Here is a 243,793-nt window from a genome sequence, read left to right as displayed (position 1 = left end):
TCTTTCTCTTCAGAAGTCTCAGCATGTTGCCTAGCTTGCTCTTACAAATGCCCTTTACTTTTGTCAAAGAATCAGTGTGGAATCTCTTCCCAAAACATGTATTTTTAAAAATCAATACAATTCACTATAGTAATATAAAAGATAAATAAGAAAGTCATTTAAATCATGTTTTTCAACATAGTTGTTGTTCAGTTGTGAAGTCGTTTCCAATTCTTTGCGACCCCATGGATTATAGCCCACCAGGCTCCTCTGTCCATGGGATTCTCCAGGGCAGAATACTGGAGTGGGTAGCCTTTCCCTTCTCCCAGGGATCTTCCCAACCCAGGGATCGAACCCAGGTATCCCACATTGCAGGCAGATTCTTTACCAGCTGAGCCACAAGGGAAGCTCAAGAATACTGGAGTGGGTAACATCCCTTCTCCAGAGGATCTTCCCAACCCAGGGATTGAACCGGGGTCTCCTGCATTGCAGGCGGATTCTTTACCAACTGAGCTATCGGGGAAGCCCTGCTGCTGCTAAGTCGCTTCAGTCGTGTCCAACTCTGTGCGACCCCATAGACGGCAGCCCACCAGGCTCCCCCGTCCCTGGGATTCTCCAGGCAAGAACACTGGAGTGGGTTGCCATTTCCTTCTCCAATGCATGAAAGTGAAAAGTGAAAGTGAAGTCGCTCAGTCATGTCTGACTCTTAGCGACCCCATGGACTGCAACCCACCAGGCTCCTCCATCCATGGGATTTTCCAGGCCAAGAGTACTGGAGTGGGGTGCCATTGAAGCCCAGGTCCCACTAAACCTCATGTCAAATTCTAGTGCCCAAGGTGGATGGTGTTAGGAGGTGGGGCCTTTGGGAGGTGATTAGCTCAAGATGGTGGAGGCTGCAGGGTTGGAATTAGGGTCCTTATATACGAGGCCCCAGAGAGATCCCTTGCCCCTTTTCCAGGTGAGGACTCGAAAAGATGATGGGCTCTCCCCAGAACTTGACTTTGCTGGCATCTTGAGCTCAGACTTGCAACCTGCAAAAGGTGAGAAGTAAATGTCTGTTACTTACAAGCCCCTAGTCTGTGAAATTCTGTCACAGCAGCCCATCTGGACTCAGACAAGTAGTTAGGCCCTAGGCTCAGATGATGGTAGCAGATTTTTTCTAACCTTTGTGAATGTTTCAGGAGGACTTTGGGAAGTTGTGCAGTGATGGTTGAGGGAGGGGGGCAGTTCTCTGGGAATATTGCAAAACACACAGCATCCTGACTCCCCTCAGAAATTCAACTTGTGCTCCTGATCCAATTTTTGCAACAACAAAAAATACCACAAAACTTCCCAGATACTCCACCAGGGAACTCCCTCCTCATGAAGAACTACTGCTCAGGAGCAAAGAGCCTCCTTCCCCCTGCATGTAGCTCCTTGCTCTGGATTCTCAGATCAGAGGGATGCCTACCACCTCAAGACTGGGTCTAGGACAGGCCTGGACACTGCACATTATCTACAGTTGGGGCTTAAGTGGCTAAGCCTTCATCGTGGTCTTTGCATCTCTTACCAGCCAGAATCTCCCACCAGCTTCAGAAGGACTTTCACCTGGAACCAGGAGGAAGTGCAATTGACAAGCGTATGACGCTTGGAGCTGTGTTAGAAACTAACTCGGGGCTTCTCAGGTGTGGTCAGAGGGTCATCTGCATCAAAAGAATTTGTTAAAAGTTTGGATCCCAGGCTCCATGCCACACCTTCCCAATCAGAGCTCCAGGGCCTGTGGCCACAGAGCCTGAATTTATAACACACTCCCCAGGAGACTCTGATGTCCTCAGGGTTTATGGGCCTCAGAAGTCATCAGGAGCTACCACGCCACACACACGGGCCAGTCTGGACATGTGAAGGCGTCTGGGGGCCCCTGTAGGGCTGGCCCGCATCTAGCCCCATGTGGCATTTGGCTGTAACCCTGCAGAGGCAGCTGGGATGCACCAGGACCCCCACGTGGGCCCCCTGACTTCCCATTGTCCCTTTTCAACCTCACCATTCCTGAAACGCCAAAAAAACAGCCCTCTCTGTTAAGTCTCTTCTTTTCACTCTTTTTAAAGAGGCGACTTCTGACTTAGATCAGATGAATTCATATTCTGAATGTGCTTTTGTATTAAAATAAGAGGGAAAAACTGGAAAAGAGGTAAGTGCTGTGGTCAAGGTTTTGAGGCTACAGATGTTCTTCAGGTGACTGTTGGCTACGTATGTTTTCCCCTCTATGAGTCAAAAAAAATTTATTCCACTTTATATAACTCTGCAAACAGACTAGAATTCTCTCACTCCAAATTTGCTTTGTTTGCATTTTAAGGTATTGGAGATTATTCCACTGGTATTGGTGGCTCAGATGGTAAATCTCCCAGCCAATGCAGGAGATGCAGGTTCCTTCCCTGGGTCAGAAAGAGCCTCTGGAGGAGGAAATGGCACCCCACTCCAGTGTTCTTGCTTGGAGAATCCCAGAGGCAGAGGAGCCTGGTGGGCTACAGTCTGTGAGGTCTCAGAGTCAGACACGACTGAGTGACTGAGCATTCATTCCAGAACAAAGTGATTTAAAGGCTCCTTTAAATAGCAAACCCCTAATGCCTTTAGACTAACTTGATTAACAAGAAGAAAACATTATTTCAAAATCACCTGTGACTTTAAAACTATTCATGATGCAAGCAGGTGTCCGTGTGCACCTGTAACGCACTGCCTGCTGGGAACAGAGACAGCGTTCCTCCTCACCAGTGTCCAGTGGAAACAGTCGCCAGGCTCATCGTTCAGAGGACCAAGTTTGTTTGACTTATTACCTGAGGGAAAGGAAGCAGGCGACAAAGCTGGCTGATATTTTTGGAAAACTAGCAACATTTTGAGCTGGCCCTTAGCAAGATTAGATGTGGTGTGAGGAGCTGGCAAGCTTGCGCTGAGTCCTGGATATAATTCCCGAGAAAAAGGAGGGTGTTGGAGACATCTGGGTGTTTGCAAGAAGGTGGAGGAGAAGGTCCCGGAGTTCAAGGCGGCTGAGCTCCAAGAGGACTGACAGCGGCCACTTTGTGATGATCAAACCACCTGCAGCCGGGAGCGTTAGAGCGCCCTCTGGGGACCGCTGGCGGGACCGGCGTGGGGGCAGGGCGCCGTCAGCCTTTCTCAGTGTTACCGCCTGTGTCCTTTTTCTGCAAATACCCCATGGTAGATGACTGTGGTCTTCATAGCTATTGCATCAATGATGACTTTATCCTGCATTTTTTGAAGGAGGTGGCTAAGTAAGGTGATTTAAGGTTAAGATCACAGACTTTGGAGCCTAGTTTTCTTTTTTTTTTTGCATTTTGTTTTTAATATTATTGGAGTGTAGTTGATTTACAGTGTCATGTTAGTTTCGGGTGTACATCACAGAGATTCAGTTATACAGATAGATTCATTTTCAGATTCTTTTCCCTTACAGGTTATTTTTCCTTTCTCTTCACAGGTCTGTCCCCTTTTTTCTCTATTCCTACTACCACTGCCCTCATCTGTACTTTGGGCCCCAGCCACTAACTACTCCCTGTCACCTGCCTCCCTCTCCTGGCTGCTGGGATCCTTCTAAGCAGAGATTCCCCCAGTGGCTCAGATGGTAAAGAAGCTGCCTACAATGCAGGAGACCTAGGTTTGGTCCTTGGGTTAGGAAGATCCCCTGGAGAAGGGAATGGCTGCCCACTCCAGTATTCTTGCCTGGAGAATTCCATGGACAGGGGAGACTGGAAGGCTAGGTCCATGGTGTCACAAAGATTCAGACACGACTGAGCGATCAACACTTTCACTTTCTTTCACTTTCAGCATCTTCCAACAGCTCCCTGCCTTGAGAATAACGTCCAAATTCCCCTTGGGACAGTTGGTCCCATCCACCCTAAGGGTCGTCTTACCTACAACCTCTGCCCTGCACACGTCCTGGGCATTCACTTACACATCCTGGGCACTCACCTGGACTCAGGGTCCCTGCCTACCCCAGCAACTTGTAAGCACTGCCTGCCTTTGCCTCCAGCTAGACTGGCAGACTGACCCTTATTCCCTGGATATTTACCCATCATTCCTGTTACTGAGTCCCAGCTCTCTCCACTCACCACCTAACAGGCCAGTAAGTACAGAGATGAGCTGTTGGCACAAGGAATAGTGAAAAGCTAGCAGCCCCAGAAGTCAATGGCCTACTGTCCCAAAGAGCCATCTCCCCCAAGTCAGGATTCAGACTTCTTTTGTACTAAAAAGGGGAGGGAATAGAGATGAGTTTCTGGCCCAACTCTGGAGGAGGAGGGGTGTTATTTCTTCCTTCCAGCAGCCATTCACAGGTGGGGCCTGGCCAGGGAATCTTCTGAGAGCTTAACAAAGGTGTTGGAGCCTGAAGCTCATTCCCTGGCAGGTGGGGCTCCCAGAGATGGACAAGCCATTATAACTTAAGTTCATAGCAACATGCCATTAGTGATTAACTTGTAATAGAACAGGAAGGTTTTTCTCTACAATCCAACACCTGGGACAAAACCTGCACTCACTGATATTGAAAAGCACTTTACAGTTGGCACAGTGCTTTCTCATCCTTGATCAGACCCCACACTCAGGTGGGTTAGGGTTTCTAATTGGACAGGGGCGGGAACAGAGGTTTGAAAAGGTCAGTGGCCCACGTTAAGACTCTCCAGTGGTCTACCGGCCTCATTCTCCGGGGGGTGGGCGTGTGGGACTGAGGATTGCACAAGCCCGGGTGTGAGTCCGGGCCAGCGGGCCAGCGTGCACGGGCCGCTGCACTGACTTCACCTCCCGCGCCCACGCCTTGTCCTTCAAGAAGACAGGAGTTCAGAGTCAGGCTTGTTCCGAGGGTGAAATGAAACAATGCCTGTGGGGCGTCTACTAGGGCCTGGCTCGCAGCCGACACTACATGTGAGTTCCCTTACTGACCCGGAGCTCGGCGAGCTGCGTCGGACAGCGGCTCTTCCCTGGGGCTCCAGAGGCCACTGGGTGCCAACTGTGGAGCCCCATGCGCCTTCGGACGCGACAGGGCGGGGCGGGGCGGGGGTGGGGGGGGGGGGAGGGGGCGGTGGTCACACCAGTCCTCAAAGTAGTGTGGACTCCGGCCCAGCTGGAAAGTGGACTTCGGCCCAGCTCCGGCGGGGCGTAACTCGGAGGCCCTGGGAGGCCGGGCTGGATGCGGGGGCCTGTGGAGGGGGCATTGTTCCACGCCGGCACCCCGAGGCGCACCCCTCAGAGGGCACTCCGGCTGCCTCCCCCGCCTCCAGCCTCCTCCCACCACCACCTCGCCTCTGCCCCTTCCTCCCTCCCCCAGCTCCCGCACTGTCCCCTGAGCCCCCACAAGCACGAGGGTCCCAGGCGAAGAGGGTTCGGGGGCCGCAGATCGTGCGCCGCCAGGGAGCGCAACCCCGCCCCCACCGCCGCGCCGGCTGGCGGGAGGCGGGACATGCGCACCGGGCGGCGGAGGGCGGGGGGGCGCAGGCCTGGGCGGGCGCGGAGCGGGGCGGGCCGTGGGCGGGGAGCAGGGGCTGGAGCGGGGAGCGCGCAGCCAGCGCCGCCGCCGGACTCGGGCGGGTGTGCGAGCCTGGCGCGCAGCTTGCCGGGGATGCGAGAGGCTGGGAGCCGCCGCGCCGGGAGAACGCGAGCACTGGTGACCTCGGCCCGGGGAGAGCCGGGGACGGCGGCGAACCCCGCAGGGATCCTCGGGGCCGGGGTGCGGGGCCGGCGGCGGCGCGGGAGCGCGGGGCGCAGACCGGGCGGGGCTGGCAGACAGTGATGAGCGGGCACGCGGGGAGGCTGCACGCCGTCGCCGCCGCCGCCCGGAGCATCCGCCGCCCGAGCTGCTGCTCCCGGCCCAGGCCCCGGCCATGGAGACGCTGAACGGCCCCGCGGGCGGCGGCGCCCAGGACCCGAAGCCGCAGCCGCCCGGCCAGCACCACCGCCAGCACCACCACCTCCACCCGCTGGCGGAACGGAGACGGCTGCACCGCGCGCCCTCGCCAGCCAGACCGTTTCTCAAGGACCTGCACGGCCGGCCTGCGGCCCCCGGCCAGGCCGCCCCCTCCTCGGGCCGAGCCCCGGCGCCCGCCGCCCCGCGCTCTCCCAGCCTCGCGGGCAAGGCGCCGCCCTCGCCGGGGCCCCCGGCCGCGCCCGGCCGCCTTTCCCGGCGGAGCGGCGGCGCTCCCGGCGCGAAGGACAAGCCGCCGCCGGGCGCCGGGGCCAGGGCAGCGGGCGGCGCTAAGGCCGCTCCGGGCCCCAGGAGGGTGGCACGCGCGGCGCCCGCCGAGCCGCTGCCCCGGGTAGGGAAGCCACCGCCCGGGGCCGAGCCGCCGCCCGCCGCTGCCAAGGGCCGCAGAGCCAAACGCGCCTCCGGAGCTGTCCCCGCCCGCGCCGCCGGGCCCCGGGTCCCCGCCGTCGCGGTCCCGGCCGTGATCCTCGCCGTGACTTCCGCGGCCGGCTCCCCGGCCCCCGGCTCGCGCATCAGCCACACAGACAGCAGCTCCGATCTCTCCGACTGCCCCTCCGACCCTCTTTCCGACGAGCAGCGCCTGCTCCCCGCCGCCAGTAGTGACGCCGAGTCCGGCACGGGCTCCAGCGATCGGGAACCTCTGCGAGGAGCCCCCACGACCAGCCCCCCAGCTCGGGGGGCGCCGCCAGACAGCCCCGAGCCCCCGGGACTCCTCGCCGCGACCCCCGCCGCCTGCCTTGGGGGTCGGAACAGCCCCAGCGGGGTCCCCGCGGCGTCCCCGGGGCCGGGCGTGGTGGAGGATGTCGCGGGGCGCGCACCGCCGGAGCGAACGGGTCCCGCGACCCCCAGGGAGCACGGGCCGAGCGAGCAGCACCGGTTGGTCCCGGCGGCGGAGGAGGAGGAGCTGCTGCGGGAGATGGAGGAGCTGCGCTCGGAGAACGACTATCTCAAGGTGCGCAGCCTGCCCCGCCGCAGGTGTCCTGGCGGCAGCCCCAGGTCTGGGTGCGGGCTGGGACCCGCGAGCCCCGGCGTCCCAGCCCCGAAAGCGCTTCCTCCAAGTGCCAGTCATTTTCCTGCGCCCGACACGCTGGGCGCTGGGAACTTGAGCCAAAGTTGTGGAAGGAGCAGCGAGACCTGTGGGTCCAGCCGCTTCTCCACCCACTTAGCTTGTTTCTAGAAAGTCTCGCGTCTTCCCTCGGATGCCTCTGCCCCAGTTGAAGCTGCGTTAACTAGAGAGGCGGCTGTGACCGCCTTTTGGAGACGCAGTCGACCCCCTGCCCCCTCACCTGTGGGCGCGGATTGTCCCCAGCCGAGAATCTCTGAGCGGGACCCCGTGCGCCGAGTGCGGGTCTCGGAGGGTGCCGCAGTTAAGAAGGCCGGTTGCTCTCCGAGTCTCCCCCGGGCGCAGACAGCCGGGTCACACCGCTTTCAGTGATAAACTACAGCTCAGGAGTTCCTTGAGCGCGGCCTGGGTGGAGAGACCACGCTGTCTTGCTGGCCGGTCCTTTGTACGTGTCCACCAGCCGGTTTTTCCGTGTCGGGAGAGGCCACTCGCGCCCGCTCTTTCGAGGGACTCACAGCCTCTGCGTCCATTGAGCGCTTTGCGGCGCGGCCTGCTCTGAGTGGCTTCTGGGTCTTGGTAGCTTTGGGGCACAAGTCTGACTCCATGTTTTCCAGGAGGAGGAGAAGAGCAGGCGCTGCAGAAAAGAGGATTTAGACCGTGTGGGGTGGGGAGGTCAGGGCACGCCGGGTGACTCCAAAGCAAGGAGGGTGGTACTGAATGCATCTGTCTTAATTTATTGTGATGCTCAGGTTAGTCAACAGCTCCACCGTGTAAATCTCCTCCTTCTGTTAAGATGGTTAAATATATATCTCCTCCCAAATGCAGCGGCCCTCCTCATCAGTACGTTTTGTGATTCTCCCCATCTTCTCAGCAAAGGCTGACTCTCCCTGATGGAGGTCCCCGGGTGGCTGGTGGGACACGGATGTGGGCTTTTAAGGTGCATGGAGGTGATCTGTGTAGTTAAGCTGGGGTCAGAGCAGTGGACTGAGGAGTGTTCCTATACCCAAGCTGCAGGGGCTGCTCTAACCCACTGAGCCCCCATGGTGGTTTTATCCTGTTCAAAGAGGCAGAGGAGGATCGCGGTGGGAAAAGAGAGCAGATGGGGACTCGGAATAAAATGTTTCCAGTAGTACATTTGCTCTGGTCACCGACTCTTATGTAATAGACAACAGAGTGAAATGTGAGAGTATGGAAGAGAAAGGGCCACGGTATTAGCGTTACTCTGTTGTGAAACCAGGGCTTTTGTAAATCTGCCCTGGAGGTAAGCTCCTTGAGGGTGAGAAAGACCATCTTTGAGTTTTGTAGCCTCAGAGCAAATAGATGTTTCTCATGACATCTGATCTCAAGGCAGGCAGTTCAGCATCATTTCAGGGCTTACTCAGGCCACTGGTTATTTGCTTTATTATTATTTTTTTCACATCTTTGGATTCTCAGTGAAGGAAGTAGGTGTCTGACCCTAGAGTCTGCTCTGGTGTGTTTGATATTTCAGCGAATCTCACAACACAGGGTATCTTTGTTGTGTTTATCACAACCCTAATTTCACTGACAAGGTTGCTGAGATCCGAGAAGACGTACCTACGTGTCCAAGGTCACCCAGCTAGTAAGTGATGCAGCTGATATTTCCCCGGCCTCCAGACCTCTGTTCTCTCCCGGCTCCAGGCTGCATCCTTGTTTCCATCAAGGCTGAGAAGAGCCACGCCTGCCTTAGAGTTGTCTTATTAGCTTGGACCATACCCAGCATTTAGCTTTTCTGAGGAACCTCTCTTTTTAGGCCAAAGGGCCACAGTGAGCACCTCTCCACTGGACTGTTTGGGGTCCCACAGACCCCCCCCTGGCAGTGTTTAATCTGTGGGAAATGTCAGTTGCCATTTCCTGTGGTGGTCATGGCCGAACGTTTCTGACCCGAGTCCATCTCCCAGCGGTTCCTCTGACAGCAGGAGAGAGGCGGCAGAGACAGTCTGGGAAGGCTGGGACATCAGGCTGATCACAAACACATGTGTGAGTTACATGGTTGGCTTTTCAGTAGCTTAAGTGACAGCCATTCAATTTGGGGATGAAAGACAACGGTCCTGCTAGACTTTTCTAAAGGTCGGTGAGCCTGCCCACCTGTGTGGGATCGGGCTGGGAGCATCCCTGACCTCACAAAGCAATGGCCTTTGCTGTAAGCCTGCCTTTGCACGCGGGTTTTAGAGCCTGTGCCAGTGCTGGTGGGTTTTTTTTTTTAGATGGCAGATAAATTAGTCCCTGAGCTACTCCTTCCTTAGGGAATGTTGCATAGGACTCTGGAGATTAGGAGACTCCACCCAGAAATTTTACTTTGATATGTTCTGGAGGATGGTGACCCCAGTATTACAGGCTTTCCTGAGTCCCTTCTCTCACCACTATTGTATGAAACTCAAGTGAGAAGAATGAACCGAGAGTAATCAAGCAGAAAACTAAGGATGATGTGTTATGGATTGGGAAATTCGAGTGGAATTTTGTTTTTTAGCCAGACTGCTGTGTTTTTCCAAAAATCAGCTGTCAACAGAGAAGCACCCGCCTCTGTTGTGTGGCGCTGAATGGGGCCATCCTCGAGTCATTCTGCCATCACCAGGCACCACGGTGACTACATGATGTTGTTTAGTCGCTAAGTCGTCTCTGACTCTTGCAACCCCATGGACTATAGCCCGCCAGGCTCCTCTGTCCATGGAGTTTTCCAGGCAAGAATACTGGAGTGGGTTGCCATTTCCTTCTCCAAGGTATCTTCCCAACCCAGGGATCGAACCATCATCTCCTGCATTGGCAGGCAGATTTTTTACCACTGAGGCACCAGGGAAGCAGGGTGACTAGATGATGAGTAAGTACTCAGTCCGGGTAGTTGGCTTTTTGCATGAAAGCAATCAGAAAAGCCCTGTTGGCCCTTGACTGCAGATGAACTTGTATGTAATTTGGAAGGCTTCTGGAGTGAAGATAGGAGATTGAAGTCAGTTGTCCAAAGGGCTTTGCTGCTTTCTCAGACCAGACGCAGGTCCATCTTAGTGACCAGGGTGTCTGAGAAACGCCGGCCATCGTGATCTCTGCCTGCCCACCATCACTGTGTTTTGCTCCAGCGCTCAAAGACAATCAGACAAGCCCTGGAGCTCATTGTGAACATATTAATTATGTTCTGTTTCCACAGGCTTTTCAGGAGGGTTTAATTGCTTTGCATTTATTGGCCTATTTCGAAAAGGCTTCTCACGTTGGTGGGGGATGCTAGCATGACACCCTTCCCCCCACCCCCAAGTAGTGTACTTCCAAAGGGCCCCAGTCCTGGGGGGCTCCAAGGTCGGCCTGGGGAGGGCTGCTGAGTTTGCTCTGCCCTTTCGGTTACCTCCTAAGAATTATTTTTGGTGAAAACAAGCAAAGTGCCTGCTAGCTCAGAGCAGACACCATGGGAATGTGGAAGAGCAGTGAGTTCTCAAGGGGGCTGCTGGGGAGGCCATTCGGGTGGAGCCGTTGCACTGCCTCAGCACTGGCCCGGCCTCGGCATCCTGCCTCTCTCTTGGGGTCTTGGGAGTTTCAGGATCTGCAATGATTTGGTTAAATCCAGCCGTGAAGATTCCAGGCGCTCTGAATGGCCAGGAAGGGGTGGGGGTGGGGTGGACACCGAGGCAAGAATAAACAGTTCTGAGCATAAAGTGCTTCAGCTCCTCCCTGCCTACCCCCCTCCCTTCTGGAAGGTTGAAGCAGACAGTGTCCCTATTCTTTCCTGACCTTCTGCTTTCCACACGCATTCTTTATTCAGCCTGCAAACAAGCGGCTGTAATCATCTTAGGTGGCGAGATAATGCGGACCAGGGCACAGGGGGGCCGTGGCTGCTGGATGAACTGGCACTTGTAAACAATGGCTGAGCCCCCCTGTGCCTTCTGAGCCTCAGCTGGGACTCTGCGGAGCACATTTCCATTGATGGGAGGGAAAGGAGGTGGATTATTTGTATATTACAGTAGACAATAGTTAAGGCTCTGCAACTCCCAGAGGAGGGAATTATTGCAACAGTAGCCAGCTGACTGCTCACTGTCTAAATTGAGTGTGTTTAAAGAGGGAGTGATTAAAGTAGGACTAGTTATTGATTTTAAGTTGTTTAAAGGGAATTAAGGTCTGATAAGATCATCAGTATGATCAAGGGTTTTCATCACTTTTACTGTGAAACCAAGGATTTGGTTTTTATATTTGTGGATAAACTATCCTCAAAGAGATTTTCTTTGACATTTTAATCTTGGTTTATTCTAGTGCACACATGGTACCTCATTTTTTCTTAAATCTAATGTATGTATATGTATGTGTATGTGTGTGTGTGTGTATACACACACACACACACACACACACGGAGCTTCCCAGACGGCACTAGTAGTAAAAGAATCTGCCTGCCAGTGCAGGGAGATACAAGAGATGGTTTAATCTCTGGGTCGGGAAACTCCCCTAGAGAAGGAAATGGTACCCAGTATTTTTGCCTGGAAAATTCCACGGGTAGAGGAGCCTGGTGGGCTCCAGTCCATGGGGCTACAGAGAGTTGGATACTCCTGAGCACACATATACACACTCACGAGTATAAAATAAAGCTTGATTTGTTATCTGCAGGTGAAGGGGAATAGTTGGGGAGCTCTCTAGTACTTCAAGGTTTCATGCTATACAAAATTCGAAAAGTATATTTAGTTAAAGCTAAATTAGCTTTTTAATGAGATAATGATCTAACATTTGAGTATCTGACAGACCTGTTGTTAATTCAATATAAAACTTGATTAAGGGAAATTTTCTCATTATCTGTATTAAAAACCAACAGTTTTCTGCTCTTACTGTGTGTAAATTTAGTCTAGCAGAAACATTATATGTTCTGCTTGATTGGGTTTGTTAAGCATGTAAATGGCAGACATCTTTAAGGTTCTTTGATACGATGTTTTCTAGATTAGAGCATGCTGTCAGAAAATTAATGTAATGTTCATTTGAAAAATCGCTCTCCCATCATGACCCTAATCTGAATAATCACAGTTTTTGCTTTTCAAATGTCTGCTTCCTGCCTACATGGTTTGTAATTTGCTTTTCTTATAACTTCTTTTCACTGAACCTGAAAATTGTTTTTTTCAAGGCTTTTTGAAAAGAGTTGAAACCCTGGCCTCATCCTGTCTCTGCAACAGACAAGTGTTTGGAAGCCATTTAAACGTTTAGGGTTTCAGTATGCTCATTTTAAAAATGGAGGGTATTAATACCTTTTCTGCACATTGCGGTGCTTTGGTGAGGACCAGTTGTGAAAACAAATATACCCACACATTGACAATGTCAAGTTCTAAACGTTAGCTTGCTGTTATTTTGCGCCAACAGGCTTTTTGCAAGTGTGATTTAAAGCTTCTTGTTTCACGTGTCCTGGTGGTTGCTGATAATTTCTCCCATTTACTGGAAAGAGTATGTGTGTGGAGCCAGAAAGCCTGGGTTTGTAGCTGGGCTTCCAGTTATCAGCCAAGAGGCTTTGGGTGTGTTCACCAGTGTGGGTTTGGCCTCTTTGTCCATCTTGTGGGGGCCGTGTGTTCCTGCAGGCTTATTGTAGGCTTAGTAACGAAGGCGAAATGCTTAAGAAAGGGTGTCTGCTGGCCCACAAATTTAGATAAAATATGAGTTATAAAAGCAGTGATTCAAATACATGCAATTACAATCTCTTCCTAATTTTCTTTTCAAAGCGACTAATGTTAGTGGTTACTTATGCCAAGAGCTATTAGCTGTTTACATCTGGCCTGCTGAGTGATCTGGAGGTGTGGGTACATCGAGCCCTGGAACAGGCTTTTTCAGTCCACAGCACGGGTGCAGGCGTCTGTAGAGCATAACTACCATTTAATGGTAGGGTTGATGAGGGGCCCCGCATTACAAAGTCTGAAAAACCAGAGAACATTTATTAATCTGGAAGTCCTACCATATGTTTTTTTATGACGTCACATTTTAAAATTCATGTTTGAGTAATAGGTAATTTTCAGCATTAATAACTTGACAAGCTTTCTAGAAAGGGCTGCCCTGGTGGCTCAAATGGTAAAGAATCTGCCTGTAATGCAGGAGAGCCAGGTTCGATCCTTGGGCCGGGAAGATCCCTTGGAGAAGGGAATGGCTACCCACTCCAGTATTCTTGCCCAGAGAATACCATGGACAGAGAAACCTGGTGGGCTACCATCCATGGGGTCGCACAGAGTCAGACACAACTAAGAGACTTAACATTTTCAGTAGAAGGAAAAGCCTTCGCACAGTGCCTTCATAAACGAGTGCCAACACCACTGGATATTTGTGGGTACCCCTGGATATATACAGGGATTACTGCTTATGTTGAACTATTTTTATTAGTTACCCAGTGTAATAATGGAGAAGGCAATGGCAACCCACTCCAGTACTCTTGCCTGGAAAATCCCATGGATGGAGGAGCCTAGGGGGGCTGCAGTCCATGGGGTCGCTAAGAGTCGGACACGACTGAGCGACTTCACTTCCACTTTCCACTTTCATGCATTGGAGAGGGGGATGGCAACCCACTCCAGTGTTCTTGCCTGGAGAATCCCAGGGATGGTGGAGCCTGGTGGGCTGCCGTCTATGTGGTCACACCGAGTTGGACACGACTGAAGCGACTTAGCAGCAGCAGTGTAATAATTAACTAACTGTATTCAGACACCTAGATTAAGCTTTTTTTCAAAGTCAAATCAGATTTGCAGAAGGGACCTGAGAAGCTTGACCTTGATTTTGAAGATTCAGGACTAACTCTGTTTATGGGAGGATGGCATACACAGGCCTGTTTGAAAGCTTGTAGGCTGTGGTGGCTGGTCTCCTCTGGCAGGGGTTGGGTCAAGGGCAAGGCTCTCATGGCTCAGTGCTGGGATTCGGCATCAGAAACAGTCTCTTTGCTGCAGGTTGAAAGGCCCTTCTTGAAGTCAGTGTGTTCTCCATGCCCTTGAAGAGCCCATTCTGTCCACTGTCTGGCCTCTTTTCCACCCAGTAAACCCCAATTCCAGCACACTTTCCTATTGGAACAAGATTTATAGGAAGGGTCCTCCATGAAGAAGAAGAAAAAAAAGAATCAATGAAACTTGCTTATATGTCATAACACTTTCAACATTAAGATTTACCTTTTTCTAAAAGATTTTTCAATGTGGATTATCTTTAAAGTCTCTATTGAATTTGTTATAATATTGTATCTGCTTTATGTTTTGATTATTTGGCCTCGAAGCACATGGGATCTTAGCTCTCCCCGACCAGGGGTCAAACCCGCACCACCTGCATTGGAAGGCAAAGTCTTAACTACTGGAGGCAATTTCCTAAGAGTTACCTTTCTTAAAACACATGCTGCTGCTACTGCTGCTAAGTCACTTCAGTCATGTCCAACTCTGTGCGACCCCATAGATGGCAGCCCACCAGGCTCCCCCGTCCCTGGGATTCTCCAGGCAAGAATTCTGGAGTGGGTTGCCATTTCCTCCTCCAATGCATGAAAGTGAAAAGTGAAAGTGAAGTCACTCAGTCGTGTCCGACTCTTCGTGACCCCATGGACTGCAGCCCACCAGGCTCCTCTGTCCATGGGACTTTCCAGGCAAGAGTACTGGAGTGGGGTGTCATTGCCTTCTCCACTTAAGACACATAAGAACACCTTATTTTTTTTATATATATAATTTTTTTTTTTTGGCCCCACTGCATGGTATGTGGGATCTTAGTTTTCTAACCAGGAATCAAACCCGTGCCCTCTGCATTGGAAGCACAGAGTCTTAACCACTGGACCATCAGGGAATTTCCAGACATCTTTTATTTTTAATGAGATTATCGCCACTGGTACAGAAATTCTATAAGAATCTTTAGCAGACAAAAACATTGTATTCATTTGGCTACTAGGAAGTTGTTAAAGCTTTCATTTTTAACATCCACTTACCTTCATGGGCCATTGAAATGGGCCCCACTTGGAGCCATGGTCAGCTGAGTGGGTCATGTTCTTGGTCAGGTGGTGTGGACAGAGTGGAAGAACCTGTAGGCGGCCTTTGGGAGAATCAGATGCTTCACATGCGCCCTTTCCCCTACAGGTGATGGCTGCACACAGGTAGGGTTGGCTGGACAGTGGTTTCCACGCTGTTCGTGCCAATTTGTTATTTTTCCACAAGGGTTCCCAGTTCGTTTGGTACACATCTCCTATGTGATCTTATCCAGGATAAAATAATCTGCAGGAGGTTTACTACTAGTCAATTTCTTGTCTACCTGAGGCTCTGATGTTGGGAAACTCTTTTCTTTATTGTAAGTAAATCCCTGGTTTTTGAGAATAAATGCAGGATTAGTGAGGGTGGCCAGACTCCAGGAACAAACTGAATAGAATGAGAGCTGATAAGTTAGGGTGTCTGCGTTTGGGAGCATTTTTTCCCTTTGAGCCTCAGTGTTAACTGAACAAAATAAATGAGAATGAGGACTTCCCTGGTGGTCCAGTGGTTAAAACTCCACTTTCACTGCCGAGGGCCTGGGTTCTATCCCTGGTTGGGGACTAAGATCAAACAAGCCACATGGCACAGCCAAAAAAAAAAAAGACCATGAGTATCCTAGTCTGGAGGCATTTACGCCATCAAGTATGAAACTAATCAAGACAATTCCTAGAATGCTTTTCTTAATCTCCAACCTTCTAAGTTGCTCCTTGCTGAAGCCTTTATTATAGAAAATATACCCTGCATGCTACTCCCTTTTCTGTGGCTTTTGGAAGAGTTGTCCATGATCAGGCTACAAGACTGGAACAAAACAATGTGAGGTGATGTCCAGTCTGCATTGTGTTTAGGAGCTGGTCTTTCTAGGTGTTGACCGAGGTTCAAGTGTATTCATTCCACAAATATGTATTGAGGGCCTGCTATGTGGCTCGCGCTGCTCTGGACACTGGGAGACTCCAGGTGTCTGCTTTCCTAGTGCTTACCTTCCCGTGTGGGTGACGGATGAAGAGTAGGAAGAAACAGATAATATTTGATGGTGGTAGGAGGTCGGAGGGGCTTTAAAGTGGTGCTCGTGGTAAAGAACTTACCTGCCATGCACGAGATAGAGAGGTGGGTTCGATCCCTGGGTCGGGAAGATCCCCTGGAGAAGGAAAAGGGAACCCACCCCAGTATTCTTGCCTGGGAGAAATCCCATGGACAGAGGAGCCTGGCAGGCTACACTCCATAGGGTTGCAGAGTCGGACATTACTGAAGCGACTTAGTACAGCGCAGATTGGAGGGGTAGGGCCTGGGGCTAGAGACAGTGGGGTAGGGGGCATTGTGTGGCTTCTGACCAATCTACCTACTGTGAGCTTGGCCATGAGCTGGGGAGGAGCTCTTTAAGGAGAAACCATCACAGGTGACCAGCCTCCTGCGCCTGGACCCTGGGAGAGGGCAGGCTGGCACTGAGGGAGGGGCAGCTGTGGCGCCCTAGAGAGGGATGGAGGCGGGATGAGTGTGGTGTGTGGAGCCCTGGGGAGACAGCCCCAAAGGCTGGACGTTGAACTGACAGCACTGCGTTGGCTGGGCAGGGAAGGAGGGAGCCAGGAATAACCCCTGGGTTTCTTCTGTATCCCAGAGTCTTCATGTTGATCCCAGAGTGGGGTGGAGATGGGAGATGAAGGGCAGGGGAATGGAAAAAACCAAACCGATGTATATTTGAAATAGCGCACAGGTTTTATCTTTAGAATCATGAGTCACGTAGTTCCAAGATTGGTGTGGCGGGACAGCATTTTAAGGACATTTGCGGGTGTGTTATAATTCCTGGGCAATTCATAGGGATGAGCCCCCTGAAGTTTGTTCTTTGCAGGCAATGTCTGACTCATCTTACTGCCTAGCTTGTGTCTTAGGGACACAAGTTCAGGTCAGCGTTTGGTTTGTATCTAGGGTTTGATTACCTGCAGAGATGGCGTCATTTATGATGAGGATTCTGTAAGGAAAGACTGGGAGCGGGGTAAATGCTGAGAGGCTGCGATGACTAAGCCATGCTCGTTTTTGGTTTCCGGATCCACGAGACCTGAACAGACATCTGGTGATGCTGTCTCGTGTGAGAATTTCCGGAGTCCCTGGGCTGTATTGCACACGTGTTTCCGGAAGTCTACAGGTGACTGCAGAAAGTTCACAGTACTGCAGGGCAGGGGTGGACGGGCGACTCCGCCCTGTCGCATAGACCTGGCTTCTCAGTGCCCTCTGTCTGGCTTGTGTAGGATGAGTTGGATGAACTCCGAGCGGAAATGGAAGAGATGAGAGACAGTTACTTGGAGGAGGAGGTTTACCAGCTGCAGGAGCTGAGGCGGGAGCTGGACCGCGCCAACAAGAACTGCCGAATCCTGCAGTACCGCCTCCGGAAGGCCGAGCAGAAGAGGCTGAAGGTGGCGGAGACCGGGCAGGTGGACGGGGAGCTTATCCGGAGTCTGGAGCAGGACCTGAAGGTGAGCACAAGGTGGACAGTGGGCGGGACTTGCCTTCCCCAGAGAAGCCGGGGGGAGTTTCCATACAGTTTCACAAGTTTGCCTCGAAGGTGTCTTAGAGATCCAGTTTAGGTCAGCGTTTGGTTTGAATCTAAAGTTTGAATGCCTGCAGAGATGGCATCATTTATGATGATGATTCTGTAAGGAAAGATTGGGAGCAGGGTAAATGCTGAGAAGGCTGTAAGACCTGAAGTGCAGCCCTCAGGACCCACTTACACGTGGTCTTTTTTTTTTTTTTTTTTTTAATTAATTTATTTGGCTGTGATGAGCCTTAGTTGTGGCACATGAGATCTTCATACTCTCACGTGAGATAATCTTCATAATCTCTTGGGCTTCTCTCGTGGCTCAGCTGGTAAAGAATCCGCCTGCGGTGCAGGAGACCTGGGTTCGATCCCTGAGTGAGGAAGATCCCCTAGAAAAGGGAAAGGCTACCCACTCCAGTATTCTGGCCTGGAGAATTCCACTGACTCTATAGTCCATGGGGTGGCAAAGAGTCAGACGCGACTGAGTGACTTTCACTCATTCACTCACATAAAATTTTTAGTTACTGCCCCAGGGCATGTGGGATCTTAGTTTACAGACCAGGCACCCCTGCCAAAAGAATAAATAAATAAATCATAGATCTTTAATTTAAAAAAAAGAATTAATACCTGCCCCCACTGGTCTGATCATTCTTTAGAAATTGTGCAAAAACTCCTAAAGATCTGGAATGTTTTAAAAAATTGATTCATTATCAGTTCAGTTTTAGTCAAAGATCACTTTTAAAAGTTGACCCCAGTCACTTAACATTTTTTGTTATTTTAAGTTTCTAGGGTACAAAAATGCTGGACTTACCGTAACCCAAGTAAGACTTGTAGTAGTGACTTACCTGAGAGATAAATAGGGTCGAAATTACAATTGTTTAAAGTGTCTTTGAGAATCATCAGTGGAAGTGGGAATAAGGTGAAAATACCCCAGACTTTCTTCCATTTGTCCTTTCCACTGAGGCCTTTCTCCTGCCCCAGTTATCAAATCATTTATCTAAAGATGAATTATGTATAATGTCCTTCTTATTATCGGAGTCCCTATGAAATCTCATTTAGCCTTTCATTACGATAACAGGAAAAGAATCTTTGTAACTCAGATTTATAAACCAATAACAAGATGTCATTCAGTGTGATGTAAAGGTGATTTATATTTCTGTTACAAAATCTCCTTAGTTCCTTTTAGAAAGTGAAAATGTTGAACTGCCTTTATAGCATTTGAATGTTTTATCAGAGTAGACAATTTAAAACCTGACTATATTAAGTATGTACTGAATACAGAATTATTTTTTTAAGCAAGTAGGGTTCTTTAAAAATTATTTTGAGAAACAGAAATGTTTATTTGATGATCTTTTACAAAATTATTTGTTATTCATTTTATTTATTTATTTTTGGCTGCGCTGGGACTTCTCTGCTGCACGTGGGTTTCTCTCGTTGTGGAGAGCAGAGGCTACTCTTCGATCCAACACGCAGTGTGGGCTTCTCTGGTTGCAGAGTACAGTTTCTAGGTGCACAGGCTTCAGTAATTGTAGCACGTGGGCTTGGAAGTTGCAGCTTGCAGGCTCTAGAGCACAGGCTCAGTAGCTGTGGTGCAGGGACTTAGTTGCCCCGAGGCATATGGAATCTTCCCGGACCAGGGATTGAACCTATGTCCCCTGCCTTGGCAGGCAAATTCTTAACCAGTGGACCACCAGGTAAGTCCAATGATCATTTTTAACTGATCATTTAAAGCATGTGCTCCTGGGAAGACTTGGCATTCTAAGCAATATTCCAGAAGGAACAGGGCTGTGGCAAAGTGGCCTTTTAATCCAGATGAAAGTCATACTTCCCCTGAATGTGGCTTTCATGTTCTAAACTAATACCCCTTCCTTTAAATGTAGGCTTGTTAATATTGCCAGGATCTTTGCTCTTTGGTGTAACACAATATTCCTTAGTGATTCTGCCTCTGAAGTGGTTTGGAGGTGCCCTGAGCACACAGAAGGCTTCCCATCAGATGACTGTGTCTGTGGGTTGATGCAGGTGGCCAAAGACGTATCGGTCCGATTGCACCATGAACTTGAAACCGTGGAGGAAAAGAGAGCTAAAGCGGAAGACGAGAATGAAACTCTCCGACAGCAGATGATCGAAGTGGAGATATCAAAGCAGGCCCTGCAGAACGAGCTGGAGAGACTGAAGGAGGTGAGTCAGGTGGATGGGGGCTTGCCCCTTTCGAACATGGGACTCCCAAGTGTCCTATTTTTTTTTTAATTTAATTAATGTGTTTTTATTATGGTTGCACTGGGTCTTCATTGCTGCGCGTGGGCTTTCTTGAGTTGTGGCAAGCAGGAACTCTCCTCTAGTTGAAGTTCGCGGGCTTGTCACTGCAGTGGCTTCTCTCATTGCCAAGCACAGGCTCCAGGCCAGCGAATTTCAGTAGTTTCAGCATGCAGGCTCGAGAGCTCCAGCTCAGTAGTTGTGGCACGTGAACTCAGTTGCTCTGTGGCTTCCAAGTGTCCTGGTCTTGCTGTGGTTTAAGGCAGGGGACGGCCAGCTACGGTTTGTATGGCCTGGAAACTAAGAATGGTTTTTACATTTTTTATAGAGTTGGGAAAAAAGTATGAAACAAACCTGAAAAAGCAATGACGATGTGACAGAGGCTGTGTTGCTTGAAAAGCCTGAAATATCTGCTCCCTGACCCTTTACGGAGAAGGCTTGTTGAACCCTGGTCTCAAGCTATTTTTTTATAATTTCCATTCCAATGAGCTGGCTGTTAGTTCCCTTTATGGGTCCATGTGGGGTGTATTATTACTAGAATACAAAATTAGGCAGTCTCTTTTTTCTCGAGAGCCTTCTCTTCCAATGAGCTGGAAAATATGTTATGCTTGTCCATTATCTGTGTCAACAGATGTGGGTGTGTGCTGCCTGTGTCTGTTATGCAGCCAATATGATTTAAATATAGATTTATTTTACATTTCAGAGAGTGACTGTGTTCTAGCAAAGCGGTCTAGACAATGCATATGTATTTTTTTTTTCATTTGCAACGGTAATGCAAATCCCGTTTTGTTGTTGACATCCAGTATAAGATTAAAGCTGAATGTCCTCTTGGAAAATATCCTGCATATTGATGAAGGTACAAATTGTGGTGAGGGTTTGAGATGATGGCTAAAAAGCCAGCATGTTATGTGCCAACACTTAGCACTTCATGGTTCCTTTGGATTCACTTCATGATTCAGCTGCTAATCCATCTACTGCTCCACCCACACTTCACTCAGACCCTGGACTGGGCCCTGGGGAGGCAGATGCCCTGCCTTCAAGGTGTTTACTGAGCCAACATGTTATGGATTTGTGTAAATTCTGTGTATGTTGCCACTTCCATGAAAACACCGCATGTTCTATTTATTTGTCTTGTCACTGTCCCCCTTTGCAAATGGCCCCGTGGGACTTGGGCTCTATGGACCAGGTTCTGTCTGTCTGGGTCACTGTTGGGGGTTCCCACAAGGGCCTGAATCCCAAGGGTTGTCGGGGACTTTCTGGGTGAGTGGGGGATGCAAGTGAGAGCTTCACAGAGGAGGAGATGGGGAGCCTGGAAGGTTCTGTCCTGCTTAATGACCCTCCTCTGGCTGTGACCACTCCCCTCTACACTTATGCATCCTAATAACTTTTCTTCCCTCTTTTCCTTTTGGTCCGAATTTGCTAGGAGGCAGGCTGTAATGATTTCTTTTCCCGAGATTTCCAGTTTGAGCCTGACCTTGAGGGTACAAAAGACAACTTTGAAGTATATTTTTAAGTTTTATACACATGTATGTTTTATGTATGGACTTCCCTAGTAGCTCAGTGATAAAGAATCTTGCCTGCCAATATAGGAGATGCAGGTTCAACCCATGGGTCGGGAAAATCCACTGGAGGAAGAAATGGCAACCCACTCCAGTATTCTTGCCTGGAGAATCCCGTGGACAGAGGAGCCTGATGGGCTACAGTCCAGGGGTTGCAAAAGAATCAGACATGACTTAGTGACTAAACAACAACAACGTTTGTGTATAAATATATAAATTATTTATATAAGTAAATATGTGTATTTAAAGCAGGCAGGGATTCTTTTTCCCCAGCTGAAATGGATTTGTGAAGGACCTGACATCAAGTCACAAATAGCTCTCTGGGGAGAGAAATGACCACTGATGGTGGAGGCTCAGGCTGGTTGTGAGGAGGGAGTGGGGGGTCAGCCCCTCCCTTTCTTTACGGCTTAAGATTACTCAGAGGGGTCGCTCATCTGGAACACAATCACTGTGCTCTTACCTCCAGAGTGGCAGTCAGACTGGTGGGGCCGCATTCTGACACCAAAATGCTCAAGGAGTCCCCAGACTGAGAGTCTGAGGAGGGTCAGGGGCTGGTGGGCCGTTCTGGGTGCAGCAGGGTGCACCAGTTCAGAGGTCGTGAAGGAGATGTTCATCGGAACACTCGAGCCGGGGTCTCCGTGAATGGCTCCTTTGTACCAAAGCCAGCATAGACTTAGCCGTAGGTTTCTCTCTAGAGAGAGGATAGTGTTTTCTCCGTCTTGAGCCGTGCTGGTGATCGTTCACCCCTGAGGGCTGGTAAACGGACGACGAGCCACATTCTGAGACGGTCCAGGGCGGTTTGTGCATCTCCACCACAGGCCTGGGTGTGGATGTGCTGCGCCCCGGCCTCGGAGGACGGTGAGACGGTGGATCTCGGTGGTTGCGGCTTCTCTCTGCAGACCGTGCTTTCAGCGCCTGGGGGACTGCTCCAGGGTGTGTGTCTCCTCGCTCTGTAAACTCACTCTGTGCAGGAACAGACTTGTCCCCTTCGCCCCCTCCTGCACCACTCTTGTCTTTCCAGCTGTGTTAACGGTGCCACTGTCCTTTAAGTCACCCAGGCTTAATGGCTGGCAAGTATCCTTACCCTTCCTGCTCCCCTTGCTGCTCTGAGTTCACGGTCTTAGAAATTCTTTTTCATTGGTACGTGCTATGGGGTTGAACCTTAAAATTATACCAAGTGAAAGAAGCCAGGTGTTGTACGAATACATTTATCAGAAATGTTCAGATAGGTAAATCCATAGACAGCAGATTAGGGGCTGGGGAGGAGGGAGACCGACTGGGGTTTCCTCTTGGGTGATGACAATGTTTTGGAACTGGGTGGAGGTGGTTTGCACGACATTGTGAGTGTGCCAAAGGCCACTGGACTGTACACTTTAAGACAGTTCATTTTAACCTCAATTAAACTTGGTGACTTTCTTCTACCCGTCCTTTCACCCATCTCTCCAGTGAATATTTTGAGGGCTGACACTCCAGTCACCACATTCAGGGATGCAGCACTTCTAACTGCCCCTCTTCTGTTTTACCTTCTGTATCCCCCCAATCCGACAGTTTGCACAGGACTTAAACAGACAAACTTGCCTTGGCCCGCTGTCTAGCCCTTTAGCATGACACAGGTCCTTTCCTGCCTGGTCCATCTCGATTTCCCACCCCAAGGCACTAACCCCTGCAATGAACTGAAAGCCAGTTGAGAAGGATGAGAAGAGACATGCCCTCTGGGCCTCGAACTCCTAGAGGTGTGTCACTTTCTCCATGGATAGAAGAGATGCTTAAAGAAGCCTGGCAGGATTAACCCTCTGGAATTGTCCCTTCTGGTCAGCCAGCTCACTGACTTCCTGTGTTGTTCACATCATGTCCATGCACCCAGATTCCCATATACCCCTTCACTTGTGCAAAACTCGAATTTTTTGACCCCCCTTTTGGGTACATTTCTTCTAGTAGTTTCTCTACGGTGGAATATCTCAAAAAGGTTGAAACGGTTAACCTTAGTTGACTTTCAGCTTCGTAAAGATCGCCCAGGTGCTTTCACTGTATTTCTTTCTACCAGAAAGTTTCTTAAATGCACGCTAGACACAAAAAATAACTGGCCAGTTAATCTGCACTTTCAAGAGAGGCAAGTTTTGGATCATAACAGGGAACTAGGGTTGGTGAATGGAGCCACAGGGAACCAACTAGCTGTCAGATAGCTCTTGTGGGACATCCTTCATCACTATTCAGGACATGATATTGATTCTCTGGGTTTGGCTGAGACTCCTTTGTGCCAAATAAATGGTCAGGTTTTATAACTGTTTCTGTTTTTAAATTAATCTATTTTAGTTGCACTGGGTCTTCGTTGCTATGCATGGGCTTTCTCTAGTTGCAGTGAGTGGAGGCTACTCTTTGCTGCACGGACTTCTCATTGCAGTGGCCTCTCTTATTGTGGAGTGGCGGCTCTAGGGCTGGTGGGCTCAGTAGCTGTGGCACACGGGCTTAGTTGCTCTGCAGCATGTTGAATCTTCCCGGATCAGGGATTGAACCCATGTTCCCTGCCTTGGTAGGCAGACTCCTATCCACTGTACCACCAGGGAAGTCCTTGCGACTGTTTTATGAGTGCTTGAAAGGAATATGTATGCTCCAGTTTTGGGATGAAGACTTTGAATCCATTAGATTGAAGCCTTTCCAACTTGAACTATACTTACAGCAGAAAGAATATTTTATATCATCGCTTAATATACAGATCAAAAGTTTTTACAAAGTAATGCTTATTTTTTGCCATATGGGATATATTCTGGTATTTTCAGTTCTGTTCTATTTTTTTTTTAATGGTATTTGTAAATTCAAATCCATTACTAGATTGCCACAATTAGGGAAAAAATGTGTATCAGATCACTTGTTAATTGTGTTGTTCAAATTTTCTATATCCTTTACAGTTTTGTCTGTTAAATATCTCTTTAGGATAAAGATGTATGAAAATCACCCATTATAATTTTACATTTAAATTTTCTTATTATATTCTTTCAAACTTTGATTTATAGATTTTTGAATATGAATTCATAAAGATTTAGAACGTTTAGTTGGTAATGAATTGTTCCCTTTATCATTTCATAATGACCTGTTTATTCTAACGTCTTGCTTTTTCCTGTTAAGCCTGTTTGTCTGCTTTTATCATCCATGCCAAATTTATTTTAGTTAGTATTTACCACCTACAGGCTTTTTGGTGATTCTCGTCTACTGTTTCTGCACCACTATGTTTTAGGTGTATTTTTTGTGAATGGACTATAGCTACCTTTTAAAAACTGGAATATGGGAATCTCTTTTTTCAAAACTTGTGAATTTAATCCAGTTACATTTTTTGTGGCTATTAATGTATTTGAACTTATTTCTGTCATTGTATTTTCTGCTCTCTATCTTCCATGCCTTTTCTTTTTTTTATTTTTTTTCTCTTTTTAAAAACATTTTTATTAAAAAGCATTACAGCCAGCTGCAACAAGAGCAGAAAGGAAGGGGAGGGGTCGGTAAGACCCAAGGGATCCCATCCCAGCTGCTCCCAGGGGTTGGAGGGCAGGGACAGACTAGGGAGGGGCCTGAGTGGTGGCGATGCAGGGAAAGGCTGCCTACCATCTTTTTTTCTATTTTTAATATTGATTTCTCTTTAATTAAATTTGCAATTCTCATGTTCTCTCTCTTGGTTAGGAAACCATACATTACCCTTTTGCTGATACTTATATTTTTAACATGCATGTTTGTCTTAATATCCCAAACTAATCACTATCCATATTCCTTTCTTGAATAATACAAGCATCTTAGAAAGCTTCAACTCCAGTCAACTCCTATCTTTCATACTATTGTTATCTAGTACCATTCTGGTTTCATCTTTTTAAAATCAGCTGCCCCCCCCCCGAGTTGACTAATAACTCATGCTGTTATTTAGATTCATTTGCACATTTTCCAACCTGCTATCATTGCTTCTTGAGTGTTGCTCCTTCTAAACTCAGTTTCCTTCTCACTGATCTCTTAATATATCTTTTAGTCATTCCTTTTTCAGTAAACAATATTGTCTAATATGCTTTTATTTATACTCAGTCTTGAAAGCTATTTAATTGGGTATAGAATTCTAACATTTTGAAGATAATATTTTTATTATCTTTTGACTCTAGTTTGCTATCAAGAGATCTGCTGTCAGATACTCTCATCTTGGTAGATAACCTGTCTTTGCTTCCTGGTTGCTTTTATACTATTCTCTTTGTGTTTGGTATTCTGCAGTTTGAATCAGATGTATCTCGATATATTTTTATTTGGCTCAACATTCTTTGTCAGTCTGAGTGTGTGGCTTTCATAAAATCTGAAAAATTCTCACTCTTTGAATAGTGTTCTATAATGAAACTGTCTCTTTGAATCATGTTTCTTTCCCATTCTCTGTGTTTCTTCTAGAATTCCTTCCTATTAGTCTTTGTGGGACTTTCTTATGATGGCCATTCTTACTCCATCCTCCATCTTACCCACCTATTTTTTTTTAAGGCATTTTTATCTCTGTATGGTACATTCTGAATAATTTCTTCACTTCTTATCCACATTATTAATTCTCTTCTTTACATAATAATTAGTTTTATTCATCCACTAACTTTTCATTTCAGTGAGTTTACATTCCAGAAGTTTAAAAAAGCTTGATCTTTTTCATATATTATCTTTTTCTCATCATCTCATAGTTCTTGGACTTTCCGGGTGGGTCAGTGGAAAAGAATTTGCCTGCAATGCAGGAGATGTGGGAGACGAGAGTTCAGTCCCTGGGTTGGGAAAAATCCCCTGGAGAAGGAAATAGCAACCCACTTCAGTATTCTTGCTTGGGAAATTTCACGGACAGAGGAGCCTACCAGGCTACAGTCCATGGGATCGCAAAGAGTCAGACACGACCGAGCACACACATACACATGGTTCTTGCTTTAAATCTTCAAACATTTTAAAGTCATAGTCTTTTTCAGTTTGTTCTGTTTATCTTGAGTTCTTGGTGTTACTAAGTGTTCAGTTTAGATCTGGTGACTCTTACGTGGATTATGAGCCCTTCTGAGTGGGAATTCCATGAAGTTTGTTGCAATGTCCTCCTAGTGAGTTTTAACGTTGATCTTTTTTGGAGGCCTTGGTGGTATCATTGGTCCAAATACAACTCTTAATTTTGGCCTCATGGATCTGTGTACCAAATGGGTGTGTCAGTTGAACACTGACCTTGCATGTGGCATAGACCTTCCCCCCACCATCCAGTGTCTTGAGCAGAAGCTTACTGTCCCCATCCCCGGGTGATTTTTAGTTTCCTTTCAGGAAGGGTGCGTCTCTGCAGTGGGTTGCTTGCGCGCGTTGATCAAAGCCTCTTCTCATGCCCCTGGCCTATTTCTGGTAACTCTCGGCCTCCCCTCCTCCCCCTTAATACACACCCTTGTGCTCATGCTCTGGTTATCCCTTGGGCGTTGTGGACACTGGGGAATCTTCTTTGTGTGTGTGAGTTCAGCTGTGCAAAAATGTTTGCTCGTTACATTTTCTCCAGCATTCTGAGCTGTTTACTGGGGGGCAGGACTCACGATCGCTCCCTGTGCCATGTTGCCAAAACAGGATGTGACCCTTCAGGGTTCAGCAGAAGCGCCTGGGTTGCAGCCCTGGGGCCCCAGAATGACCCCATGTGTCCTCTGTCTCCTGACCCATCACTTGTATCCCTGCCTCTTTCTGTGGCTCCCCCGCTGACCTCAGAACCTTTCCTTAGCAGTAGCTTCTCCACGTCTTGCCTTCGCCTCACTGTCTTCTCTTGGGTGTCTGCTGTAGGCTGAATGTCTGTGGCACCCCCAGACTCAGGGTAAATCCTAATCCCCAATCAGACGCTATGAGGAGGTGGAGCCTTCAGGAGGTGACTGGGTCATGAGAGCAGAGCCCCACCCACTTTCCGAGGATCAGAGTCCTCGTCAGAGGGACTTCGTCCAGGGGCCCTCTCCTGTCCATCATGTGAGGACACAGGGTGACCCGGCTGTCTTATGAGTCAGAAAGTGGGTCCGCATCAGAACCGAATCTGGCAGCACCTGGATCTTAGATTTCTCAGCCTCCAGGACTGTAAGAAATAACATCTGTTCTCCAAGTTCCCCCCGTTTTTGGTGTTTGTCAGAGCGGCCCGAACGGACTATGACGGTCTTTCTTGTTTCGCTCACCCAGTGGGTGAGGACTTTTCTCTGCGTGTCATAATAAACCCAGGCAGCCATAAAGTCTGGAAACAAAGGTGTACGAACATAATAAATGGTTTTATTGGTCTCATGCTATGCTTTAATGAAATAGCATTGTCTGTAGTTTCAGAGTTCATGGTCCCCCTTGTAAGGGAAAGATGTGCGTGGGTGAGGCTGTGTGAAGCATCTCTGGGCAGAGTCCTTGTGCCAGGGTGCCACCCAGACCCTGGCCGGGTTGTCATCGGCCTCCGTGGCTTCGCTCAGGCCTCAGCCCTGGCCGGTCAGCAGTGGGCGGGAGGAGGAGCAGGCTGTGTGGACATCTCAGGGAACACGCAGCACCTGCTGTCCTTTGCTGAGTTCAGGGAGAGGATAACAAGCTGAAGAGCAGGACAGGGAGAGCAGTCTGGTGTCCTGAGTGACCCTGGTTATGTGTCTGCTACCTTAATAACGCAGTGACATGGGATGAGAGAGAGGAGCAGGGTGAATCAGGTTGTCTGGTTAAGTCTGCTTCCCAAATGTGAGACCTGAGAAGAGCCTGGGGTGCGTGTGTGTGTTAGGGTTAGGGCATATGTGTGTGTGTGCATACAGTGTCTGCACAGGGATCTGGGAAACGGTCTTCCTGTGTCCTGCCCACACCCGAGAGCAGGGGTGGGACTGGACTAGAGCCCCATCAACAAGGGCACGGGCCCCAAGCGGGGGACGCAGAGTTCAGGGGTTGGAGGATGAGCAGCAGCGGGCACAAGGAGCTATGGCAGGAGCCGCTTTGAGGGCTTCAGCTGTAAATGGCGCCGTTGGTGTCTGGGAAGAAAGGGGGTGTGTGTGCAGTTAAACAACCATAAATAGTGCTAATGGCTGATTCACTGTTGCTGGAAGGGCTGGGTGAGGGCCTGTTGGGGGCTGTGCTGGTCCCTGGGCCTAGCCGTGGAGCAATTTTTTGTGGAAACCAGGGTGGGAATTAAATTACCTATTTTCTATGAGGCAAGTGAAGGTCAGTGACCCCCTCACCGCAGTCCTGGCCAGGCTGGACTGACCCAGGCCCCTGACCCAGCAGCTCTCCTCTGTCCTCTGGACCTTAGCTGGAACCTGGCCGCCTCCTGCGCTGTGTATGTGCAAGGAAGAGGCTGGTGGCCAGGTATGTATTGGAAGGAAGCTCTGTGCAGCTCCCAGGCCGGGGCACCATTGGGGCAGCCGCTGGAGGAGCAGGGAGTCCATGAGGAACGGCATCCATGTCTTTTTCTGATTCATAATGCTTCTCTATTAAGTGAATTTCTGCTTCTGGAAGTATCCATTGTGCTGCTTCTCTGCTGAGAAAATTATAGGAAGAAGGAGGGCAGAGTTCACCTTTGACGAGAGAGGGCACGCCCCCTCCCCCTTCACCCCTCCAGGCTGTACCTAAGTCTCGCCTTTACTGGTGACACGGGGCCCCGCCTTGAAGATCCTCCCAGAAGTGCCACCTCCTCCTTGAAGCCTTCCTGGCACCCTTTCTCTGAACTCTTTCCTGAGGCCCTTGAAGATTCTCCTGCAGTTTGTAAGAAATCATTCAGCAAGGTCCCAGGTATCCTTTATCCAGTTCAGACTCTGGTATGATCTTGAAACTAGGGTGTCAGGTTGATTCAGTCAACCTACCGAACGGTTTCAGGTTTCCTGACCATTGGGGTTCCTCATTTGGACCTTTTATGGCCACACCCACTTTCCTCTATGACCACGCCCACTTCTCTCCATGACCACGCCCACTTCCCCTCCTGTCCCTGTCGTCGTCACGCACCCCCGGCACCCACGGTTGGGTCCCCGTTTCCATAGTTTTGTCATTTCAAGACTGTGACATGAATGGAGACACACAGCATGTAACCTCTGAGGATTAGCTTTTTCACTCAGCATCAGTCTCTTGAGGTCACCCAGATTGTGTACATATCCATGGTCTGTGCCTTTGTATAGCTGCGGGTGGTCCATGGTGACCATGCATCACAGGGGCTTTATCCAGTCGCTAGTTGAAGGACATCTGGGTTGTTTCTAGTTCGGGGCTGTATGAATACAGTTGCTTGGTTCCTGGGCCATATAGGAGTTGAATATTTCGTTGTTTTTTTTTAAGAACATGCCCAGCTGTTTTTCTATTTTCCAAAGTGGTTGCACCACTTCGAGTTCTCACCAGGGGTGCAGGAGTGCTGCATCCTCAGCAGCATTTGGCATTGCCACTGTTTTATTTCGTCCATTCTCATAGGTAATACATCATTGTGGTTTTAATGTGCATTTCCCTAGTGGCTAATGACATTGGTAACTTTTCATGTCATATTTACCATCTTCATGTCCTTTTTGGTGTCTTCATGGTTTTTGCCCATTTTCTAATTTGATTTGCTTGGTTATTTTACTGTGTGTGTGATTTTTTTTTTTTTTTTTTTTTAACTGTTGAGTTTTGAGAGTTCTAGATACTAGCCCTTGGTTGGCTATATGGTTAACAAATAATTTTCTCCCACTCTGCCCTTTGTCTTTCTTCCTTTCAGCAGGGTCTTTCCCAGGGCAAGTGTTTTTAATTTTGATGAAGTTCAATTTATAAATATTTCCTTTTATGGTATCAATTCCAGAGCTCTTTGCCTAGCCCTAGATTCTGAATATTTTCTCCTTGTGTGTGTGTGTGTGTTTTTCTGAAAGTGTTACATATTAATCCATGGTGTCCGTTTTGAGTTCATTTTTGTATAAGGTGTGAGACTCAGGTCAAGATTTTTTTCTTGTCTATGAGCTTCCATTTTCTCTGGCACCATTTCTTGGAAAGGCTGTCTTTGCTCTGTTGAATTACTTTGTACCTTTGTCAGAAATCAGGGGACGTATGTGTGCAGGTCTCTTTCTGGATGTGGTGCTATTCCCTTGATCTCTGCCCACACAGCCTTGACCACTGAGAGTATAGATCTTGAAAGTGCTTTCTTGGTGGGTGTCCACTCCTCTAACCAGCAGTTTGAGAGTCTTGCAGGATCCCTCCATGGCATTTCTGATTTATTGAATATATACATGTGTCTGCATGTCCTTGCCTTTGTCAAGCACTCACTAAATATTTGTTGAATGAGTGAAGGTTTTATCACCTTTATCTCTTCCTTGAGAAAAAGCTGTAACAGTCTTAAAATCCCTTGGCAAGGAATTTCTGACTGTAAATGAGTACCTCAGGGCAGGGTGTATAGACCTGTGGTTCCACTCGAGGTCAAGTACTTGGATGATGACCGTGGGCCATCTGATCACCTGTTGGGTCAGTGAGGGACCTTCAGCCAGGCTCGGGGGTCCACCCCTCCCCGTGGTTGTGCCACACCGGTAGTCCCTGTGAGCAGGAGCCTCCTCTCAGCCTGTTTCCTGTGTCCCTGTGGGCATTCAGGTGGCCTTTCAGACTGCGGTGTGTGAGAAGCAGTGATGCTGTGTGAGCGGCCATCAGCATCAGGCCACACTCACTCCCCCAGAGAGGTGAGACCCCCGCCCCTCCTCTGCCTTCAGCACAGATTTCCTGGCACGTGGGAGTCTTTCAGAACTTGGAGGGCGGCTGTCTGCTTGTCACTTGCTGTTAATGAAGGGAGTTTGTGAATTTCAGTGAAATGGACAACGTTCACATTTTTCTTAAATAATGAAAATGTAGTGAGAGCACATACTTCTGGATAATTTTAATGCCCCTGGGCAGTTAAGTGCATCCAGTTTGTGCTACGGGAATGAAAAAGTGTAAAAGTTCTCATTGCTCAGTTGTGTCTGACTCTCTGTGGCCCCATGGACTGTAGCCTGCCAGGTTCCTGTGTCCGTGAGATTTCCCAGGCAAGAATACTGGAGTAGGTTGCCATTTCCTTCTCCAGGGGATCTTCCCAGCCCAGGTCTCCTGCATTGCAGGCAGATTCTTCACCATCTGAGCCACAAGGTGCTACAGGAGTAGATAACAAATACTTCTCTTTTTAAAATTTACTTTTGATGTGGGGGTCCGTCAAATTTACATGCCGTGTGTGTTGTTAGTGACATTGTATGACTTCAGTAACTTTTATCCTCAAATAAGGAATCAAGAGTCAGAGAAACAGAAATGCTTAGAGGATGCTGACTGGTTGGTGTGGCTGTTTCTCAAGTATCCTTTCTTGGCATTTCTCTAACTCAAGTGAGAACCATCAAGTGTTGAATGGTACGATTATGAGCCAAAGAAGCCACTTTCATTTTTTTCCCTTTGGTTGTCAGAAATCAGTCAGCATTGACAAGGCACCAAGTTATCTGTGTATTTACGCATCTGTGCAGTGTCTTCCTGCTGAGCAGTTGATCGCCAGTGTTTGAATCTCTGACTTAGTACGAGTCTCTGAGAAAGGAGTGGGAGGCCTGAGCCCCCAGGGCGCTTCCCCTTGGGTTGGCCAGTTTTTGTGCAGAGAAAAGGCTCGTGTGGGAGGCTTGGCTCTGAGTTTTCCCCCGGCATCACAGATACTCTCTTCTGTGACCCACAGCAGAATGGCCGGGATGAGGGAATGTCCAAAACATGGGAGCACTCATCAGATGGCTGGCACGTGAGCACAGATGCTGTCTGTCTGTGGATGCAGACGGGAGCCGGGCGCCTAGGCAAGGCCGTGTTTGCTCATCAGGCCTGCACTTGTGTGATTGATCTCACCCTGAGGACCTCAAGGAGCCCCAGTCGGTGGTCCTCCCATCACACACGGCCTCTTCTCTTGGGCTGGAGGTCTCTTGGAATTTGAGCAGGGCTGGGAACTGGAGGGGAAAATTACGGGACATTGGGGCACCAGGCAGCCCCACAGGACTGATGCACGAGGCATTGGGAGGGGGGCTGCGAGGAGGCTTGTGAATGTTCCATCCTCTATGCTTATTCGCAGGGATTAGCAACAGTTCTCTTCCATGAGTGAAACAAAGTCACTTCCAAAAAAATCCTCCATTTATTACTTCCTGTGAATCCTAGTAAACAAGATAGCTTAAAGATATGATTTTATGCAAGACGTGTCTTGCATAAGGCCTGTCTGTTTTGTTCTAATGCATGTGTTTCAAACACTTTAATGATGGAGGGCTTTACACGGTTCTCCTGGAACCCTTCTGAAACTGAGACGCCTTCCTTCTGGCCAGCTGAGTCCACGGTCGGGCCGCTCGCTTCCTTGTCAACTTCAAAGTGTCGCTGGGAGAGTCTTTTGTTTCCAGGGGTTCTCGGGTGTAGGGTTTTGGGATTTGTTTGGATTTATTTTAAACCAGGTTACTCACAGCGTCACTGAGTGAGGGGCCCAGGTGCCGCATAAACCCCCGTCGCCTATTACAGTGCAGTCTGCTCAGGGAGGGTCATCATCCGCAACTCTGCAGTGTTTGGGGGGGCGTCCTGTGCCCTGTCGGACGTGTAACAGCATCTCTGGCCTCTGCCTACTGGATGCAGTCACAGCCCCCCATTTGTGCCTGTGTCTGTGGGCAAAGCCAAGTGTCCTTGGGGTGGCGGGTAGGTCACCCGTAGTTGAGCTCCACTGGCTTGAAGAGACACCAGATGCACAGGCTGTCTGGACATCTCCCTGTCCTTCCACCACCCCGGACCCTGGAGCTTCGGAAGGAAGCATACAAGCTGACCGGAGGGTGTGTCATGCTGTTCACAAGACCCTGACCTGGACGACAGAGTCCGGTTCTTCCTCTCAAGGGAGTGTGTGTGTGTGATGTGACCATGAGGGGCTGTACAGGTGATTCTGATACGTTCGGAAAGCTTCTTGTCTCCTATCTCACATCTCATTCCTCTGTCTCCCCAGCAGTGTCTGAGCTTGGCTCATCATTAGATTTCCCCTGGGATGGGCTGGCGACAAGGCGGGCAGACAGCAGGCGCTGCACATTCGCCTCTGCTCTCAGCCTCTTGCAGAACATCTCCAAGGTGCCCTGTGAAATAGGGAGTAGATGTTTGCGTCTTTCTTTGCAGGAGGATTAGAGACCAGCAGTGCCCAGAGCAGGGGATAAGGTTTGCCCTGCTCCCCGGCTTTTATCAGATGATGAAAGGGATCATATAAATGCATGCGGAGGACTGAGCTCTCGAGCCCAGTCCCAGTCCCATGCTGTTCCCAGCTGCCTGGTAGAACCTCCAGGGGGTGCTTATGGATCCCGATGCCCGGGGCACCCCCTACCCTGTTACATTGGAACCTCTTCAGGTGGGACCCAGGCGTCTGAGGGTTTTGTTTTGCTCCGTTTCTCTGGCATCTGTGTTTTGTAAAACTTCCTGGTGCTTTCAGATCAGCCACGGTCACTGACCGTGAGAGGATGGTGTCTGGAGAAGCTCCATAAACGTGGCTAGGTAGTTCCCACCCAGGACTGATGCTGAGGGTGGCTCAGGTTAACGAGGGGTGAAGTCAGAGTTTGCAGGACAGGCGTCTGGGGAAGACAAGGCCTTGGCCTGACCTCTTCCCATCAAAGCGGAGGCCCCAGACGAGTGAACAGCCAGGTAACTGCCCTCGGGGGCGAGTTGGTGCCCTGCCTCAGGTGTGGATTTATGACCACAGCAGCCATCAAGGGCCGTGACTGTGTGGCTTCCTGGCCACTAACGATAGTTTTCCTAAAACACATCAGAGGCCGGATTCTAGCCTTCCCGTGACAGGGGCCTTCATCTGTCTCAGGTTCACTGGATCCTTCCACTCATCAAATTCACTCCGCCCCTCTCTGCGCCTTTAATTTCCTTTGCCCTTGCCTGTTCTTTCCCCCTTTGCTTATCTGCAGCGTGCACACCTCTAGCTGTTGTGGATTGTGTTGTGTGTACATGACTCTGCTATCCCAGGTGACCAGTGGGGCAGGAACCCGCATTAGAGGGCAGGTGGCCATGTGGTCAGTCTCTCATATCCTCCTGGGGGCCTCTGAGCCTCTCTTTGTTTTAATCAACTGAACATACTGTCATTAAAAGACACTCTTAAGACTTTCCTGATGGTCCAGTACAGGGGGCATGAGTTCAATCCCTGGTCAGGGAATTAGGATCCCACATGCTGTGTGGCACAGCCAAAAAAAAGTGGGGGGAGGGTAAAAGGGCACTCTTGAATGTATATAGAACTATGATTTTTACATTAAACAAATGGGAATCAATCAGGTGAAACCATAAAATAGCTGATTTTTCCCACAGTTGGCTAATTCTAATTTATCCTGTGGGTCTAGTCCTTCCCTGTTTTTTGAATGAAGTCTAGATCCATGATTTTTTTTTTTGTCACTCTTGAATAGCCCATGACCTTCCTGTTCACTTTTATTTATCAGTATATATTTTTAAAAATTCATTTTTGGCTGCACTAGAACAGGGGAGCCTGGTGGGCTGCCGTCTATGGGGTCACACAGAGTCGGACACGACTGAAGTGACTTAGCAGCAGCAGCAGCAGCAGCAGGTCTCTGTTGCTGCATGCTGCAAGCGGGCTTTCTCTGGATGCATTGGGCAGGGGCTACTCTCCAGTTGTAGTGCGCGGGCCCCTCACTGCAGTGGCTTCTCTTGTTTCGGGGCACGGACTCTTGTTTTAGGTGCATGGACTTCACTAGTTGTGGTGCACGGGCTTAGTTGCCCCATGGCATGTGGAATCTTCCTGGACCAGGGACTGAACCCATGTCCCCTGCATTGGCAGGTGGATTCTTAACCACCAGACCACCTTCTGTTCACTTTTAACTCCCCTAGATCATCTCATTTCTGTAATGAAAATAATGATTTTTTTAAAAAATAATGGTTAAACTCACTCAAGGCCATGGTATGTCCCACCTGTGGACTGGTCTGACCACTGGGCTGACTTTTCTTGTCTCTGGCTTTTGGGGACCATTTCAGCAGAATGAAGTGAATTTGGTTTGGGAAAGAGTTTGCTACTTTAGTATTGGGTGCATAAAAATTCATGGTCATCATAGGTTGGCTATGTGGGCTCCTCCATGTGGCCCATGGACCCTAGAGCACGAAGGCTCAGTTGTCCCAGGGCACATGGGATCTTAGTTCCCCGACCAGGGATTGAACTACATCCCCTGCATTGGAAGGTGGATTCTTAACCCCTGGACCACCAGGGGAGTCCTGGTTGTTCTATTACTAAATGCATTATCCCTGTTAGTGCTTTTGCCTTGTATTACAATATAGTCTGAGGCTGCTGTCAGGGTCATATTGTACTGATTTTGCTACATCAGCTTTTTTGAAGCATTTTTTGCTGGTTTAATTTTTCTGCTTTTTTGTTTTCAACTTCTCTGTGTCATGTTTTAAGCAGCTTAAGGATGAGTGTGTGTGAGAGGCAATCTATGTTTATCTTAGTGAGTTTGTTCCTCTCAGAGTTATTGTGATTGCCCTCAGAGCTGGACCTGTTCTGTTATTTTTCCTGCTACCATATTTTTTTTCTTCTTCTTTTTTTTAACCTACCTGCATTCCACCAGAAATACTCGACTTGTTTTTAATTCTCTCCATGGGTTTAAAGTTTATATCTCTGTTCTTTCATGGATTGCCTTTGCAAATTTTAACAAATTTGGATCACAAATTTTAACACACTTAGGATCATATTTACCATTCTCCTAAAGGACACAAGCTTCTTCTGACACCCTGACTTGCTGACAGTCATTTAGTGTCAAATCACCAGTACCCCGTTTGAAGCGTCCATTTTCTTTTCTTTTAATTGTAAGTACTTAACGCTGATTTGCCATTTAAATTTAGGTTCACCAACTTTGGTACCACTTTCCTTCTGGGCTTCTGCTGCTGCTTGATGGGATACATTTCATGGTATTTCAGTAGGTATAAGGCGGAAGTAATCCCTACACAGAAGCCTTTGTATATTTAAAAAATGACTTACTCTCAAATGGTAATTTAATTGGTAGAGAACTTTGAGAAACAGCGGTCTTCCTCCACACTTCCAAAGATAACAATGTCATTACCTTTTGGTATCTGTTGTCACTCCATCTGCCTAATTGTCTATCCTTGCTGATAATCTCACTTTCCCCATGGCTCCCTTTAAGGTTTTCTTGTTACCATTGCAGTTTCACTGTGATTTGTCTTGATGTGGATTTTTTTTTTTTGGTAACTTTTTTTTCAGTTTTAATGAGATGTCATTGACATGCAGCACTGTATAAGTTTAACATGTGCAGAATAATGATTTGACCTCCATCATTAAATGATTAGCACGGTAAGTTCCGTAAACACTCATCACCTCATACAGTGGCAAAATTAAAGAAATTTTAAAAGAATATTTTCTCTTGTAATGAGAACTCTTAGAATTTACTCATAACAACTTCCGTGTATAAGATGTGGCTTTCTTCTTCTTTATCCCCCTTGGGACTTGCAGTGTGTTTTCCTCACTTCTGATTGACTGGGGTGGCCCCAGCCTGTTTAGCTCAGGGATGTTTGCTGATGTCTGGGGCCCACTGCCTGGCAGTGTCTGGCAGGCAGAGCTGGTGATGCAGAGACTGGTAGAAGATTTCAGTCAGAGCTTCTACAAGTTGAGATCTGTGTCCACAAAGTACAGGCTTTCCAAGGCGGCCACCACATAAATCTTACTGCAATGCACTGGTCTAAAAGAATAAATGTATTTTTCACTTTTTTAATTTCATCATTAATACTCTTTAAGAAACAGTCAGTGATTTAAGAAACAGCCAGTTCAGGCAATGATTTCATGGTCAACGGCATTTCCCTCCAGAAACATTTGGCCTGGTCTCCCGTTTTTGTGCTGGATGACTTTCCTTTCTCTCTCTAACTGCTCAGTGATGCTGCAGCGATCTGACTGAAAAGGTTGGGAACCCTCGCTCTGAGCTTACTAGCGCAGTTTTTAAAAGAGAATTTTATGCATTAACCATTTGCTACAGGGCAATATTGTTATTCTTGTTAAGTTACCTGGTACACCAATAATAAGTCTTTACCTTTGTGGGTTTTACAGATGTATTTTTTCCTTTCTTTTTCTTCTTTTTTTTTCAAAAAAAACAACAACTTTGTTTTGTATTGGGGAATAGTGAATTAACAATGTGATAGTTTCAAGTGAACAGCAAAAGGACTCAGCCATACACATACATGTATCCAGTCCTCCCCCGAACTCTCCTCCCATCTAGACTGCCATATAACATTGAGCAGAGTTCCACGTGCTATATAGTAGGACCTTATTGGTTATCCATTTTAAATACAGCAGTGTGTGCATGTCCATCCCAAGTTCCCTAACCGTCCCTTTCCCCCGTCCTCCCCCCAGCCTGGCTACCATAAGTTCATTCTCTAAGTCTTTGAGTTTCTTTCTGTTTTGTAAGTAAGTTCATTTGTATAATTTCTTTTTTGATTCCACATGTAAGGGATGTCATAAATATTTGTCCTTTGCTGTCTGACTTAACTTCACTCTAGGTCCATCCCTGATGCTGCAAATGGCATTATTTCATTCTTTTAGTGGCTGAGTAATATTCCCTTGGATATATGTACCGCATCTTTACACATGTAAACTTTGTCCCCAGTTTAAAGTAGGAAACGCAAAGAATGAGTGAATAGGCGATTTTGTTTTTCTCTTGCAAAATTATTTTTTATAGGTGGTTGGTTTTTTAACTGAAGTATAGTTGATTTGCAATGTGTTAATTTCAGGTGTACAGAACAGTGATTCAGTTTATATATATATGTTTCAGATTCTTTTCGCTTGTAATATGTAATGTAATGTAATATGTAATATGTAATAAAATTCAATACAAAATATTGAATGTAGTTTCCTGTGCTATACAGTAGGTCCTTGTTGGTTATCTAGTTTATATACAGTAGTATGCTATCTGCTAATCCCAACCTCCTAATTTATCCCTCCCTGTCCCCCTTTTCCCTTTGGTAACAACAAGTTTGTTCTCTATGTCTGTGTGGTCTTCCCTGGTGGCTCAGATGGTAAGGAATCCATCTGCAATGTGGGAGACTTGGGTTTGATCCTTGGAGAAGGGAACAGCTGTTCTGGCCTGGAGAATTCCATGGACTGTATAGTCCATGGGGTCACAAAGAGTTGGACATGACTGAGTGACTTCCACTTTCTATGTCAGTGTATCTGTTTCTATTTTGTGTATAAGTTCATTTGTACCATTTTTTAAAGATTCCACATATAAGTGATGTCATATGATATTTGTCTAACACTTCACTCAGTATGATAATCTCTGAGGTCATCCATGTTGCTACAGATGGCATTATTTCATTCTTTTTTATGACTGAGTTATATTCCATTATATTGTATGTATATGCCACATCTTTTTTTTTTAACCTGCAGATTTTTTTATTTATTTTTTAATTGGAGGCTAATTGCTTTACAGAAGTAGTGTGGTGGTTTTTGCCATACATTCACGTGAATCAGCCATGGTATACCACATCTTTTTAACCCATTCATCAGTCAGTGGACATTCAGATTGCTTCCACGTCTTGACTATTGTAAATAGTGCTGCAGTGAACATAGGGGCGTGTGTGTCTTTTTAAAGTATGGTTTTCTCCAGATATATGCCCAGGAGTGGGATTGCTGGATCATATGGTAGCTCTACTTTTACTTTTTTTACGAACCTCCATGCTGTTCTCCATAATGGCTGAACCAGTTTACATTCCCACCACTGTGTAGGAGGGTTCTCTTCTCTCCACACTCTCCAGCATTTTTATGTATATGGCCATTCTGCCCAGTGTGAGGTGGTACCTCATTGTTTGGACTTGCATTTCTCTAATAATTAGCAGTGTTGAGCATCTTTTTCTGTGCCTGCTGACTGTCTGTATGTCTTCTTTGGAGAAATGTCTATTTAGGTTTTCTCCATTTTTTTTATTGGATTCTTTGTTTTTTGATATAGATATGTATAAACTGTATATTTTGGGGATTAATCCCTTGTTGATTGCATCATTTATCTCTTATTCTGAGGGTTATCTTTTCATTATCTTCATGGTTTCCTTTGCTATGCAAAAGCTTTTAAGTTTAGGTCCCATTTGTTTATTTTTGCTTTTATTTCCTTTCCTCTGGGAGGCAGATCCAAAAAGCTATTGCTGAGATTTACGTCAGTGTGTTCTGCCTATGTTTTCCTCTAGAAGTTTTATAGTGTCCAGTCTTACATTTAGGTCTTTAATCTATCCTGAGTTTATTTTTGTATGTGGTGTTTAGGGAGTGTTCTAATTTCTTTCTTTTATGTGTAACTGTCCAGTTTTCCCAGCACTACAGATACTTGTAATGTGAAGCCCTCTGGGTTAGTAGCATGATTTTTGAGGTCGCTAGTCTTTTAATATTTTGAGACTTGTTGGCCAATAAGCGCAAATAACTAGAAAACTACCTTGGAGGAGATTCTGGAAGTCTCGCTGACCTTTGGCAGAGAATGAAGGCACGGGTGCGTTTGAACTGTGGTGTTGGAGAAGACTCTTGAGAGTCCCTTGGACTGCAAGGAGATCTAACCAGTCCATCCTAAAGGAAATCAGTCCTGAATATTCACTGGAAGGACTGATGTTGAAACTGAAACTCCAATACTTTGGCCACCTGATGCAAAGAGCTGACTCATTTGAAAAGACCCTGATGCTGGGAAAGATTGAGGGCATGCAGAGAAGGGGATGACAGAGGATGAGATGGTTGGATGGCATCACTGACTCAATGGACATAAGTTTGGGTGGGCTCCGGAAGTTGGTGATGGGCAGGGAGGCCTGGCATGCTGCAGTCCATGGGGTCGCAAAGAGTAGGACAGGACTGAGCAACTAAACTGAAACTGAAGGGCACGGGATGCTGTTTGTTTTCAAAATGGGAACTAGATGTGTCTCTTGTGAGCCTGCCCGCCCTCCCCTCCCCTCCCCCCGCCCCAACACACAGGACACAATTCTGCCTTTTCAAGTCAGGTTGGACTGACCCAGCCCATGCACATGTAGAATGTGACACTTTGAGAGCCAGGAGCCAGGCTCACCAAGCCCTTCTTGGCCAATTTCCACCCTGCATGGCTCGGTCATGGCTACAGCACATCCACAAAGCAGGCTCAATTGAGTGAGAAATCAGATGAAGATCTCAGCAGCAGGTGGTATGTTGGAGGGAGCGTCCAGCTAACTCGTGGAAGACAGCACAGAAGCTTGGAACTGGTGGGTTCCAGCGCATATCATGCTCATCCCCCCAAATCCCTGAAATGTGGGAGCTAAGCAATGGAGCAACAGAAAAGGAGCAGGCTGGGGGCTGCTCCCCAGGAAGCAGGTCCTCTGGCAGGACTGGAGGGTGTGCACAGTGGGGGAGAGGCAGTATCCAAGAGCTGTCTGCCAGGAACATGAACGTGCCTTCCTGTAGAAATTCTTGTGTGTACCTGTGGTGTTTGTAAGAGATCCCACGATACCCGAGATGTTTTTCCCCTTGTTATAAAGGATGAGCATTCCAGAGATGCACGCTAGCATCTGTCAGGGCATGCACACTTAGTCACTTTAGTCATATCTGACTCTTGGAGACCCATGGACTGTAGCCCACCAGGCTCCCCTGTCCATGGGATTCTCCAGGCCAGAATACTAGAGTGGGTTGCCATGCCCTCCTTCAGAGGATCTTCCTGATCCAGGAATTGAACCTGCATCTCTTACATCTCCTGCCTTGGGAGGCAGGTTCTTTACTACTAGTGCCACTTGGAAAGCTCAGCATTTGTCAGTGAAGTGAAGTCACTTCAGTCATGTCCGACTCTTTATGACCCTATGGACTATAGCCTGCCAGGATCCTCCGTCCATGGGATTTTCCAGGCAAGAATACTGGAGTGGGTGGCCATTTCCTTCTCCAGGGGATCTTCCTGACACAGGGATTGAACCTGGGTCTCCCAAATTGCAGGCAGCCTCTTGACCATCTGAGCCACCAGGGAATCCCAGCATTTGTCAGAGGTTAGAGTAATTCACAAGGTCAGGCAGAGTATCAGCTTCACGAGGTCTGATCACAGGTCTCTGATCGGAGAGGGCTGTGCGTGTGTGGATGTGCTGGACAGATCCCCCTGACGTCTGTGATTGTAAAGAAGAGAAGGTAACACTGCTTGTCTCTGGGTTATAAAAGCAGCTCTCTCCTTGGAAAACATCTCAGTATCTCCCACAGCCTGGTCTGCTGAGCAGGTTTGGAGACCAATATGTCATAGTAATTGGTTAGTAAAGAAATGGTTGTATGTTGCTTTCACGTACCTTCATCTGGCTTGTTCTTCTGTTAACCAAGTCCGATCTTCGGAGCTTTTACTGCATTCAGGGAAGCAGAAACCTACCCAAGTATGAGAAATCCTTGAGAAACACAGTCATGGCCATTTTGAGGTATGCTTCATGCTTTGGGTTAATTTGCACCTTTTAGTCCGTGTGAGGTGAACTGTCTCATCACTCGCATGGGCCAGGTGCCCCCAAGCCCAAGGAGATGAAGGCTTGTAACCTTATTCAGTGAACATTTCAAAGTAGGGTGAGTGGAAGTTTGCAGGGTTGTGGCGTTTTTGCTGTGAAACTTTGGTCAGGGCTGCAAAAATCAGATGGGTAGTGACAGGACACCGCACAACTGAGACAAGACTGTGATGGGAAACGTCAGGGGAGTAACAGCTAAAGAGAGAGCTGAGGGACAGCCCGGTGCACACAGGATCCAGGAGGGGCGCGGGGGGAGTAAGCAAACATGATTTACTCCCAGCCCCGCAGTGGGGACCATGCATCAGTTAATGGATGCGGTAAAATTGCCCGGCACTTGCTGCTGGGAGTTCATTTCTCTGTGCTCACCCCATCAGGTTAATGGGGAGTTAAATGGCTCTTGAAACAAGCTGACTGGAGTTGCTGGGAGCCGGGCTTGTGTCCTGGGCTGGGTCGAGCTCTGTGGGGAAGCTCAGGGCCGGGGGAGCTGATAAGGCCTCCTTGTTCCTGCTTCAAGCTGTTTGCATCGCCCTGTCCGGCTTCCCCCTGGGGTGGAAGCAGGCTCTGCAGCTTCTGTTTACTCCAGGACAGAAGACCCTGCTGCTGGACCAAGCCCAGAGCCTCCAGGAGTAGAAAACTGCCTCCCGGGAGGACTTGCAAGCCCAGTTTGGTGGCAGTATGCTGGCGGGTGGGGAGCACACCCAATGACAGCATTTTTTAAATTATGGAAAGTTTTGAGCATTTGTGGGGATGAGATAGTGAACCTTCACATCCTTGGCCTTTATCCACATTTTGCCACTCTCTTTAATCTTCCCCTCTGTGGTATTCCTGCTCTTCCTTCTTCTACGTTGAGTATTTTAAGGCAAATGGAAAATGTAGAGCATGTAATCACAAACTGAAGGTGTCCATAATTCACACAATTTCCCTTAACAAAGCCCATGGACCTGGACTTTACAGGGAACAGGTATGCCACCGTGATGCCACAGGTTTTCCAGATGTGGATACTACTCACTCACCTGTATGCCTCAGACTTGGCCTTGGGGCTGGTGAGAAAAGTTGTTTGTATTATTTTTCTGTTTATCATAATTAAAGCTACATTGCCTTCTTGATTTAAAACCATTTGAGGGGTTTGCATGAGTTACTTTTTTTTTATTAATTTTTTTTGGCCACACAGCTCTTGGGATTTTAATTCCCCAACCAGGGATCAAACCCTTGTCGTCTGCAGTGAAAGCTTAGTTTTAACTACTGGTATTCCTTGCATGAGTCACTTTAAGTATTTGGGAAAAACTTCCTTTGGAGCCAGAGGTGGACAGGCCCAGGGTGTGGACAGGCCAGGGAATCTGTTTCAACCTTGACCATAAATCTTTTACTGTTCTTTAGTATAGAATGTTCTCGCAGGTTAGTAAAGCTCGTTTTTCTTGTTCTTTAGTTGCTTAGTCATGTTTGACTCTTTGTGGCCAGGCTCCTTTGTCCATGGGATTCTCCAGGAAAGAATACTGGAGCAGGTTGCCATTTCCTTCTCCAGGGGCTCTTCCCAACCCAAGGATCGAACCCACATCTCCTACATTGAGCCATCAGGGAAGCTGTGTGCAAATAGACAGCTTTTGTAAATGAAGTGGTAATCACAGGTTACATTACTGGTTTGTTAGTGTTTTAGAATAATTTCTCTCTCTCTCTTTTTCCTGGCTCTCCCTCCCCAGTGCAGTTTGGGTTCAGTTCCAAGTATAGCAGGTCTTAGCACCACACAGATTTGTATTCGGTTCCTGTACTGCTGTAACAAATAATCAGACTTAGTGGGTTAAAACAAGGCAAATTTATTATCTCATAGCACAGTGAGTGGTTCAGAAGGCTGAGCTGGGCCTCACTGGCTATGATGAAGGTTTTACAGGACTCTGTTCCTTTTGGGGAGCTCTGAGGGAAGAATCCACTTCCTTGCACTTTCCAGCCCCCCCAAACACATCCTCATTTCTGGGTTCAAGTCCTCTCCCTCCATCTTCAAATCCATCAGTGGCAGGATTCTCTCTCCTGCCTCCCACTTCCATCCCCAAGGTCCCCAATTACATGGAGACCACCAGGAAAACTCAGGAGCGTCCCCCTATTTCAAGGTCAGCTGATTAGCAACTGTAACTACCCTTTGGTATGTGGCATTATGCTGCTTTTATTTATCTTTTTTCACTACTACACTCAAAGGGAAAAACAATATTTTTTTAATCAGTCATTCAATAAAAGCATGGGTCTCCATGGGTGTGTAAGGCATTCTCCCTAGATTTAAAAACTCAGTCTGCCCTGAAGGGGGCTTCCCAGGTGGCTCAGTGGTAAAGTATCTGCCTACCAATGGAAGAGACACAGGAGATATAGGTTCAGTCCTTGGGTCAGGAAGATCCCGTGGAGGAGGACATGGCAACCCACTCCAGTATTCTTGCCTGGAGAATCCCATGGACAGAGGAGCCTGGTGGGCTACAGTCCATGGGGTCGCAAAGAGTCGGACACAACGGCAGCTGAGCGCACACGCATATGACATCATGCACTCGTGGTTTCCATGGCTCAAGGTAGTGGGTGTTTGGGGGAGCAGGGAATTGTTCTGCCTTCCACAGCAGGGAAGCAATTTTAGAGCTAGTGAGACCAGAGCTCATTTCCTCCTTCTTGCAAATGCATGGTTGGGAAGTCGAGACTCGGGCCATAGCGTTTATTAGGAGCCTGTCCTGTGTCAGGCACCCGTAAGTGACAGAGCTGGCCTTTCACCCCACAGCTGTCGAGGGCCCCTCCCCGCCCTCCCTCCCGCCTGCTGGGTGGGTGTGGCTTCCTGCAGACCTCCCGCTTCCTGTCCCTCCTTCCTTCTGCCCGCTCACATCTTCCTCCAGTGACGGGAGCAGTAATGCATTTTCCAGAAGTTTCTTTTTGAAGGAAGGTTGCAGCGTCATTGGTAGTTTCGAGCCTTTTAAACTTTTATAACTCCTTGTCTTCTCCAAGGGGCACCATGTTTTTCTCATCCCTTCGGAGCATGATTTTTTTTTTTTAAAAGCACTCAGTCCAAACACATCAGAAGATTTATGTGGAAATTCTAAGACAGAAACTTCAGCTTGTGCCCATTCCTCTCCCTGCCCCCTGCTGCTTAGGACTGAATCTCCTGTCACTTTCTTTTTGTCTTTGGCACATTCCTTCTGTCTGTTCTGGTTTTCCCTTTAACAAGCTTGTGTGTGTTAGTCACTCAGTCGTGTCCTAGTCTTTGCAACCCCGTGGACTGTGTCCCGCCAGGCGCCTCTGTCCATGGGATTCTCCAGGCAAGAATACTGGAGTGGGTTGCCATGCCCTTCTCCAGGGGATCTTCCCAACCCAGGCTTGGATACTTGTTAAAAAAAAAAAGTCTGTGAACTCCGATGTGTGTATGTCCCAGTTGAACCATAGTGAGATATCTGTCGGGTTCTGGCAAAGGTTGCAGCAGCCCTTTGTCAAGACTTGGGCCCTCACATCTTGTTTTCTGTTCTTTTTGTCCTTCATAAAGCTTCGGGCTACTCGGGCCTTTTCTCCAGCTGTGGTGTGGGGGGCTCACTGCAGCGGCTTCTCTAGCTGTGGAACACGGGCTCTAGGGCACAGGCTCAACAGTCACGGCACACGGGCTTAGTTGCTTCTCGGCATGTGGGATCTTTGATCAGGGATCAAACCCATATCTCCTGAATTGGCTGACAGACGCTTTACCACTGAGCCACCAGGGAAACCCAAAAGCTATTTTAAAAAAAGATACAAACTATATTATATACAAAAATAATGTTTTTAAAATATGTATACGTGTGTGTGTGTATATATATATGTATAACTTAAAGAAGAAAAGTAAAAAAATACCCATCTTAGGCAGTAGAATGTTAGCAGTTAGTTTGAAAATTCATGTATGACAGTCTCTCACCCTCAAGTCAGCATTATTGTAATTTCATTTTTTTCTTGCCTGCCTTTATAGTTTTCTAATTGTGTGTGTGTCCCAAAGAAGTATACTGTTTAGTTTTGCTTACTTTTGAATAAGCAGTGAGATGGAGTCATACTCTAGATGTTCTTCTGTGACATATCATATTGCTCAAGGGTACATTTTTGATATTCGTCTGTGCTGATGCTGGTCGCTGTAGTTTATTCATGGTCAAATTCAGGGTCATCAAAACCCTGATGCTGGGAAAGATTGAAGGCAGGAGGAGAAGGGGACCACAGAGGATGAGATGGTTGGAAGGCATCACTGACTTGATGGACATGAGTTTGAGCAAGCTCCAGGAGTTGGTGATGGACAGGGAAGCCTGGTGTGCTGCAGTCCATGGGGTTGCAAAGAGTCGGACACAACGAGCAACTGAAGTGAACTGTGCTGATGCAGGTCGCCATGGTTTATTCGTGGTCACTGTTCTTCATTATGGGCACTGTCTGGATCTCCTCTTTTGTTTTCTAGGTTGTTTGGTTGCTTCTTCTTCTTATAAAACCATGTTTCTGGTTATTATGTGACCATGTTATAAAAGGATACCTGGTTCCCGTGTGCCATAACATCTTCAGCACATATTCCTAAAAGGTGTGCGGGGCTATAGGGTGTGCATATGTTTAATTTGTTTAAATTTTTAAATTGTGGTAAAATATACATAACATAAAATTTCCCACTTTGACCATTGTTTGGTGTCCGGTTTAGTGGCGTCAAGTTCATTCACACTGTTCATCACCACCATCCATCTCCAGAGCATGTTTTCATCTTACAAAACTGAAACTCAGTACCCATTAAACCATAATCTCCTCTTCTTCCTCCTTCCAGCCCCTGGAAGCCACCATTCTGCTTTCTGTGTTTATGAATTTGGCTACTGTGGGCACCTCATATAATCATACAGTATCTGCCCTTTCCTGGCTGGCTCATTTCTCTTACTTAGCATTATGTCCTCGAGGTTCATGCATGTTATAGCATGTGTTGAAATTTCTGTTTTAAAGCTGCATGATATTCAGTGTGTGTATTAACCACATTTGGTTCACCCATTAATCCGTCAGACCCTTGGTTTGCTTTTACTTCTTAGCTCTTGTGGATAACCGCTGTGAACACAGGTGGACAAATATCTCTTCAGGTCCCACTTTCAGTTCTTTTAGGGTGTATACCCAGAGGTGGAACTGCTGGATCAGATGGCAACTCTGTTTTTTAATGTTTGGAGGAACCTCCGTTCTTTTGCACAGTGGCTGCACTCTTTCACATCCCATCAACTATGCACAAGGGCTTTGTTTATCCACATCCTCACCAACACATTATTTTCTAGGTTTTTCATGGCATTCATTCAAATGGGTGCAAAAAGGTTTCTTGTGGTTTGTTTTTAAAATTTTCAATTGGAGGATAATTGCTTTAGAATATTGTGCTGGTTTCTACCATATATCAACATGAATCAGCCATAGGTATACATATGTCCCCCTCCTTCTTGAGCTTCCCTCCTACCTCCCTCAGGGTGGTTTTGACCTGCATTTCCTTAATGACTAGTGATGTTGAGCATATTTTCATATGTCTAATGGTCATCTTCGGAGAAGGCAATGGCACCCCACTCCAGTACTCTGCCTGGAAAATCTCATGGACGGAGGAGCCTGGTAGGCTGCAGTCCATGCTAAGGGTCAGACACGACTGAGCGGCTTCACTTTGACTTTTCACTTTCATGCATTGGAGCAGGAAATGGCAACCCACTCCAGTGTTCTTGCCTGGAGAATCCCAGGGACGGGGGAGCCTTGTGGGCTGCCGTCTATGGGGTCGCACAGAGTTAGACACGACTGAAGTGACTTAGCAGCAATGGTCATCTTTGTATCTCCTTTGGACAAGTGTCTATTTAAGTCATTTGCATATGTTCCATTTTACTAAGAAATGCCAAATGGTTTATCAAAGTAGTTGTAACAGCTTATAGGTAACCAGCAATTTTTGAAAATTTCATTGATGCCATGTTTGTGCCAACTGTTGAATGGTCAGACTTTGAATTTTTGCCAGTCTGCCAAACAAAATGACGGGTCCTTATGGTTTTAACATGCAGATGCTGTCAAGTGTCATCTTCTGGTTTGTGATGTATCTTTCTCATTTTGGGGGTAATATCTTTTGATGACCAAAAGTTTAAATTTTAACATGGTTAAATTTATCAATCTTTTATTTTATGGCCCCCAGGTCATGAACACATTTTCCTATAATTTTTTGTAGGTTTACCAACTTTCAGGGTTAGGTTCTTGATCCAGATAGGGTTATCTGTGAGGTAGGCTGTGAGTGGAGCTTTGCTCGTTTCCCCACAGGGATGACCTGAGGAGTCAATTCTTAGAGCAGGCGCTGGATGCGTCAGTGATGATCAGGGAGCTTCTGCAAATGGTACCCTCCTTCCTCCATTCTGACAAGTGACTCCTGAATTTGTGTGTGTGTGTGAAGAAACACCCAGTGAACTCTGACCCCTGCTGCTACCAGGAGACTGTCTCCTCTGTTGATGGGCTGCTGGGGCACAGTAGCACAGCCTTCTGTTAGTCACGTGTCTTCAGCTCTGCTCACAGCTGCCTGGCCACCCTCTCAGGGTGGGACCTAGAACCTGATCTTGTGTGATACACTCTTACATGTCCATGTTCTGAAGAAGTGAAGAGGGTTGACGGACAGGTTCATCACAGATGACATGAGGTGGATGTAAGGGGGCAGCACACTGCACGGGGACAGAGGGTGGATGGTGCTGCTCTTCCCACCCGGCAGGGTCTTCTCGACCTGCTCCCCCCATGTCCTTCCTAGAGAGATTCTTCCTGGGAGCCAGCATTTTCTTTTTAACAAGGGTCGTGCCTACCCCTCTGCCTGGGCAGGTGATTGTGAGGACTTGGGAGGCATGTCTGGTTGCCTAGGATATAGCCAGTGCCATCACTGCTGTGATCAGTGTTGTTATCCTGGGTGGGAGTGGGGTGAGGAAGGTGACTGTAGGGGGGCGGGGAGCGTCCCATGCAGTTCTAACCCATGAAACCCTGGAGATGCTAAAGTGGGTGCCCCCCTATATGGTTCCTTGTGCTCTTTGGAGTAAAATAAGGTTGGGGGTAAGTCGGTGGTTTTCCTTCTTATGAGGAGGCCTCTCTCCTGAGGTCTGTTAGGGACTACAGACCCTGCTGTCCACCCCTCTGCCGCTACCATTGCTAACCCCCCAGAGAGCTGAGTCCTCACTGTGGCGGAGCCCCGAGCCCCAGAAGTGATGGGTGTGGGTTGTTGATGCCGAATGATTAAACAGGTAATTCTTTCATTATGTCTGGCCATAATGAATAAATACCTGAGGATCAGGTGTGCCTACAATGGGGTTTTTTCTTTTAACTGGACTGACTGCTCTGGGTTTCCCATGGGAAAACACTGTACTTAAGAGACTTAAAATGCCAGGTTCCATTGACTGTAAATGCAAGAAAGGGGGTTTTTTGTTCTCAGAGGAAGCCACAGCAGCTGAATGGACTGGGAGCCAGTTGAAGGTTTAGCTTGGGAATCTGGACCTGCAGGTTCTCTTCTGTCAACTGGGCCTTGTTGCCTGGGGCCCGGTGATAGTCACAGGGGTCCTTCTTCCCAAGTGTCCTGTGAGGGGCTGGCTCCTCCCAGCAGAAATCAGAGAAGGTGGTCAGCTCTCTGGAGTGACCAGGTCCATAACCCGAGGCCTTCCCTGGCGGGTCCCCAGGTTCTACCGTCACAAAGTGGCACAAACTAAGTGCTGGCTTAAAAGCCAGAAGTTGATTCTCTTGCAGTTCTGGAGTCTAGGATCAAGGTGTTTCAGGGCCGAGCCATCTCTTCAGGCCCTGCAGGGGCGGTCTGTCCAGGCCTCTGTGCCCTTCTGCTGTTCCTGGGCCCCCAGCTGCAGCTGCGGTCTCTGCCTCCATCTTCACAGACATCTTCCCTTGTGTGCACACGTCCCTCACATACTGTCTCCCACCTGCCATGGATTACGGCCCACCCTCCTCCGGGTGACCACATCTTACCTTGATGACATCTACGAAGACCTCATTTCCAAGTAAGGCAGTGCACAGGTCCTGGGGGCTAGGACTGAACAGATCTTCGCCAGGACACTGTTCACCCTGCAGCACTGGGCGCCTGCAGAGATAGGAGGAAAGCCCTGCGAAACCCTTGTAGGAATGTGACATCCACACACAGGGTCAGCGGGCGTGTGTGTCTGTTTCTTTTCTTGGTAGTTCATTTTATGGTACTTTTCTTAAACTGGAGGGGTAGGGTCAGCAGCGCTGCCTGGGCCCCAGGTCTGTCCTCAACGCCTCTCCTGGGTCCCCTATGCTGGGGTCCCCCAAGAAAGGCCTCCCATGGGGGTCAGGAGAGCAAACTGGACATAACCCAGCTCCCCTTCCTCACTTCTGTCGTGGTGGGTCCACTGATCTTCAGTTCCCAAAGCCAAACCCTCGGAACCACCCCTATATTCCTCCACCGCAGAGTCCTTGGGTCCTACCATTTCAGCTCTAGCCTCCAAGCCTCTCCCAAGCACATCTGTTGCAGGGGCCCGCCCCACCCCTGTCTTGGCCCCGCCCCACTCCACTGTGGCCCCGCCCTCCAAGTAGCTCTGCACGTCCTCTTAGGCCCAGTAGTCACTGGGGACTGACTTTCCCATGGATGAAGGAAACCCCGTAGCCCAGCATCAGGCACCCCTCAGTCCAAGCCCCTTCCACCTGAGGCTCGGGAGCCCTGGGAACAGGCTACATGCCACACACCCTCCTGCTCCTGCGCTGGAGCTCCCTGGTCCGTTCCCCTGCAGAGCCCTGTCCCCCCCTCCAGGCCCTAGAGCAGAGGCTCCCAGATCCCGGAAGGGCCGGCTGGGAGTGAGTGCCCCACCCTGGAGCTCCAGCACGCATCACTCACTCGCTGCCCCCTCTCTGTTTCATTTGGGTGCAGGTCTCAACATCTCTGCTGGACCCTAAGCTCCTTGAAGGCAGGCACTGTCTTACGTATTTTTATCTCCATCACAGTGGAATTTATTTAATATATAGTAGAACTCAAATGACTGAATAAATGAACAAATATCTGTGAGAACTAAAACCGAGACCACTCACATTGAAAGTGAGGGCCCCTGGCACCCACATCCCCAGGCAGGCAGCTCAGGGCTCCTCTCCCTCCCCAGTGAGAATGCTGGACCTTCCTACATCACCACTAGACTAGCTGTTGGCTCCCACATACGAAGTTGATAAAAATAATTTTTTTAAAACTATAAACATTTCTACTCAAGGCCCTTAAAACTCCCCATGTTTCTGCTTTTTATTGACAGTGAGTGAAATGTTTTGACTTTGGTACAATACATGAGCAAGGTAAACTCCCATTTGGAGAAAATACTAGGCAAAAATTTCGACAACCTTAACGAAACCAGATATCCATAACCAAGAGGAAGAAAACTAAAAGAAGTTTTCTTATTTTACTAAACTAAAATAAGGTCTAAGTTGATGGCAGCTTATAACTGAGAATGAATGAAAATGCAGAGATACAGAAAAATAGCACTGATTCATATTTTCAGATGCAAGGGTATGAGATATATACCATACATATAAGATACATATGTATATCTATAATATGTATAACATGAATTTCTGTTAGAACTGTGGAAATTGATACATTCAGATTCTTCAGAAATTCCTTTTACATTAGATCAGGGTCAGCCACTTCTCTCTTCTGGGTGGAATCACTGGGCTATTGGTTGGTGAGGGAGCCGTGTCGCCTGTAATTTGGAGACACCATTCCTTTCGTCTTACAGCCTGAGGCCATAGGTGGTCAGGCTGCTTTTCAGGGGCCATCAAGGACGTAAGAGGTTCCGTCCTTGCAAAGCTCTTTCTTCTCACAAGGACAAAGGCACTGTCCTCTGTTGGCACCACCAGCGTGTGACGCCGCCCTCACCGTATCAGGCCTCATCTCTACTTTTAGTCCTGTTATAAATGGAGGCCCTGGGCTCGCCTCGGGTGACCTCAGGAGACAGTTGGCCGCTTACCTTCTTTGGCAGCAGTAAAAGGTGGGGTTTTTGACTACCCTGCAGCATTTTTGATTTCTGAGGCTTCCTTCCCTGTGCAGTGTCCCCAAACTCATGTCATAAAGGCATCGAACAGCAATTAGAGAACCACAGCAGCTCAGGGCCGCAGCTGCCTGGCTTCAGGCCTGGGCAGTAATGGAATTGTTTCAGAGCAGGACGCACTGAGTGAACGAAGGGGTCAGACTGCCTGGTGGGACCTCAGGCCACACGGTATGACCACCCCAAGCACAGGGCGTGGTGTGGTTGGATCGAGCTGGCCAAGGGCAGACCACATGAATCATGTGTCTGGGTTCAGCATGTTGGATGTTGTTCGGAAGGCAGTGGCACACCCCAGGAGGGATTTAAAAGGGGAATGACATGATCAGAATTACATCTTTGGGAGATGACTGGCAGGTGAGTGAAGCCAGAAGAGACAGGTCAGTTTGGAGGCTGCTGCAACAATCTAAACCGGAAACAACAGCCTGGACCAAGGCAGGTGTCGTGGTGACGGGTCTGAGCTCGAAAAGGATGTGTCACCTGCTAAAACCCGCGGGAACAGTACCTCCCGCTGGTGGTGGCACCGGACCTTGGCCCTCAGTGCCAGGGAGCTGGAGTCAGCCATCCTTCCCTTGTCACCTCCTAACCCTGCATCTTGGGCAGGTTTCTTAACTGTTAGGACTTAAGCAGGTACAGTTGTAAAATAAACTTGTACCTAAGTTTGTCCTGACAGTTAAATGAGCTAAAGCTTTGCTCCAAGGGAAGGTCTGGGCTAACATAAAATTATATTTTGAATTCGATGCTATTAATCTGCAGGAATATTAAAGTTGTCAGCTGGTTGGCTGTGTGTGACTGCCAAGGCCAGTCCAGCCTGGAAGGAGCCCAGCCCCAGGGGCGGGGCCCCACCTGCTGCTCTCAGAGGACTGGGCACCCAGAGCTTGGTGTGTGTGTGCTGCCGCCAGGCTGGCTGTGCCAGGAAGGAAGTTTCTATCTTCCTGTCAATCGAGTGGAGAGCAGGGAGGGACTGCAGAATGGACCAGCTCTTCCTTGGGGTTGCAAACCTGGACCTGGAATGCATGCGTCCAGAGGGTGCTTCTCTGCTATAGGCCTGAGAAAACTTTTTCTCAGCGTGGGAGGAGCTGTAGCCAGATTATTGACGTGCTTTTTGAATGCATTGCAATTATAATCAGATTATCCATCTGGCTGGAGGCAGTTCTTGGTTTATTAGAGTGATTTTTCTTCATTACACTGAGCTACTTGCCAGTAGAACTTAATTTATTTCAGGAAGTCACAAGATGAGCACGTTTGGCTTTGCTGGGGTCGAGGCCTGCGGAGCTGCCTTCTGTTTGTATGTTGATGTGTTTATTGGACGGGCATCTGGAGAGAGTTACTAGGGAGGGCAAGGGCGCCGCGGCACAGCGCTCACTGCGCATGCGCACCGCCAGGGTGCCTCCACGTGGGGGATGATGCGCAGGCTTCTGCGCACTGGATCCAAAGCAGAGCAAGTGTATGTGGACACGTGACTGTGCCTGTTCATGTTCCACGCACACCCCTTCAGCACTGGAATTGTGTGTGTCTGGATTCTGTTGAGAAGATAATATTTGTGCAAAAGAGATTTGTAAGGCTCACGCTGCCGCTGACTTTGTGCTTTGACTTGAATGTTTATAAGGAATTTTGAACGTGTTTGGACATAGCTTGTGTGTGTTCTGTCAGAAGCACGCTCCAGGAGCCTATTCGACCAGGCGCTGGATTCACAAATGTTTTAAGTTTTGTGTGTGGAGACATTAAACACATCTCCATCAGTGACCACCCAGGAGTGTAACATGATATTTTATCTGTGCGTTACTACTGTTCTGGGTTGTGCTCAAAAGTTGGCCAGACCTTCAAGAATAGGTTAGTGGTGTTTCGGAACAAGATCATTTAAATTCTGTGCTGGGATTTCTCACCGGGAAGCTGTTTTAGACACTCATTTCCCATATGTCAACACTAACAACAAGTGCTTTTGTTCTCAGTGGATTTTGTTGCTGCCCTTCAACAGTCAGAGACAGGTGGCAGACTTCCTCATTGTCTGAATTCCACAGATCCAGTGCAGGAAGTATGAGTCTAGGGATGAGGTTCACAGGAGGTGCAGCAGGTGCTGCACGAAAAGGGGCCACTGCTTTCTGAGAGGGGACATCACAATAAAGAATAACCCTTTTTTTGGTTGTCATGTTGAAGACTAGGTGAAATTGGAGTCACTTGATGTTGGGACAGGTGAAGTCGATGATATCATCTCTGGAAGGTTGTCTCATTAACCTGGGTGTAAGGTGTTGAAGATGGACTTCCCTGGTGGCTCAGAGGTTAGGAACCCGCCTGCCAAGCAGTAGACTCGGGAGATACAGGTTCAATCCCTGGATGGGGAAGATACCCTGGAGAAGGGAATGGTAACCCACTCCAGTATTCTTGCCTGGGAAATCCCATGCACGAGGAGCCTTGGTGGGCTACAGTCCATGGGGTTGCAGAGAGTCAAACATGACTGAGCAACAAGCGGTTGAAGGTTTCTTGTAGGGTAGTGATGCTGGGAATGAGGGGTGATATGTATGAGGGTGTCTTGAAAGGAGTTCTGATGATGAATGGATAAAACCAAAAGGAAGGGGAGAGGCTGTAAGGACTCCAGCGCTTTTGAGTCTGGGACATCTTGGTGACAGAAACAGAGAGGGCTGATTTCGTGAGAAGAGATTCAGAGTTGCTTGTAAATGAGAAAATCTAACATCGTGTATTGCTTTAAGTGAGAACAGCTAAATAATGTTGTTTTAAGGAAGAGGTAAATTTCATAACTCTGTATAATCATCATTTATATGTTGGAAGTTGGAGAAGGGATAGGCTACCCACTCCAGTATTCTGAGGCTTCCCTGGTAGCTCAGATGGTAAAGAAACTGCCAAAAGAAGTACTGAATAATAGTTTCACAGACTTTATTAAACTTTTTAAGAATATTTAAGCTTCCACATACTAGCTGCATAATAACGGAAAGAGCTGACAGTTGATAAACTCAGTAGAAAAAACCTTCAAAAAGTTTTTATAGTTGTCTCCAGCAACTGTGACTTGTTCTTCCAGGTTTATTTGGAGGCAAGTTTAAAAAAGGCGTGGGCCTGGCTCTTTGTCTTAGGAGAACCACACAGAAGAGCAGATTAAACAAAGAGTGAAAATACAGCCAGTTTTAGGTGCAGTGTAGTTTTTATGCCAGATGCAGGCAGTGCTTCTAAGTTTCTGGTCGTAACTGTTTAAAAATCTTACTGGCTGCTTTCCCATTTTTAAACCCAACAGAATGTTACTGAAAAGAATTGTCACAGATGAGTTCTAGAAATGATAATTTTTTGAAAGTCTTTTTTAATATCATTTTATTTATTTGGGGCTGTACTGGGTCTTCACTACTGCACATGGGCTTTCCCTAGCTGCAGTGAGCAGGGACTCCTCTCGTTGCGGTGCTCAGGCTTCTCATTACAGTGGCTTCTCTCGCTGCAGCTTGCGGTCTGTAGATCGAGGCCTCCTACAGGCCCAGTAGTTGCGATATCCAGACTTAGTTGCGTGGAATCTTCCCAGAGCGGGGATCGAACCCATGCCCGCTTGACAAGTGGATTCTTAACCACTAGACCACCAGGGAAGTCTTCAAAATGATCATTGGTTGAGGCACTCCTGAAGTATGGTGGGGCTGCTTCGGGGTGCAGGCGCCGCCTCGCTGTGGGTAAAGGCTATTCCAGGCCCCCACTCTCGGCCCCTGCCCTGCAAGAGGGGTGAGACGGGAGGCTTTGCACAAGACACGGTACGCCATGGGGGAGGCGGAAGCACCAGACCGTGAGAAGCCTCAGGGATCGTAGCGGGTGAACGTGGGCACCACTGCCACACCTGCCGTGCCTGTCCTGACCTATTTCTGCAGGGAGCGGGGTGGAACGGAGCCAAGGCAGAGCTGGCCGCACTTGAACTTTTACTACTGGTCCCTAGGCCAAAAAACGCTGCTGTGGCAGAGCCAGGGAGCCCTCGGACGGGGATGACAGTAGAGGCAGTGAGGCCAAACCCCGGGGTCCCTTGGCCGGGGCCGCTGGCATCACAGACGGGAGACCCTGGGGGGCAGCACTCGGAGCTGCACGTGGAGGAGCCCAGGGTGGCCAGGCAGTTTTCAGCAACAGTTCGAATCCCTCTGTAAAGTATCAGATGATGGAAATTCCCTGGTGGCCCAGTGTCTAGCCATTTGGTCCTCAGTGCTCTCCCTCATCAAGTTCAAGTTCAGTCAGAGGGTTGGGGCAGCGGGGACACGCACAGTACTCAAGGCTGTCATTCTTTACCAGGGTATGAAGACTCCGCAGGGCTTCTCTTCTGGCGGGGACACTCCAAGGGCATTGCACAGCCGTCTCCTTGGCTTTCCTGGGCCCAGCTCTGTCCCAGAAAATCCTCCCAAAGCCAGTGTGGCCTCCTAGAATTTCAGGACACTTCTCTGGGGCCCCCAGGATGACCTGCCCTATTTTGTGAGTGGTCAGGACTATTTTTAGTGTCCAAGCCCCGTCTGAAGGGCACGCTGTCCCCTCTGACAAAACATGGTCCTGTGAAGTCACAGCAAGCAGCATGGGGAGCAGACCGGATGGGGCTCAGGCAGCAGGATGTCACTCATCACACAAGCGTGATCACCATCCTCTGTTGTCACTGGGCTGCATTCAGAGTCAGACCCAGCAGGCGGGGAGGGAGAGTCTGTCCTGGGGGCGGGTGCCTGGGTTTCAGCTCACAAGGGCCGTGGTCCCTTCTATAAGGACCTGAGCCTTCCCAGAGGGCATGAGGTGACTTGCTGAGTCGGGCCTTTGTCATGTTTCTATTCCACACAGTGTGGGGTTTCAGCCCTCGCCAGCCAAGAAGAACTGAGAACAGCAAAGGCAAGGGATTCAGAGTTTTAGACTGTTGCTCCGAGTTTCAGGACTATTGAGGAGAGATGCAAAGTTTTTGGATAAAAGAAAAATGTAGAGACTTTACCAGGCAGGAAGGAGGAGGTCAAGGGTGAAAGAGGAGAGGGCATCTTTGTCTGGAATTCAAGTGTCAAATCTGGGTGCACCTGGAACATGGTCAGAAACCCCATCGTGCTTTAAAAAATGCTCTGAAGCCCCAAAGTTGCGAATGCCACAGGATGCATCAGTGAGCGAGTGCATCTTCCAGAGCCCTTCTCCCTGATGCTGGCCCCCAGCCTCTAATCAGCTGACACCAGCCTGTCAACCGGAGCTGGGCAAAGGCTCCTCTGATGTCCTAATGACCAGTGAGGGCATAGCACTGGCCCCGGGCACAGAGAGCCAGCGGCAGAGCCTGTGAAATTCAAGTACTGGTGCCATTGGGGGTTAATCAGAAGCAATGAGGAGGGTCTGGGAGGTCACAGTGGCTCCAGGCCAGGAAGGGTCATGGCTCCATGTTCTAACCCATGTCCTGGGGCAGAAACTCATCTGTGATGAACACAGAGGTATGTTGGAGATGCACCTACAGAAAAAGGAGGGTGTTAGCATGTTTGAAATGGTTTGTGAGTATCTCATTCCAGCACCAATTACCAGTTGATCACCGTCTCTCTCTCCCTCCCACTCCCCACCAAGCACTTAGCTCAGTTCTGTCTACCCAGAGGTGGCATCGGATCTCACTGGGTAAGAGCTCAGTGAGTCGGACACAACTGAAGCGACTTAGCAGCAGCAGCTACAATGCTACTCCTCCCTCCCCCCATCTCAGACGCCCTGCAGAAGGCCAGGGGGTCACCTGTGCTTCTGATGGACCAGCTGTAGATGGAAAACTTCGACCCCCTCCTCCAGTTTGATCAGTTTGCTGCAGTGGCTCACAGAACCCTCTGGATTATAGAAGAAAGGATGGAACTCAGGAGTAGCCCAGGGAAGAGATGTCCAGGGCAGGGTGCAGGGGATGGAGTCATGGCTTTCTGCTCCATCTAGGGCCCCCCTCTCTGAATCTCCATGGCTCACCAACCTGGAGCTCTCTACACCCCATCCTTTTGGGGGTTGTGAAGGCTTTATTACGTGGGCATGAATGATTACATCATGGACACTGGCAGTTGATTCGATTTCTAGCCTCTGTCCCCTCCCCAGAGGTCAGAAAATTGGGACAGGAAGCTCCAACCCTCTAATCACATGATAACCAGCCCCCAACCTTAGGTAGGGTCCAAAAGTCACCTTATTAACACAAACGCAGGTGTGGTTGACAGATGTTTATTATGAATATCCAGACACTTACTGCTCTTATCACTTAGTAAATTCCAAGGGTTTTAGGAACTTTGTGCCAGAAAGAGCAAATATCAGTGAAGACCAAAATATATATTCCTTATTAAACGTCATAGTACCCCAAGGGAATATTGTCCTCCAATGAAGGGCCTCTGATAGTGTCATCGTTCTTTTTTTAAGCAAAATGTTTGTACTATATTAGATACTATCTTAGTCTTCCTTTATTGTTGTTGGTTTTAATAAAATGTGCATGCTCTTTTGATATAGACATTCTTCCTGTAACTGGTTTTCAACTATGGATTTGGTTAAACAATATTTTAAAGACTGGTTCATCAGCTTTTTATCCAAGGAATATAAAGTATTTTCAGAAGTGACTTATAAACTAGATGGTAGCACCTCTCTGCTAATCCCGCCTTCCTTCTGGAATTATGCCCAACAGCACCAAAAGGCTTTCCTAGTTTTCTAACTGTGGTGAAAGTAACTTCTTCTGTAGTTCACTGTGGAGCTATCGCCTAGGTTTTCTTTAATCCTCAGAATTTCAGATCAAAGGTGGTTTTCAGGCTGATTAGTCTCCCCTGTGATGAGTGTGGCATTTCTGCCTTCCCGTGCTAGTTAGGCTCCTGAAAAGATAGTGAAAGAGTTAGTTGTGTCCATTCAGTTGTGTCTGACTCTTTGCGACCCCATGGACTGTAGCCCACCAGGCTCCTCTGTCCATGGGATTTTCCAGGCAAGAATACTGGAGTGGGTTGCCATGCCTTCCTCCGGGGGATCTTTCTGACCCAGGGATTGAACCTGAGTCTCCTGCATTGCAGGCAGATTCTTTACCATCTGAGCCACCAGGGAAGCTGTTAGGCTCATAGGACTTGATAAATGGATAAGTCTGATCTTGCTCGAGCTACGACTGGGTGACTTTGTGCTGTTGACATTTTCCTGAAAACTATTTATGCTAATTACATAATTAGGCACTTTATCTCTCAAGAACCTGGCAGCTCAATGAATTGTGCATTCTTGTTATCAGCTGTTTGTGATCAGACAATAGAAAGACGTTCATAAGTGGCAAAAGGAAGCAAAAACCTATTATTGAAAATTGTGCTGATATCTGGGGAAGCCAATTCAGGGCTTTCAGAATCGAGATGAGGGGCAGCCAAGTATACCCACATGGTAGATTTCTCTCAAAGATTCCCCCTTTGACTGCAGACACTGAAATATGGGGAAATACTTGCTCCAGAGCCTCAGTCCACGATAGTAAGGGGAAAGGAGTGGGAGGAGAGGGCCCTCAGGGGCTAACTGTGGGCCTGGAGTGGTTATTTTCTTCTGCCTTTGGGATCACTTTGGAAGGAAGAGTGCCGATGTAGAGAGACTTAAGTAGCAGATGACACACACATGAGAAGTGCTTTTTTTTTTTCAGTTCAGTTCAGTCGCTCAGTCGTGTCCGACTCTTTGCGACCCCATGAATCACAGCACGCCAGGCCTCCCTGTCCATCACCATCTCCCGGAGTTCACCCAGACTCATGTCCATTGAGTCAGTGATGCCATCCAGCCATCTCATCCTCTGTCGTCCCCTTCTCCTCCTGCCCCCAATCTCTCCCAGCATCAGAGTCTTTTCCAATGAGTCAACTCTTCGCATGAGGTGTCCAAAGTACTGGAGTTTCAGCTTCAGCATCATTCCTTCCAAAGAAATCCCAGGGCTGATCTCCTTCAGAATGGACTGGTTGGATCTCCTTGCAGTCCAAGGGACTCTCAAGAGTCTTCTCCAACACCACAGTTCAAAAGCATCAATTCTTCAGCACTCAGCCTTCTTCACAGTGCAGCTCTCATCCATACACGACCACAGGAAAAACCATAGCCTTGACTAGACGAACCTTTGTTGGCAAAGTAATGTCTCTGCTTTTGAATATGCTATCTAGGTTGGTCACAACTTTCCTTCCAAGGAGTAAGCGTCTTTTAATTTCATGGCTGCAGTCACCATCTGCAGTGATTTTGGAGATGTTTTAAGTTGAAGTGTAGTTGATTTACAATGTTGTGTTAATTTCTACTGTGAAATGATTCTGTTATACATATATATATTCTTTTTCATATTTGTTTCCTCTATGGCTTATCACATGATATTAAATATAGTTCTCTGTGCTTTACAGCAGGACCTTGTTGTTTATCTGTCCTGTTTGTAATAGTTGGCATCTGCTAATCCCAAACTCCCATTCCGCCCCTCCCTGCCCATCTCCCCTTGACCACCACAAATCTGTTCTCGATGTCTGTGAGTCTGTGTTTGTTTCATAGATAGCTTCATATGTGTCATAGTTTAAGTGAAAGTTGCTCAGTTGTGTCTGACTCTTTGCAACCTAGTGGATAGCTATTCCCTTCCCCAGGGGATCTTCCCAAGCCAGGGATCCAACCCAGGTTTAGATCCACATATAAGGGATATCATATGAATTTTCTTCCCTTTACAACTCCACTTAGTATATAATCTCTAGGTCCACACATGTTGCAGATGACATTTCATTCTCTTTTGTGACTGAGTAGTATTGCACAGTGTGTGGACAACTGAGGTGGCTTCCATGTCTTGGCTCTTGTGAACAGTGATGCTCTGAACATACGGGTTGCATGTATCTCTTTGGATTATAGTTCTGTCTGGTAAATGCCCAGGAGTGGGGTTGCTGGGTCATATGGCAACTCTCTCCTTAGTTTTTTCCAGGCACCTCTACACCGTTCCCACCGACCGCCCTGAAACTAAGCATAATGCCTGCCAGGCCACCGAGCAGACCCTTCTGAGAAGCGCCTTCATCCACGAGGCTCTCGGTCTGAAAGTGGATGCAGCTGCTGCTTCTCCAGGCAGGAGGAAATCATGACAGGTCCTCAGGACTCTTCCTGAGCTCAGCACTTCCGTCCGTCCTCGGGCCTCGCTGGTCTCCTGCTGCCGAGTCCAGGAGGAGTTCTGACGGAGCCGCTGGGCCTTCTTCTCCCATCTGTCCTCTGTTCTTGTCAGTCTGTTGTGAGACTGTCTGCCCCCCAGCACCCCCGAGGCCCCGCTGAGGGGCAGGAAGAGAGGCTTCTGTTTATCTCCATGTGGAAACAGTCTCCTGGGAAGAAAGGATGTTTACGTAGCAGAACATCGGCCTCATGAGACCCTGATTTGAAGGCGGTGGTCCTCTCGAGTTCAGGATTTGTGGTGATTGCCATAAATTTCTAGGGCCTCGTGTCCATAAATGATCAGCTGTTCTTATAATAGGCTCTCTGTGCCCACAAGTAAGTAACCCAGAAAATGGTAGACCCAGGTCTGCAGGGTCCCTAAGCTGGGAGTGGGGTGCTGTGGGAGTCTCAGCAGAAGGCGGTGCGTGTGGTGGGACCCAGGGGCTCCTCGCAGGGGGCTCTGGTCTGCTCACTGGGCACGTTGCATAGTGCGGTCTTTTCCCGTTTGTATGAGAGGTGAACGTAAAGTGACTCTGGTCTGACTCAGATTGCCCCTGGTCCCTCTGAGCCCCAAGTTGTCAAGAGCAGAGCACTGGTCCTTGTCATGTCCTCTTCTGGAACAAGGCCTGGCCTCCCAGGCCACCTGGAGCCAGAGAGCGATGGGCACCCCCAGGCAGCCCTCCTCAGAAAGAAGCAGGGGCTGAGATGGCGCAGGTCCTGCAACACAGGTTCTCTGAGGTCCCCTTGCATCTGAGATGAGAACGGTGACCCCACCCTCCCTTGTGGAGGTGCTGTGGGGAGATGCTGATCACGCTGGCTCTGATGGAACTCATCATCAGATCCAGATACCTGCATGATGACCCACCAGTGGGTGTACTGGCACCTCATCAGGTTTGCCCAACTTCCTGATCAGAAACTAGGGTCCCCATCTTGACCTCTCTGACCCCCAAGGATAAGGTCCATGATGTCAGCTGGAGCTCTGTGTGGGGCTACAGCGTAAGGCCTGGATTCACGTCCCTTCATTCTTGCCAATTTTTTTCACTCCATTCATTCTTTTTTCTTCCTGTATTTCCATGAGGAGCAAAATATGTGTGTGTGTGTGTGTATATACAAGAAGCAAATATAAAATATCGTAAAAGGTACTCCTGCTTTGCCTTTACTGAGTTTTAAGATTTTGAAGTCCTGTGAAAAAATAAAAATTTCTCCCACTAGTATTTTCTAGTGAATTTTAGATATTTTTTTCTACAAATAAATTATCACCAAGAAAAGGTATTGACTTCTTATGAAGAAACCATTCATGTAGTAGTGATGTTGATTAAAATATAGTGACTTGAAACATAAGTAGAGGAGAAACTACCTTTTGAGACATAATGAATTTTTTAATGTCTGGGCCCCCCCCCTTTTTTTTTAATGTAAGGCCCTTTGAGAGAAAAACTTGCTAGGATTTTGGTCACAGTTTAAAAGCTGCCTTCAACACGCTTATAAACAGTTTGAGTCCATCTGAATGTGTATTTTACAGGTTAAAAAAACAGTACTGGCTAATCTTAGCTTCTTGGCCATAAAAGGAGAAAAAGAATGTATAGTAATGTACACACGGAACGTGAAATTAATCAAGGGACCTCAGAGGGACACCCAAAATATAAGCTATAGCAACCCACAGATTTGATTTGAGGTACTTTATCACGGCTCCTAAAATAGACTGTTTTGGATATTCTTTACTGTCTGAGCCACCAGAGAAGCCTGTTTGAATATTTTTTTTTTATTGTGGTTGAATAGACATAACACCAGATTTACAATTTTAGTCCTTTTTAAGTGTATAATTCAGTGACATTAAATACATTCCCAAAGTACTGTTTCCAGAACTTGTTCATCATACCAATGGAAACTCTGCACCCATTAAACAATATCTCCCCCGCTGCCCCCGCCACGCCTTCATCCTCCCACCCAGTTCCTGGGAGCCTGTGTTCCACTTTCCATCTCTATGAATGCGCCTGGTCTGGGCATCTCCTATAGATGGACTCATACGGTACTTGCCTGTTTTTTGTGTGGCTTATTTCACCTGGGTGATGTTTTCAAGGTTCATCCGTGTATCAGAGTTTCCTTTTTATGTAAATTGTGTGTAATGGACAGAGCAGAGACCCTCAAGCCCGAGCTCCCGTTGGCTCTGTCCTTGCCTCCGGGCAGCTGTGGTGGTCCAGGCAAGCCCAACACCCCAGGTGGAACTGGGAATCCCCGTTTGCCCATGTCCTCCAGTGTCCTGGCAGCATCGGGCAACCTTCCAAGCCCTGCTTTCCTCCTTGTCCTGCTGTCTGTCCTGGTGTGGTGCCGACACCCCTGTGGGTCTGGGCCCACATCACTCTCCCCAACCCCTGTCTGCTTCAGGTGGGAGTGCTTTTGCTGAACGGCAGAAGCAGGGAATCTAGACGGCAGAAGGACCTGGCTCACCTGCTGTCATCCTTGGGCAGGGCAGGCGCACATGCTTGTCAGGGATAATCGATCGCCTGTCCCAGCGGAAACGACCAGGGGAGCTGCATCTGCGGAGGATGAAGGATGAAGCTTTCAGGCAGATGGTGCTTCCTGATCGAGCCTCTGCTCTGTCAACTCGGAAGCTGTTAGACCCAGGCTTGACTGCACAAATGGGCTCATATGCAGTCCGCAGAGGAGCCATCTCCATCTTCATAAGATGTTCCCAGAGTCTGAGCCAAGAACTTCTTGCCCTTTATACCTAGAAGGGAATGGCAGCCCACTTCAGTATTCTTGCCTGGAGAATCCCATGGACAGAGGAGCCTGGCAGGCTTACAGTCCATGAGGTCACAAAGAGTCGTACATGACTGACTGAGCACACGCGCACACATACCTAGATGAGATCGTCTCAGTTCGGATGGCTTGTGTATAGACATCTAACACCGGATTTTCTCCTCCAGGCATTTCATGGGAGAGGATGGTCATTTAGGAGACAGGCAGCTAGACTGCAGAGGCTCTAACTGCGCAGAGCAGACCCTGCACCCAAGAGGGACGCAGGTAGCGAGCGCTGCAGGGGCACGTGTTCCCAGGGCCACGTCTTGGAGCGATGCTTCCGGGGCCACCTCCATTGTTCTCAGCGTAGCTGCATCCTGTGGGTCTCACCCTTGGTGCTCTGCCCTCAGCAGGACACCAGCTGTCCTCTTTGGGGAGAGGAGAGCTGTCCTCAGTGAGCACCTCAGGGCCACCCCTGGGGCTTTGCGGCGTTGTCCTGAGTCAGAGCCCGAGGTCCGGAGGGCCGAGTGGGGACTTGCAGGCGGTAGCAGCTCTGACCTTGCTTGTGGAGGGGCTGCAGTAGAAAAACCTGGTCTGGCAGCTGATCAGGCTTGTAGAGACTGGGAAGTTCTATGCCATCATGTGCTGGCAGAAATGCGTGGTTTGGGGGTGGGGGCAGCTTCTTACAGCACTGAACAGACAGTCAAACTGGCTGCTTTTAATCACCTGAACCAGGGCTGTTCTCAGTCTTCCACTGAAGGCCTGCTCCTAGCTCCAGTCCTGCCCAGGACTTTCCGCAGGCCAGGCTGGGCCCAGGGAGCAGGGCCGTGGTCCCTCTGCTGCTCCGCCCATCCTGAGTCCTGGGTTCGTTCAGCTGGAAGCACGTTGCTCCCGCAGCACTCACTGCTGGCCCAGCTCAGCAGGCGGGGCGGCCCCATCCACAGGCCTAGCAGCCTCCGGGGCTGTTCACACGCAGCGAGAGCAAGCAGCGTCCTGCCCTCTTCCCGCGGCGCAGTGACGGGTCTTGGCTAACTGACTCATCCGAGATTCCCCAAAGGTGCCGGAGGCTCAGAGAGAGAATACAGAGAGCCTTTGACCAAACCCAAGGTTCATGAGATCGGGGTGCAGGTGACCCCTCCCTCCCTTACATCACTCAGAATGTGCCTTGGTGTCAGAGATGGGAATCCGGGTAGGCAGGGCTTGGAGATGATGCTCGATGAGGATGACTGAAGACGTGCCTGGGGGCAGGAGTGGCTTTGTCTGCAGAGCACGAGGAGAGGGACGTCGGAGGTTTCAGAGCCTTTTGGTGGGTGATTCTTGGAGCTGAGCAGTGGCTCCAGATAACAGAGCTCCGGGCAGACGTGGCTCAGCAGGTCGGCCTCGGTCTTCGGGAAGCCTCTAGGACAGAAGCCATCAGCCTGGCAGGGCGATTACGATCGGAGCCATTTGCTGTCCCCAGATGTCCGTCAGGCCCTTCCTTGTCCTCTGTGTGAGGCTGTGCTTGATAAGCCCTGGCAGCACAGCACTAATCCTGCCTGGGTCTAATCCTCCTGTTGCACTTCCTGTTCATTTCTCTCTGGCTTCAGGGCTCCCAGTCTGACAGCTCTGTCCACAACAGCATTAGGTGTATCGGGGGGTGTTTGCAAGTCAGTTCTCTTGTTTTCCAAATATAGCATCTTTTCTGACTCAAAACAGTAGCATATTCATTTTGACTCTCTCAGAGAAATTTTTTAAATCTAAAAGGAAAGTATGAAGTCACCCATAATTCTACCACCCACCGATAAGAACTGGTAGCATCTCAGAGAAACATTTGCTTCCAAACATTTCAAAGACAAAAATAGTTAATCTCGATGAGATTATATTAAATTTACGTTTTTCATCTGCGTTTCAAGGGTTGGCATTTTATGGAAAGTTTCTCATGTGATTAAAATTGTTTAGTAATCACTTATAATGGTGATACAGTATTAACTATTCTCAATGAAATTGGAAACTTGCGTGTTTTTCTTCTAAATACTATGAAAGTTTTCAATCATATAGCAAAGCTTAAAGAATTTTCTAGTGAGCACCTATATAGTCACCACCTATATTCTCCATTAACATTTTACTATATAATATCAAGCATCTTCACCCACTTATTAACCCGGCTTACTTTTTTTTTTTGATGCATTTGCAAATCAATTGTCGACACCAATTCACTTTTCCATCAATGCATGTTAACTAGAGCTTAATTTTTACTGGCACTTTTTTTGTTGTTAATCTGTATATACTGGCTGCACCCATCTTAAGTTTATATTCCCTAGTTTTGACAAATAATGTGCATACATTTGAATAGTATAAAGTGCGATCTATTATTTAGTACAATACTCAAGTCATATTAGAAGGTCCAAAGGGTGTGATGGCAGATTATTATGAAATGGTATCTCAGGTTAATCAGAACATTTCCCGAGGCTCTTTTTGTTTGGGTGCTAAGTATTTTCTCACGTTACATGCACCTGAGGAAAAAAAAGTGAATATTCTCTGAAAATGGGGCAACATTTAAATACATCATTATTTTTTTGATTTGTTTTGCAAAGTACTTCTAACTCTTCTGTATTGTGTGTGGGTGTGTTCAGTCATTCACTTGTGTCCATGGGATTTTCCATGGCAAGAATGCTGAAGTGGGTTGCCATTTCGTACTCCAGGGGATCTTTCCAACCCAGAGATCCAACCCATGTCTCTTGCATCTCCTGCGCTGGCAGGCGGATTCTTTACCACTGCAGCACCTGGGAAGCCAACACTTTTGTATTATTTCATCAGAATAGGAAATAATTTGCTTCTCTTAAAGGATGGATGGATATATTTCTTCCTAGTAGACCAGTGGGAGCCAGGAACAGAGTATTTTTTAAAAGACACAAACTTTATCTTCAGTTCTGACTGGCAAATGGCATGCATTTCTACAGATTTTCAGCTTTCATGAATGCCCAAGGGCCCTATTGATTACCTGCTAAGTGAGTCAATAGAAGCTTCTGAAATGTGGATTGCGGTGCAGTATTTCATATGATGCTTGGTGGTATGACTGAGTGCCTGTGTGTTTGCGCACTTTGAGAGGTAGGATTTCTACAGTTTGGGAAACAGATACTTTTTGCTGCAGTCGTTATTTTGGGCTTGCAATGATCATGATTTTCCGTGTTTCTTTTTGCTTATTAATAACCTGCAGTTTAACCTCCTTAGTTCATTTTGTGACGTCCGACTGAGAGCACAGTATTGGGACATGTTTTAGCCAGCAATTTTCTGATTACTAGGCCTGCAGACATGTGTCTCTAAGGTTTAAAATGAATCCACCAGCCCTGTTACAGAGCACAGATGTGTCCAAGTCCCCAGATTTGCCTGTGCCGTGACCTGTCGTTTTTGTCATCGTGTTCTTTCTTCTCGCAGGAGAAAGTGGCGTCTGCTAGGCTGGGTGTGCTGGCAGTCGCTGTCCATCCGGGGTGGGCCTCGGGGCCCTGGGCAGTGCAGTGCGGGGCTGGACAGCTGCCCCCTGGCCTCCCACTCTGTGCCTGGCTGTCTGGATTCCCAGGCAGCTCTGACTTCCATGGCTGTACCTTTCTTCCGCCAAAGTGTCCCAATATAACTTTCCTGCTCTTCTCTTCATTTCCTTTGTGGTATTTTGTCCTCTGATAATGGTTTTCTGTCTTTTCCAAATAAGGACTTTTGCCTTCTGCAGTCTCAGATCCTTCAGAAGGCATCAGAGTGCCAAGAAATATTTCTCTGCCTTGAGGTGCCTCGTGAGCTGAGCAGCTTGCCACCATTCCTGTAATAGTCTTTTGTGCTCTTTGGCTAAAGGAACGAGAGAGCTCTTCAGATAATGACCCCAGCAATTTGAGGTCAGAAACTTCAAGAAAACCAGCCCAAATGGGGAGATTGGGTCTGAGGGCTTAGAGTGAGGGTCAAGGGGGTGCCCCACCTCTGAGTTTGGGGGACCTTGAAACATGACCTGACTTCGGTGTTTTCTTGTCTGTTAACCAATGATAAGGGTGTGTCATATATATACACATTGTGATTCTCAGAGCTCCCGAGAGAAATACAGTAGGTTACATGTGACAAGAAAGTTGAGCATCCTGCCTGGCACTCGTAAACATCCAATAAATGGCAGTTGTTAATCTTGTCACTGTCCTCCCGAGTAGGCGAGAAGAAAGGTGGCCTTGCAGCGTTTCCCACCGGATCCTGGGGGGTTTTTTCTTGTGATGGACCCGGCAGCATATCTGTGATACTGCTGACTTCAGAGTGAAGGACCAGTCTCCCTGGGAGATGTTTAGGGTTAGAGGAGAGAACGAAAGGGAGGGAGGTGTCTCCCAGCTGGGACCTGGTGCTTCTGCCTGAAGGAGAAGCTGGTAATTCCCATCCTTCATGTCTCATAACATAGTGAGAATGGTAATACAGGTAAAAGGGTGTTAATAACGTCCTCCTAAAAGGAAGAAGGCCCAGGCACCTTCATTTTCTTGTTCTGATGGTACAGCTGTGTGCTGCAAATCAGCACTCAAAATCCAAACAACTTGCAAAATAATAAGAATTTGTATGGGCTTCTCTGATAGCTCAGCTGGTAAAGAATCCACCTGCAATGCAGGAGACCCCAGTTCAATTGCTGGGTTGGGAAGATCCCCTGAAGAAGGGATAGGCTATCCACTCCAGTATTCTTGGGCTTCCCTGGTGGCTCAGCTGGTGAAGAATCTCCTGCAGTGTGGCAGACCTGGGTTAGATCCCTGGGTTGGGAAGATCCTTTGGAGGAGGGCATGGCAGCCTCCAAGAATACTCCAGTATTCTTGCCTAGAGGATCCCCATGGACAGAGGAGCCTGTTGCGTGACAATCCATGGGGTTGCAAAGAGTCAGACACGACTGAGCGACTAAGCACACAGCAAGAATCTTTAAGAATTCTGACACTCCTCTGCCTCCATCCATACTCTCTCCCATGCTGACTCATAATCTACAGCATCCTAAATTTCATTTGTTGCCTTTTATTCGCAATATAAAATTTAAGCCCAAAGTCTGTATCTGAAATGTTGTTGCAATTGAGAGCTTGATAGTTTTTCTGAAATCACTGGAAAGAAACTTGCTTACTTAAAATGTTAAGAATTGACACACAAGTCCAAATAATTGCCTGACTTCATGTTTATTTAATCATATCCAATACTCAGCAAGTAAAAAAAAATGGCTTAAAACTCAACATTCAGAAAACAAAGATCATGGCATCCAGTCCCATCACTTCATGGCAAATAGATGGGGAGACAATGGAAACAATGACAGACTTCATTTTCTTGGGCTCCAAAATCATTGCAGATGGTGACTACAGCCATGAAATTAAAAGACTCTTGCTCCTTGGAAGAAAAGCTGTGGCAAACCTAGACAGCATATTAAAAAGCAGAGATATTACTTTGCCAACAAAGGTCTGTCTAGTCAAAGCTATGATTTTTCCAGTAGTTACGTACAGATGTGAGAGTTGGACCATAACGAAAGCTGAGGGCTGAAAAATTGATGCTTTTGGACTGTGGTGTTGGAAAAGACTCTTGAGAGTCCCTTGGACAGCAAGGAAATCAAACCAGTCAATCGTAAAGGAAATCAATGCTGAATATTCACTGGAAAGACTGATGCTAAAGCTCCAATACTTCAGCACCTGATGCGAAGAGCTGACTCATTGGAAAAGACCCTGATGCTGGGAAAGATTGAAGGCAGGAGGAGAAGGGGATGACAGAGGATAAGATGGTAGAATGGCATCACCAACTCACTGGACATGAGTTTGAGCAAGCTCCGGGAATTGGTGATGGACAGAGAAGCCTGGTGTGATGCCATCAGTGGGGTTGCAAAGAGTTGGACATGGCTGAGCGACTGATCTGAACTGACTGAGTACTCAGCAGATGTATCAGCCATAGATGGATTCAATTTGGATCCAAACTCAATTTTTTTTCCTTCTCAATAGGAATTTTAGAGTTGATCTGATGGCAGTTGGCCAGGCTAAAAAGGAAGAGTGGACTGAATCACAGGGGAGTCACCCTTCTGGGTTCTGTTCATTCGACAGTCAGCATTCACCCCTTTCCTTATTGTTTGTTGAAAGACTCTCCACTGGATCTGAGTCACCTGGAGGGGTGAGCTGGCCGTGATGCTCATACCCCTCCTCCTGCACCCTGGGTCCCCACCAGTGCACCCAGAGCATGGAGCCCTACCTGGGCAAGACTCGAGATGTGAGTGCAGAGGGACCTGTACCCTAGTCTGGGACTCATGACAGCTTAGCACATGTCTGCAGTGCTGTGGGGTGCCTGGCCAGTCCCCCTAACTCTCAGAGGGCTTCCTGGTCTCTCACCAACCATATGTGTACCAGTTATACCTCAAGGACCAAACTAATAAAAGCAGCATCACCTTGTGGAAAGAAACCCCAAACCTGGCTGATAACTTCTCGTGAGGCCACTGTCATGCCACACAGACACCTGTGATTCAGTGATGGCCTCTTTCCTCTGACCTCTTAAGTGGAGGAAAATATGTTGATATGTTGATCCTTTATATGTTTATCCTAAAAAATATGTTGATCCTTTATTTCCCAAAGAGATGGAGACCTCAATAATAGCCATATTTACAAAACCCATGTCTTAAAACAAGGCTTACTTACCAGACATAACTGAATGTAGAAAGCCCTTTTTCAACACTGTATGCAAATTAGTTAGGTTTTTGCATGTATATTTAAGACGATACTTCAACTAGTGTTTGTATCTTCAGCATGTGTACTTTAATCAGGTGGTGAATTCTTCTTTCAGTCTTCGGTAGTAACTGAAAGTTGTCTTATGCTTTTGGTATTGCTTTGTAAAAGATTTTCATTTCAGAGAGGAGTGTTCACCTTTACCATTTAGCATAGTGATTTAAGTGTTGATCATTCCATTCAAGGAGAGTCATAATTTTTAATGGTAAATAGTGAGGTTTTGGTGGCTCAGACAGTAAAGCGTCTGCCTACAATGCGAGAGACCCAGGTTCAATCCCTGGGTTGGGAACATCCCCCTGGAGAAGGAAATGGCAACCCACTCCAGTACTCTTGCCTGGAGAATCCCATGGATGGAGGAGCCTGGTGGGCTACAGTCCATGGGGTCGCAAAGAGTCAAACACGACTGAGTGACTTCCCCTTTAGTGGACAGAATTTCCTTTCCTGTTTTTTTAATTGCAAAGGAAACAGTATTCGCTGCCGATAAATTTGGAGACTTTGAAAAGCCATGCAAAAAATTAGAATCACTTGTAATTCTATCATGCAAAGGGGATCACTGTTCACATTTTGATAAACCTTTTTTCTAGTTGACTTTTATCACATACGCATGAAATACATATGCATACTTATAATTTATTAGATATAAGTTGAAGTCACAAAATACATGCTATTTGTAGTCTGCATTTTCCTCTTAGTATATTTCCTGAATCTTTAAGTGTTCTTCAGAAACATCATTTTAATAACCTGCACAGTGTTCATTTACTATTATGAGAGGTACTGTGATGAGCGTTCTTGGTTCATTCATAAATCTTCACACAAGGATCAGTGTTTTTCTTTAGGGGACATTGCCAGAGGTGGGATTCCTGGGTCACGTATATGCACTGGTCAGGCTGCACTGCCCACTGGAAGTCCACTCATGCTGATCCGTGTGGGGGGCTGGCCTGGGGACACTTGCTAACACTGGGCCTCATACTTCTTTTGGTTCATAAATCTCTTAAGTGAGAAACTATACCTTGTTGCTTTAATTACTAGTCATCATGTTTATTGGCCATTTGTTTATTTTCTTATTAAGATGGTTTTCCTTTTCCTATTGCTTGCCAAATATTGTTCTTTTGTCTGTCTTGTGTTCAAAAAATCCTTTTTTCCCCATTTTATCATTTGCTTTTTAATACTATTAAGTGTTTTATTTTGATAATATAAAAATTTTTAATCTTACAAATCCACTCATCTTTCCTTGGATGTTTCAGCTTTCATTTCTTGTGTTTATAAAGTCCATGCCCCCAAAACAAATAGAAATTCATCTCTCTCTTTCTGAGATTTTGTGTGCGTGTCTTCTACATCTAGATTTTTAATTCATCTGAGATTTTTAAAAATACATGGTGTGGATCTATTTTGTTTTTTTTTCTTCCTAATCCATAGATGAGGCTGTGCTCCAGTAAAACTTAGTCACAAAGTAGGCTGTGGGTTGATTGGTCCTGATGGCCTTAGTCTGCCTATCTCTTTAGCTGAATTTTTGAATCTTTTAAGTCCTTCATCCTCGTCTCCCTTACAAATACAAAAAAAGTACTTGTGTTTGTGTATGTGTGTGTGTATATATGTATGTATATTGTCACACACATAAATACTTTTTATGTGTGTATATGTTACACTGTCCCATGGGCAGAGGAGCCTGGTGAGCTACAGTCTGTGGGGCCCCAAAGAGTCAGACACGAGTGCGATGATGATGGTACACTATATATACATAGAAAGAGAGAGGGAGAGAGAGAGGGAGAGAGAGAGGGAGGGAGGGGGAGAGAGAGAGAGAGGAATTTGGTTAAAGAGTCTTATAAAATGATTTGGGAAAAATGTGACATGTTTATAACATAGGGTTTTCCCATCAAGCAACACCCAGCATTCATCTGTGTCCATCACCAACCAAAGTTTTATAGTTTCTTTGCTGCTGGTTAATTTCAATTCTTGCGGTGTTTCTCACTGTAGTTGCCCCTGTGACCAGGATCTGTGTCAGGGTTCCCACAACCCCCTGCCTGTTCCCTGGTTCACTGGCATGATCACAGGACTGGGCAGTTGTGTTCAGGGCAGGACAAGGGAGAAGACCCCACCCCCAACCAGGCAGGTCAGTGGAGCTCCTGCAGCTGGGGTTCCGGGACCAGCTTCCACCCCGCCCCCCACCCGCTCCCCACCCACACCAACTCGAACTTCTCATCTCTTCTCTCAGTTACCTTGTCACCAGGCCACCAGCCTCCAGGAGGCTCAGGGCAGCTAGAGTTTTAGTTGTTTCTTAACCCCGAGATTCATCCAATACATGGCATGATCTAATGTGACACCAAGACACCAAAATGTACACAGAACTGAGTGAATTAACTTTAGATCCGACATGATGGAGGCCGCCTGCAGAAGAGCCTCCTCCCCAGGCCGGGTAGAGTGAGGGGTGCGGCAGAGGCTCAAAGCCCAGAGGGCACTGCCACGCTCTCCCCCTACCCCGTGAGCTCCCCTGGAGGAGAGGATTCGTCCCTTCTTTCAGGGGGAGCTGCAGAGGGAAGGCGGCAGCTGTGGGGGAATCCTTTCCGCCACAGGCTCCCTAAGGTCCGAATGATGCTGGTCTGAACTCTCCAGACTGCTTTCTTCTGAAATGTGCTGTGACGATGTCCATCCTCTCAGCTCCTTTGTCGTCCCCTCGGAGCTCCTCGCTCTCCTTCCAGCCGTTCTGTCTCCTCCCTTTGCCCAAGGGGGGACTGCCTTGGCTTCCTGCCCCTCTGTCTCAGACACCCCTTGGCCCTTTGATTGATACGTATGCTTGTCATTCAGACATACTTCTTGCCCACAGCAGGCAAAGGTGCTCTGTGATGGGTGTAAAACTAGCTACTTCCCATATGAATACACGATGAGCTTGCTAAGACCTCTAAGAGGGAGGTTTAATCAGGAATTGCAGTGGCTTCGTGGGGAATATTGCGACCTGGATTCTCCATAAACCAGGACCACCGTCTCTCCCTTCCGACCACTTTCTGTCTCACCACTTACCCACAGGGGCCCAGGAAACAGCAATTAATTTTTTTAATTGAATTTATTTTTGGCATTGCTGGGTCTTCATTGCTGCACGAGGGCTTTCTCGAGTTGTGGCACAGTTTTCCTGTTGCTGCGGCTTGTCCGGCTTCAGAGCACAGGCTCTGGAGAGCGGGCTCAGGAGTTGTGGTACACAGGCTTAGTTGCCCCACGGCCTGTGCCATCTTGGACCAGGAATTGAACCCATGTCCCCTTTGTTGGCAGGTGATTCTTCACCACTGGACCACCAGGTGAGGCCAGCAATTAGTTTTGATAGTAGCCCAAACAAAACATAATTCAGAGGAGAAATCACCCTCAGAACATTACATATGTGTTTTCCAACGCTTCCTACCCTCTTCCTGTCCCCCCTCCTCAGTCACAATGATCCTGGCGTCCCTGTTTATGAAACTGAACGATTGGGGAAAACCCCAAGTTCAATAATCAGGACTTGAAGCCTCTCAGGAGGCAAACACCTCCCAAGCTCTAGTTTGTTTTGTGATTCCAGTGACAGAAGAGCCTCCTTCCACTGTGTGTGTGTGTCCCCTCCCGGGGGCGAGGGGACATGCTGCCTTGAGCCGGTTCCTACATGTGACCCCCCACTTTGTAACAGAATGTCGCCTGGCTCTGTTTCAGAGTTCCTTGAAGAGAAGAGGCAGCCGGGAAGCGTACAAAGAGAAGAAAGCCTTCACCCAGGTAAGCAGCATCTCACTCTCATGCGACGTCTCCTCATTTTGAGTTTTCTTGAAAAGTGTGAGCATCACCTTGAAGGTCGCCAAAGAATCACCACCTGCGCAGACATCTGAGCTCACCCAGAGCCTCCACGGGTGAATTGTCTTCCCAAACAAGAGCTCTTCCCTGTTGTTTCTTTCACTGGTCAGCTGGTGGCTTCCTCAAGAAGGAGGGGAACAGACCGACTTCCTCGCAGCATGATCGGTGCCGTTCGGGGCTCTGCTGTGCTCTCAGGTGGTGACGGGCGTTCTGGCCTCCAAGTCAGTCACACAGTGAAAGAGTGAGAAAGCACAGCTGCCGTCACGTCGGGTTGTCCAGAAAGCATCGTTTTGAGGGTTGGAGTTTTTTTTAAATGCACAAGCTGAATAGTGTCTTAAATTGTCCTAATCGAAAGCAAGGTGTTCTCTGCAAGGTGGTCAGAGTGGAGCCCTCTCTGTGCACAATGCATTGTGTCCTTCAGAACTTCTTAGCTTTTCTGAACACTGCATTTCTTTCTTTATTTTCTAAATCGCTACTAGTATTAGATGTTGGAAAGAACAAGGCCTCTTTGGGGTGTCTGCTCCCTGGAGCCCCCAGAGCACACAGTGATGAGAGAGACACCACAGAGAGTCCAGGAAACTACGAGGCCCTGTGCCCACCCCTCTGTGAATCCCCCCTCCCCATTCTCTTGCTTCTCTCCTCTCCCTGAAGCCCCCATCCCCACAGCAGCTTGCATGGAGGGCCAGGCCTGGTGAGCCGGAGAAACAGCAAGGCTTAGCTGTTTTCTTCCACGTCTCTGCTGCCCAAATCTCACTTTGGAACTGCTAATAATGGGGACATTAAAGCCTGTTGTCCCCAGATGCTGGGTGCTTTGGCCCCTGGCTTTCAAGACTGTTTCAACTTCTGGCTTCTGACCGGGGAAGAGCTGTTCTTTAAAAGCGTCATCTTTGCATATCGTGGGGTGACAGGTGCAGGGCACTCACCGGGGGTCAGTGAGGCTGGGAGCAGGAGGGGGAGACCTGAGAGTGGGGTCATTGAGCGGGGAGTTTCTGTCTGGCAGAACGGAGGAGCCGAGCACCTTGGGAACTGCAGGTCTACAGCCAAAGCTCAGAGGAAACTGCCGCCCCGGCGCAAGGTAGGAGCGCGAGCAGCGGTCGGCGGCGCTGGGGTGCTGGCCAGAGGCAGACTTGCAAGCCAGACAATATACACCCGCAGCGTTATATTTCTGTTGCTTGTCAAGGCCTTTCCGCTGGTGGCGGCGGTGGTGGTCCTGTGTGCGTCCTCCCCAACCCCGGGCCGTGCTGGGCTTCTCTGCCACACCACGAAGAGTCACATGGGCCGGCTACTGGATCTGCTTCATGCTCCTTCCTGGAGCTGTCGGACCGTCTCCTGAAACCAGAGCTCGAGGTCGGCCTTGCCCCTCCCGGGGATTCTTGGCAGAGTTCTAGAAAGTCTTCAGTTACCAGATAAGATGGGTGTCCAGCCCATGCTGCTACAGCTGAGGCTGTGATTCCCCCATCATATCAGAAGAAGTTGGCCTCCTGCCCCAGAACAGGCCGAGCCCGGCTCCCCCCAGCCTCCCCTTACTCTGCACGCCAGCTCCGGCTGCCCCCACTGAGCAATGAAGTTGACCACACACTCCCTCGGTTTCAAAGACGGCCTTTTTTTTTTTTTTTTTTAAATCAAAACCTGCGTTAGTCCTGGTGGCAGGGCTGGCTGTGCATGGGTGTTGCGTAGAAATGAAGCATGCTTTCATCATATGTTAGAATTCCTGGTGTGGGGGTAGTTTCTTTCCTTAAGGAGCTGGAGCCTTTTTGGATATTTGGTCAATCCTCAGGTAATCTATGAATCGGACGCTCACTAGGGTATGTCGTGGAATCCTGCTTTTTTACCCAGCCTGGGTTTAAGTTTGAGGAGACAGAGGAGGAGGATGGTTCTGATTTAGAATCAGACTTGTGGGGAATGGCAGGGGATGGGGAGACGATGTAAGGTTTCCAGAAGTCAAGGTGATTTGAGGGCTTGCTGGGGTTTTATACCATGTAGGCGGGTACAGATAAATGCTTCTATCTGAGCACAGAGCCCTGGGGAACACCAGACTCGATGTGCATCCTCCAACAGCTCAACTTTGGGGGGAACAACCCTCAGGAGAAACAGCCTGAGACACCCTGACCCTGGTTTGAGACAGAAGTGTCCTGAACTGCGCAGGGGGCTCTGCCGCTCGGCCGCCACCATCTCAAGGGCTCACCAGTCGTGAGTCTCCAGGGAGGGTGGGTCAGGACACTGGTCCCGCCTGGGACTCTGTCCAGGCTTGAGTCCCGGGCTGAAGGTGGAATTCCCCTGGGACAGGTGACATTCCCCTCCACTGTCTCCACGGCTGTCCCCAGCACTGAAGTGAACTTCTGTGTTTAAGTTGGAGACAGGATGGTGTAGGTGATTCTAGACTCAGGACAAGCACTAGCTACCAGGTTCATGATGGGGCTAAACATCTTTCTCTCCTGGGCTTGTCACCCCTGAAGTGATTCATTTACAAAGTACTGACACTCGATCTCCACTGACACCTGTTTTAGTTTATTCAAACCCCTTCTTGTGACAACAAAGACCTCTCTATATTTGGACACATAGATTTCTTATAAATCTATATCAAAAAATTTAAAAAGATGCTTTTGATCTGCTTTCGAAAGTTCTAAGAACCTGGGTTGTTTAACATGCCAATTTCTGGTACACAATATGTATTCAGTATTTCCTGAAGGAATGAATGAATAACAAATAAGTAGGCTTTTCCCCTTAGTGTTAAGTTAGGATTAAAAACTGTATGTGTTTTATGGCCCATGTATTCTGTGTAGGCCCTGTACATCATTACCCCAGCAGTGATGGTAACCTATCTTGCTCCATTGCGTGGCCAGTCAGCTTTACTTCCAGTTGTCGCAGAACCCCTCATTATGTCCACCTTTGTTGTTGTTGTTCAGTCGCTAAATTGTGTCTGACTCTTTGCGACCCCATGGATTGCAGCACACCAGGCTTCCCTGTCCCTTATCATCTCCTGGAATTTGCTCAAACTTACATCCATTGAGTCGGTGATGCCATCCAACCATTTCATCCTCTGTGGCCCCTTTTCCTCCTGTCTTCAATCTTTCCCAGCATCAGAGTCTTTTCCAATGAGTCAGCCCTTCGCATCAGGTGGCCAAAATATTGGAGCTTCAGCTTCAACATCAGTCCTTCCAATGAATATTCAAATTTGATTTCCTTTAGGATTGACTGGGTTTCTGGGATTAATTTCCTGCTGTCATAGCCACTAAAAGGTGCTGAAGTCGAGTTTGCATGGAGAGAGGGTGTGAGTCACCCGGGCCTTCAGTTTACAGTATCCATCTCATACTAACCGCCAGAGCTGGGTGCTTACTCTGCAGCTTAGCATCCAGAGGCCCTCATGCCCATCATCTTGAGTCATCCTCACGTCATCCATGGGATGAGCTGGGGGAGGAGGATGGTGGGGGGTTGCCTTGTCTTAGGTTCTCAGATTTGTGGAAAGCCAGGCTGATTAGGGGTCACCTGGCCTCCCCATCCCGTTAGGCCCTATGAGGTGCTGGCGGCCCCTCTGTGGAGGGAGGAGGTAAGTGGCAACAGGTAGAAGCTGGCACAGAGGCCTGTCCACCTGCCCCAGGCTAAGCCTGGGGTCTGGGGTGTCTCACAGGTCAGGATGGACCCAAAGAGGCGGAGTGGGCCGCCACACTGTGACAGTGCTGGGCTTCATTGCTCACTCCTCTCCATTCATCTCCTGGGTGATGGTTTTCATGTGCACCTTTGCCCAAACTACTTGTTTGGTGTCCTTTGTTCCTGTGACCAAGCAGGCCTTGGTGCCCCCATGAAGGACCAGGCCTGCCCCGTCTGTCATGGCCCCTCTCGGTGGACCCCATGCACTGACGGGAAGAGTGGTGTTTCGTGTGTGGTGTGTGTGTGTGTGTGTGGTATGTGTGTGTGTGAGGGGTGAGGTGTGAGGAAAATCGTCAAAAAGAGGAAGGTGTGATATTTTCAAATAACCCTGATCTGGGCTCTCTCTCTGGGCAGGATGACAGCGCGGATCTGAGGTGCCAGCTCCAGTTTGCCAAAGAGGAGGGCTCGCTGATGCTCAGGAAGATGGCCAAGCTGGGGCGCGAGAAGGACCGGCTGGAGCAGGAGCTGCAGAGGTACAGGGCCCTCTACGGGGACGCTGACAGCCCCCTGCCCACGGGCGAGGCCGGCGGGCCACCCAGCACTCGGGAGGCCGAGCTGAAGCTGCGGCTGAGGCTGGTGGAGGAGGAGGCCAGCATCTTGGGCCGGAAGATCGTGGAGCTGGAGGTGGAGAATCGGGGCCTCAAGGCTGAGATGGAAGACCTGCGCGGCCGGGAACCCCTGCCCGGTGGGCCGACCTCGCCCTTCGGGGGTGACTCCCTGGAGTCCTCGGCTGAGCTGCGCCGGCACCTGCAGTTCGTGGAGGAGGAGGCGGAGCTGCTGCGGAGGTCCATCTCCGAGATCGAGGACCACAACCGGCAGCTGACCCACGAGCTGAGCAAGTTCAAGTTCGAGCCGCGGCCCGAGCCGGGCTGGCTGGCAGGGGGCGGGGCGCCCCTGCAGGACGAGCTCCAGGTGGTGCGGCTGCCGATAAGCGAGCTGAGCGGGGAGGTGCTGACTCTGCAGCCGGGCCCGCGCGCCCCGAGCCCGCGGGACAGCGATGCTGACAGCGACACGGGTCGGAGGAGCGACGACGGTGAGGACGGACGCCTGCAGCCTCGCCGGGAGGGCCCCATTGGCGGTGAGAGTGACTCGGAGGAGACCTTCGAGAAGACGTCTGGCTTCGGAAGCGGGAGGCCGTCGGAGGCCGGCGAGTGCCCGGCGGAGCTGCTGCGCGCGCAGGAGGACTCGGAGCGCCTGGCGAGCATCAGGCACGAGGCGGAGCGGCTGGAGCGCACGGTGGAGCGCATCATCACGGACACCGAGGCCGCTCTCCCGGGCGGAGAGGCCTCGCCCGGGGCCTGCGGCCAGGGCACCAGGGAGGAGCCCCAGCTGCTGGGGACCCTCAACGCCAGGATGAAGGCCTTCAGGAAAGAGCTCCAGGCCTTCCTGGAGCAGGTGGAGCGACTGGGGGAGGGCCTGTCCCCGCTGCCCCAGCTCACCGAGTCATCCAGCTTCCTGTCCTCTGTGACCTCCGTATCCCGGGACTCCCCGGTGGGGAACCTGGGCAAGGAGCTGGGCCCGGACCTGCAGGTAAGGGGGCTCCTGGCTCTGCCTCCCTGCTCCGTCCTGCTCCTCCTCCTTCTCGCTGGCCTTGCCGCGCTCCAACTCACCTTGCTCACAGCTGCTTGGTTATGATCGCAAACCTGCATTGTACTAAAGCCTCAAGTTTTTCAACCAAAGCCTTTCTGTTGGTTGGGTTTCTCTATTTTTTTTTTTTTTTTTTTTGGTTTGGTTTGGTTTAGCTCTCTTGTTTCCTTGTTTCTTTCCCCCTTTCCCTTTTATTTTTAACCACGCCACTGCTCTTGGCTAAGAGGTCCTCCCTCTTGACACGAGGCTAACCCACTGGCAGCACCAAGGATGGACGCATTCTGTCCCTTCTCCTTTTTTTGGCGTCCTCAATGACCAGCCATCTCGATGAAGAAGCAAAGAGGAGTTTGAAGCGCAGTGCAAGCGCTCTTCGAAGTCAGGATAATTAGCAGACTCCCGGGAGCGGGTGCATCCGTGCCTGGGTTCACCGCCCCAGGGACAGTCCAGCCCACCGGCTCCCTCTGTGACACAGCTGGGGCAGGCAAGGAGCGTGGTGGAGAGAAGGATGGCTTTGACAGCACCCCGGAGCCGAGGGCGACGAGTGGTGTGGCCCGGACGGCTCTCCGTGCACCGCCCTGGACTGTGGCGTTTGGTGCCCGATGCCTGACTGCGGGCGAGTCTCGCTCCCGCGTCCCCATCGCATGCGCCTCGTGACCAGCGTGTTGCATTCTTCCGTTTCTCTGTTTGCCTTTCAGATCTCTCAGCCTGCCGTTTTGCTGCTCCTCCTCCTGGCTCTGTTCTCTCCTCTCTCTGATGCCGCTGTGTTTACGTTGGTTTCTCTGGTCATGCTTTTCCTCATCCCATAGATCTCCAGCTGTCTGTCTACTCCCCCCCCCCCCCCCCCCCGCCCCACCTCACTCTCTTGTCCTTTGTATTTTGTTTAAAATTGTAAGACAAGAACAAAAGCAAAAAAAAAAAACAAATCCCTCCCATGCACCTCACAGTCCAAACTGAGAGATCAGATGGAGTGGCAGCCGGGGCAGGAGCGAGGGGAGGAGCGGGGTCACCTCCATCTCCGCACCGCACGGGAGCTGCACCGCCGAGCCGACGGGGATGCCGGGAGCTGCCGGCCTGGAGCCCAGAGCTGCTTCAGCCTCGAGGTGAGCAGGGGTCCCCCTCACCTTCCCACTCCTCCTTTGCTGTGTGTTTGTGTGACGGTTCCCACCTAGGTCCAAGGCCCCTAGGGAACATGATGGGGATATGGGGCATGTGGGATCAGAGGGGTACTTAACTGAATCAGAATCCATGGCATACAACTGAACTGGGGGATTCACACAGGGTGAGGACAGGGGGCCTGGAAACGAAGCGAAGCAACTGAGACTGATTCATGAGGCTGTGTGGCTGGTTGTCAGGCAGTGAGGAAAGCAGGACTGAAAACCAAGAGTGTCCCGCCTGTGTGTCTTGCCCCGCCCCGACCTGCTCCTTTTCTGGATGGTGCTCCAGACGTAGGGCAGAACCGGGAATGCTCTTCTGACCCGGGGGCTCTTCTGCAGTCTCTGTTGCCATAGCAACCCATGTCCACAAATCTCACAGTCACTGTGGATAGTACTGCTTTTCCTCATCCTATAGTTTTCCAGCTGCCTGTCTACCTTCCCCACCCCACCCCACCCTCTTGTCCTTTGTATTTTGTTTAAAATTGTAAGACAAGAACAAAAGCAAAAAAACAAATCCCTCCCATGCATCTCACAGTCCAAACTGAGAGATCAGATGAGTTGCAGCCGGGGCAGGAGCAAGGGGAGGAGCGGGGGTCCTGTTGTAGGTCACAGTTGTCCCGTCCGCGAAGGCTCCTCCCTTTAGGTAATTCCACCAGGACAGAAGGTAGGTGGCCCTGAGGCGGGTGTCTGGCTTTGGTACCGCCTGTTGAGGAAGTTGCCGCAGGGTTAGAGCCGCGTGTTCTGCATTAGGAAAGGTCGGGGTGTTTGCTTCCGGAAGCAAACAGAAGCTCACTTCTCAGTCAGGTGAGAAAGTCCCCCAAGAGTGCCAGGTGCTATGTAACAAAGTATGAATAGTGATCAAGAACCAGAAGGAATATGTCTTGCTGTTGAAGACTGCCTGGCAGGAAGGGGTGTCACGGCTCCAGTAGCTGGTACCAATGTTGTGTTTGTTCTGGTGTGATTTTATAACTGTCAGTGTACAGTAAAAATGGGCAAAAACTAGCCAATCAGACTACATCAAATGACAGCACGTATAAGGCCAAAACCAGCCCATCTGCATCCTGTCCTGCACACAGGTTACTTTGGCACAAAAACCCATAGCCAGAGGCCGGGCCACATTGCCAGTCTTCTCTGCCCCCAGAGGCCCTTTCTCTGGGTGGTCCGGTGCCCTCCTCCCTCTATACACCGTCCGGGGTGTCCTGTCTACTAAGCGTGTCCCGTTCACTGTGATGAGGTCAGAGGACTCCCTCCCCTGCACCCCCAGGCCCTGCTGGTTCCCCAGGAGCAACAAGTCTGCCCCCTACTCTCCTGGGCATGTGTGCTCTGCAGAGCTTCAGAAGCCACAGAGAATCTGGAGAGAGGAAGACGCTTAGCTGAAACAGTGTCGTGGGAAACCTTCATAAAAGGGCACGTAGCAAAGTTAGCTAGTGCTGTGCGGTGACTTTGGGTCACCAAACAATACGGCTCAGAAGGGATCTTCAGACAGACCCCCTCATTCTACAAGTGGGAAGAAAGCACAAGGCAGTGTCAGCAAATTCTCCCCCACCCCAGCTGACTGGTGGTGGAGCTAGGGCCAGAACTGCCTCCTCGGGCCTGGCCTGTCCTCTCCCCACCCCGGCCCCTCCCATGAGGAGTGCTACCTATTCAGCAGGGACTGGCCCCCACTGACCACTCCCCCCCAGGCCTGGACATTCCAACAGGCGCTCCATCTCCTTGGGGGCCATTTCCAAACCCAGATCACTCGGGTGACTAATCCTTACGCCCACTATCTTGCCATGGAATGTTTTGTCTTTCAAGCGTCTGTCTGGTTTCCTTTAATTTTATACCTTCTAATGAGACAGTAAAAAAATAAAAAACAACTCTGTAAAAGGCAAGGTCCAGGAGCATCATTTCCTAGAAGGGGAAACTGATTTACTCAGGAGTTAGACACACTTCATTCTGACTTTTTATTCACCAAGGCATTTCACACAGGAGAGAAAACTCATGTATGCAGACACAATTTTAAAATACTTTCTAAAAGATGACACCCCTCTGGTTTCTGGCCCCTCTGACAGCTCCATAGTTTTTCCTTTCATGATGAGAGGAGCCCCATGTTGATCCCATGTAGGGTCTGGTTCTCCGTGTGTGTCCCTGGCATGGATGTCACCCTGGGGCTCAGCTTGGCCTTTGAATGTGATATTGGGTTAAAGGATCGTACAGTGGACAGTTCTGGGGGGCAGAACCCTCAGAACCCTTTAGTGAAGACTTCGCTGAATTCATTGCCAACACTTGGTTTCCCATGAGGCTCTACTGGAAACTGTACACACAGTAGCAGGGCAGCCGGCCAGAGAAGTGACTCTGGGTTAAAGACTCGGCACAGGGCACGGATGCCATGGAGTGCCGTGTAACTGGGGCGAAGGCAGACGGAACAGACGTTTTCATCTAGAATGGGGCTGAGACTGAGGGAAGGTGTACTGCTAGCAGGGTTTTTTTGTTTTTAAATTGACGCATAGGTGATTTACAATGTTGTGTTAATTTCTGCTGTATGGCAGAGTGACTCAGTGACACACATATATACATTCTTCTTCATATTCTTTTCCGTGAAGCTTTATGACAGGATATTGAACTATATAGTATGACCTTCTTGTGCATCCGTCCTGTGTATTCTAGTTGGCATCTGCTAACCCTATCCTCTTCCTCCCCTTTGCTAATGGTGTCTGGACTTCCTCTTCCGTTGCCCTTGACGTGACCTTGGTCTGTCTGCAAACACTAACTACTCAAACACATGTGAATTTCCTTCAGCCCTTGGCTCCTTGGAGGTGCTAGTGGAGGGGTTGACAGAAGCCACCTTAGATTGGTGGCTTCAAAGAAGAAACAACTTTCTGAATTGAAGCTGAAGTTTAGAAGATTCCTCAAGTCCCATTTGTGAAGTGCCTTCTGTGTTTTTTACGTTATAGATTTCATGTTTGGGGAAAGGGGACAGACGCTAAGTGCTTATTTGGGAAGATTTGGGTAGACACGGAATCTTAGTAGTATGTTGAACTACTACTAAGGAGAAGGCAATGGCGCCCCACTCCAGTGCTCTTGCTTGGAAAAGCCCATGGACGGAGGAGCCTCGTAGGCTGCAGTCCATGGGGTCGCTAGGAGTCGGGCACGACTGAGCGACTTAGCAGCAGCAGCAGTCACAACAAGGCGAAAAAGAAAATAACTGCCTCTTACTCAGTAGCGTGTTAGCAGATCACAGGTCTTTGTGGTGGGAGGCCCACCCTTTGGGCTGCACATGCTGAGCTCTGGGGGGCACGGTGTGTCCATATCCTCGTCCAGCCCCTCAGAACTGCCGCAGCCAGAGAGAGCCAAAGTCCCAACCTGCCAGCACCCATGAGCCTGCTAATGCAGCTACAGAAAAGTTAACCGCTCAGAGGAGAACAAAGCGAGCAGACTTCAGAAAGGCCAATACTCTGGTTGCCTGTTCCTCTCGGTGGCTGCCAGCAAGATTCCCATGTGGCACGGGCGTCTTCCCGGGCTTTGCTCCCTGAGGCTCCCGGCAAGTCTGCTGAGAGCTTCCATCTGTTAAGAAAGCAGGATACGGAATATGTGGTTTGGAATGTGCCAGGCGCCTTAAAAATAGTGCTGAAGGAGGAGCACAGGCACCGGTCAGATTACACGTAAATATGAGACTGAGCCTGTGCCCAGAGGATCGAGTTTCTGGGTCAGAAATCCCGGAGTCCTTCTCTCAAGCCCCTCCTCCTGTCCTTTCATCAACGAGAGCGCTCTTCGGCCTCAGCTGTGACATACCAGCCTCGATGAAAGGATGTGGGGTTTATATGCCAAGTACGCGGGCACAGGTGCTGACCCGATAAACCGCTTTGGAAAGAAGCAGTAGCAGAACTGCCCCGAATAAAATGGAAGTCATGGGAGATGAGGTCACAGGGAGGGAGGCAGAATGGAGTCCTGGTGAACGAGTAGCATTGTTGTTACCTAGTAAGTAACCACGTGAAAAGATTTTTGATTTTTTGGTTTGATTTGGTTTTTGTTTGTGTGTTGAGATAGCGAAGTTGTCTTTAGTGTGGAAAGTAATTTATACGCCACTTTCTCTGAAGATGTCCAGGAAATGATCAGTGTAGTCGTGGCACAGGCCATGTAGGGGAAGGCTGGAGTGTGGATTCCCCAGTGATAATACAAGGAGATGGTCGTGCTGTCGAGATGAACACGTGTCCATGGCATAGGGACCACCAGGGAAGGCATCGGCTGAACGTAAACCAACTGCATAGGACAAGGTCAGTGTGTTTGGTGACTAATCAGAATCTTAGGTGAGTGGGATGGTTTCGGCAACTCGGTGATGAAGGGGAAGTATGTATGTTTGGAGGGAATCTCTGTGTTGTGTGAAACCTTTCTCACGTATGTGACGTGTATGAGCATGTGCAGTTGTGTGGCGGTGGTGGTGATTCTGGATGGCAGATTCTGCCATCGTCTGTTTGTATTTTGGTTTATCCAACACTATAGTGGCAGCATCCTACCTAGGAGCAGTTACTTGTCCACAGAGCTTTATTTCTTTTAATGTTTGCTTATTTTTATTTTTGGCTGTGCTGGGTCTTCGTTGCTGTGCGCAGGCTTTTCTTTAGTTGTGAGCACTGGCTACTCTCTTGTTGGGGTGCTTGGGCTTCTCTTTGCCGTGGCTTCTCCTATTGCAGAGCACAGGTTCTAGGGCGCACGGGCCTCAGTAGTTGTGGCACACAGGCCTAGATGCCCTGTGGCATGTGGGATCTTCTCTGACCAGGGATCAAACTCGTGTCCCCTGCATTGCAAAGGTGGATTCTTAACCACTGGACCAGTGGGCAGCACATCATGCTTCAATGTCAATGATGCCTAAGATTTTTAACAGGACAGTGTTTCCATCTCTAAAAAACATGTCATAAAGGAACTCGGCCTCCTCTGTCATTGCCATTTGGACATAAAGGTGTAAAAGATGGATTTTACCAGTAACCGTTTTATTGAAGATTCCTGTAGGTATTTTAATGTAAAATGTAACAGGCAGACCTTGTGCAGCTCCTCCAAGGCACTGGCGTCTGTTCAGTGAAGGAGCCCCAGGCCACTTGCCGTAAGCATCCTGGGTGGGGGGACTCTGGGGAAAAAAGAGAGGCCTCCCAACGGCGCAGGAAGAACTCTTAACAAGAAAGTATGAACTCATTAATTATGCAACTGAGGGAGACACTCATGGGCTTGGGCAGTGAGTCCAGAAAGCCGTGTGTGAGGCAGTCATGCATGATCGCCAGCTCTGATGCCCGCAGCTTCTAGAAAGTCATCTAGAAGCCGCCTGTGTGGGGCTGCCTCCTCTTGGCCTGGTTTGTGGCGCTGTGGTGGCGAAGCCCAGGCGATGGCACTGCTCACCGACCCGGCTGCCAGGTTAGAGATGCGGGCGGGGCTCTGGGGGGGCTGCTGAGATTCACTCTCTGCACCCACGGGTGTCTTGTCACTCTGTGCCCCTGCCTCGTGCACGGGTCTGTCCCATGTCTTCAGCTTGGGCCAAGTTCTCACTGCCGCTAAACCCCTTCCTTTGTCCCACCAATCAGCTCTGGGGCTCCCCCAAACAGAATGTATCCACTAAACCCCTTCCTTTGTCCCACCAATCAGCTCGGGGGCGCCCCCGAACAGAGTGTATCCACTAAACCCCTTCCTTTGTCCCACTGATCAGCTCAGGGGCTCCCCCAGAGTGTATCGATAAAGGAGCTTCAGGGTCAGCTTGCGCAGGTAGTCAGACTACATCAGAAAGAGGCAGAGAGATTGACAGACACTATCTGGAAGGTAAATATGACCTGGATCCAGCACCACCTTCTCTGTTCGTAGGCCCCGAGAGAGAGAGGATGGGCGGTGCTTTATAGGGACTCGGTCTCATGCACCAATTGGGCAGCCTGGACTTGGGGCTGGAGGGCACATAGATAAGGGCACCCAGTCAAGCTGCCCACCTCGGGGTGTCTCACAAAGATCACTGTCTACCTTCCTGCTGGAAAGCACACTTTTCCATCCTGACTTTGGTCAGTATGTGGTCTCAGGAGATGTGGGTTTGATCCCTGGTTCGGGAAGACCCCCCGGAGAAGGGAATGGCAACCCACTCCAGTGTTCTTGCCTGGAGAATCCCCATGGACAGAGGAGCCTGGAGGGCTGCAGTCCATGGAGTTGCAGAGAGTCGGTCACGACTGAAGGAGTAACGCAACAGACAAGCTTGCCTACAGCCAGAACCAGTAAAAGGCCTTCCAGGCCGCTGGACATGAAAATGTGTCCGTAATGTCCAGTGTCTGCAGATTGGTACATTTCGTCAGTATCAGGTCAATTTTCTGCTAGATCAACAATTCACCCGTTGTATTAAAAAGCTGCCACTAATTGGACTGTGGCCTTATCAGCTCTTTAAGCCATTTTAGAGTAACCTGGTCCTGGCTCAAAATCCTCATCCACTAAGCGCCTCCCCAGAGTTCCCAGGACCTGGGATCACTGTCCCCAGGCCTCCAAGGTACCTGCCACCCCTGACACACCCGAGATGCAAACCCAGGCTCGAATGGCCATGACTGCTTCTCAGACCCTTTTGTGTTTGTTCCTGGAAGACATCTGTTATCTTTGAAAACAAAAACCAGATGATCTTGAGATGGCACCATGGTGTTTCAAATGCATGTCCTATGCACAGTAAGGTATCTGTATGTACTTACTCTGGCAAGGAATGTGCATGCCACTTAAGCCTCATGTTGTCTGTGGTTCTGCTCATCTAAATGGGTTAAAAACTGATCAAGGGAGCGCCTTCTGCCATGAAGCTCCGGGAGAGCCAAGCCAGGTACCACTAGACGTGTCCCCTTTTTTTAAGTTATATTTCCAGGTCAAGTTTCACATATTATCACCAAAGAAAAGTAATTTCATATCACCTGAAGGCTAATCCCTAGAGAATTTAGCTGTTTGTTTGTTTTTTACATTGCTCCAAAAATCATGTTTGAAAATGAGTTTATCCCTGGAGATGCTGTCAGCAGAACCGCAGGTTCCTGGTGTTTCTAGTACTGGATTCAGGATAAGGGGCTGTGGGGTGAAGACTCTCCCAGCCTCAGCTGGAGGCTCTGAGTAGTCATCTGGGCTTGTTGAAAGGGAAAGGGGATCCTGGAACAGAAGAAGGGCCTTGGAGGAAGAGGGAGCAGAGCAAGCCAGTCAGGAAGGGACATTTCCAAGAGGTTATAGATCAAAAAATAAACTAAAAGAATAGACCCTCCCAGGGCTGTGCCTCCCGGAGCCAGTCCTGGGGCACCCGCCTGGCACTGGGCACGCACGGCGGGGGTCAGCTGTACTCGCAGCTGAAACCTCACAAGGATCAGTCGATGGCCTGAGATAACACAAATAAATGGCAGACACTGGGCTTCCAGCAGTCAGGCTGCCCCCTCCTCCCCCTGTCCAGCTCCATGTCCACAGGGGACAAAGCCAGTGCTGGGACTCAGGGCTGCTGAGTGTGTGAGTGAAATTTCCAGCTTCAGGTGCTAACGAGGTCTGGTGTCAGCACCCAGCTTAGTACTTTCTCTAGTACTTGAGGGAAACAAAACCAAACCCACCTGTTGGTTTTTGACACAAGAGGGGGTGTCAGGGTAATAGCAAGACTGGCATTCTAACCCTTTCTGGTCAGTGGAGCAAAGACTTTCAGCCTATATATCACTTTAGCCACCATGAACGCTATTCCTGTGCCCTCATCTGCACCCCATGTGCAGTTGAGTACTAGCTTGTCATCTTTCTCTCGGGGTCTGTGGGAACCCTAGGGCTCAGTGAGTCAAGGGGGAAGGATTCCCACTTACTCTGCCTGGACACCTGCAATGTGCCAAGGCACAAGGTACCAGCCCCGGAGTGCAAACAGGGTCTGCCCCTGGGTCAGCTGTGAGCCCTGCCTCCAAGAGACAGTGCTCCTGAAGGGGCCTAAGGAACATCAAAAAACCGCACGAGAAACTCCACGATGAGAAATGATGCCGACCCCTCCCCTTGAAGGGGGAGTCAGGAGGCGCTTGGGGTTTTGTGAAGAGTGAGCCTCTAGAGGAGTTTACTAAACTCAGGGAGTGGGGGGCAGGGGGGAAGTTTCTGAGTTTCCCATCCCAGGCGGGATGGCCGCTGGCAGAGGCTCAGTTGGGTGGCAGGTGGGGACAGCCGCCCGTCACGGCGCCTCTCTTCTTCGTCCAAGGTGGAGGAGGAACGCCGCTGCGCCCTGCGCAGGCGCGACCGGGAGGCAAACGGCCTGGCCCTGCAGAGCTCGCTGCACGAGCGCGCCTGGGACGACGAGAGGCACCTGATGCAGCAGGAGCTGCGCTCCCTGAAGCAGAACATCTTCCTCTTCTACGTCAAGCTCAGGTGGCTGCTCAAGCACTGGCGCCAAGGGAGGCAGGCGGAGGACGACGCGGAGGACTTCATGGAGGTAGCTCGGCCCCGGGAGTTCCTTTGTATGGGGTTTGTTCTTGAGCCCCAGGCCCTGCTGTCCGCCTACCCACTCCACTCCGCACACAGTCATGTTCTGATTCTCTCAGGTTATTTTTCACGCCCAGTCCAGGCAGAGCAAAGGCAGTGGGGTTGTCCGGTGCTGCCCAGGGAGCTCGTTTGAAGAACACGCTGGTCTGTAAGCCCCTACTGCAGCCATGCTTTTTGCTGCCATGTCTTTTTGCTGATGGATGAATTTGTTATCACCCCCAAAGTCCTCCACTGGTTCATTCCACAGTGATGGTTTGCAAACCCGGCTCTAACGTGGTCTCTCTGAGCTCCAGGAGCTTTCTCACAGCCTCTGAAATCAGTATATGAAGCATATACCTACTTAGGCCTCAATTCCCAGGTTCATGGCAGAACCAGAGCTATTTGCCCTCTGATTGATGGTTATTGATTAAGGCAGAGTGGCCTCCAGCTCTGCAGGCTCCTCTCTGGCCATGCTCTCTGGCGAGCACAGGGCTGGAGCTGCTGGTGTCTGCTACTCTGGCTGCCTCGTCAACTGTTTTAGGGCCCCGTGGTGGTTGGCTCCTCTTAGCCCCCAAAGACCCTCTGCTCCCACTCTCCTCAGCAGTGTGTGCAGTTTTAAGACATCCTGGGAATGGGGAGATACGATGCTCTTCCCTCGGGGTGGAGAACTTCAAAAACGAATTCAACCTGCTTCAAGATAGCCATGACCTAGAAAACCATCGTTAAGCAAAACCTGGAAGTAGTTGTCAAGTTTTCTATTGATCAGTACTTTGGAGGTCCGCCTCCTTTCACTGTAACTGAGAGCAGGAATGATTTATAAATAGTGATATTTCTAATCTCCTCTAATAAACTGGGCACCCTCTATGTCAGGTTTAGATGGAGAAAGTGGCCAATGAGTGAAGTGGTCACTATGAGCCTCCTAGGGAGAGAGGGCTGAGAAGTGAAGTTGTGATAACCCCAGAAGTGGGTGATGAACCTCAGGCATTAAAACTTAGGCTGAGGGCAGAAGAATTCAGCTGTGATTGTCCCCTCCTGCCATTTCAGAGCGAGCTTCCAGAGACCTTCCCCAGGCTCGGGGAGCTTGGCGTCCAGGGGGACACAAAGGTGGACAGTCCAGACGGAGACGACGATGGGCCAAGCTGTGGCTTTTCCCTGGGAGAGCGCTCTCCGCAGATGGGTGACCACGGGTCGCGGCTGCAGCCCACCGATGGGGGGCAGCTCTACAGGCAGGTGGGTGCTGGTCTCAGCTCCTCAATTCTCCCTGCACTGGGAGAAAAGGCCCCCTAGCCTGCCCGTCATCTGTTCACACGCTGGTGTTCCCAGGGGCAGAGAGCTCTGGTTTGCTTGGCTTATTCACATACATGGGACATAGTAAGGGCACGTCGATTGAGTCCCCTCAAGGCCAGTGAATGTGCCTCAGGAAGAGGAGAAAACAGCACTGGATAGGGTGGCCCGTGTCTTATATAGAGGGTGACCACTCTTCCAAGGAGATGGTGCCCTCATCACCCCACATAGGGCTTTGTTGTTTGCTGGCGGGCAACGTAACACAGGAGGAAAAGCAAGTTTGTTTGTCTTTTTATCTCCAAATGTGTATGAAGTATTTCATGTTGTTTTTAAGCTACACAAAACATAATGTCCCCAGTACAAATACTGGATGACACTTGAAGCAAAAATGAAAGCGTGTGTAAAGAGAAGTGAGGTTTCCGTGTAGAACCTTAAGTAACTATCAGTGTTCCCAAAAGCCCCGTTTATCTTTATAAGCAAACAGGCCCCTACTGGATAAGCCAAGAGATGCTCTGGGTGCCCCAGGTTGGTTGTGCTTTTCTGCAAAACGGAAGCTGTGATGGGTTTGGAGTGCCGGGATCCTGCCTGCAAGGCTAAAACTTTTTTGCTCCTGGGCTTCCTGGCCTGAGACTCTCCTGACCTCATGTTGCTTTTTTGAGTGTCTGGCAGGGAGAGCCTGGATCTGGGGTTAGGCGCAGGGTGGGGTGACCCCAGGTGCAGCTGCAGGCGCCCCATCACAGCCAGTCTGGGCCCTCCCTGCACACCGCACTCCACAGCTGCAGCCTCTCCTTCTGCCCAGAGCATGTGTGTGTGTGTCGGGGCGGGGGGGTTAGGATGGTTAGGACGGCAGCAGAGCATGAGCTCAGGTCAGATGAGGAAAGTGACGCCTCCCTAGCTCACACCTGGGGGAGCGTTCCCCCTTTCCCCACCTTCTCTCTGTATACAACTCAGATTTTCACAGTTGAAGTCCTGATTTCTACGCATAACTTCACCCTTCATTCTCCCAGAATAACAGGACTCAAGAAAGAGGTTATATTTTCAAAAGAACTTTTAATTACCATTATTAGGAAGTCTGTCATGAGGCCATTGGAGAGATTTTTTAGCTCATGGAATGAATTTTCCAGCAAAGATCTAGTTAAAAAATAAAATGCTCCTTTGCAGAACATCCCCCAAAATCGACCAGTTTTATTAGTTTTTAAAAGCGGTGCTGTCGGGCAGTCCCATGGTATTATCTGTGACTTACATAGAATTCCTCATTGGCTGCTTAGCCACAGACCCGCTGCCTCCGAGAGCACGTGTCGGGTGTTTCCCATGTGCGCATCCAAATGCTTTGGGAAAGGGGGAAAATATAACAGCTGGTTTCCCAAACAATAATCATGGAAGATTTTCCCTGTGAGGTGGAGACCTATGGAAAGTCACTCAGCTGGAACCTCCTGTTCTGTGCATCTTAACGTCATCTTTGCTGCTGCCTCCTTCCATCATTCATGTCTCAGCATTTCCGCTTGAAAGTGGAGGTGGACCATTGTGTTCCCGCTTTGTACACAGGCATGCAGATGGGCTAATGGGGGTGGCGTCCACATGGGCAGAATCAGATCTGCCTTTAACGGGCCCCTCTGCCCATGGCAGTCCAGTGCACGAGGCCATCCATCTGAGGACACAAGATTAATGACCTCTACTGTAAGCGACAGCTGGCGCCCGGCAGTGCACTTCTTGGGAGGGAGGTCTGTCCATCCTGTACCAGCCAGGCAGCCTGGACGTGGGAGCTGGGCACGTGTCAAGCCGCACCCGCCTCAGAAACTCCGAGGGCCTCCCAAGGCGATAAGCAGAGTGGGAAATGTGGCCTGACTTCTTTCCCAAGGATAAATTAGCAGGGGACAGAATTTCCCAGGCCTTGCCTTGTGTCACAGTGAACAGTCTTACAGCTGAACAGGGTGGATGGCAACATTTATCATGTCAAAGGAGGTTTAAAAAAATTGCATGTATCAAGTCAGCGTTGGAAATACTTCATTAAAAACCATCGGACTGGAAAGTGGCTCTGCGAACATTCCCCACAGACTGAATGGGCAGCAGGGACCCGCCTGTCCTGGAGGCAGTGAGCACTTGGAGTTCACCAGCCTTCTGCAGGGTCCCGGGCCGGGGACAAGCACCAAGATGCCTGCAACTGCGTTGAGCCTCTGGGGCCAGCACCACTACAGCCAAGTATGCCTTTGATGGTAGTAATTCCTGAAATCAGGTTTTTAAACACAGGGTGGTTAACAGTGCCAGAAGTATGACCCTGGGGTTCCAACAGCCAGTCTTCCCACAATTGGATTAAGTCATTACAAGAAAAGTTACTTTTTCATTCAGGGATGTGACATAATACTCTTTTTTAAAGCGTCTAAGTGTAAGTGTGGAGAGGGCAATCTAATGCAATTATGAAAAAATTAAAAGTGTTTAGTCGCCCAGTTGTGTCTGACTCTTTGCAACTCCATGGACTATAGCCTGCCGGCTCCTCAGTCCATGGAATTCTCCAGGCAAGAATACTGGAGTGGGTTGCCATGTCCTTCTCCAGGGGATCTTACTGACCCAGGGATCGAACCCAGGTCTCTTGCATTGCAGGCAGATCCTTCACCATTTACTATGTTTTGTGTTCAAATCTTCAAGTCTTCAACTGCCACTGGTCCCTGAGGGCCCTCCTCAGGATCCAGCCTGAGGACTAGGGGCAGTCTATTCCCTGGGCCTTTGTCACTGACCTGGGACTCGGAGGCCCCCCAGATCAAAGCCAGCCTTTCCCTGTAGACAGAGTGCCTTTGGCTCCAGGGCCTCCTGGGCCTGCACTCACCTGGTGCCCAGTAGCCTACTTGCTGGCAGCCCATTCTTTCTACTCTGCCCAAGATACAGAAACTTCCAGAAACAGCACTTCCACACATCTGATTTTATATTTTAAATAAGAAGGCAATCCTCTTGAGCCTTGATAGCTTTTATGTTTCACTTTCATATGTTGCACCAGATTCATTCTTCAGACTCTGTAACTTTATAGCCTCACCTAATAGACATGCAACTCTGTGGAAGTAACCTGACCAGAGTTTATGATTAGGAAGCACTTTATTTTTGCTGTTTATTTTTTTTCCTGTTACTGTGAAAGTAGCACGTGTTCAGGGCGTGGAAAGTCACCAGTAACAAAAGGTTCCTGAGGAAATACTCTCGGCCCCAGCCCTACCTCCCCGACCTACCTGTGGGTGGCAGGTAGTTTGTGACACACCTTTCCAAGTGTTGTGGCACAAGCTCTGATACACTAATGAGCTTGCCAGTAATCAGTTCACTCTTCCCATCTGGCCACTTGACTTCCCATCACACTTGCCCACTTGCCCTTCCATCACACTTTGAAGCCTTGGCAACAGTTCTGGGTCTATACCTGTTCAATCTGTGTCCATATGTCCTCTCACACACCCACCTTTACTCTTCCGAGGCCTTCAGTGAAAATGATGGGAGACCTGCAGGCATGGAGTCTGCCTGGTCCAGGTCACCCAGTGTATTCGCAGCCAGTGGACACATGAGTTCTGGCCACAGATCAGTCCATCATCTCTGCAAGCTTCCTTCAGAGATTATATTTTCATAGCCAGTCTTTAATGACTCATTCTCCTTTATCTGTGGGGATGATGGTTTTAGAAAAGAATCTTTAATCTATGTAATAATGAAGATAAGAATGACAAATGGCTTACTTGTTAAAATGTTGCTGGATTAAAATATTGTAGGGGTTCCTAGGTGGCGCAATGGTAAAGACTGCCTGCCAATGCAGGAGACAGAAGAGATGCAGGTTCGACCCTGGGTCAGGAAGATCCCCTGAAGTAGGAAATGGCTATCCACACCAGTCTTCTTGCCTGGAGAATCCCATGGACAGAGGAGCCTGGCGGGCTACAGTCTCTGGAGGGTTGCAGTTGGACGTGACTGAGAGACCAAGCACACACAGATATGTAAAGATAATCTCAGTAAAGGATGACTTGGCACCCATGCTGGTGAAGGAGTTACTTTTATTGAACCTGCAAGAGGCCCCCCGCCTTATGTGTGTCAAATAGGAACTATGCATGGGTGTGTATGTGGAAGTGGGCGGCGGGTGGTCAGGGCAGCCAACCACAGCATTACAGGACTCTGCCTAAGTGAGGATAAGGCAGAGGCCAGCACCTCTATTGTGACTGACTTTTTGTGGGTCAGCCCATAGCAGCAGGTCAGTACCTCTGTTCCAATTTTAGATTACACCCATCTCTAAAGTCAGTGGCTCTGATGCAGCAGAGTGGTTGATGTTAAGTATAGCTTTCACAGAATTACTTATGTGCATGTCTTAGAAATCTTAAGCAAAAGTGAGTCTATAAAATAGCTGGTGTTTCCTCACCAACTGATCTGCTACCTATCTCTAAACTTATTTTAAATTTCCATTAACATGTGTCCTATAATTGGATAGGGCTTCCCTGATAGCTCAGTTGGTCAAGAATCTGCCTGCAATGCAGGAGATCCTGGTTTGATTCCTGGGTCAGGAAGATCTTCTAGAGAAGGGACAGGCTACCCACTCCAGTATTCTTGGGCTTCCCTTGTGGCTCAGCTGGTAAAGAATCCGCCTGCAATGTAGGACACCTGGGTTCGATCCCTGGGTTGGGAAGATTCCCTGGAGGAGGAAAAGGCTACCCATTCCAGTATTCTGGCCTAGAGAATTCCATGGACTCTATAGTCCATGGGGTCACAAAGAGTCAGACACAACTGAGTGACTTTCACTTATAATTGGATAACAGTCCTACTGGCCAAAGCCCAAACTTGAACCTGTTATTTTAACACTTTATAGCACAAACTCCTGATGCCAAATGGAGGCTTATTCAAGCTTGAAAGGGCTGAAATGTCCTTAGAATTGAGAAAGAAATTGTGGAAACATTTTATCTTGCTGCTTTGTAAGATGACCAATAAGCCTCTTGATGAAAGTGAAAGAGGAGAGTGAAAAAGTTGGCTTAAAGCTCAACATTCAGAAAACGAAGATCATGGCATCTGGTCCCATCACTTCATGGGAAATAGATGGGGAAACGGTGGAAACAGTGTCAGACTTTTTTTTTTGGGGGGGGGGGGGCTCCAAAATCACTGCAGATGGTGATTGCAGCCATGAAATTAGAAGATGCTTACTCCTTGGAAGGAAAGTTATGACCAACCTAGATAGCATATTCAAAAGCAGAGATATTACTTTGCCAACAAAGGTCCGTCTAGTCAAGGCTATGGTTTTTCCAGTGGTCATGTATGGATGTGAGAGTTGGACTATGAAGAAAGCTGAGCACTGAAAAATTGATGCTTTTGAACTGTGGTGTTGGAGAAGACTCTTGAGAGTCCCTTGGACTGCAAGGAGATCCAACCACTCCATCCTAAAGGAGATCAGTCCTAGGTGTTCACTGGAAGGACTGATGCTGAAGCTGAAACTCCAGTACTTTGGCCACCTCATGCGAAGAGTTGACTCATTGGAAAAGACTCTGATGCTGGGAGGGATTGGGGGCAGGAGGAGAAGGAGACGACAGAGGATGAGATGGCTGGATGGCATCACCGACTCGATGGACATGAGTTTGAGTGAACTCCGGGAGTTGGTGATGGACAGGGAGGCCTGGCGTGCTGTGATTCATGGGGTCGCAAAGAGGCGGACATGACTGAGTGATTGAACTGAAAGAAATTGGGAAGTTGGCCTTTTTAATTACGATTGCCCATACTTACCAGAAGGGCTTCTCTGGTGGCTCAGAGGGTAAGGCGTCTGCCTGCAATGCAGAAGACCTGGGTTTGATCCCCTGGAGAAGGAAATGGCAACCCACTCCAGTACTCTTGCCTGGAAAATGCCATGGAGGAAGGAGCCTGGTAGGCTACAGTCAATGGGATCACAAACAGTCGTACACGACTGAGCAATTTCACTTTTTGTATACTTACCAGATATATAAGCTAAAAGGTTATAGAGCTCAGCACCTGGCACAGAAAGTTCTGAAAGCTCTGTATCTAAGATGAATGACTTTCACCTGAAGACCTAGTCTCGATTCCATCCTTGATTTGGGTCTTTCTACCAAAAATATAGCCCAGCAAACGGCCACCACTGGGAGAAGTGAGAATAACAACTTCTAGATGTTCTTTCAGGAGGGCTACTGTTATTCCCCTTGATGTGGGGAATGGAGTTTGCTTCACAGAGATTAGCCATCTTTGTTCGTTTATTTTTGGGTGTGCTGGATCTTCATTGCAGCAAGGAGGGGCTACTCTCTAGCTGTGGTTGCTCGGGCTTCTCACTGCAGTGGCTGCTCATGTGAAGCACAGGTTCCAGGCACGCGGGCTTCAGCAGTGGCAGCGCTCAGGCTCAGCAGTTGCAGTTCCCAGGCTCTAGAGCACAGGCTCAGTAGTCATGGCACATAGACTTAAGTGCTCTGCAGCCTGTGCCACCTTCCTGGAACCAGGCATCAAACCCATGTCTCCTGTATTGGTGGGCAGATTCTTAACTACTAGACCCCTAGGGAAGCCCTAGATTAGCTATCTTTAAAATTAAGGCTTGGGCAGGGTTATGCTGCCAGAATTCACATATGCTGGCAGGCTTGTCCAGTCTTGGGTAGCACAGGCAGACCTGGATTGCAGTCAGGCTCCACGCTTCCTCGTGGCCAGCTGGGTTCCCCGTTGCTGTGGGTCCTCCCCTGTGACAAGGGCATGTGCCAGCGTGCACTCAGGCTCGATGTGAGATGCAAGCACTGCCCTGTAGGTGAAGGATCATCACACCCCTGGCCCACTGGAAACCACTAGTGTTAATCACCGTCACTGGGTTTCTGTGTGTTTAACAGTCAATTGGAAGGATCAGTGCCTATCTATGGCTCATTCAGGGTCTTCAGAAGTTTTCTCTTGGACATAGTTCTTGCCGTTGTTCTCCAGTGGCAGAACTAGGTTGGCTGCGTGCCAGGCCACAAGCTGTGCCCAGGTGACTATGGTAACAGGGACCAATAGCATCGATTCTCTGGGCTCTTGTCCCCTTTGGCCACCTTCACCCCAAAGCAAGTTTGAGCTTATCCCATGATGATTAAATATAGTATTGGTATAACAGGACATTATGTTGATTGCTCTGGCCCAAATGTGCATGAAAACATTAAGGCTTGATTTTATTTAATCTGATATCTATTAATGCCAAAAAGTACTTACTTCCAGCAGAAGCAAAATTTTAATCTGCAAAAGGACAGTCACGTGAACCCTGCTTTCAAGGAGCACAAAATTCTGGTCCTGATGTTGTCAGCGCTGTTAGAGAAGAACCCCAAAGCTGACCACATACATGACTTGTGGTTCATAGGAAAGTACTGATCACATGTGATTTATTATGTGGTTTTCTGCTTTTTCTTCAATGAAACAGAGACAGCTGCTCCGAAGTTTGGATAAAAATTATTACCGTGATTTATGTTTAAAATAGTTTGACTTAAAAAGTAGTAATTTTTTAAAAATCTAAAATCCAATGATGAAAAATCAAATCTACCATACAATAAACATAATTTTTTAGCAAACAAATTCTATACTTAGGAAGATGTATATTTGTGAAAAGACTAACACCTCACTCATACATACCTTTAAATATTTTCGGTGTAGAGTTTAAAGAAACTTCTGCATTGATTACAGTTTCACACATTTTTATGAATATCTTGTTGAGAACAGTGGTAATTTACTTATATTCTGATAGTTGGAAAGAACATACAGGATTTTTAGAAGGTTTTCTATTTGCCAAGTTTTGCAAATGTTAACTGAATTGTACTCTCAGTTAAAAGTGAAAATTGGTTTTCATGGTGAGGAAAATCAAGGAGCAATAAATGCTAACAGACCTTTTCACCTGACCAAAAGTCTACTGTATCTAATACTAAAACTTTTCATATAAATTATGGAGAAAACTATGGTGTTTTCAGTGATAAAGTTCATGTTAAGGAATTTCTCTTTTCTAACATCCAAACATATATCCAGAGTATCACAAATTCTTCCCAAGCATGGCTAACCATTTTTGCATATGTACATGTGTGTTTCATCGATTGACTAGATGGTTTTAAAAGCATGATTGACTCTCAAGCTGATGGGCGAGAGAAGGCTGCTGGGCATGCAGATCCCAGGCTTGCTGCCCTGGGACGGGAGGTTTACCAAGGAGGGGGGATTCTTCTGAACATGAGGGGCTCTGTCTTCCCATGGTACAGAGTGCCTCTGGCAGGACTGAGAGAGCTTTTAAGTCCTCCTGTCTCATAAATATGCCAAAGAGGATTGCCTTGAGACCATTCAGGGAGCTAGCAACGGGCTTTAGGTGTTCTCCGTCTGGTTTGTAGAGATGGACTGATGTGGCTTTTATTATCCAGGTACCATCATTGATTCAGGGTGTATTAATTCATTTGGACAAACCTTCTGATATAATGCCCATGCTGAAGCGTACTGAGATAGCAATCATGGTTTTGAAATGTGTGTTCATAGAACTAAATAGGTATTATTGGAAAATACAAAATCTTTTAAGTTAGGTAGAGCAGGTTAGTAATAAGAATCCATTCTTCATTATCAGACCTGTTTGCATGCTTCCATGACCTGAGCACCAGAAATGTGGGAGGTGGTCAGCCTTTGACAACTTGGAGGTGGGGGGGCAGGGGAGGCACAAGATAAACAAGTAGTTAGAGTCGTTATTCCTGCCATTAGTGAGCAGAAAAGAGATTCTGGGCAGTGACTGTATTTCGAGGGAGAACAAGGAAGCCTTCACCCGCATGTTAAGCCTTTACTTTTGGTTTTAACTGTTAGACCTAAAAGTCACCCCCACCCCATGACTCTGCTTTTTTGCATATATGACCTCTCAGTAACTACAAATCGGAGACTAACCACCACATTGATGAGACACACGAGCCCTTTGTTAATTCCCTCTGGCTCAACAGCTGGCACTCCAGTGACAGCACACAGAGCTGAGTTGATCTCGTTACTCCTGTTGTCAACCAGGGCTGTGAGGTCTGAAGTCATGCAGAGCATCCTGGCAGCCCTGGCTCGGTTCCCCTCGCCTCCCTCTGCTTCTTCCCATCTCTGCTTCAGGTGTCCGTGGTACCAGCCTCCTCATCCAAGGAGCCCTTAGCAGCATCGGCCCAGTAGCCCTCGAGCAGCCAGGGGACCCACTCTCCCCCTAACTGTGCAGATTCCCACCATAGCCCCAAACCAGCCCCCCTCCCTTGCTGGCCAGGCCCCTGTCCTCACCCTCATGAGATGCAGAGCTGCCCTCGTGTCCCCACAGGTGTCAGAGACCCAGCCGCTGTTCTGCGCGCTCAAGGCACTGCTTGAGGAGCTGCGCGCAGAGCTGCGGGAGGACGCGCGTGCACGCCAGCGGCTGCAGCAGCAATACGCGGGTGACAAGGCCGCCTGGGATGTGGAGTGGGCCGCGCTCACATGCCGCCTGGAGCAGGTACGGCCTGGCCTCCTCTCCAACCGCGGGGAGGGTCTGGATCCCAGGGCCTGGCTGGGAAAGGAGGGCGAGGAGAAACCCGCAGCAACGGCCTCGGGCACCTGGGAGGTCCCCCGCCTTCCTGTGGTGCCATCCTTCCCTCTTCTTCCCTCTCCCAAGGTGTGAAACACGGCCCCCACCCAGCAGTGTTTCAAAAGCAGCATCTGTTTCCCCATTCTGTGTAGAACAAGGTTGTCTCTTTTTTATTATCCAGTTTAAACTAAAAGCAGAGTTCACCCATTCCCTACTCACTTCCCCCTGGCAGGTCCTTATCTGTTCAGTGTTATCTATGAGCTTGGTTTCATCTGTTTACTTATAGATTTCCACATCTACTTCTGATCACACAGTATTTATCTCTCTCTGATTTCAATTAGCATAAAGCCCTTGAGTTCCACCCACTGTTGCTGCAAATGGCATGATTTTGTTCTTTTTCACCACTGAGTAGTATCCCATTGTATATATATATATATGTACCACATCTTCTTTATCCATTCATTCATCCATGAACATTTACATTGCTTCTGTAAATGGTGCTGCTGGGAACATGGGGGTGCAGGTGTCTCCTCGCATTGAGTGTTTTCTTTTCCTTCAGGTAACAGATAATTGAAAAAATGCTCTGTTATTGATCCTCAGGGAAATGCAAATCAAGACCACAATGAGCTGTCACCTCACAGCTGTTGGAGTGGCCCTTATCAGAAAGACTAGAAATAGCGAATGTTGGTGGGGAGAAAGGAGCAAGGATGTCCTTAGTGCCACCAAAGCCTGACCAGCATGAAATGGTGAGCAGTACACGGCCATCATTCAGACAGAAGCAAAGAAAAGGCAGATGGTGGTTTTGTTATCTCTAAAAAAAAACAAATGAATGCTTTCCATTAGATTTCTCCCAGTGCTGGGAAGACCTTGTAGACCTCCCACTACACGTGCCCTAGAAGTCTGATGAGTCGTGCTGTCCTTATTCACACGGAGAAGTGAAGGCTGGAGGAAGCATGTTGTCTCAGATTGCAGAGGCTTCACTCAGAGTGGAGACGAGAGCACAGCGGAGCACAGGGTCTCAGAGACTTAAGACCACACCCCTGGTCACTAAGATCAGGCTGCACCGGAAATGCTCTTTTCTGTGGGCTTTCTCCCTGGAAACCTTTCAAAGTGGTCACTTTCTGCGTGGTATCTGCTTGCTCAGACTGCTTCTCTGGGTGTCTCCCCACCCCGCCATCATGGTGCGCCATCTCAGATAATCTCTCTTCTGGGCAGATTGTAATCAAGATTTTCTATCAGTTGGCCCCATCATGAGACAAAAAAAAAACTTGCCTGGAAAGAAGACATCTTCTAAATAGTCTTGATAAAAGCTGAGAGGGCTTGTCCTGTCAGAAGACAGCTTTCGCAGTGCCCACAGGTTCACCTGCACTGCCACCTGGCCCACAGGGGCAGAAGTACCAGGCTCTGGAGGGGCCAAGGTACAGCTGCCTCTGCAGGGGCAGCGGCAAAGCACAGCCAGACCAGCGCTCCTGGCCAGGCTGGACAAGGATGCAGCCGCTGACCCAGTTATGAATCCTGCCGACTGCCTGGTAGGAGCGTCTTACTAGATATTCTGTTTATCTTTGTTCACAGCCTGAAGAGCCGGCTGTGGAAGAGAAATGAGTAAGGACGTTCTGATGAGCTGCCTTTAAGCTTACTTTAAAAATATGTTTATGGGGGAAACAGCTAAATATTTTCAGAAATATAAGCATAGCCAAAAAGAGGAGGCATAATCTTTGAAGTAAGCCAGCTTCAAAACATTTCATCTTTGTTTTAGAGGAACCTGGTATCCACCCACACATTTGCTACAAATAAAGCCTCGGAGATAATCACTGAACACCAAGAAGTAAAGCTAGAACTTCAAACCTAGAAGCCAAGTGGGTAATACGTAAAGATTTCATCTTCTGCCCCCAAACTGTTTAAAGTTTCTCAAACATTTGTGGCCTAGGGAACAATGAATGTGGGCTGATGCTAGTGCATTTATAATAGTGCCATCTTTGCCCATTTCCACTTAAATGCAAAACAGCTGAATTCTATCCAGAGGGAAATATTTTCTCTCAGTGGAGGCCATGTTGTGTCAATCCCCAAATCTAATTCCTTCAACTGACTCTGAAGTCAGAGCTTGCTTTGCCAGGGATCCCCCAACAGAGAAGACAGATCCTTAGGGGGTTCTCAGTACAGTGGGAGAGCAGAAAAGGGCCAAAGTTAGTAACAGAGTGATTAAGTGCCCTGCCAGACCTGTACACAGGCTCCCGGGAATGGGAGTGTGCAGGGCACACACCTTAGTCTGCAGGCTCAGGGCAGGGTTGTTTGTGAAAGTCCTGCTTAGAATGAATCTTGGAAGATGAACAGGAGTGGCTACATGGAAAAGGAGAGAAAGGGACATCATGAAGACAGGAGGATGGCACACCCGAGCAGCTGCACCTCACCATGGACGAGTGCAAAGAAGAATGTTCAAAGAATCAAAACACTGATCCTGATTTCGTCATGGGAGTAAAGCATTTTGACCTGCATTTTTAAGAAGTTATTCTGGTATAGAGGTAGAGAATAGATTAGAAACCATTAGAATTGAATAGATTAACATGGGGCCATGGAGGGACTTCAGGGATCTGCTTATCTAGACTAGGAAAAAGGGTATATATTTGTGTTCGTGAATCTTGCACTAAAACTTATCGCATTCACCAACAGTATACACCCAGCTCCCTCCTCCTGTCCTGCACCGCTGCCAGTTCACTTCTGCGCATTCTATAAACACACAGTATGCAGCAACCACCTTTACCTTAGACACTGAGTAGTATTTTAAAGCAATTAAAAATAGAAAATGAGTTATATTTGCATTTATTCAGGATTTCCAGTCATTTCCAGTGTTCTTCATTTTTTGTGTAGATCAAAGTGTTTGCTGGTATATCATTCCATCTGCCTGAAAACGTCCTCGGTCATTTCTTGACATGCAGGTCTGCTGACAGTAATTTTTTTTTAAGTTTCCATTTGTTGAAAAACCTTTATCCCCCTGTATTTCTGAAAGACGCTGCCGAGTACAGAATGCTGGTGGGATCAACATTTCCCCCCTCCAGCCCTTTCACGGTGTTACTCCATTGTCCCCTGACTTGCACAGTTTCCAAGGAGAAGTCTGCTGTCATTCCCATCTTTGTGCCTCCATGGGTGGTTTTTTCTCTGTCTGCCTCCAAGGTTTCCTCTTTGGTTTTCAGCAGTGTGCATGTGGTGTCTAGATGGGAGTTCTTTTGCTTGCTTGTTTGTGGTCTTCAACCTCCTGGGTGCTTGATGTGTGTTTATTACAGACTGCTAGGTTCCATTGCTGCCCTATTACCAGGTTCCACAGAGGGGTGAAGGATGTAGGGATAGACATGTGCCTTCCTTCAAGGAGCTGTACAGCAGAACAGGCAGGAGACATGGTGACTCGAAGTCTGCAAGGGGAACTGAGGAGTGGACTGTGAGAAGCTGGGTGGATTCTCTTATTCACCTGTGTGTGACTCTGTCAGATGTAAGACTTTAAAGACGAAAATTATTTCCTCTGTAAGCTTGGTCAGATCTTGATTTAAACACAATTCCAGGGATAATACATGAATGTGCTGAGGTTTTCTTCACCTAATAATGTGAAACTGTCAGGGACTAAGTTCCCATGTCTTATCCTTGACAGCTGGAAGCAAAGAATGAAAAGAGCTTGGGAGACCCAGGCTCCTGCACCGACAGCAAAGGGGCATTCAGGAAGGAGAGGGAGGTGCAGCAGAAGCTGCTGGCGGATAGTCACAGGCTGGTCATGGACCTGCGCTGGCAGATCCACCACAGCGAGAAGAACTGGAACCGGGAGAAGGTGGAGCTTCTCGACCGCCTGGACCGGGAGCGCCAGGAGTGGGGGCGGCAGGAGAAGGAGATGCTGTGGAGAATTGAACAGGTGAGGGTGCCCCTAGGAGGAACGGGGATGCCTGGCCTGGAAACCAGGGAATTCAGAGGGGAAACTGAAATAGCTCGGGAGTCTCTGCCATACCAGGCTGATCTAGGGCCTTCCAGAGGAAGAGGAAGAAATCCTAGGGGCTCCAGGCTGGAGACCTAGGGTCAGCCCTCCTACAACACAGGTCTTTTCATGCAAAGTCAGTGGGTAACTTTACTCAATGTGTCTGGTTGGGGGTGGGGATAACTTTTTTAAGGTGTTAAAAGACTAAACTTGAAAGACAAGGTTATTTCATATCTTAGAAAGTGATTTCTGCCAAAAAGCAAACTAGCTTTTAAGTCTGCCACTAAAGATGTGGTCACAGTGACTGCTCCAGCTTGAATGGAATTGTTGTCCATTAGTGAAGAAACTGCTGAATTCAGTAGGAAGTCAGGCTGTTTGCACCTGCTGTGGATCTTGCAGAGCTGTGATTAGACAGGACACGGTCAGGGGAGGTGACTGATAGTTCATTATCTTCAACTAAACAAACGATTCAAAAACACAGATGAGTTCAGTGGGAGAGGCAAGTTTTCTGCAGATAATCATTCCCTGCCTTGCGTCAGATGTAGGACAGTTTGCATAACTGTGATCCTGCTTGAGTGGTGCACAAATTAATTTCCACATGAGAACGATGAGAGATTGGGATTCTTTCCAGGCTGGGTTTTGACATCGCATACAATTTCAGCCTGTCACAGTTATAAATTCAGGTGGCCTCAAGGAAATGTATTAATAAGAAACTGAAAGCCGGAAAAATAACCTCATTATTCTTTTACAAATGCCCATGCTGCCTTTTGGAGAAGGCAATGGCACCCCACTCCAGTACTCTTGCCTGGAAAATCCCATGGATGGAGGAGCCTAGTAGGCTGCAGTCCATGGGGTCGCTAAGAGTCAGACACGACTGAGCGACTTCACTTTCACTTTTCACTTTCATGCATTGGAGAAGGCAATGGCACCCCACTCCAGTGTTCTTGCCTGGAGAATCCTAAGGACCGGGGAGCCTGGTGGGCTGCCGTCTATGGGGTCGCACAGAGTCAGACACGACTGAAGTGACTTAGCAGCAGCAGCATGCTGCCTTTTGGAAAATGTGCTGTCTTATTCCTGAGACACGGACCTCTGTTCTGCAGGTGCAATGGCTAAGGTCCGTTTCTGCTTACTGGTGGGGAGGGAGGGTGGAAGTGAGAATTGAAAAGAACCAGGAGCTTTTGGCTCGAGAACCCCTGAGCAGAAGCAAGTGCATTTGCAGATAGAGAGGCCTGACGTCCTTCCTGGGTTTGGTTACTCACACAGCTGAGTCACCCAGACTGATAGGTGATCTGGCTCATTTCAGAATTCCCCAGAGTCTATCAAAGGAAGGTTGGCCACTTCCTGTTTGGCCTAGAATGTGACACTTGAGAAGACTGTCCTGTCTTAAACCCTCGGTGTGCCTGTGCTCCATGCAGAGGATCAGCTGTTGGGTGGGAGTCACGGGGCAGAGGCAGCATGTACTCTGACAAAGTGCTTATAGATTCACCCAGTGTTAATTAACTAGTGTCACGGCTGTTCCAGGCCCCTCCCTGGAGGGTCCCTCCTGCACCCCAGCAAGACCATGGTCATCATCTCTTTGCCTGTCAGCTCTAAGCTCCTTGCTCTTGTCTTGGCTTCATTGTGGATATAACCTTGGATGTAAATGAAGCGAGTCTTTAAGGGCTTCGTTTTACTTTGGGGAATGAGGGTAATTTCTAATAAAGGAACAATTAGTAAGACTTCTGGTGATGTTCACCTTTAAAGAGTTAATGTCCTGGGGATGAGCAGCATTTTAAGACTGTCTTTGGGAAGGTGAGTGAGCAGGGGCTGAAGCCCATTTGCAGCTTGTCACTACTGCCACGGTCCTACCACAATGACGGCCTCAGAACTTTAGTCTTCCAGGTTAACACGTTTGAGCAAATGGACTTGAGTGAGACGTGGGTTCTGGGTGTTCCTTCATCTGTTTCTGAAATCTGTGCTGGACCCCACATATTTGTACCATGAGTTCACTGCTGTTTTTAGAAGAGGGTTTGTTGATGCTTCAGATATACAGTTGTGGCTTTAAAAAATAACTCCAGCCCAGTATTTGACATTTTTTAAATCACAGTACCCAATCCTGAAAATTAGGAAAAGCAGTTAAAGGCATTTTTTATAAAAGGAAACTGACTTGACATGTTTAGCATATGTAGGTCTGTTAGTTATTGTTCGTTCATTTAACTTTTAGCTGCATGTTCCACAGATGAACTGGACATGCAGGCGAGCGCTCTTCATAAAGCATGCCCCTCGATATCTGACCACGTGGTGGGCCGTGTGACCTTGTCTATGATGGCCTAGACAGATGGTGAGAGGAGTAACAGTAAATCCATTTTCCACTGCGAGAACACATGCTTCATACTTGTGCAGTGGCACTGAATTCCTACATGATTTCTGTGCCTCGTGAGGAGTTTTATGTGATGAATGACTGTGGGACTGTGGTAGAGGTCATGTAACACACAGTATCTATTGCATCGGCAGCTCGTCTCTGCCCAGACCTAATGGTGAGGGTTAACTTCTCTGGAGTCACATCACATTTCTCCTGTGAATCATCAGGTCCCAGTTAGCCTGCAGAGGCTCTAGGACTTGGTTCTGTTAAAAACCTGAAGGAAAGCTCCAGCGTCATTCTGTTACTCTTCCAGTGACTTCCTTAAATCAGTTGCCTCTACAGCAAAAACGCCTGTTCTTTTAAAACCTGTGTACAAAGTAATGTTTTTTTTGGAAACAGTTCAGGTAAGGGGACACTCTGAAGGGTGTTTTGCTGCCTGTATTATTTGAAGAAGTGAAGTCACTCAGTCATGTCTTTTTGCAAACCCCATGGACTGTAGCCTACCAGACTCCTCCATGCATGGGATTTTCCAGGTGAAGGTACTGCAGTGGGTTGCCATTTCCTTCTCCAGGGGATCTTCCTGACCCAAGGATCGAACCCAGGTCTTCCGCATTGCAGGCTTTACCGTCTGAGCCACCAGGGAGGTCCCAAGGCACATCATTTAAATATGGTGTTTGCTCTAGAAGTTGTTCTCCTGCAGGATTCTAAGTACAGTAGGTGCTGGTGGCTGGTCTGAAATGACTCTCCTAGGAAACCCTATCCTTTTAAGGGCCTTTTACTCTGTGACAGCACAGCAGAGGCATCTTGGCAGCAGACACCTCCAGCTAAAACCACTCCAGCTCATTTTTAGGGAACCTAACACTTACCAGCTCTAGTGCATGCTGCTCCTGGCTGCCCAGGTTTATTTTTGACACCCCGCTTTGCCAAGTGAGAATGTGCTGGTTTGTAGCTCCCCACTGTAGTTGTTCTCCCCCTCTTCACACGCACCCTCCGTGCACATTTACAGTTTCAGATGTGATTTTAATCTTAATTCTGTGCCTGAAATAGCTTAGAGATGATATGTTGAAACTAAATCACACTGACATACATAGATGAATAATAAAAAGCTTTCCTTTTTAAAAAAAAAGATTTATGGTCTTTGAAAATGACAAAGGACTATGTCAGCGGGGCTGGGGGAGAGCGCAGAGGGTTTTCAGCTGAGCTGATACCTGGGGTGACTTTGCTTGTTCCCTGATTCAACTGGAATGCTGCGTCAAACTCCAGCATTTAAGGTCTGGCTGCTTTCTCCTAAAATAAAGGTGATACCCACCTCAGAAATTACCAGAAATGAGAAGTCCTTTGTCCCCATCGCTCCATATGGCTTTGTTCCCAGTGACACACTTGTGGCTGAAGGCTTGAGTTAGGACACAAGATGTAGTTTGTGACAGAGGCTTTGTTAAAACAGACGCTTTGTAAATGAATGCGCTTCAGAGGGAGGGTCAGTGCTTCTGGCTACCATCTCAGCACTCTGCCGTCCTTGGAGGCGAGTCCAGAGGCAGGCATGGTGGAGTGCGGGAGTGGATTCTGTGAATTTCCCTGCTGCCTCGGGGGAGGAGACAGTGCTGCCTGCACACATGTCCCTGCCCGTCCCCGTGGTTCCATGGGCCCCTCCGGAAGGCCCCTCGCGCTGTGAAGAGATGAGGCATTTATCAGTGTCCCAGGCCCAAGGACTCCCACAGGCCCGAGGGGAGTTGGTGGTAGTCCCCTGATGAACACTGCCCTTTAGGGTGGGCCTGGCCCTGCAGTCCTCTGGCAGTCCCAGAGGGGAGGCACCCATCTTACAGGTGGGGACACTGAGCAAGAGGACTAGCCACATATAGCAGCTCCAGTCTCCTGTGGTTTCCACCTGCTGCTTCCGTTTACCAGGTCAGGGAAAAGTACGACTCCAGCCTATGTGGCTCACATGCTTACTTCTTCTAGTCATACCAGATTTTTAGGCTACCTCTGTAGCTAAATTTTCATCCTCTCAAGCAAAGTGTGAGCTGTTTTCAACACCCAGTGATGGTAACCCAGGCGATCACACAAGGTTTATTTAGGACCCATTCCAAATGACTTGGACACCATGCTCTGTTGTTAGGAAACCTTGCTATTTAAGAAAACGAAATTCACCCCAGAAGTCTGCTGTCACTGATGGCTTTCCACTGAATGTGTCTTACATTCGGAAGGTTAACTACAAAAAGGGATTTCTCAATGTGTCATTTGGCATTGTTAGATTTTAAAAACAAATGTGTGATTTCCCGTGAGCACAGCACTCAGTTACACATACAATAACATTCTCTGCAGAAGGAGTTGACTTGCCTGGGGTTAATGCAGATGTTTCTAGTCCAGATAAAATTGTGATTTTTTTTTTAAAGCATTTGTGGTGGTATTTTTTAAATTAACGCCAGAACTTTAAGAACGTAAGATGTCTCACTGTCTTCAGCTAATTGTTTTCACTTTTAAAACCCTTAAGTTACAGAAAGAAAACAGTCCCCAGAGAGGTGGCAGTTTCCTCTGTGATCAAGAGGAGGGGGACACCCGCCCCTGTACCCACCCAGGGAGCCCTCGGGCACCCCGCCCTGCGGGGATGTGGCCGTGTATGGACACAGACTCCAGTGCGTTTGAGGACCGGCCGCTGTCAAAGCTGAAGGAATCGGACAGGTGCTCAGCGCGGGAGAATCTCTACCTGGACACCTTGTCCCTGGACGATGAGCCAGAGGAGCCCCCGGCCCGTGGGCCCCAGAGGGAGTTCAGGAACTGCTTCCGTGAGGTCAGCTTGGGTTTGGGTCTAGTCACCTCCAAAGGAGGGTGAGGGGTTGGGAAGCTGGCTGAGTGGCTGGCAGGCTGCGGGCTCTGCATATTGTGGTCCTGAAGTTAGTAAAAATGAACCTTCCATGATGTGAGAGCTTTGGGGTGGTTCTGACCCCAGGCTCCCTGCTGCACTTGGCCGCTTATCTCAAGGTCAGAAATTCAGAGCCTGTGTCCCATGTGAATAGGAGTCTCAGGAGCTGTCCAGTGAAATCCAGGAGGAAAAAGATTATCTCAGAAGTGCAGAACTGCCAATTTCCTTAAAATGACAGCACAGTCTCTGATTTCAGAAAACATATTAATAACAAAAGTCTTTTTTTAAAGAAAGCACTTCACATTGGAAGTAGCAAATGTCAGTAACCAATGACATACAATAAATACCTTCTTTATGTGAAGGGAAAAAGAATCCAACACTAGAAAACTATGGGACTTAGATCAGTAAAGGGGAAAGCTTAGCTCTGTGCAGAAATCCCTACAGGATGGCAGTGGGTTTTCCTGGTTAAAGACTAATTTTAAGAATCACTCCCTGTGAGCTGGTCTCACAGTGGCTGCACCTGTCATCTGACCTGTCCCACATGCTCAGCAGATAGGGGTGCCCGTCAGGCAGTGCTGCTGGAAGTGGGGACCTCCTCCTTGGCACCTGAACCCCAGCAGAGGCGACATCGCCAGCATGCCACAGGTGACCCCATGCTGACCACTGCAGCAGCCAGGGCTCTCTGGGGGATCCTTGAGGGGTTTGCTGGCTGGGGCCTCACTCCATCTGGACTGGGTCCGCACAAGGGTGTCCTCTGCTCAAGAGAACCATGTATGCAGTTCTCTTCTTTAGTGGAGGTCACTGTAGCTTTCCCAGTGCCCAAGGGCGACGTTTAAACACCAAGAGCGCTCTATCTAAGGACGTCACACTGACTTCTTTCGTTTTTTATTGCGGTACAGTTGGTGTACAATGTTGTGTACGATATAGTGGTTCAGTTCTTCCAGGTTATATACTCCATTTACAGTTACTATAAAATACTGGCAGCACTCCCTGTGCCATAGAGCATATCCTGTAGCTTCTTTATTTTCTATGTTGTGTCTGTGCCTTTCACGCTGACTTCTCTACCAGGCTGAGGCCAGGGGACATCTACCCCGACTTACCCTCCTCCCAACCCTTATTCCTCCTCTCACACACAGCACTGCCTTCTGAGAAACACAGAAAAGCCACCTTGGGACAAAGCTTACAGGCAGTTTTTCTCACTCAGGTAGCCCCTCCCTCATCGCCCCTGGATGCTGGTGTTATTACTGACCTTCCAAGGGCTGAGGAGCAGAGGCACTCCTGGCCCAAACTTGGCTCCCACGTACGTTTTAAATGTTTTCCTAAGAGAAAAACAGACCCTTAGCAGCCCCAAATCTGCCAGTACTGACTGATTCTGGTGAACTTATTTTCTTTATAGGAAGAAGAAAATCACAAGGGAAATCTTCAAAGGTAAGTAAAGTTGATGAGATGACAGTAGACTACCGCAGGAAAGACCTCCTGGTCTATCTATAGTCAGCAGTGCGCTGTGACGCTTCAAAAATGACTTAGAGTAGAACTTCTGGAGAAGCAGTTACTTTAGTATACAGTATTTAGATTGTTAACAACAAAAAGGCCAGTGCTGTGTTCATATGTGTTAGTGTCGTGGCAAGAGCTGTGTATGTAAGAGCATAACTGTGTTAAACGGTTTTTGAAAAGTTCATGGAAACCCCTCTCTTCTGATTTAAAGGCTGGAAAAAACTCCCTCTTGATATGCTATGAGACATTTTAGACTGACCGTTTAAAAGCTCTCCTAGGACGACTTATTACAGTATTACCAAGAGTAATCCTTGAAGTAAATATAAAGTAGCTGGTGTTTGTAATCATTTTCTAGTAACCCACATATGTAATGGTGGGGCATGTCTGAAAAGGCCCATATAAACAAATTTGTTTAAATGGAGCAGAAGGCAAGGGGAGGAGTGAGCCCAGAGGGGACTTCTGTTTGAAATGGTGTTGATATCATGCACCAGCCTGCTCACACCATCCACTGCCCTTGGGAGACTGGTAGTCCTTGAGCTGAGCGAGATGAGGCGAGCGGGTAGAGGAGACGTCAGATGACAGTTACTTTATGGTGGCCTCTCCTCCTCCCCACCACGCCTGTATCTGGGTTGGACTGTGGCGCAGTCACGTATGCTCTAAGGCGAGAACTCAGGAAACTCCCGCAGATTTGGCATCAAGGCTGCCTGTCAGTAGACGGAGAGGCCAGGCCACAGCCAGGCTTCCAGTCTGCCTGAGGACCCACTGTAGGCTGAAAACAAAACAGTGCAGAGTGGACTTGGAGCTTAACTCCAACTACCCTGGAGCACCACGCCCACCCCCAGTTTTGAAAGTCAGCCGTAGTAAATTCTGACCAGTGCACAGCTCCTGCATCAATTCCACAGCCGTAAAAACCCAAAGGGTCAGCCCAAGCAGAGACTGTCGGCACAGTGCACAGGGGCAGGCCGTGGGCTGCGCTGGGGGTCTCGGGGCCATGGCTCCCTAGCTGGTGACGGCTCACACCGCTCCTCTCCCCTTCCCCAGGGCCGTGTCTGTGTCGTCCATGTCTGAGTTCCAGCGCTTGATGGATGGCTCTCCCTTCTTGCCGGAGAAGGGCCTGCCCCCCACATGCAGCAAGGAGGACGTCACCCCACCCCTGTCCCCTGATGACCTCAAGTACATCGAGGAGTTCAACAGCAAGAGCTGGGATGACAGGCCTCCAGACCCCTGGGCGGACAGGACCGAGGTGGGGCGGACGCGGCCCGAGGCCAGCACTGAACCTTTCTCTGACGCCGCCTGGTACCTCACCACAAGCATCACCCTGACCACGGACACCGTGACCAACCCCGAGCACTGCCAGAAGCAGCCCCCGCGGAACCTCGTCTGTGCTGAGCAGGCTGGGGGGAGGGGGCTGCGCAGCCCACCCGCAATCCGGAGGCTGGAGGGCATCGTGGCAGGGGTCGGCGAGAGCAGGGTCCGAGGGGGCCCCGGGGATGCCAAGCGGAGCCCTTCTGAACATGTGCTCAGCAGGTGGCCCTGTGCCCCCTCCAGGCACCCCCGAGACTACACGGAGGTGGGGCTCCGGCCCCTCGATAGCACCCTCAGCTTCTCCTCCCCATTGCACAGCCTGGAAATGCCCAGAAACCTGAGTGACGATATGAAGGAGGTAGCCTTCTCAGTCAGGAGCGCCGTCTGCTCCAGCCCCGTTGAGCCTCTGGTCAAGGACATGGCCTGCCAGACCAATGGGTCCCGGACAACAGGAACACAGACGGTCCAGACCATCAGTGTTGGCCTACAGACGGAAGCCCTGCGGGGCAGCCCACACAAGTGTCTCACGCCCAAGGCGGGAGGTGGCGCCACACCCGCGTCCTCTCCCTCCCGTGGCCTCAGGAACAGGCAGGTGGCCCCCGCCATTGAGAAGGTGCAAGCTAAGTTTGAACGCACATGCTGCTCCCCCAAGTACGGGTCTCCCAAGCTGCAGCGGAAGCCCCTTCCCAGAGTGGACCAGTCAAGTAGCAGGGCCTCCCCGGGGGTGGCCCAGAAGGGGTGTGGCGAGTCGGCCTGGGCCCGCTCCACCACCACACGCGAGAGCCCCGTGCACACCGCCATGAACGACGGCCTCTCCAGCCTCTTCAGCATCATCGACCACAGCCCGGTGGTGCAGGACCCCTTCCAGAAGGGGGTGCGGACTGCGAGTCGGTCTCGCTCGGCCGAGCCCCGGCCGGAGATGGGTCCAGGCCAGGACACCAGCCCCAGCTCCCGGGGCCGCTCACCCAGCCCCATTGGGGGTGGCTCAGAGACATGCAGGGAGGAGGGGGGAGAGGGCACGCCCCTGAGGCAGGACTTATCTGCTCCCCCTGGCTACACACTCACTGAGAACGTGGCCCGGATCCTCCACAGAAAGCTGTTGGAACATGCCTTAAAGGAGGAGCGGAGGCAGGCTGCCCACAGCCCCACAAATAGCAGCAGCGACAACCACATGGGAGAAACGGCGGTCAAGGCCGAAACAGGGTCCATCGAGGTAATGGAGGTTGAGTCTTCCCCCGACCATGCCCCCACCACTGGTCTTTCTCAAAGTGGGCAAGGGGGACCCTGGGGCTGTGTACCGGATCACCTGAGTTCAGGAGGGTGTTGGGAGGACAGAATAGGCAGGAACACAAGCCCCAAGCTGCTGCTTAGAAGAGAAACTCATCTTACCACCTTCAGTGATCCTCTGAAGACAAGGAGATGGTGGTCTTTAAGTAGCTCTGGGACTGACTCAGGTCCTATGCTCTGGCTCAGTGATCCATGGTTGTCTATTCAGTGCTGACTTAAGTGCAGAGAGCACACTTATGTCTCAAAGATCCCCTTACCCTCTCTGTGCGCAAGAGTTCTCTGAGCAGTAAAACCAGGTGAGACGAATGGATCAAGTCAACAGCATGCCTTCATACAACTAGATTACTGTCATCATCCCCCTTACACTTCACCTATTGTTATCATGCTACCTATGACCACACATTAAATATTATCACACATTACTATTACATTATCATTATTATATGCCCCTTAAAGTTATTCACAATTCCACATGTGGTATAATTGGACCACACCACTTAAAAATCAATTCCTGTTTCTGCGGCAGGAATGAGCAAAATAAACAAAGTCAGATGATAATGCCAGGCATGAAGATAGTGGGGCTGGAGGACAGTTCCAGCTCTTGGTCAGACCCTTGTGTGTAGACCTGGGGGAGGCCTGACCCACTAGGAAGCCAGATGCAAAACCTCCCCAACGGTGGAGTCCAGACACCTGGGGGCACTCTCCAGGCCAGGCAGTCAGCCAATGGCAAAGGTGAGACACGGAGACACCCTCTGGCTCCCTAGCTGCTCCCTCCCAAGGCCCTGCAGCTCCAGCTGCACAGGTGAGGAGAGGAAAGCTCAAGAGGGGAAGAGGTGTATTTCTCTGTGTCACCTGAGGCCCCTGCCATCCACACATCCCACAGAGGGATAAGTAATGTGCGGCTTCCCGGTGTAATTCAAAATACAAAGTTAAATCTGAAGTAGATAAAACCATGAGAAATTGCCAGTGACCTTCAAAAACGGGAATGCTATGTGGTTCAACCTAATATTGATCGTCTGTGGCCTACGCCTGTCAAAGGTACGTGTCTTTGTGGGAAAGCTGTTTGTGTGCTGAGGAGGAGGCTGCCTGTTCTCAGGTGACAGATGGTGCCTTCTGTCACCCCACCCACCCCTCCGGGGGGGGCGGGTGGCAGTTAAACCACCCTCAGGTAAGTGGTTTGCTGCTGCAGGGGATCTAGCAGGGAGAGTGCCCATCTCCTGGGACTGAGATCTTGGTCCCAGAGCATTACTCGGCTTGGCTGCAGTGTTCATTTGTATTAGAGACAAAATAGGTTTCATTTTGGAGGCTAAAAATGCTGAGTCACAAATGAATGTGAGACTATAAAGGAAATGGCTCAATAATGGGATCATACCACTCAGACACAAAGATGGCTTTACCTGCACAAAGCCATGCCCCACTCTTTGGTCCTCCATAAAGTCTCTTTGCTACCAGAAAAGGTGACGGCTGATTTAAAGGGGGCCCAGGGCCAGTGTCAGGGGTTCAGACTGGCATGGAGCTCCCTGGGCAGTATTGAGATATCATGGTTTATCTTCCTTTCACTGTGGAAAATAGCTTGTTCTATATTTCAGGGGATGATTCCTCACCTGAGCTGTCTTACTAAATGAGTCTCTCTCTAGATGGTGGACAGTTCTGGGTTTTCATTCCAAACTCCGCAGAACAAGTTCTGTTCCACCCTGCCCTCTGAGCCCATGGGGCATCTTCCCTGAGTGCTCATGGCGACCCCAAGACACGGTGTTGGAGGACCCCTGGCCAGGCACGGGCACCGCAGTAAAGTCCCCCTCTCTCACGCTCACCCCACAAGCTACTTGCTCCTTTGTTTCTCTTGGAGTCATAGCACGATGCAGAGAGAGGCTATGAACAGGAGGGCTAAGGTAGAGAGAGAGGAGAATCTGGACATGTCTCCGTTGAAAATCTGAAGGGAAAGTTTTAGTCTGGGCCTCAGTCATTTGGTCATTGTGACTAAGACAGTCCCGCTGTTTAATGGGCTCTGTTTCAAAACCTGCAGTTGTGGGGCACTGGAAACACTCGGTGCCATGGGGCAGCTCAGGAAGAACAGGAGGACAGGCAGCGCAAGGGAGAGGCTGCTGTCGTGAGGCCCCTCCTGCGTGGCTGGGCACAGACCGGCCTACGCACCCACTTCTGCTAAGCCTCACTTCTCAGGATGGCTATCCCTGGAGCTGCCACCTGGGCCTGTTGACTTTAAACCTTTACTGTTGTTCTTCTTGTAAAGTACTTTCCAACCTACTTGCTTTTCTTTTCTTTTGTCTGTCTCTTCTGTCCAGAACCAAACTGTCTTACTAACTGCCCCCTGGGGACTCTAGCCTGCCTCACTCCGTAAGTGCTTTCTTCCTTCTTTCCACTGTCTGCAGAGCTTGTTGTGTAGCTCAGGGCTGGCCCAGCGTCCATCTGAAGGGACAGATGGCCAGCCTGGACAGGCCCATGTGCCCCCACACACACCGCTGGGTGCTGAATGCTCTGTGCAGAGACCCCTCTGCTGTGCGGTAAAGGCACACTGGCCTGCGAGGGGGCTGACGAGCCTGCGGGGTCTGAGCAGAGCATGGTCTGCGCCTGCTCACCGACAGCTGGCACTGTGGTGGCAGTGTGCACCGCCACGTGCTGTGCAGGAAGCTGTCCTCTGTTTTCAACAACCACACTAGAGGGAAGAAATACAAATGTATCTTGACCTTCCAGGGGTCACCACAGCGACCAAGCGCTCAATAACTTTGTCAACACAACAGTCATTCCTGCCCCAAAACTGTAGAACCACCTTCAGAGCCCCGGTCGAGGATCATGAGAAAACACCAGCCTTGTTTCCGATCGAGGATGGTTACCTCCCCTTATCTGCTGGCCTTAAACACACCTGGATCTCAAAGACCAAGCATGTGGCCCACGAAACATGACAGAGTGGCTACAGCAGCCCTTTCTAGAAGAGGGGCTCCAAGGACGAGAGCCCCACTACTGCCTGTCTTCCCATTATTGTTGGCACTGGCCAGGTGTGTTGAATTCTTACCTTTTTAACTTATTCCACTGCAGGGGCTTCTCAGGAAAAAAGAGCATCCTCAGCTCACAAGTGCTGGTGTGACATGAAGGAGAACTTTGTCTCCTTAACTCATGGTCACACAGCCTTTCTTTCCGCAGGAATGCACAAATGCGAGTGAAGAGGTAGCACAAACAGACCCCTGTCACTCAGCATCAGCTAGGTAGAAATGGGCCACAGTGCTGTCCAAAAACCTACTCCAGCAATCTACCCCCACCACACACACCTCGAGACACCAAAAGACCCTGAGCAGTAGCAGACTTCTCAGCCGCCGTCCCACGTACGCATTTACTTCTGCTGTTTTGGTGCTGACGTGCTTTCATAGGCAAGGTATCTCTGGTTGCCATGGTTTCCATTAGTATAAGAGCTCTGCTGCTGGGGCTCGTAAGAAGCTGCAGTCATGTAAAAAGCCACCAGAACTAGCAATGTTAGCATCATCGTGTGTCAGTGCTTCTTTTCTGCTGGCCCCAGGCAGCAGCCACTCCCCACCCTCCTGTGCTCTGCCGGACACCTTCTCCCTCCCTGTCTCTTCCTCACTCTGCTGGCTACATGCTCCTCGTCTGGTCTCCGCTGTGCTCATCACATCTCTTCACATCCCTCCACTTACTTCTGGAGTGGCTCTGAGGGTCCTTGTTCCATGTTCTTCACAACAGTGGTCTCCCTCCTCAGCCTCCTGTTGTGTGGGTATCTGTAGACAGAACTCGTTTCCTGCTGCCACAGTTGCCCCACCTTTGTGCCCACAGATCCTGAGTCTGGGTGTCCTTTGTCCTGGCTGCAGAGTAAGGACAAGTGGCTCAACAGTCTGTAAAACCAAAAAAGGAGCAGTGGCCTTGAGAGGACATACTATAGGTGACCAGCTCCAGGGTTCTTCGAAGGTGCAAGAGCCCGGAGCACAGCAGCACGAGTACACTCGGGCTCCCCTGTTTTGACGCTGCTGCCAGTAAGAGTCATTAGATAAAACTGCCTCCATCAAAGTTTCTGCCTGCAGTGTTACATCCCTGTTGTGGGGGCCTCACCCAGTGCCGGTCCACCTGAAACAAGCAGCAGCAGAGCTGATTTGAAGGTGAGCCCTGCTGCTAATGCAGCCAGATGGCATCCTGGGGCCCTCTGCGGGTGCCCAGAGACCAAGGCGCAGGGAGGCTGGCCTCCCAGGACTGGCCACGGCAACTGACTAGATGCTTCAGAAGGCTGAAACGATGTGCACGGCCAGGCAAGAACAGGCCCATGGGGCCATGCAGACCACTCGCCCCTCTGACTCCCCTTTCCATTTGCTGCAGCCCAATTCCAAAGCCACTTACACCCATCTCATGCCACATTTTCATCACAATTCACTATCTTCCCATGACTGTTGGCAATGGTCATTCGTGTTGAATTCGTAGTCTTTTTTAACACATTCTCTGCGAGCAACGTGTGTATTAGCATTCAGACCTGCTGGGCTGTTGCACTTGTCTTAGAGAAGTCTGTGTGGGGGGCGTGCCCTCCTGGAGGACCTGTCCCTCTCGTAACGTTGTCTTTCTCTTCCTCCGTTCTAAAGGAACTACCTTGTTCTGCACTTGCTCCATCCCTAGAGCCTTGCTTCTCCAGGCCCGAGAGACCAGCAAACCGTCGCCCTCCGTCCCGCTGGGCCCCACACCCCGCCACTGCCTCACCAGCTCCATCACCCGGAGAACCCACCTCCTTGGAGGAGCTTGGTGATGAGGAGCCACCTGGGGAGAAGCCGCACGTGTGATGCAGGTTGGCATGGATTATCCGGAATAATTCACTGTAATTTGCATAATCACACCTTCGTCATCAACTGAACTCTGCCCCAAAAGGAGAGATCTGATTTTCCCAAGGTCAAAGAATGTTTTTTTAAAAAAACAAAAACAAAAACACGGCTGCTGAATGTTCAACCTGTGAACCTGAGATGTTTCTAGAATGAAACAGTAAATGTGCCTGTAAGAACTTAATTTTTTTCATAGCTCAGAAAACTATTTTTGTCTCCATCTTTTTTACACAAAGTATATTAAACAGTAAATATGATATAAATAAATTAAAAAAAGTTTTAAAAATGTACATTATAAGACATTCTGAACACCCTCACACGCAATACTGCCTGTTAAATCTGCACTGTTAACATTTTGCTTTGGTTTATTTCCACGTTGAATTAGTGTGTTTTAAGTTAATTTTGTCAGTGTTCTTGTTAAGAATTTTTGAAATGCTTCAGCCTGTCGAATTTAGTGAACTTTTATAATGAAAAAACCATGAAGCCCGTAGACAAGGCATCTCCTCTGTCCTAGAGGGGAGAGACGGCAGCGTCCTGGAAAGGCACAGAGGCCACAGCTGGGCTGCAAGTCCACCTGCTCCTCCTGCCCTGCACGTCTCTGGGTGCATGTCCATACCCCTGCTGTGGTCTCACCCACCTCCGTGAGTCCTCTCCCGCCATGACGTTGTGTGACCCCCTCGTACTGTACTGTTGGTGTTGTCTTCTTGCATTGACGATACAACAGCATTTAAAAATTACTGTTAGAAGACTAACTGGCAATACACAGTGTTTACTCCAAATTTTCTTGTTTAAGGAAAAACACCACAAAAAGTCACGAGCATACCAAATGGAAAGAGAGGGTGGTACCTCAGCATCTGTATGAGGTGATGATGAAGAAATAAAGTGTTTATAAAACAACACCTGTCCCAACCTCTTGTCTCAAGCACCCTCCACCTTAGTTCCTAATGGCTGGAGAGAGGACGCAGGGGGAAGGCGAGTCAAACAGCCACTCACGTATCTGACTGGGATGCACTGTGAGTGCACAACAGCCTCTTCGCAACAGTATGTTAGGATTAGAAGGTGACTTCATTTTTGCTAAAAACACCAAAATGGATGGATGAGGGGGTGTGAGGAAACAGGTTACCTACAGTCAGGACACGCCTGCCCACTCCCCTCCCTGCAAGGTGGGAGAGGCCATTTCCACCCTGGACTGAGGTGCGGCTGAGCTGTCAGACTGACAGACCAGGAGTTTATGAAGTGGTGCTGGTGAAGACCGAACTGCTTCAGGCCGAAGCTTCTAGCTAAAATGTTTCAGCAGCAAATGGGCTAATGGCTTAAGCTCTTTTCCCAGCATTACCACAGTTCCATTAAAAAAAAAAAAAAAAGTTGGACACTGGAGCCTGCTGTAGTAGCTGTGGAGAACAGCCTGACAGTTCCTTAGGGAGTTAACCGGTTACCATGTAACCCAAAAAGCCCACCACTGGGTGCAGGCCCCGGGAGAAAGCTGGGCCTTGGACTGGGCAGGTATTTGTTCACCCACGTTCACAGCAGCTTTATTCATGGTAGCCAGAGAGTGGAAACCACCCAAGTGTCCATCAATGGTTCATCCACACACTATTCAGCCTTAGGAAGCAAGGAGCTTCTGGCACCTGCTGCAGTGTGGATGAACCATGAGGACAGCATGCTGAGGGCCATAAACCAGTCACAAAAACAACAAATGCTGTATGATTCCATTTACAGGAAGTACCCACAGTAGTCGAATTCATAGATACACCAAGTCATGGTGAGCAGGAGTTGGAGAAAGAATGAGGATAGTTAGTGTCTAACGGGTGCAGAGTTTCAGTTTGGGAAGATGAAAAGTTCTGGTAATGGATGGAGCTAATGGCTGCTCAACAATATGAATGTACTTAATGCCACTGAGCTCTACGCTTAAACACCACTAAATGGTGAGTGCTGCATGTATTTTACAACAGTAACAATTTTTAATGCAAAAGATAAATACTTAACCCCAGAGACACTGCAAGTTGACAAATTTCTTTCCCGCTCAGCCTCTGCCCACCGTGAGTGATGGGAGGCGCATTAACACTTCCACTTGCAAGCAAGCAGGCAAGCTGCTGGTGCTCATAACTGGGAAAGTGCCAGCATCCAGCGCAATTACAATCCGGGACACACACACATCAAAGCTGCCCTGTGCGTCTTTGTTCTCAGACAGGATCCTAAGAGTTGGCAGCCCTGGCCCCCAGAGGCTCTCACTAGTTCAGCAACTCCGAGAGAAAGACGATCTCTTAGCAGCTGCACCAACAGAAGCCCCAGGACTGAAGACTCTTGTGGGTCTGCTCTCATTTACACGTCGCACCCTGAGATTGTCACCACCAGACTGGTCCAGCAAAGGAAAACCACCAGGGCGGTGAGAATAGAGAAAGGGTGACTGGAAGGCAGGGAAGCCTGGACGTGATGGTGGGGGGCCCCTGGAATCACAAGGAGAGGTTCTGGTCACCACAGAACTGCTCTCTGCCTGGAGATGAGTCCTAGACACAGAAACAAAATATAGAGATAGTACAGTGTAAATCCTAAGTTAAGCGGGGCTTGAGCTGGACTTGAGAGGAAGAGCAGGATTAACTGGGAAGGCAGGAGAGACTGTCAGGGGTGGGGAAGAGGAGTAGAGGTGTGAGGAGGGGCAGATGAAGACCTGGCACCCGGGCAGTGGTGTGGTCACTGCTGGAGGAGAGCCTGTAGGGACGTAGCCATATCAGCGGCACCAGTGCCTCGAAAGTGGTTTGGAGCCCCTCTGACCATCTAGTTCTCTAAGGGTCGGGCATATGTATTCTTGAATCCATCTACTGTGGAACCACTCCAACTTTTGCACGGGCAGGACAAGAGGATGAAATTAGTTTCTACACTCCCGTCCAAATGGAGTGAGGCACGAAGTGGGTAAAGCGCAGCTGCTTGTCTGTTCTCGTCCCCACCCGCTGTCCCTCATGTGCAATTTGCTCTTATGTCCTAAACAAAGAGGCAGAAGCAGATTCCTCCAAGCCAGCTCAGAGTCCTCACACCCACCGGGCGTGCCCTGCCCAGTCCTTGCTACATTAAGGTTTTCAGGATTACGTGTCTTTTAAAAATATGTATCTGTGCGAATCATTATTCTAATTCCCTTTAGCACATCTGTGTCTCACTCACTTTACTGAGCTTGTCAGAGTTAGGCACATTTATTCTGTCCAGAAACAGCTGAGAAGTGCAACTATCATTTTCTATTTTCTAATTCATTGACTTTTTTAAGTTGTGGATTTTAACTGTGTTTCAAAAGCCATTTTAAAGCACACGACCCCGTGGGGTTTGGAACATTCACAGTGCTGTGCAGTCGTCACCGCTGCAATCCCACAGCATTCATCACCCTACAAGGACATACGCATTAAGCAGTCCCTCCCCACAGGGCCTGGCACCCGCAGATCTGCTTTCTGTCTCTGTGGGTTTGCCAATTCAAGACATTTCATGTAAATGAAATTGCAGTGTGAACATGTCTGGCCTCTTTCACCTAGCCTGTTATCATGGTTCACCCACACCACAGCCTGTCAGTACTTTCAGAACTGAATAATATTCCACTATATAGATTACTACATTTTATCTGTTCATTTTTAAAATAAAAGAAAATGCTTTGTTTACCTTAAATAGCCTTCATGGTTCCCCAAAAGGAAGCAAGTCACAATGAGTAATCAGGACACTCAGTTCAGTTGCTCAGTCGTGTCCAACTCTTTGGGGCCTCATGGACTGCAGCACGCCAGGCTTCCCTATCCACTCAGTCAATTCGCAAATTTGAGGCACTGCAGTGTCTTTAACACAAACACAGTCATTTCCTGGGGCCACCAGTACGTGTTATGCTTTGTCTGCCTTTAGTCCTCTCAGCACCATTCTTTGAGGCAGCACTGGAAACCAGTATAGCAGGAACTCAGGCTGAGTCATAAGCAAGTTGCCCATCTAAGTGAATCTGATGACATCAGTCTTTAATAAACTCTGGGCTACTCCACTCAGACTAGAGAAAGCTGGATTTGAATCCTGGTTTGAACACAAAGGACTGCAATCTTAAAGGGCCATCTCTTTAAAACTCATTTGAGTGACAATAATATGTAATTCCCAGGGCATGTAAGGATTAAGGTTTATTGTGTACCTACTATGTGCAAGATCCTGTACTAAGATCTGCCAACAGCAACTTTCAACCAGGACCAAACAAAACAAAAAGAGGCTCCCTGCTCTCTCAGAGCTTATGTCATGTGATGAGAGACCAGAGTAAACAGGTGTGAGTGTGATGGAGAACAGTGAGCTAAAAGGCTTTCCTGGGAGAGACCCCATGAACTGAGGTCTGGGCAAGAAGCAGCTGTCGGGCATGCGGAGGACGTGGCTGGTGAAAGTGGTGATGAAGAGCTGAGCCTGTGTGTTCCTGGAAGTGAAGGATGGGCACTGTGACCTGAGGGGGCGGGGGAGGCCTCACAGTACACAGGGAAGAGGGAATTTTACACTAGGCCAGGGGGCAATCCATGGAACGATATTAAGCAAGGAAGAAAAGAACTTTCTAGAACACTACTGTGATGTGAGGATAAGGTCGGGCCAGAATGAAGGCTTCCTGACAAATGGCTGCTGCGCTGGCCCAGAGCAGCCTTGCTGGCAGCTCCAGGGTTTCTGTGCCGCTGTTATTGTTAGCATCGCGCCACCAGGCCGGCCACAGGCCGCTCATCGAGAGCTGGGCTGTAGGACCTGCTGCCGAGGCTCCCACAGGGCCTACCGCCGCACTCCAGGATCTACCGCAGCTGTTCAGATAAAAACCAAGCCAGGCCCTCACTGGCTCTGCGGCTGCCTCTCAGGCTGGGCCAGCAGCCCTGTGAGTGGCCTTGGATCAAGAAGAACAGGCTTCTCTCTTAACCCCCCACACTTCGGGCACAAAAATCACACAAGATTCCCATTCCTGTTCTGTTTCAAAGGTCTGCTTCTTCTCCAAAAAGAACCTGGTGCTTCTAAGCTATAGTCAGTTATCTGCCATTTAGCAAGAATGGGTTCCTAGTCTTTAAAGTTGTCTTTATAAGGGGACCACAGAGGACTCTGGGTATTTGGATAGTGTGGGAGGGTTGGGGAGGCACCCAGTTATAAGTACTGCACAACATAAAAGTTGGATAGGAACAAAAAGATAGCCACCTTTGTTTATTCTAGGCTCAGTTCTGTCCATTACACCAAATGAACCCAGTCTATTTCAAAGATAGACACTTCTGTAACTTCCTAGTGAGCTAATAAACTTCAACAGGGCACCAGGAATCCAAACTTCATGATCCCCACAGTAATCCTGGTACAAATTCACCACTCATTATTCAACTCCAGTCTTCCCCATACAGGTGATTTTAACTGATTAAAATACAAAGCGCTGAAGATAGTATGATGAAGTGGATGCATCTGAAAATAGATGGTGGAATTATAAATTCTGAGTTCCAAATTTCTGGAGAATGACTAAGCAATAAGCAATTATATATAAAACTGTTTATACTTATTGAGTCACTTCACTTAGGGGAATTTACCCCAAATTATTCCAGTGACATCAGTGTAATTTTGTACAATAGATTCACAACAGCACAAATTATACACAAAAATTTGGAAACAGGCCAAACAAGTTATGGTCCGTCCACAGGTCTGAACACTGTGCTCCTTCACCTAGAAAATATTCCTAGTGACCAGAGGCCGGATGGACCTATGGGGACTCAAACATAGTCATGTACCTGCTCCCACGAGGCTTATCCCCTGGTCAATAGTGTCCAACTACCTCGGCTCAAACCCTGCTTCACCACTGTCTACCCAAACACCCTTGGGAAAATTACCTGTGCCCCCCAAGTCTGAGTTTTCTGCTCTGCAATGTAAACAATGATCACCTTATAGGTACGGTATGAGGTCTGGACAGCTAATACTTGTCAAGCACTTAGACTAGATTTGTGAAGTAAAATGATTCTATAAATGTCACATCATAAAACAATATAATATGTGCTGTAATAGTATACTGAAGTGTAGAGTGAGCACAGACATGGGACTGATTCTGCCCAGGGCTGGGGTGGAGGGTGTGCGGTGGGGGCAGGCGGGGTGTGGAGAGGAAGGTCTAGGAAGACCTCATGCTGACCTGTTTGGGAAAAGTCTTGAAGGAAACAATGAGGAAACAGACTGAGAAAGAGAACTTGCAGAAGGACTGCCTAGGTTGTACATGTAATACTCCTTTCAAGTTTCTGAAGAGAGGTTCCAATTTATTTTCAATTACTTTTGTATCCTGAACTGGTATTTTCACTGAATGTGACACCATGCTACGCTTTATTGGAGAGAAAAGCAAAGGGTGAAAAAGTAGCTCATCCATCCTGACCCCCAGGACCCTGCTATCCACCTCAACACAGTAATCCCAGAGTTAGGGCTGCCCTAGCCAAAAAGCAAGTTACCCCTCCTGAGGCACCCATCCACTATGGCATTTCACAGGAAGAGCCACTCTGCTCCACCACAAGACTCTCACTGCTGAAGTGCTAACAGTGACACCAGGAGCCACAGTGGCACTGTCTTCTTGTGGTTCATGCCTGTCTATGAGCTAGAATCCAGACAGGTGCCAGCATTCTCAAGGCAGTTCCAGTGAAAATTAGATACATATGAATTTTGCTGTGTAGTCACTAGAACTGTTCATGATTAGTCCACCTACTTCTAAGCACATTATAAAAATCACCCCCATTTTCCCTTGAAGTTAGGCGTGGCTTTTTGCCAATGAATGATGAACCAGAGTCACATATATCACTTTCTGCTGGCAGTTTTAAGAGCTAATACACCACTTACTATGTTGCTTTTCTGCCTCAGCAGTTGTGAGACCACTGACCCTTCATCTGGGCCTCTGAGTGGTGCCATACACAGACCCACTGCAGCATGAGGAACAAATAAGTCCTTGTGCAGTAACACCATTGAAACTTGGGAACTGTTCATTAAGGCAGCACAACTTAGCCCATCCTGACTGCAGTAACTGTCAAAAAATGGGAATGCATAGATAAGTAATATGAAAAAGCAAAAACTACATGATCATCTCAATGGGCACAGAAAGAGCGTTTGATAAAATTCAACATCCATTTTTTATAAAAACTTTCACCAAACTGTGTATAGAGGGAACATAACATAATAAAATAAACCCACAGCCAACATACATAATATTCAACAATGAAAAGCTGAAGGCTGCCCCACTGAATTCCGGAACACAGCAAGAATGCAGACTCTTACCACTCCCCTACAACATAGTACTGGAGGTCCTAGACACAACAATCAGGCAAGAAAAAGCAATAGAAGGTATCTGAGTCAGAAGGGAAGGGGTAAAGCTGCCATTATGTACAGAAGACATGGTGTCTATACAGAAATCCCTGAAGATTCCACACAAAAACCATTAAAACTGATCAACAAAGTCAGCAAGGTAGCAGGACACAAGATCAACATACAAAAACCTGTTGCCTCTCTTTACAGTAGCAAAATATCAGGATGAGAAAGTTTTAAAAATCCAATTTAAAATCACATCAAAAAATATCTAGGAATAAAACTAACCACGAAGGTGAACAACTTACATACTAAGAGCTATAGAACATTGCTAAAGGAAACTGAAGATGATTCAAAGAAATGGAAAGATATTCCATGCCTTTGGACTAGATGAATATGGTTAAAATGGCCATACTATTTTTTTTTAAATCTACATTTTTTAAAATGTGATCCCTATCAAATTACCCACGAAAATGTTCACAGATTAAAACAAATAATATTAAAATTTACATGGAACCATGAAGGACCCATAGTTCCCAAAGCAATCCTGAGGAAAGAGAATAAAGCCAGAGGTATAATCCTTCCAGACTTACAATACTACAAAGCTATAGTAATTAAAACTGCCTGGTACTGGCACAAAAACAGACATGGATGAACAGAATTGAACAGAAAGCCTAGAAATAAACCCACATATCTACAATCTTCAACAAAGGAGATGATAATATACAATGGAGAAAAGATAGTCTCTTCAGCAAGTGGTGTTGTGAAAGCTGGACAGCCACATGTAAATCAATAAAGTTAGAACACACCCTCACACTTAATACAAAAATAAATTCAAAATGGCTTAAAGACCTAAATATATGACAAGATATCACAGAATGTAAATAAAATATTCTCAAAAAAACCACAGCAATATTTTCCTAGTTCAGTCTCCCAAGGCTACAGAAATAAAAGCAAAAATCAAGTGGAACCTAATCAAACTTATAAGCTTCTGCACAGCAAAGAAAATCATACACAAAACAAAAAGACAATCTACAAACTGGGAGAAAATATCTGCAAATGATGCAACCAACAAGGGCTTAACTTTCAAAATATACAAACAACTCATACAACTCAATGACAAACAGCCCAATGAAAAAATAGAAGACCTAAATAGACATTTCTTCAAAGAGCACACACAGATGACCAATCAGCACATGAAAAGATGCTCAACATCACTAATTATTAAAGAAATGCAAATCAAAACTACAAGGTACCACCTCACATTAGTCAAGAATGACCATCATTAAAAAGTTTACAAATAACAAATGCTGGAGAGGATGCGGAGAAAAGGGAACCTTCTTACACTGCTGATGGAAATGTAAATTGCTGCAGCCACTATGGATGTTCCTCAGAAAACTAGATATGCCATATGCCATATGCAGCAACTCCACTCCTGGGCATAGACCTAGATAAAACTATAATTCAGGAAAGATACATGTACCCTCTATGTTCACTGCAGCACTGTTTACAACAGCTAAGACACGGAAACCACCTAAATGTCCACTGACACAGATGAATGGACAAAGAAGATGTGGCACATTTATACAACTGAATATTACTCAGCCATCAAAAAGAATCAAATAGTGCCATTTGCAGCAACAAGGATGGACCAAAAGATTATCATACTTAAGGGAAGTAAATATGAGAAAGACAAATACCATGTATCACTTACATGTGGAATCTAAAATATGACACAAATCAATGAAATAAAAACAGACTCATCGAGGACAGAGTGGAGGATGACTGAGAGTTTGGGATAAGCACATGCAAACTATTATATATATGATGGATAAACAATAAGGTCCTATTGTATAGCACAGAGAACTATATTCAACACCCTGTGACAAACCCTAACGGAAAAGAATGTGAGAAAGAATGTGTGTGTGCATGTGTGTATATATACATGTATGTATATGTATAACTGAGTCACGTTCCTGCACAGAAAAAATTAACACAACACTGTAAATCAACTATACTTCAATAAAATCTTTTTTAAAAATGTAACTCTTTAAAAAAAATCTACAAATAATAAATGCTGGAGAGGGTGTGGGATAGAACCCTCCTATACACTTTCTGGGAATGCAAATTGATACAGCCACTACGGAAAACAGTATGGAGGTTCCTTAAAAAACTCTAAATAGAGCTACCACATGATCCTGCAATCATATACATATATCCCATATATATATCCCCAGGCATATATATGGAAAAGTGAAAGTGTTAGTCACTCAGTCCAACTCTTTGTGACCCAATGGACTGTTGCCCACCAGGCTCCTCTGTCCATGAAATTCTCCAGGCAAGAATACTGGAGTGGGCCATTTTCTTCTCCAGGAGAACTTCCCCACCCAGGGATCAAACTCGGTCTCCTGCATTACAGGCAGATTCTTTATGGTCTGAGCCAAATCATAATTAGAAAAGAAACACACACCCTGTTCATAGCAGCACTATTTACAATGGCCAAGACATGGAAGCAATCTAAATGTCCACTGACAGATGAATGGATTAAAAAGATGTGGTATATATACACAATGTAATATTACTCAGCCATAAAAAAGAATGAAATAATGCCATTTGCAGCAACATGGCTGGACCTAGAGAGAATCATACTGAGTCAGTCAGAGAAAGACAAACATCATACGATATCAGTAATATGTAGAATCTAGATGATACAAATGAGCTTATTTACAAAACAAAACAGAGACTCAGACATAAAAAACAAACTTAGGGTTTCCAAAGAGGAAACTGGGAGAGATGAATTAGTAGGAGTTTGGGATTAACATATACACACTATTCTATATAAAATAGATAAACAACAGGACCTACTGTACAGTACAGTGAACTACACTCAATATCTTGTAATAACCTGTAATGGAAACGAATCCAAATAATTACACACACACATATATATAACTGAATGACCTTACCATCCACCAGAAACATACTATAAATCAACTATACTTCAATAAAAAAATAAGCACACATTTTAAGAAAAAAGAGATTAAATTGTCACAGCATATAAAGCTGCTCTAGGCAAAACTGAAGTCACTCAGTCGTGTCTGATTCTTCACGACCCCATGGACTGTAGCCTCCCAGGCTCCTCCGTCCATGGGATTTTCTAGGCAAGAATACTGGAGTGGGTTGCCATTTCCTTCTCCTATAAAGCTTCTACTTCATGTTAACAGAGCTTAAAGCTATGCAAAGTTATTATTTTCTTACTGAACAGAACTTTCAGTTCCTTTACCTCAGAGGATAGACATTAGTACTGAACTGACTACAGGGATAAAGCACAAGCGAACAGCTAGAATATTCCAGTGACACTGCTTCCTGACCCCTTCCCTTTTCTTTCCAGCTACATTTGCTGGAAAAGTCCAGACGGAGTTCCTCCCCTGAGCCAGCAAACTGAGACAAAGGTGAAGAGTGGCTTCCTAGGGAATTACAAGTGCACGTTGAAAAAGACTATAAAAGTGTCCTCACCAAGCCCTCATTTAATATATAATTTTAACCATGCAATCATTTTCAGAGGGTGCTTCCCCTTAAACTTAGCACAATGGTCTCTGCCTCACAGAAGTCGCCCAGAGTAACTTAAGGCCCTTCCCAAATCAAATAAATCAGACTCCCGTGGGCGTATCCTTCAGTATACTTAGATGGGTCCCCTGCGGGTCTGGGCAGCCAAGATTGGGAATTAAGAACGCTAGCAGAGCAGAAGTGCTTAATCTAGACGTCCCCAAACCTTCCTGCACACTGGGATCACCCGGGGACCTTCAGAATCTCATCCCCACCTCCTGCCCCAGACCTTACGATGTAATTGGTCTGGGGCGAGACCTGGGCACTGGAATTTTTTAATGAATCCCCTTTGGTATTAATTCTATTCTGTAGCATTGTTTAAGAGCCCATCTTAACCACAAAAAGAGCTCAGGGGCTGAGTCAGAGAGACGTGGGTACAACACGGTGCAGTCATGGCCATGGTCCTCACCCTGCCAGGGGCTTGGTTTTCTAATTCTGTGCAGTGGGAATCACAGCATCTACCTCACAAAGTGGCTGTGAGGATGAGCGGCGACACTTGAGTCAGCACACGGTCTGCCAGAGGACACTTGTTCTAGAAACAGGATTGTCTCATACAGACTGACAATCTTGGAAATCAAGGTGACTGTCCTAATGTCCGGAGAAGGCAATGGCACCCCACTCCAGTACTCTTGCCTGGAAAATCCCATGGACGGAGGAGCCTGGTGGGCTGCAGTCCGTGGGGTCACTAAGAGTTGGACACGACTGAGCGACTTCACTTTCACTTTTCACTTTCATGCATCGGAGAAGGAAATGGCAAACCACTCCATGTTCTTGCCTGGAGAATCCCAGGGACGGGGGAGCCTGGTGGGCTGCTGTCTATGGGGTCGCACAGAGTCAGACACGACTGAAGTGACTTAGCAGTCCTAATGTCATAGTTAAAGGCACTGGGAAGCCAGACTCAGCCCGGGCATCCCTGAGCAGAGGGGCTGCAGGGGGCCCACCCATACAGCCTGCTCGCAGAGCAAGTGGGGCTGAGCTGGTCCTGCTACGGACATGCTTAGGCTGTCAGGCGGACCTGGCCCATCTCAGTCCAGCTGCTTCTGTCTTGGACCTTAAAGAGATTAAATCACGTCTTGAATGTCACCAAATTCATTTCTTTTCAAGGTTGCAGAGTAGCCTCAAGCGACCTGAGTGAGTGATCGTATCCGACTCTTTGCAACCCCATGGAATTACAGGCTCCTTTGTCCCTGGGATACTCCAGGCAAGAATACTGGAGAGGGTTGCTATTTCCCTCTCCAGGGGATCTTCCCGATGGACCAGACCAGAATTCTTTTCTCAGGGTGTTCTCCAAATGCAGTGGTCACCTACCACTGCTTCTGCCGTTCATGTGGTGTCCTTTCTGACGTTAACTGACTAGGAGGAGGAACTGAGGCATGGTGACACTGTATTTATATTTGCAAGGATGGTGGAGAAGGCAGGGAAATTGCCTAAAGCACTGCTACACTTGAAGTGTAACACCTCGGCCCAAGTGAAGAAACACAGAATCATGGATTGGAGGGGCCACGGAGCAGCCACAGATGTGACCACAGGAGTGATTTATTTACTTAAAACATGTTTGTCACTAAGGAGGGGTCATCCGGGCACTGTCCCACCCCACAATTCCATGAGCAAGAGCTGACACCATGACTCTGGCGGAGGCAGCACCAGGCTTGGCTGGGGTGGGGTGGGCTGGCAGCGGGGAGGACAGGGCGTGGAGCCCACCTCCTCTCATGTCCATCATCTCCTCACACTTTATTCAGATATGAATAGCTGACTTACTGCTAGCAAAGTGACGTGAACAGGTTCAAGGACATTCCTTAGTCCCTGAGGTTGCTTCCCTTTAGGAATTCTGGAGCAGCTATACAGCCTGGCTGAGGCAGGATCCCCCATGGGCTATGGGCTGCACGTCCCAGGAAGGCAGAGGGATTTTTGGTGTAAAAAGCCTCTGCTCTCCAGGCCACAGTGGACCTCTCCTGTCACTTCCTCCTTGTTGGCTTGACCTCAGTCCTGAAGGAAGTCATAATCAGAGCAGACTAGTTAAAGCAGAGGTTCAGAATAAGACTGGAACATCTTCCCCCTGAGAACTGTGTCCTCAAAAGTCAAGTCCAAACTGAACTGAATTCTCAGAGCCATTAAAGATCTTGTCTAAATTTACCCTGACCCACTTAGGGGAGGAGCCAGAACAAAGCAGGCCTTTTTAAAATGACACTTGGGACACTGAACTAAAGGCACAGAGGCTCATAAAGTGGCTAGTGACCAATTTGGAAGTTCAATCCAACACTAAGTCACCACCTGGGAGACCAGATGGGCAGCAAACTGCTTCTGTGGCAGTGATGTTCACACCTGGTCAGCACCTGTGGACAGTGCCACCTGAAAGGGAGCTGTGGGCTGGACCATGATGAAGGTGTTCGATTCGTTGCCTAGCAACACCTCACAGAGGACACTCAGGAGCAGCAGCACCTTAGCTGGTGAGGACGTCCCTCTGGCATTTCAGCAAAGCATACAGTTAGGTTCTGAGTCACTGCTCCAGGTAGGAGATCCAATAGATGAGGCATATGCCTTAGAGGCTAGAACCCTCTCTCTTCCTCTGCATTTAAAATGGCCTGAGCTCCCTTCCCCAGGCAGGAGCGCATTCCACAGGGCCTGGGAGCAGGCAGGCCTGGTAGGTCACTGCGTGCTTGCCCAGGAAGGCCAGTTTATATTCCCACCTCCAGTCTGTCACCGGCCGTGAAGCGATGTTCAGGGGACTTCTTCCCGGCCTCGAGGAACCTGAGTTAACACTGTACAGCTTCACAGGCACAGTGGGTGGTGAGCCTCACAAAGGCAGGGCCCTCTTCTCTATAAGCTCACAGTGCACTCAATGTAAAAGTGGAAAAAAAGTGTTAACTGCCCGGTAGTGTCTGACTATGCCTCTGTCCATGGAATTCCTCTGGCAAGAATACTGGAGTGGGTTGCCATTCCCTTCTTCAGGGGATCTTCCTGACCCAGGGATGGAACCTTGGTCTCTTGCATTGCAGGCAGATTCTTTACCATCTGAACCACCCCAAGCACAGCATGGTTCACCCTGAAGAAATGCTTGTGGGAATTAGAAGAATTAGAATTAGGATTAGAAGAAGTACATTAAAATTTAAGAAATATAGCTAACCTAAAAGACCCACTGCCCAGCATAAACACTCATAACAGAAGGATAAGCATGTTGTAATGCTAGTTAGGCAGCATACAAATTCAAGGTTTCACAAAGTGCTGTTACTCACATCTTTCCTTTAATACAGTTAAGATCCGGGTGCCTCCTTAGTGCCTCTTTCCCTTTGCACTCTTTTCCGGCCCTTTCTACAACTGCATCCCACACCATGAACTGCTCTCTCCTGAGCCTCTCAGAGGCCCAGGGTCCACCCTGCCTCCAGGTGATGCAAAAGCAGACCTTGAGCTATTTTAGGGGAAGGATGGAGTAACCAGAAGAGAGAGATGTCAGAAACCTCATGTCTCCCCTCTGCCTCCAATCTGTAATCTTCCTCCACCTTGGCCCCATAATTATTGGTTGGGTCTAACACAGCTAGGAATTTTACTTAATAATAAAGATGATAACAGTAATTAACCATGTCTCGGGTATCGTCTCATTTAATACAACAATCTGAGGCATCTCTCGGATGCAGCAGAGAGATTAGGTCATTCACAAGCCATAAGAGGGGAACCAGTTCCTGGATCATCTGACCCAGCCCTCAGCTCCTGCACTGTTTATCCCCTGCCCCAGCTCAGTGCAGAACCCATTCCCCCCACCCTCTCAGCAGCATCTCTGAGTATCTCCAGAAACACATCACTGGTCATCTGTTTCCTATCCATGCATCATTTGGGGCCCCTGGTGAGACTCTGCAGCTGTGCATTCACTCAGCAAACACATGGTGAGGACCCGCCGTACTGGCCACTCTGCTGGACTCAGGATATGAGTCACGTCAGATACGGGCTGCCCTTGGGAGGAGGAGACACAGACACAGCAAATCTGTTCAGAACAGCATCTAGACAGGACAGGAACAGGCTGAGTGCCACAGGGCCTGGGAAGGCGTGGCCGTGGGCAGGTGGCTCAGCAGTGACATCACAAAGTGCAGAAGATCAAGCTTCTGACATCACAGAAGACTGACGGAGCCCCACAGAGGGTACACAAGGAGCTCAGACCCAGAGACCTTCCACCAGGCAGTTCCCTTGGTCCTGAACACACAAGGCCATCGCCTTGGTCCTTTTCATTCAGCCAGTCAGCAGACAGATGACCTCCCCCAGGTACAGGGCACTCTGCTAGGGGCTAGGCCTGTCACAGAAGCAGGACAAAGCCACTCCTGCCTTCACAGGGAAGACAGCTTTGTTACCAGACTCTTCACACAGAGAAGCTGCCCAGATGGCATTTGCTACAGCATCAACACACATGGAGATTTACTGCAGGACAGTCCATGAGTGCTGGCTCACAGGGGCTTGCAAACAAGCTGCTCTAAACTGGAGCCACTGCACCAGCCGCCAAGGGGGACTGAGGACAGAGACGCCAGTGTCTGTGGCAGCCTGGGGCCAAGAGCGGTGATGTGCTGACATGTGTCAGGCAGTGTGCTTCTGTGGGATGGCATTTGGTCAAAAATAGGTGATCCACTTAAATAAGCCCATTTCTCAAAATCTTCCAGGAAATATAATACATACAAATATGTACATATTTGTATACATATACAGAAATATACTCCTGTCTTGATCACTACCCTCCAAGGTTACTCTTCTATTAACTCACTATTGACCACAGGATTTTTACAGAAACTAACGCCTGTGGCCAGGAATTTTTATTTCGGCAAGCCAAAAATTAATTCTGTTATTTCACTAACATTTTGCAGATTATCACACTCATTAGTTAAGCCTGACACACCTGTAATGTCTTCTCCGGCACGGTGAGTTTCATTTTCACTTTTCTTATCAGAATCAACCACTAAGGTGGTTTTTGTCTTTCTGTTGTTCACACTGTCTTAATATTCACACTGAGTCAGAATTACGTTCTGAAGAACTATCATCTTCTGAGACAGTAGTATATATGTTGCTCAATCAAAGCAAAAAATTCTTCACTCAAAATTTTGTGATGCATCATTTTTGAAAATTTTATGGCCACAACCTTGCATTTATAACATACACAAGGTTGGAGCAAAAACCTAATGGAGCAAAATGTGAATGATAACAACAATCCTAAATTGTGTAAGGGACCCATGATGAATTTTAAGCTCTAATGACTTTGCACAGTGATGTCAATTGCATCATTCTCTAAAAATATATTGATACATATATGGTCAATAACACTGGGGTTAACAACTGATGTGCTGATTGATATGTCTCCAGTAAATAACATGTTAATTGCTGGTAAATATGTGTTAACTGTGCGTGTTGAAGAGTCCAGAGAGTGGAGGAACAGTAGGACATGAGTTCACCTCTCCTCACAAATGCATGAAGAACACATCTACACAAGGATTAATCTCACAGGGCACCAGCTGAACACTAGCAGAAGCCCTGAGACACCTAAAAGAACAAGACAGATCTCTGTGTAACTGGGTAGGATGAAAGAAAGAAAAAGTGAGGAGGAAATAGGATGGGACCTGCACCCCAGGGGAGAAGCTAAAGCAAAGGAGAGGTTCCCGCATCCAGAGAAGCCCGCTCACTGCTCACCAGCAGGGAGATCAGCTGTGACAAAAGAAGAGCTTTGCAACTATGAGAGGAGAGCCCAGAAACCGGTCTGTGCCACAGCCCTGCACACCCTAGCCTGGGTAGGGTGCCTGTCGGTGTACAAAGGGGCTGGATGCTAGAGTGTGGAATTTGGAGAACAGTCTCTGGGAGAGGACTGCTGTGGGCTTCAAAGAAACAGTCTTATGGAGTGCGAGTAAAAAGTTCCACAACTGGGAATGCTTGAGGAAGCCTGGACCACTACGGAAGCGAAGTGCCATTGCTGAGTGACACGCAAGGGGTGTGGCCACCATTGCCCCCGCACCCCGCATCCCCCCACCCAGCCAGGGCAGGCTCACAAGCTCCAGAGCAGGTCAGGAGCAGACGCCTATGGGTGGCCCACAGGCACAGATGGGGCTGAAACGACAGCTAAGCCCCAGGGGCCACGCAACTAAGGAAGAGGAACCGAAATCTCTTCTCAGGGTTGCATGAACTTTGGATTTACACCCCAGTGACCGGCTTTGTAACTTCAGGGACTTCAGGACATTGGAACAGACAAGTGCCCCCACAGCTGAGACAAGTCTAGCTTTAGCAGCTGCAGACTTTGTGGACATGGACACACAAGGGTTGGCCAGGCCAGAGTCTGAGCTGCCGCCACAGCAGGTCCAGATGCATGATCACTGCCATGCTGGGACCAGACTTCAGTGATCTCTGTGGTGGTCTGCTGAACACAACCTGAGAGACAGCAGGACCGACTGCCCACACACCCACGGCTAAGGCGGGGCCAAAGGCAGCACCAACAATCATGCAGCCTGGAGCTCGCACAAGGGGCGAAAGTGACACAACAGAGCACGCCCACTGGTGGGCAGTCCAGAGGAGGAAGACTCAGTGACTGCACACCCCATGGGAATGATCCAAGCCTGCCAACCTCACCCCGTGGAACAGAAACACAGCTAAAGGGAACGGAGTCAAGATGGCAGAGCAGGAGGACTCGGAGCTTGAGTCTCCTCACAGTCAGGGCACCTACTAGTGCTAGTGAGGGTTCTGAGACACCTCAGGGGATGGGGAGAATCCCTGTGCAACCAAGTAGGATGTGGGACGGAAGGAGCGGGGGAAGAAAAGAGAAGCAGAACAGGACCAGCGCCCTGAAGTGGGGCTGGGGAAGGGGAGAGATTCCAAGCTTGGAGGGGCCCACTCAGGCAAGGGGATCAGCGGGGACAGAGAGGGACCTCGGGGGTGGGGGGCGGGTGGTGTCAGAAGGGAAGGTGGTCAGTGTGTTCCCTGCCCAGTCGGGCCCCAGCGAGCCTGCTGGGGTCTCGGGCCTGAGCCTCCCCATCCCCAGCCCTCCTCTGGCCACACAGGTCAAGGTGGGCCAAGGGTTAACCCCCTGAGGCTGCCTCTGGCTGCACTGGCCCATGCAGACACACCTGTGGAGGCCTGGGTCCCTGCTGGCCTGCCCGGCACGCGTGCTCTGGGCCAGCTTCACAAATAGACGCTGGTGAGAGGAACACACGCAGAGATGGGGCTGACACAGTGGGTCCAGAGACCCACCTAGAGGTCTTAGAGGCTTACTGAGGAAGCAGAACTAGGGTTTAGCTCACTATTCCACTGGAACATAAAAATTTTCCATCGTTTACATGTACCACATAATTAAAACAATTTTTTCCCTTCTTGGCTATTTTTTAAAATATGTATTTATGACTGCACTGGGTCCTCATTGTTGTGCATGGGCTTTCTGTAGTTGCCTTGAGTGCATGTTCCTTTTGGGGTACATTTAAAATTTAATTTTAAAAATTAAAAAATAGAACTACCATGCTGTGCTGTGCTTAGTCGCTCAGTCATTTCCAACTCTTTGTGACCCCATAGACTGTAGCCCACCAGGCTCCTCTGTCCATGGGAATTCTCCAGGAAAGAATACTGGAGTGGGTCACCATGCCCTCCTCCAGGGGATCTTCCCAACCCAGGAATCGAACTCGGGTCTCCTGCATTGCAGGCGGATTACCATATGACCCATCAATCTCACTCCTGGTCATATACCCAGAGAAAACCATTATTTCAAAAGATACATGTACCCCAAAAGAAACATGCACTCAAGGCAACTACAGAAAGCACATGCGCAGCAGTGAGGACCCAGTGCAGTCATAAATTATTTCAATAATGTTATTTAAATAAATATTTTTTAAAAATTAAAAAAATTTTAATGATGTGGTACATAAAAACAATGGAATATTAGCCATAAAAAGTAACAAAACTGTGCCATTTGCAGAGACGTGGATGGACCTAGAGACTGTCATACAGAGTGAAGTAAATCGGAAAGACAAAAACAAACACACGTAGGTGGAACCTAGAAAAATGGTGCAGATAATCTATTTGAGAAGCAGAAACAGAGACACAGACATAGAGAACAAACATATGGATACCAAGGAGGGAAAGAGGGGGATGGAGGAACTGGGAGATTGGGACTGACCTATCACACTACTACGTATGAAATGTACTATGTACAGGTAACTAATGAGAACCTACTGCATAGCACAGGGAACTCAATGCTCTGTGCTGACCTAAATGGGAAGGAAATTTTAAAAGTGGGGGATATATGCACACATATAGCTGACTCACTTTGCTGTACAGCAGAAATATAACATTGTAAAGCAACTACACTCCAATAAAAAAATTTTATTATACACAATGGAATGTTACTCAGCCATAGAAAAAGAACAAAAAACACCATTTGCAGCAACATGGATGGGCCTAGAGACTGTCATACTGAACGAAGTAAGTCAGAGAAAGACAAATATCATATGATATTGTTTATATATGGAATCTAAAAACATGATATACATGAATTTATTTACAAAACATAGTCACAGATGTAGAAAACAAACATGGTTACCAGGAGGGGAAGTGGGGCAAGGGATAAACTAGGATATTGGGATTAACATACACATGTTACTGTATATATAAAATAGGTAGCTAATAAGGACCTACTTATATACAGGGAATGCTACTCAATACTCTGCAATGAGCTACAATGGAAAAAGAATCTAAAAAAGAATGGATATATGTATAACTGATTCCCTTTACTATACAGCTGAAACTAACACCATAAATCAACTATACTCCAATAAAAATTTTTAAAATAAAAATAATTAAGAGTATATACTGCTTGGCTTCACTTCTATACTCCTTGAGAAGAAATACAGTAATTTTACGGCTTTGTTATATACTCTGTATAAATGTAATCCCCCTCACCTCCTTTTCTTTAGTTCTGAAGGTAATGTGGAATAATAAATGTAACTTCAGAAGGGAAAACAATTGTGTGGGTTAAGCCACCCCAAAGATTTTTACAATTCCTGGGTAGCAAATGAACAGGGTTTGACTTAGGGTGTGTTTCAAATTCCAACTGTTTTAAGTTACTGTGGGCTTTGATAACTTGAGGTGCCCAGCCTGCCAACCAAGCCAAATGATAAAGATATGTCTGATGTGTCTGCCTCAATTCCTGGTTTAAGCACCATCATCATCACTCAGTTCCTCCTGTTTGTCCAATCATCTCTCTGTCCACCCATCCATCCTCCATTCATTTCAAGCTCTGTTCATGCCAGGGCTCCAGTTAGTAAGATTCCCCAGTACATGTTCCCAGCTCAGAGTAAGAGATGAGGAAGGTTATAGTGAGGAAGCACATGTGAGTTAACAGAAGAGCACGCTGATGAAGCTTGTCAGGTGTTTTCTGGAAAGCCCTAAAAACAGATCAACGGTTAGCACAAGCAAGAGTCATATGGTCACCTCCACCTGGGCATCAGGAGTCATGTCCCTAACATGCCCCCGCCAGAGACTAAGTCTCACCTCCCTCCTGAGTGGGCCAGCCCATCTCTCAGGGGGCCACGGCTCTGGGCCAGGCAACTGCCCTGTCCTGAGCAGCTGGGGCGAGCCCTTCCCCTTCCTCCAGGTGTCTTCTGTTCGTGGGCTCCTGGGGCCAGGAGCTGCCTGTTTGTACCATGTACTCTTTCTCACATGCATGAAGTACAAGAGTCATTAATACAGCTCATGCAGGCCCCTGGCGCCACTGTGCATCATAACACAGTCCAACATGGACCGCAGGTCCAGTGATAATCCTCCCAACTTCTGGTCAACATGCTTTTACTAACTTAGTCCAGGAACTGCACTGTGCACCTGTCTGACAGAGCCTGTGTGCAGATCCTTTTCAGTAAATCTAGTCAGCTGGATTACTACATGCTTATGTTTTTAGTGTAAAGTCTATTACAGGTACATACTGTTGGCAAGCTTCTTCCACTCAGTCATCTAATACATTAACCATCTAATACATCCCAGTCTGGATTCCAGGGATGTGGAGATGAGTCACTGGGGACCCTGACTCGAGCCCGTCATAGTCCAGGGGAAGAGAAAGGCACAGCTGTACTCACTCCACTACACCACAGGGTATCGTGGGCACAGAGGAGGTTGGGTCCAGTTCTACCTCAGGAGCAACAAATTCGAAGAAATCTGAAACCCACCAAGACATCACTCACTGTCTCAGTTTAGACCTCTTTGAGGATGAGACTCTTTGACATTCCCTTCTAACTCACTCTTTCTGGAAGTTATTAAAAGTGTCTGCTGCTGCTGCTGCTGCTGCTGCTAAGTCGCTTCAGTCGTGTCCAACTCTGTGCGACCCCATAGACGGCAGCCCACCAGGCTCCCCCGTCCCTGGGATTCTCCAGGCAAGAACACTGGAGTGGGTTGCCATTTCCTTCTCCAATGCATGAAAGTGAAAAAATAAAGTGAAGTCGCTCAGTAGTGTCCAACTCCTAGCGACCCCACGGACTGCAGCCCACCAGGCCCCTCCATCCATGGGATTTTCCAGGCAAGAGTACTGGAGTGGGTTACCACTGCCTTCTCCATTAAAAGTGTCTAGCTATGTTCAACTCCAGAACTTTATGAATAGAAACACTTATAAGACTGACATCTCAATTATGAATTCACACCTAAATTATGAAGTGTTACAACACAGCATCCATGTTAGAAGGCACACGTGACTCATGAACACCGGCTGTGGGTCGTGGCTGCCTTTTAGCTCATCAAGGAGGCAGTGACCCTCCTGCCCAGAGTGGCAGGGGCAGGGTCAAGTCCCATCGTATTCTCTACAACTCTCCCTGCTGATGTCACTACAGAACTCTTTATCCACTGGTCTCCTTGAATCAGTGGCTCTACTATGCGCTGTCAATACAGCTGCACACCCCACCCCACCCCCAGTGCTGCTTGGTACCCCTCTGCTGCCTCTGCAGGATCAGGGGTCCTGCCATTCTCTGGGCTGTAGCTGCAGCCATGAGAGAAGCAGCGCTTCCCTTAGGAATCTGCTCTGCAGACTGATCCCCTGCTGCACAGACACAAGGAAAGTGGAAACAACATCTGTGCACAGAGTGCACATCTGTGTACAGACTTACAAGTCACTATACAACACTGGGCCGCTTCCTGATGTGTGCTGCACCGAGACTACTAAGAGTAAGGCCGATGAAAGAAATACTACCAAGAGAAACTGGAAGATGACGACTGAGGTCTTGATAAGGTTGATATATAAACACAGAGGAGGAGAAAAGAGCTATAAATATTAGGACTGAAACTGGTTTCAAGGGACAGAAAACCCAAAAGAAGAGTGCTTTAAACAAGACTGAGGCTTACTTCTCTCTCAAGGGAACACAGGCAAAGCAGGGCTGACGTGGGGCACCACCATCACTGGGAACCCAGGATCCTTTCAGGCTAGTTCCATCATCCGCAACACGCTAGCTTCTAACTCATGTTCCAAAATGGGTGCTCGATCCCCTCTCATCACAGTCGTATACCACCCAGCAAGCAAGAGGAAGGAGTAAAGGATGGCACGCTCCCTTCCTAGGAGGATGGTTCTCAAAAGCTGCACTGACTGCTTCTGCCTACATCCCATCGAAGCAGTATTTAGTCACTATGGTACACTGAGTTGGAAAGGAGACTAGAAAACACAGGCTTTCTTTCAAACGGCTCGTGCCCTTATGTGGTAACTAAGGGCTTTCAAGCAGTCTTAGCAAAGGCCTTAAACAAAAGTTTAGGATCTCAGAGGTGAAGCACTTCCAGGTACTAAGACAATGACAATATGACCCCAGGAGTAGGCAGTTGAAAGGCAAAGTGAAACTCATGGATATACTGAAGTTGGGGACAGTGAGGTGGATTTACTGGGTAGATCCTTAACAGTGCAGAAGATACAGCCACATGGTTTGGCTGAAGGAGTCAGGAAGAGAGAAGGACCCTGAGAACACTGATGAAATCCAATCCTGGCTGCAACCATGTGACCACTAGTTTATGTTCATCCTATAAATACTTCATCTAATTGACACAAAATCCTCTTAAGGAATTAGGCACTGTCTCTGCTGCATCCCCTGTGACTTCCTGCAGTTCTAGACGCATGGCACACGATACACACAGTTGAGCCAACGAATCCCAAACACTTTGCTGGGGCCCAGAAGATAACCTAATATGTTCTCTTTCCCACACTGACTAAGCATGCTCCTTTTGTTGGGGTGAGAATTCTAAGTGTATTTGACAAGCTGATATAAGAAACAGGAAAGAAAAAAGTTCTTAAATTATCATGTGCTTACGCTCCAAAGAAGACTTTTTCTTTCATTAATTACTTTGTTTGGCTGCACTGGGTTTAGGTGCAGCATGTAGGATCTAGTTCCCTGACCAGGGATCGAGCCTGGGCCCCCTGCACTGAGAGCAGAGTCTCAGCCACTGTGGAGTAGTTCCTCCTTTTTTTGAACAGCAAAATAGAGACAATAACCAAGAATAACATAACAATATTCATGTAACCATATTCAAAATGAGTAACTTTGTTAATATTTACATATTATACACATTACAGCTGATTTTCCTTTACCACATTATGTTCTACAAGCTTACCAAAAACCCTTAATTACATAATACTGAACCATTGATCTTAGGGAGGAATACAGTTTTTCTAGGGGAAAAAAAAAAAATCATTCCTGGGAGCCTCTGGGGTGTATACCCATAAACTGAATGTGGTATAGTTCTGTAGGTTAATACTTTTTTTCTACAAATGATATCACATTCTTCCATGCTCTGCAACTTGCTTTATCCACTTACGTTTTTAAGATCTATCTACATGGAAACATGGATCTAATTCATTCACTGAAAGTTTAGTATAGTAATTCCAGACTCAGGATTGGAGGATATCAATCATCAAGGGTTTCAGGCACTTCCAATGAAAAGCTGTTATTTCATCTTTCTCTAGAAGAGTTGTCTTAAATGTTAGGCAGGAAGTAAGCTGAGAGCAACAAGAGGCAGGCCCTTCAGCTAAACATCCAGTGGCCACCTAATCCCGCCAAGCAATTTACCAGCCCCCATCAGTACTCCAAAATAGCCAAGGGGCCAGAAAAATGCCCCACCAGTGACTGGCCAGACTTTCCCTACTCTGGCACATGCACACACCTCACACTCTCCTGTACTAAAATAACCTTTGCCGGCCACTGGGCTCATTAAATATTCCATGACTACAAACATCTAATCATAGGAGACTAAATTATGGGATGGACATGTGCAGTAGAGTACCCTGGTATATAACTTGCAGCTGTCAATCAACAACCTCAGGGATTATGCAAATGACCTTGTCTTAAAAACTCTGTAGCCCTGCCCTCCTGGGCCACTGCCTCCCTTGGCGTGGCCCACCTCTCTCTCTCTGCTTTTTCTTTCCATATCATCAGTAAGCTTTCTTACAGTGGTTAAGACCTCCGATTCTTCTTTGTATCCTTACCAAGAACAGAGGCCCATGGGAGGTGGGGTCTTCAGACTCTCCTCTGCTAACATTTTGGTGCCATGACGGGTTTTCTGTAAGTAAGAGAGATTGTCTCCACAGATCTCTACCACTCCGTTCCTTTGTGTGGGCACAAAGGACCTAATCATTTCTCTGCTCCTACTTTCTTTCTCAATCCTCTATCGGTTGAGCAGACTCTTGCTCCTGATCTCCTCCCTGTCTGACCATCACTCAATCTGAGCCTGCCTCTTTGGACCAACACTGGAGACTCAGGTAAGCACCCATTTTCCCACTGGAGTAAGGATGGCCCCAGGCCCTGATTGGCCACCAGGCATCTGGGGCATTCTTAGTTGGGTACAAGCAGGAGACAGCCTCCCCAAGTCCCATGTGGTGCTGGACTGTAAGCCAGACTGCCAACTATGACCCTGGGATGCCAGGCTCTCTAATTATCCCACTGTTTTCCAGACAAGAAACCAATCATCTGCTCCAAGGGGACACCCCTGAGATGCATCCTCCAAAGCTGGTGGAGATTTGACCCCACCACGCTAAGAAAGAGGAGACTCATTTTCTTTTCTAACATGGTCTGGACCAATCACCTTTTGGATGGGGAATCCTGACCTCTGAATGGAACCATTATAATATTAACAACAGCATCCTCCACTTAGACCTATTTTATAAAAGGCAGGGGAAATAGTCTGAGATACCATATGTACAACTTTTCTTTGTTCTATGGGATACCCAGCATTTCCTTACAACTTGTAAACTTACCACCCTTGCCACCCTGCTGCCTACGGAAAAATCCCTCATCACCTCCTAGTGCTGCCTCACCACCTTAGTAGGGGGGACTCCATTACCTCCATCAGCTAAAACCTGTCCCTTGGTGGAAGCACCAGGAGGCAAAATTGAGCTGCACCTAGTCCGTAAGCCCTTCTCACTGACAGAACTAAAACACATCAAGGCAGAACTGGGTAGCTTTTCAGACAATTTACTCAATATATCGAGGGATTCCAACATATTACTCTGGCTTATGAAATGACCTGGAAAGATATCACCATAATTCTAAGCCAGATCCTCTCTGATACTGACATAGAAAGAGTTAAAAGAGAGGCAAAAAAAAATTTGATGATGGACTCCACCTTTCTGATACTAAATACCCACCTGGGGAAATAGCAGTCCCCACCAGTGATCCCAAATGGGACTATAATCAGAAAGAACATCAATGGGAAACCATTTTATCATCTGTATCAAAGTAGGGCTTAAGGTAGCCCAACACAGAGTCATAAGCTACTCCCAAGTAACCACAATCAGCCAGGAGCCCAGGAAAAATCCAACAGCCTTCCTAATAGGCTGAGGGAAGCATTCATTAAACATACTAATCTAGACCTGGACTCTTAAGAGGGACAAGTGATTATAAAAGATAAAGTTTATAACTCAGCACCTGATATTAGATGCATATCACAAAAACTAATTTAAGACCCTAGTGTCACCTTAGATGAACTGGTGAATACTGCCTCCGCGGTCTTCTATAACTGAGACCAAGAGGCTGAGGCCAAGGCCAGGAAAAAGAAAGAAGGAAGGAATCCAGGCATGCCCAAATGATGGCTACCCTACAGGGTAGGGCTTCCCCCAAGAGTACCCTGACTTTACAGCCCAAAAGACATTGTGTGTTGTGTTGTGTTGTGTTGTGTTGTGTTGTGTTAAATCCCCATGGGGTTTGGATATTAGCAGTCAAGAGGGTTCCTCTGTCCTATGGAACTCTCCAGGGAAGAATACTGGAGTGGGTTGCCATTTCCTTCTCCACCAAAAGAGATTAATATCACATTTGTTGCCAGATGGGCCACTGGGCACAGAAATGTCCCAATCAAGATAAACCACCTAAGACTGCCTGCTATAAACGCCATCAGCTGGGACACTGGGCAGCCCTATGCCCCTCAATCCAAAGGGACCGAGGACCAGAGGCTGCTACTCAGACTGCCCAAGACTGAGGAGGCCCCTCCAGTCGGCCCCAAAACAACAGATCCACGACATGGACTGGAACTGAGGGTACAAGTGGCTGTGGCACGTAAGTCAACATTTTCTTACTCAATATCGGGGCCACCTGTTCTGTCTTGACATCCTCCTCTGGACCCTTCTCCTCCCAGACCTGTACCACCAGGGGAGTCACTGGTGAGCCGATCAGCAGGTCTTTTACCACGCGCCTCTTCCGTGCCTGGGAAGGATTTGGATTCTCCCACAGTTTTTGACATATGCCTGACTGTCCCAGCCCACTCCCAGGGAGGGACCCACTACAAAAATGGAATGCCTCTCTCTCTCCCTCAAGGAAGGTCACATGGACGCCATCCAGGGGGCAACCTCTGGGAAATTTCATGCGCCACTAATGAAGATAAAAATTCCTCCAGGCCAGGCTGGCTTCAACAAGTCAACCCACTGGCCTGAGACCAGGGAAATTCCAGGAAAAGCTGAAAATGCAACATCAGTCACAACAGCTTTAAAGAACCCACATAAATTTCCCCCAAAGACACAATATCCCCTTAGGCCTGAAGCCCTCATGGGACTTCAACCCATCATGTCCAAATTCCTGTGCCACAGACTCCTTATCGCCACAAATTCACCATGCAGTACCCCAATATTAGCAGTCAAGAAAAAGGACAGCACTTACTGCCTGCTCCAGGATTTGCATATCATTAATGAGGCCAACAGTGAGGCAACAGTGGCAGACTTTATTTTGGGGGGCTCCCAAATCACTGCAGATGGTGACTGCAGCCATGAAATTAAGACTCTTGCTCCTTGGAAGCAAAGTTATGACCAACCTAGACAGCACATTAAAAAGCAGACACATTACTTTGCCAACAAAGGTCCATCTAGTCAAGGCTATGGTTTTTCCAGTAGTCATGTATGGATGTGAGAGTTAGACTATAAAGAAAGCTGCTGCTGTTGCTGCTGCTAAGTCACTTCAGTCGTGTCTGACTCTGTGCGACCCCATAGACGGCAGCCCACCAGGCTCTGCCGTCCCTGGGATTCTCCAGGCAAGAACACTGGAGTGGGTTGCCATTTCCTTCTCCAATGCATGAAAGTGAAAAGTGAAAGTGAAGTCGCTCAGTTGTGTCTGACTCTGCGACCCCATGGACTGCAGCCTACCAGGCTCCTCCATCCATGGGATTTTCCAGGCAAGAGTACTGGAGTGGGGTGCCATTGCCTTCTCCGAAAGAAAGCTGAGTGCTGAAGAATTGATGCTTTTGAACTGTGGTGTTGGAGAAGGCTCTTGAGAGTCCCTTGGATTGCAAGGAGATCCAACCAGTCCATCCAAGAGGAAATCAGTCCTGAATATTCACTGGAAGAACTGATGTTGAAGCTGAAACTCCAATACTTTGGCCACCTGATGTGAAGAACTGACTCATTGGAAAAGACCCTGATGCTGGGAAAGATTGAAGGCGGGAAGAGAAGGGGATGACAGAGGATGAGATGGTTTGGATGGCATCACCAAATCAATGGACATGAGTTTGAGTAAACTCCAGGAGTTGGTGATGGACAGGGAGGCCTGGCATGTTGCAGTCCATGGGGTTTCAGAGTCAGATACGACTAAGTGACTGAACTGAATGAGGCAATAACTCCCCTATACCCAACAGTCCCCAATCATTTGGGGGAAGGTACCCCCAGACAGTGGCTGGTTCTCAGTCCTAGATTTAAAATATGCTTTCTTCTGCACCCCTTTGGCCCCAGAACCACAATACTTGTTTACATTCAAATGGAAACTCCACCACAAGCCCCTCAACAACTGACCTGGACTGTTCTGCCCCAAGGCTTTAGGGATAGCCCCCACCTCTTTGGATAGGCACTTTCCCAAGATTTACAAGCTTTAACACTGGAGGGGGGAACCGTCATATTGTGTGTAGACTATCTCTTGATTTGTTACCCCTCCGAAATCCAGGCCAATCTACATGCCATTCAGGTCCTTAATTTCCTGGCCCAGTGGGATTACAGGGTTCAAGTACAATAACAACCTTCCTGTCTCAGAACAATAATGACCCCTGGCAGGCACAGCCTTTCAGTAGACCCTATAGAGGCTATATTCGACCTACAGACTCCTACCACCCACAAGCAGCTGCAAGCATTCCTGGGCCTAACCGGGACTGTAAGATTTAGATAACCAACTACAGTCTTATTGAGCAGGCCCTATATGAAGCCCTAAAGATAATCAAATATGCCTTGCAAGGAGGCCGTCCCAACAGGAGGTCATAGAAACCTTAAAATGTCTCCTTTCCAGAGTTCCAGCTTTAGGATTACCCAACCCTTCCAAGCTGTTCCAACTTTACATGCACAAAAAAGGGGTTTCTGCCTTGCGGGTCCTCACCCAAAGGCTAGGAGAACTCCAGAGCCAGTAGCCTACTTTTACAACCAGCTGGATCCCACTGTGAAGGGCTGGCCCCATCTTAGGGTACTAGGGGCACCATCCCTCCTGACTGAGGAGGCCCGTGAGTTCGCCCAGGTGCACCCAGTTGGGTGCTCAGTGCCCATCAGGTACCAGATTCGCTTAATAACCAGGCCTCAGCTTGGCTTTCAGACAACAGAATCCTCAAATATCAAATTCTTTTTTCTGAAAACCTGCAGATATCCGTGTTTGTAGGACTCTCAATCCAGCAACCTTGTAGACCATAACCATATTTGTTCCAAGGTCTTGACAGCTTCCTTAAATACCCTTCTGGACCTCTCAGATTAGCCTCTGGCCAATGCCAACAAGGTGTGGTTCACCGATGGAAGCAGTTATACAGCAGAAGGAAATGCAAGGCTGGATATGCCATCATGTCCCTCAGTGAGATCACCAGGGCCTGGGCTCTGCCTCAGGGCTCATCTGCACAACTTGCCAAAGTCACTGCGCTCACCCAAGCGTTAGAATTGGCTGAAGGAAAATGGGTCACAATTTACAATGATTCTAAATATGCTTTCTTGACCCAACATGCCCATGCAGCCCTCTGGAAAGAAAGATGATACCTAGCCTCCAAAAGCAGCCCATTAAATACCACCCTCAGATTAATCAGTTACACCAGGCCATCCACCTGCCTAAAAAGGTAGCTGTGGGTCACAGCAAAGGCCATCAGCAAGACTCATCTGACATTACCAACTGGTTTCCAAAGGGAAACCAATTTGTGGACCAAGCTGCTGAGCAGACTGTCTCTAAAGAAGCCCCATAACAGGAGCTCTTGTTCCTGCTCCACTGTCACCTCCTCTACCTACCTATATGGAGGAAGAGAAGACATGCAGCCTGGAAGGGGTTCCACCTAGACTCATCCAGATGGTACGCCTCTGATGGGACTTCTCCTTGTCCCTGAAGCCTCCAATGGAAAGTCATTAAGACTCTCCGTGAATTCACACATCTGGGGAGAGGTGCCCTCTCTGTCTTGGTATCTAGAGTCCTAAAAGGCAAAGGACTTAATCAAGTAATCCAGTAAGTATCCAGCCCTTGTCTGACCTGTTCCTGTAATATCCCCCCAGGGAAATAAACATCCTGCCTTGGTTCAACCCATCCAATGACATGGGACTTCTCCTGGGAAGACCGGGAGATGGATTCCACCCAGATACCTCCCTCCCGGAGCTACAAGTACTTACTAGTCTCTGTAGACACCTTCACAGGATGGCCTACCCAACAAGGACAGATAAAGGCCCAGAAGTTAGCAATAAACTTCTACAAGAAGTTGTTTCCCAATTTGGCCTTCCCCACTCCCTTCAAACTGATAAGGGGTCCTCATTTATTTCCACTATAACCCAGTCCATTGCCAAAGCCCTCGACAAAAGGTTTGCTCTACATTGCTCCTGGAGGCCCCAAACCTCAGGAAAGGTAGAAACAGCCAATCAATTCCTCAGAAACAGCCTCTGAAAACTAACCCAGGAAGCTTCTCTAAAATAACCCTTTTACCTATTTGCAGTAGAGTAACTCCAAAGGATCCCCTCAGACTGAGTCCATACAAAGCCTTATGCAGACATCCTTTCCCAACATCAGACCTCCTTATGGACAGGGAAACCCTAGGGTTACCATCTTATGTAACCAAACTCTCAATGTCTCAATAGGTCCTTAGGAAAACTGGCCTAAAAATCAACTCTCCTAGCCCTCATTCATCTGTTCTTATCAGAACCTGGAAGGACAGGTCTCCCAAGTCCCAACTGGACCTTATTGGGAAGGGACCTCTTCCAGTCCTCCTTTCCTCACTTGCAACTATCAGGGTTCCAGGAACCTCCAGCAGGATTCACCATTCCAGGGGGAAGCCTTGGAAACCACCCCTGAAGATAGAAGCACTCTGACATTCTACACCTGTGAGCCATTTGAAGCCCTTAAGTTCCTCTTCAAAAGGACCAAAAATAGGTAACAATCTAAATCTTTAAATACATGGCCAGTTACCCACGTGACAGTCTTGATATCTCGACTGAATTTTCCTTCTTCTGAGCTGTGCCCTCCTGCAGATAATCCTATCTCACACCTGCAGTACCCAACCTTGGTTATCCTGTCTCTCTGAGGCCCCCATCAGACTTCATTGTTAACCAAATGCCACCCAAACTCAACTCTCATCTCACCCTTCCTCTGGTGCACCACACAATCTAAACTCTCTCAACATCCCTTAGACCCAAAGGACTATTCATAGACCCGAGCTGCTGCCCACAACCTATCACCCCACTGGCCATGCAACTCCAGCAGCAGCCTTCAGAAAATTTTACCCTTGCCAACAGAAACTTGGTCCAGAGTCTCAGCTTACTCAGATGCCCAACTTGATCCTAGGACCACAAGCTTTAGGTCAGATCATGTAGAGTCTATCTTTTTTCAAGTTCTACGAGAATGTCTAAATCTCATTCCTGCCACTCTATCAACCCCACAACCTCAAAGTGTTCTAACAAACCTCACCGAGGCTCTCATACCCCCCCGTGCTTTCAGGGCAATCACCCATGGGGTATCTTATGGGTAACATCGCCACACAACGCAATCACACCTTCACCCTGACCCTTCCCCCAAAAGTGAACAACACTGGAACACAACCAACCAAACTATCCAAGCAGCAGTTAAACAATACAAAAAAACTACTAGCCTTCCCAAATTTCATGACTTTTTAGTCTCTAAAATACAGGTGCCAAACAAACCCCTCCCACAGACACCAGCAGTGCTTCCATCTCCCCAGGACGGGGCTCACTAGACACCTCTGGTCACCCCTCACTTCTTGCACAATTGCTGGTCTGGGAACAACAAACTCACTTTTAAAAATTCTATGCTGCTTTCGGCATCCACACAGGCAAATTCGGACCTTCTGTTCCCCCTAGAGGTCGGCTGGGAGTCCCAGTGGCCAGTAACACCAATCCTCAACTACATTCTACTCCTAAGGAAGAAACTTACCCCTATCTCAAGGCCTCTTTTTCATCTGTGGGACCTCAGCCTGCCCCTAGGGTGGAAAGGAAAATGCCCCCTGAGTCACATCATACCAAACATTAGCTGGGTCAGTGGATCCTCCCAGTGCCCCATGGGAGTCCACCTCTGAACAGAAGACAGAGGGCAGCAGTGGGCCTGTCCTCTTTCCCCTCATCTCTGTCCTAACAGGCATTGCCAGCATGGCAACAGGGTACCTCACTTCATATATTCACTCAAGTAACCATGGCCATGTCCAAAATTCCTGGAGGAGGAAACAACAACCCACTCCAGTATTCCTGCCTGGAAAATCCCACGGACAGATGAGCCCAGTGGCCTGCAGTCCATGGGGTCACAAAGAGTGGGACACAACTGAAGTGACTTAGCATGCACACATGTCCAAAATGTCTCCCACCTTGGGTGAACCTCACACACAAATAAACTCATTGGGAGGTGTAGTACTCCAAAACTGGCAGGCACTTGACCTTTTAACCAAAGCCCAAGGGGGCACATGTTCCTTCTTATGGGGAAAAATCACACAAACCTATTCAAAACAAATTAAATCTTAAATGGGTAACCACAGTTATGTCCTGGTTCCAGTCAGAGAAACCTTTATGTGCGGCTCTGGCCCCTATTTATCCCACTTATATGTATTTTCCTAATTCTATTGCTTGCTCCCTGCCTCCTCAACTTACTATCCCGGTCTGTTTCCTCCCAGGTTAATAAGATACAAGCCTAACTCCCAATGCAATAAGGATACCAGCCTTTAGCCTCTTCGACAACCTCCTCCTATCATTACCCCTCGGACAGACATGGACATCTCCATTTCGAACCCCTCTCATTCATAATTACCAAGTGACGGACACCGAAGGCCCCTCTTTGTCCCTGGATGGCAGGAAATAGCCTGGATGAACGATGCCCATCTCCCCTATGAATTGGGCTCCATGCACTTGATGGGGAAATTTCAGCCAGGAATTTAACTGAGAGCAATGAGAGGCGTCCCCTTAGCTCAATGGCCTCCTAATCGCACCAAGCAGTTTACCAGCCCTGCCCCAAATATGCCCCCATCAGTACTCCAAAATAGTCAGGGGGATGGAAAAAAATCCCCCACCAGCCAACTGGCAGAACTTTCCCTACTCTGCACATGCACACACCTCACACTCTCCTGTACTAAAGTAACCTCTGGCGGTCATTAAGAGTCCATAAATATTCCATGAATACATACATCTAATTATAACAGACTGAATTATGGGAAAGACATGCGCAGTAGAGAATCTTGGTATATAACCTGCAGCTGTCAATCAAGACTGCCAATCAAGGACCCCCCCCTGGATTATGCAAATGACTTTGCCTTAAAAACTGTACCCCAGGGGGAGGAGCCAAGATGGCGGAGGAGTAGGACGGGGAGAACACTTTCTCCCCCACAAATTCATCAAAAGAGCATTTAAACGTCGAGTAAATTCCACAAAACAACTTCTGAATGCCGGCAGAGGACATCAGGCACCCAGAAAAGCAACCCAACTCTTTGAAAGGAGGTAGGAAAAAATATAAAAGACAAAAAAAGAGACAAAAGAGGGAGGGATGGAGTTCCGTCCAGGGAAGGGAGTCTTAAAAAGAGAGAAGTTTCCAAACACCAGGAAACCTTCTCACTGCCGAATCTGTGCCGAGCTTTGGAAGCACAGAGGGCAACATAACAGGGAGAAAAAAATAAACAATTAAAACTCGCAGATTGCGAGCCCTACGGTAACTCCCCCAGCGGAGAAGCAGCGCAGACGCCTGCACACGCCATTAGCAAGCGGGGGCTGGGCAGGGAGGCGCTGCGCGGGCTGCATCGCTTAGAGTAAGAATCTGGCATGAATACCCTGAGCACTATCTGAGCGAAATAATTTGGGCTAGCAAACCAGACTGTGGGGTATCTACCACACGAAAAGCCAGCCCTAACCTAAGACACCTCCAGGCCCGCGCACGGAACAAAGGACTGAACAGAGATAGCCGGCTGCAGACCTTCCCCCTCTGGTGACAGGCAGCCAGAGCCGGAAGGGGGCAATCGCAGCCCCAGAGAGACATTATCTATAAAACTGTAAGCAGGCTTCTTTGCTAACTAAAACTTCTTGGGGGTCTGGACGGTCAACATCTGCCTGAGAAGGTGCGCCGGTTTTACACCCAGATAACCGAGTGGCGGGGAGGCGATAAGTCGCAGCCTTGGCGCTCACCAAACACCTCATCACCTGAGCTGCTCGGACCTGGGAAGAGCACAAAACGCAGGCCCAACCGAGTCTGCGCCTCTGAGGACTACCCGAGTGCCTGAACCTGAGCGGCTTGGACCTGAGAGGTGCATGCAGCCCAGGGCCGGCCTCGGATTGTTCCAGGCGGAACAACCTAGAGCCCAAGCAGTGTGGGCAGGGAGACTACACACGCCGTGAGTGGGGGCAGACCCAGTGTGGTTGAGGCACTGCGAGCGCACGCCAGTGTTATTTGTTTGCAGCATCCCTCCCTCCCTCCCCACAGCGCGACTGAACAAGTGAGCCTAAAAAAAAAAAAAAGTGTCCTCCACCGTCCCCTTTGTGTCAGGGCGGAAACCAGACACTGAAGAGACCAGCAAACAGAAGAAGCTATAACCGAGGGAAATCCCTTGGAAGCTACAGGCAATAGATTAAAACCCTGTGGTTACTACGGACTACATAGGAAGGGGCCTATAGATCTTGAGAAATATAAGTCAGACCAAGGAACTAGCCAAAAATGAACTGAACCCACAATACACACAACAAAACCAGAGAAAGTCCTAGATATATTTTTACTATTTTTACGATCATTCTTTCTTTTAATTTAAAAAAAAATTTTAAGTCCTCTATTGTTCCTTTAATTTTCACTTTTATAACCTATTACTTTGCAAAAAAAAAAAAGACCCTATTTTTTTCTTCTTCAGCAAACTTCATATATATATATTTTATAATTTTTTGACCTTGTTTTTTCTTTTCTTTAACATTGTATTTTTGAAATTCAAAAACTCTACTCTAGATTTTTAATTTTAGCTTTTTAGTATATGTTATCAATTTTGTACCTATAGTTTTTTTTTATAATTTCTGTGACTTTTTTTTTCTCTGTTTCTTTCTCTTCTTCTTTTATATAACATTGTATATCTGAAATTCCAAACTCTACTCTAGATTTTTATTTATGCTTTTTTGTATTTGATATCAATTTTGTACCTGTATTTTCTTTATAATTTTTGCGACATTGTTTGTTTGCTTGTTTTCTCTATTTTTCTTCTTCTTTTTTTTAACATTGTATTTTTGAAATTCCAAACTCTACTCTAGATTTTTAATTTTTGCTTTTTGGTATTAGTTATCAATTTTGTACCTGTATTTTCTTTATAATTTTCACGACCTTGTTTGTTTTTCTTTGTTCATTTTTTCTCTCTTTCTTTTCCTTCTTCTTTTCTTTAACATCGTATTTTTGAAATTCCAAACTCTACTCTAGATTTTTAATTTTTGCTTTTATGTATTTGTTACCAATTTTGTACCCTTAAGAACCCAATCTTCAGGACACATTTTTCACTAGGGAGCGAGATTACTGGCTTGACTGCTCTCTCTCCCTTTGGACTCTCCTTTTTCTCCACCAGGTCGCCTGTGTCTCCTCCCTAACCCCTCTCTACTCTACCCAACTCTGTGAATTTCTGTGTATTCCAGATGGTGGAGAACACTTAGGGAACTGATTACTGGCTGGATCTGTCTCCCTCCTTTTCATTCCCCCCTTTTATCCTTCTGGCCACCTCTGTCTCCTTCCTCCTTCTTCTCTTCTCTGTATAACTCCGTGAACATCTCTGAGTGGTCCAGTTGTGGAGTGCACATAAGGAAGTGACTACTGGCTAGCCCACTCTCTCCACTACTGATTCCACCTCATCTCATTTGGGTCACCTCTAACTCCCTCCTCCCTCTTCTCTTCTCCATGTAACGCTGTGAACCTCTCTGAGTGACCCTCACAGTAGAGAAACTTTTCATCTTTAACGTAGATGTTTTATCAATGGTGCTGTATAGAAGGAGAAGTTTTGAAACTACTGTGAAAATAAGACCGATAACTGGAAGCAGGAGGCTTAAGTCCAAACCCTGGCTCCAGGGAGCCCCTGACTCCAAGGAACATTAATTGACAGGAGCTCATCAAACGCCTCCATACCGACACTGAAACCAAACACCACACAAGGGCCAACAAGTTCCAGGGCAAGACATACCAAGCAAATTCTCCAGCAACAAAGGAACACAGCCCTGAGCTTCGAGATACAGGCTGCCCAAAGTCACCCCAAAACCATAGACATCTCATAACTCATTACTGGACATTTCATTACACTCCAGAGAGAAGACATACAGCTCCACCCACCAGAACACCGACACAAGCTTCCCTAACCAGGAAACCTTGACAAGCCACCTGTACAAACCCACACACAGCGAGGAAATGCCACAATAAAGAGAACTCCACAAACTGCCAGAATACAGAAAGGACACCCCAAACTCAGCAATTTAAACAAGATGAAGAGACAGAGGAATACCCAGCAGATAAAGGAACAGGATAAATGCCCACCAAACCAAACAAAACAGGAAGAGATAGGGAATCTACCTGATAAAGAATTCCGAATAATGATAGTGAAATTGATCCAAAATCTTGAAATTAAAATGGAATCACAGATAAATAGCCTGGAGACAAGGATTGAGAAGATGCAAGAACGGTTTAACAAGGACCTAGAAGAAATAAAAAAGAGTCAATATATAATGAATAATGCAATAAATGAAATTAAAAACACTCTGGAGGCAACAAATAGTAGAATAACAGAGGCAGAAGATAGGATTAGTGAATTAGAAGATAGAATGGTAGAAATAAATGAATCAGAGAGGGTAAAAGAAAAACGAATTAAAAGAAATGAGGACAATCTCAGAGACCTCCAGGACAATATTAAACACTACAACATTCGAATCATAGGGGTCCCAGAAGACAAAAAGAAAGACCATGAGAAAATACTTGAGGAGATAATAGTTGAAAACTTCACTAAAATGGGGAAGGAAATAATCACCCAAGTCCAAGAAACCCAGAGAGTCCCAAACAGGATAAACCTAAGGCGAAACACCCCAAGACACATATTAATCAAATTAACAAAGATCAAACACAAAGAACAAATATTAAAAGCAGCAAGAGAAAAACAACAAATAACACACAAGGGAATTCCCATAAGGATAACAGCTGATCTTTCAATAGAAACTCTTCAAGCCAGGAGGGAATGGCAAGACATACTTAAAATGATGAAAGAAAATAACCTACAGCCCAGTTTATTGTACCCAGCAAGGATCTCATTCAAGTATGAAGGAGAAATCAAAAGCTTTTCAGACAAGCAAAAGCTGAGAGAATTCTGCACCACCAAACCAGCTCTCCAACAAATACTAAAGGATATTCTCTAGACAGGAAACACAAAAACGGTGTATAAATTCGAACCCAAAACAATAAAGTAAATGGCAATGGGATCATACTTATCAGTAATTACCTTAAACGTAAATAGGTTGAATGCCCCAACCAAAAGACAAAGACTGGCTGAATGAATACAAAAACAAGACCCCTACATATGCTGTCTACAAGAGACCCACCTCAAAACAGGGGACACATACAGACTGAAAGTGAAGGGCTGGAAAAAGATTTTCCATGCAAATAGGGACCAAAAGAAAGCAGGAGTAGCAATACTCATATCAGATAAAATAGACTTTAAAGCAAAGGCTGTGAAAAGAGACAAAGAAGGTCACTACATAATGATCAAAGGATCAATCCAAGAAGAAGATATAACAATTATAAATATATATGCACCCAACACAGGAGCACCGCAGTATGTAAGACAAATGCTAACAAGTATGAAAGGAGAAATTAACAATAACACAATAATAATGGGAGACGTTAATACCCCACTCACACCTATGGATAGATCAACTAAACAGAAAATTAACAAGGAAACACAAACTTTAAACGATATAATAGACCAGTTAGACCTAATTGATATCTATAGGACATTTCATCCCAAAACAATGAATTTCACCTTTTTCTCAAGCGCACATGGAACCTTCTCCAGGATAGATCACATCCTGGGCCATAAAGCTAGCCCTGGTAAATTCAAAAAAATAGAAATCATTCCAAGCATCTTTTCTGACCACAATGCAGTAAGATTAGATCTCAATTACAGGAGAAAAACTATTAAAAATTCCAACATATGGAGGCTGAACAACACGCTGCTGAATAACCAACAAATGACAGAAGAAATCAAAAAAGAAATCAAAATTTGCATAGAAATGAATGAAAATGAAAACACAACAATCCAAAACCTGTGGGACACGGTAAAAGCAGTCCTAAGGGGAAAGTTCATAGCAATACAGGCACACCTCAAGAAACAAGAAAAAAGTCAGATAAATAACCTAACTCTACACCTAAAGCAACTAGAAAAGGAAGAAATGAAGAACCCCAGGGTTAGTAGAAGGAAAGAAATCTTAAAAATTAGGGCAGAAATAAATGCAAAAGAAACAAAAGAGACCATAGCAAAAATCAACAAAACCAAAAGCTGGTTCTTTGAAAGGATAAATAAAATTGACAAACCATTAGCCAGACTCATTAAGAAACAAAGGGAGAAAAATCAAATCAATAAAATTAGAAATGAAAATGGAGAGATCACAGCAGACAACACAGAAATACAAAGGATCATAAGAGACTACTATCAACAATTATATGCCAATATAATGGACAATGTGGAAGAAATGGACAAATTCTTAGAAAAGTACAACTTTCCAAAACTCGACCAGGAAGAAACAGAAAATCTTAACAGACCCATCACAAGCATGGAAATTGAAACTGTAATCAAAAATCTTCCAGCAAACAAAAGCCCAGGTCCAGACAGCTTCACAGCTGAATTCTACCAAAAATTTAGAGAAGAGCTAACACCTATCCTGCTCAAACTCTTCCAGAAAATTGCAGAGGAAGGTAAACTTCCAAACTCATTCTATGAGGCCACCATCACCCTAATACCAAAACCTGACAAAGATCCCACAAAAAAAGAAAACTACAGGCCAATATCACTGATGAACATAGATGCAAAAATCCTTAACAAAATTCTAGCAATCAGAATCCAACAACACATTAAAAGATCATACACCATGACCAAGTGGGCTTTATCCCAGGGATGCAAGGATTCTTCAATATCCACAAATCAATCAATGTAATACACCACATTAACAAATTGAAAAATAAAAACCATATGATTACCTCAATAGATGCAGAGAAAGCCTTTGACAAAATTCAACATCCATTTATGATAAAAAAAAACTCTCCAGAAAGCAGGAATAGAAGGAACATACCTCAACATAATAAAAGCTATATATGACAAACCCACAGCAAACATTATCCTCAATGGTGAAAAATTGAAAGCATTTCCTCTAAAGTCAGGAACAAGACAAGGGTGCCCACTTTCACCATTACTATTCAACATAGTTTTGGAAGTTTTGGCCCCAGCAATCAGAGCAGAAAAAGAAATAAAAGGAATCCAAATTGGAAAACAAGAAGTAAAACTCTCACTGTTTGCAGATGACATGATCCTCTACATAGAAAACCCTAAAGACTCCACCAGAAAATTACTAGAACTAATTAATGACTATAGTAAAGTTGCAGGATATAAAATCAACACCCAGAAATCCCTTGCATTCCTATACACTAATAATGAGAAAACAGAAAGAGAAATTAAGGAAACAATTCCATTCACCATTGCAACAGAAAGAATAAAATACTTAGGAATATATCTACCTAAAGAAACTAAAGACCTATATATAGAAAACTATAAAACACTGGTGAAAGAAATCAAAGAGGACACTAATAGATGGAGAAATATACCATATACATGGATTGGAAGAATCAATATAGTGAAAATGAGTATACTACCCAAAGCAATTTATAGATTCAATGCAATCCCTATCAAGCTACCAACAGTATTCTTCACAGAGCTAGAACAAATACTTTCACAATTCGTATGGAAATACAAAAAACCTCGAATAGCCAAAGCGATCTTGAGAAAGAAGAATGGAACTGGAGGAATCAACCTACCTGACTTCAGGCTCTACTACAAAGCCACAGTTATCAAGACAGTATGGTACTGGCACAAAGACAGAAATACAGATCAATGGAACAAAATAGAAAGCCCAGAGATAAATCCACGCACATACGGACACCTTATCTTTGACAAAGGAGGCAAGAATATACAATGGATTAAAGACAATCTCTTTAACAAGTGGTGCTGGGAAATCTGGTCAACCACTTGTAAAAGAATGAAACTAGAACACTTTCTAACACCATACACAAAAATAAACTCAAAATGGATTAAAGATCTAAACGTAAGACCAGAAACTATAAAACTCCTAGAGGAGAACATAGGCAAAACACTCTCTGACATACGTCACAGCAGGATCTTCTATGAACCACCTCCCAGAATATTGGAAATAAAAGCAAAAATAAACAAATGGGACCTAATTAAACTTCAAAGCTTCTGCACATCAAAGGAAACTATTAGCAAGGTGAAAAGACAGCCTTCAGAATGGGAGAAAATAATAGCAAATGAAGCAACTGACAAACAACTAATCTCAAAAATATACAAGCAACTCCTACAGCTCAACTCCAGAAAAATAAATGACCCAATCAAAAAATGGGCCAAAGAACTAAATAGACATTTCTCCAAGAAGACATACAGATGGCTAACAAACACATGAAAAGATGCTCAACATCACTCATTATCAGAGAAATGCAAATCAAAACCACTATATGAGGTACCATTTCACGCCAGTCAGAATGGCTGCGATCCAAAAGTCTACAAATAATAAATGCTGGAGAGGGTGTGGAGAAAAGGGAACTCTCTTACACTGTTTGTGGGAATGCAAACTAGTACAGCCACTATGGAGAACAGTGTGGAGATTCCTTAAAAAACTGGAAATAGACATGCCTTATGATCCAGCAATCCCACTGCTGGGCATACACACTGAGGAAACCAGAAGGGAAAGAGACACGTGTACCCCAATGTTCATCGCAGCACTGTTTATAATAGCCAGGACATGGAAGCAACCTAGATGTCCATCAGCAGATGAATGGATAAGAAAGCTATGGTACATATACACAATGGAGTATTACTCAGCCATTAAAAAGAATACATTTGAATCAGTTCTAATGAGGTGGATGAAACTGGAGCCTATTATACAGAGTGAAGTAAGCCAGAAAGAAAAACACCAATACAGTATACTAACGCATATATATGGAATTTAGAAAGATGGTAACAGTAACCCTGTGTACGAGACAGCAAAAGAGACACTGATGTATAGAACAGTCTTATGGACTCTGTGGGAGAGGGAGAGGGTGGGAAGATTTGGGAGAATGGCATTGAAACATGTAAAATATCACGTATGAAACGAGTTGCCAGTCCAGGTTCGATGCACGATACTGGATGCTTGGTGCTGGTGCACTGGGACGACCCAGAGGGATGGTATGGAGAGGGAGGAGGGAGGAGGGTTCAGGATGGGGAACACATGTATACCTGTGGCGGATTCATTTTGATATTTGGCAAAACTAATACAATTATGTAAAGTTTAAAAATAAAATAAAATTAAAAAAAAAAACTGTACCCCAGTCTTCATAGGCCACTGCCTCCCTTGGTGTGGCCCACTTCTCTCTTGAGATGCCCTCTCTGTTCTTTGTTTCCTTATTATCAATAAACTTTCTCTCAATGGCTAAGATCTTGGATTCTTCTTTGCATCCTTACCAGGAACCATGTTCCTGGAGAGGTCTCCAGACTCTCCTCCACTAACATTAAACAAAACAGATCTGGTCATTATTATTCCTTTGAGTAAAACCCCCCTAAGCACATGACATAGACTATAACCAAAGCTTCTCAGTACACCAAAGCTATGGTCAATCTGTCTCCAGAACAACTCCACTGACATCAATCACTCCATCACTCAACTCCATGTAATCAATGCAGTGATGCACACATCATTGTCACATCTTTGGCACTTGGGAATACTAACAGCTTTTCCAGGTGGGTTATTCCTTCTTTGTCTGCAAACTCTTAGATAACCTTCAAAACCCAATTCAAATGTCATCTCCACAGGTAGATTTACTGTGAAGCCAATGAAATTTAAACTCCAGGCCTTGCATTTCCATAGACTTCTGTTGAGACCAAGGGAGGGATTCCAGCAATGTGTTCGCATGGACATTTGTTATCTATATGAAGTTATAGGATTAAAATATTTTCTGTTGAAGAGCCATCCAATTGTATAACCTTCAGACCCTTCCAAGGCTGGATCTGCTCTGATCACTACTTGTGGAGTTTTCCAGGACCTACTTATGGAAGCTGTCTGAAGTCCCTGAGCACACGTACTTGTGCTCAGGCGTGTCCAACTCTCTGTGACCCCATGGACTGTAGCCTGCCAGGCTCCTCTGTCCATGGGATTTTCCAGGCAAGAATACTGGAGTGGGGTGCCATTTCCTTCTCCAGGGGATCTTCCTGAGCCAGGGATTGAACCCGGGTCTCCTACACTGCAGGCAGATTCTTTACCACCTGAGCCAGCAGGGAAGCCCTTTAAATAGGGAAGGAGATAATAACATGAACCTGTAATCTGGAACAGTTCGTGTTTTAGGTGGTGGGGTGGTTTCATTTAAAAATAAAGGGAAGTGCTCGCTTCGGCAGCACATATACTAAAATTGGAACGATACAGAGAAGATTAGCATGGCCCCTGCGCAAGGATGACACGCAAATTCGTGAAGCGTTCCATATTTTTAAAAGCAAAAATAAACAAATGGGACCTAATTAACCTTAAAAGCTTCTGCACATCAAAGGAAACTATTAGCAAGGTGAAAAGACAGCCTTCAGAATGGGAGAAGATAATAGCAAATGAAGCAACTGACAAACAACTAATCTCGAGAATATACAAGCAACTCCTACAGCTCAACTCCAGAAAAATAAATGACCCAATCAAAAAATGGGCCAAAGAACTAAATAGACATTTCTCCAAAGAAGACATACAGATGGCTAACAAACACATGAAAAGATGCTCAGCATCACTCATTATCAGAGAAATGCAAATCAAAACCACTATGAGGTACCATTTCACGCCAGTCAGAATGGCTGCAATCCAAAAGTCTACAAGTAATAAATGCTGGAGAGGGTGTGGAGAAAAGGGAACCCTCTTACACTGTTGGTGGGAATGCAAACTAGTACAGCCACTATGGAGAACAGTGTGGAGATTCCTTAAAAAACTGGAAATAGACATGCCTTATGATCCAGCAATCCCACTGCTGGGCATACACACTGAAAAAACCAGAAGGGAAAGAGACACGAGTACCCCAATGTTCATCGCAGCACTGTTTATAATAGCCAGGACATGGAAGCAACCTAGATGTCCATCAGCAGATGAATGGATAAGAAAGCTGTGGTACATATACACAATGGAGTATTATTCAGCCATTAAAAAGAATACATTGGAATCAGTTCTAATGAGGTGGATGAAACTGGAGCCTATTATACAGAGTGAAGTAAGCCAGAAAGAAAAACACCAACACAGTATACTAACGCATATATATGGAATTTAGAAAGATGGTAACAATAACCCTGTGTACGAGACAGCAAAAGAGACACTGATGTATAGAACAGTCTTATGGTCTCTGTGGGAGAGGGAGAGGGTGGGAAGATTTGGGAGAATGGCATTGAAACATGTAAAATATCATGTATGAAATGAGTTGCCAGTCCAGGTTCGATGCACGATACTGGATGCTTGGGGCTGGTGCACTGGGACGACCCAGAGGGATGGAATGGGGAGGGAGGAGGGAGGAGGGTTCAGGATGGGGAACACATGTAAACCTGTGGCGGATTCATTTTGATATTAGGCAAATCTAATACAGTTATGTAAAGTTTAAAAATAAAATAAAATTAAAAAAAAAATAAATAAAAAAAAAAATAAATAAATAAAAATAAAGGGAAAATACAGAGGACATAGAGTGGGAGACATAAAGAAAATGGGCTTTAGCTACAGCTGGAAGATTAGACTTGACGCACCAGTGAGCCCAGTGCCCCAGCACCCGCTGCTCGTTCTCCGGAAGGCCGGCCTCCGTCGGCACTCCCTCCACCTCCAAGAACTCGCTTCGCTGTTACTTCTCTGGAGCCATTTCCGTGCCTTCCCACCCCAGATCTCTTTTCTCCTTCAGCTCTGCAACCACAACTATCAATAAAGTCTCACTATAAATAACTGCTGCTTTACTTATCGTAAACATCTGAGGAATTACTGAACTGTGCATACACAGAGAAACTATCTTTTACATTTCACCTGATAACCTAAACTTCTCCACAATTAACTTCTAGTTTGAAAATTGTAGTATTTTTTATCTCAAGTTATCTTTCTCTCCCATGTACTCAAGAGTGAGCTACGTTCTGGAAAAATATGACATTTTTCTGCTGGCAAGAGGCAAGGAGCAGAGGAAAGCAAAAGGCAGAAACAAACATATTTGAGAGTATTTCCCATGGGAAAGAATGTCACATTTGAAAACATTTGTCACATTTGTCTCTATTGTTTCCTCAGTTTAAGCCTAAGTTACCTGCTCGCTGCAAAACCACAAATGGAACCCGTGCTGCAGAGCAAGCAATTCCTTACCCTCCTAGGTAGAAGCTGAGAGATCATTCCAGATTACACAGTGAGTGCCAGAATTAGAGCGTCACTGGGCGAGGGAGTGGATGAACAGTTTAGCTCACTAAAAGGTAACAATTAGAAAAGACAAGGCCTGGGTCCCAGAAGGAAGTTGGATGGAGTAAATGATCTCCTCTCTTCAACTGAAAATAAACGACCCCAGAATCTGTATGTCAACCCACTAGACGTTGCACTTTTTTGGCAGGAGCACCATTCAGACCCAAAGAGCTAGAGAGGGGTCCAATCATCCTGACAGGATGTATAGGAAAGGTATTTGATTCCAGTTTACCTGACACTTTCTGGGCTTGTGCCAAGGCAGGCACTGGCTGGGCACTGTGGATGGAGGGGTGGGAACACCCTCACTGCCCCTGAGAGGCATGCAGTCTGGTGGGATGATGAGAAGGACGCGGGGCTGGCACAGCACAGGAGTGTGGACCAGGCTGTGACGAGGACAGTGGGAGCCCAGGGAGGCCCACTTGCCTGCACACATGTGTGAGGTGCTGTCTGGTAGAAAATCAAGACAGCTGGGTGGCACCCAAGAAAGGCCTGGTCTCTGAGGCAGTGACCGTCAGGGAACTTCCGCAGTAAGTAAACCTGGGACTCGGGGCTAGGGCCCCCAAGGACAGCCACGCCCTTACATCCCTTGGTGCCTTCAGGCAGGGTGCTTCCTCTGTCCAGGGCGTGCTCGCCCCCTCTGCCCTCCTGGAAGCCACTGCTCGGCCATGAGGTGAGACGCTGGCTCTGACAGCCCCACAGGCTCCGGTGCTGGCTCCTCTGTTTCCAACATTGTCATCACGCCAGCAGGGAACACATTCTGCTGGGACCAACACTCACCCAGTATACTAGATCCTCCGTGAGCAGACAACAGAGACCATGCCTTTCTCCCCTCTGCACGAGCACAACCTGGGAAGCAAGGCTCTTGGTAAGAGTTTGTTAAAATGAGTAAAGAGGACTCCACCCTACTCATTGAGAGAGAGCTCAGCTTCGGCCCCAACAATAGGAAAAAGCCAGACACACTAAGATACAACAGCTTCTCTGGAGCCCATCAAAGAGGTGAACATAATTCTAGAGTGACAAGATCCCCAAGGAAGGACAGCACACGCTGCTGATCACCTTTGGTGGAGGGAAGACATCTGCCACGGAAAGCAGGGCATTCTCAGAAAGCAGCTAAAACGTTGAATGAATCCTTTTTTATTACTATTTTTAATTGGAGGATAGTTGGTTTACAATTAAACAAACTCCTAAGTTTGGCCTCAGCACAATTTAGAGTAACCAGATGCCTGGGCACAAGATGGTGGCTGAGCAGAAGACCTGCCCAACGCAGAGGAAGGACCAGAGGGACAGAGAGCGCCCACCTCCCCCTACAAGCCTAACATGGGGTATGGAGCCGCAGTAGTCTTGGAGAGAGGGCACCCCACCCCAAGGCAAACCTCTGGGGCTCGATGGAGCAAGTGGAGGAGGGACACCAAGGAAACCCCAACACCACAGACCTCACAGGATGCACAAGTGCCAGCAGACCAGTGCTGGAGGGCAGAGCAGTGCAGCCTCCGGGGAACCACAAACCCAAAGCCGACCTGCGCTGATGATGCAGGCTGCCCCACGGCTGGCCAGTGCAGCCCCACCTCCGGTCCCTCTGCATCTCCCAGAGCCCCTCTCCCCTCCTTGGCATTCTGCCTTGGAAACTGTGGCTGCCTTCACCTTCCCTCTCCTCTGACTCCTCAATTAAGGGAGAGACCACCAGGCCCTGTCTGGGCCCTCCCTGTGCTGCAGCTTGGACACCCTCCAGGTGGTCAGTGGAAGCTGTTGTGGGCTCACTTCCCTCATCTCCCCTCATACAGGGCTGCCTTTCCTGTGCTGCCTCTTGTCCAACATGGGAACCATCGTTTCCCTAGCGTTTTACACCTCTGATAAATCTGGTGCCAGTCACACCATCTTGGACAGAGGCCAATGTTCGTTTTACTTTTGACAAAGGTGCCAAAGCAATGCAAAGGAGAAAGGAAAGTCTTTACAACAAATGGTATAGAAACAACTGGATACTCATACAAGAAAGATAAACCTCAACTACTTCCCAATATACAGACAATGTTAATGCAATAAGCTTTCAGGGTAAAATACACATCTTTATGACTTGAGAATAGGCAAACATTTATTATTCAATACCACTAGTTGTCAAGGAGATGCAAATAATTAATACCAAAAGAGATAGCACTACACAGGTACCAAGATGAGTAAAATCAAACTCACTAACACCAAACGCTGGGGAGGAAGTGAAGCAACTAGACCTCATGTATTGTTGGAGGGTGTAGAGTGGTAGCTAGTAGTTTCTTGTTAAGACTAAACAGACACCTGCCCTATGGCCCAGCAATTCCATTCCAGGCATTTATCCAATGAAATTAAACACATCTACAAAAGACCTATGAAAGACTGAGCATACTGGTAATATCCAAAAGTGGAAACTTTTATGTTTCCAAAACTGGAAACTATCCATCAGCAGGGAGATGGTTACACAAAGGTATGCAGTATGTTCACACAATGTGACAGTTCTCAGCAAGAAAAAGAAACAAACTCGAGCTATACAAAACACATGAATGACTCAAAAACACCAAGCTGAGTGAAAGAAGTCAGACCAAAAAGAACATGTCCTGCTGCTGTGCATACTGAATGATCCCATTTATTTGAAATCCCAGAGCAGGCAAAAAAAACTACTGAATGAAAAGAGAAGGATCCATCAAAAAATAAAACTCTACAATATAAAAAAGTATCAGATCAGTGTTACCTCTGGGGGGGAACAGCTGGGAACCATGGGAAAGAGCATGAGGGGACTTTGTGCAGTATGTGAATGCCCTGACAAGATGGGAGTTTGGGTTACATTTCCCTCATAGCTCAGTTGGTAAAGAACCCGCCTGCAATGCAGGAGACCCCAGTTTGATTCCTGGGTCGGGAAGATCCACTGGAGAAGAGAAAGGCTACCCACTCCAGTATTCTGGCCTAGAGAATTCCATGGGGTCGCAGAGAGTCAGACACAACTGAGCAACTTTCACTTTCATTATGTAGGCAGTTAGTAAAACCCAACAAATGACAACCACAAAGATCTGAATGTTGCATTAATTATTAAGTCTTATCTCAAAAGAAAAAAAGCATAGATGCATCCAAAAATGTAAATAAATTGATAGATGGGAAGAGGGATGATGAAAAAAAAACAAGAATGGTAAAGTATTAATAGCAAAGTCTAGGTAGATGGTAGATACGTGGTCACTAAAATCCTTCAGCCTTTCTTTATGCATAAACATTTCACAATGTAAACTGATGGGGAAATTTTTGTTGCATGAGTCAGGCAAGATTCTAGTTTCAGATAGGCCAAGATACTAGGGCAGAGACTCAAGCACCCAGATTAAAGGACTGGACCAGTTAAATAAAGACGGGATAATAACAACAACAGCCATCATTTATCAGACACTCATCATTCGAGGCCGTGAACCCAGCACTTCTCAGAAGTCAGTTCATGAAGGCCTCCCAACAAATCCATTTCACAGCCAAGACACTACAGCTTAGATAGGTTACTTCCGTAACCTATCCAAAGTCTCACCCCACAGCTGGTAAGGAGCTGAGCCATGGCTGCAGTCCTGCCTGTCCAGTCCCAGGGCTCACACCACGAGGTCCACCTGCCATCTGCGAGTGAAGGGGAGCTCCTGTTTACTGAAATCAGCACTCAAGGTCAGAGCGGGACTGACAGTGAAGATGACATGAGGAGTCATCCAGGTACTGCTGCTGTTAGTTACTAAGTCATGTTCGACTCTTTCCCAGCGATTTCCCCAGGCAAGAATAACGCAGTGGGTTGCCATTTCCTTCTCCAGGGGATCTTACCCACCCAGGGATCAAACTCGTGTCTCCTACTTTGGCAGGTGAATTCTTTACCGCTGAGCCACCAGGGAAGCCCATTGAGGTATTAAAGTGCTTTAAATTTCTCCTGACCAGCAAACGGTGGACTCAGGCGGTCAGGACCAGGAGGACGGCCTGAATTCCTGCACAAGCGCCCTGAGGGAGGGGGCCGTATCTATCGTTCGTGCTCCCACCTCCACAGGCACTGCGCATGCAAACTATTTACTGAGGGGATGAATAAATACACACAGAAACAGAAATGCAGGCAGACATCATAAATTCACAAGCAAAAATGTGACCATATGAAGAGGAAAAATCAACTTTCTAGGTCAAGCTTATTTCTCATCAAAACTGTATCTTTCAGGTTCCCCCAAAAGAATATAAACTTCTTTTAACCAATATATTCTCAGAAAGTTTAAAAAAAGTTCAAGGTGTCATACAATGTGCCCATTTCACTTGCTACAAAGGTAATGCTCAAAATCCTTCAAGCTAGGCTTCAGCAGTGCCTGAACCAAGAACTTCCAGATGTACAATCTGGATTTAGAAAAGGCAGAGGAACCAGAGATCAAATTGCCAACATTCACTAGATCACAGAAAAAGCAAGTGCATTCCAGAAAAACATCTACTTCTGCTTCACTGACTACGCTAAAGCCTTTGACTGTGTGGATCACAGCAAACTGTGGAAGATTCTTAGAGATGGGAGCACCAGACCACCTTACCTGCCTCCTGAGAAATCTATATGTAGGTCAAGAAGCAATAGTTAGAACCAGACATGACATGGAACAATTGACTGGTTCCAAATTGGGAAAGGAGTATGACAAGGCTGCATACTGTCATCCTGCTTATTTAACTTATATGCAGAGTACATCATGGGAAATACCAAGCTGGATGAATCACAAGCTGGAATCAAGACTGCCAGGAGAAATATAAACAACCTCAGATATGTAGATGATACCACTCTAATGAGAGAAAGCTAAGAGGAACTAAAGAGCCTCTTGATGAGAGGGAAAGAGCAGAGTCAAAAAGCTGGCTTAAAATTCAACATTCAAAAAACTAAGATCACGGCATTGGGTCCCATCACTTCATGGCAAATGCATGGGGAAAAAGTGAAAACGGTGACAGATTTTATTTTCTTGGGCTCCAAAATTATTGCGGATGGTGACTGCAGTCATGAAATTAAAAAACCCTTGCTTCTTGGAAGAAAGGCAAAGACAAACCTAGACAGTGTATTAAAAAGCAGAGACATCACTTTGGCGACAAAGGTCCATACAGTCAAAGCTACGGGTTTTCCAGTAGTCATGTATGGATGTGAGAGTTGTACCATAAGGAAAGCTGAGTGCCGAATAATTGATGCTTTCAAATTTTGGTGCTGAAGAAGACTTGAGAGTCCCTTGGACAGCAAGGAAATCCAACCAGTCAATCCTAAAAGAAATCAACCCTGAATATTCATTGGAAGGACTGATGCTGAAGCTCCAATACTTTGGCCACCTGATACAGAGAGCCAGCACACTGGAAAAGACCCTGATACTGGAAAAGACGGAGGGCAGGAGAAGGGCCAACAGAGGATGAGATGGTTGGATGGCATCACCAGCTCAATGGATATGCATTTAAGCAAACTCTGGAAGACAGTGAAGGACAGGGAAGCCTGGTGTCCTGCAGTTCATGCGGTCACAAAGAGTTGGACACAAGTTAGTGACTGAACAACAATTCTTGGAAAGATTCTTCTTTTGCTGACACTGGAGGTAGTTTCTGCACATTCTAACACAGACCAGAAAATGTGTAATAGTTCTGAGACAGTTCTGGAATTTTAACTTTTGAAAAATTTTTAGAGATGGTTTAGATTAGCAACTTATCAAATGTAGGAAGTAAGAGTCTTGGAATCACTTTTCTCTCTTTTTCCTGGGGAGGTTCTAACCCGAGTAACATGAATGAGGACAATAGAACCTTCTCTTTGCTTTATCCATAATCCACAAGGAAAGAGCTGCTGAGGGAGCCTCAGCAGGGGCTGAGGGGCTGGGAGGTCAGGGTCCATGCCCTGGGCTTCTGGTGAAGCCTGCTCTGCCTGCACCAGATCTATGCTTGACTTTCTTAGTGTTCTGGGGACCATGGTGTTTGATTGGCTGGGATACAGAAAAGAACACCTTCCCTAAAGATACATTCAAAATAAAACAGTAGATGCTGGAGAGGGTATGGAGAAAAAGAAACCCTTCCACAACATTGTAGAAATGTAAACTGAAGCCACTATGGAAAACAGTATGAAAGTTCCTTAAAAAACTAAAAATAAAACATGATCCTGCAATCCCCCTCCTGGCATTTATCTGGAAAAAACCAAAATTCCAAAAGATACATGCACCCCAGTGTTCACTGCAGCACTATGTACAATAGCCAGGACATGGAAGCAGCCTAGATGTCCACTGACAGACGAATGAATAAAGAAGACGTGGTACATATATATACTGGAGCATCACTCAGCCATAGAAAAGAATGAAATAATGCCATCTCAGCAACATGGAGGGACCTAGAGATTATCATGCTAAGTGAAGTAAGCCGGAGAAAAGAAATACAACATCATATGCTATCACATACATGAGGAATCTCAAATACGATAGAAATGAACTTATTTACAAAACAGAACAAGAATCACAGACACAGAAAACATACGTATGGTTACCAAAGGGGAAAGGGGGGAAGGATAAATCAGGAGGTTGGGCTGAACATACACATACTACTACGCACAAAACAGATAACCAACAGGACCTGATATACAGCACAGGGAACTCTCAGTATTCTGTAATAACCTAGATGGGAACAGAATCTGAAAAAGAATAGATACATAACTAAATCACTCTGCTGTACACCTGAAACTAACACAACATTGTAAGTCAACTATACTCCAACATAAAATTCTGTAAAAATTTAAAAGATACTCAATAAATTTAGTCCATTCCCATGTTCTTCACCCAAAACTCTCAACCCACTCCTGGAATAAGATGGAGGCCTATTTTCTTCTTGGTACAAGAGGAATGGGCTCCTCCTGGCATTTATCTGAGGGTCTCGTGGGCTCTGCAGATGCTCTTATGGGCCAGAAGTCTGCCAGTGGCCTCAGGTGCTAACTGTGGTAGAACCCCATCTCGGTGGTTCTGTCCATATCCCTATATTGTGGCATTTTTTAATCCATACTGTGCAAATGAGAAACTGAGGCTTAAATCAATGAAATAATTCATCAGTCATGCAACCTGTCTGCAGAAGAGTACAACACTGGGCTGACTATAGACAAGGGGTCCTGCCTCCAGTGAGCTCTTCTCTCTGCTGAACTGGGTTTCTGTTGCACCCAACCCAGTGACTAAAGCACACCTGCTAACACTCATTGGAGGATGGCCTGGGAGTCTGTACTCAGCACTGCTGGTTGCTGCTGTTTATTTCACGACTTCCTTGGGAGCATTCCCTGAGACCTGATGTTAGATTTGGGGTCGAGGAGAACATGACCTGTCTCCATATATTTCCTGTGTGTCTGGTTAGGGTGGAAAAGGTAGATCCTCACACCTCCACTGAGTTCTTAGTGTGTTCAGAGTGGCCCAATCTTCTTTTCCCCTTCCATCTTTTCTCCATCACTCACAGGGAGGTAATGTGAGACTCCCGGTGAGGCTGACTCCCACCACGCCAGTGAAGGAAGAAGGGAGCTGGTCTTTGAGGGGAGCAGGCCTACCTTTCCCTTGCCTCTCACTTCTTCACTAACAAGTCAAGACTCTGGTGCTGGCCAGGGAGGGATCCAAAGCAGGAGAATTCAGAGGAGAAAGCTGCTTTTTGTTTTGTTTTTTTAGTTCTACCAGTTTATTGCTACCAACCCATCTCCCTCCACCTCATGCACGCATGCTCAGTCATGTAACCCCATGGACTGTAGCCCGCCAGGCTCCTCTGTCCATGGACTTTTCCAGGTAAGAATACTGGAATGGGTGGCCATTTCCTTCTCCATGCTTTTTGTTTGATCAAGTTTGGCAAAGCATATGGAGAGTCAGACTAAAATGGCAGCCAGGAAGGGATAGAAAGGGACCATAACCTTTTAAAAACCTCAATAGTTGGCAAGTTTTCCATTTTTAATGCAAGCGGATGATAAATTATTCAAATGAAATAATCTGGCTTCCACTCTCCGTGGTACAAGCATATTGATTTTCCCATTACTAAGCCACAGAGGCTTTCACTGTAAGATGCCAGTGAAACAGAGCAGCACAGTATTTCTGCTTTGGATTTTTTACCCTGAATTTTGTTTGCTCTTCCCCAGCCTCCAAAAATGAACCGTTCTTCCAGTCACTTCAGAAAACAATGTAAAGATCCAATATCTATACATACACTCCCCTACTGTGCTCAGGATTTCAGGTAACAAAGGACTGATTCAGACCCTCCCACTCTGTTCCCACCCAAGACCATGATTCGATTATCTAACATGTAGACCAGTGCTTTTTAAAACTTTGATGATTACCCAGGGATCTTATTAAAATGCAGAGTCTGATTCATTTGGTGACTGACTGGATAGTGGGCCTTTCTAACAAGCTCCCAGGCGATGCCAGTGCTGCTGGTCACGGATCATTCTTTGGGTAGCAAGGCACTAGATGGCCACAAAAGCAGCCACAGTGACGCCTCCCCAAGATCTAACCTGCACACTGCACCAGTGTCACATCTCTGTTGAAAACCCTTCAGCTGGAAATGCAGATGGCCAACAGGTTCATGAAAAGATGCTCAGCATCGCTAATCATTAGGGAAATGCAAATCCACACCGCAATGAGATATCACCTCCCATCTGTCAGAATAGGTATCATCAAAAAGTCCACAATAACAATGCTGCCAAGGATGTAGGGAAAAAAAAAGGAACCCTTGTACACTGTTGACAGGAATGTAAATTGGTGCAGCTACAGTGAAAAACAGCATGAACATTTCTCAAAAAGTTAAAAGTAGAACTACCGTACGACCCAGCAGTTCTACTTCTGCGTATCTATCCCCAAAATACCAAAAACACTAATTTGAAAAGATACATGCACTCCAATGTTCACAGCTGCATTATTTACAATTGCCAAGACATGGAAATATCTAAATGTCCATCAACAAATGAATAATACTATGTATTATATATATATATAATATATATATTCACAAGGGAATACTACTCGCCATTAAAAAGAACAAAAATTTTGCCATTAGCGTGGATGGACTTGGAGGGCACTGTGCTAAGTGAAATAAGTCAAAGAAAAACAAGCGCTGTATGATATCACTTATATGCGGAATCTAAAAAATACAACAAACTAGTGAATAAAACAAGAAGCAGGCTCACAAACAGAAAACAAACTAGCGGTTACTGGCAGTCAGGCAATCTAGGGGTAGGGGAGCAGGAAGTACAAACTATCAAGGGTAAGACAGGCTCATGGACGTATTGTACAATGCTGCAATACAGCCAACATTTTGTAAAGACTATAAATGGAGAATAACCTTTAAAATTGTATAAAAAAAAACAAAACAGCAATCCAAAAATAAAAACCTCTTAGTTGCTTACTAATAAAATCTATACTCTTGCCTGACATTCAAGACACTATACAAATGGATCCTTCCTGCTTCTCCACTTCCTAATCTTTCTTTTCCATTGTTCCCATCTTATGACCTATGTCTCAACCAAAGGGAACAATCTACAGTTTCCTAGACATTCTCTCACTCTGCCTTTATTCTGCTGCTGCTTCCACCCAGAATGTTCTTGCCCAACTCCTTCCAAGTCCAGCTCAAATGCTGCCTCCTCTATGAAGCTCCCCATGACGGAAGTCATCCTCCTTCTCTGACACCATTTTGTACTTACCTCTCTTAGGGATAGTATTACCAGCTTTTTTTTTAATTAAAAAAAAAAAAAAAAGAACCATAAGGGCCAGTCCAGCCTCAACACTGGCTCCAGTTGGGGAAATGTATACAGGGCTCACCACAAGTGGTATGGGCCCAGGTGAGTGCCCCATGCATTTTTTTCTTTTGTCCATGCCCAGTGGCTTGTGGGATCTTAGTTCCCCAACCAGGGATCAAACTTGTGCCCCCTGCAGTGGAAGCCTGAAGTCTTAACCACTAGACCGCCAGGGAAGTCCTGGATATCCTGTACAATGACTTGTGGGGACCACGTCTGTTATCTTGTCTACACAATTATCTGTTTCCTACTTCCTTAGGGTAGATTCTTATTTGATTTATTCTTGTAGCTTACAGACAACCAGCACAATGCTCTGTACAACTGGACATATCTGTGTATTTATTGATTTCCTGGGGCATAATTCAAATCAGTAAAACACACTGATTTTAAGTGTACTGTCTATTGAGTTTTACACCCAGGTAATGCCCATCTCATAGAGATGGGGAACATTCCCATCAGACCAGTCAGTGGCACACACTTCTGATAGCCTAGATTTGTCTCTTCTTGACCTTCATCATAAATGGTATCACACCACACGTACTGTTCTATCTTCCTTCTTTCATTCAACATGTTTCTGAGATTTGTCCATGCTGCCACATGTTAGGAACAGCCTCGTAAAGAACTCACTAATGGTGGGAATGGAACCCCTGCTTCCCTGGTCGTCACACCAGCCCAGGCTTCCCTGTCAGTGGCACTTGGACTTTCTAGGCTTACCTGCTGTCAGGCTGCTTACAAACTACAGAACTCCCTTAAAGCCCTATCACTCCTTCCTGCTGGCACTTCTGCCTCCTGCACGCTGCCTTGTGCCTTCCAGCCACCTGCAGCAAGGAGACAGCTCCTGACTGCTTTTCCCACCATCTCCCCAAAACCCTGCTGCCCAGCTCCAAGGTTCTGGGCTCCCAGGGAGGGCCCCTATCTGTCAGGAGGAGACATCATCTCCACTCTTCCTTTGCTGTTTTTCTTGAGGCCTAGCTAGAAACACCTGTCCAGGGACTCTGGCCCCATGTCCTACTATGGCTCATGTCCACTCACTGCCAGGAGGCACATGTGACTAGAACTGCCCAAGAGGGAGGCTGCTGGCTCTGTGGCACTCTCTGCCGGCTGCATCTTAAGGATTCTCAGGTGATCTCACCTGATGACAACGGACTGACTCCCACCTGCCCATGCACATGACACAGGGATGGTGGCCACCCTTCCTGGCTGATACAGTCGCTCCATCTGGTTCTCAATGTATGTCTGGATGGACAAGCCCAGGTGCAGCCCCCTCCCATCGCAAGGCCCACAAAGGTCTTGTTCTCACACCTGTAACAACTCTGCCATCATCTAGGTCAGAACCACCACTTCAGGGTGAGAACGAGGCCCAGGCAGGACGAGTCCTATATCACCACTCCAGAAAAGAAGACCTGGCCTACTTCCCCAAAACTGATGTCTGGCTAAGATGTGACAGAAGGAGGCGGCGGCACTCAAGGAATTATTTTAACTGGGAAAAACAAGGAAAGAACTCCAGAAGGTCAACTATGTTGCGAGGACTTTTGAAACTGTGCCAAAACACCATCCTCATCAGTACAGGCACCATAACAGATATACCACAGACAGCGAGGCTGAGACCAGACACTTACTTTTCACAGCTCTGGGGGCTGGACATCCAAGATCAAGGTCCGGCAGATCCAGTGTTCCACGAGCTCTTGTCCTCATCTTCCCGCTGAGCCCTCACCTAGTGAAGAGCAGAGACAAGCAGCTAGTTCTTTCCTGCCTGTTCTTATAAGAGCATGAATCCAATCACGAGGTCCTTGCTCTCAACTTAATTACCCCCTCAAGGCCCCACTCCAAATACCACCTCATTATCTCATTAGGGATTAGGGTTTCAACATGTGAATCTGGGGGGACCTCAAATAGTCTGTAACATACATTAACACAAAAGGTGGACAGTGCACTGGCATTTGGCACTTTCTGAGACACCATTTGCTGGGCATTCTTCCAGGATACCTGTAACTAATCATGCAAAAGAGAGTGAAAGTGAAGTCGCTCAGTCATGTCTGACTCTTTGCGACCCTGTGGACTGCAGCCCACCAGGCTCCTCTGTCCATGGGACTCTCCAGGCAAGAATACTGGAGTGGGTTGCCATTTCCTTCTCCAGGGGATCTTCCAGACCCAGGAATCGAACCCAGGTCTCCTGCATAGCGGGCAGACGCTTTAACCTCTGAGCCAAGAATCCCTTAATCTTGCAGACCTGTGAAGTAGTAGTATCCCTGTCTTATGGAACTAAGGCCCAGAGAGGGCGGTGGCTGTCCAGGGCAGGGGTCCCCAACCTCCAGGCCAACGACAGCACCTCCTATCAGATCAGTGGTGGCATCAGATTACAAATAAAGAACAACAATAAATGCAATACACTTGAAACACCCTGAAACCACCCCACCCCACCCCTGGTCTGTGGAAAAACTATCTTCCACAAAATCAGCCCCTGGTGCCAAAAAGGGATGGGGACCACTGGTCTAGAGCATAGGCAGATCTCAGATTTAAACCCCATCTGCCTGTTCCAGGATGGTCTCCCGCTGCTCTGTCACCCTGCCTTCCTGTTTGGCTCCTTAAAGGTGATGTCAATGTCTCTGATCTTATCAAAGTGCTTAGAGTGCTGACCAGAGTCCTTCCATCTCATCACAGTACTTAGGGAAAGGGAGTCAAAAAAGAGAGGATGGCTTCCCTCTCCCCACCACAGACCATCAGCACTGTGGTCCCCGCCCATTGGCACTGGTCTCTGCTATGTGACCATAGATCTGTAGGATATCAACGAGCCCCAGGCAAAAATATTTTCCATTCCAGGGCTGTTACGTACCTTGAATTCCTCCCAACAGTCCTCAGAGCTAGGGTTTTGTTAAAGTGCAAGCACTTTAATAAAAGGGAAGCTGTCTGGAGTCATTATCTCCTATTGACACTGCAGCCCTTTTGCTCTATGAATGACCCAGTCCAGCCCTAGAGTGCCGGGATGGCCCCGGGACCAATTATTTCAGAAAGAGGAGAAAAATTAGGAGGATGAACTGTAATTTAGGATTCTACCCAAGAGCCCAGGGCCAAAGGAGGCCCTGGAGTGAGCTGCAGCTTCATGGATGGAGTGAGGGGGAGGTCGGGGAGTGCTGAAAGCAGCAGAGAAGAGATTTTCCTACTTCAGCATTTTGCCAGACACCTGTGTGGTGGGGCGTGAGAAGACGAGCTTGGGACCAGGCAGGGCAGGGACGGCCAGCCACTGGCTGCGGGTCCCTATGTCCTCAGGTAAACCACTTGAGCTTTCTGGATCTCCTCCCACTGACCACAAGTCGGGGATTTCAACGGTTCCCTCCAAGGGTCTTGAACAAGAGCCTGTGTCTGTCCACCGTGCACGGGAACAGCCCCTCGTGAGCCGCGCCACCCCCCTGGGAAGTCTGGGCGCTGGGGACGGGCAGGAACCACGGGTGCCCGCCTCCCTCCGCCCCCTCCCAAACGCCGGGGGCGGACACATGTGGATAGAAGGCCCTCGTGGAGACGACTGCTATGACTGGTTTGCTGAGTTTGGCTTTTTACCGCGAACCTGCTGACGAGACGCCCTCGGAGTTCCAGGAGGCATGAGATAGATGATCAGCCCAGAACCTCCAGACATGGGTGGCCCTGGGAAGGCCAACTCCCCAGTGCAGAGTCCCCCTGAGGCCTACTGGACCTTTCACAAGTGGACACACGAGCTATACCACGACAATGGGAAACAGAACCCCCAACACAAGAAGTGCCGTCGGGGGCCGCGGAGGGTCCACTCAGGTCGTCACTGGCAAAGCCCCTTCACAACTCCCAGGAAATAAAATAGAACCTGGGTGATGAAATAAGAATCTGACCTTGTTTCCCCTGTGCTGAGTCTAGTCGGCTGGCTACCCAGGCACCACGTGCAGAGACCTCGTGCCACACACCTCCGACCAGGAAGCCTGGTGCAAAATGGCGGCCCTACACCTCAGCTCAGGGCCGTGTGTAAGAAGCTCCGCCTCCAACACGCAGTTGACGGTGGAGGGGCAGGCCACGTGTGCAGAGATGCTCCGCCCCCTCTGCCGTGATGTGGCGTGGGAGCGGAAGCTGCGCCCGCAGTAGGTGAGCACTCCCACCCGCTTGCCTGTGATTGGATCCCTACAGACCAGCCCCACCCACGGCCTGACCAGAGAGCACATGCTGTAGACCCTCCTATTGGCAGGAGGAGCCTTGTTAGGGCCAGACTGAACCGGGTGGGCAGTGAGACCCAGGTGGAATGTCAGAAGGGATTTGGGAAGTTTTCTTCCACAGGAGAGACTAGGATGTCCCCAAAGGAGATCAGCCCTGAGAAACCAAGTTGCATCCAGGGTCAATGTGGCAAAGTCTATAGTCTGAGAACCCTCCAGAATGGGCTTCTTAGCCAAGGGGGAGGTAAGACCTTGCCCCGCCGCAGCCTGGCACACACGGGTGGGAGCCGGGCAGCCCAACAGTTCATCAGGCCAAACCGAGAAGTTAATCTGAAAGCAAACCAAGTCTCAACAGATAACAACCCAAGAACGAAAGAGCTCTGGCCATCCAGAAGCCAAACCACAGGGAGAGGATCTGAGGCCAAAGCCACACCGGGGTCGGAAGGCCAAGGTCTCCCCAAAGAGAAGCAGGACAAGGGTAGACCAGGAGTGATTCTGAACTCCACAAGCCTGGGACCCACACCTGTGGCTCCTAGTGGAGTCACACTAGATGCTTCTTAACTGGCACGCTTAAACCTCTTGCACCTGCAGAGTGGGATAAAACATCCTTCTGGTAACAACAGCACACCAGCCACCTGGCAGACGGGCAAGCAAGAGCTCTGCTGCTCCCACAGATGGCCTCTGTATCCAGGGAGCACACCTTATGAGCATCTTGCCATCCTGGAAGTGATTTTATTGGTATAGATTCATATTTTTAGAAATAAAAATGGCTCTGCACCTGATGCTCAATATCACCGGTCCTCCCCTCCTAACCCACCCCCCCTCGCCCCCCCCCAGCAGTCAGTTATGACACAGGAGGTGGAACCAGCTCTGTGTTACTGAGAGGGGTTACTCGATGTAATCGTTGGGTGATATAAGAATTTTAAAGACTAATTTTAACTATAAATTTTACCCCAGGTACTGACCAGACAACCTAAAATTTACTCTATATTTGGTTCCTGTGATTGCAGGGAGTAGGAGAAGATCCCAAAGGTTAAAAAACACAGTCACACCTGCAACAGGGACATAAATCTACCGAGAGCTACATGGAATCTGTGTTTAGGGGAACAAAAGCTATCAAACTCAAAGAAGAATGGTTACTACCCCCCAAAGACAGGACAGTCTTTTCAACAAACGGTGTTGGGAAAATTGGGTATTCACCTGCAAAATAGAGAAGTTGGACCCTTACATTATACCCTATACAAAAAATAACCCAACTGGGTCAAAGACTGAAACTTAAGAACTAAAAGTATTAAACTTTTAGAAGAAAACATAGGGAGAAGCTTCATTACATTGGATTTGGCAGTGATTTCTTGGATATGGCAACAGCAACAACAAAAAATAGATAAATTGAACTGCATGAAAATTAAAAACTTTCTGCATCAAACAACACTATCAACAGAATGAAAGGCAGCTGAGAGAATGGGAGAAAGTATTCGCAAATCATCTGTATGTCAAAGGATTAATATCTAGAATAGGTAAAGACTTCTACAACTAAAAGACCCAAACAAACAAAACCCGATAAAAAAAAATTGAGCAAAAGACTTGAAGGCCATTTCTCCAAAGATATACAAATGGCCAGTAAGCCATAAAAAATGCTCAGCATGATGAGCCATCAGGGAAGTGCAAGTCAAACCACAGTGAGATGCCACTTCACACTCCCAAGACAGCTACCATTTCTTAAAAGAGGTGTGTGTAGAACAGAGAAAAGAAAATGCGGGCAAAGATGGGGGGAAATTGGAACCCTGGTGCTTTGCTGGCAAGAATGTAACATGCAGCCCCTGTGGAAAACACCACAACAGGTCCTAAAGATACTAAACACATAATTACTGGAGTGGATTGCCATTCCCTTCTCCCATGGGATCTTCCCGACACAGGGATCAAACCCTGTTCTCCTGCATTGCAGGCAGTTTCTTTACCGTCTGAGCCACCAGGAAAGCCCATGATTACCACACATTCCAGCAATTCCACTTCTGGTTTATATTCAAAAGAATTGAAAAGAGGGACTCAAAAAGATATTTGGACACCCGTGATAATGGCGGCATTTTGGTATTCCCAATAGCCGAAAGTTAGAAACAACCTAAGTGTCCATGGAGAGATGAATGGATAAAGAAAATGTGGTGTAAACATGCCATGGCATAGTGTGCAGGCGTAACATTCTGACACAGGCTACAGCGTGGATGAACCTTGAGGTTCATCATTGAGGACAATACTCTCAGTGAAAAAAGCCAGACACAGAAGGACAGATATATGAATCTACTTAACTGAGGTACCCAGAGTAGTCAAACTCATGGATACAGAGAGGAGTAAGGAGGCTACCAAGGGGTGGGGAGGGGATTGTTGTTGTTTAATTGCTAAGTCGTGCCTAACTCTTTTTGCTACCCTATGGACCATAGCCTGCCTGCCAGGCTCCTCTGTCCATGGAATTGCCCAGGCAAGAATACTGGAGTGGGTTGCCATTCCTCCACCAGGGGATCTTCCTGACCCAGGGATCGAACCTGCATCCTCCTGCATTGGCAAGTGGATTCTTTACACTGAGCCACCAGGGAAGCGAAGGGGTGGGGGGGGATAGAAAGTTAGTATTTAATAGAGAGAATTTTCCTGTCTGAGAAGATGAGGATATTCTAGAGGTGGATGTGGGATGATGTTTGTGTAGTAACGTGAATGTACTTAATGCCATTGAACTATCTACTTAAAAGTGATTAAGATAGTACATTTTGCATATGTATATGTATATTTTACCACAATAATAAAAAAAGGAATTGTCCTCTGTAATCAATAGGCCTCCCCACACTCCCCCAGGAATTCTCTGATCTCTGAATCCCCTAGGCCTGCAGTGTTCTCTGCCCTGGCCTCAGGCTTGGAGTGGAAACCCCATAGGGCTGAATCCGGAGGTGAGGGGCACAGTCTCATCCAGAAGAATTGGGGAAGGCTGAGGCCACAGAGAGGCTTTTGAAATGAGCCCTTTGCAGCTTTGAGACTTTACTCCTCACCCTGACTTCCCCAGAGAGAAATTTGCTCATCCAGTGCCCCCCCACCCCCACCCCACCACCAGTCTGGTTCTCCCTCAGCTGCTTTTCCATGTCTGCTGCCTCAGACATGATGTCAAATTAATGTCAGACTGTCAGTCCAATATTGTACCCAACTCTTCTTCCTCCGTCCTCTTCTGGGGTCTCTGCTCCTGACTTAGGCTTGTGCTGAAGGATTCTAACGCAGCCAGACCACGGCTTGGGAAGGCTGTCGGTAGGTGTTCCTCAGCACCCACCTCATCCATCACCCGGGAGGGACTGGGACTGCATCCTGGTCATCGGTCAATGGTGCTAATGGCTTCTGGTCCATTAGGGGCGGAAGGATTCCAGACCGTGCACAGCAGCAGCAAATTACTTATCAGCCCCACTAGGCAGAGATACTGGGAACGCTCCTCGCAGTCCCCTGAGCGCTCACGACGGGCCACAGTGGAAGGAGAAGGCGTCTCTCTGAGCCCTCTGACTGCTCTGTCCTGAGCCAGCCTCCTCCTCCTCCCTGGTCTTAAGGAGACGACGCTTCACAGAGAGCTGCCCCATGAGGAGACTTTCTCATCTGCTCCTTGAACGAGACTGTCTAAACAGTCATCTTTCTGTACCCCCAGACTTCCCAGTGCACCCAGTACTACATCGTGCTTCACTCCAGAGTACCTCATAGTCTCCAGGCAGCAAGATCCTATGGACCATGTTGTATTCACTTATACCCATCTTTTAGCAGCTGTGAGGTATGCAAATCTTTGTCTCTAGTGCTGTCAAAATCCAAGATCCCCAAAGCAAATGGAGAAGGGGGCAACAGAGGATGAGATGGTTGGATGATATCATCGACTCAATGGATGTGCTTTGAGCAAACTCCAGGGGATAGTGTAAGACAAGGAAGCCTGGCGTGCTGCAGTCCATGGGGTTGCAAAGAGTCAGACACATCTGAGTGTCTGAACAACAACCACCAAAGCAAATGTGGGCAAAGGCTGGAATTTCCCTCCCCTCTGGGCAGCAGCTTTTGGGAACCTTAACAGAACTGACTGAACTGAACAGAATTGAATGAGAAAGGGCTGGATTCCACCTATGTCTTAAAGCCAACAGCTTTGAGCCCTGACTCCCCACTTCCATCTGCTGCCAGGTTGGCATCATGCTGGCCCTGCCCCACCTCTCAGGTATAATAATGGGGTTTTGAATTGTTGGATTGCAGCTCCAGGATTAAAGCTGAGCTGAGTAACATAGCTTCTGTTAAGGCATGCCCGCAATAAACAGACTGTTCTTCTCGGTAGAAACCGAAGCCCAGACAGAGTTCTTTATGCTCATGGTGAATCCTGTCCTCAGATCAGTGCTAAAAGGGAAATAATCCTTTCTCTTGTTATTTTAATAGCAGTGACCTTCCCACCTCTATAAACTAAGCATTAAAATGACCTCATTGAAATTTGCCATAAATACTGCAATTATTTTTTTCCAAAATGGTCTTGACTACGAGCAAGGAAATACAGCAAAAACCACCACCCTCCCCAATGCCAACTAAAAATATTTTGAACAATTTTCTCACTATTCCAGTCCAGGGTCTTTCACCCATCCTATCTGCAAAGCAAAGCAGAATTTTGAAGACTGTGAACTCCATGACTCAGACATACCTGGATTCATATCCCAGTTCTGGAAATTACTGTGGGGTGTGGCAGTTATAAACATGTCATCCAGATTTAAACACTGCTCCGTCAAGAGATGAAGTCTGTGTTACCTACTCTTGAATCTAGGTTCTTTGCTTGACCAAAACATGCAAATGAAGTAATGGTGCCAGTTTCTAGAGTCACACCCGAAGAAAGTAGCAGCCTGTCTCTGTGCTTGTTTGGTACCAGTCTTGATACCTTTTCTGTGAAGTAGCCACAGAGAAGACTCTGGGGCTTACCATGGCCAGTGAAAAGCCCCAAGAGGAAGTCAAGACAGAGGAGACAATCATATTAATGTGAAAGTAGCAGGGGAGAATAGTTTGATGTCATGGTTTAAGGCTCAGAGGCATTACCACTTTAATAAAAGCCTAATGTGAATGGCAGGGTTTGTCCATGAAGCAGATCTGATTCTGATTTGATGGGCAGTCGATCAATGAAACAGACACACCTGCACAGCTGTAAATGGACAATGAAGATATTTCTGGTGTGTCCTGGCAGCAGACAGGAAGTGTCTGCTAAAGAGAGGACCTGCTTTACTGCAGAACCAAGAAGTCACTCTCCATTAGAAAACCACAATTTGGTTCCATAGCATACTGACTGCGGCGATCTCTTTTCCTCTGGTCTTTCATTTCCCCTCCCCCTTTCCTTTGTTGTACATAAAGTAATGGGAGTATGTGCACAAGCATATTGGTTTTTTTAACTAATTGGTCAATGGTATATTTTGATCAACATCAAAAGGAATGAGGTGGGGGAACTACTGCTTCTGTGAAAATTGCCCCTTTCTCCATAACTGGTATGCTCATTCAGCTCTTCTGACGCTAGGAAAGATCGAAAGCAGGAGGAGAAAGGGACAACAAAAGATGAGATGGTAGGATGGCATCACTGACTCAGTGGACATGAGTTTGAGCAAGCTCTGGGAGATGGTGAAGGACAGGGAAGCCTGGCATGAGGACAGGGAAGCCTGGTATGCTGCAGTCCATGGGGCTGCAAAGAGTCGGACATGACTGAGTGACTAAACAACAGCAACAGGCCAGTAAGTTCTTTGTTTTCCGTTTCACAAAACAAAAACAACAACAACAACAAAAAGTCATTGCATACATTGTTTGATTGGAGAAGTTTAATGTTTTTCATCCTCATTATAAAATCAAGAAATATATATATATATATATATATATATTTGTATATAGCTGTTACAAGTAGAGAGCTTTGTTGCTGTCAGGACAAATTACTTCCGAAGAAGTAACTCCTAGATAGTTTTTTTCTTCAAGTAAAGCTTCTTGTTTAAATGCACTTAGATTTTTTAAAAATGCTTTTATACTTCCGCTTCTCAGCTCGAGTGTAATTAACAAGAAAATGAAAAGTTGTTCACGATGCTGTCTTCAGATCTCTGTTAAATAACCTTATTTTAAGGAAAACTAAGGCAGAAAGCCTTCCCCAGATGCTCTTCTTGGGAAGAATTCTACTCCTCGGGCTATTTCTGAATAGGCTTTCAGCAAAAAGATTTCGGTCACAGCATTTGTGAATTTTGAGTTTCTTCTTTGCTGGGAATAATTAGAAGAAGCATGAAATGGAGTTCAGAAATAGAAAAGAAAGATGATGTGAAGAAAGAGTAGCAGGAATTCTGCCCAAAAGCCTTGGGAGGAGTGAAGGGAGCTGGGAAAGGCCTCTTGTCCCGCTGACAGTGCCTGCCTGGGGAGGAGACACTCAGAGGGGCTCAAGTGCCCCCGGGCACAGCCAGGCTGCACTGCAGTCACCCCAGCCGGAGTAGAACCGAGGGGTTTTCTCTTCTCGTTAACAGGAAATTACAAACAGGGATTTCCCTGGTGGTCCAGTGGCTAAGACTCCGAGGTCCCAATGCAGGGGGCCCAGGTTCAATCCCTGGTCAGGGAACTAGACCCCACGGGCTGCAACTAAAAATCCCATGGGCCACAATGGAGACAGAAGATCCCAAGTGCCACAACTCAGACCTGATGCAGCCAAATAAGTTAATTCAGTAAATAAATGTTTTTTTAAAAATTACAAGCACACAAAATAAAAACGAATTAAATATTTGTCATAATGAACATATACAAAGAAATCCTATGGGCCCCCACACCCCAGTTTCAGCAATTCAACAGTCATCCACTCATGGCCAAACTTGTGTCTTCTGTAAACCAACTAATCCCCCACCCCAACCCCAGATTCTTTGGAAGCAAATTCCAGACATTATATGATTTCACCCATACACTTTGTTTTTTAATAGAAAATTTTATTGATATTTCTTCATGAAGTAGTAAGCAGAACTAAGAAATATACAGCCTAAAACAAACTGACCTAAAATTTTTGTGACAATTATACATTTATAGCCAAAATAAAAATGAACAGTTTTTAATGATTAAATAAGTTAAAAATTTTGCTCAATAATTTATCTGAAATTAAGCCAATATGAGGCTAATTGGGAGAATGTCACTTTATCCTTCTCCAAAGAGACTGTCATCCCAGTAAAACAGTGGTTTGGTTCTGCAAGATTCCACAATTTTTTTTTTCCCCAGCACGAAGGGAAAAAAGAAGAAAATAGTGTTAGCGTGTTAGTCACTTAGCCATGTCTGATTCTTTGCAACCCCATGGACTGTAGCTCGCCAGGCTCCTCTGTCCATGGAATTCTCCAGGCAAGAATACTGGAGTGGATTGCCATTTTCTCCTCCAGGGGATCTTCCTGACCCAGGGATGGAACCCAGGTCTCCTGCATCACAGACAAGTTCTTTAACGTCTGAGCCACTGGAAAATAGCAGAGCTGACAATCAAAGAATCAGATTCTGCCAATCCTGGAGCAGGGAGACAAGCTGACATGGACCCATCCTGATCAAGAGTCCATGGATCCTGCTGGGAGGAAGTGGGTGATTCAGCCCAGGGCAAGATGGCCAGCAGGTGAGATGCTCTGAGGAAAGCGTGTGCCCAGCTCATGCCACAGCTGACCTTTGAGAGGTCTAAAGGCTCTCATCAGAGAGCAGGGGCTACAGGTGGCTGGGCTCTTTCCAATACAGGGAAAGTTGTCCACGTGAGTCTGAACAGCTCCTTAGACAAGAGGAATGTACGGGGCACAACCGTGTGTGTTCCCTTCTCTCCTGGCAGAATTGCCAGAACAGTCACTCATTTCCTTCCAGCGGGATCCGTGGACTCTTGATCAGGATGGGTCCAAGTCAGCTTGTCTCCCTGCTCCAGGGTCGGCAGAATCTGATTCTGCAATTGTCAGCTCTGCTATTTTCCAGTGGCTCAGACGGTAAAGAACTATTCTGTGATGCAGGAGACCTGGGTTCGATCCCTAGGTCGGGAAGATCCCCTGGAGGAGGAAATGGCAACCCACTCCAGGAACTAAACAATTTCTTGGAAGCAATTCCTGCTCTAAGCTGTTCACTGACTCACAAGCCAGGTCAATGGGCTGCTGTCTACTCAACTCACAGCTCTATTGGTGTCTTACCTCCAGTCAGCATTTGTTTGTGTTTGTTTGTTTTTAAGTTTTTTTTTTTTTTTTTGATGTGGGCCATTTTTAAAGTCTTTATTGAATTTGTTAGGGAGAAGGCAATGGTACTCTTGCCTGGAAAATCCCATGGATGGAGGAGCCTGGTAGTCTGCAGTCCATGGGGTTGCTGAGAGTCGGACACGACTGAGCGACTTCACTTCCACTTTTCACTTTCATGCATTGGAGAAGGGGATGGCAACCCACTCCAGTATTCTTGCCTGGAGAATCCCAGGGATGGTGGAGCCTGTTGGGCTGCCGTCTATGGGGTCGCACAGAGTCGGACACGACTGAAGCAACTTAGCAGCAGCAGCAACAGGGCTTCTCTTGTGGCCCAGCTGGTAAAGAACCTGCCTGCAATTCGAGAGACCTGATTTGATCCCTGAGTTGGGATGATCCCCTGGAGAAGGGAAAGCTACCCACTCCAGTATTCTGGCTTGGAAAATTCCATGGACTGTATAGTCCATGAGGTCGAAAAGAGTCAGACACAACTGAGCATTTTTTGTTTGTTTGTTTTTAAGATTTTTTTTTTTTTTTTGATGTGGGCCATTTTAAAAGCCGTTATTGAATTTATTACAATACTGCTTCTTTTCTATGTTTTGGTTTTTTGGCCATGAGGCATGTGTGATCTTAGCTCCCCAACCCAGGATCGAACCTGAACCCCCCTGGATTGGAAGGCAAAAGTCTTAACTTCTGGACCACCAGGGAAGTCCCTGGCATTTAGTTTCAAGTCCAGCTCCAAAAGAGCATTTTGTATAAGTTTAAGAAATTTACTAGTGATGTCAATTAGAAGTAATAACTTATAAAACTGCAATAATTAAGACTGTGTGCTATGAACACATGAAAAACAGATCAACGCTCCAAGTTTAGAAATAGATCTGTATACATATAGGAATTCAGTATACAATAAATCTGGCATTTCAATTCAAGGAGGAAAAATAGTTTATTCAGTAACTGGTTTGCAGACAACTTATCTAGAAAAAAATTAAGTTGAATCTGTATCCTATGCACTAGAATAAGTTCCAGAGGAATGACAATTACATTTCAATAAAGCTTCCCTGGTGGCTCAGTGGGTAAAGAATCTGCATGCAATGCAGGATGCACAGGAGACCCAAGTTCAATCCCTAAATTGGGAAGATCCCCTGGAGAAGGAGATGGCAACCCACTTCCGTATTCTTGCATGGGAAATCCCATGGACAGAGGAGCGTATCAGGTGACAGTCCAAAGGATTGTAAACAGTTGGATATGACTGAGCGACAAAGCTGAAAAAAATACATTTGAGGGGAAAAAATGAAATCATTCAGCTACCAGGGCATGGTACAGGAATCATGAGCAATTTGTTTTTTGTAATAATTTCCCTTAGGAAAGGAAAAAACCTTCTATATAGAATACAAATCCTAGAATCTGTATCCTGGGTGATAAAGAATTGGGCTGGCCTGTCTCCAGTTCCTGGGAGATAACCTTTCAATACTTGAAATGTCTCTGATGATAAGAATGTCTGTGTCATTCTTAGTGGGCCCCAAAAGTTTATACTAAGGAGATGACTCAACTGAGGGCTTCCAGAACAGGAAGACCAGCAGGCAGTTAGAGGGCTGGCTCTTTGAGTCACATGTGTCAGCCAGCCTCTGGGGACGGATGGGACAGGGAGCTAGAGGTTGAGTTCAATTGAGTGGCCAGTGATCCAGTCACTCACACCTACGTGATGAAACCATGGAAACTCAGGACACCATTGCCCAGGGGAGGCCCCCTCACTACCAATCCTCAGCATGTTGTCACACATCACTGCACCAGGAGGGTGATATGTCCCGACTTCACAGGGATAGCACCTCAGGGCCCCTCCCAGATCTTGCCATCCATGTCTCTTCTTTAGACTGGTTTTGATTCGTATCCTTTTTGCTATAATAAAACTGGTTTAAAGAAAAAAACTATATAGCACTTTCCTGAGTTCTGTGAGACATTCTGGCAAATTATTGAATGTGAGTGGGGCATAGGGCCCCAGACTGTAGCCCATTGGCCAGAAGTGTGGAGGCCCTGGTGCATCTGAAGCCTGGAAAGAGACAAGACCCTCACCTTCAAGGTTTGGCCTGACTCTGTAGTTGGAGTCAGAAGTCATGACACCATTAACAAAGAGACTAATAACTGCTTACATTAAACTCAAAAGTTTTCTACAAGTGAACAATGTAGAAAATACAAGAAGAGTGTGAAAATACAAACAGGGAAAAATGTTTGCACTCATACAGTGGAGAATGACTATATTTTCTAACAAATAAGAATTATGTTCAAAACAAAAAAAAATTACAAAAAGAAGCTTAAAAATGAAATACAAAAATCTTTTAAACTTATAAAAAGATACTTAATACCACTTATAATAAGAAAAATGCAAAATGATATTTTTTTTAAAGAAATTCTTTGTTTTGTTTTTTGACTGCACCACATATGGGATCTTAGTTCCTCAACCAGGGATTAAATTGATGCCTCCTGCAGTGGAAGGATGGAGTCTTAACCACTGCTCCACCAGGGAAGTCCCAAAATGATAATTCTTAAGACATGATTTTTTTTACCAACCCCAGGTTGGGAAAGATCAGAAGTTTGGGTCACAGACAGCTTGTGGGAGAAGCTGGAGCTGTTTTCCTCACCCTTCCTGGTGGAAGGTCCATCTGTGAAACCCCCAGGAAAGGCAGTTTGCCAGTGACTTGCATCTGACCTTCAGCCCAGTGATACTACTTTTGGAAATTGATCCTGCAGCTAGACCTGTCCACGTGTAAAATTATTTATGTACAAGCTTCTTTGTTTATTTATGACAGTGTTATTTCGAACAGCGCAATACTGGAAATAATCTATATGTTCATCAGTAGGAGAGAGGTCGAATAAACTAAGCAACATCCAGATGATAAAATGTGTATCCAGATAATAAAATGAAGTAGGAAGCCTCTGTGTGCTTCTTTAAAACAGAGCAAGTGAAAAAGAGGGCACACGAAGTGGGTGGTTTTTGAAAGAAGTGTGCCTGGAGCGGACAGGATGCCTGTCTGTTCCAGCTTTCTTAACAAAGTGCTACAGGCTGGGGCTTAAACATCAGACACTTATTTCTCACTGTCTGGAGGCTCGAACATGGATGTCACAGTGTTGGCAGGACTGATTTCTCCTGAGCCTCTCTCCTTGGCTATGGACACCCCTCTGTCTTCACGTGGTCTTCCCTCTGTGTGTGTCTGTGTCCTAATCTCCTCTTCCTGTAAAGACATCAGTCATTTTGAATTAGGGCCTCCCTGTAAGACCTCATTTTTACCTTGCTGTTGTTTAGTCACTAAGTCATGTCCAACTCCCTTGTGACTCCATGGACTGTAGCATGCCAGGCTCCTCTGTCCATGGGATTTCGCAGGCAAGAATATTGGAGTGGGTGGCCATTCCCTTCTCCAGGGGATCTTGGTGACTCTGGGATCAAACCTGCATCTCCTGCATTGGCAGGCAGGTTCTTTACCACTGACCCACCCATATGATCCCATTTTACCTTAATCACCTCTTTAAAAACCCTGCCTCCAAAAGCAGCCCCATGCTGAGGTGCTGGAGATTAGAGTTTCAACATATGAATGGAGGGGTGCAATTCAGCCCCTAACAGGGTTTTTAAAAAAGCGGGGAAGCTGTAGACACAGATACATGTTTGTGTACGAATCAAATACCTATGGAACATACACAAGAAACCATTAACACTATTTGCCTCCAAGGAGGGGACATGAGTGGCTGGAGGACGGGGCGGGAAGGGAGAGGTCTCATTCCTTATCATTTAGAACATTCTGGGTTTTGTATCATTACTTAGATTATGGATTGAAAGCTATACGAGTTTTTTGAATTTCAAATCAAGGAGTTGAGTTGGCATGTGGGATTTTGGACCACATCCAGCATTCAATGGGAAGACGTTTCTCTGTTGATGAAAGTAGTCCTTACATCCTTCAAAGACAATAATTGCCTGCCTGGCACTTATGTGGTAGCTACTGGAAGCCGATGTTGTCACAAGATGAATGCTTCCTATTTTCAAAATAAGCATGTGGACATTTATCTATTCTCAGAATCCAGTTTTCAGTGACAACAGCATTTTCCTGTCGCTAACTTTAACACGAAGGATACTGTGTTTGTAGCTGACAACTATTGAACAAATAGTAAAGTATGGTGCATAATGATATATGTTTGCTCAGACTAAAATGTATGTATTTAGCTAAAGCTAAATAATACAGTCTGTATTGCTGCAAGATAGAGAAATAAAGCAGAGCTTTAATAAATCTCGTTAATAAGAATAAATTTCCCAATTTCTTTCTCTTTAGAAGTTGAAAAGATGTATCATATAGACAGTAAGACTGATAAATTCACCAGCATATTATGAGGGATAAAAGTAGCAATGAGTAAAGGGTGTAGTCCTTCAGGGCTAAATGTTTTCAAGGTGCTTTCACACAAAGTTTTTTTAATTTTTATTTATTTCTTAATTTTTGACTGTGCTGGATTTTCACTGCTTTCTCTAGTTGTGGTGAGCAGGGTCTACTCTTCATTGTGGTGCTTGGGCTTCTCATTGCAGTGGTTTCTCTTAGTTGGCAGAGCGCGGGCTCTAGGCATGTGGGTTCCATAGTTGTGGTGCATGGGCTTAGTTGCCTCGTGGCACATGGGATCTTCCCAGACCAGGGATCAAACCATTGTCCCCTGCATTGCAAAGAGGATTCTTTACCACTGGACCATCACGGAGGCCTCAGAGGTTTGTTTGTTTGTTTTAATGTTTATTTATCTGGCTGCACCAGGTCTTAGTTTCGGCATGCAAACTCTTCGTTGTAGCATGTGGGCTCCAGTTCCCTGACCAGGGATGGTACCTGGGCCCCCTGCATTGTGAGCTTGGAGTCTTAGCCACTGGACCACCAGGGAAGTCCCAGCTCATTTATTCCTCATAAATACGCTTTGAAGCTTAAGTTTTGGCTCATATTTTACAGATGAAAAATGTGAGTCAGTGTAGCAGGAAAATGGCCAGCAACAATTCTGGGTCTTCTTGCACTATTTCAGCCTTGCAGCAGCCTTCAGAGGCTGTTTGTTTGGTATTTGTATCTAGAAATATTGCCAATTTGCATAAACTGGTCCAACTTCAATTTAGCCAATGGGTCTGCCCAAATAGCAAGAATATGCAATTCAGGAACCAAATCATGAAGTTAAAAAGCACACAAGAGAAGGGAAAATCTCCAGCAGTACATGAGCACTCATTTACTGAGTGATAATTGCAGTATGCAAAACATTTTCACACAGCTTGTCTCATTTAATCCCTACCATGGGAAATATGTAGGCCAGTTCTGAACACAAACCTTCAAAAAAGCATTATATTAATAATAGAAAATCTTTAATAAAGACTAATGTAAAGTCTTTCATAATCTGTCTATGCCATGGAATGCTTCAATATATATCCACAGATGCACCTAAAACCCTACAAAGTGTAAAACCTAGGGACATGATAGACCCCCATGACAGAGGAGTAACTGAACATGAAAAGGTTCATTTCCCTAAGAATTAAATACAGAGCAATCAGCTCTGTAGCGCTGGAAGGCAGTCGAAACCTCTCTCCAAGGTCCTGAGCACCTGACGGGGTGTCAGCCCACCGTCCACTCAGCAAAACGTAATGGACTCCTTGGCTTTGGTTACCACAGATCTATTGCAGCTGTAACTGCAGGCTCCACCTGAATCGCCTACAGACTTGTCAGTGATAGGAAGCAGGTTCGGGAAATAAAATAAACTAACCAAAACCGTTCTGCTTCCATGCTTAGCCTAGACCCAAGTTCTAAAATAGTGGTTTCTAACTTTTGTTCCCTAAGACATTCTGGGTCATCTTCAAATTTCACAGAGTCAGCAAAACAGACCTTGGCACGCTTACCTGAATTCTCTCTTTTTTTTTTTTTTGTACTAGAAAGTCATGACCAATACCTAGACATCAGGTCACTTTGCAGAATGCCAGGAAAATGGAGTTTTAGGGTTCTTTAAATATTTGCTTGTTTGTCTTTGGCAGAGTTGGGTCTTGGTTGTAGTACATGGGATCTTCGTTGCAGTGCCAGGGCCTCTCTCTAGTGTGGTGCCCGGGCTCCAGAGCTACAGGCTTAGTTGCCCTGCGGCACGTGGGAGTCAAACCCATGTCCCCTACATTGGAAGGTGGATCCTTAATCACTGGGCCAGCTGCAAAGTCCCCAAACTGGAGTTTTTAAAACATCATGTGTATCTCATTATGTTTCATTCTGCCTGTCAAAGAGAAATATAGCATTGTGGGTAACTTATTTTGGGAATAACACTGACGAACTTACTTGTTGACAGAAGTATCTGAAGAACTTAATAGTATTTATTTACTCAAATAGTCTATGCTGACAACCTGTGCAAATCACCACATGATAAGACAATAAGTTAATTGGGAAAGCCCTGTCTGCAGGGTCACAGGGGCTTAGGTTGAATCCTGACTCTGCCACATACTACCTGTGTCATCTTGAGCAAGTTACATCACCTCCCTGGGTCTCAGTCTCCTCATCAGTAAAATGGTCACATGACATCACCCCTCCAAAAGGGGTGCTGTTCTATCTCTATAAAATTGGAAGGGAAGAAAAGGCAATGAAATGGACCAAGAATATTTTGACACATTTGAGACTTATCTTTCTTAAAAAAAAGAAGTTCTGTTTATTTTTGACTGTGCTGAGTCTTTGATGCTACACACAGGCTTCCTGTAGTTGTGGGGAGCAGGGGACACTCTCCAGTTGTGGTGCTTGGGCTTCTCATGGTGAAGGCTGCTCTTGTTGTGTGAGCACAGACTCTAGGTGTGCAGGCTCAGGAGTTGTGACTCGAGGGCTCTAGAGCATGGGCTCAGTAGTCATGGAGCACAGGCTGAGTTGCCCTGTGGCATGTGGAATCTTCCTGGATCAGGGATGGAACCTGTGTTCCCTGCATTGACAGGTGGATTCTTATCCACCGGACCACCAGGTAAGTTCCACATTTGATACTTATTATTTATTGTTCACTTCATTTCACTGACCTTGAGTTTCCATCTCCTGAAAGCCTTCCTGCCTTCCTTACATAGTTATTGTGAGTTCAAAATGGGATAACACCCATGAGAATTCTCTGGAAACTGTATATGTTGTTAAAACCCATTCCTCATTTTCTGCACATTTCCCCAGTAACGGCCAGAATCGCTGCCTCCAAAGGTGACGCCCAGTGACCCACATTCCCAGCATTCCTGCTGGGAGAGTCCCCTGTCACACTGGATCCAGACCAGCCTGTGACACCATCAACCAGGAGAACATGGGAGAAGTGGCTGGGCCAATTCCAGCCCCCAGAGGCCACAGGCACCCACCTCTCAGCTCGGCTTATGCTCTTGTAGGGGCCTTGTGTGGAGTGTGGGAGGTCTGGCTACCTCCACACCTGTACAAAGAGAGGGGTGGGGGAATGGCTGCCCCACATGCTGGCTGAGCCCCAACTTCCCATCATCCCCTCTGAGGCTTCACGGGCAAGAACCACCCTCCTGGGGGCAACTGACCTGGATCTCTCCAGCCACCGTGGACCGAGCATTCTGCCTCTGTGGACCGGTCTCCTCCCCAGCACGTGAGGCTGGAGGGGCCCCGTGTTGCCAGGGTGTGCCAACGGGAACTGGGAATGGTGGTGCTGAATCAGTGGGTCACGTCGGTTAGGATGAGCCTGAGCTACCATGGTTCACAGAGACTGTCAGGAGTTAATGGCACAATGTCGCTGGCCATCGGCCCCTGGGATCCGAGCAGCGGCCTGGCAGGAAGAAGCATGCCATCTACTTACTTGAGGGGAGGCTGAAAGTCTGCAAAAGGAGCAAGTGAAGAGCTGGGAGGAAGGAGCGATGGGGAGGATAATGAGGGGACTGTGTGTGCACTCAGCCTGCAGGATGCCCCACTGTGCTATGATGTCTTCGCAGCCACCCTCCAGAGATGGGACCCAGTCCCGGTTTACAGTTGAGGAAACATAAGTCACAGAGCCCAGGGACACAGAACCTGCAAGAGGTGGCGCGAGAATCGGGCCCAGGCCGCCCCAGCCCACAGGGCAGGCTGATGTGTCCACAGACGCGGGGCCAGCACTCGACCTTACTCAGGCTTCCCAACACAGCCCCCACATACCAGCTGGGGTGTGATCCTATGACCATTGTTCTGACTACACCAGGAACTGACATACCTTCTCTCTCTTTTTTAAAAAACTTTTATTTATTTGGCTATGCTGTGTCTTAGTTGCGACACATGGGATCTAGTTCCCTGACGAGGGATTGAACCTGGGCCCCCTGCATTAGGAGCAGGGGGTCTTAGCCACTGGACCAGCAGGGAAATCCCCAGGTTCTCTTGCCGGCAACCCCTCCTCCACTACCCCTGTGCAAACATCTCTAGTGAAGGCAGGTAGCAGAGGGATGGGAGAGGCTGCCCAGACCCCAGCCCCGCTCTGCTGCCAGCGGCAGTCCTCAGGCCTTAGCTGCTTTTCTGCCAAATGCATCTGGTTGACCCCAGAGAGCTTGCAGCCCTGACAGGCCACGATTCAGGAACTGCTGCCCAAATGACTCCCTCTCACAGGACTGTTGTAGCCCATGTGGAAGTTATTAACCCCAACTTGTTGTTGTTTTAGTCGCTCAGTCGTGTCCAACTCTTTTTGACCCCATGGACTGCAGCCCACCAGGCTCCTCTGTCCATGGGATTCTCCAGGCAAGAATACTGGAGTGGGTTGCCATTCCCTTCTCCAAGGTATCTTCCTGACCCAGGGATCGAACCCCAGTCTCCTGCATTGGCAGGCGTGTTCTTTACCACTAAGCCACCTGGAAAGCCCAACTTGGCTCTGTTTAAAAATGACACACCAGAGATGTGTTCTTAGAAATAAGCGTGTGTGATGAACAGCACATCTGACTTCCAAATATGGAAACATTAAACATAGTGCACCGAGTGCAAGAACCTCACAATTGGCCACGAATATCACAAACACCCGTCGGGCAAAACAGCAGCCGTCTATCTGGCAGACCTGCAGCTGTGACTCACACCCGCCAGGGCAGGTGTGTTCCCTCCACCCAGAAATCTCAGGAAATCTCTTCATTCAGCAGCCCAGACAAATGGTCTCAGCACTCCGCAGCACACAGACTCCCCAAAGTGCAGCACGGCGCAGGGAAGATTTATTAAGGGAACAAAACACCCAAACCTGCTGATCTTACACCACAGGCAAACCGTGCCCTTTCCAAGCACCGCATACATTTCTTCCAATGCACATCCACGTACCAGCCCCATACTTCCTGCTGGGTGGTGGAGATGGGCACCCTACCTGGCCTCAGTGTGCAGCCCCAGGGCCTTGACAAGCAGCACACGATAGAGGGAATCACATCAACACCCTTCACACCCAGTTCCGAAACCAACAAGACCCCGAGGAGAATCAGCAGCCGATTTCTACTTTACGATCTTCTCAAGTCTTTAGCAAATCTAGCCAAATTCTTACAGCAATGGAGCCATAGAGAACAGACTTGCGGACACAGGGAGGGAAGGAGAGGGTGAGACAAATCGAAAGAGTAGCATTGAAACATATTTGCTACCATATGTAAAATTAGTTAGCCAGTGGAAATTTGTTGTGCAATGCAGGGAGCTCACATCCGGTGCTCTGTGACAACCTTGGAGGGGTGGGATGGGGTGGGAGGTGGGAGGGAGGTTCCAGAGGGAGGAGATATACATATACCTATGGCTGATTTATATCACTGCTGCTGCTGCTGCTAAGGCGCTTCAGTCATGTCCAACTCTGTGCGACCCCATAGATGGCAGCCCACCAGGCTCCCCTGTGCCTGGGATTCTCCAGGCAAGAACACTGGAGTGGGATGCCATTTCCTTCTCCAATGCATGAAAGTGAAAAGTGAAAGTGAACTCGCTCAGTCGTGTCTGACTCTTAGCGACCCCATGGACTGCAGCCTACCAGACTCCTCCGTCCATGGGATTTTCCAGGCAAGAGCGCTGGAGTGGGTTGCCATTGCCTCCTCTTGATTCATATTAATGTATGGCAAAAACCAACACAATATTGTGAAGTAATTATCCTCCAATTAAAAATAATTTTAAAACATTAAAAAAAAAAGATCTGGCCAAATTCTTAGTTTTTTAGCAGAGCAACAAGAATTTTTGACTCTTCCCAAGCTCTAAAGAACCCATGGAAATTGCTCAACAACCAGAAACAGAGGGTGAGTGTGGAGGACATCTTAGAAAATCAAGGGTGTGGGCTCCGCTTTTCCTTGCATCAGGTCGAGAGCCTGTGTATCCCAGGGCCCCGGCTCATCACCAGGTGCTAGGGGCGTCATGAGTTTAGGGTCCCTTGACAGCCCCTGTCTGTGATCTGGGAGGACGTGCCAGCTGCTCTCCTGTCCCTCATGCTGAGCACAGGGGACAGCCAGCCCTCAGCCCTCAGCCATCCCCTTCTTTCCAATCCATGTCTGCCTCCCCATACCCCAGCACACATACACACACTCACTCACACAACTCCAGGAGACAAATGAGCAGTCAGTTTAATTCTCTGCTCTCAACAAGATCGCACACCAGATGGGAGGCCGGCCTGGATAGTGCCGAGTGCCTGGGAGGGGAGGGGCAGGTGTTTGGGGGGCTGTCACCATGACAACAGGAAGAGCACTGCTGAGGTTTCTATTCTGGTGCTGCCACTAATTACTACGAATGTTCCATCCGGCCCTGTGATCAGCCGTCCCCAGAGCAGCCTGTTACCGGCAGACGCTGGTTTTCTTCTCTAAGAAAGTTAGCCAAAGACCACAGTTGTGTTTGGTTGTTTTTCTTTTTAAAAACACTGACAGGTTTAAGGATGCTTTGTTTTCACACTGTATTGTAAGAGCTCAGATGCTTGAGACTCTCTCCAAACAAACATTGTTCCGTGGAATTAAAAGGCAGGCCCAGTAGCATTAACTAACTTCGTGTTTAAACACGTTCGGTCCAGGGTGGGGAGACCACTGTGTGCTCACTCAGGGGGAGAGAGAGACTTAGCAGGTGTCTCTCCTACCCCGATGTTAACGACTGTGTGGAATCAGGCTGCTGGCCGCTCAAAAGCCAATAAGCAAGGCAGGGTGGTAGAAAGGAAAGTTTGCTTTATTTCAGATGCTGGCAACTGGGGGACGGGAGGGTGGCAGACATCTGTCCAAAGGCTGACTCCTCCCACCCCCCAACAAGCAATGGGTGAGAGCTTTTATAGACAGTGTCGGGGTGGGGGGACCTACATGCAGAAATAGCATAGTCGTCTCTAACAGTCATCTTCAAATCGGTCATCAACGGTCTGACCAGCACCACTATGGTTGTTTTATGTACAGTTCATCTTCAGTTCCAGGGTCCGTTTGTTCCCATTTCTTTGCAGCCAATTGTCTGAATTGTGGCAACTCATATCCTGGATGGAGGAGGAAATGGCAACCCACTCCAGCGTTCTTGCCTGGAGAATCCCAGGGACGGGGGAGCCTAGTGGGCTGCCGTCTCTGGGGTCGCACAGAGTCAGACACGACTGAAGCGACTTAGCAATGGCAGCAGCAGCATGTCCTGGGTACAGTCTGGTCATCGTGTGGTTAACTTCTCCACCTGGTGTTTTGGTATCTATAGGACAGCTCACAGGATATGGCTCAGAATATTATCTATAGTCCTTGAGAAAGAACTGAAGGTCCTTGACTATGCTTAATGACTACATTATTATTATTTAGTCTCCTTGGACTGTTTTCCTTCGTTGCCGTATTTCTTGCTTCTCTGATTAAACTTATTCTTTGACTGAAGTTTTCCACAGACAGAAGGCAGGCAGGGGACGTGGTTGGGGGCAAGGACCATAGAGTCCTGCTCCATTTCACTGACAACTAGAGCCATAGGAGATTCTTTTTGGAAGTCAACTTTCCCCTGTTTATACATTAAATCTTTTACTAAGATTCAGCCCAGAAAAGCTTAGGCTTGACATGTAGCCATCCTTCAAAGCAATGCAGGATTGGGCAGGTTTGCTGTGGCTCTGGGAGCAAATATAAGACCAAGTTTCACTGAGAATAACAATTCAATCTATTTCTTCAAATCTATATTAAGGCTGTTCTATTAAGGTTTGAGGCAGCTTTACCAAAAAATACATATATTTAGAGACAAATGGAGAAGGCGATGGCACCCCACTCCAGTACTCTTGCCTGGAGAATCCCATGGACGGAGGAGCCTGGTGGGCTGCAGTCCACGGGGTCGCGGAGAGTCAGACACGACTGAGCAACTTCACTTTCCCTTTTCACTTTCATGCATTGGAGAAGGAAATGGCAACCCACTCCAGTGTTCTTGCCTGGAGAATCCCAGGGACGGGGGAGCCTGGTGGGCTGCCGTCTATGGGGTCACACAGAGTCGGACACGACTGAAACGACTTAGCAGCAGCAGCAGCAGAGACAAATACCTGAAAGAGTTGTTGTCAGAAAAACAAAAGGTAGGAAAACAATGAAACTAGGAGAAGAAAATGTGCACCATTTGGTTCTGCACCCTTGATGGAGGGGGAAATGCCATATTGTGAGACATTTATTTGTTCCAGAAGCTGAAACAAACCAGATCGCCACAAGAAGCACAGGGACCTGAGGGAGTGACTTTGTTTCTCCCCATGGAAAGGCTGTTAAAGAAAAACCGTTGATAGCACCCTTTAAAGAACAGTCAGACAGACTTCATTCAGGGAAGTGTGGTGAGGGGTGAGGGACCACGGCAGTGGGGTTTGTAATGGGGGGAGAGGAGAGGTTGGGCTCAGCTCCAAATTCAAGGAAAAGGGAAATTTATAGCCAAGGAGTAGGATGATAGAGGAGGAGGGGTCTCTGGGCAGCCCACACGTTTCTTAGCAAGTACCTCAGAGCCAGCTCTTATCTGAGGAAGCGAAACATGTTGACTCCAGTCACGGCCCTCAGAGGATTGAGAGCCTGCTGTCGGGAATCGCTGTCCACAGTGGGGTCCAGCTAGTCCTGCAGGTGAGCCGTTCTAATGGAGGAGGGCCCGAGAATCACTGTATCCCTGAGTGGGAACCAAGGGGGTGTCATTTTAAAAGCATATTTATGGGACTTCCCTGATGGTCCAGTGGTTAAGACTCTGTTCCCAATGCAGGGGACTCGGGTTCATTCCCTGTTCAGGGAACTAGACCTCACATGCCACCACTAAAGATCCTGTGTGCTGCAACTAAGACCTGCCACAGCCAAATAATTTTTTTAAAAAAAGCATATTACTATAATACAGTGTTATATTTAAAGTCAGGAAAAAAAATATTTTCAAGCCAGAAACAAAAGAAATGTCAACAACAAGCTTCCAGGCTCTAGAGACACACAGAAGTCAGTAATTCCCAACTCTGTAGGGGGTGTAATCTTATCTTCAGGGTATGTGAAATTTCTGTTCATCAAAAGGATGAAGAATCAAAAGCAACAAGGTGAACTGTTGGTCAGTTGGTTTAATAGAGGAAATGCAAAGCATCAAAAAGAAGCCACATTTTTGAATCCCAGAATATGCTTTGGGGGCTATGTCATTAAGTCAAGCAGTATCACTAATTCTAGAATTTATTCGGAATCTCGGGGGACCTCAAATAGCCAAGACAGGCTTGAAAAGCAAAGGAAACAATGGAGAATTTGCACTCCTTATTTCAAAACTTACTACAAAGCTGCAGTTATCAAACAGTGTAATGCTGGCATGAGGACACACAGAGACCAACTGAACAGAATGGAGAACCCAGAAGTATGCCTTTACTTCAAGTGACGCTCGATAAAGACACTGTCACAACTCATTCCTGCCTCCCAGAGTTCTCATGAGGTTCTCACCATGCAACACAGTCCACAGCGAGCTCACAGCCTCAACGAATACAAGCTACACTCGTGGCCCCGATGACCTCGTCTCCGTTGTCTCTCGAGGCACTCGGTCTCTCTAATTCTGAGTAAGTCCAATGCAAACCACCCCAGCCAGTTCCTCGGGGCCTCAGGGTACTGAAATCCCCCCAGCTGTCCTTAAACCAAAGACCTGCTGCAAAAAGAAAAGAGGGAAATCTCTTGGCTTCCGTTTTGGATTTCAGCGATGTTTGTTTTTCCCAAAGCCCTCCTGACCTTTGCTGGCGTCTGGAACCTGATATTCCCTGCAGATTAGCTCGTCCCTGCTCTGATGAGGAACATGAGAGAATAAGGTCACTTCTGCAGCAACTGCACTTTCAGTCCGTTTAATGGTGATAAAACGCAGGTTCTCATTTATTAACTATAAGCCATTTGTTCACAACTGGGGGTTGGATGGGGGCGATTCCCCCCACCAGGGGGGACATTTAACAATGTCAGGAGGCATTTTTAGTTGTCACGGTATACGCGAGGGGTATGCTATGAGCACCTAGTGGGTGGAGGCCAGAGATGCTGTTATTTAGTTGCTAAGTCATGTCCAACTCTTTGTGACCCCCATTAACTGTGGCCCACCAGACTCTTCTGTCCATGGGATTTCTCAGACAAGAATACTGGGGTGGGTTAACATTTCCTTCTCCAGGGGATCTTCCAGTCACAGGGATCAAACTGCATTGGCAGGCAGGTTCTTTGCTAATAGCGCCACCTGGGAAGCCTGAGGCCAGAGACACTAAATAAACATCTTATGCTGGGGGCAGCACGTTCGGCAAACACCAGCTCACAATGTCAACAGTGCAAAGGCTGAGAAACCAACCCCACCAGAGACTAAAACAAGAGAAGAAAGGTATCTCTGTTAGAGAAAATGTCCAAAAAAAGATAAAATCATGACTCTCATACAAATTAAAAAAAAAAGGAATTCCCACGATAAAGATTTTATTTAACTCCTGAGGGAAGCAAATATTATAGCCAATTTTAAAAAAAAAATCCTGAAGAACAATTTATAGATCAGGTGTGTTGAAGTTAATATTTAAATCGAGGCAAAACTAGGTTTCTGCCGGGGTGATGGGGAAGGGAGCAGGCTGAACCCATGTCAGATAGGACAGCATGTGTATCCATCAGTCCCCAACATAGTGAAAAACTGTGAAACAGCTCTTATAAGACCAGGATTACAAGGAAGGGTGTGCAATAGACAGTGTGAAGCCGAAACACAAGTGCTTCTCAGGAGGAAATGTTTGCTAGGTCAAGGTCAGGTTTAGAGCCAGTTGGGGATTACAGGCTAACTGGAAGAAAAGTTTCAACGTGAGAGCACTGAAGTCTCTTCCTGTGCTGTGCAACAGACCCAAGCCCCAAGGCAGGCCCAGATTCATTAAAGCCCAAAGTTCACAGGCTCACTGAGGTCTCATCTGCTGACAAGCAGATGGCATTCAGCTGACGTGGGGTGGACAGTTCCTTCACAGGCTGCAGGCTTAGGAGTTCTATCCCATTGTCAGAAACGGAGCCTCACCTGAGTGGAGTGAGTGGAGCTTCTTGAACTTGAACATGCATACCGATCACCTGGGGTACTCTGAAAATGTCAGCTCCGATTGGGAGATCTGGGCTGGAGTTTGACATCGGGGGTTTCTAATGAAATTAGACTGCTCATTTAGCGACACCCTTTAAAGAGCAAGAGTTAGAGGGAGGTGAGAGGAGGTGAGAAAACTCTAGACATTAAACTCCCCGCATAGGTGTGATGACAGATCTCACCAGCATCCTGAGCCGAGAAATAAGCCTTTGAAATTCTGCAAACACCCAAAGCTGAAGTTCCAATACTTTGGCCACCTGATGCGAAGAGCTGACTCATTGGAAAAGACTCTGGAGCTGGGGAAAATTGAGGGGAGGAGGAGAAGGGGATGACAGAGGATGAGATAGTTGGACGGCATCACCAGTTTAATGGACATGAGTATGAGCAAGCTTCTGGAGATGGTGAAGGGCAGGGAAACCTGGCGTGCTGCCGTCCATGGGACCGCAGAGTCAGACACATTGAACTACTGAACAACAAACACCCGAAGCAACAGAAATTTCAAGACCCAGAACCAGACCAGGTTCTAGGACTCTCTCTGGTGTGAAAGACAAGCACACTTCGGGGGTGGGGGTGGGGGAGTTGCTAGTATAGGGAAGAGCAGGATTGGAGAAGGCAATGGCACCCCACTCCAGTACTCTTGCCTGGAAAATCCCATGGATGGAGAAGCCTGGAAGGCTGCAGTCCATGGGGTCGCTAAGAGTCGGACACGACTTCGCGACTTCGCTTTCACTTTTCACTTTCCTGCATTGGAGAAGGAAATGGCAACCCACTCCAGTGTTCTTGCCTGGAGAATCCGAGGGACAGGGGAGCCTGGTGGCTGCCGTCTATGGGGTCACACAGAGTCGGACATGACTGAAGTGACTTAGCATAGCATAGCAAAGAGCAGGATAAGGGGAGGGAGGCGAAGGGCTGGTCTGGTAAGCCAGGCTCCTCCAGAGTCAGCCCGGGAGCAGACAGCCACCTACTTCTCTGATCTCCTCCAGACCAGCTGTGTGGACCTCCTTTGGGAGCAGCGTACTCCGAAGGTGGGCAGGGCAGTTCACACCCTCACTTTGAGTCATCCAGAAGCATCGCTTGGTGCCTGTGGGCATCCAGAAGATTCCACCTACCGACAAGTTCTCAGCTGGAGAAATGGAGGATGACTCAGCTTCCACCTTCCTCTCTGCAGCAGCACGCCTCCTCCCACCAGCACCGAGGATGCGATGCGCAGACTGCCTCCAAACATGGATTGGATTCTACTTGGGACACCTGAAGCCAGAGCTGTGAATCCAATTCTGCGACCCCATGGACTGAAGCAGGCCAGGCTCTTCCTTTACTATCTCCTGGAGTTTGCTCAAATTAATGTCCATTGAGTTGGTGATACTATATAACCATCTCATTGTCTGCCGCCCCCTTCTCTCTTTGCCTTCTGTCTTTCCCAGGCAGCAGGGTCTTTTCGGGTGAGTCAGCGCTTCATATCAGGTGGCCAAAATATTAATAGTAGAGCTTCAACTTCAGCAATTGTCCTTCTTATGAATATTCAGGGTTGATTTCCTTTAGGATTGACTGGTTTGATCTCCTTGCAATCAAAGGCACTCTCAAGAGTCTTCGCCCATGTCTTGGCTATCATAAATAGTGCTGCTATGAACATAGTGGTACATGTATCTTTTCAAATTAGAGTTTTATCTGGATATATGCCCAGGAATGGGATTGCAGGAATATATGGCAACTCTATTTTTAGTTTTTTGAGGAACCTCCATAATGGCTGTTTTCCACAGTGGCTGCACCAACTTACATTCCAACAGTGTAGGAGGGCTCCCTTTTCACCACATCCTCTCCAGTTTTTATTACTTGTAGACTTTTTGAAAGCTTCTTTTAAATAGCACAATTCATCTAAATATATTAATAGATTATCTGACAATATTTTTATTTGAAATATTTACTATTATTCTCTTATAGTTTTATAATTATGTATTTTATTTAATAAATAATATAGTAAATAAAATAAACTTTTAAATAGAACTTTAAATGGTATTTATTTTAAAATGAGAGAACGTTCATCATTTTGGAGGCATTTTCTCTCCACTAGGCCTGGTACAAGCCAGACCAGGCTGAAGTCAGCAGCGGCAAGACCATGTCCCAGGGGTGCCCTTGAAGAGGACTCGGTGGGTTCTTGATGTCTTCCCCCACCCCACCTTCACCCTCCCCAATGAGTTCACCAGCGCAGACCCTTCAGTGATGCACTTCTCACAGGGACCCGCCCCACCGGGTCTGATGACAACCGCAGGTGCTGAGATTTTCAATCCACTCATCTTTCAGTCAGCCCACTCCAGACGAGAGCTTCCTTGAGAAAGTCCCTGATGCTAAAAATGACCTTTTCTTGGTTCACAAATTACAGGTCTCTGTTCCCGTGTCTGATATGATCACCTTCCTAAGAGGCTTACGTGCCCCATGCTGCCTTCTGCATCAGCCGGCTCCGGTCTGAATCCTTGAAGGAAAATGGGCATGTGTATGTGAATGCGACCCTCCTGCACAGGGAATAAGGAAGTGAACTCCCAGGTCAAGGGGAGACACAGAGATTTCAAAACCGTAGTACTGTAAGCCATAGAGTCACCCTCAGCTCAAAGCTGTTTCATCATCTCCTCTCAATCTCTTAAGAATATCATGAAAGACCCTCAGCCCTTGGTTTGTAAATCAGAGGACAGCGTTTATCACTTGTGCCAGAGGCACAGACTGCCTTTCTTCCACGTGGGTAGGGGTGGGGGGAGGTGTGCGTTACCACGTGAAAAACAGTGTCAATGGCTCACTTATGCCTGACTCTTCGTGTCCCCATGGACTGAACCCACCAGGCTCCTCTGTCCTTGGGATTCTCCAGGCAAGAATACTGGAATAGGTTTCCATTTCCTACTCCAGGGAATCTTCCCAACCCAGGGATTGAACCTATGTCTCCTGCATTGGCAGGCAAATTCTTTACCACTGAGCCACCTAGGAAGCCCAACTTCTGTAATACTTGGCCCCAAATGGCCAGAACTTAATTAACAATGGACAGCTTCCCTGATTTTTGTGCCTTATTTTGTGCCTAATTTTCCAATCTAGGACCAACTGGAGGAAGCCAGGTCTGCACTCCTGGCCACACGGGATGTCTAGTTAGCCTGCCTACACCCATGCCTGCAGCCTCCAGTCAGGACACCCCCGAAACCGTCCCGTTTTTCCACTAAGAAGCTTTTTCACTCCTCTGCCTGCCTTTGAGTCTCTGACAAAACACAAGTGACCATGGCTGACGCCCTTGCAAGCTGGACTGAACAGCTTTCACTCGTTCTCGCTTGTGTGGGCTTCCTTTATTTCCACATGAGAAAGGGGTAGGTTAGGTGACCAGTCTGGCCCCAGAGTTTTGGAATTCTGCTGCTGCGGCTAAGTCACGTCAGTCGTGTCCAACTCTGTGCGACCCCATAGATGGCTTTGGAATTCTACAGGAACTTAAATATTTATTCAGCAAATATTTGCTGTGCAGTTAGTTCATTCCAAGCACTGTGCTGGATGCTAGAGTTATTTGGTGAGTGTCCGGTCTCGCTAGGGAAAATGTCATAAATCGAATAATTATCCAAACAAATGTAAAACTGCACTGTTAGCAGGAGCCTAAGGTAGATGATGTCATTAAGGAAGGTGGGGAAGATTTCTCTGAGATTTACACTGAGAGATTACACTAACACTGAGGTTTGAAGAGGATGGGAGTTTACCGGGAGAAGAAGAGGAAAGAGAAGCAAGGTGCCAACCAAGGTGACCGGGTGGAAGGAAGCCCAGAGCATATGAGGGCCCAGGGCAAGGTGGTCCTGGATGGAGCCAAGAGCAAGGGGGTGCTGCCGGATGCAGTTAGAGGGCCAGGAACCAAATCACACAGGACACACAGGTATTTTGTCTCCACCTGAAACAGCGATACAGCAGCCAACACTTACTGAAAGCTAACCACACATCATTCACAATTCTGAAGTCTTTAGAGATACGTTACACCTGTAATAACATCTGTGACTTATTAAAAGTCAAAATAGTAGTAAGAGGTGAATCAGACTGGTTGAAATGGAGAACGTAGACAGACATGTGAACTTCAGGGAGTAAAAATCAGAGGACTTGATGATAAATAAGATGTCAAAGGTGAGAAAGGGGGCGATTTCTACTAGGATGACTGTAACAAGAATAAAAAAGGAAAATGACAAGTGTTGGCAGGGATGTAGAGAAATTAAAACCCTAATAGGGAGGTAAAACGGTACAACCACTATGGAAAATGGTTTGGCAATTTCTCAAAAAGTTTAACAGAGTTATGACCCAGCAATTCCATTCCTAGGCACATACCCCAGAGAAGTGAAAACATGTTTTTACAAAAAGTTGTCCATAAATGTTCACAGAAGCATTACTCACAATAGCTGAAGATAGAAACAACTGAAATATCCATCAACTGGGGAATGGTAAAACCCGGGGTACAGGCATGTTATTTGGTCACAAAGAGGAATGGAGTGCTGGTACATGTTACAACACGGTGAACCTTAGAAACATGCCGAATGAAAGAAGCCGGCATGAAGATCACATATGATTCTAGTTACGGGAAATGTCCCAAACAGGCAAATCCGTAGAGACAGAAAGTAGATTGGGGGTTGCCAGGGAACGGGGAGTTGGAGGGGTGGGGAGTGACTGTGAACAGGTACCTGTTACCCTCTGGGGATGATGGGAATGTTCTGGAAGTAAAAGTGGTGGTATACACACAGGGGGCTTCCTAGGTGCTTCAGTAGTAAAGAATATGCCTGCCAATGAAGCTGACACAAGAGACACAGGTTCAGTTCCTGAGTTGGGAAGATCTATCCGCTGGAGAAGGAAATGGCAACCCACTCCAGTATTCCTGTCTGGAAAATCCCATTGGCAGAGGAGCCTGGCAGGCTACAGTCCAGGGGGTCGCAAAGAATCCGTCACAATTGAGCACGCCCGAGCCCATGAATGTACTAAAATCCACAGAATTGTATACTTTAAAATGGTGAGTTTCATGTTGTGTGAATTTTATCTCAATTTAAAAATTGCAAAAAAAAAAAAAAGAAGAAAAAGAAAGAAGTCGAAATTTTTCTCTAATTACAATCAGAACACAAGTGGAGACGGGACTGGTCCGAGTAAATGGCAGTCAGATGCAGACGTGGACTGCTCCATCCCCTCCCAGCAGGTGAGCAGCTCTGTCCAGGTAGGCAGGAGGGCTGCCGAGAGCCCCTGGCATTAGGCGGTGACTTGATGGCTCAAGATGTCACCAGTGGGGAACTGGGAAATGTTCAGGTGTTGGGGGATGCTGCGGCAGGTGCCTTGGTGCAGGTGTTTAGAAAGTACAGGTTGAAAAATGCCTATGAAAACGGCAGCCTGGGCTGGATGCCGCTGAGCTGTTCTGATGCCCAGCAGAAGAATGAGCGACTGAGGCCTGTCAACTTGGGGGCTCTGTGACAGTGAACAAAAGCGCCTTTATTTCTGGCAGAGGAAAGACAGACCCAGGTGGGATGAGGGCTAAAGACCTCATTGTTGGAGTCCTGGCGCTCTGGAGAGGTGTCAATGCTCAGCCAAGGCAGGGCCCTGCCAAGAAAACCTGGGACCTTGACATGGGGCCAGCTGGGTGGATGCCTTTTGTATGCTGATCTCACGGTGCCCCAGGTCCCTCCCTAATGAGGGGATGCTGCGGAGACAACCCCCCCCAGAGGACAATAGGTGCCCCCACCCCTACCCCAGGGAGCAGCCCCGCCTCTTCTCCTGGCTCCCAGGGTGTGTATTAATGTGAAGAAAACAAAAATGTCAGTGAGAACTGCTGCTTTTTTAAACAATCTGGGGAGCAATCAAAAACACCCTTGAACTTGCTCCTAGAAGATAAAGCTGTGACGCAATGAAATTAGCCTCTTATCAAAATGAACAGCTTACTCCTCAAAAGTCACTTCAAGACCCTTGTCATGTGCTTCTCAACTCAAAGTCGTAACCTTTGCCCAACCTCATCCCATTTCTGGCCTTCCGAGACAGCCCATAAGATCCCTCACTCCAGGCTGAAACGCCCTGTTTGCCCTGATTCCTCTGTTAGGGACACTGCTGACACACTCAGGTGTTCTCGCTCCTGCGTTAGGTCTGACACACTTAGCTTTGCTTGATTAACAAGTGTTTTGGGTGGTCTCCATAGGAAGACCACCATCAACACAGGAAAGACCTGGATTATTAACACATTAGTCATTTCTCAGTATGCTGCTGGCTGCTTTGGGTTTGGTTTTTACTTTATTCACCTGTGACGTGAAACTGACCTGAGTTAGTTTCAACCAATCCCTTTTCTCAATAGACACAATGTAGAAACATAAAAGAAACAAATCAGGAAGTGCACCAATAAACGCACTCCACATTTGAGGCTCAAGAAAACAGTGGCTTCCCAGGGAGGGAAGAATGACTGTCGTTAATAAATTTTCTCCTGTGAGCTTCCTTGGATGACTCTGCCCTATTTCCTTCACCTGGAATCCAATATCCTTCATCTAGTTCATCTACATTTATCTGGTTGAATAAGATTTATCTTGGATAGTTAAAGGCCGACCTTTCCAGGTTCCAGAATAGTTGCCAAATATGCAATATGTGTACTGGAGATGTGAAAAACGATATCAGCACACTGGGGCTGTTAGGGCACCTGGAGGAAAAACCAAATTTTGATAGGAATGTCCCTTTTCATGGATGCAGACTTCAGCCTTGTTGGCACAAGCCCTCATTGTCCATGTTTGTTCTTTGGGCATCATTGTGGTTACACCAGCAAAGAAAAGAGCTAAATCTATTGGAAGATTTATCCATTTGTTGTTGTTATTCATGCTCAGGTTTTTAAATGAATTTTTATGGGTTTAAAAATATACTCATAATGACAAACAGGCATACTTTTCACACATACTGCTTATGTCTCAAACACAAATTCAGCACTAATTCTACTCCCCACTCAGTAGACAACTGAGTACAAATCAAGGGCCCACAAATCCAGTGCTTTCCCATTGGTTTCCGTTTATTTCATGTCTCATCATCATTTCTTATAAGAAATACGTCCTGAGTGTTTAACATGCATTATTTTTTAATTTATTTATTTTTGGCTGTGTTGGGTCTTCACTGCTGCGTGGGCTTTTCTCTACTTGCAGCAAGCAAGGGCTACTCTCGTTGTGGCTCGCAGGCTTCTCATTGTGGTAGCTTCTCTCGTTGCGGAACATGGGCTCTAGGGTGTGTGGGCTTCAGTAGCTGCGGCTCCAGGCTCCAGAGCACAGGCCCAGTAGTTGTGGCGCATGGGGTTATTTGCCCCATGGCATGTGGGATCATCCCAGACCAAGGATGAAACCCATGTCTCCCACATTGGCAGGTGGATTCTTTACCACTGAGCCACCAGAGAAGCCCTACCATGCATTATTCACTGACTATTCCAGGAAGTCTGTCACCTAGCTACCTGGTCACAGGTCTCAGTACACATGAGGTGGTAATTATAGACCCAAAGAGCAGGTGATCAATGCCACAGGTGCACTCTGCCAGTAAGGGTCCTGATGTTGTTCGTCCTGAGATCACATGCCCAATGCACAGTGAAATGCCAGGCTTTGGTGCAGAGAAAGGTTTATTGCAGGCCATGCAAGAACGGGCAGTTTGTGCTCAAAAGACCTGAACTCCCCAAGGGAAGTGTGGGTAAAGGCAACATTTGAGGGGAGGGCTGCAGGGTGCACGACCTTCTTCTGATTGGCTGGTGGTGAGGTAACAGGGCGATGCTTCTGGAATCTTAATCATCAGCCTTCTGGTTCCAACCAGTCTGGGGCCTGCATGCTTGTGGTCAGCAGGTAGGCACCATCCTCCCCCTGAGTGCGGTGGGGGGTAGGTGTCTTAGTTCCGGGAGAACAACTCAAAGATGCGCCTCAGATTGTCGTGCGTATCCTTTGAGGAGGAGTTAGGACTGATTTATGGCTGAACTCGTGTTTCCTGACTGCTTTTCCTTGGTTTCTGCGTTCCCTCACTTCCCTGATTAATAACTGCCTGCACCTGCCCTTTGGAACTCGGAGAAGGCCCAGGAGACTAAGATCTTTTTCCAGAAACAAGAAACGGGGGACACGGAAAGGCTTTTGTACCCAGGGGGCTCTGCAGTGTCCTGCCTGTTTTCACTAGCAGTGGTTGCTAGGCCTCTAGTTCTGAATGTCTGCCTCATCCCTGCCAAGCAGCTAATCTGTAAATAAACTCTTGAATATTCTCAGGGTGTTTCTATTCTTAAAGCCCTATTCTGATTATATTACTCCCCTGATTACAATTCTCCTCTGCCTCCTGAAAAAAGTCCAAAGTCCTAAGAAAGAAATTCTAAGTTTTCCAAAGTCAGGGCCCTTTTTATTTTTCTGGGTTTACCTCCTGCTATTCCCTCCAGCAATTCAGAGACTCCCAACCAAACAGAACCCATCCACATGCCCTGCCTGTTGCTGGCTTCTTCCCCTCAGGCCTTTGCTGATGTCTCTTACTGACCGTCTTCCCCTACCCCCGAGAGGTTCAGCCAGGCGTAATGTTTAGGAGGAGCCAACCCCAGGGCTTCCCACGTGGCGCTAGTGTACATCAACGTAGGAGACATAAGAGACTGGGTTCTGTCCCTAGCTCAGGAAAATCCCCTGGAGGACGACATGGCAACCCACTCCAGTATTCTTGCCTGGAGAGTCCCATGGACAGAGGAGCCTGGTGGGCTACAGCCCACATGGTTGCTAAAGAGTCAAATACGACTTAACGACTAAACAACAATAATATAAACATATCTTTAAAAAGCTTTAAACGTGCTTAGGGAGAATGATTGCTCCCCTTGCTTTCCACCCTAGAGATAACCTAGTCGACTGTATCCCACCTGCTCTCTGTCTGCCCTTTGGTAGCTGCCCCCTTCAACCCCAGCTCCTCCCCTTCACCCACTGAATTCCACGGACTTTCTTTGTACCCAGTAATATGGTGACACAGTCCTCACACCCACAAACACGCTGTAGGTGTCTGTCCCCATTTTTCCAGCAAAGGGTTTGCAACATTGTGTTGAATCATTCAGAGAGAAGGACAAAATAGTTCTGCAGTCTCAGGACTTCACTGAAGGGTGATGAGAACCACTGTTCGTAACTCTGTAAGTGTCCAGCTCTGAGAAGTGGAGCCCCGTGTATAGATCATCAACTTGATTATCCTTCCTCTCTGGATTTTTTTGTTCACTCCCTGTCTTAATTTTTACATGAATCTGGAGAAGAGAAGCAGAATTCAACACCCCAAAATATGCCTCTTTGGCATAAGGATTATTTTGAGCTGGCTATTTTTAAGAAACTGCAGACACAGGAGAAACTCTGAGAACTGATTAGAAGTCACCCTTTTGTAAGAGACATTTATGTTCATAAGAGAAACCTCTGTTTGTAAGGATGTTTCCTTCTATACCAGAAAGAGGATGACAAAGTCTCCAGAAACTCTATCAATGGATAAGGCAGGACTTAAATCTTACCCTCCTTCACTGTGCTTTGCCTGAAAATCTCCCACAGCTGGCTCCCCACCCCCAACATCTTTTGTCTTTTGCTGAAGAGGATATTTAAGGTGGTGGCTTGCGTCATTTCAGGGAGTTACTCAGTTTCCCTGGCTATCTCCCATGTATTCAGCTGGTATGCATGTTATTAGGCTTCTCTTGTCTTTCTCCTGTAGGTGTTTTTTTTTGTTATTGTTACAAGGGCATCTCAGCCAAGAACCTAGAAGAGTAGAGGGAAAATTACTTTTTGTCTCCTACAAAAGCAAGTGTCCACTTTGGATCCATCTCACCTAAACTCTATTAATAGTAGAGGCTGTCTGTAATTCATGTAATACATGGTCTTGTCGTTAGAGTACCAAATAATTTATTTCATTTGTTTTCTAATCACTGAATTGACTTAAGGAAAAGATAGTTTGGGTATCTCAAAACAGCCTGAATTGACCAAAAAGAATCATTGAAAAACGTGTGAATTTCATGTAGCATATGAGGTTTTAGCTTTGAGCAGGAAGGTTTCCAGAAGTGCCAGAAAGCAAAAGCACTGAGGCATAGGTCCATAAAAGTCAGCAGCAACAAACTCTCATCCTCATTTTAAACCTGACGTTCTTAGACCTTCATGAGAAGAGTCCTTGGCTGAGGTTCTTCTCTGAACAGGCAAACGCTAGCAGGTCACCTTCCCATGGCTCATTTGACCTCAAAAGACTGCCTCGTAGACTCATAATGACGATCAAGTCCTCCCGACGAACAGGCCGTGACGACACCGGTGGTTTATTTCTTCCTGCACCTGCTTCTGCTACCTTCCAGGTCCCTGGAGAACCAAGAGTGGTTTCTGCCGCTCTGAGAAATTATTCTGTCTAGAATATTTGATCACACACCGGAACAGGTGCCGAATGGAAAATAGGACACCAGATGTCCACACGGGCAGCAGGAGGCTGGCCAGAATGGGGTGTCTCCTAATTTAAAGGCCCAGAACCTCACATGAATCCTGAGCCAGTCTTCTCAGCAATCCCACTGTTCTCGGACCTTAGAATCTCAGTGTGCTGAGCTAACTTAGAAATCCTGCACTTCAGCACACTCACTTTGCAGGGTGAGGTTCAGACTGTCTGAGACCCAGACAGGTGAAATAATCTTCCCGCGGGTTAATCACTAGCCTGGAGTAGGAAACGGTAACCCACTCAGTATTCTTGACTGGAAAATCCCATGGACAGAGGAAACTGGTGGGCTAAACTGGGGTGATAAAGAGTCAGACACGACTCAGCAACTAAGTACACAGTGGCAGATCTGGTTCTAGAAGGAACCCAGGTGAACCGAGGTGTTCTACCTGCAAACTCAGCAAGAGAAAGGGATCCTTATTCATTATTGCATGCGTGCTCAGTCACTTCAGTCATGTCTGACTCTTTGTGACCCTATGGACTGTAACCCGCCAAGCTCCTCTGTCCATGGAATTCTCCAGGCAAAAATACTGGAGTGGGTTGCCGTGCCCTCTTCCAGGGGATCTTCCCAATCTAAGGATCGAACCCACGTCTCCTGTGTCTCCTGCGTTGCAGGCAGATTGTTTACCACTGAGCCACTGGGGAAGCCCTTATTCATTATTACATTCCATTATTTCAGAACCTAGGGTGAAGACATTTTAGTTCAGAAATAATGACCCACTCCCAGCCAATTTCAACAGATAACAGGGAAAAGATTTGAACCAGCTGAACCTATTACAGAAAAGTCCGTAATGTTTGTCATACTCAGGAGAGGTGAGGTTTGGATGCTCATTAAGTTAGACTCCGAATTTTTCACCCCAAGAAGTTAGTTGAGAATAGAATCACACATTTGACAGTCATGTTACAGAGCTGCCTATTAAAATAACATCTTAAGACAACCTGGCTATCTTTAAGGAGGTTAATTATATGAGCAGGTTTCTATGATCAGCTGGATTTTTCTCCCAGATGCTTTTGTTAGCCAGCAAACCTGCAGGTCAGCGTGACTTTTGCCACAGGAAAATACCATAGAAGGGAGACTCCTGAGCTGATCCATCAAGGCCTACTGGACTACAGGACCAGAGAACTGTGGTCCTTTAAGGCCTGAGTCATCTCTGGGATACCAAGATACCACCACTGCAGGAACGTGGGACAGTATCATCACCAAACCAAAATCATGTCCATTCGTCTGATACTCAGCAAAGCGAATCTGCAGACACCCGCTTGTGGGGAAGGGAAGCACTGAACTCCCTCATGGCTTTCAGGGGACGGTTTTTACATCAACATTAGGAGTGAGAGTTGTGGGCGTGTCCTCAGCTTGTGGACATTCTTCTGATTGGTTGGTGGGGGTGAGATAACAGGGTGATGCTCAAATCTTCATCACTAACATTTAGGTTCCAACTGGCCTGGGATCTGCATGCTGTGGTCAGCATGTAATCACCATCCTCCACCTCGTGGGGTCTCAGTTTCTGCAGAAAAACTCAGAGATATGCGTCCGATTGCTATGCACCTCCCTTTAGGAGGAACCAGCAGTCCTTGACCCTGTTGTTCAACCTATCATTATTATTATTTTTTTGCTTTCCCACATTTTTGCATCTTCCACTCCTTTAACTAGTAACTGTTTAAGTCTGTTCTTTGGAACTTGGGAAGGCCTAGGAGATGAAAGCTTTTTCTACAGTCAGGAAGTGGGAACATGGAGGGGCTTGTTTCTGGGAGGGTCCTGCAGGGTGTTGCTCGATTTCAAGAGGTCAGTGACCACAAGGAAGGTGGCATCAGGGAAAGAGCATGAAGCCTCTAATTCCCTCTCTGACCCTTGCCAGACATCTGAACAAATTCCTTATCATCTTTGAACCTCAGTTGGTTGTAGATTGTTGTTTTTAGTCACTAAGTCATATCCAACTCTTTGTGACCCCATGGACTGTAGTCCGGATCTCCTGCATTGCAGGCGGACTATTTACTGTCTGAGCCACAAGGGAAGCTCAAATTGCAGCCCGCCAGGCTCCTCTATTCATGGAATTTTCCTGGCAAGATTGCTGGAGTGGGTTGCCATTTCCTTGGTCAGAGGATCTTCCCGACCCAAGGATCGAACCCACATCTCCTGCGTTGGCAGCAGGTTCTTTACCACTGAGCCACCAGGGAAGCCCTTACTCTTCTCCCTGTACTCCCCACCATCTGACGAGCAGTCAGCCCCAGACGAAAGTCTGAACAGCCACCTCTCTAGATCACTGTCTTTTGTCCCCCAGACCCTCAGGTTGCTAGTGGTACCCCAAGACCTTTACCCCACTGGTCCTGCTATCCCCTGCCTTTCATCAAACCCCTCTCTCCAAGCTCAGCAGGGTGTTAGGAGAATAATATCTGATCGAATGGGTCCATACTTGATGACTGGCAGCTTCAGAATCCTCTGAGCTGTATGTATATTTTTGGAAGCAGCAGCCCCCAAGCCAAGGTGAATCTCAAATCTGTTGAATTGCAAGCATGACAACAAAATCCAAAGAAATTCTTGAGACAATGTTAGGAGAAGCCATTATGATGGCAAACCCAGCCCTGCCTCAGAGCCAACTCAAAATCACCAACCAGGAAATGCTTGTTTTCACAGCTAAAATTTCTCTGAACACTGCCTCTTCTCACCCAATTTCAGTTGCCAGGGCCAGGAGTGGGGGCCCTGGCAGATACAGTGAGGTGATGGTTGCTAAGCCCTTGATGGGAGGGGTCACTTGTGATTCCTGCATCTGCAAGTTAGCTCTGTCTAACCTCCTCTTCCTCTGGGCATGCACTCTCCATCTTTTAGGAAAGAGCTAATCCAAATGATGTCATTGTTTGAGACCGGGCCGTCAAGTTCACAAACCTATCTTTCTATAAACCTGAGATATAGTGTCTACTGATTCAAAGGGTGAGCGTATTTAATATGTCCTTTTATCCTTCTGGGACACGGTGAAGGACAGGAAAGCCTGGCGGACTGCAGTCCATGGGGTTGTAAAGAGTCAGACATGACTTAGCGACTAAACAACAAAAGAACAACCACAGTCCTTCATGGGCCTAGAATTGAGTTTGTGCAGGCTCTTTAGATGAATGAATGAGTGAATGAATGAATGAAGTTATAAAATCTGATTGATATTATCAGTGCTCACCTCCAAGTCTCCTCTTCTCCAGGTACGTGGAAGACCTCATGTCAGCCTCCCTGCCACTCGAGGGGGCGGTGTGACTGGTCCTGACATGATGTGTCGCTTCTGGTCCACACCACAGATGTGAGCGCTCCGAGCAAATTTGCCTCTCACGTAGGCCACAGGCCACCTCGCAGCGGGCAAAGCCTCTGTGAGCCTGAGTGACCCTGGGCAAAACATGAGTCCTACACACCCACTGACCTGGGCTGCATCTTCACCACAAACAAGAAACCCGTGTTTGTTGAAGGATTTTTGTTCTGCAGCCTAACTTGGCCTATTCTGACGAATACAGCCAATTACCACTTACAAGGGGACGACAAAGGCTTGCATACATTATAAGACACACAAATGCTCCACTGTGTGACTGTCCTGTGGCCTCATCACATTAGTCAGGCAGGATCTAAAGGTCAAAAGCCCCTTGGGGGAGGCTGCCCGCCTGCAGGTTCACTTGTGTGAGAGCTGGAGCGGTGAGTCAGTGCCCACTGCACTGCGAGTTGGAATGTGGAAGAGCATCAGGAGAATACGCAAGACACACGGTGAAACAGCGTCACCATCACATTCTCGGAGCCCTGTCCTCGATTGATCTGTGTTTAAATGTTTAAAACGCACCCTATTTCATTTTTAGGTTTTGAAATGACGGGTTGACATTTGCAAGAAGGAGCACCATCTGTGGCTCATCGCGTCTGCAGTGTGCATCGGGGTGGCGCCCACTGCACGCCTCCCAGGACACCCTGTTTCTCCTCCACGGACAGCATTTGGCCAGACACGACAGGCAGTCGGGCAGGGGCAGGAAGAATCTATTGTTTGGCAGCGCCTCCAAATTTACCTCCTCCAAAAATTCCACTTGTTTTTGGTTCCTGCATTGGCAGCGAATTTTACTAGGATGGGTACCATATGCTCTAGTGTTTCTGAAACCATCCCAGTTTCTAACATTTTACTTGCCTCTGTAACCCATTAAAATGCCCCAGAAATTCCAATATTATAGCATACAAACAACATCTATCAGACAGCTTTTCAACCCTATAAACTATAGCCCGCCAGGCTCCTCTGTCCATGGAATTCTCCAGGCAAGAACACTGGACTGGTTTGCCATTTCCTTCTCCAGGGGATCTCTCTGACCCAGGAATCGAACCCAGGTCCCTGGCATTGCAGGCAATTTCTTTACTGCTGAGCCACCAGGGAAGCTCCTGAAGTGCATGTTGGAGACCAACTGCTCAGTCGCTGCTGTCTGGGGTCAGTCCCCATGTCTGAAGCACCGTCACCGAGGATCCATCCTCAGAGTGACAGCCTGCGCCCTGTCAGAAACCAAATGCCCGAGGGAGCTCCAGGCATTGAACAATACACCACCCACCCCTCAGTGAGATGTGTTAGGGGCACATTTCCAAGTGGCCCCTGCAGAGAGGGAGGCCTGGAAAGAGCGGGGATGGGGGTTCCCTAGAAAAATGCAGCAGAACGAGGGGAAGAGACCCCAGGGTGGACAGGGCGTGGAACACAACGCAGAGCACTAAGGCATGGACCTCCGCTGAGGCTTCTTTCTGTGCCAGGCGCTGCACAGAATGCCTCCTCTGCATTTCATCTGCCTTGCTTCTCTCCGTGAACCTGGGAAGTAAAGCACTGTGCTCCCTTTGCAAGTGAGAACACAGCCCGTGAGTTAAGTGATTTCCGCAGGATCTGCAGCTAGGAAGCGATGAACCCAAGTGTCCTTCTAAAGTGCTTGCTGTCCCACTTTCTAAATTGGCCTGGGTCTCAAAGCCCTTTAAAAAAAAAAAATAGACATTGAGTTCTTATACTTCCAGAGCTGAGAAGTCCAAGATGGCAGTGCCTGTAGACTCGGTGTCCGGTGAGGACCCTCCTCCTAGTTTGCAGATGAAAGCCAACTCTAACAGCAACCTAACAACCCCAGAAACAAAGCTCGTCAGTCCAGACTCTGAGACAGTAGACTTGAAACCATCAGGAGTTAGGAAAACAGTGTGGCAGTGTCTCCCAAAAGTAAACACAGTGTGACCAAACGGTCCAGCAGATCCGCTTCTAGGACTTGAGGACACAGCGAGAGGATGGCCAGCAGCGAGGGGAGGGGCCTTACCAGTGACCGAACCTGCCGGAACCTTGGCCTTCCCACCTCCAGAACCTCAAGAAGAAATTGCTGCTGTTTATGGGTCACCCGGTGTATGGTGTTTTGTTAGAATAACCTGAGCTAAGATAAATACACGAATAAACACATAGTTGGAGAGAAAGAGAAATAATGATGAATTAATTAATCTAATTAATCAATTAAAGGAGATCAAACCAGTCAATCCTAAAGGAAATCAGTCCTGAATATTCACTGGAAGGACTGATGCTGAAGCTGAAGCTCCAATACTTAGGCCACCTGATGCGAAGAACTGACTCATTGGGAAAGACCCTGATGCTGAGAAAGATTGAAGGCAGAAGGAGAAGGGGATGACAGAGGATGAGATGATTGGATGACATCACTGATTCGATGGACATGAGTTTGAGCAATCTCCGGGAGTTGATAATGGACAGGGAGGCCTGGCGTGCTGCAGTCCACAGGATCGCCAAGAGTCAGACATGACTAAGAGACCGAACTGAACTGAATAGATGAATAGATGATAGATAGATAGATAGATGATAGATAAGTAGGTGACAGATAGATGGATGGATGATAGTTCTGCGGGCAGGACTGGTCTTGGGCACTTCTGGGAGCCAGATGAGCAGCTTCTGGAAGCCCTGTCTTCACATCTGTGGCTGGAGCTGAGTCCACAGGGCAAGCAGTCAGGGAAGGAAATATGATGAAAAGTAGGGGAGGGAGGAGGCCCTCTCGTTGCCTCTGTCCCTGACGTGGGGCGTATCAGTGGTCTGGGTGTCCCTGTGTGGGTGTCCAGCACTAGCCAGGCCATGACAAAGATGGACCCAATTGTACATCTGGCCTTGGAGCACAAGGGGCTGGAGAAGGGTCCTGAGAGGCAGAGCGGTGGGAGCCCCTCCACAAGGGGAGCAGTGGGCCATGCATCACCTCCAGAGGGCCTGTGGCCCACCTCCACCCTCCTCATCTCCTTTGATAAGAACCTCTTCCCTGGGTCATCAGCATGGGAGACACACAAGGAAGGGAGTTCTGAGAGATGCGGCTGCCGGGCCAAGCTGACAGATTTCAAAGCCACCACAGATGGTGACCTAACGGGGATGCAGCTCAAAGGATGACATCTGAGCTGAGGCCCAGAGGGCGGGCCGAAGTCAGCCAGATGGAGAGACAGGAGACTCTTCCTACCAGCATCGGAATCACGTTAAAAAACAGCTGCTGCAAGCTCTGTATTATTAAAAGGAAATGGAAATAAAAGGGGCAGAGGTGTGTTTCCAGAGAATGAACTTATTCAAAGCCAAGAACACAGCACATTCATTCATTCAGTACCTAAAACAGCGAATTGACACCAATGAGCTGGCAGAGTTGGTGGTTCACAGCCCCACCCCCTTCCCTCCATCCATCTTTCTTACTTCCACACCCTTCCCAATCACTGCCTGCCTCCTCATTGCCAAGGAAACCACAGAGTGGGATTAGCTTGTGTTCCTAGACCTCATCCAGTAGTAGAATCAGTCACAGGATAAACATCCTGCAGCCCAGGGCCACAGGTTAGCTTCCACACCACGTTGGTCTGCATCGCTGAGGTACCAGGCGTGGAAGAGCCTCTGACCACTCCCCGTGCCCACAGGTCAGATCCAGCGCCCCAGCCCCAGCAAAGCAGGAATGGACACCACATGTCTGCAACCCTGGGTCAGGTTTAACTCAACAATCAACCACAGTGTGTCCTCCAGGGTCGATTAGTCCATTTCCCCAGGGAAAACAAATACCCTGGAAGAGAGGCAGGCTTCCTATCTTTCCAGCCCAGGGCAGCAACTTTTAGAAAGGTGGCCCTTTCTAGGAAAGCCAGCCTAACGGGGACCATGGAGGCAGCCTGGGCCCAGCCAGGAGGGAGAGATGGAGGAGGCCGAAGGCATAGGAGGCAGCAGTTCAAACCCAGACACAGCACCCCAGGTACCAGGTGTCTCCTCCCCACTGTGAGGCAGGTCCCCCATCTCCACTGCATCCGGGGTCCCAGTTGAGAGCCTCAGGCTCAGCAATTCATCAGAAGGACTCCCAGAAATGCCCTTGTCGCCGTGGCTCATTACAGTGAAAGGATACAGAAGACAATCAGCAAAGGAAATAGGAGTAGAGGACAGGGCCAGGGAGAGTCCCAGGAGTGAGTGTCCTGATGATCCCCCCAACCGTGGAGATGCGCGGATAGCAGAACGCGGTGTGATCGTTGGTACAAAGCATTGCCCACCGGGGACGCTCATGTGAGCCGTGCTGCAGGGGATTTTATTAGAGTTGGTCCTGTAGGCATGGGGTGCCCTTGTCCCTGACCTTTGCCCCTCAGATTCCAGCATCTCCCAACAGGTGCGTCCAAGACCCACCATCAACCCAGCTGTGAGCACAGGACCTGGTGGGGCCCAGCGCCCAGTGAACCAACACTCTCATCTGGCAGGAGACTCCGTGGGCTCCAGTGATTACCCAGGAACCAGCCAAGGGGGAGACCTGTCTGGGGAACAACCCCAAGCCTGCTCTGGCTCACCCCCACTTTTGTTCCTCAACCCCCAGTTTCTAGTCTCCAGTGTAGAGTCTGAGAGGGAAGCCAATGGGAACACTAGTTAGGAGGCTTCCTGTCACTAACTAGCTGGTGACCTCAGGTTAAGACCTGGTCTCATTGACTTGTCTATGCACCTGGGAGGTGGTAGTGGTGGAGGGTCCCACTCTGGGAAGGTGTGCTGAGCACTACAGGCTGGGGGTCGCCGCCCAGCAGCGGGTACTTGCACACCAGGGCGACGGGCACGGAAGCCACACAGCCTCTCCAGGGACTTCTGTCCATCAGTGGCCATTCCAACTCCCCCCAACAGGTACAAAATGCTTACTAGGTGCCAGATACTGTGTCAAGGGCTTATGCGGATTATCTCATTTAATCCCCAAATAATTCTCTTCAAATAGTATTATTATCACCCTCATTTCAGATGACTGAGGTCCCGGAAGGCTACCTAAGTTCACATCTCTCGTTCAACAGCTTTGCAACTGCACAGAGATACACTCTCTCACCCCCATCCCCTTGGCAACCACCGCAGACTGGCTTTAAATGCACATTTTGTCAGTTTTTAACAGGATTGTGTCGTAAGGGAAACCATTTCCATAAGAACTGCAGAAGTAAATGCCACCATTTGGCAGGGTTTCTTCTCTGGCTACATCAGCTTATATGCTGTTCCTTGTCCTCCAAGATAAATCTAGAAGACACAACAGCTCAGTTGTTACAAATCATAGGAGCACCCTGGTGCAAAAATCTCCATAAAAGTCGTCAAGGAAGATCTATGTCTGGAGGCGGAATTCAGAGCAAAGGCAGAGGACTTGGCAAGAAGCAGCAGAAGGCATTCACTTGGAGGCAGAGAGCCGCAGGGAGCAGACGTGAAGCCCATGAAAAGAACGGGTGAGAGAGGAGGACCCGGACTGCAGGCAGAGAGGCCGGAGTCCAGGGTCACCTGGGGCTGACCCAGCAGCATCATGTGCACCAGAAGGGCAGGAGCCAGGCCTCTAAGACAGCCAGACCCAGAAAACATGCATGACCAGGAGCTTTTGGAAGGCAGCCACGAGGTGGAGACCGCCATCAGCAGAAGGAGGTGCTTTAGAGGTAAAAGAGCTTAGAGGTGTCCCCAGCATTCAGGAGAGACCAAAGAGCATCACTTCTCAGTCAGCCACTCTGGGCATTAGCTGCAATGCCTGCTATTATCAATATTTTAATTCCAGAAAAAAAAATGGACAAGTCCTCGGAATATGTAATGTTACACAGAAGCAGAAATGAAAACGTGCTCAGTCCCGTCTGCCCCTCCTCCACCCACCTCCCTCCTTCAGAGACCAAAAAAGACCAAGGACTTGGGTCTCTCACTGAATCTGGCTTGTTTTTCCTTCCCCCAAGACCTAGAATCTGGCCCTCAGGGAGGTGTTTGTCTTCTGGCGGCTGGCAGCCAGGCAGCACCTCATCTGATGACAGTCAATTCTGCCAAAACACCTGGAATCAGCTCGGACCCTGCAGGTGGGTCACGGTCTCCACCAAGGCGGGTCCTCACTTCAGACACCAGCTGCAAGTCTGGGAGTCCCTCAACCCTCCTCAGACTTCTCTCGTAGCTCAGTTGGTAAAGAATCTGCCTGCAACACAGGAGACCCAGGTTCGATCGCCGGGTTGGGAAGATCCCCTGGAGAAGGAAATCGCAACGCACTCCAGTATTCTTGCCTGGAGAATCCCATGGACAGAGGAGCCTGGCAGGCTACGGTCCATGGGGTTGCAAGAGTCTGATGTGACTTAGTGACTAAACCACCGCCAACCTCCCTCAGGTGCGGTAATTCACTAGAATGGTTCACAGAACCGAGGAAGGGCTCCACTTACAGTTACAACCTTAATACATAGATCCCGGTCGGGAATAGCCATGTGAAGATACCCACAGGGTGAGGCTGGCGGTCGTGGACGCTGGACTTCCACACCTCTCGTCGTAGAATCAGGACATGTCGTCCTCCCACACATGGACTAGCACCCACGTCAGGGCAGCATCAGGTGTCCAGAGTTTTTACTGGGGCTTCACAGCACTGGGGATTTACTCAACCCCTGGTCCTCTGCCCTGCCACCCTGAGAGATGTGAGGCAGGACTGATATCACAACTCGTCCATCCTGAGTCATCTCACTGGCATAGACTCAGGTGTGGTTCAAGGACCACCAGGAATAACAAAGATGCTCCCAGCATCAGGAAATTCCAAGAGTTCAGAAGCTCAGTGCCAGGAATCTGGGACAAGACCAGATGAATTCTTCATCACAGCACCATGACGACAACTGACATTTAACAAAGGTTTCTAGGTGCCAGCCTCCTGTGCATGCTTTCTTCACTTCTCGTATGATCCCCAAAACAACCCTCTGTGCTAGACACCCTGTCATCCCATTCCACAGGTGATAAAACTGAGGCCCAGAGAGGGCAAGTACCCGGCTTAGATTCACATCACTGGATAAGATATTACACCATGTCATGTAAGCAACCAGAATAGATAGCGCAGCACAGGGAATGATAGCCATTCTCTTGTAATAACCTGTAACGAAGCAGAATCTGTAAAAATGCTGAGTCACCTGCTCACCTGAAACAAATACAGTACTGTCAATCAACTAAACTTCAATTTAAAAAAATCCATATAGCTGTGAGTGGCAGAGCAGGGGGCTGAACTCGTATTTGTCATGTGCGCTACTAACTCCCTCTAAAACTGACTGTGAAAAGGGAGAAACTAAGAGGGTGGCCATTTTTACTCCAGAAGGACAAGTCAGATAGAACTCAAGGACCCAGGCTTCCTGCACATGCTCAGAGAAAAACTGTCTAGGTTTTGCCCTTGAAAGAGCTCAGTCTTTAAAATCAGACAGCTCCTTTAAATCCTAGCTCCATCACTTACAGTCCGCCCTCCTTACCCACAGGTGGGTTCTGAATCTACAGATTCAACCAACCTCAGAAGGAAAATATTTGGGAAAAAAAATACCAGAAAATGCTGAAAACCAAAATTTGAATTTGCCATGCACTGGCAACTACTTACAAAGCATTGACATTGTATTTGCAATTATTTACATAGCATTTATACTTTATTAAGTATTATAAGTAATCTAGGGGTGATTTAACGGAAAAGGCAATGGCACCCCACTCCAGTACTCTTGCCTGGAAAATCCCATGGACGGAGGAGCCTGATAGGCTGCAGTCCTTGGTGTCGCTAAGAGTCGGGGACGACTGAGCAACTTCATTTTCACTTTTCACTTTCATGCATTGGAGAAGGAAATGGCAACCCACTCCAGTGTTCTTGCCTGGAGAATCCCAGGGACGGGGGAGCCTGGTGGGCTGCCGTCTATGGGGTCGCACAGAGTCGGACACGACTGAAGTGACTTAGCAGCAGCAGCAGGGGTGATTTAAAGTATCCGAGAGGATGTGCATAGGTTATATGCAGATACCACACCATTTTACACCAGGGACTTGAGTTGGATTTTGGTACCTGAGGGGCGTTCTAGAACCAATCCCCTGTGGATACTGAGGGATGACGGAAGCTAGTTGTGTGGTATTGGAGGAAAAAAATAGCAGTAAAACTCTGATCTGCAATGCCTCCATCAAAGGTTAGAGATTCCAAAGACACATACCTCCCAAGGTTGCGGAACAAAGATCACTTATTTGAAGGTGAAAAACACCGCACCAGCTAAATCGTCTCTTTTTTCTTTTCCACTCAGTCTGACCCTGGCCTTTCGTCCTCAGAATCTGTCTTCTATCCACCTGATGTATTTATTCCTTGCATTTCACATGGTGCCCTCAAAACTCTCTGACCACCTTGGATTGTATTTTCGTTCCCTTAGCTCAATTATTTTGACAAGGTTCACAGGGACTATTACTTCAGAAGCTGCGGAGAACATCAGCCTTAAAAGGCACTTATGAAGCACCTAACCGTACGTGGCATTACACTCGAAACATCTCCAGTAACTGTGCCTGTCTTGTTGACCTCACACGCTGCTGGAAGGTCGCACAAGAGGATGGATGTGGAGTCTTTTAAACCCAACAAAACTGTGTGAATAGAGTGGATAATTATGTAAGGAGGCATCGAAGCAGACGTAGAATTCCACATACAGAGATCTAGGAAAACCAGAACAACCCATATACAGAGCCTCAAGACAAGTGGCACAGGACAGCAAGCACACGCCACAGCTTCAGATCCCGGTCAGGCTCTTGTGTGGACGGTGGTTGACAAGGAGGCTGGGGAAGAAGGGAAGGACGCATCCTCTACAGATGCAGCCGTCTGGGAGCAGAAACAAGAGCAGGAGGCTGGTGGCCACGTGGAACATCCGAGGGCAGAAGCAGCAGTGCCCACGAGTGTGCCTTTTTTTTTTTAAAGATTTTGTTATTGTGGACTATTTTTTTTTACTTTTTATTCCATATTAAGGTACAGTCAATGAACAATGTTGTGGTAATTTCAGGTGAACAGCAAATGGATTCAGCCATACATATACATGTATCTATTCTATGCAAACTCCATTCCCATCCAGGCTTCCAGATAACGTTGAGCAGAGTTCCATGTGCTCTAAAACAGGTATGAACCATTTTTTAAAGTCTTTATTGAATTTGTCACAATATTGCTTATGGGTTTTTTTTTTTAATGTTTTAGTTTCTTGTTTGCTGGGTATGTGGGATCTTATCTCCCCAACCAGGGATGGACCCCATACCCCCCACACTGGAAGGAGAAGTCTTAGCTCCTGGAACAGCAGGGAAGTCCCCTACAAGTGTGACTTGAAGACGTGACCCCCAGACAGCACTCATACCCTAGCGGTTCCCCAGGGAGCCCAGCTGGTGATGAACATGGTTCTGCAGCTGCTGACAACTGAGTCTCCTGCTCTTCACGTGGGTGGAAAGAAACACAAAGCTGTCCAGGGTAGAGAGCAGGTGAAGGCTACATGGCCCGCTTCATGGCATGAAATCCTCAAATACTGTTTCCTTGCAGGACACAAGTGAGCTGAACTGAGGGTCTTTATTTTTATTTTGTAATTAACCTTTTTATTTTCTGTTGGAGGATAGCCAATTAACAATGTTGTGACAGTTTCAGGTGAACAACAAAGGGACTTGGCCATACAATTACATATATCCTTCTCCCTCAAACTCCCTTCCCATCCAGGCTGCCACATAACATTGAGCAGAGTTCCCTGTGCGATACAGTGGGTCCTTGTTGGGGATCCATTTTAAATACAGCATTGTCTTTATTTGGGGAAAAAAAAAAAACAACAACTTTGAGTGAACCCTAAGTTGGTGCTGAAGTCGGAGAAAAACACTTCACCTGAAATCTTGCCTTGGCTGCTCTTGTTCGCTCATTTATCAAATGTCTACCCAGCACAGAAGAATTGATGCCTTTGAACTGTGGTGCTGGAGAAGACTCTTGAGAGTCCCTTGGACTGCAAAGAGATCCAACCAGTCCATCCTAAAGGAGATCAGCCCTGGGTGATCATTGGAAGGACTGATGCGGAAGGTGGAACTCCAATATTTTGGCCACCTGATGGGAAGAACTGACTCATTGAAAAAGATCCTGATGCTGGGAAAAAATTGAAGGTGGGAGGAGAAAGGGATGACAGAGGATGAGATGGTTGGATGGCATCACTTAGTCAATGGACATGAGTTTGAGTAAACTCCGGGAGTTGGTGATGGACAGGGAGTCCCGGTGTGCTGCAATCCATGGGGTCGCAAAGAGTTGGACACGACTGAGCGACTGAACTGAATTGAACCAAGTGCCTATCACAGGGGCAGGCCCTCTTCTCTGCTGCTGGGGGCCCCCCAGCCAGTGGGACTGACAAACCCTGGCTGTTGTGGGACGGGAGGGTTCTCGCTGGGGTGGAGAGAGGCAAGGGGACAGACACCCTGCAGCAAACCCAGTAAATACGAGGACTGCAGAGAATCAATGTTGCAGAAAGAAAGACAATTGGAAGGGGTAAGAAGTGCTGGGGGTGGGGTTGGGATGCAGGCTCCAGGCCTGGTTCGTCCAGAATGGTTACCAGACCTCAGAGGCCTCACTTGCTTTTCCAAAAACCGGATCTCAGACCTGCTTCTTAGGGTCACAGCCACTTGGACAGAGGTGAGCTCTTCATGTGGTTTATACGAATAATGCCCACAAAGTCATCACCCTCAATGTTAGCCCCTTGAACTTTTTTACATGGATTTATATAAGATCATGGCATCTGGTCCCATCACTTCATGGGAAATAGATGGGGAAACAGTGAAAACAGTGTCAGACTTTATTTTTGGGGGCTCCAAAATCACTGCAGATGGTGATTGCAGCCATGAAATTAAAAGACGCTTGCTCCTTGGAAGGAAAGTTATGACCAACCTAGATAGCATATTCAAAAGCAGAGACATTACTTAGCCAACAAAGGTCTGTCTAGTCAAGGCTATGGTTTTTCCAGTAGTTATGTATGGATGTGAAAGTTGGACTGTGAAGAAAGCTGAGCGCCGAAGAATTGATGCTTTTGAACTGTGGTGTTGGAGAAGACTCTTGAGAGTCCATTGGACTGCAAGGAGATCCAACCAGTCCATTCTAAAGGAGATCAGTCCTGGGTGTTCTTTGGAAGGAATGATGTTAAAGCTGAAACTCCAGTACTTTGGCCACCTCATGCGAAGAGTTGACTCATTGGAAAAGACTCTGATGCTGGGAGGGATTGGGGGCAGGAGGAGAAGGGGATGACAGAGGATGAGATGGCTAGATGGCATCACTGACTCAATGGACATGAGTTTGAGTGAACTCCGGGAGTTGGTGATGGACAGGGAGGCCTGGTGTGCTGCAATTCATGGGGTCACAAAGAGTTGGACACGACTGAGTGACTGAACTGAACTGAACTGATATGCTTTTATTGAAAAGTAACTAATTCCATAATTATTTAAACCTACCTCATTTCTAGTAGTTTGGCAAGTTTTCAAATATTAGATACTGTGCGTCTTACCTGGCAGGCTTTCTATAAATGGAAATTTCTGGGTTTGAAGCTTTGCAGTGACCTGCATGGGAAGGAAATTCAAAAAGGAGGAGATACATGTATACGTATAAATGACTCAGAGCACCCCACTCCAGTACTCTTGCCTGGAAAATCCCATGGACGGAGGAGCCTGGTAGGCTGCAGTCCATGGGGTCGCTAAGAGTCAGACCCGACTGAGCGACTTCACTTTCACTTTTCACTTTCATGCATTGGAGAAGGAAATGGCAACCCACTCCAGTGTTCTTGCCTGGAGAATCCCAGGGACGGAGGAGCCTGGTGGGCTGCCGTCTATGGGGTTGCACAGAGTCGGACACGACTGAAGAGACTTAGCAGCAGCAGCAGAAATTAACACAACATTGTAAAGCAGCCATACTCCAATAAAGATGAATTTTTTAAAAAATGCAGGTTCAATCCTCTGAATTTTGTACCCTGGACACACAGAGTTAGGAACCAGGTCACTGAAGAACCGGTGTTCTCTCCCACTACCACCCTGAGCTTGGAACCACTTTGAGTGGGGGAGCAAAGGGTATTCTGATCCTCAGTAACAGAAAAGGGTTTAAAGCAAATGCCCTCAAGATAGAAAACCCAGAGACTAGTGGCAGATGTGGTGATGGGGGAGGAGGTGAGGGCAGGTGAAGAGGTTGAGTGGGGTGGGTAGGAGGGGAGGAGCAGGAGGGGATGCCAAGAAGGTGGGGAGAAGGGAAAGAAGGCCAGAGGGGTCACTGGCTTCCCAACTTGCTGTTCAGCTGGTGTGCCAGGAGATGCTCAGGCCAAGTGGACCCCAACGGCTTAGACATCAAGGCCCAGGGCAGTGCTGAGGAACCTCAGTGAAGGTCAAAGGCCTGCTTGACCTCTGGACTAGACGGGGGCGGCCTACAGCATGGGAGCAGACATAACAGAGAACTGATCCTTTGTGCTTGGTTCAAAACAGAAACGACTTCTCAGTGGCCTCGACTCTCCCACCCACTGTACCTCTTAGAATACGGGTCTGCTTCAGGCTGGCTTTGGTTTAGTTCCAGGAGCTACATGGGCTCCACGCTAGCATGTGTGTTCCTGTTTAATGGCTGTTTACTTCTCACGAGTCTCCTAGGAAACTCATCCACTGAGCATTTGCATAGAATCTATTTCTATTTGTATAACAAATGTTACAAATCCATTTTAATTGCTCAGGTAACTTTTAGACGCAAGAGAGGGGACGAGAATGCTGACACTTGGTGAGCTAACAGGGCCCTGAATCTTAAATAGAGGGAAAATTTCAGAAGAGAACTAAGTATGTGGATCTGTGGAAATGGCCTTGGCATCAAGATACCTGAATCCCGTGCCTCATCCCACCACTGGTTTGCTTTGCAGCCTTAAACAGAGCTGCTTCAGATTCAGGGGTTTTTGTTTTTGTTTTTCATTTGTACCTGAAGATGTTGGAACAGGTTATATCTAACGTTCATTTCTACCCGGTGTGTGATTCGATCATGGTTTCTGGTTCTTCTGTAAGAAAAGCTACTTGTGAAGGAAATCAAACGTGGTTTTAAGGGGGAAAATAGATCTGGGTCCTATTGAGAAATACTCCTAATTTTCAGCAGGGTAAACATCATCATGGTTGCAAAGTCACCACCACTGACTCTGTCACTCCTGGTTCACTGTGTCCCAGACCCCAACCTGGAGTGAGTGACGCATCCTTTCATCCAAGCCCCTCAGCAGTTCTGAACATTTCACAAGATCCATTCAAAACAGAGAGATTCATGTTCGCTGGGAAAAAAAGAATGGGACGATTACAGATTATGTGACTAAAAGCTACCATTCATGAGCAGCCTCCTACCTGCCAGGTGCTTTGCATACCTTTTTCCTAGTCCTCATGACGATTGTGCCAAGGAGCTGGGCAAGTCCTGAGTTCATTTTATGCTGCTGCCGCCAAACAAACTATTACAAACTAAGCAACTTAAGTCGACATGTTTCCATGCCCTGGGGTCCAGCCCGGCCCTGCTCAGGGTCTCGTGGGCTGCACTCAGGGCATCTTCCAGCCCACCCCTACACACTCCCACCAAGGATAACCCTGGGAGTGATGGCCAGAGCCCCTGTGGTCATAGCAGCGAGGTCCCAGCTGTCCTGCCAGTCTGTCGGCAGGGGCCATTCTCTAGCTTGTGGTCTTCTCCACAACAGTGAAGTTTGTTCTGATGTCTGTCTCTTCCTGACTTCTGTCTCTGACCTCTGCACCTTCTTGCCTGATTAGACCAGGCCCACCCGGGTGCTGATTCAGTACCTTGATGACCCCTGCAGGCCCCTCACCTCTGCCGTCCACTGTAAGATAATATGGGCTTCATACACCCCCACATCTGCAGGCACCACCCTACACAGGGGTGGGGACCACTCACAGCACATACACCAGGGGCAGGAAGCTCTGGGGCCATCGTAGAACTCCACCACAAGCCCTGTCTCCAGGTTCTGTCTCAAGTCCACGGGGAGCCAAGAAGCTGGAGTGGCACTTAAGTGCCAGCGTCCTAAGTCTAAGCCCTTCTTACACATCACAGCCCTGTTCTAACAGCAGACTTCACGCCCCGCCCCAAACATGCCCTTGCCCAAGGTCACAGGGGCACCGCGGTTCATAACATATTCCATGTAAAATGCACTGTGATTAAGTCAGGCTCAGCATCCCTCTGGAATGTCAATCAACTCCAGGCTGAGCCATCAAGCCCAATTACCCAGAACCCAGCTGACACAGACTACTAATAAAGCCACAGGGAGCAGGGAGCCAGGAACTGTCCTCTCAGCTTCCCAGGGGCTCAAACCATCAAGAATCTGCCTGCGATGCAGGAGACCTGGGTTCGATCCCTGAATTGAAAAGATTCTTGGAGAAGGGAACGGCTACCTGCTCCAGTGTTCTTGCCTGGAGAATTCCATGGACAGAGGAGCCTGGAGCGCTACAGTCCATGGGGTGGCAAAAGTCAGACCTGACTGAAGCGACTACACAATAACAGACCTATGTGAAAGATTGGGTTTTTCCATAGAATTTCCCATACATTTCTGCTCCTTAGTGCCTGTGCGTGCCTGAGACACATTATTAGCCTTTTAGGACATATTTGAAGAGAGACGAGCAGAAGGGAGGGAAGAGCAGGCTTGGGGTGGGGTTCGAGAGGCTGCAGGGAGCAGCGCGGCTCCCAGACCCGAACTCGCCTGTCGGGCACCGGCAGCGCTGGACGCGGACAGTCCCGCGGCCTCCGTGTGCTTCTATCGCCACCTAGTGGTCTCTTGGAGAAACGCTTCTCCCTGGGCGAACCCTGTGCGCACGCTGTCTCCCACCCGCAGGTGGTACTTGTAGACCTGGGAAGTCCACAGTCCTCCCTTGTGTGCTTTTTTTTTTTTTTTTTTTCGTTAGGAACCTTCTTTGGTCATTGTTTTCGAGGCCTGTGTGTTTAAAGGGAAATAGAAAAAAATAGTATCATGGAAGACTAGGGCATCACTTAAATTGTCGGGTTTTTAGGAGCTCTACAGTGGTAACAGTGCCTGGTTGATCCCAGTCCCCAGCCTGCACGAACACCCCATGCACCCATGTCTGCATCCACCTGGTCAGAGGCTGTCTCCTCCGTGAAACCAGGTGAGCACTCCTGTCCACTCCTTGTTTATCACGTGCCAGGGGCTGGAGGAGCTCAAGTGATCAGTCCTACGACAATTTTGTGAGGCAGGCATGATTCTCTCCATATTAGAGCTGGAGGAATCGAGGCAGAGCGAAGTCACAAAGCCAGGACTCTGACCCCCCTGGGCCCCTCCCCAGACCCAGGACCCTCCCCTCATCACCCCCCAGCAAAGGTGACAGCTCCCCACTCCCAGGACGCCTGTTTCTCTCCTTCATCCCATTTTTTTACCCCGACCCCTGCCTTCAGATCATGCTCCTCTTTCTCTGAACCAGAAACTCGAGGTCCGTGGGGGCGTGGCCTCCACTGCCTTATACACACGAAATCCCATGCTCAGTGGGTCCTCCGCACAGGTGTGTTCACCCATCCACTGCGAAACCACAGTGGCTTCAGGGACCAGGAGGTTGTTACGTCCAAAGGGGGAGCTGCAGGTAGTGTGGATGCCAGCCCAATTTGGATCAGTCAGCCTTGGTTTACAAGTTTTTGGTGAACTGACAAATGGCCAGGAGTAAAGAGGTCAGTCCAGGCGCTTCAGTCTTGAGCAGGCTGAGTAGAGGCACCAGGGAAAACAAGTCTCAGAACTGGGGGGTCTGGCCGTGTGACGTCTGCAGGGCCCCTCCCCCCCCGGCAGGTCGGCCTAGCTGTCCCTGATGAGATTGATCAGAACCCCATGGGCAGAGGAGAGGGGGTTGCAGGATGAGGCAGAGGAAGGCGGTATCCTGTCCTTCAGGAGGAGGAGAGGAGCAAGCCCAGAGTTCTGAGAGAAAGGATCCTAGGCTGCAGGTCATTCACGGGAACGGGGGATGAGGAGGGCGGCCAAAACAGTGAGAGCTGGGCCATAAAGAAGGCTGAGCACCAAAGAATTGATGCTTTCAAACTGTGGTGTTGGAGAAGACTCTCAAAAGTCCCTTGGATATCAAGGAGATCAAACCAGTCAATCCTAGAGGAAATCAACCGAGTGTTCATTGGAAGGACTGATGCTGACGCTGAAGCTCCAGTATTTTGGCAGCCTGATGTAAAGAGCCAACTCACTGGAAAAGACCCTGATGCTGGGAATGATTGAGGGCAAGAGGACAAAGGGGCGGCAGAGGATGAGTTGGTTGGATGGCATCACCAACTCAATGGATATGAGTTTGAGCAAACTGAAGGAGATAGTAAAGGACGCAGAAGCCTAGCTGGCTGCAGTCCACGGGGTCACAAAGAGCTGGACACGACTGAGTGAGTGAACAAGATAGGAAATTAAGAGTCAGTGGAAGAAAGGAAAAGAAAGCGATCACGGTTGTGGGCAGACGTCAGGTTCACAACATTGAACAACAAGCGGGTTGGATGCAGACCTATCTGACTGATGGGACTCTGGGGAGGCCCCGGAGGCCCTGGAGACATGCCCGGCAGTAAGGGACCCTCGGGCACGGTCACTGGCCATTGACCCGTACAGAGCAATGTGGTATTTCACCAACCACCACTCTCACAGGTATGTGCTGGTTGAAATCTGCACTGGGAATAGGAGAGTGGGGAGGGAGAAGTGAGTGTTGGGGACCATCAAAGGACAAAGGGTGGCTGGCAACCCTGCGGTCGGGGTGGGGGCAGGCCCGCCTCCCCGTCTGGTGGTCTGGCAGCCCCAGTGGTCATAGCTGCCGACCCTCCCCGCCTGGGGAGGCAGGCCTGGCAGGCGGCCCCGGCCAGCTGGCTGGGTGGCAGCCCAATCGCCAAGGCCGGGTAACCAGCTGGTCATCTGGGCCAAAGCCCAGAGTGACGCACCTCCAGGCTGTCCTGGCAGCCTCAGCGCCCTCCCCTGGTGCCACCGCCCACACAGACGGCTCTCCTCCACGCCCCTCCCCACCACAGTGGAAAACAAAACCCTGCCAGCTGAGAAGGGACGGCCGGCCGCACCCCTGCCTCTGGGCTTCAGGAGATGTGCAATCCTGACCACATTCCAGCCCTAGAATCTCTATTTTGAGATGCAGGATTTCTGACTTTCCAAGAAGAAAGCCAGCACCCATGCCTTTGTGAAATAAAATAACACATATAAATGGTTTCAGAGTCAGTTGATGTCAGTCCATGTCTACATGGAGGTGATGCTCGGAGTCCCTACCAGGTCAGACTGCGTTGTCCCAACTGCACCTTGAGAATGTCAGGGCTGTTTCTAATTACCCACTGTGCTTGGGGAATTCACAGTTCTGCTTTGGGCGATTGGAAACTATTTCCATCTTACCATATGTGTTTGGCTATCACTAATTGGGGAAAGTTATTTTTAGTATTTCCTCTTCTTTCCATCTTTGCAGATCTGCCCTATTTTGGGGGAAAAAAAATCTAGAAAATAGTTTGGATTTTTTTTTTTTAAAGAGCAATGCTAGAGATGCTGTTAAAGTTCTACAAGCAACCTTTTCCTGATCAGTGGAGAGGTCAGTAAGGAACCTGGATTCCAAGTCCTGGATTTCCTCCCCCACATCAGTGCTGGCACAGAGACAACCAAGGGTCTTTTCATCCTTCAAGACCCAGGTCAGTGTCAGCATTTCTGCATCCCATTCCTGCTCCAGGCAGACCCACAGTCCCCAAATTCAATAACCACACTAGCCCTGGATCTTGCTGTTTTTCTCAATATTTCAGATACTACCTGTACTCCCAAAGAACTCTGCCAAGTTTAAGTATCTTTTGAAAAAATCAATATGAAGAATTCTAATCAGTCTTTAAATTTGTTTTACTTAACCTGTACCCAAAGCAACTTTATCTATTAATTGGTCATTTGATACACAGCTTTAGAATTATTTTAGTATTTAAATTAAAAGTAATCCCAGCCCATAAATATTTATGTCAACATTAAGAAATACTGTTTTCTCATCGCTTGGTTTAATATTTTGTTTTTATCTATGATTTACCAAAGTGTTTGTCGCTCAGTTGTATCTGACTCTTCGTGACCCCATGGACTGTAGCCTGCCAGACTCGTCTGTCCATGGAATTCTCCAGGCAAGAATATTGGAGGATCTTTTCAATATAGGGGATCTTTCCAACTCAAGGATCAAACCTGGGTCTCTCGCATTAGCAGGCAGATTCTTTGCAGTCTGAGTCATCAGGGAAGCCCACTTTAGGTGGTGGTGGTTTAGTTGCTAAGACATGTCTGACTCTTCGCGACCCCATAGACTGTAGCTTGCCAGGCTCCTCTGTCCATGGAATTCTCCAGGCAAGAATACTGGAGTGGGTTGCCATTTCCTTCTCCAATTATTTACCGAAAATAATTAAAAAAAAAAAAAACAAAAAAAAACAGCCTTTTCATCCAGGTAGACCTGGTTGTAGTACTCAAAAACTAGTTGCTATTGAAGCAGCTTAATTTTCTCAGGTTTTATTACTCAAAGACTTAAAATTAGAGACTCTTTGAAATATGTGATAATGTCAGAAAATTTTAATTAAAGGAGAATTAATGCACTACACACATATTACAATGACCAAAATCCAACCCACTGGCACCACCAAGTGCTGACGAGGCTGTGGAACAACAAAAAGTCTCATTGGGTGCTGGTGGGATTACAAAAGGGTGCAGTCGCCAGTCTGTCCTTTTATTATGAAACTAAACGTGCTCTCACCATATGACCCAACAGTTGTGCTCCGTGGTATTTACCCAAACGATCTGAAACTGTACGTCCACACAAAAACCTGCACACAGATGTTTACCGCAGCTTTATTCATAATCGCCAAATCTTGGAAGCCCCTAAGATGTCCTTCAATAAACTAATGAATAAATGAACTGTGGTCCATATAGACACTGAAATATTACTTAGCACTAAAAAGAAATGAGGTATCAAACCACGAAGATGTGGAGGAATCTTAGGGTATATTACTAACTGAAAGAAGCCACTGTGGTGAGGCTGTATGATTCCAACTGTACGAGCTTCAGGAAAAAGCAAAATGATGGAGATAGCAAACGGCCCCGTAGGAGGAGGGAGGGATAAATCAGCAGGGCACAGAGGACTTTAGGGCAGTGAGACTTTTCGTGACACTGTAGCGGTGGGTATATGTCATCATACGTTTACCTGAACTCAGAAGGTACAATACCAAGGGTGAACCCGAACACAAACTAGGGGCTTTGGATGACGATGATGCCAACACAGGTGCACTGATAATAATACATGTACCATCTGGTGTGAGATATGCACGGTGGGGAGAATCTGTGTATGTGGGGGCTATTAACCTAGAACTCATCTAAAATACTACAAAAATTTTTTTAAAGAATTAACCAGCTCTTGTTAAAGACTTGGTAGAAAGTTAAGCTTAAAGCATAACTATAGCTGCATTTCGATCACTGCTGTCTTCCCGCTCTCATTCAAGAAACTGACGTGCAGAGGCAGAGGCAAAGTTCTTGTTCTCAGATCCTGGGGAGAGGCGCTGGGGTCACCACATCCTGCTTGTCTCATCAGCCATGGGCTGACTTGGCCAAGTGCACGCTCTTCCTGGGGGACCCACATCCACTGACCGATCGTGGTCAGAGACAGAGGCCCGGCCATTTCAGCCCAACCTGGTACCACTCTGACGGTCGTTTCTGCTCCAGAGCTCTCTGTAGGGCTGTTGTTATTAGTCTGCATTGTAGTTTGACCCTTTCCTTCAAGAAATTCCACTTCCTCCATCTCCTTTCCACAGATGATGGTCTCTAATTAAAACCCTACACATCAAACTCTATCTCAGCATCTGTTTCTGGAAAACCCAACCTGTGACATCTTGGAAATTAATTACTTAAGTAATAATTGACAGAATATATACTCTTACATAATACATTATTGTTAAAAATAGCATGGTTTAGTTTTATCATAGGGGAAACTGATTCTTTTATATAGTGACTATCGGAATGAAAGTTTCATAAGTTGAATACCAAAAAATTAAAGACAGCTAAGTCTCAAAAACACTGTTTTTAACAGCTATTATGCAAATTCATTATCTCCATTGTGTTCCTTCAAATATAAGCCACCTCTTTACTTGGCAATATACACTTTGTTGGGCTTCTCTGGTGGCTCGGATGGTAAAAAAATCTGCCTGCAATGCAAGAGACCCAGGTTTAAACCCTGGGTCAGGAAGATCCCCTAGAGAAGGGAATGGCAACCTGCTCCAGTATCCTTGCCTGGGAAATTCCATGGACAGAGAAGCCTGGCAGGCTACAGTCCATGGGGTTGCAAAGAGTCAGACACAACTGAGTGACTAACACTGTCAATATTAACTGGCCTCATATGAAATATTCACTATATGTACACAGGAGTATTCAGACCTCTCTGCAAACCACTTTCCTCTGTTCTCTCTCTTCTCCCAGCCTCATGCCTTTGCAGGCCGCAGGACTGCAGAGCCTCAGGGAAGCTTACAGGAAGGTGTGTTCAGGGGATCAGGAGCGGTGACAGATGGCTGCATGCCCTCATTCTGCAGATCGCTCTCTATCTGTACTGCTTAAAAGCATTTTAACTAGTAGAGGGTGAGACGTGTATTATCTTTCAGTCATAGCACAAGTTTCTCGAATCCCAGATTAGCACCCAGTCCCCTAAACCAACCCCTTCGTGGATCACAGCCTTGTCATGGTGAAGGCGCTTGCACAACTCAATGAAGCTATGAGCATGTCTTGCAGGGCCACCCAAGATGAATGGGTCACAGTGAAGAGTTCTGACAAAATGTGGTCCACTGGAGGAGGGAAATGGCAAACCACTCCAGTATTCTTTCCTGGAGCACCCCATGGACACTATGAAAAGGCAAGAAGATATGATGCCGGAAGATGAGCCCCTCGGGTCAGAAGGTGTCCAGTATGCTACTGGGGAAGAGCGGAGAGTGATTACTAATAGCTCCAGTAAGAATGAAGCAGCTGGGCCAAAGCGGGAACTTCTTTCTCAACACTCGGCTACTGCTGCTGCTGCTAAGTCGCTTCAGTCGTGTCCGACTCTGTGCGACCCCACAGATGGCAGCTCACCAGGCTACCCCATCCCTGGGATTCTCCAGGCAAGAACACTGGAAGGGGTTGCCATTTCCTTCTCCAATGCATGAAAGTGAAAAGTGAAAGTGAAATCGCTCAGCCGTGTCCGACTCTTAGCGACCCCATGGACTGCAGCCCACCAGGCTCCTACGTCCATGGGATTTTCCAGGCAAGAGTACTGGAATGGGGTGCCATTGCCTTCTCCCAACACTCGGCAGTGGATGGTAAAAGTAAAGTCCGATGCTGTAAAGAATAATATTGCATAAAAACCGGCAATGTTAGGTCCATGAATCAAGGTAAACCACAACAACCCCTGAACCTCATAGCCCACAATCCTCTGGGATGCCTATTATGCTCCTATTGATGCTGGCTACTTTCAGAACTCAGTGAACACTGTTTCAGAAATGGCAACCCACTCCAGTATTCTTGCCTGGAGAATCCCAAGCAGAGGAGCCTGGTGGGCTACAGTCATGGAATCGCAAAGAATTGGACATGACTGAGTGACTAGCGTGCACGCGTATACACACACACACACACACACACACACACATACACACGCAATCTTGTTTGGGGTTGGACTTTCCCCAACATTAGCTCCCTGGCTTGGAAGGTGGTTGGCTCGTATTTTTTTTTTTTGTCAGACTATTTAAAGGCAGGAGAATAAATAAATAAATAAACCTGAAGAGGGTAAGTAAAGGTGACACAGGAGGCCCAAGATAGAGCTGGGACTTTGGTCATGAATCCTAGTCATCAAAACCTGGCACTCACCTTGTCGTTCCCTGACAGGATGGCAGAAAGCACCACTGACTTAAAGATTTAGTGCTGTGGGGAACAACCACGCTCCAATTCCTCTGTGGAAGGAGCTGACCTAAGAATAAAACTGAAGTTCACAGAAAGGCCAACAAGCCCTGTCCAGGTTCATATTTTTAAGTTCAGCTGCAGCATCTTTGTCACATCTCAAGGCTGTAATTGTCCAAAAGCTTTCTATGTGAAAAAAAAAGGATGTATATTAGTCATACGAAATCTTTGAGCTATAGGATCTTTCTTAATTTCTAAATGAACCTTTTCCAGTTTAAGTAATTTGCAGGGGAGAGGGGCATGGATTGTCACCTTTTCCATTTTTTTCCTCAGAAGAAATTGCTCTTTTTTCCTTTAGAAGGAAATGAGTAGACAGAACAAATACAGAAGACCCCAAATATTGAAATCAGTAGTTTTAAATTACATAGAGTCAAACTTCTTAAGATATAATTCTACCTGTATTGCTGAAAATCTTTAGTTCTTGGCTTTTTTCCCATTTTTGTAAGCATTATTATCACTTCCTCTATTGTGAAGTGTCTATTATGCAATCCTGTTGGGAATAGCTTTTCCTTCACGAGCAGCTCATCATGCTGTCGGCACAGAGCTCCCTGGAGACTCCAAAGGGGAGCATGGGGAGGAAAAAAGGCCCATTTCCCCCGAGGAAGGTAAGTGGAGGAAAGAACCGGATCTATCTTCTCAAGAAGTAGACAGAATGTAAAATCACAGCGTGAAGAACTTGACTGTTCATCCATAACAACCTCTACTGTGTGTGTGTGTGTGTGTGTGTGTGTGTGTGTGTGTGTGTTTGTCACTCAGTCATGTCTGACTCTGTGCAACCCCATGGAGTGTAGGCTACTCTGCCCGTGGGATTCTGTAAACCATCTGTGGGTCATTCTGGGGCACTCGATGGATGTTGACTCTGACCCAGAACTTGTCTTGCACCAGCTAATGCAGCTTACAGCAAAGGTAACATTAGGTTAAAACCAGGTTGACAGATTTCCCGTGGTGTAACAGCAATGATCTATTCATAGTTGCTGGCTAGAGAGTTGTGTTGAGAAGGATTTAGGGATTATATCCCAGCTTAGTGGGAAAGAACACTGTGATCAGTGATCAATTAATGATGTCTACTATGGTCACAAAGTTGGACATGTCAGTATTTGGCCTATGTTATAGGTTAACTGACGCTGAGTTAAATGTTTACATTAAATCAGTCAACAAACATTTATTATTATTCATGCACTATGTGCATGGCCTTTTGTTAAATACAGAGTTGATGCAAAGATGAAAAAGATATAATTCCTAAGGAAGATCCAAAGCTAGTCAAGAAGATATAGGAAAATAGACCATTTTAACACAAATGATAATTATATCAACAGAGATGAACACAAGGTATCAAAAGAACATAATGGAACAAAACATCAGTAGAATTTTACAGGAATATTGAGATGGGGTCATGAATGATTGAGATCACAAAGTTCCTACAAAGAAAAGAAAGAATTAGAGTAGAAAACACTCACTTTATAAACTCTCCTGGGCTTTCCCGGTGGCTCAACTGTAAAGAATCTGCCTGCAATGCAGGAGACACAGGTTTGATCCCTGGGTCAGGAAGATCCCCTGGAGGAGGGCGTGACAACCCGCTCCAGTATTCTTGCCTGGAGAATCCCATGAGGAGCCTGGTGGGCTATGGTCCATGGGGTTGCAAAGAGTTGAACACGGATGAAGCAACTTAGCATGCACACATACACACACACACACGGAGAGGAGACAGAAAGGCTGTAACAGGAAGGCATAACATTGAAGCAGGAGGTTAAAAAATAAAAACGGATAAGGATATGAGATGAGGCCTGAGATGAATACATAAATGCATGCTGATGCGCCATGAATTTGACCCTTAGCTTTTTTCTCCTACAAGAGAGAAACCTGACAAATTGATAAGGCTATGTTCAGATAGATGCTCAGAGAAAATGGAAGGAGCTCTGATATGGGCTTCTATGAGAAGGGAATGGGGTAGCGGAGGAGGACCAGGGCAGAGGACAGCAGGAGAAGACAAACCGTGACTCTTTCATCCATGGAAACTTCCAGAAAGAGACTACCAGCAGCTGATTAGACCAGTCTTAATTGGCCCGTTGTGGCAGTGGGGTGACTTTTTGGATCTGAGACATCTGAGGGAAAAACCCCGCAACAGTCTTTGTTTGACCACCTTAAGTTTTTATTTTGCCAAATAGTTTACAGACTGTTTTACCCACATGCTCTTGTTACTTGACTTTTCATGTGAATTAGCCAATATTACAAAACATTTTCAGGCCTGCTTTTTTTTGGGGGGGAGGGGGGTTGTGGGGGCTGGGTAGGCAGCCTTATCATGAGTTTCATATGACTTCCAATAAGTTTTCTGAATTTTTAAAAGGTGGAGTAGGCAGTGTAGTTTATTTGAAAAGGCATTATTTCAGAATCAGAAGAAGCTGATATAAAAGGCAGCCTTATTCCCTCACAGTAGTGTAGCCTTATTTAGTGCTTCTCAAGCTTTTTGACCATGACCCAGAATATGAAATATATTTGCATCACTACCCTGTACAGACATATGAAACATACTGATCTGTTACTAAAAAAGCAATCCTGAAACAGCACTTTTAAATTTTTTAAATTTTCTATTCCACTTAATGAAAAATCACTGGTCAAAGACTCACTAAGTTGATTTCCTGACCTACTAGTGGGCCTCAACCTACAGCTGAGGTTTCAGGGAGGACCTTCTGTTCTCTCATCTAAGCTCTTATGGTCCTTAAAGCATTGATGAGGTCAACACTTCTATGAGGAGCCAGCCCACGACAAGCTTGCTGAGGCTGCGACACTCAGACCCATGCAGAACCCCTCTAGAGGACTGAGCAGGCTGTTCCCCTGAGGTTCTGCCCCCACGTGGGGTTCTGCAATGTTGTTAAGCTCCTCCACTCCTGGGCTCATTCTTCAGTCTCTTCTAATACAGGAGGATTTTTTTTAATACTTTTATCAGGTTTTTTTTAATTGAAGTATATAGTTGACTTGACTTCCCAGGTGGCACTAGTGATAAAGAACCCACCTGCCAATCCAGATGTAAGAGACGTGGTTTCCATCCCTGGGTCGGGAAGATCCCCTGGAGGAGGAAATGACAACCCACTCCAGTATTCTTGCCTGGAGAATCCCATGGACAGAGGAACCTGCCAGACTACAGTCCATGGGGTGGCAAAGAGCAGGACACAACTGAAGCAACCTAGCATGGATGCCTAGTTGACTTACAATATTGTTAATTTCTGCTGTATGAGAATTCTTTTTAAAATATTCTTTTCCATTAGAGTTTATTGCTGCTGCTGCTGCTGCGAAGTCGCTTCAGTCGTGTCCGACTCTGTGGGACCCCATAGATGGCGGCCCAAAAGGCTCCCCCGTCTCTGGGATTCTCCAAGCAAGAACACTGGAGTGGGTTGCCATTTCCTTCTCCAATGCATGAAAGGGAAAAGTGAAAGTGAAGTCGCTCAGTCGTGTCTGACTCTTCGAGACCCCATGGTCTGCAGCCTACCAGGCTCCTCTGTCCATGGGATTTTCCAGGCAAGAGTACTGGAGTGGGGTGCCATTGCCTTCTCCATAGAGTTTATTATAGGATACTGAATAGTCTTCTGTGATACACAGTAGGGCCTTGTTATCCATCCTATATATAAAAGCTTACATCTGCTAGCCCCAACTTCCCACTCCATCCCTCCTTCACCCCCTTGGCAACCACCAGTCCGTTCACCATGTCTGAATCTGTTTCTGTTTCATAGGAAGATTCACAGGAGAATCTTCTGAACTTGGTCACTTCTGTTCTCTCACTGCCCCATCTCCTGGAACCAAATCTCCTGTGCCTTGAGCATCCACAGACAGGATGTCTAGGGCAGAGTAGGGTGGTGGACAAAGCACTGATTTGGTGTGTAAAATGGACTCCAGTCCAGAGGGTGTCTTTGTTTACCTTTGTGCAGGTGAATTTATGCATGCATACATGCTCAGTCGCTTCAGTCGTGTCAGATTCTTTGTTGACTCTGTGGACTGGGCCCGCTAGGCTACTCTGTCCATGGGATTTTCCAGGCAAGAATACTGCAGCGGGTTGCCATGTCCTCCTCCAGGGGATATTCCCCACCCAGGGATCAAAGCCTTTCTCTTATGTCTCCTGCATTGGCAGGCAGGCTCTTTATCACTAGCACCACCTAGGAAGCCCTTGTGTCTCTATCAGTTCAGTTCAGTTCAGTCGCTCAGTTGTGTCCGACTCTTTGCAACCCCATGAATCACAGCACGCCAGGCCTCCCTGTCCATCACCAATTCCCGGAGTTCACCCAGACTCACGTCCATCGAGTCAGTGATGCCATCCAGCCATCTCATCCTCTGTCGTCCCCTTCTCCTCCTGCCCCCAATCCCTCCCAGCATCAGAGTCTTTTCTAATGAGTCAACTCTTCGCATGAGGTGGCCAAAGTGCTGGAGTTTCAGCTTCAGCATCATTCCCTCCAAAGAAATCCCAGGGCTGATCTCCTTCAGAATGGACTGGTTGGATCTCCTTGCAGTCCAAGGGACTCTCAAGAGTCTTCTCCAACACCACAGTTCAAAAGCATCAATTCTTCGGCGCTCAACCTTCTTCACAGTCCAACTCTCACATCCATACACAACCACAGGAAAAACCATAGCCTTGACTAGACGAACCTTTGTTGGCAAAGTAATGTCTCTGCTTTTGAATATGCTGTCTAGGTTGGTCATAACTTTCCTTCCAAGGAGTAAGCGTCTTTTAATTTAAGCCACCTTAAATCTTTTTTGGAACAAGATAGAAACAGAAGTAAAAATTTTAAACTTATAAATGGAGGTAGTTTTACGACCCAGGTTTTCAGAGTCAAGGACATCTTTCTCCCTGTGCGGGACAAGCTTCCAGCCCAGAAAACTGAGTCATCTTGGCCACCTGCACTCGTGTGTCCACTCGGAGCCTCTTCTATTCTGACAACTTGGCATCTTTTTTTCTCTGGACCCAGAAACAAGTATGTTCAAGAATCCTCCAAGAATTCATCAGACGCCTTCTCCTGGTCAGAGAGCCAGTGGTCACCCGACTGAGTTCAAAACAACCTTGACCTTGGGTTTTGTTTTTGCAGATAAAAAAAAAATGTGCCTTCAAAAGCACACCAGTGAAATTCTTTCGTCATACTGATAGTATTTTTGTCCTCAGCTTTGAGTCAGAGGAGGCTTGCTAAAGGGAGAAGGAAATCTATTACACAGGCTCCCCGGAGTGAAGTCCCTCGGAGTCTCTAACTGCAGACTCCGCAGTCCTCAGGGGGGGAAATCGGGCAGTGGCACTAAGATTTTGGTGACACCGTGTATGTTCTTAAGACTTTGACTTCTGTCAGTCAGCACTACAGCCTAGAGATATTGCAACAAAAAGCAAGAAGTTCCCAATTCCTCCTACGGATGCTCAGCGTCCTAACGTGGGTGTAGCAGCTTCCTATTAGCAGACGCTCGGGTTGTTTCTATCACAAGAGCTGCTGCAGAATGGATGCAGGCAGATCTTCAGGGCATACTGTCAGAGCGGGGATGTGGGGTCCAACCGCTACCTGCCTTCATGAGGCCTTTCCCAGCAAGGGTCCTCCTGCATCCAGCAGCTCACGCCAATAGGAGTTTCCACAAGTAAGGTCTGGGGCGGGGCTGCTTATAAGGATCCCGTGGCCGAGAGGGGGCTGAGTTCCCGCGGGATCCTGGGGACAGCGCAGGCGCAGGCGCAGTTGCTGCTTCTGCACCAGATCAAGGCGCTGGTTGCAACGTCTCTGCAGACGGCTTGCCCCTGCCATCTTGAACAGAGTGTTGGGAGCTTTTGCCGTCGTCGCCACCATTTTGCACCAGGTATCCTGTTGGAAGAGCTGCAGGGAGGCCTTTGCACCGGGTGCCCTGGGAACGAGTGAACTAGACTCAGCGCAGAGAAAACAAGGTCAGACTATCCTTTTTTTTTTTTTTTTTTATCACCTAGGTTCTATTTTTATTCTCTGGGAATTATAAATGGGCTTTGCTGGTGACAAACCCCTTCTCTGCCCTGTGTCTCCTCCTCACTGTGTGGATGGGAGAGGGCGCTCAGGGCCTGAGTCCTTTTCGGTGAGTGCTTCCTGCCGAGAAAGAGTGTCCGGTAACATTGGGTGGAAGAGGGGAACTTCTCTTCAGGTCTGTTTGGTTGCCCACAGGCCTCGGCCTTGAGCATACTCATCCCTGGACGACCCCCATTTGTGTAACTTTTGGGGGACAAAGGAACCCAGACAGTTTAAGGTCCCTGGCCCGTATATGGACAAGAGAATAATGCTCACATGTCACATTTTTCCTGAAAATGCAGGTCTCTAGGCCTTTGACCCTGATCCAATGCTTGCTGTGGGGCCTGTCTCCCTGGCCACACTTAGGTCGTTTCTCAGAAGAGAAGCTTTGGATCAGAGGGTCACAAGAGTGGTCCAGGGGTCTGTTACCCCAGGTCATGTCTCGGGAGTTTGGAGCAGAATATTAGGTCCTGCTGGGTGACAGAGTGTCCAGCAATGTGTAGGGATTAGGGATCATGTAGGTGTATACTCTGTGGCTTCACTGACTGCCCTGATGTCCAGAACTATCCAGTATTCCCCATTGGGTTTCCTTATGGGAAGAATGGGGTGTTACAAGCTGATTGGCCTGGTCTAATAAATAAGGCTCTGGTCATTTAGGGTCTGTATCACAGGGGAAATGCTCAACAGGGCATTTCTGCCAGGCATCTCTCCTGGCAGAGAGAGTACTGTTTTCTGTTGGGCTGTGTATGTCCAGGTTTTAGATGAACTATTGCAAGACCAGCTCCTTTAACTGATCCTACCTGTGCCAGGGCCCAGATCTCAGGATTCACTCCAGGGAGATGGACTTGCTCTGTTTGGGGAAGTTTGTCATCAGTCATTAACATTATCATCTCCAGCCCCTTATCTAAAGAGACAACAGTCTCCAGTTTGTCTCCCATTAGGTGGAGGGTAACCCCCCAATTTATGTAAGGTATCTTCCTAGTAGGGGTAGAGGGCGTTCAGGGACGCACAGGAAGGAATGGATGCACATGTGTTCATCCAGTTCCCATCCTAGTGGTCAGTTCAGTTCAGTTCAGTCGCTCAGTCATGTCCGACTCTTTGCAACCCCATGAATCACAGCACGCCAGGCCTCCCTGTCCATCACCAATTCCCGGAGTTCACTCAAACTCACGTCCATCGAGTCGGTGATACCATCCAGCCATCTCATCCTCTGTCGTCCCCTTCTCCTCCTGCCCCCAATCCCTCCCAGCATCAGAGTCTTTTCCAGTGAGTCAACTCTTCGCATGAGGTGGCCAAAGTATTGGAGCTTCAGCTTTAGCATCATTCCTTCCAAAGAAATCCCAGGACTGATCTCCTTTAGAATGGACTGGTTGGATCTCCTTGCAGTCCAACGGACTCTCAAGAGTCTTCTCCAACACCACAGTTCAAAAGCATCAATTCTTCAGCGCTCAGCTTTCTTCACAGTCCAACTTTCACATCCATACATGACCACTGGAAAAACCATAGCCTTGACTAGACAGACCTTTGTTGGCAAAGTAATGTCTCTGCCTTTGAATATGCTATCTAGGTTGATCATAACTTTCCTTCCAAGGAGTAAGCATCTTTTAATTTCATGGCTGCAGTCACCATCTTGCAGTGATTTTGGAGCCCCCAAAAATAAAGTCTGACACTCTTTCCACTGTTTCCCCATCTATTTCCCATGAAGTGACGGGACCAGATGCCATGATCTTAGTTTTCTGAATGTTGAGCTTTAAGCCAACTTTTTCACTCTCCTCTTGCACTTTCATCAAGAGACTTTTGAGTTCCTCTTCACTTTGTGCCATAAGGGTGGTGTCATCTGCATATCTGAGGTTATTGATATTTCTCCAGGCAATCTTGATTCCAGCTTGTGCTTCTTCCAGCCCAGCGTTTCTCATGATGTACGTAGTGGCTCTATAATTCCCTTTCTTAGGACTTCCCTGAAAACCCCGTAATTTTACAGTTCTTATGACTGTTCGCCTGATCTGGTGTTCAGAGCCAAAAAAATGACATTGGTGTCAACTAAGAATTCGACAGTGTTTTTGCTCCATATCAAATGTCAGCCAGGGCTCCTTAAGGGGTCATTTAGAGTGCCAGCCTGGAGTGCTGGACAGTGCCTCCTGGCTCTGTCATTCTTCATCTCTTTGGATCATTTGCTGTCAAGGGTAGTAGTTGAGATCTGCCATTTCTACCCCTTTGGAGGGATCATGAGGACATTCTCTCTTTCTGTTTACTTATGTGTACTTATGGCACACTGATTAGGTCCTGGTTTCCTTGGCTTTCTATCCCTTATTGGGGGCTGAGGTTACTCACCATGGTTAAAACGTCTCCAGACAGTTAGTCCAGATTGCCATGCTCACCGGTTGACACTGGAGGAAAATAGCCAGTAGGTGGTCTTTCCTACAGGCCTTTTTATTGTTTTCCTCTTGAGAGCCGCTCACAGGTCTCTCCAGCCCACTTCAGAGAA

General features: G+C 47.6%; 1 protein-coding gene, 3 long non-coding RNA genes and 1 other non-coding gene across 14 annotated transcripts in view; 3 read left to right on the top strand and 2 right to left on the bottom strand.

Moving 5' to 3' along the window:
* Window positions 1–662: 662 nt before the first annotated feature.
* LOC123331197 lies at window positions 663–3,315 on the bottom strand. Its single transcript, XR_006547722.1, has 3 exons — window positions 2,790–3,315; window positions 1,529–1,661; window positions 663–1,010 (listed from the first exon to the last, which is right to left on the bottom strand). It is a non-coding gene; the product is annotated as an uncharacterized LOC123331197 (long non-coding RNA).
* Window positions 3,316–5,508: 2,193 nt separating this feature from the next.
* Window positions 5,509–118,570, top strand: MTCL1 (microtubule crosslinking factor 1). Of its 7 annotated transcripts, none has more exons than XM_044934615.2 (15): window positions 5,509–6,890; window positions 17,176–17,400; window positions 19,482–19,640; window positions 73,887–73,946; window positions 78,024–79,199; window positions 80,201–80,401; window positions 86,087–86,191; window positions 88,581–88,811; window positions 89,885–90,070; window positions 99,372–99,539; window positions 103,249–103,503; window positions 108,396–108,692; window positions 110,161–110,192; window positions 111,300–112,776; window positions 117,443–118,570. In XM_044934615.2, exons 1-15 carry the CDS (start codon window positions 5,838–5,840, stop codon window positions 117,635–117,637), a joined length of 5,820 nt encoding a protein of 1,939 aa, XP_044790550.2. In that variant the 5' UTR covers window positions 5,509–5,837; the 3' UTR covers window positions 117,638–118,570. The 7 variants fall into 7 exon arrangements, 5 of the variants coding, with proteins under 5 accessions (XP_044790550.2, XP_044790548.2, XP_044790549.2 ...); XR_006547716.2 differs by lacking the exon at window positions 86,087–86,191 and adding an exon at window positions 75,022–75,096 and having other exon boundaries at window positions 80,201–80,356; window positions 111,300–115,205; window positions 117,443–117,580; XM_025273688.3 differs by lacking the exon at window positions 86,087–86,191 and adding an exon at window positions 75,022–75,096 and having other exon boundaries at window positions 5,510–6,890; window positions 80,201–80,356.
* On the bottom strand, window positions 92,242–176,636 carry LOC112581451. Of its 4 annotated transcripts, none has more exons than XR_006547721.2 (4): window positions 175,764–176,636; window positions 173,526–173,620; window positions 107,214–107,570; window positions 92,242–92,347 (listed from the first exon to the last, which is right to left on the bottom strand). It is a non-coding gene; the product is annotated as an uncharacterized LOC112581451 (long non-coding RNA). The 4 variants fall into 4 exon arrangements; XR_003106024.3 differs by lacking the exon at window positions 92,242–92,347 and adding an exon at window positions 103,497–103,964; XR_006547720.2 differs by lacking the exon at window positions 92,242–92,347 and adding an exon at window positions 116,516–116,710 and having other exon boundaries at window positions 107,319–107,570.
* On the top strand, window positions 160,093–160,199 carry LOC123465296. The gene has a single exon (XR_006640499.1). It is a non-coding gene; the product is annotated as a U6 spliceosomal RNA (small nuclear RNA).
* A 63,396-nt stretch (window positions 176,637–240,032) lies between the features above and the next one.
* Window positions 240,033–243,793, top strand: part of LOC123465285 — a 6,410-nt gene continuing 2,649 nt past the window's right edge. Inside the window, exon 1 of the long non-coding RNA XR_006640465.1 lies at window positions 240,033–241,217. This is a non-coding gene — a long non-coding RNA (uncharacterized LOC123465285). The remainder of the gene's footprint in view (window positions 241,218–243,793) is intronic.

The sequence above is a fragment of the Bubalus bubalis genome, chromosome 22 (assembly GCF_019923935.1).
Source record: "Bubalus bubalis isolate 160015118507 breed Murrah chromosome 22, NDDB_SH_1, whole genome shotgun sequence".
Taxonomy (NCBI): domain Eukaryota; kingdom Metazoa; phylum Chordata; class Mammalia; order Artiodactyla; family Bovidae; genus Bubalus; species Bubalus bubalis.
This window is presented reverse-complemented; position numbering and strand designations above follow the sequence as displayed.

Coding starts and splice junctions, on each gene's coding strand:
- MTCL1 (XM_044934615.2), top strand. CDS start 5,838: ATGGAGACGCTGAACGGCCCCGCGGGCGGCGGCGCCCAGGACCCGAAG. Junction 80,402..86,086: donor CCACTCCTCCTTTGCTGTGT/GTTTGTGTGACG, acceptor TGATCAGCTCAG/GGGCTCCCCCAGAGTGTATC. Junction 86,192..88,580: donor TGACAGACACTATCTGGAAG/GTAAATATGACC, acceptor TCTTCGTCCAAG/GTGGAGGAGGAACGCCGCTG.